We start from the raw sequence: 281,219 nt of genomic DNA, 5'->3' as shown, positions 1-281,219 counted from the left end.
CCCGGTTGCTCCACGAGCTTCTTCCGGCGAGCTCTAATCCTTCTGATTCGGCTTTGGTGCCTCCTGCTCGAGGGTTGCTTCTGATCTGGCCATACAGTCCTTGCATGACGTTTGACCGTTGAACTTGCTGAACGGGTTCAAGGTTCAAAACGAACGAGTTGAATCTTGAGGCTGAGAGCGATCCTAGGCTGCACAATCTCAAGAGCGGTTCCACACAGGTCTTCACAGGGCCGTGTAAAACATTTGTTTTTGAAAGTTTTTAAGAAAGCGACGAATCGCTCGTGCCGAAGATAGTGTGGAACCAATCTGGATCAAACCAGGGTCCTTCTCAGTACTCACGCCGACAAGCATGATTTCATTCATTAAGGGCTTAGCATGCCTCTCTTTCTCTCAAAATGATCAAAATTTTGCAAAACCAGAGGAATTCCTTCCTCTTCGTTTTTATCACCGCAGTGTTCAAAAGGTTTTTTGAAAAACTTAGGCTAATGCAATGAGTTTGGCGCGCAGGAGAGCAGGCGAGATGTACTGTCAGCCCATCCAAATTCTCTGGCACAACTAACTCACACTGAAAGCAAGCATGAAAATGAGATAGCCACCACTGTTTCATTCAGATCTGTTGGTATAGCTGGCCCTTTGGCAGAAACAGACTCAAAAAACAAAAGCGGGTAATTACAAGACAAAACGGTGTTCGAGGCAACAACCCCAGAATCACCTGGTATTCTATACAAAGGGGACTGACTCGCTACAACAAGACAGACCCTTAAGCAAAAGACTAACTCAAGACAGAGAGACAGACTCAAAACAAAAGACTGACTCGATACCCAAGCCAGAATTTACAAAACTCGGTTTCACCGATGCTCAAAAATACGTGCCAGACGCCACATCCAAAATATACCGAATGCCGCCCGCAGGTGGTTCATTTTCTGATTACATACTTGCAGTATTTGTGTCCTCAAAATCCAATAACTGGGTGGTAACGGACTTGGCTGAGGTGGGCGGGAGGATAACCTCGTTGTCAATCAAATCTTGCACCTCATGACGGAGGCGGAAACAATTGTCGGTTGCATGGCCTGTCTGCTGGTGGTACGCGCAGTACTGAGTAGCATCATGCGTAGCAAGGAGATTCTTCGGGAGAGGCCGAGGCTCCAAGGGTTTAAGGTGTCCCCTCTCGGCAAGGATCTGAAGCGCCTTGGACAAAGGCATGTAAAGAGCATGAAAGACCCTGCGCCCCCGAGGCAGGTATTTTGAAGTCTGAGCGTTCTTACTAGACGCACAAGCGAAAGGGTCGGCAGGCGCCACCTTGGCTTTCTGATCTTTCCCGGGTGCAGGGCTGGGAATAGGAGGAACTGTTCTGGCATGACGGGGCCTATCCCGATTTTTTGACTGACTTGAACTCCCCTCAGGTGGAGTGGGGAAAGCATCCTCCACAGTTTTTGCCACAACTGCGGATATCTGTTGCTTATTCATCCCCCCGGCTTTCAAAGCCTCGACTGCCCGCAGCAGTTGTTCGATGGGATCGGCGTCTACCTTCGCTTTGTCTTTTCCTCTGGCCTCAGCCAGATCGAGGGTTTGGATTGATGTTGATATGTCATTACCATAGCTGGAGGCCATCTCCGGTTGGCTAAGTTCAATCACAATTCGCCCTAACAGCGGGGGCTCCTGGGGTACAATATGGTGCGGCTGAAGGTGAAGCTGACATTTCGTAGGCGAGATCCGCCACAGACCTCTGGAGATCACCTATCATCCCCATAAGTTCAAATGTAGTAGGCTCGCGAGCCTGATATAGCTGGGGGGTCCAGACCGGGTGCGCAACAGGCGACCTGGGTGGATGTGACATGTCAATGTTGATCTCACTTTGCAGAGCGATCCCTTGATCTAATGCGGCCGTCATAACCACGATCTCTTCTGAATTCTGCGTCGTCATAAGTCCTGCCTCAGCAAAGGGGGAGCACTAGCTATTCTGTATCAACTCTCTGAACTCTCTGAACTGAAAGGGAAAACAAGCAGCATTTCTGCCCAAACGGATCAAATACAGGTGTAGCCGAACAACTGCACTCCACTACTGATCACTGTTCCCCAGAATCACTGTCCCCGAAACTGAACCCTGATACCCGCAGATAACTGATTCTCAGTAACACTGATACTGGTGCCCTCGGGTCTAATACTCAATCTTACAAACTGATATGCACGTTCCTGTAGAGATACACTCTAAAAGCACATAGCAAGTAAAGAGAGCCAAAACACCCCTATATTGGGGTAGGGTTTCCCTGTCCTATTTTGTCAGGAGCTAGGGTTTCACTATGCACGCAGCAGTTTCAAACAACCTATAAACGGGTAAGCAACCTGTCCTAGCTTGGAATGGTCACTATGGATCCGAATATGCACTAGGTCGAATGGTCGAAAAGGGTGTCCCGGTAAAACCGGGGTTTGTGTTCCCATGCTGTTAGAGCCCATAACCGGTCAGCCTTATGGTCGTGCCTTGACAAGACAAGCCTCCGGCAAACCGTTCAGGAATGGCAGATGGCAAACACGGTGTCCTAGGCGCACCAATGCACATGCAATGCAAAGAGACATATAAATGAAATCAAAACAGGATATCACGAGTTCGAGTCAAGCTCTCTAAATCCCCAGCGGAGTCGCCAGAAACTGTAGACATCCCCGAACGCCCCGGGAGGATGAGTCCCGTTCTGTTCATTTGGGCTCACTACAGTTCGAACTCTCGAATTGCCACGGTTCTTAATCTGAACCAAAGAGTCTAAATCAGGCAAAACGTTTTGAGAAAAAACAGATTTTTGAAAGAAGTGCCAAACATGGGCTGCTTTGCCAGATACAGAGTCGCCACCTAAATATTTTTTAATGGGGAAATTTAGGAAACCCTGACTCGGTGCCAAAGGCCACGTGTCCGTCATCACTAAAGTTGCCTTGGCTCGGGAGCTTGGGTACGATCGGGGAAGGTTAGCTATGAGCACCCCCTCTCGCCCGGTCTGAAGACCGGCCTCTACTAACCGTGATATCCAGTTTCGAAAACATTATGTGTTCTTATTCCATTTATTAGCCTAGAATTACTATGTTATGCGCAAGGCATACAAGTATAAACTAGATTGCCTAATTTGGAAATAAGCACTGCACATCCGTTTATTTTGGAAAATGTTTTGGAATTTGCTACCCGCAAGTAGGCTAAAATACGGATTTTCAATGAACTTTTCCAACTCAGGCAGTCCAACCTTCACCCACAGGCATTCAAATAATTTATCACATAAGCATTTAGCCGCATGGCAAGCATACTGTCATGGCAACACTCACACGCATACGGGATGCTAAAGCATAAATACTTACATCGTACTCCGTGCCAAAACAATAAACTAGTTAGCCAACATGCATGGTCCTAGTTCATGTCACATTGCCTAATGTAACACATACAGGATGCAATCAAAGTAGGCTCGGCTAACCTAAGCATGGCATGTGAAATGCGATCAATTGATACACGTATTCAATTTGGAATTGAAGTACAAATGCAGTTAGCGTGATGTACCGAGCCTGATGCGTGCAATACAAATGCATGAATGCACGCATGCATAACATAAGGTATGCTAATTTTAAATATGCCCTAGTCTACCATCATAAGCAGGTAAATAAAAGGGAAGAAAGACGTGGGGTTGGAAGACATACACACACTCACGCACACTTATTACATCATTGCCCCCACTCGGAGGGTCCGAATGAATATTACAGTCTGAATAATAATAAACAAATAAATTATTACAGAATTTTTTAACTGACAGAAAGAGTACAAAAAAAAGAGAGAGGTGGCCGCAGCCTTCGCCTCTGGATGCGCGAATGATGCATGCTCGAACCCGCCTTGCCCGGAAAGTCCGTACCATACCAAGGCTGCCTCTGTTTTCCTTTCTTTACTCCTCTGGAGGCTGCCAAAACCTCTGGATTGCTTTTCTGGATGCTGGGGAATGCCATCGGCTGAGTAGAATGCCCACCGGCAGTGGCATGTGATCACCGGCCATTGGTGAAGCCATCGGCCGAGGGAGGATTGCCGGTCGGCACTTGGCACTGCCGGTCGGCAGAAAGTTTCTACAGAATCTGCAATTGACAGCAACAGAGGGCAAGGCAGAGCATGGCAATACAATTCAAGCAATGTATGCACCAATCATGTCCCTTATCATGGTAATGACTCAAAGGAACATGCTCCTCGGTTCTCGGACCATCAATCGCGCATTTCCATGCGTGATGGCTCAAGGGACCAAGTGTGCACATTTGATGTCAAATGCAATGCAATGCAACAAACCAAAGCCCAATTCCTATCACTAGATCAAGGAACAAGACATGCATGCTAGATGCAATGCAACCTAGGCATGCAAGCTAAGGATGCAACATGGGAATGCGAGGCGCACATGCAAGCATGCAAACAAACATACAAGGTAAGCACGCAAGCAAACAAATAATGGACTTAAACATGATTTGGGCAGCTCTAATAAGGCCCAAAACAGTGGTCAAAAGTGACCAAAATAACGGACTAAATACACATACACACATGCACATGTTAAAGGGCCAACACTTAGGCACAAATGAGGCAACTCTCAAGCACATTTGAATGAGGCAATCATGGACATATGGCATGCAAGGTAAGCATTGGAACTCATGTTAAGATGGTGTCAAACCAAACAAACAAAATAGACCAAGCATGCAATGAATGGCCCAAGTACTTGAAGCAAGTCAAAGGGACTTGAACCATGGCTAAGCCAACCAAGCCTCACAAGGCTAAGAGGACTTAAAATAGATTCAAGGCAGACCTAGACCATGCAAAGGGGACTCTTAGATGGCATCTAGGTGGCTCAAATTCAAAGGCATGCACAAATGCCAAAACATGGAGCATGCTACACAAGCTTTCAAAGCATTAAAGAGACATCCAAGGTAAGCATATAGGCATGCAAAGGGGACTGAAATGACATGGTGGATAGTTCCAAATCACTAAATCAATGCAAAAATGTCATGCTATACATTCACACACTTAAGGTCAACAAGCCGGAATGCAAAGGGGCTATACTAAGCATGCCAAATCCGACCCAAACAACCTAGGACAGACCCTAAACATGGCAAAATATGCACAAAAGCTTCACAAGACCAAGCCTAAAACATGCTAGAATAAGGGTTTACAACCTAAGGCATGTTAAGGCTTAAACATGGCATTACAAGGTAGGTATGCTAAGCATGCATGGTGTACCAAAACCAAGTAAAAACAGAAGCATATTATGACATATTAAGCACAAAAAACAACTAAGGCATGGTCAACATGAAGCTTAGCTAGGTGCTCCCTCAAGAGGCCAAAAATGGTCCATTTCAAGGACAACAAGGAGAGGGGGTGGCCCTCTTCTTCTTGGGACTTCAAGGCACCATCCTTACCACTGAAATCCCTCAAGATTTCAGTGGTGAGGAGGTCCAAACACCAAAGTCCCGAAGCTCGCTCAAAACGGCTCAAAATGGGGCCTCTCAAGGCCTAAGAGGGGTCAAACACCTCAAAACCACAAAACACTCTAAATAAACTATTTAGAGGGCTTAAAAACAGAACTTTTTTATGTTATACACTAAGCACAAAAACAGTTCTAAGATAGGCAAAATAAGTATGCAAGAATGGGGAATAAAGGGACTAGTTTCTTACCCTTGAAGACCCCTTCAACAATGGTGGACCAGTAGCTTCTTTTAGGTTGAAACCAGCTTCAAAACCTTAAAAACAACCCTCAAGAGGTCTCAGCTCCAAGGGATGGTGCAATGGTGGGTGCTTGTGAGCAAAAGTGAGACAAAACACACACACTAAGGCTAAAATGAGAGAGAGGTATAGAGATAGAATATATATCAAACCCTAAACCTAAAACCAGAGCTCTCACACTGTTTTTCTCTCTCAAGTGTCTAACCTAGAGCCAAGAGAGGAGGGCTCCTCTTATAGAGGAGCCAATCTTGTAAAGCTTACAAGGTAAGCTAATAAGGAGTGCATCCCTCCATACACGTGTATGGAGGGGAACAAAATGACATACAACTGTCTTAAAATATCTGCAAAAGCAGATGAACAGTAGTCGGCTGCTCAAAAAAACAATTGACCCAAAAAGGATAGCCGGCCGGCCATCTATAGTGCCGTAGAAGCAAAACACAGCCGGTGGCCTTAAGCCATGGCCGTTGATGGGTGGGGATGGTCTACAAGCCCTACCCTACCTCTCAAAGGCAAAACACAAGTGTTTGGTGTCAAACCAAGCACAAAACAGTCAAGTTCGGAGATCCTGAGGCAAGGCGCGTAGCCGAGACCTTCGGGAACTCCAAACGAACACAAACATGGATGATCACCGGGTGTTCAAACGGTGACGTCCAAGTCTTGAGGACGGTCAAAAATGGGGTGTCTACACCTGACTCGTTGCCTAAGGCCACATGTCCGTCATCACCAAAGTTACCTCGGCTCGGGAACTTGGGTACGATTGGGGAAGGTCAGCTATGAGCACCCCTACTCGCCCGATCAAAGATCAGCCTCTACTAACCATGATATCTAGCTTTGAAAACGTTACGTGTTCTTAATCCGATTAATTAGCTAATCTTACTATGTGATACGCACAACACAAAAGTATAGACTAGATCGCCTAATTTGGAACAAAGCATCGCATATCCATTGTTTGGAAATGATTTGAGGTTTGCTACTCACAAGTAGGCTAAAATACGAATTTCGATGAATTATTCCAATTCAAACAATCCAACCTTCACCCACAGGCATTCAGGCAGTAAATCAATTAAGCGGTTAGCCTCATGGTAAGCATGCTTTCATGTTAACATTCACACTCATTCGAGATGCTAAAGCATAAACACTCACCTAGTACTCCAAGCTAAATCAAGGAACATGTTAGTAATCAAATGTATGATCTAAGTCTATGTTAAGATGGCTAATGCATCACAGGCAAAATGCAGCTAGAATAGGCTCGGCTAATCTATGGATGGCATGTGAAATGCAACTGATAACATGTATTCAAGTCAGATTTGAAATACTATGCAGTTAGTATGATGCGCCGAGCCCGGTGCATGCAATGCTGATAAATGAATGCACACATGCATAGCATAAGGATGCTAATTAAAATATGCCCTAATACTAACCATCAAAGCAGGTAAGTAAAAGGGAGAAAGAAGTGGGGGTTGGAAGATATACGTCACACACACGCACGCTTATTATACAATTCGTCCTCTCTCGGAGGGACCAAAAGAATAATACAAATTTAACTAACTAACAAGCTAATTAAATAGTTACAGACCACTTAACTAGTTAAGCAAATTAACTAAGCTAATAAAGCGGTAAAACAGCCTTGGGAAGAGGGTCCAATGCATGCGTGCTCGGCTTCACTCGGAAATCCACCACCATGCACAAGCTGCCTCTGTTTACCCTGCTCTACTCCTCTGAAAATTGTGCAAGTCTCAATGATGCTCCAGAATCACTTCTTGATCACTGTGGAAGGTCACCGACCAAGAGGAAACACCACCGGCCAGGGGAAACTGGTCATTGACCATTGGTATGGCTCTATGCCAAATTTGTTTAGTCGGCCGGCACTTAATATGGTCGGTCGGCCATCTATGCTTGCAGAATCCTGTTTGACAGTAGCAGAGGACAGACAAGGCATGGCAATGCATTTTCAAGCAAATGTTTGCACCACCACCCTCCCTATCATGTTATGAACTCAAGGGAGTTTGGCCCTCGACCCTCGGACCACCAATCGCGCATTTCAATGCATGATGGTCCGAGGTGTCAAGTTGTGCATTTTGATGTCAAATGAAATGCACACAAACACCTAAGGGGCCCAACCTCTATCATGGTGATTCAAGAGGCAAGGCATGCATGCTAAATGCACCCTAAGCATGCAAGCTAAGTGTAGACGCGCCCGCGTGAGGCCTTCGTGCTATAGTTCAGACTCGAATTGTCACGGTTCTTAATCTAAAACCAAAGAGTTCAAATCCGGCAAATCGTTTTGAGAAAACAGATTTTTAGAAAAGAAGTGCCAAACATGGACTGCTTTGCCAGATACAAAGTCGCCACCTAAATATTTTATTTAATGGGGGGAATATAGGAAACCCTGACTCGGTGCCAAAGGCCACGTGTCCGTCATCACCAAATTTGCCTCGGCTCGAGAATTTGGGTACGATTGGGGAAGGTCAGCTATGAGCACCCTCTCTCGCCCGGTTCAAAGACCGGCCTCTACTAATCATGATATCTGATTTTAAAAAAACATTATGCGTTCTTATTCCGGTTATTAGCCTAAATTTACTACGTGATGTGCACAGCAAACAAGTATAGACTAAGTCGCCTAAATTGGAACAAAACATTTCATGTTTGTTTATTAGAGAATGGTTTAATGGTGCTACCCGCGAGTAGGCTAAGACATGGATTTTGCCACCCTCGAGTGGGCTTAGAAAATATGGTTTTGCCACTCTCAAGTGGGCTTAAAATTCGCATCCAATGCATTGTTCCAATTTAAGTAACCCAACCTTCACCCACAGGCATTCAGATAGTTATAACACGTAAGCACATAGCCTCATGGTAAGCATGCTGTCATGTTAACATTCACACTCATGCAAGATGCTAAAGTATAAATACTTACAGCGTACTTCGAGCCAACACAGTGAACTAGTTAGTAATCATATGCGTGATCCTAATTCATGTTAAGTGGCTAATGCAACGCATGCAGAGTGTCACTAGAATAGGCTCGGCTAATCCTAGGATGGCATGTGGGATGCAACAAGTAGTACGCATTCAAGTTAGATTTGGAATATTATGCTGTTAGTATGATGCGCCGAGCCCGGTGCATGCAATACTGATGAATGATGCACGCATGCATAGCATAAGGTATACTAAATTAAACATGCCCTAATACTAACCATCAAAAGCAGGTAAGTAAAAGAGAGAAAGAAGTGGGGGTTTGAAGACATGTACACACGCACCCACACTTATTACAAATTTGCCCTCGCTCGGAGGGACCGAAAGAATAATACAATTAACTAACTTACAAGCTAATTAAATATTACAGACCAATTAAACTAGTTATTAAATTAATTAATCTAATAAAACTGTAAACAGCCTCGGGAAGAGGGCCCAATGCAATGCGTGTTCGGCTCCGCTCGGAAAGCCACTGCCATGCACAAGTTGCATCTGCTTTGACTGTTATCCTCCTCTAAAAACTGTACAAGTCCCAGGGTTGCTTCTCTGAGTGCTGTGGAACACAACCGGCTAATGGAATTGGTCACCGGCCAAAGGGAATGATCACCGGCCACTTGTTCAAGCTATCGGCTATTGATGGATGGCCGGTCGGTACTGGAGATGGCCGGCCGGCCAAAGCTTCCTGTAGAATCTGTTTTTGACAGCAGCAAAGGGCAAAACATAGCATGGCAATGCATTTCAAGCAATGTATACACCAACCACACTCCTTATCATATTCATGACTCAAAGGAGGATGGGTTTCGATTCTCGGACTATCAATCGCGCATTTCGATGCGTGATGGCCCAAGAAACCAAGTATGCATTTTGATATGGAATGCAATGCACATAATCAAACAAAGGGGCTCGACCTCTATCATACTCAACTCAAGAGGTGAAGCATGCATGCCAATGGAATGCAACCTAGACGTGGAGGCTAAGTGTGCAAAATGAGCATGCAAGGCATGTGACAACTATGCTAGTGGCAAACATGCAACAACATGTAAAGTGGACTAAGCATAGGAACAATGCAAAGCAACTTGACCAATGAAATACATGCCAAATGCATCATGATTTCAAGCAAGCAACAACATGTAATAGGCCAAGTATGCAACAATGCACGAGGCAAGCATGCTATAACACATGAAGGATGGACTTAAACTAATTTAGGCAGCCCTCAAACAAGCCTAAAACAGTGGCTATAAACTATGGAGATGGGGCCAAATGCACATACAAGCATGCATGCATACATGATCCACTTCCTAAGCATCAAAAGGCAACTTTTAAACACACTTAAAAGAGATGATCATGGACATATGGAAAACATACCAAACTTTGAAATTACATAAATAGAGGTGCCAAACCAACTATTTAAAGCAAGTAAAGCATGCTCATGACATCACACATTCAAGGCCTACAAGCTAGAATGCAAAGAAACTATACAAAATATGTTAAGCATGACCAAAGCGACTGAAAACAGAGCTAAAGCACACTGAAACATACACAAAAGCTTCACAAAGCTTGGCCAAAATCATGCTAGAACAAGGGTCAACACCTAAAGCATATTAAGGCCTAAACATGGCATTACAAGACATGTATGCAAGGCATGCAAGATGTGTCTAAACCGAGTAAAAACAGAGCTATATTATGACATAATAAGTACAAAAATCAGTTAGGACATGGCCAACATGAACCTAAATTAGATGCTCACACAAGAGGCTAAAATGGCCCTTTTCAAGGACAACAAGGAGAGGGGGTGGCCCTTTCCTTCTTAGGACCTCAAGGCACCATCCTCACCACTGAAATCTCTCAAGATTTCAATGGTGAGGAGGCCCAAACACAATGGTCCCGGAGCTCACCAAAAATGCACAAAAATGGAGCCTAACAAAGCTTAAGAGGGGTCAAACAACCTCAAAGCTCAAAACACTCTTAAACAACTATTTAGAGTAGACAAAAATGAGACTTTTATATGTTATACACCAAGTCTAAAAACAGTTGCAAGGTAGTCAAAAAAACTATGCAAAAATGGGATAAAAAAAGCAAGAATGTTACCCTTGAAGACCCTCTTCACAAATGGTGGACCAGTTGCTTTTTTGAGCTCAAAACCACCCAAGAACACCAAGAACAGACCTCTGGCCGCTCAGCAACCAAGAAAATGTGTAAGACTAGGTGTTTGTGTGCAAAAGTATGACAAAACACAAACTAATACACAAGAAAGAGAGAGAGATATAGAGATGGAGGATATGCAAACTCTAACCCTAGAACTCAAAGCTCTGGGAAAATGTTCTCTCCCTCCAAAGAGGGAGAGAAGGCTTCCTCTTATAGAAGATTCAACCTTGTAAAGCTTCCAAGGCAAGCTAACCAGGTTGAAATCCCTCCATATACGTGTATAGAGGGAAGCAAAGGTGGGTGTCAGCTATCACAGCTGGCACAAAAATATCTGCAAAAGCAGATGAATAGTGGTCGGCCGGCAAAAAATGCAATTTGACCAAAATAGATGGTCGGCCGGCCACAAAAAGTGCCGGCCGGCCAAACATTTGGCCGGTGGCAACAAACCAATGGCCGGTGGCCTCAAGCCATGGCTGGTGATGTGTGGGGATGGCCAACAAGCCATCCCCTGTCCCTCACAGGCAAAGCACAAGTGTTTGGTACAAAACCAGACACAAAACAGTCGAGTCTAGAGATCTTGAGGCAAGGCGCGCGTGGTCGAGATCTCCGGGAACTCAGGACGAACACAAACACGGATGATCACTGAGTGTTCAAGCGGTGACGCCTAAGTCTTGAGGACGGTCAAAAATGGGGTGTCTACAGTTGCCCCTCTTTGACAGAACTCGAAAGTCATAAGAATGACGGGAGTGAGTGTCAAAGTCCAGAGACGACCTATTTTTGACAAGGTCGAAGACTTAGACAAACATGCAAGACAATAAAGATATGCGCTCGAAGGCAGGGGCGAAATGCAATTGAAAATGCAAGAAGCCGAGCATAACTTATGATCATGCAAAGAAAGCTGTAACGAAGCATAACATGCAACAGTTTTAAACTAGCATACATCAATCCAACTACACTACAATGCAGAAAGGATGTAAGAGAATCATGCAATTCTAGATACGTCTCACTCGGAGGATAGAATACCTGTGCGGCTCGTCTGGTTGCACCAGATTTAAATGAACCGTACATACAATATCGTGCCTAAAAGAGAAAGAAAACTCAACATGTACAATATTGCTAGCAGCATGCATGACAATGGAAAATGAATGCAAAATGATATGCAGTATATACAGAACTATGTATAAACAATGCAAATGATAATGCAATGCAATTGAATCATAATCGAACCACGAGTGGTACAAAACCACACAAAAGTTAAAGAAATGATGGAGATGCAAAGTCCGTCTACCATAGAAAAGGTGCTGCAACCCTCAAACCAACATACCAGCGTGGAATAGGCGCGTACACATGCAGAACTATGAGTGATGTATACGGACACAATAGCGAATAATTGGGTGGATTGACATAGGTGGGGGAATGACCCGCTAATGAAAGAACATGATCCTAATGTTGGATGCAAAAACTACACTACAATGTAATATACACAATGGATATGGCATGCGGGCCAAACCGTATCTTGCCTAGGAAAGGCATGTACACAAACAAGCCATGTCTAACATAGAAAAGGTGTCACAACCCTCAAACCAACATACCAGCGTGGAATAGGCGCGTACACATGCAGAACTGTGCTTTGACGTGAAAAGTATGGGCACATACCAGACCAAGCTCAACAAGGAAAGGCGCAAGTCATAGGTGAAGGTGATGCAATGGATGCATGCAAGCTACAATGCAATATATACAATATGCAATGGATATTTACAATGCAATCTGCTGGGGGATGCAATAGATGCAAATGTAGCATTTACAGCGGATAAGGCGCGCGAACAAACCTTGTTTTGCCTAGGAAAGGCATGCACACATACAAACCAACGTTTAACACAAAAACAGTGCTGCAACTCTCAAACCAACATACCAGTGTAGAATAGACGCGTACACAAAAGTCTCAGATCTGTGTTTCAACGCGAAAAGTACGGGCACATACCAGACCAAGCTCAACCTGGAAAGGCGCAAGCCGTAGATAGAAGTGATACAATGAATGCATGCAAGCTACAATGCAATATCTATAATATGCAATGGAATGGATATAGTGGATTAAGGCCTACGGCCAAACCGTATCTTGCCTAGGAAGAGCATGGACACAAACAAACTACGTCTAACATAGAACGGTCATACAAAACTATGAGTGTATAGACGTGAAAAGTATGGGCACATACCAGACCAAGCTTAACAAGGAAAGGCGCAAACCCTAGATGGAAGTGATGTAATGAACGCATGCAAGCTATAATGCAATATCTACAATATGCAATGGAATGGATATAGTTACAGTGAAATGCATGACATATGCAATACTTAAAATGATGCATGACATATTGTATGTTTGTTTTTTTTTTTTTTTTTTTGTTTTTTTTTTTGAAATGCAAATGATGGATGTTTTTTTTTGTTTTAAATGTTAATGATGCATGTTTTTTTTTTTTTTTTTTTTTTTTGAAATGCATGTTGCATGGAATGCGCGACAACGCAAGTCGCTTGAAATGCATGACAATGCAACCAAGCGGATTTAAGGTCTCGCCAGACCAAGCGGATTTAACGTCTCGCCAGACCGAGCGGATTTAAGGTCTTGCCAGACTGTGCGGATTTAAGGTCTCGCCAAACCGTGGATGCATGATATATGCAAGTGAACTAATGCAAATGAAAGATGCATATCAATGTAAATGAAAGTACGTACAACCAACGCATGTTCACGACGAAGCATTGTGAAGCAACGCATGCGGGGTAACTTTCGATTCTTGAAAGAGACAAAAGGATACAAGAAGGATACACCTTGAACATATTCGAGTGTCGCACACAGGAGACACGGTCCGAGGTCAAAACAGGGGCCGGTTGAGCTTCGAAAATGCACTGTCTTGCACTGTCTTGAGCAATAAAGGTCCCAAACCACATATCTGACCCAAACAAAGGTGTAGGAGGCTCACCGGCCATCAGAGGAGGTCACCGGCTATTCACCGGCCATAGAAACATTACACCGGCCAAATATTTAGTCGATCGGCCAAAAGTTTGGCCGACCGGCCAAATCTTGCTGAGTCGGGACAGTTTGGTCATTTCGGCATGGGCTTTATAAAATAGGGCCTCTAGCCCTATTCTTTTCACTTTCTCTTGGCCGAAATTCCTTCCCCCCTCTCTCTAGAGTATTTCCGAGCCTCCATTCTCCGTTTTCCTTGATTCTCGCGCCCCTTTCGATGTTTGATTCGTGAAGTTCTTCGTGTTTCGAACATTTTCATCCGATCGAAACTTCGTTTCGGTGTAGTTTTTTCGATTTTCACTTCTTGGGGTTTGTTTCCTCCAAGTTTTCTTTGATTTCTGTGCTTTTTCCACATTCTGGCTTTTCTGGCCATCTTGCGCCCTCCCGGGGTTGACTTTCCGTTGACTTTTCGCATTCTAGCCCGGTTCCCACCTTTCCGGCCATCTTCACACCACTTTTGACATGGCGGATGATATTCCACGGGGTGGGACTCCCCCGGATCGCGAGATGGACCCAGAGGCTGAGCTCCTCCCTTTGAGCGTCCGCCCGTTGGACCCGGCGACCTACCGGCCGGCGATTCACGTGCTACCTCCTGACGGTCTTCGCCAGTTCAGGAGTTTCGACAGGGGCGTGCCACAGGAGCTTCTTTTGCACGAGCCGACGTCTCATATGTCCTTCGGCGCTTCCGAGGTACATTCTTCCCTCTTTTTTGTTTTCCGCAATATAGAACATGACTGCCATAAGTTGATTCTGTTCTTTAACTGCTTAGCCCGAATACACTGATACACTGTATGCTGTAGTTGACTGTGAACACACTTGCAACTGATATCTGTTTGAATCGAACACGTGCACACACTGCATTTGCCCTGAACCACTCAAACACACTGGCACATCACATGTTATAGTTCACTGCGAGTACACCGGCACCCGATGTTTGTTTGAACCTGAAAACGTGCACACACGCTATATTGCCACCAATTCTGAATACTCTTCAAAACTGTATATTTTATATTGCTTCGCAACTATTTGCTTTTGAACAGGGAGATTCCCATACTGTCCGCGGGTATGGGAATGTTACCGCCAGGGATTGGTACATGGAGTTATCGGACGCAGTCCGTCACATTGTCGATCAGGCGGGCTTCGGCGCCTTCTGCAGAGGACTTTCTCGGCTTACTGTGAGCAGACCTCTCCTTGCTGCTCTAGCGGAGAGGTGGTGGGACACCACCGATTCATTCCACCTCTCTGTCGCGGGAGACATGACGATGACTCCCTATGACTTCTCGATGCTCACCGGCATCGGGGTAGGGGTGATCCGATCCCCTTCGACACAGACATGGATGAGTGGTACGCTGCCCAGATACACTTGCTTGGCACTCAGCCGCCACTCGCTCGGGCAGGATATGTGCGATATTCGTGGTTCGAGAGCCATTTCTGGGATCAGGTGCTGACCACTCGGGTAGGGGAGGAGCAGTACGCACGCGACTTCCTCATGTTTCTGCTGGGGACGACCATTTTCGCCGATCGGGTGAACACCGTGCCCCTCTGCTTGTTGAGCGCTCTGGTGGATGTGACCAGGATCCTGCGCTATGACTGGGGTGGAGCAGCCTTGGCCACACTCTACGGGTACATGGGCTCAGCCTCCCGTTGTAGTGGGCAGTTGCTCGGAGGTTACTGGCGAGCTTGGGAGGTACATCTCTTTCTTTGTTTCGCATTTCTTCCTTTACATTTCCTATACTCTGTACACTGCACATATTGTGGTTTGCTTCACGCTGACCGTATACTGCACACACGGCACACATATACTCTGCTTTACACTGACTGTACACTGCACACACTGTACACTCTGCTTTTATTCTGCATTCTGCTTTATCTGATAAGCATACTGGTATTTGCTCTATAGTTGTGGGTCTACGCCTATTTTCCGAGACTCGCCCCAGTGCCAGACGTGGAGACCCCTCTCGTCGTTCCGTTCTCACGTCGTTTTGACGTGAGGTTCGTGCGGAGGCCCCGGGAGACGTTTATCTTCTTCCGTCGCTACTTCGACACCATCACCCCCGCAGAGGTATGTTTAGAACTTGTAGTTCATTTAAGCTTCGCTTTGCACTGTATTTTCCATAACAGTGGATAACAAATTGCATTTCTTTTTCAGATCACCTGGCAGCCTTGGGCTCCATCGCCAGCCGAGATGCGGGAGCGATTCGCCGGTGCGGAAGAGATTACCCGCTTCAGACTTCTATTGGAGGGCCCGGTCTGTCGGGCCTGGTACTTGGGTGAACGCTTCTTGCGTTAGACCCTGGGTTTGCTGGAGCAGATAGTCCTGGTTCACCCTCTTGACCATATGAGGGAGACTGAGAGGTTCACTCCTGAGCAGATGGCTGACTATACGATCGGCTGGGATGCGACCCGCTTCAGAGGCATAGGTGACTACTCAGAGTATGTGAGGACGTATATCATGCGGCCTTTGAGCAGTGGTCACCGAGTTGAGAGAGGGGGACCTGCAGCGTCGGTAGCAGAAGTAGGAGCAGGAGCGCCGAGGGTGGCTCGGGGCTGTGGCAGGAGTGGAGCTCGGAGGAGACAGGGGGCTGTAGACACCCCATTTTTGACCGTCCTCAAGACTTGGACGTCACCGTTTGAACACTCGGTGATCATCCATGTTTGTGTTCGTTTGGAGTTCCCGGAGGTCTCGGCTCGCGTGCTCTGCCTCAGGATCTCCGAACTTGACCGTTTAGTGTCTGGTTTTGCACCGAACACTCATGTTTTGCCTTGGAGGGGCAGGGAATGCCTTGTGAGACATCCCCACGCACCACCGGCAGTGGCTAGAGGCCACCGGCTGGTTTTTTGATGCCATCGGCACTTTTGTTTGCCGGTCGGCATATTTTATTGCCGGTCGGCATAGTTTGTTGCCGGTCGGCACTGTTTTTTGTCGAAATGACATTTTTGGGCAGCCGACCACTGTTCATCCACTTTATGGAGATATTTTGTGCCAGCTGTGATAGCTGGCACCAACTCTTCTCCCCTCCATACACGTGTATGGAGGGATCTCCCTCTAGCCAAGCTTGTTGTATAAGCTTTGCAAGAGGGAGTCCTATAAGAGAGGGGCTTTCCTCTTGGATCTAGGTTAGACTTTTGCAACCAAAAACCAGAGCTTTGAGATATAGATACACTCTATCTCTATATCTCCCTCTCTCCCCTCCTTTGTGTGTGTTTCCTTGGCCTAAAGGTGGTTTTTACCTTACTTTTGCACCATTACACACACTATTACACCTTACTCCGAGATTGAGGGACTTGGAGGGTTGATTCTTGAGTTTTTGGACTGGTTTTGATCAAAAGAAGAGGGCTAGACTATTTGTTCTTCAAGGGTTCTTCAAGGGTGAGCATCTTGCTTTTTATTCCCCAAACTTGCAATAGTTTTCTACCCATCTTGCTTGCTGTTTTAGCTCTTGTGTATAACATGAAAGAGGCTTATATTTTCATGCTTTAGAACTTTCATTAAGGTCATTTTGTGGTTTGAGTACAAACTCACCCTTCTAGGCCTTGTTTGGTCCATTTTGGTGCCTCTTTAGTAAGGCTTTGTTCACTTCAGTGTTTTGGTCCTTTGACCACTAAAAACCAGTTGATTTTCAGTGTTAAAAAAGGTGGTTTGAAGTCTTGCATAGGGGAGGGACACCCCTCTCCCTTCTTTGTTTTGTTTCCTTGCTTTTTGGCTTAAAAGGATAGCATGTGTGCTTGATCATTCTTGGCCTCATTTCAGAAGTTTTTTAGGTGTTTTAGGTCATGTGTAACCTCTGTTTTTGGCTGGATTTGTGCCTCCTTGTATGCTTGTAATACTTGCTTTGTATTGCTCCATTTTGCTTAGAAGTGTATCTCATGATTAGGCCATGATTCTTGTGTGTGTTGGCTTAGTTCCATGAGGCTTTTAGTATTGTTTTTCCATGCTTAAAGCCTGTTGGTTATCCATTTGGTCATGCTTGGCATGTTTGTCATAGGTGCTATGTATTTCGGCTTGAAAGCTTTGAGCATTTTGACCTCTAACATGCATGATTGTGATTACCCTCATGATTTAACATCATCTAGGACCACATTTTAATCCAAGAATCATGTTTGTATATGTGCATGCATGACCTCTTTTATGCCTTGAGGGTGTACCCTCTTATGCCTAGGAATGAGCCTTGGTGCATATGCCTCTTGGGAGTCACCTTAGCTGCCATTTTAGGAGGGTTTGGAGTCCTATCTTGGTCTGCAAAATTCTGTTTTTACTTGTTTTAATCATGCCATGAGAGGTCATGTTGGTGGGGGTAAGTTGTCTCCTTTTTGTGCCTTAATCTTGGGACCATAACTTTGCTTGTTAACATGAGATGTTGCCCATCATTTTGAGCATTTTTTGGTGCTGTTTTGGGGTGGACTAAGGTCTGTCCCTTTATGGTTCAAGGTCCCCATTGCATGCTTGCTTCATGTTTGTTGTATGGTTGTTCCATTAAGCCTCGTAGCATGTGAATCCCATTCCCAATTTGGTCCATATTTGCATCATATTTGCATCTTGTATGCTTGGCATTATACATTTGTCATGTTGGTTGCATAATGCTTGTTGTGCTTTGCATCTTGGTATCATGTTGCATGTTGAGCCATGTTTGCATAACATGCATTACATTCACTTGGTTTGGGGTGTCAAACCAAGTGTGGGAATCAAGGAACATTCATACTTCAAGTGATGTAATGTGCCTCGATTCCCGGTCATCGGGGCCTTTGACTCCAACTTGATAAGGCTTCGGATCCCATTTTGTTTGTTGCATGCATCCTTACATCAAATGGCAAATTTGATTCTTTGAGCCACCATGCACCATTGATGGCTCGAGGATCGAAGATCGAAGGTCATGCTTCTTTGAGTTCAAAACATGATAGGAAGCATAACCATGCTCATATGTACCTGAAAACCCCATGCCATGCACTGTCTGTTCCCTGTTTGCTGTCAAATTGTCTTCTGCAGGAAGTTTCTGCCGACCGGCAGAATTTTGTGCCGACCGGCAATCTCTGGAGTGCCGATGAATCCAATAAATGCCGGTGGAAATTTCGAAGTGCCGGTGGGAATTCTGTCTGGCCGGTGGTGCTCTGCAGCATGTGAGGAACCTGCTCCAGGACTTTGGTAATTTTCAGAGAGACAAGGCAGTACAAACAGAGGTGGCAGGAGTACGGTACGGGTTTTTCGGGCAAGTCAAGTTCCGAGCATGCATCATCTGCGCATCCCGAGGCAGAGGCTGCGGCCACCCTCTTCTTTCTTTTGCATCTTTTCTTTTAATTAATTAGAATTTTTGTAATAATTTTGTTTGTTTATTATTTGGGACTGTAATATTTTATTTGTTTATTATTTTTGGGACTGTAATATTCATTTGGACCCTCTGAGTGAGGGTAAATATGTAATAAGTGTGGGTGAGTGTGTGTATGTCTTCCAATCCCCATTTCTTTCTTCCCTTTTATTTACCTGCTTATGATGGTAGATTAGGGCATTTTTTAAAATTAGCATACCTTATGCTATGCATGCGTGCATCCATGCATTTGTATTGCATACATTAGGCTCGGCACATCACGCTAACTGCATTTGTACTTCAAAAGTCTAAACCGAATATGTGATAATTGTGCATTTTCACATGCCATGTTTAGGGCTAGCTGAGCCTCCTTAGATTGCATTTTGCATGTGATGCATTAGCCATTTTTAACATGAACTAGGACATGCATGTTTGCTAACTAGTTTACTGTTTTGGCACGGAGTACGATGTAAGTATTTCCGCTTTAGCATATCGCATGAGTGTGAATGTTGCCATGACAGCATGCTTAACATGTGGCTAGATGCTTATGTGTTATAAACTGCTTGGATGCCTGTGAGTGAAGGTTGGATTGTTTGAGTTGGAAGAACTCATTGAAATTCGTGTTTTAGCCTACTTGCGAGTAGCAAATCCAAAACATTTTCCAAAACAAACGGATATGCAATGCTTACTTCCAAATTAGGCAATCTAGTCTATACTTGTTTGCTGTGCGCATAACATAGTAATTCTAGGCTAATAATTGGTTTAAGAACACATAAAGTTTTCAAAAACGAATATCACGGTTAGTAGAGGCCGGTCTTCAGACCGGGCGAAAGGGGGTGCTCATAGCTGACCTTCCCCGATCGTACCCAAGCTCCCGAGCCGAGACAACTCCGGTGATGACGGACATGTGGCCTTCGGCACCGAGTCAGGGTTTCCTAAATTTCCCCATTTTAAAAATATTTAGGTGGCGACTCTGTATCTGGCAAAGCAGTCCATGTTTGGCACTACTTTTTCAAAAATCTGTTTCTCAAAACGATTTGCCAGATTTGGACTCTTAGGTTCAGATTAAGAACCGCGACACGAATCGCGAGTCCGAACTGTAGTAGCGGCGTCCCCCTCGCGAGCTTGTTACAGGGGCTAGTTGGTCAGCACTGCCCGTGACGATGACATGGCGAGGGGGAGGTGGGGTGACTTACCAGATCCCCATTGCTCCCCCTTCGGCGGACCACGAGCTAGTCGGGTTTTATGGCTTACCTCCGGTATGTACTACTGCATTTTGCATTCTACACAGTCATTTCATTTCATTTCGTTTGATGTTCTGCGTAATACTGATGCTTCTAACGCTTTTGCAGGCCTCTTCTGAGTACACTCGCCAGTCCCTAGAGCTGACCGCCTCCGTGATGGGAATGCTCCAGCAGAGCCTCGACCTTCTGGCGATTTACAGCATTCCGGTATGTTTCTCTGACTGCGGTCTCAAACCATACATAAACTGTTTCTCATATCTGATGCACAACACCACACTGGATACACTTCCCTCACGTCATCTGACATACTGTAGCCCACAAACTGTTCACAGCACTACTCGCGGCATTCACACACTGTACTCATACCTTGCATCCTGCACTGACATACTGCCTACAGTATTCACACACTGTACTCATACCTTGCATCCTGCACTGGCATATTGCCTACAGTATTCACACACTGTACTCATACATTGCATTCTGGACTGATAAACTGCTCACAGTATACTGATGCATTTGCCTTTCGTACTTTTCAGCCTCCCTTCCAGATCCCTTCTGTGGGAGGTGCTCCAGCTGGACCTTCTGTTCGTACCGGAGGAGATGGCAGAGTATACCCCCGCACCAAGGTGGGGTGCACCCATGTTGGGAGTAGCTCACGGGCACCCGTCCCTGATGATGATGATGAGTCCGAGGTTGAGGCAGAGGCGGAGGCAGAGTCGTCCAAGGAGGAGACCGGAGACGGCTCGGGCTCAAACTCAAATGACGATGCTGATGACGATGCTCCTGGACCTCCGTCCAGGAAGAGGACTAGGACGGATCCCTAGACCCGAGGCCTTTTGACATTGATCCAGATTTTTGCTGTTTTTCTTTTTCTTTTTCTTTTTTACTTTTTGCTGGTAGCTAGAGTACCTTGTACTGCCGTAGGCAGGTTTTCTTTTGTTTTCTCCAAAACTTTGTACTTGAAAAAGATGATGAGACGAAACAAAACTTTTTATCTGAAAAAGTGTTATATTTGTACATTTCATACATTGCATCGCATTGCATCATATTACACCTCAATGCAAATGAGATTGATCTTTTGTCTGAAAAATTGAACACTTATATTGTAATAATTAGATAACGAACCAGCCAACAGCGAAATAACCCATACAAACCACTACTCAGTCCGAACACTCGGCCCATATTCTATTGGGGATTAATCTGCATAGAGTCCATAACACAGCGCTTGGTTCATTTTGCACACAGCGGATCCTGAACAAACAGCCCAAATCTGACAAGACGGACCATGAAGGTTGAATCTGCTGAAGTTGAAGCACACTCAGATGCGATCTGAAACCCAAAAGCTTCAAAGAGGCCCAAGTTTTTCTATTCACACTTATTGGGGGTGGACCCTGCAGTTGTATGAAAGAACTAAATCATGTTTTCGCACAAATGTGGAGAATGACACAGCATTCTGAACACAGAACGAATAATTTTTGAAATTGAAGAAGGGTTTTTTAAACCGGGGTAGCGAGCCTACAACTGGACATAGCGAGAACGACTCACCAGCGGAGACAAAAAGGTAAACAACCTAAACACAACGAGACACACTCGGAAAAGACTCAAAACAAAGGTTGAAGTAAACAAAACAAAAGACACGACATACAGCCGCGTTAACGAAGACGGGGGACCTTAGATCATGAGGAGCCAGTTTCTCTGGGTATTGTTTCCCACCCTTTCTTATTTGTTGTTCTCACATCATTCGGCCCTCAGGCTCGGTTTTTCTCTCAAAACCCTTTGGCTCGCTTTTTCTCTCGACTTACACCTCTCTATTCTTTATTCTCTCATTTTTATCCCTCCCCGGGGTGTTTCATGGATGAATAGGAAGTTGTGGGTTCACGCCCGACATGGTTAGCTCACGGCTGTTTCTTCTAGTGGCGTTTGGTCGATGCCCCAGGTAAAGGGAATGGAGTACCTTGATCCCTTCAGATTCGTGCTTCGCACTTGGTTTGATACCTCGTTGCTCGGAGGTTGAGAGAGCTTTCAGCCCTTAAATGACAGCTTCAGTTATGCCCTTCTTGGCAAGTATGTTGGCGATGGGGGAAAGACAGGAAGCCTGACTCAGCTGTTCCCCTAGTTCATCATTTTGACCATTTTTTTTTTTGGTTCTCTACTGAAACAATTTTGACCAAAATGAGAGTCAGATTAACATACTTGTTTAATTTTTTGATTTAAAATCACGCAAGTTGGGCTGTGAGCACTGAAAATTTTCCCTTTTTAGGTCCAAGGAATGGTCCAGTTTTGGAAAAATGAAATAGTTTTCGAGAAAATAGTCAACCTCAGTAAAAATCTTCAAAAACTATTTTCGTAAACGGCCGCCACTCAACGAGCGCGGAACTTACTTTCGAGATGCGCAACCTCGGATCGGAGGCAATGGAAAATTGCCCCTTGTTTGAAGGACGCTGCACGGCAACGGAAAGTTGCCCCTTGTCTGGATAACGCCGCAGCATTTTGTAAACAGTCCTCATTAGTGACGATCACGACCAAACTCTCGGACACGGAGAAGACGAAGATGGTCAAAACCAATATATGGACACAGTCACTTTGAAAGTGCGTGGGGCTGGACTTCAGGACGAAGCTGCCTACATATTCCAAACATGGGAATCAAGGATAATTAAAAACCATTGCATGGACTTAGTCGTTATGAAAGCGTTGGGCGCTGGACTTCAGGATGAAGTTGCCTACGTATCCTAAACACGAAAATCAAGCCTTACGTAGTTCCGGTTAAGGTACACTCGGGTATTAACTTTCACTTTTTAGGCTCTAACTTTTGCCAAGGCGCCCGTTGCGGGTTTTCGACCTTGCGAGCTTTGTTCTTCTTTTCTTTTCAATTCTTTTGTATTTTCTTTTTCTTTTTCATCTTTTCTTTTTATTTTCTTCATTTTTTTTCGTCTTTTTTTTTTTTTGCATTCTCATTTTTTGTATTTTTCTCTTGCTCTAACTTTTGTTTGGGTCACCCTTCCGGGTTTTCGGCCCAGCGAGCCTCTCAAAGGGTAAAAGTGTAGCAAGTCCATGTCAAATGATTTTGAGATCCTGAAGTCATCTGAGTCCAGGAAAATGACTATTGTATTGATTTGCTGAAGGACCTATTTTCGGCTCTTCGAGCACATCGGACATTTTTGCCCCTCGTTGGAGGGGTGCTTCTGTTCTAGCTTCACAATCTTCTTCCGGCGAGATCTGATCTTCTTGATCTGACTTTGGTGCCTCTTGTTCGAGGGCTGCTTCCAATCTAGCCACACAGGCCTCTCTTGATGGTCGATCGTTGAACACTCCGGATTGTGGTTCAAGGTTTTAAAGCAAGGGCTCAAGTCTTGAGGCTGAGAGCGATCCTAAGCTGCACAATCTCAAGAGCAATTCCACACAGGTTTTCGCAGGACCACGCAAAACATTTTGTTTTTGAAAGTTTTTAAAGAAGCGACAGATCGCTCGCGCCGAAGATAGTGTGGAACCAGTCTGGATCAAGCCAGGGTCCTTCTCAGTATTCACGCTGACAAGCATGATTTCAATCATTAAGGGCTTAGCATGCCTCTCCTCTCAATTTGATCAAAGTTTTGCAAATCCCGAGGAATTCCTTCCCCTTTGTTTTCACCGCATTCAAAAAGGTTTTGAAAAACTTAGGTCAATGCAATGATTTTCAGGGCACAAGAGAGCAGGTGGAATGCATTGCTATTCCATTCAAATTCTTTGGTACAACTAGCTCAAAATAGCAGTAAGTACGAAAACATGATAGCCGCAGCTGTTTCATTCAGATTCCCTGGTTGCAACTGGCTCCACGTCAGAGATAGACATAAAAGAAAGCAAAAGGGTAATTACAAAACAAAATGGTGTTCAAGGCAACAACCTCGAAATCACCCGACATTCTATATAATGGGACTGACTTGACGCGACAAGACAGACCCTTAAGCAAAAAGACTGACTCAAAACAAAGAGACAGACTCAAAACAAGACCACCAAACTGACTCCAAACCTAAGTCAGAAACCACAAAAATTGGCATTCGCAGATGCTCAAAAGTGCGTGCCAGACGCCACATCCAAAATACATCGAGCGCCGCCCGCAGGTGGTCCAAACCCTGATCACATACTTGCAGTATCTTCAAAGTCCAATAGCTCAGTGGTAACAGACTTTTGTTGAGGTAGGTGGGAGGATGACCTCATTGTCGATCAAATCTTGCACTTCATGATGAAGGCGGAAACAACCATCGGTACTGTGACCGGACTGTTGGTGGTACGCGCAGTACAAGGTAGCATCATGCGAGAGAGGGAGATTCTTCGGGACGAGCCGAGGCTCGAGGGGTTTAAGATGCCTCTTTTTAGCCAATATTTGAAATGCCCTAGACAAAGGCATGTAGAGGGCATGAAAGACTCTGCGCCCTCGAGGCAGGTACTTTGAAGTCGGAGGGTTCTTGCTAGATGCACTAGCGAAAGGGTCGGCAGGCTTTCTGATCTTTTCCTGGTACAGGGTTAGGAACGACAGGAACTGTCTTGGCATGACGGGGCCCATCCCGATTTTTCGCCCGGCTTGAACTGCCTTTGATTGGAGTGGGGAAAGCATCATCCACAACTTTAGTCATGACTGCGAATACTTGTTGCTTATTCATCTCCCCGGCTTTCAAAGCCTCGGCTGCCCACAGCGGTTGTTCGATGGGATCAGTATCTGTTCCCACTTTGTTCTTACCTCTAGCCTCAGCTTGATCGGGGGTTTGGGTTACTACATCAAAGCGAAGCCCGGTTGTTGCTGTAGCTGGAGGCAACCTCTGGCTGGCTGAGCTCGATTACAATCTGCCCCAGTAGCGGGGGCTCATGTGGTATGAAATTCCTAGCATACGGTGCAGCTGGTGGCGAAGCCGACATTCCATAGGCCAGATCGGTCACGGATCTCTGGAGATCGCCGATCATTCCCATTAACTCAAATGTGGTAGGTTCACGAACTTGAAACATTTGGGGTTCCCAGATCAGGCGCGCAGCAGGCGACCTGGGCGGATGCGGTACATCAACATTGGTCTCATCCTGCAAGATGATCCCTTGGTCTAACGCGGCTACCATAACCACAATTTCCTCTGAACTCTGCGTCATCATAAGTCCGCTGAATTGGACGGTGACTGACGGATCAGATATCTGTCTTGCCTCAGCAATGGAGAACACTGGTTATTCTGTACTAAATCTCTGAACTGAAAGAGAAAACACGCAGTATTTCGGCCCAATCAGAACAGACACAAGTATAGCTGAATAACTGTACTCTACTACTGATCACTGTTCCCCAAAATCACTGTCCTAAAAAACTGAATCTGATACCCGCAGATATAACTGGTTCCCCAAAACACTGATACTGATGCCCTCAGGCCTGGTGCCCAAACTTGCAAACTGATACACGCATTCCTGTAGAGACACACTCCTAAAGCACATAGCAGATAAGTGAGAGCCAAAACACCCCTATGTTGGGGGTAGGGTTTTCCTGTCCTATTTTTTCAGGAACTAGGGTTTCACTATGCACACAGCGATTTCAAACAACCTATATCAGGTAAGCAACCTGTCCTAGCTTGGAATGGTCACTATGGATTCTGAATATGTACTAGGTCGAATGGTCAAAAGGGTGCCCAGTAAAAACCAGGGTTTGTGTTCCCATACTAGCAGAGCCCGCAATCGGTCAGCCTTATGGCATGCTTTGACAAAGCAAGCCTCCGGCAAACCGTCCAGGAATAGCAGATGGCAAACACGGTGTCCTAGGCGCATCAATGCACATGCAATGTAAAGAAACACATAGTGTAGTCAAAACAAGATATCATGAGTTCGAGTTAAGTTCTCTAAACTCCCCAGCAGAGTCGCCAGAAACTATAGACGCGCCCGCGTGAGGCCTTCATGCTACAGTTCGGACTCGAATTGTCATGGTTCTTAATCTAAAACCAAAGAGTCCAAATCCGGCAAATCATTTTGAGAAAATAGATTTTTAGAAAAGAAGTACCAAACATGGACTGCTTTGCCAGATACAGAGTCGCCACCTAAATATTTTATTTAATGGGGGGAATTTAGGAAACCCTGACTCGGTGCCAAAGGCCACGTGTCCGTCATCACCAAAGTTGCCTCGGCTCGGGAACTTGGGTACGATTGGGGAAGGTCAGCTATGAGCACCCCCTCTCGTCCGGTCCAAAGACCGGCCTCTACTAATCATGATATCTGATTTTAAAAAAACATTATGCGTTCTTATTCCGGTTATTAGCCTAGATTTACTACGTGATGCACACAACAAACAAGTATAGACTAAGTCGCCTAAATTGGAACAAAACATTTCATGTTTGTTTATTGGAGAATGGTTTGATGGTGCTACCCGCGAGTAGACTAAGACATGGATTTTGCCACTCTCGAGTGGGCTTAGAAAATATGGTTTTGCCACTCTCAAGTGGGCTTAAAATTCGCATCCAATGCATTGTTCCAATTTAAGTAACCCAACCTTCACCCACAGGCATTCAGATAGTTATAACACGTAAGCACATAGCCTCATGGTAAGCATGCTGTCATGTTAACATTCACACTCGTGTGAGATGCTAAAGCATAAATACTTACAGCGTACTCCGAGCCAACACAGTGAACTAGTTAGTAATCATATGCATGATCCTAATTCATGTTAAGTGGCTAATGCAACGCATGCAGAGTGTCACTAGAATAAGCTCGACTAATCCTAGGATGGCATGTGGGATGCAACAAGTAGTACGCATTCAAGTTAGATTTGGAATATTATACTATTAGTATGATGCGCCGAGCCCGGTGCATGCAATACTGATGAATGATGCACGCATGCATAGCATAAGGTATGCTAAATTAAACATGCCCTAATACTAACCATCAAAAGCAGGTAAGTAAAAGAGAGAAAGAAGTGGGGGTTGGAAGACATGTACACACGCACCCACACTTATTACAAATTTGCCCTCGCTCGGAGGGACCGAAAGAATAATACAATTAACTAACTTACAAGCTAATTAAATATTACAAACCAATTAAACTAGTTATCAAATTAATTAATCTAATAAAACTGTAAATAGCCTCGGGAAGAGGGCCCAATGCAATGCGTGTTCGGCTCCGCTCGGAAAGCCACTGCCATGCACAAGTTGCTTTTTTTTTGACTGTTATCCTTCTCTGAAAACTGTACAAGTCCCAGGGTTGCTTCTCTGAGTGCTGTGGAACACCATCGGCTAATGGAATTGGTCACCAGCCAAAGAGAATGATCACCTGCCACTTGTTCAAGCTATCGGCCATTGATGGATGGCCAGTCGGTACTGGAGATGGCCGGCCGGCCAAAGCTTCCTACAAAATCTGTTTTTGACAGCAGCAGAGGGCAAAACATAGCATGACAATGCATTTCAAGCAATGTATGCACCAACCATACTCCTTATCATATTCATGACTCAAAGGAGGATGGGTTTCGATTCTCGGACTATCAATCGCGCATTTCGATGCGTGATGGCCCAAGAAACCAAGTATGCATTTTGATATGGAATGCAATGCATATAATCAAACAAAGGGGCTCGACCTCTATCATACCCACCTCAAGAGGTGAAGCATGCATGCAAATGGAATGCAACCTAGACGTGGAGGCTAAGTGTGCAAAATGAGCATGCAAGGCATGTGACAACTATGCTAGTGGCAAACATGCAACAACATGTAAAGTGGACTAAGCATAGGAACAATGCAAAGCAACTTGACCAATGAAATACATGCCAAATGCATCATGATTTCAAGCAAGCAACAACATGTAATAGGCCAAGTATGCAACAATGCACGAGGCAAGCATGCTAGAACACATGAAAGATGGACTTAAACTAATTTAGGCAGCCCTCAAACAAGCCTAAAACAGTGGCTATAAACTATGGAGATGGGGCCAAATGCACATACAAGCATGCATGCATACATGATCCACTTCCTAAGCATCAAAAGGCAACTTTTAAACACACTTAAAAGAGATGATCATGGACATATGGCAAACATACCAAACTTTGAAATTACATAAATAGAGGTGCCAAACCAACTATTTAAAGCAAGTAAAGCATGCTCATGACATCACACATTCAAGGCCTACAAGCTAGAATGCAAAGAAACTATACAAAATCTGTTAAGCATGACCAAAGCAACTGAAAACAGAGCTAAAGCACACTGAAACATACACAAAAGCTTCACAAAGCTTGGCCAAAATCATGCTAGAACAAGGGTCAACACCTAAAGCATGTTAAGGCCTAAACATGGCATTACAAGACATGTAAGCAAGGCATGCAAGATGTGTCTAAACCGAGTAAAAACAGAGCTATATTATGACATAATAATTACAAAAATCAGTTAGGACATGGCCAACATGAACCTAAATTAGATGCTCACACAAGAGGCTAAAATGGCCATTTTCAAGGACAACAAGGAGAGGGGGTGGCCCTCTCCTTCTTAGGACCTCAAGGCACCATCCTCACCACTGAAATCCCTCAAGATTTCAGTGGTGAGGAGGCCCAAACACAATGGTCCCGGAGCTCACCGAAAATGCACAAAAATGGAGCCTAACAAGGCTTAAGAGGGTTCAAACAGCCTAAAATCTCAAAACACTCTTAAACAACTATTTAGAGTAGACAAAAATAAGACTTTTATATGTTATACACCAAGTCTAAAAATAGTTGCAAGCTAGTCAAAAAAACTATGAAAAAATGGGGTAAAAAAAGCAAGAATGTTACCCTTGAAGACCCTCTTCACAAATGGTGGACCAGCTGCTTCTTTGAGCTCAAAACCACCCAAGAACACCAAGAACAGACCTCTGGCCGCTCAGCAACCAAGAAAAGGTGTAAGACTAGGTATTTGTGTGCAAAAGTAAGACAAAACACACACTAATACGCAAGAGAGAGAGAGAGATATAGAGATGGAGGATATGCAAACCCTAACCCTAGAACTCAAAGCTCTGGAAAAATGTTCTCTCCCTCCAAAGAGGGAGAGAAGGCTTCCTCTTATAGAAGATTCAACCTTGTAAAGCTTCCAAGGCAAGCTAACCAGGTTGAAATCCCTCCATACACGTGTATGGAGGGAAGCAAAGGTGGGTGTCAGCTATCACAGCTGGCACAAAAATATCTGCAAAAGCAGATGAACAGTGGTCGGCCGGCAAAAAATGCAATTTGACCAAAATAGATGGTCGGCCGGGCACAAAAAGTGCCGGCCGGCCAAACATTTGGCCGGTGGCAACAAACCAATGGCCGGTGGCCTCAAGCCATGGCCGGTGATGTGTGGGGATGGCCAACAAGGCATCCCTTGTCCCTCACAGGCAAAGCACAAGTGTTTGGTACAAAACCAGACACAAAACAGTCGAGTCGAGAGATCCTGTGGCAAGGCGCGCGTGGCCGAGACCTCCGGGAACTCAGGACGAACACAAACACGGATGATCACTGAGTGTTCAAGCGGTGACGACTAAGTCTTGAGGACGGTCAAAAATGGGGTGTCTACACTAAGCATGCAATATGAACATGAGGGCAACAATGCACACATGCAAGCATGTAACAACATATCAACGGCAAAACATGCAACAACATGTTAGGCAACTAAAAGAGAGAATGCATGTCAAATACATTACAACCTAAGCATGCAACAACATGCCATATAGCTTAAGCAATGCAACAAAATGCAATATAGCTAAGCATGTATCAATAATGCAAGCAATGAGCATGCAAAACACTATGCAACCAAAACATGCAAGCATGAAGCAATGTACCAACATTTGAACAACATGCAAACGGTGGACTTAAACTAATATGGACAAGCCTCAGCCATGTCTAAATAAGTAGCCAAAATGCTATGGAAATGAAGGCAAATTTACATACAAACATGCATGCGAACATGGTCCAACACTTAAGCACAAAGAGGGGACTTTTAAGCACACTTAAATGGAGATGATCATGGACCGATGACAAACATGGCAAACTCTGAAAATCATGTTAAAGATGGTGTCAAACCAACTAAACAATGCAATCAAAGCATGCAACCAACGTCCAAAGCTCAAAGCTATTAGGGGGGGGGGGGCGTTAACCCATGGCCATGCCAACCAAGCCTTAAAGGGCTAAAGGGACTCAAAACAACCCCAAGGCAGACCAAAACAAGGTTAAAGACACACCTAGATGGCATCTAAATGGCCTAAGTCTAAAGGCATGCATAAAGGTCCAAACATGGAGCATAAAACTTAAACCTTTTGAAACATCAAAGGAGCCATAAATGCAAGTATACAAGCATGCTATATGGACTGAAATGACATGATAAGTGGTTCCAAACCACTGAAATAGTGCAAGTAAAGCATGCTAGAGGATCCAATACTCAAAGCCTACAAGCTAGGTTGCATTGTAGCTATACAGAACAAGTCATGGACGATTCAAATAACCAAAATCAGACCTCAAGCACATCAAAACATGCATAAAAGCTTCACAAAGCTAAGCCAAAATCATGCTAGAAACAAGGCTCAAAGCACAAAGCATGTTAAGGCAATTTCATGGCATTACAAGACAAGTATGCAAAGCATGCATGGTGTGTCTAAACCAACTTCAAACAGTGCTATATCATGACAAAATAAGCACAAATACCAACTAAGACATGGCCAACATAAACTTAAGAAAGGTGTTCACACATGAGGCTAAAATAACAAGTTTTGAAGACAACAAAGAGAGGGGATGGCCCTCTCCTTCTTAGGACCTTAAAACACCATCCTCACCACTGAAATCCCTTTGGATTTCAGTGGTGAGGAGGCCAATACAAGGTGGTTCCAAAGCTCACCAAAAATAGCACAAAAAGGAGGCCAAACAAGGCCTAAGGGGGGGTAAACAACCCCAAACACCAAAGCAATCTTAAACAACTATTTTAAGCAAGTAAAATCAGAACTTTTATCAGTTATAAACTAAGCTCAAAAACAGATGCAAGATAGGCAAAAGGCTTATGCAAAAATGGGGAATAAAGAGCAAGAATCTCACCCTTGTAGACCACCTTCAAGAACAAGGCTCCAGCAGCCTTTCCAAGCTTAAATCCACTCAAAAACTTCAATAACAACCCTTTGGCACCTCAGCAACCAAGGTAAGGTGTGATACTAGGTGTCCTAGTGCAAAACTAAGAACAAATACACCTTATACACACACAAGAGTGAAATAGAGGGAGATATAGAGATATAGAGATACAAATCCTAAACCCTAATCTCAGACCCTCTTTGGAACTTTTTTTGGAACACTTGAGAAGGGAGGAGAAGCCCTCCCTTTATAGAGATTCACTCCTACAAATCTTACAAAACAAGCTAAGTAAGAGGGAAATCCCTCCATACACGTGTATAGAGGGGGTGCATTGTGGATGCCAACTATCACAGCTGGCATAAAATATCTGCCAAAAGCAGATGAACAGTAATCGGCCAGCTAAAAATGACAAATTGACCAAAACAATGGTCGACCGACCATAAATAGTGCCGGCCGGCCGGCCATTACCAATGGCCGGTGGAAACAAAACATGGCCGGTGGCCTCAAGCCATGGCCGGTGTGGTGTGGGGATGGCCAACAAGCCATTCCCTGCCCTCAAAAGCAAAACAACAAGTGTTTGGTGCAAAACTAAACACAAAACAGGCAAGTCGAGAGGTCTTGAGACAAGGCGCGTGGCCGAGAGCTCCAAGAACTCAGGACGAACACAAACATGGATAATCATCGAGTGTTCAAACGATGACATCCAAGTCTTGAGGACGGTTAAAAATGGAGTGTCTACAGTTGCCCCTCTTTGACAGAACTCGAAAGTCATAACAATGACGAGAGTGAATGTCAAAGCCCAGAGACGACCCATTTTTGACAAGGCTGAAGACTTAGACAAAGCATACAAGCTACAGATAAAGGTGTGTACCCGAAGGCAAGGGCAAAATGCAAGAACAAATGCATGATGCCGAACATAACTTATGATCATGCAAAGAAAGCTGTAACGAAGCACGACAATGCAACAGTTTTAAGCAGGCCAAAAACCAAACTACATTACAATTCAGAAAGGATGTAAGAGAATTATGTGATTCTCGCTACGTTTGACGCGGAGAATACAATACATGTGCTGTTTGTCTGGTCGTGCCAGCTTCAAATGAACCGTACATACAATATCGTTCCCGTCCAGTTCGTCTGGTCGTGCCAGCCTCAAATGAACCATACATACAATATCGTGCTTGAAAAAGAAAGAGAACTTAACAAGTACAATATCATTAGCAACATGCATAACAATGCAATCTAAAAGCTACGTGACAACACAAGTGTAGGAGTGCATGACAATGCGACCTATGTGTGACAACGCATAACAATGCAGAATGGATACAAAATGATAATGCAATATTTACAAAACAATGTATAAACAACGCAAATGACATGCAATGCATTTTGGGATGATCAAACCATAAGCAGTACAAAACCACACAAATATCATAAAGATGATGGAGATGTAAAATTCGTCTACCATAGAAAAGGTGCCGACACCCTCAAACCACAACCCCATCAGTGGAATAGGTGCGTACACATGCAGAACTATGTGTGTGTAGACAGAACACAATATACAAGTAATTGGGTGGGATGATATAAGTGAGGCATGCTCTGCTCAAGAAAGATCATGATCCTAAATGCTGGATGTAACAGATTACACTACAATGCAATGAATGCAATGGATAAGGCGTGTAGCCAAACCGTATCTTGCCTTGGAAAGGGATGGACACAAACAGACCATGTTTAACACGAAAACGGTGCCGTCACCCTCAACACTGGGTGCGTACACATAATATCATAACCGTGTTTCAACATGAAAAGTATGGGCACATACCAGACCAAGCTCAACATGGAAAGGTGCAAGCTATAGATGGATAATGCAGCAAATGCATGCAAACTACAATGGAATATATTCTATATGCAATAGATGGAATGGATAAGGCATGCGGCCAAACCGTATCTTGCCTAGGAAAGGCATGGATACATATAAACCGCGTTTAACACGGAAACGGTGCCGTCACCCACAACACTAGGTGCGTACACATAATATCATAACCGTGCTTCAATGTGAAAAGTATGAGCACATACCAAACCAAGCTCAACATGGAAAGGCGCAAGCCATAGATGGATATGCAGCAAATGCATGCAAATTACAATGCAATATATACATTGATGCATGACAATGCAACCTATGTACAATGTAATATTTTCAATGATGCATGACAATGCAACCTATGTACAATGTAATATTTACAATGATGCATGACAATGCAATCTATGTATGATGATGCTAGATGTTGAGATGCATGACAATGCGTGTGAGGTGCGCATAACGATGCATGGTAAGAAAATGCATGACAATGCGTGTTTGTTTGTTGTATTTTTTTGTTTTTTTGTTTTTTTTTTTTTGAAATGCATGACAATGCAAATGAACTCAAAATGCGCGACAACGCTCGTTTCTCGAAACGCATGACAATGCAAAAGAATCCAAATGCGCGACAACACACGTCTTTTTGAAATGCACGACAATACATATGAACAGTGCATAACAATACAAGACCGGTGTGCGCTACAATGCATAATGAGGTGTCCATGACAATGCACGGTATGAAAAATGCATGATAATGCATGTGAGGTGCACATGACAATGTGACTTAAAGAAGATGCATAACAATGGAAATATGACATGCGTAACAACGCATAAAACATATGCATAATGATGTGAGTGAAACGACGTATAACCAACGCGCGTCCATGACAAAACGTTGTAAAATAACGCTTGTGGAGCAACTTCCGAATCTCGCAAGAGACAAAAGGATACAAAAAGGATACACCGCGTATGTATCAAGTACCACGTACAGAAGACACGGCACAGAGACCGGTTAAGTTTCAGAAATGCACTCTCTTGCACTGTGTTGAGCAAAGAAGGTCCCAAACCACATCAATGACCCAAACAAGGATGTAGGAGGTTCACCGGCCATCAGGAGAGTCCACCGGCCATCCACCGACCACAAAACAAAGTCATCGGCCAAATTTTTTGCCGACCGGCCAACCATGTGGCCAACAGGCCAAAAATGCCTGTATCGGGGCAGTTTTGACATTTCGGCACGCGTCTTTAAATATAGGGCTTCTAGCCCTATTTTCTCACTTCTCACAAGCTCGAAAACTCTTCCCCCATCCCTCTAGGTCATTTTCCAACCTTCTATCCTCGCTTTTGTCGCGTTTTAGAGCCATCTTCGACGTTTGATTCGCGAAATCCTTCGCGTTTCGAACATTTTGAACCGAATAAATCTCCGTTTCGGTACACTTTTCTTGATTTCCACCACTCGGGGTTTGTTTCCTTCGAGTTCACCTCGATCTTTGTGCCCCTTCTGGACTCCGAGCTTTCCACCCATTTTTCACCCTCTCGGGGTTGACTTTTTGGTTGACTCTTCACATTTTCACCCGGTTTTTACACTTCTGGCCATTTTCACACCATTCTCGACATGGCAGACGATCTTCCACAAGGCGGGACTCCTCCGGAACAGGAGATGGACCCCGAGGCCGAGCTCTTGCCTTTGAGCGTTCGACTGTTCGACCCGGCGACCTACAGGCCGACGATTCACGTGTTGCCTTCTGACGGACTTTGCCAGTTCAGGAGTTTTGCCAGGGGCGTACCACCAGAGCTTCTACTGCGCAAGCCAGAGTCACATCTGTCTTACAATGCTTCCGAAGTATGCTCTTTCTCATTTCATTTTCTGTAATGTAGAACACAACTGTAATAGTCTATCTTGTTCTTTAATTGCTTAGCCCGGATACACCGATATACCACATGTTGTAGTCTACTGCGAGCACACCTATACTCGGTATTTGTTTGAATCTGAACATGTGTACACACTGCATTTTCCACTGAACCACTCAGACACACTGATACATCACATGCTGTAGTTCACTGTGAGCACACCTGCACCCGACATCTGTTTGAATCTGAACATGCGCACACACGCTGTATTTTCATCAATTCTGAGTGCTTTCAACGCTGTATTTGTAACACTGTTTCGCAAATGTTTGTTTTGACCACAGAGGGATTCACATGCCTTCCGAGGGTATGGGAATATCATGGCCCAGGGGTGGTACATGGAGCTTCTTGAGGCGGTTCGCCGCATCATCGACCAGGCCGGCTTCAGTACTTTCTGTATGGGGCTCTCACGCCTGACTGTGAGTCGGCCTCTCCTTGCTGCTCTGGTGGAGAGGTGGTGGGACACCACCGACTCTTTCTATCTTTCGGCCACGGGAGACATGACGATGACTCCCTTCGACTTCTCCATGCTCACAGGCATTGGAGTAGGGGGTGATCCGATCCCCTTCGATACAGATATGGCCGAGTGAGAGGCCGCTCAGATGTACCTGCTCGGCGACCTACCACCTCTTGCTCATCCAGGATTTGTACGATACTCGTGGTTCGAGGACCACTTCAGGATCCAAGCACCTACCACTCGGGAGGAGGAGCAGCAGTACACACGCGACTTTCTGATGTTCCTGCTGGGGACCACCGTCTTCGCCGACCGGGCGAACACCGTGCCCCTTTGCCTGTTGAGTGCACTGGTTGAAGTGACTAGGATCCGCAGCTACGACTGGGGTGGCGCAGGCTTGGCCACACTCTACGGCTATATGAGTTCATCCTCCCGCCTCAGCGGACAGCTGCTCGGAGGCTACTGGCGGGCTTGGGAGGTACGTCTTCTTCTTCTGTTTTACATTTCTGCTTTACATTCTCTGTACTCTGTATACTGTACACACTGCGGTCTTCGTCACACTGGTTATATACTGCACCCACGGCACACATATAATTTGTTTTACATACTGCACACATTGCACAACACAATTCATATACTACACAATCTGCTGCCAACTGACTGTAGACTGCACACACTGCAAACATGCAATCTGTTTTACACTGCACACATTGCACAATACACCTCATATAATGCACAATTTGCTGCCAACTGACTGTACATTGCGCACACTGCAAACATGCAATCTGCTTTACTTGCTGACTGTATACTGCACACATCGTACACTCTGCACAATACACGGTTCTGCGATTTCTGCTTTATTATGTATTCTGCTTTTATCTGATAAGCATACTGGTATTTGCTCTGTTACACTCCTGTAGTTATGGGTCTACGCCTACTTCCCGAGGCTTGCCCTAGTACCAGAGGAGGAGGTGCCTCCCATGATCCCATTCTCCCACCGCTTCGATGTGAGGTGCGAGCGGAGGCCTCGGGAGTCTTTCATATTCTTCCATCGCTATTTCGATACCATCACCGCGGCAGAGGTATGTCAAACATTACAATTCATTTAAACTTCGCTTTGCATTGCATTTTCAATAGCAGTAGATAACAAGCTGTATTTTGTTTGCAGATCACCTGGCAGCCGTGGGCCTTATTGTCCATTGCAGTACGGGAGCGGTATGAGGGCACTTAGGAGACCTCCCGGTTCAGGATTTTGCTAGAGGGCCCAGTCTGTCGGGCCTGGTACCTGGGCGAGCGCTTCTTGCGGCAGACCTTAGGCGTGCCAGAGCAGATAGTCCCAGGTTTGCCTCTTACGACCATGAGGCGGACAGAGATATACACCCCGCATGAGATGGCCGTTTGTACGATCGGTTGGGACTCGGAGGGCTTTAGAGGCGAGGGCGACTATGCAGAGTACGTCCTGACCTATAACATGCGGCCTCTGGGTAGTGCTCACTGAGCTGAGAGGGAGAGGCCTGCGGCGCTAGCGGCTGGAGCAGGAGCAGGAGCACCGAGGATGGCTCGGGCCCGTGGTAGGAGTGGGCCACGGAGAGGGCAGAGAGCTGGGTGGCCAGCGCTGCCTACGATGATGACATGCAGAGGGCAGGGTGGGGAGACTTATCAGATCCCCATCGCTCTCCCTCCGGCTGATCATAAGTTAGTCGGGTTCTACAACTTGCCCCCGGTATGTACTACTGCATTTTGTACAGTCATTTCATTTCATTTCTCTTGATGTTCTGCAGAATACTGATACTTTTAACACTTTTGCAGGCTTCATCCGAGTATACTCGCCAGTCCCTGGAGTTGAACGCCTCCATGATGGGGATGCTACAGCGGAGCCTTGACCTGCTGGCCATTTACAGTATCCCGATACGTTCTTTCGACTATCATCTCAAACTTTGCACAATCTGATGCATCGCACCATCAACACAGTACTTGATATACGGCCCTCACGACATTCGATACACTGTAACCCACAGACTATTCGCAGCATTACTCACGGCATTCATACACTGCACTCAGTCACTGCATTCTGTATTCATATACTGCTCACAGTATTCATACACTGTACTCACACACTGCATTCTATACTAATACACTACTCACAGTATTCATACTCTGCTTTGCATAGCATACTGATGCATTTGCCATTTGTGCTTTTCAGCCTCCATTCCAGATTCCGGCTGCAAGAGGTGCTCCAACTGGACCTTCCGTTCCTGCTCGAGGAGGCGGGCGAGGAGGCACAGTATATCCCCGCACCAAAGCGGGGCGCACTCATGTTGGAAGCAGCTCTCGGGCACTGATCCCTGACGATGATGAGTCTGAGGCAGAGTCGGAGGTGAAGGCGGAGGCAGAGTCGTCCGAAGAGGAGACCGGAGATGACTCGGGCTCGGGCTTAGATGGTGGAGCTGGCGATGATGCTCCTGGACCTTCGTCCAGGAAGAAGACGAGGACAGACCCTCAGGCCTGAGACCAGTTGACATTGATCTAGACTTTTGTTGCCTTTCTTCTTTTTGTTTTACTTTTCTTTTTGCTGGTAGCTTGAGCACATTGTACTGCTGCAGGCAAGTTTTATTTTCTTCAAAGCTATGTACTTGAAAAGATGATGAAATGAAACAAGCTTTTTGTCTGAAAAAGTGTTGCATTTGTACATTTCATACATCGCATCGCATTGCATTATATCACATAACAATGTAAATGAGATTGATCTTTTGTTTGAAAATTGGAACACTTGCATCGTAATAACCAAGTAGTGAACCAACTAACGTTAAAACAACTCATATAACCCACTGCTCATTCTGAATACACAGCCTACAACACAGTGCTTGGTTTACTCAGCACACAGCCCGTACAACGCATTGCTTATTCTGAACACACAACCCATTCTGAACAAACAATTCAATCTTGAAAAGACGGGATGCAAAAACAGGGCACGTAAAAGTTGGAACAAACACGGATGCTCCACAATTACCCTCTTTTCTTTTGCTTCGCAGTTCGGAACCCACATAGTCTCGGATAGGTCCTGGTTCTACTGTTCCGACATGGCCTGGGTTGAACCCTGCGGCTATTGAAAGAACCAATCTTGCTTTGCATAAATGTGGAGAATGGCACAGCACTCTGAGCACAGACGATTTTTTGAAACTGAAAAATGAGTTGTCGACCGGGTATTGAGCCTACGACTGAACACAGTGCCCCTACGACTCAACAAAAGGTACACAACCTAAACACATCAAGACATGCTCGGAGCAGTCTCAAAACAAGAGTTGAGGTAAACAAAACAAAAGACACGACACACAGACGTGTTACAAAGACAAGAGACCTCTCAGTTTGCGAGGAGCCAGTTTCTCCGGGTATTGTTTCCCACCCTTTCTTATTTGTGATTCTCACATCACTCGGCCCTCAGGATCTATTTTTCTGAAAAAGCCCTTTTCTCACTTTTTCTCTCAACGCACATCTCTCTGTTCTTCAATCTCTTTTTTTTTATCCCTCCCCTAGGTGGTTGATGGATAAACAAAAGGTTGTGGGTTCATGCCCAACACTGTTAGCTCGCAGTTACTTCTTCCGGCGACGTCTAGTCGATGCTTCGGATGAGGGAGTGGAGTATCTTGATCCATTCCGACTCGTGCTTCGCACTCGACTTGATACCTCGTTGCTTGGAGCATGAGAGAGCTTTCAGCCCTTTGTTGTTAACTTCAGTTGTGCCCTTCTTGGCGAATAGGGTACCCTTTTCGGCAAGTATGGTGCCCTTTCTGGCAAATGTATTGACAACGGGGGAAAGACAGGAAGCCTGACTCAACTGTGCCCCTAGTTCATCATTTTGACCATTCTTTGTTTTGGTTTTCTACTAAAACAATTTTGACCAAAATGAGAGTTAGATTAACATACTTGTTCGATTTTTTATTTGAAAATCATGTAAGTCAGGCTATGAGCACTAAAAATTTTTCTTTTTTGGGTCCAAGAAAATGGTCCAATTTTGGAAAAGATGGAATAATTTTTGAGAAAAATAGCCAACTTCAGTAAAAATTCTCAAAAACCGTTTTGGCAAACAGCCAGTGCTCAACGAGCATGAAACTTACTCTCCAGATGCACAACCTCGGATCCGAAGGAAAATTGCCCCCTGCCTGAAGAGAGCTGCATGGCAACGGAAAGTTGCCCCTTGTTTGAATGGCGACTCATGGCAACAGAAAGTTGCCCCTTGTCTGGATAACGCCGCAGCATACTGTAAACAGTCCTCATTAGTGATGATCGCAACCGAACTCTCGGATAAAGAGAAGACGAAGATGGTCAAAACCAATATATGGACACAGTCACTTTGAAAGTGTTGGTGGCTGGACTTCAGGATGAAGTTGCCTATGTATCCCAAACATGGGAATCAAGCCTTACGTAGTTCCAGGTTGGGTTCACTCGTGTATTAACCCTCACCTTCTACGCTCTAACTTTTGCCAAGGTCGCCCTTCTGGGTTTTCAACCATGCGATCTTTGTTTTTCTTTCCTTCTTAATTCTTTTTATTTTCTTTTTTTTTTGCATTTTTCTTTCTTTCCTTTTTGTATTCTTTTCTTTTCTTTTCCTCTTTTTGTTTTTGCTCTTTTTCTTCTTTTTCTTGCTCTAACTTTTGCCTGGGTCGCCTTTCCGGGTTTTCGGCCCAGTGAGCCTCTCAAGGGTAAAAGTATAGCTTTGTCCATGCCAAATGGTTTTAGGATTTCGAAGCCATCTGAATCCAGGAGAATGGCTGCCGTTCACTGATGCTGTAGAAGTCCATCCAAATGTTGTGGATAGGAACTCGGTTGTTCTTTAGCAATGCTTCATTCTTTCCTCCCTTCTGGGATTTGGTATTCTTGCTGATCTTTGTCGTGGACTCGTCGAGTGCATTCTCTGACGTCTTTTGCCCTTAGTTCCAGGGGTGCTTCTGATCTGGCCATACAGGCCTTACATTGCGGTTGGCCGTTGAACATTCTGAATGCACGTTCAAGGTTTGAAAGTAAAAGGGGGGGTCGAGTCTCGAGGCTGAGAGCGATCCTAAGCTGCACAATCTCAAGAGCGATTCCACACAGGTCTTCGCAGGACTGCGCAAAACATTTTTTTTGAAATCTTTTAAGAAAGCGACAAATCGCTCGTGCGGAAGACGATGTAGAACCAATCTGGATCAAGCTAGGATCCTTCTCAGTACTCACACTAACAAGCATGATTTCGTTCATTAAGGGCTTAGCATGCCTTTCTTTCTCTCAAACGATCAAATTTTTGCAAAACCCGAGGAATTCCTTCCTCTTCGTTTTCACCACAGTGTTAAAAAAAAAGTTTTGAAAAACTTAGGTCATTACAATGACTTCAAGGTGAAGAAGAGCAGGTGAGATGTACTGCTGTTTCAATCTAAACTTACTGGCACAACAGGCTTGAGGTAGCAATAAGCACAAAAAAACATGACAGCCACAGCTGTTTCATTCAGATTTCCTGGTTGCAACTGGCTTCACAGCAGAGACAAACTCAAAAGAAAGCAAAAAGGATAATTACAGAACAAAAAATGATGTTCGAGGCAATAACCCCGGAATCACCTGACATTCTATATAATGGGACTGACTCGATACAACAAGACAGACCCTTAAGCAAAAAATACTGACTCAAGACAATGAGACAGACTCAAAGCAAAACCAAAGAACTGAATCAACACCCAAGCTAGAAATTACAAAAACCAGCATTTGCAAATGCTCAAAACAGTGCGTGCCATACGCTGCATCTGAAGCAAACTGAGTGCCGCCCGCAGGTGGTCCAACCCCTGATCACATACTCGCGCTATCCTCGAAATCCAACAACCCGGCGGTGACAGACTCTTCCGAGCTTGGCGGGAGGATGACTTCATTATCAATCAAATCTTGCACTTCATGGCGGAGACAAAAACAATTGTCGGTGCTGTGACCGGTCTGCTGATGATACGCGCAGTATTGAGTAGCATCATGGCCCGCTAGAAGATGACTGGGGAGAGGCCGAGGCTCAAGAGGTTTGAGATGACCCTTTTCCGCCAGGATTTGAAGTGCCTTAGACAAATGCATGTAGAGGGCGTGAAAGGCTCTGCGCCCTTGGGACAGATACTTTGAAGTCTGTGGACCTTTGCTGGATGTACTCGAAAAAGGATCGGCAGGTGCTGCCTTGGCTTTCTGATCTTTTCCCGATGCAGGGCTGGGATTGGAGGGAACTGTTCTGGCAAGACGGGGTCTATCCTGATTTTCCGCCTGGCTTGAACTGCCCTTGGTTGGAGTGGGGAAAGCATCATCCACAGTCTTAGTCATAACTGCGAATACTTGCTGTTTATTGAACCCCCCCGGCTTTCAAAGCCTCAATTGCCCACAGCAGTTGTTCAATGGGATCAGCATTTGCCTTCATCTTATTCTTGCCTCTAGCCTCAACTTGATCGAGGGTTTGGGTTGCTATATCAGAGCGAAACCCGGTTGTTGTTGACACGTCATTGCTATAGCTTGAAACAACCTTAGGTTGGCTGAGCTCGATCACAATTCGCCTCAGTAACGGGGGCTCCTGCGGCATGAAGTTGCCGGCGTATGACGTGGCTGGTGGTGGAGCTGACATCCCATAGGCCAGATCGGCCACAGATCTCTAGAGGTCACCGATCATACCCATTAACTCAAACGTGGTGGGTTCACGAGCTTGAAACATCTGGGGTTCCCAGATCGGGCGCATAGTAGGCGACCTGGACGGATGTGGTATTTCGACATTGGTCTCATCCCGCAAGATGGTTCCTCGGTCCAACGCGGCTGCCATAACCACAATCTCCTCTGCATTTTGTGTCATCATAAGTCTGCTGAACTTGAACGGTGACTGACGCAACCGGTCGATTAACGGATCAGATATCTGTCTTGCCTCAGCAAGAGAGAACACTGGCTATTCTGTACTAAATCTCTGAACTGAAAGAGAAAACAGGCAGCATTTTAGCCCTAATCAGAACAGACACAAGCGCAGCTGAATAACCGTACTCTACTATTGATCACTGTTCCCCAAAATCACTGCCCTAAAACTGAATCTGATACCCGTGGATATAACTGATTCTCAGAATACCGATACTGGTGCCCACAGGCCTGGTACTCAGATTTACAAACTGATATGCGCATTCCTTGTAGAGATACACTCTAAAAGCACATAACAAGTAAAAGGGAGCCAAAACACCCCTATATTGGGGTAGGGTTTCCCTGTCCTATTTTTTCAGGAGCTAGGGTTTCACTACGCACGCAGCGGTTTCAAACAACCTATAATCGGGTAGCAACTTGTCCTAGCTTGGAATGGTCACTATGGATTCCGAACATCCACTAGGTCGAATGGTCAAAAGGGTGCCCCGGTGACAACCGGGGTTTGTGTTCCCATCGTGGCAGAGCCCGTAACCGGTCAGCCTTACAGCACGCTTCTCGAAGCGAGCCTCTGGCAAACCGTTCAGGAATAGCAGACGGCAAACACTGTGACTTAGGTGCACCAATGCACATGCAATGCAAAAAAAACACGTAAGTGTAATCAAAACAAGATATCATGAGTTCGAGTCAAGCTCTCTAACTCCCCAGCAGAGTCGCCAGAAACTGTAGACGTCCCTGAACGTCCCGGGGGAAATCCCCCCCGTTCTGTTCATTTGGGCTCACTACAATTCAGGACTCAATGTCACGGTCTTGTATCTAATCTCGCAGAGTGCAATGCAAGACCGATGAATCATCAAAGAGTCCAAATCCGACAAATCGTTTTGAAAAAAATTTTTTAGAAAGAAGTGTCAAACATGGACTGCTTTGCGAGATACAGAGTCGCCACCTAAATATTTTATTTTGTGGGAAATTTAGGAAACCCTGACTCGTTGCCTAAGGCCACATGTCCGTCATCACCAAAGTTGCCTCGGCTCGGGAACTTGGGTACGATTGGGGAAGGTCAGCTATGAGCACCCCCGCTCGCCCGATCAAAGATCGGCCTCTACTAACCATGATATCTGGCTTTGAAAACGTTACGTGTTCTTAATCCGATTAATTAGCTAATCTTACTATGTGATGCGCACAACACAAAAGTATAGACTAGATCGCCTAATTTGGAACAAAGCATCGCATATCCATTGTTTGGAAATGATTTGAGGTTTGCTACTCGCAAGTAGGCTAAAATACGGATTTCGATGAATTATTCCAATTCAAATAATCCAACATTCACCCACAGGCATTCAGGAAGTAAATCAACTAAGCGGTTAGCCTCATGGTAAGCATGCTTTCATGTTAACATTCACACTCATGCGAGATGCTAAAGCATAAACACTCACCTAGTACTCCAAGCCAAATCAAGGAACATGTTAGTAATCAAATGTATGATCCAAGTCTATGTTAAGATGGCTAATGCATCGCAGGCAAAATGCAGCTAGAAAAGGCTCGGCTAATCTATGGATGGCATGTGAAATGCAACAGATAACATGTATTCAAGTTAGATTTGAAATACTATGCAGTTAGTATGATGCGCCGAGCCCGGTGCATGCAATACTGATGAATGAATGCACACATGCATAGCATAAGGATGCTAATTAAAATATGCCCTAATACTAACCATCAAAGCAGGTAAGTAAAAGGGAGAAAGACGTGGGGGTTGGAAGACATGCATCACACACACGCACGTTTATTATACAATTCGTCCTCTCTCGGAGGGACCAAAAGAATAATACAAATTTAACTAACTAACAAGCTAATTAAATAGTTACAGACCATTTAACTAGTTAAGCAAATTAACTAAGCTAATAAAGCGGTAAAACAGCCGTGGGAAGAGGGTCCAATGCATGCGTGCTCGGCTTCACTCGGAAATCCACCACCATGCACAAGCTGCCTCTATTTACCCTGCTCTACTCCTCTGAAAATTGTGCAAGTCTCAATGATGCTCCAGAATCATTTCCTGATCACTGTGGAAGGTCACCGACCAAGAGGAAACACCACCGGCTAGGGGAAACTGGTCATCGACCATTGGTATGGCTCTCGGCCAAATTTGTTTAGTCGGCCAGCACTCAATATGGTCAGTCGGCCATCTATGCTTGCAGAATCCTGTTTGACAGCAGCAGAGGACAGACAAGGCATGGCAATGCATTTTCAAGCAAATGTTTACACCACCACCCTCCCTATCATGTTATGAACTCAAGGGAGTTTGGCCCTCGACCCTCGGACCACCAATTGCGCATTTCAATGCATGATGGTCTGAGGTGTCAAGTTGTGCATTTTGATGTCAAATGAAATGTACACAAACACCTAAGGGGCCCAACCTCTATCATGGTGATTCAAGAGGCAAGGCGTGCATGCCAAATGCAAGCTAAGCATGCAAGTTAAGCATGCAATATGAACATGAGGGCAAACATGCACACATGCAAGCATGTAACAACATATCAATGGCAAAACATGCAACAACATGTTAGGCAACTAAAAGAGAGAATGCATGCCAAATGCATTACAACCTAAGCATGCAACAACATGCCATATAGCTCAAGCAATGCAACAAAATTCAATATAGCTAAGCATGTATCAATAATGCAAGCAATGAGCATGCAAAACACTATGCAACCAAAACATGTAAGCATGAAGCAATGTAACAACATTTGAACAACATGCAAACGGTGGACTTAAACTAATATGGACAAGCCTCAGCCATGTCTAAATAAGTAGCCAAAATGCTATGGAAATGAAGGAAAATTTACATACAAACATGCATGCGAACATGGTCCAACACTTAAGCACAAAGAGGGGACTTTTAAGCACACTTAAAAGGAGATGATCATGGACCGATGACAAACATGGCAAACTCTGAAAATCATGTTGAGGATGGTGCCAAACCAACTAAACAAAGTAATCAAAGCATGCAACCAAGGTCCAAAGCTCAAAGCTATCAAGGGGGGGGGGGGGGTTAACCCATGGCCATGCTAACCAAGCCTCAAAGGGCTAAAGGGACTCAAAACAACCCCAAGGCAGACCAAAATAAGGTTAAAGACACACCTAGATGGCATCTAAATGGCCTAAGTCTAAAGGCATGCATAAAGGTCCAAACATGGAGCATAAAACATAAACCTTTTGAAGCATCAAAGGAGCCATAAATGCAAGTATACAAGCATGCTATATGGACTGAAATGACATGATAAGTGGTTCCAAACCACTGAAATAGTGCAAGTAAAGCATGCTAGAGGATCCAATACTCAAAGCCTACAAGCTAGGTTGCATGGTAGCTATATAGAGCAAGTCATGGACGACCCAAATAACCAAAATTAGACCTCAAGCACATCAAAACATGCACAAAAGCTTCACAAAGCTAAGCCAAAATCATGCTGAAACAAGGCTCAAAGCACAAAGCATGTTAAGGCAATTTCATGGCATTACAAGACAAGTATGCAAAGCAAGCATGGTGTGTCTAAATCAACTTCAAGCTGTGCTATATCATGACAAAATAAGCACAAATACCAACTAAGACATGGCCAACATGAACTTAAGAAAGGTGTTCACACATGAGGCTAAAATGACAAGTTTTGAAGACAACAAGGAGAGGGGATGGCACTCTCCTTCTTAGGACCTCAAAACACCATCCTCACCACTAAGGGATTTCAGTGGTGAGGAGGCCAATGCAAGGTGGTCCTGGATCTCACCAAAAATAGCACAAAAAGGAGGCCAAACAGGGCCTAAGGGGAGGTAAACAACCCCAAACACCGAAGCAAACTTAAACAACTATTTTAAGCAAGTAAAATCAGAACTTTTATCAGTTATAAACTAAGCTCAAAAACAGATGCAAGATAGGCAAAAGGCTTATGCAAAAAAGGGGAATAAAGAGCAAGAATCTCACCTTTGTAGACCACCTTCAAGAATAAGGCTCCAGCAGCCTTTCCAAGCTTAAATCCACTCAAAAACTTCCAGAACAACACTTTGGCGCCTCAGCAACCAAGGTAAGGTGTGATACTAGGTGTACTAGTACAAAACTAAGAACAAATACACCTTATACACACACAAGAGTGAAATAGAGGGAGATATAGAGATACAAATCCTAAACCCTAATCTCAGACCCTCTCTGGAACTTTTTTTGGAACACTTGAGGAGGGAGGAGAAGCCCTCCCTTTATAGAGATTCACTCTTGCAAAGCTTACAAAACAAGCTAAGTAAGAGGGAAATCCCTCCATACACAGAGGGGGTGCATTGTGGATGCCAGCTATCACAGCTGGCATAAAATATCTGCCAAAAGCAGATGAACAGTGATCGGTCAGCCAAAAATGACAAATTGATCAGAATAATGGTCGGCCGATCATAAATAGTGCCGGCCGGCCATTACCAATGGCCGGTGGAAACAAAACATGGCTGGTGGCCTCAAGCCATGGCCGGTGAGGTGTGGGGATGGCCAACAAGCCATTCCCTGCCCTCAGAAGCAAAACAACAAGTGTTTGGTGCAAAACCAAACACAAAACAGGCAAGTCGAGAGGTCTTGAGGCAAGGCGCGTGGCCGAGACCTCTGAGAACTCAGGACGAACACAAACATGGATAATCATCGAGTGTTCAAACAATGACGTCCAAGTCTTGAGGACGGTCAAAAATGGGGTGTCTACAGAGAGGGCCAATGCATGCTCAGTTTCCACCCGAAGAACTTCCACTGTTTTCTTTTAAAAGCCTTTGTTACACAACCTTTGCACTGGTTTTCCTCTTCCAGACCAACCTTGCTCTGCTTCACAAATACTTTGCTCAATTTTCACTGGTGGCCAGTGGGCCAGAAGTGTTGGCCGGCCGGCCACCAATAGGGGGTTGTCGTCCAACACTGATGGCCTGCAGGCCAGGAACAGTGGCTGGCCAGTTGGCTACTGATGATGCACCATTTCTTGCTGCAACAAAGAGCAAACAGAGCAAAGAGAGGGTATTCTCACAGGCTGTTTGTACCGTGTATCCCTCGTTATGATCAAAACAAGCTCAAAGGAGAGATACACTTGGTTCAAAAACCATTAATCAAGCAATTTTATTGCATGATGGCTAAAGAACGAAGAAGTACAAGTTAATAAATGCGCAAACAAGACCCACAATCTTCACCTTATCATGCATGATCAAGAGTAATGGAGACCTTGGAAACTTGGCATATTTCATCACTTTGAGTATGAAATGCCCCAATTTTCCTTGTGTTCAATTAACGTCCTATTGAAAACACCGAAACACGATTATCTTTGCACAATTTTAGTTTTAACTTTTTGTTATTCATTTTAATTATCCTTCCATTCTTTAACCAATTAAGTCCGTTGGTGAGTTAAGTCCTCTAAAAGAGAAGGAAGTGTCAAACAAGGGATAATTTAAGGTAAGAGAGAGGTGTCATGCCATTGATAATGAACCCCCAAAAGATGATTAAACTATTAAGCATGGACCTCAATCTCGAGCTTAAACAATCCTAAGGTTGACACAACCCTCAAAGCAAATAAAAAAAATCAAGAAATGAGGGAGGTTGCAGAGATTAAGCTTGCTAAAATTAAGTGAGAAAAGCACTAAAACATGCAATCAACTCAAACAAGTGGTGTCTAAAGGCCTAAAACACCAAGCTTGTGAGGACACTTACACTAGAAACATGCAAAACAAGACTCAAATGACTTAAATAACCCAAAACAGAGACAAAATAGTCTAAAATACAGCCTAAAACAAGCTGGAATTAAGCTACAAAAAGATAGAAAAATATGCTAACACATAGAGCTATCTAGGCTAGCAAACAAAACATAAGGAAGGTGTAGACGCGCCCCGAGGGCCTCATGCTACAATTCGGACTCAAATGTCACGGTTCTAAATCTAATCTCGCAAAGTGAAATGTGAGACCGATAAATCACCAAAGAGTCCAAATCCGGCAAATCGTTTTGGAAAATTAATTTTTAAGAAAGAAGTGACAAACATGAACTGCTTTGCCAGATACAGAGTCGCCACCTAAATATTTTGTTTTGGGGGAATTTAGAAAATCATGACTCGTTGCCTAAGGCCACGTGTTCGTCATCACCAAAGTTGTCTCGGTTCGGGAACTTGGGTACGAGAGGGGAAGGTCATCTATGAGCACCGCCGCTCGCTCGATCAAAGATCATCCTGTACTAAGCATGATATTTTGTTTTGAAAACATATGTGTTCTTATTCCGGTTATTACCCTAGAATTACTATGTGATGTGCATAACACACAAGTATAGACCGGATTGCCTAAATTGGAACAAAACATTTCATGTTTGTTTATTTGAAAATGGTTTGATGGTGCTACTCGCAAGTAGGCTAAAACGTGGATTTGCCACCCTAAAGTGGGCTTAAGAAAACATGATTTTTGCCACTCTCAAGTGGGCTTAAAACACACATTTCAATGAATTGTTCCAATTCAAATAATCTAACATTCACCCACAGGCATTCAGGCAGTTATATCACATAAGCAAATAGCCTCATGGCAAGCATGCTATCATGGCAACACTCACACTCATGCAAGGATGCTAAAGCATAAACACTCACCGAGTATTCCGAGCCAAAACAAAAACTAGTTAGTAATCAATGCATGATCGTAGTTCATGTTAAGATGGCTAATGCAACACATACAAAATGCAACTAGACGTAGGCTCGGCTATTCTAAAATGTCATGTGAAATGCAACAATTGATGCATGTATTCAACTTGGTATTGAAATATAATGCGGTTTATATGACGCGCCGAGCCCGGTGCATGCAAGACAGATGAATGATGCAAACATGCATAGCATAAGGATGCTAATTGAAAATGACCCTAAACTAACCATCAAAAGTAGGTAAGTAAAAGGGAGAAAGACGTGGGGTTGGAAGACATTCACACACTCACGCACACTTATTACAAAATTCGTCATCTCAACGGAGGATCCGAAAGAATAATACAAATTGACTAATTAACTAACTAACTAGCTAATTAATTATTATACAACACTTAACTAATTAAACAAATTAATTAAGCTACTAAAGCGGTAAAGAGGCCTCGGAAAGAGGGACTAATGCATGCATGCTCGGCTCTGCTCGGAAATCTATCGCCATGCTCATGCTGCCTCTGTTTACACTGCTCTGCACCTTTGAAAACTGTGCAAGTCTCAAGGATGCTTCTGAATCACCTTCTAGGTGCTTTGAGAGGCCATCGGCCAAGGTATAGGAACACTGGCCATATGGAATTGGTCATCGACCATTTGTGAGGATCTCGGCCAAAAATGCTTAGTCGATCGGCACTGAAGATGGCCGGCCAGCCATATCTTCCTGCAGAATGCTGTTTTGCTGCAGCAAAGGACAAATAAAGCATGGCAATGCATTTTCAAAGCAATGTGTGCACAACCATCCTTCCTATCATGTCATGAACTCAAGGGAGTATGGTTCTTGACCCTCGGGCCATCAATCACGCATTTTAATGCATGATGGCCAAAGGAGCCAAGTGTGCAAATCAATATGGAATGAATGCACAAAACCCATGAAGGCCTCACACTCTATCATGTTGGATTAAGAGCGTCGGTGACTAAGGATTGAGGCACGTTTTGTCACTCCAAGTACGAACGTTCCTCGCTCCTCGTGTTTGGTTTGACACCCCAAACCAAACACAATGCAATGCATGTAACCAAGTACAATGCAATATGGAAATACAAGGCAATGTAACATGAGCATGGCAAATGCAATGCAATGCAATGCAACCTAGTCAAGCATGTGACAAAATGCAAACTAGCAAGCATGCAAAATGCAACCTAAACGTACAAACATGCAATGTAATAGGCATGCGACAACAATACCAACAACAAGGATGCGACAACATGCAATGCGATAAGCATGCAACGACACGCAAACCGCATGATCCATGGACTTACACTGAAAATGGATAGGCCTCAGCCACATCAAAACAGTGGCCAAAATGATGAAGTGATAGAATGAAACGCACAATGAGCATGTACATGCAATGGTCCAAGAGTTAAGGCATAAGGTCACAACACCCAAACATGAGCGAGGGGTGACAATCATGGTAGTATGGTGACACCATAAGCTCTGAAATTATGTTAAGAGTGATGCCAAATCAAACATATAACACAAGTGAGGCATGCTAATGGACTTCAAGTTCAAAGCTAGCCAAGGTACTTGAACCATGGCCATATCAACCAAGCCCCAAAGGACCAAGGTGACCCAAAACAATCCCAAGGCAGTCCAAAACAAGGCTAGAACATGCATGGGATGAGGACAAAACATGCTAGAAAGGTGAGCACAAAACAAGACGCATACAAGGCCAAAAGGGGCAATTGCACTACACCTATTACAACCAAACATGGCATGACTTAGGCCAATAAAATCAGAGTTATGGCATGTTAGAATGAGCCCAAAAACCCACTTAGATGGCATCCCAAAGGCCTAAGTATGATGGCATGCACAATGACCTATTCTTAAGGCATGAAACACAAACTATCCAAAGCATGGAATAGGTGATAAATGCAAGTGTGTGACCATGAAACATGGACTGAAATTACATTTCACATGATGCCAAATCATGAAAATACTTTAAGTAACACATGTCGGCCACGTGCCTAAGGCCACGTGTCCATCATCACCAAAATTATCTCGGCTTGGGAACTTGGGTACGATTGGGGAAGGTCATGCAATGAGCACCCCCGCTCGCCCGATTAAAGATCGGCCACTACTAAACATGATATCTTGTTTTTGAAAACATATGTGCTCTTATTCTGGTTTATTAGCCTAGAATTGCTACGTGATGCGCACAACATACAAGTATAGACTGGATCGTCTAAGTTGGAACAAAACATCTCATGTTTGTTTTTGAAAGCGGTTTGCTACTCGTAAGTAGGCTAAAATGCGAATTTTTGCCACCCTCAAGTGGGCTTAGAAAACGTGGTGATTTGCCACTCTCAAGTGGGCTTAAAACTTGTAATCGATGAATTGTTCCAATTTAAATAATCCAACCTTTACCCACAGGCATTCAGGCAGGTATATCACATAAGCAGTTAGCCTCATCGCAGTCACTCACACACATGCAAGGATACTAAAGCATAAACACTCACCGAGTACTCCAAGCCAAAACAGAAACTAGTTAGTAATCAATGCATGATCCTAGTTCATGTTAAGATGGCTAATGCAACACATGCAAAATGTAACTAAAATAGGCTCGGCTTTTCTAAGATGGCATATGAGATGCTACAGATAACATGTATTCAACTTGGAATTGAAATACAATGCAGTTAGTATGATGCGCCGAGCCCGGCACATGCAAGACAGATGAATGATGCACGCATGCAAAGTATAAGTATGCTAATTGAAAACATGACCTAGAACTAACCATCAAAAGCAAGTAAGTAAAAGGGAGAAAGACGTGGGGTTGGAAGACATGCATCACACACACGCACACTTATTACAACAGTTGGCCCTCTTGACGGAGGGTCCGAATAAACAATACAGAATCGACAAATTAACTAACTATTCTAGCTAATTAATTATTACACAACCAAAATTGAAACAAATACACATTCTATGCTAACAAAACACTGAAATGGCCTCATGACGAGGGATGCATGCACGCTCGAATCGCCTCGCTCAGAAATCCATCGCGATGCCCCAACTTGCCTCTATTTGCAACTAGTCTCAGAACACTGCAAAAAGCTCCATAAGGCTAAAAGTCCACCGAGAGAAACTAAGGGAGGGCTGCCGACCAGTTTTTGTCAATGGAGACCACCTGCCGACCACTTTTTGTGGTGAAAACCAGAAAAAGTGGTCGGCCTACCACTTAATCTGGTTGGCCGACCAGTTGCTGCTGCTGATTTTTGGTTTGCTGCACAAAGAGCAAGAGAGGGGCATGGAAAAATATTTGCAATACGTGTATGCACAACCACCCTCCCTATCATTACATAAGCTCAAGGGAGTGTAGTTCTCGACCCTCGGGCCATCAATCACGCATCTCGATGCATGATGGCCGAGAGGCCAAATTGCACAACTCAATATGGAATGAATGCACATATAAACACCTAAAGCCTAGAACTCCGTCATGGGTAGTCAAGAGTGTCGGCGACCGGGAATCGAGACACGTTTCATCACTTCGAGTATGAAACGCCCCTCATTTCCTGTGTTTGGGCTAACTCCAATCCCAAACACAATGCAACAAATAACATGGCATGGCATACACAATGCGGCTCAAGCATGCAAACATGCAATACAACCTAAGCATGCAAATATGCAGGGGACATGATAGCATACACAATGCCAATATGGAATGCAACATGAACAACCTAACAAGGCTAATGGCGTGCACGATGCACAATGCTAATACACACATACTCAATGCGAGACAACACAAGCATGCAACGATATGAACAACAACTAGCAGACACAATGCAAATGGACATGGCATACACAACGCAATGAACTACATGGTATACACAATGCTCGATGGACTTAAACCAAAATAGACTGACCTCAGTCATGCCCAAATCAGTGGCCATACATGGTGAAAATAAGGCAATGACACACACACAAGCATGGACAATGCAAGGGATCAAAGCCTAAGGTATGAGATACAACTCTACAAAAGCATTGAAAGGATAAAATATGGCATACAATGGCACAAGTTCCAGCTCTGAAATAACATGCAACATGGTCCCGAATCATGCAAACAACTCACCCGATGCGTGTTGGATGACACAATTACCGAAATTAGTGAAGTGCATTACACTAGAGGTATGCAAAGCGATGCCCAAATGACCAAACTAACCCCAAACAGTCCCTATGCAGACCCAAAACAGTGGCAAAATGGACTAAAATGATGGCTTGCAATGCACAAAAATGAAGCTCATGCAGTAGCCTAAATATGAGGCATACAAGCACAACATTCAAACGCATTTAAAGAATGGAAAACATGGGAATATGGCACAAGTATAAGCTCTGAAATAACATGTTCAATGATGCCATAACATGAAAATAACTCAAGTTAAGCATGCAAGAGGCTTCAAAACTCGAAGCTAGGCAAAGGTATTACACTACAAGCATGCATGGCAAGCATCATTCGACCATGGGACCTCAAAACAGAGCTAAGGCAGCCCAAATCATGAATAAAATCAGTTTAGAACATGGCCAAAATATGCTAGAATCAATGGCCAAAATAACATGTAATGTGAGCTAGTGAACATGGATTACACTACAAGCATATGAAGCATTCAAGAGGCCACTAAACCAGCAAAAGTCAGAGACATGACATGCCAAATAAAGCTCAAAAACCCATTGAAACATGATCAATGCATGCAAGAAAGACATGATCCTTTGATAGGTTATAAGAGGGGTTATTCTACACATGCAAGAGACACACCCAAGGTGACAAAATCAACTCTGGACAGAGCCTAGGCAGGCCCTAAAAGTCACTAAAAAGGGCCTAAAACAAGGCTTGGAGATGTGCAAATGAAGGCTCCTTTGTAAGGCCAACAATGCTAGTGAACAAGACAAGGAGAGAGAGGGTCACCCCTCTCTGATTTTGGCTCTCAAAAACACATGTTAACCACTGAAAATCTTCTGGATTTCAGTGGTTAAAAGGCCAAGCAAAGGTCAACACAAAGGCCTTAGGGCATGGCTCAAAACAAGGCAAAATGAAGCATGCAAGGAGGTAGATGACCCCCAACAACAAAATGACCTTAAACAAACATCAAAAGGACCTCAAAAAAAGACTTTTTTCAGTTGACAACAATACTCAAATATGCATGCAAATAAGGCTAAGAGATGGATCAAAACAATGCTTAAAAGAGGGAAAAGGAGTAGCCCTTGTAGCTCAACAAAACTAGCAACTTCTCCAGCCCAAAACCAACTCTTTGAGACCTCGCAAGACCCTCCAAGAACCTTAGAACAATGGTGGAGGTGTGTGGCTATGAAGTGTGGTGTAATAGATCAAGAACAAGACCCTTTCGAACCCAAAATATAGAGTTATAGAGGGAGATGTATTGTATGTCTTCAACCAACTTCTCAACCTGGTATAAGGAAGAGGAGGGCCTCTCTTATAGAGATACAAGGCCAAAGCTTCCTCAAGAAGCTAAAAATCAAGGCTCAAGATCCTCCATACACGTGTATGGAGGATACAGTCTGTGCCTTTCAACTGGCCTAGCTGGCACACACTCACAGAGACAAGACTGGGGGAGGCAGGTCGACCAGTTCAGGTGGTCGGCCGACTAGTTTAGGTGGTCGGCCGACCACTTCCCCTGGCCGGCCGACCAGTTCAAAAGGTTCAACTCAAACAAAGGTGTTCGGCAGCCCCCTTTGATGGTCTCCATATTGAATGCAAGCTAGTGGTATGGTGGGAGACCAGTAAATGTGGTTCAAAGACCAAGAAGACCAGCTTCCTGACAAGAAAACCGGCTAGCGGGAGAAAAGTGGTCTCTAAGGAGAAAAGGTGGTCTCCCACTCTTGTACCACCTCCCAAACAATGAAAACAAGGTCCATGCCAAAAAAGAACAAAGACGGATGTAAAATGAGGGTTCGGGGGTCAAAACGCGCAGCCGGGTGCCCCGAAAACAGGCTGTTAAGCATCGAAAGTGGCATGCGACCACAAAGGTGGTCTCTCGGACCACAGTGTCCCTCTAGACAGAAGAAACAAGGGGTGTTCCAAAAACCGTGCCAAACGGAGAAAGTTAAGCGGTCCCGAACCGAGGCGCACAGCCGACGGCTCTGAAAATCAAAAACTGGTCTCCAAACGGGAAAAGTGGCCTACGACCACGAAAATTAGCCTACGGCCACTGAGAGATGGTCTATGAGACCTCTCCCTCCCTTCAGGAAGAGAAAACAAGACCCAGTCTGCAAATCGAGGCAAAGCATAAAACGGTCCCGAGGTCCAGGGGTAAGGAACTCAGCCGAAACTCCGAAGCCTCAAAACGAGCACAACATGCACAATCACCGAGTGCTTAATCGATGACGTCTGAGTCTTAAGGTTGGTCAAAAATGGGGTGTCTACACTAATAAACTCAAGACACAAAGCTTACAAGCTAGAATGAACCAAGGCTATGAAAAATAATGCATGCATGACGAAGACAACACCGAACAGAATTTAATCATGGTAAAACATGAGAGAAAGTTCCTTGGAGTCGAGCCAAAACATGCAAGAATAGTGGTCCAAACACAAGATGCATGTTATTCAAACATGCAAGATTACTCTACAAGTATGTGAAGCATGCAAGATGTTGTCAAACCAACATAAAATAGAGTTAAGGCAGGTCCTAAAAGCCACTAAAAAATGCTAAAATAGAACCAAGACATGCTAAGTAAACATGCTACTCTTATAAGCCAACAACACAAGCATATGAGACATAAGGAGATAGGGGTGTCCCCCTCCTATACAAGACTCCAAAACCACTTCTCCACCACTGAAAATCCTTTGGATTTCAGTGGTGGGAAGGTCAAAATAAGATGATTCCAAAGCTCAAAAGTAAAGGCACAAAACAAGGCCTAAGAGGGGGTAGACAACCCCCAACCAAAAAGTGACCTTAAGTAACTAAAACAAGCATATAAAATCAGAACTTTTTGTAGTTTAGAGCTAAGCTTAAAACAATATGCAAGTAAGTCTAAAAGCTTAAGCCAAAATGGGGTATCAAAAGCAAGTTGACTCACCCTTGAAGAACAACTTCAAGAACACAACTCCAGCAATCTTCTTGGATCAAAAACAGCCCAAGAACTCTAATATCAACCTTCTAGTGCCTCAGCAACTGAGAATAGTGTAGTGCTAGGTGTTTGTGTGCAATAGTAAGAACAAAACACACTTTTGAGCTCAAACACACACACAAATCTAGAGAGAGGGAGATATAGAGACAGAGATACACCTAACTTGTATATCAGATTTCTAGAAAACCCCTGGAAAGGGAGAGGAGGCTCTCCTTCTATAGAAAACCAATTTTGCAAAGCTTCTTGGAGAAGCTATGCAAGGCTCAAATCCCTCCATACACGTGTATGGAGGGGGAGAATTGTGCGTGCCAGCTGTGCTAGTTGGCACAAAATATCTGTCAAAAGCAGATGGAAAGGGGTCGGCCAAAAAATATGGCCGATTGACCAAAAAATGTGGCCGACCGACCAAATACAGTGCCGATCGGCCAACACTCTTAGCTGATGGCAAGAAAAAGGGGCCAATGGCTTCGAGCCTTGGCCGATGGGTTGAGGAGATGGCTAACAAGCCACCCTCTTCCCTCAAAAGCAAAAACACAAGTCTTTGGTCCACAACCAAGCACAAGACAGACAAGTTGAGAGATCTTGAGGCAAGGCACGTGGTCGAGACCTCCGGAAACTCAAAATGAACACGAGCATGAATGATCATCGAGTGTTCAGACGATGACGTCCAAGTCTTGAGAACGGTAAAAAATGAGGTGTCTACAGAGGGGAGTCTAACTCCAAATTTAGACTTCAAAAGAAGATTTTCACCACTGAAAATACTCTGAAATTCAGTATTTAAATGCTCAAAACAAGATGGTTTGAAAGTTGGAAACAAAGGTGGAAAGGCCTTACAAACAAGGAAGAAAGAAGGGTAGACCACCTCTAACTTTAAATGGCTTAAAATCATCAATTTCAACCTATAAAAATAGAGTTTTTTTTACAGCCCAAATCAGTGGAAAAAGATAAGAAAAACAAGTATGCAAAGCAAGTTAAAAAGGCAAGTGTTATACCTCTTGAAGGGAAGACCAACTCTAGGCAACAATTCAAGCCAAAACCACCTTCTAAAGCTCTAAGAAGGCCTCAAGGAACCTCAGCTCAAAGATGAACCACTTTGGTTAACGAGGTGTAGGCAAAAGTGTGGTGTATCTAAGCTACTATACACAAACTTGTAAGAGAGAAAAATGTAAAGAGAGAGATAATTTTTGTTTCAAAAATTCTAACTCGAAAAAATGGGGAAGGAGACCCCCTATATATAAAAAAACATGCATTTGGCTGAGATATATCTCTCCATACACGTGTAGGAAGATACAGCCAGTTGTGCCAACAGCTGGCACAGCTGTCAACAAAATATCTGAAAAAAAGGACATTGATGGCTGGCAGGCCACACCATTGGCCGGCAAGGCACAAGGGTGGCCGACAGCCCACAAAAGGTGTCCAGCAGCCCACCAGAGGAGGCTTGCAGGTCCCAGGGTGCCTGCAGGTCCCAGGGTCTTGAGGTTTGAAGCACTAGGGTTTTGGTCCAAAACAAGGCATAGAATAGATAGGGTTTAAAGGCTCAAAGACTGGGCATTCCGCCGAACTTTGGGAACTAAAATGAGCACATGCAGTCATAATCATCGAATGCACAAGCGATGACGTCCAAGTCTTGAGAACGGTCAAAAATGGAGGGCTTGTTTGGTTTGTGTTTCAAGATCAATTTTTGAGAGAAAAAAGTACCAAAATGCGTTTGGCAAACAAATTTCTAAATTATTCTCTGAAGATCCATCTGAGAGAAAAAAAAAAAAAAAAGATGGTTCCCAACACAATATGCATCTTCTGTCATTCACTTCTCTCTCTCAAAAAAACCTTTTTGACCTCATCTCTCTGATACAAAGAAAATCCTTCAGAGGCAGTCCAATGGCTCTCTCTCGGCTGTGTCAAGGAAGACGATTCACACCTGTAGGCCAAGATCTGCACTCGCCCAACTGCCTTCGAAGAGACCCACTTGTCTTCCCTCCATTAGTACGCTGTTGAAGATTTGAGAAATCTTCCGCCATAGATGCACCGATACTGTCTATCACCTCCTTCACCTCTGTGTCGTACAGGCTTGAGGAAATAGGGGGCATCTGCTCGTACGGGTCCTCTTTGAACAGCCACAACTTGTCTGCCTCACAGATTTCCCCAAATCTTGCCCTAGCTTTGGTCTTACTCAAACTGAGTTAAATCTTTACAGAATCTGGACTTGTAACATCAATGTCCATCATTTTTTTCCTTGTGGGCTCTATAAAATGCAAACCAACCTGCTTCGAACCCCACCAAGACGAAGCATAACTTCATCCGTCGCTGCAAACACAGAGAGGCCGCGCTCAAAACTTCGTTGTGGACGGTGGGATTTGAAGGCCACCAAAAGCAGGCAAGCAAGAGGTATTTGTGTTGAATGAATACTGTTTTTTTATTTTTTGAACAATGTGTTGACTGATTTTGGTTTACAAAGTTCCCATGGCTTATCTTTTCGTCACTGCCTTTGGGTTTGTCAATTTGTGGTGAAATTTCCCAATCGGTAAATTTTTTAAAATTTGGAGCAGCACTGTCTGCCTTTAGGAAATATATGGAAATTTCAATTTACTGATAAAAAATGCAGCAAAAAGGAAATTTTTATATGAGTTCTTATATGCAAACGAAATTTGTACACAATTATATATATGCAGAAGTGTAGAATAGAACTACTGGAACAAATCAAAATACCTAATTTGAGACATGAAGTAATTTAAAGTTGTGTATTTTAGGTACTACCTCAAAACAATGCTTCAAACCTGGCCTTTTGAGTAATGCATGCTTGTTTATTGTATCATAGTCCATAGATTTGTTATCAAAATCTTTCTTGCTGATCATCTACGAGTGAAACTTAAGTTTACTCAGCACTGCTGAATGAACTAATTTTACCCATCACACTTGTCATCATTAGTGTTTAAGGACATCTTTCTAGTGATAAATAGATTACCAGATTGAAAATATTTTACCAAAGAGTTCATTTTTTATTTATTATTTTTTTTTGTGCGCGTGTGGAAATCCTCTCTCTCTCTCTCTCTCTCTCTCTCTCTCTCTCTGTCTGTCTCATTCATTTTGGGGTTAAACACCGATTAATACTGTGGTTACAAACTCCACAAAGTCCAGGTTAGCAATGTATTGATTTTATGTGACATTCCCAGTGTACCAAGACAAACTGTCCATGTGCATGCGTGATTGACCAACACACCAGATTCAATTAAGTCTGATTTACAGAGGTTTTAATATTTGTTCACTATGATGTTTCTAAATGCTCAGCTGCATCTTTTGAGTTAATAGAAAGTTTTCCTCTTCAGAAACTTTCTTGTTTGCAAAGTAAGAACCATATCCTTATGTTACCTTATTTTTTGGAAAAAGATTTGTGGAATAATTAGAAGTTCATTTTTTGGTTTTCATTTGTATATCTATCTGACATATCATTATCTATAGCATCCAAACACCATATACTATCCAAAATTTGCATACATCATGATTGTAATCTAACTTATATTTTGTCACACCCCAAATCCGGGCATGACCGGCCGTGGCCCACAGGGACTTAGCCCAAGGCACACGTAAGCCTAAACATGAATCCAAAACCACAAAGAGTAAATGTGATGATAGCCCAGAAATAAATAAATCAAAACTCAATCCAGTGACATGCCACAATTGAAAAACAAGCCATAACCAACTTCCTGAAAATATATATATACTAAATGGGACACAAACCGCCCACAAAATAAAATAATTCTAAATGAAACTCAACCACAATGTATGCACAAAACTCGACAAGCAACCTAAAACAAATTAAATAAATGCCCTAGAGGTCCATGAAATTGAGTCCCCGCTACACCATGAGTCCACTCTAAGTCCTTCTAACACCTGGAAATGGTAAACAACTAAGTCAGCTGATAGCTCAGTGAGTAGCAACATGGATAGTAAATACAGTTTTGAAAACAGGGTTTAATTCCAAAATAAGATATATATCACAGAAACTAGATTGGCATACAGTTTGGTAAAGAGAATCTGTTTCAAAAAGAAGGTTCCACAGTTCAACACTTAAAATACTCATGTCTCGCAACAACATAATAAATGACATTTTCCACTTAAAACAGATTATAACATGAACACTAATAATTTTCTGGGTACCAATAAAAACAAATAATGTGCCACACATTTCTCAGGCTATAAGCCCCGTTGGATCCAATACCGAACTAAGAGTCATCCTTAGGGTGGCACCTGGGCCTTTTCTCAAAGACGATCCGATTGAAGGTCACCTAGTTGTTTTTAAAGGTCTTTTCCTTACAATCGTTGAGCACTAGAGTCATCACGGCCCAACCCGGATCTGTTCCCTAGTGGCCAGAGTCACCACACACAGTGGAATAATTTCCATGGACTAAATACACACATGGTCCCAATAATCAATACACACCAGTTTCGCAAAACATGGTAGTTCATCATTACAAACATGAGACCAAAACAAATAGTTTACAGTATGCCAAGTTCACACATGTTTCAGAAATAATTTGATTCCATTGATAATATAATAATTTATCAAAACAGTTTAGTCTTAAAACAACAATTTAATTTTCCAACAGTTCAGGGTAGGGGAACATTTATAAAAATACGTAGCATGAAACTACTCACCTGGAAATGAAACAATATAATCCTCGAATAGAGTATGAAAGTCCAACTAGTGCCCTGAACCAATATGAAAACCACACGCCACTACTAATTTAAAAATACTAAAGAATACGAACTAAGTAACCCGAAACTAAAGCGCACTAACACGGCTCAACCCAACTGACCGTTACTCTTAAATATTACCTAAGTTCATGTTCTTCAAGGTCTAAAATCACCCAAGACATAGGTTCCGATCGAAACTTAACTAAAAATAACTTTAAGATAAAACAGTGTTTTAAACAAGTTTTCCCAATCTATTCGCTAACTTTGAAAATTACAAAACCCACTCCACGCTATTTGAAAATTTCCAATAACCTCCAGATATGATCTAATATATCCTAAGTTTCAAACCCAATTGGTTTCACTTGATTTGCTTATCAAAATAATTATCTACAATTTATTATATCCAAACAAGTTGTTTTCTGCAGCACTTTAAAGAAATTGACGGTTCTCTTAATATACATGAGCAATCAATGCAAGGCCAAAACCGTACGAAACTAGACTCGTAACCGGTTCTAATGACACTAATTTGATAATTTTTGGATTTATACCCAAAGAGAACAACACCCGAATTTACTGTTTCGGACTGGTTTCCTGGACAGATTTGAATACCTCAATTTATATGAATTTTGACTCCCAAAAATTATGAAAACATTCAGATATGCAATTCAATATGTAATTGATCTATTGTAAAAATTTCAGATTAAAATTCATCCGTTTGATATGGTTTCTTGATTTTTAAAGTTTGCGATTCTGTGCAGAATTTTTGAACTAAGAATTATACCCATTCTTTACACATAAATTTAGCTCCTCAGATTTCTTAACAGTGTATACATATATATACAAAATACATAAACCTACAACCTCTCCATGAATAAATAAAATAATTATAGAATAAGGATAGAACAAAGAAAGAAGAGAAGAAAACCTAGGAGGGCTAACCTTTGATGATCACACACAACACAACACACCCAAAAGTTCTTTGATTGCAACATCTTCTTCTTTTTTTCCTTCTCTCAAACCCTCTCCCGTGGCTGCTGTGTTGTTGCCCCATGTGGTGAACAAATAATAGAGTAAGGTTTGTGTTTATTTTATTTTATACTAGTGGTGGGCACACATAGGTCAAATAAATAGATAAATATACAAAATATATATGTAAGTTATATGCAACTCGAATGGTAAGAGTCTTATATATTAACCTTGTGGTCTAGAGTTCAAGTCACACCCTCCTCTCTCTCTCTATATATATATATTTTTTATAATAAATCTTGCCTCTAAATTAAATGCTTTCACCACAAATTTATTTTAAGTTTAAAATTAATTAAAAGATCCTCCAATAATACTTAATTTGCACCTTAGAATTCACCACCAAAATATTTGAGATTGTAATATTATTATTTAATTATTTACTTAATTTTTATATTCGGGTTTTCACATATTTTTTGTGACAAACCTATTTGCTTCCCTTTTCATTAGAGTCTGTAACGCATAATTGAACCACCTCCTATTCTGCTTCCTTTCTTTGACAAAACTTATGCACAGACCACATGAAATAGAATAGTTTGATAAACAGGTATTCGTAAGGCCACATGATCTGAATTAGAAGAGGGGAAAAAATTGAAGGCAAATTTGATAAACAGGTAGTGTGGACGCGCCCTCGGGCTTTATGCTACTACAGTTCGGACTCGATGTCACGGTTCTGAATCTAATCTCACAAAGTGCAGTGCAAGATCGATAAATCACCAAAGAGTCCAAATCCGGCAAATCGTTTTGGAAAACAGATTTTTATGAAAGAAGTGCCAAATATGGACTGTTTTGCCAGATATAGAGTCGCCACCTAAATATTTTATTTTGGGAGAATTTGGGAAACCCTGACTCATGCCTAAGGCCACGTGTCCGTCATCACCAAAGTTGTCTCGGCTCGGGAACTTGGGTACGATTGGGGAAGGTCAGCTATGAGCAACCCCGCTCGCCCGATCCGAAGATCGGCCTGTACTAAGCATGATATTTTGTTTTGAAAACATATGTGTTCTTATTCCGGTTAATTAGCTAGAATTTACTATGTGATGCGCACAACACACAAGTATAGGCTAGATCGCCTAATTTGGAACAAAACATCGCGTATTCGTTGTTTGAAAAACGGTTTGAAGTTAGCTACTCGTAAGTAGGCTAAATCACGGATTTCGATGAATTATTCTAATTCAAGCAGTCCAACCTTCACCCACAGGCATTCAGGCAGTTATGTCACATAAGCAATTAGCCCCATGGTAAGCATGCTTTCATGTTAACACTTACACACATGTAAGATGCTAAAGCATAAATACTCACAGTGTACTCTGAGCCAAAACAATGAACATATTAGTAATCAAATGTATGATCCAAGTTCATGTTAAAATGGCTAATGCATCGCAGGAAAAATGCAACTAGAATAGGCTCGGCTAATCTGAAGTGGCATATGAGATGCGACAATTCGATACATGTATTCAAGTTGCGAGTGGAGAAAAGTTAGATACGTCCACACGCGGCACGCGAGTAGAGAAAAGCTAGATACGTCCACATGCGGCACGCAAGTGGAGAAAAGTTAGATACGTGCGAGACAATGCACATGAAATATACGACAATGCGAGAGATTGTTGTGCATGATAATGCAAATGGAAGATGCATGACAATGCGAGTTGTTCGAAATGCATGATAATGCAAACAAGAGGTGCATGACAATGCACGTTATTGAAATGCATGACAATGCGAATTATTGAAACGCATAACAATGCGAATGAGACATGCATGATACTGCATAAACTGAAATGCATGATAATGCAAACTATTAGAATGCATGACAATGCAAATGAGACACGCATGACAATGCATGAACTAAAATGCATGACAATGCATGAACTGAAATGTAGATGAAAGATGCATGACAATGCGTGTAATTGGAATGCATGATAATGCATGATTTATTGAAATGCATGACAATGCATACTATTGGGATGCACGACAATGCAAATGAGACGCGCATGACAATGCATGGACGAGAATGCATGACAATGCATGAACTGAAATGTAGATGAAAGATGCATGACAATGCGTATAATTGGAATGCATGATAATGCATGATTTATTGAAATGCATGACAATGCATAATATTGGGATGCACGACAATGCATGGACGAGAATGCATGACAATGCATGAACTGAAATGTAGATGAAAGATGCATGATAATGCGTGTAATTGAAATGCATGATAATGCATGATTTATTGAAATGCATGACAATGCATACTGAACTCAAATGTGTGACAACGCACGTCTTTTTTTGAAATGCATGACAATGCAAATGACCTCAAATGCGTGACAACGCACGTTTTTTTTTGAAATGCATGACAATGCAAATGAACAGTGCATAACAATGCAAGTTGTGAGTGTTACAACGCGTGTAGACGTGCACAACGATGCAACCTATGTATGTTTATCATAAACAAGGCAAAACATTGTAATACAACGCATGTAAAGCAATTTCCGAATCTCTCAAGAGACAAAAGGATACGAAAAAAAAGGATACATCTCGTACGTATCAAGTGACACGCACAGAAGACACGGCTCGAGGTCAACACGGAGACTGGTTAAGCTTTGAAAATGCACTTTCTTGCACTGTCTTGAGTAATGAAGGTCCATAACCACGTAAATGACCCAAACAAGGGTGTAGGAGGTTCACCGGCCACCGAGGAAGACCACCGGCCATCCATCGGCCACGAAATAAGGTCACCGGCCAAATATTTGGCCGACCGGCTAACAATTTGGCTGACCGGCCAAAAATTGTTGTATCAGGGCAGTTTGTCCTTTGGCCACGGGTCTTTAAATATGGGGTTCCAAACCGCATACTTTCACTTCTCACAAGCTCGAAAACCTCTCCCCTCTCTCCCTAGGTGATTTTCCAACCCTCGGTCGGAGTTTTTACCGTGTTTTAGCGCCCTTTTCGTCGTTCGATTCGCGAAAACCTCCCCGTTTCGCACGTTTTGAACCGAACAAATCTTAGTTTCGGTGTCTCTTTCTCGATTTCTACCACTTGGGGTTTGTTTGCCCCGAGTTTACCTTGATCTTTGTGCCTTTTCCGGACTCTAACCTTTCCGCCCATCTTTCACCCTCTCGGGGTTGACTTTTCACATTCTTGCCTAGTTTTCACACTTTCGGCTATTTTCACACTATTCTTGAGATGGCAGATGACATTCCAGGTGGTGGGGCTCCCCCGGAGTTGGACATGGACCCTGAGGCCGAGCTCCTGCCTCTTCAAATCCGGCCGTTCGATTCAGCGGCCTACAGGCCGGTAATACACGTGCTTCCTCCTGACAGCCTCCGTTACTTCAGGAGCTATGAGCGACGCGTGCCACTGGAGCTTCTGCTGCGCGAGCCAGAGTCACATCTGTTCTATGGCGCTTCTGTGGTACACTCTTCCCTGTTTCATTTTCCGCAAAGTAGAATACATAACTGCAATAGTCGATTCTGTTCTTTAACTGTTTGGCCCGGATACACCGATACACCACATGCTGTAGTTCAATGTGAGCACACATACACCCGTTATTTGTTTGAATCCAAATACGTGTACACATGCTGTATTTTCCACTGAACCACTCAAACACACTGATACATCACATGCTGTAGTTCACTGCGAGCACACCCGCACCTGATGTCTGTTTGAATCTGAACACGTGTACACACGCTGCACTTTCATCAATTCTGAGTGCACTTAACACTGTATTTGTAACACTGCTTCGCAACTATTTGTTTTGACCACAAGGAGATCCCCATGCCTTCTGGGGGTTGTAGACACCCCATTTTTGACCGTCCTCAAGACTTGGACGTCACCGTTTGAACACTCGGTGATTATCCTTGTTTGTGTTCATTTGGAGTTCCCGGAGGTCTCGGCTCGCGCACCTTGCCTCAGGATCCCCGAACTCGACCGTTTAGTGTCTGGTTTTGCACCAAACACTTGCATCTTGCCTTTGAGAGGCAGGGTGGGCTTGTAGACCATCCCCACCCATCACCGGCAGTGGCTAGATGCCACCGGCTGGTTTTTGCTGCCACCGGCAATATAGTTTGCCGGCCGGCACTCTTTGTTGCCGGTCAGCACTATTTGTTGCCGACCGGCACTCTTTTTGGCCAAGATGGCATTTTTGGCCGGCCGATTGCTGTTCATCTGCTTTTGCAGATATTTTTAGACAGCTGTATTGCTTTTGCTCCCCTCCATACACGTGTATGGAGGGATCTCCCTCTTGCAAAGCTTGTCTTGTAAGCTTTACAAGAGGCATATAGAGAGGGTCTCTCTCAAAGGCAAAAAAGAGGCTTTAGACATTTTTGAGAGAGGAAAAATACAGAGGAGAGCTCTGGTTTTCTAGGGTTAGGGTTAGACATACACAACCTATCTCTCTTTCCCTCTCATTTTGTACACTAGGTGTTTTGTGTCTCACTATTGCACACAAACACCTAGTGTTTCACCTTCCTCTTGGAGCTGAGGTTCTAAAGAGTGTGTTTTGAAGTTTTGGTGTTGGATTCAAGCTCAAGGAGGCCATTGGAGCACCATTTGTAAAGGGGTCTTCAAGGGTGAGATTCTAGTCCTTTTTTTTCCCCATTCTTGCATCAATTTTATACCTATCTTAGAGCTGTTTTTGTGATTATTGTATAACATAAAAAAGTTCTATTTTTAGGCCCTCTTTATTGTTTATTAAGAGTGTTTTGTTGTTTGAGGGTTGTTGACCACCCTTAGGCCTTGAAAGGCCTCTTTTTGGACCATTTTGTGCTAGCTCCGGGATTTTGGTGTTGAGGTCTCTTCACCACTGAAACCTTGAGGGATTTCAGTGGTGAAGATGATGCTTTGAAGTCCCAAGAAGGAGAGGGCCACCCCCTCTCCTTGTTGTCCTTGAAAAGGGCATATTTTGGCCTCCTAAGGAAGCCTATGCTTGAGTGTGTGTTGAGCATGTTTGGTTTGTTTTTCATGCTTATATGTCCATAATATAACATGATTTCAAGTTGGTTTTGGAACTTCATGCATGCTTAGCATAGTTGCCATGTAATGCCTTATTTGTGCCTTAACATGTTCTAGGTTGTTAGCCTTTGTTGGAGCATGTTTTAGGCTTGCATTTGTGAAGATTATGTGCTTATTTTGCCATGTTTTAGATCTGTCCATAGGTATTTGGGTTGATTTTTGCATGCATTATATAGCTCCTTTATATTTGGGCTTGTTGGCCTTGAGTATGTGCATGTGTAGCATGTCATCTTTGCATTGTTTTGGTGATTTGGAATCATCCTACATGCTATTTCAGTCCCATTTCCATGCTTGTTTGATTGCCTTGCATGCCTCTTTAATGCTTTGAAAGCATGTGTTGCAATGCTCCATGTTTTGGCCATGGTGTATGCCTTTGTATTTGGGCCATTTAGATGCCATCTAAGTAGTCCTTTAGCTTTGTTTTAACATGCTAAACCTCTGATTTTGGTCCCTCTTTGCATGCCTTGTTTGGTCTTGTAAATGTAGTTCAATGCCTCATTGATTTGCTTTGAACACTTGGGCCATTTGGTGCATGCTTGGCCTGATTCGTTGCTTGGTTTGGCACCATGTATTAGCATGATTTCAAAGCTTATAATGCATGCTAATTGTTCATGTTTGTCCCTTTCAAGTGTGCTTGAATGTTGCTTGATTTGTGCTTAAGTGTTGGTCCTTATGTGCATGTGTGTGTGCATGCCATTTAGCCTTCATTTTATAGCACTATGGCCACTGTTTTAGGCCTTATTAGAGCTGCCTAATTCATGTATAAGCCCATCTTGCCATCCATTTGCATTGCCATATGTATGCTTGTATGCTTGCATAAGTGCCTTGCCATGCCATGTTGCATTCCTAGCTTGTATGCCTAGGTTGCATTGCATCTTGCATGCATTCCTTGTCCCTTGACTTGGGTGATAGGGATTGGGAGTTTTGTTTGATTGGTTTGCATTGCATTTGAAACCAAAGTTGCATACTCGGTTCTTTGGGCCATCATGCATGGAAATGCGTGATTGGTGGTCCGAGAACCGAGGCACATGTCCCTTTGAGTCATTACAATGATAAGAGACATGGTTGGTGCATACATGCTTTGAATTGTGCTGCCATGCCTTGTTTTGCCCTCTGTTGCTGTGAGTTGCAGGTCCAGCAGACTTTCTTTGCCGACCGGCAGTGTAATGTGCCGACCGGCACTATTTTCTCTGCCGACAGCTTCAATTTTGTGCCGATGGCCATACCACACTGCCGGTGGAAATCTCAATCAGCCGGTGGTGATCCTCTCTGTCCAAGGGATCAGTCCTGAGGCTTTGACAGTCTTCAGAGGAGGAAAGGAAGGAAAACAGAGGCAACTTGCGCATGGTGGCGCGCTTCTCGAGGCGTCTTCCTGCTTTAATTAATTTATTTAATTTGTTAATTAAATTAGTTAATTTGTAATATTAATTAGCTTGCGTAGTTAATTAATTTGTAATATTTATTCAGTCCCTCCGAGCGAGGGCAAACCTGTAATAAGTGTGCGTGAGTGTGTGTATGTCTTCCAACCTCACGTCTTTCTTCCCTTTTATTTACCTGCTTATGATGGTAGATTAGGGCACGTTTAATTTAGCATACCTTATGCTATGCATGCGTGCATCCATGCATTCGTATTACATGCATTAGGCTCGGTACATCACGCTAACTGCATCAGTACTTCAATTCCCAAACTGAACACGTGATAATTGTGCATTTTCACATGACATGTTTAGGATAGCCGAGCCTATTCTAGCAATATTTTGTATGCGATGCATTAGGCACTTAACATGGACTTGGATCATGCATGTTTGCTAACAAGTTCTTTGTTTTGGCACGGAGTACTATGTAAGTATTTCCGCTTTAGCACATCACATGAGTGTGAATGTTACCATGACAGCATGCTTAACATGTGGCTAGATGCTTATGTGTTATAATTGCTTGAATGCCTGTGGGTGAAGGCTGGGTTGTTTGAGTTGGAAAAACTCGTTGAAATCCGCATTTTAGCCTACTTGCGAGTAGCAAATTCCAAGGCATTTTCAAACCGAACGGATATGCAATGTTTATTTCCAAATTAGGCAATCTAGTCTATACTTGTTTGCCGCGCGCATAACATAGTGATTCTAGGCTAATAATTGGTTTAAGAACACGTAAAGTTTTCAAAAACGGATATCATGGTTAGTAGAGGCCGGTCTTCGGACCGGGCGAAAGGGGGTGCTCATAGCTGACCTTCCCCGATCGTACCCAAGCTCCCGAGCCGAGACAACTCCGGTGATGACGGACATGTGGCCTTCGGCACCGAGTCAGGGTTTCCTAAGTTCTCCCATAAAAAATATTTAGGTGGCGACTCTGTATCTGGCAAAGCAGTCCATGTTTGGCACTACTTTTTCAAAAATCTGTTTCTCAAAACGATTTGCCAGATTTGGACTCTTTGGTTCAGATTAAGAACCGTGACACAAATCGAGTCCGAACTGTAGCGTGAGGCCCACGCGGGCGCGTCTACAGTTTCTGGTGACTCTGTTGGGGACTTTTAGAGAGTTTGACTCGAACTCGTGATATCCTGTTTTGATCTCATTTATGTGTTTCTTTGCATTGCATGTGCATCGGTGCGCCTAGGAACACAGTGTTTGCCATCTGCCATTCCTGAACGGTTTGCCGGAGGCTTGTCTTGTCAAGGCATGACCATAAGGCTGACCGGCTATGGGCTCTAACAGTATGGGAACACAAACCCCGGTTTTTACCAGGGCACCCTTTTTGACCATTCGACCTAGTGCATATTCGGATCCATAGTGACCATTCCAAACTAGGACAGGTTGCTTACCCGTTTATAGGTTGTTTGAGACCGCTGTGTGCGTAGTGAAACCCTAGCTCCTGACAAAATAGGACAGGAAAACCTTACCCCAACATAGGGGTGTTTTGTTCTCTTTACTTGCTATGTGCTTTTAGAGTGTATCTCTACAGGAACGCATATACCAGTTTGCGAGTTTGAGTATCGGGCCCGAGGGCACCAGAATCAGTATTGTTGAGAATCAGTTATTAGGAATCAGTTATCCGCGGGTATCAGATTCAGTATTTTGGGAGCAGTGATTTCTGGGAACGGTGATCAGCAGTAGGGTACAGTTGTTTGGTTACACCCGTGTTCGATCAGTTTGGGCTGAAATGCTGTCTGTTTTTCTTTCAGTTCAGAGAGTTGCAGAGTTGATACAGAACAGCCAGTGTCCCCCCTTTTGCTAAGGCAGGATTCATGGCGGCACAAAGTTCAGAAGAAATTGTGGTTATGACGGCTGCATCGGAACAGGGAACCACTCCGCAGAATGAGGCCGGCATCAGTATGTCATATCCGCCCAGGTCGCCCGTTGTGCACCCGGTCTGGGCTCCCCAGTTATACCAGGCTCGTGAGCCCACCATCTTCGAATTGATGGGGATGATAGGCGATCTCCAAAGGTCTGTGGCGGACCTCGCCTATGGAATGTCGGCTTCACCGCCAGCGGCGCCGTATGCCGGGAACTTCGTACCACAGGAGCCCCCGCTACTGGGGCGGATTGTGATAGAGCTCAGCCAGCCGCAGGTGGCTTCCGGCTATAGCCACGACATGCCAGCACCAACCCAGACCCTCGATCAGGCTGAGGCCAAAGGAAAGGACAAGGCAAAGATAGACGCCGACCCCATTGAGCAACTGCTGTGGGCAGTCGAGGCTCTGAAGGCCAGAGGGATGAACAAGCAACAAACATCTGCAATAGTGACCAAAGCTGTAGATGATGCTTTCCCCGCTCCGATCAAAGGCAGTTCAAGCCAGGCAGAAAACCGAGATGGGCCCCGTCATGCCCAGACAATTCCTGTAGTTCCCAACCCTGCATCGGGGAAGGTTCCAAAAGCCAAGGCAGCGCCAGCTGATCCTTTCGCCAGCGCATCTGGCAAGAATCCTCAAACTGCAAAGTACCTGCCCCGAGGGCGCAGGGTCTTTCACGACCTCCACATGCCTTTGTCTAGGGCATTGCTGATATTGGCGAAGAATGGGCATCTTAAGCCTTTGGAGTCCCGGCCACTCCCGAAGAATCTCCCCGCCACTCATGATGCTACCTTGTACTGCGCGTACCATCAACAGTCCGGTCACAGTACCGATGGATGTTCCCGCCTTCGTCACGAAGTGCAGGATTTGATTGATAACAAGGTTATCCTACCACCTACCTCAGGCAAGCCCGTCACCACTCAGTTGCTGGATTTCGAGGGCTCAGATACTGCGAGTATGTAAAGCGAACCGCCTGCGGGCAACATTTGGTACATTTTTGATGAAGCGTCTGGCACGTATTTTTGAGCATCGGTGAAACCGAGTTTTGTAAATTCTGGCTTGGATATCGAGTCAGTCTTTTGTTTTGAGTCTGTCTCTTTGTCTTGAGTCAGTCTCTTTTGCTTAAGGGTCTGTCGGGTTGTATCGAGTCAGTCCCCGTTGTATATAATACCTGGTGATTCTGGGGTTGTTGCCTCGAACACCATTTTGTTTTGTAATTATTATCTGTTTTTGTTTTGAGTCTGTTTCTGCCGAGGGGCCAGTTGCACCAACAAAGCCGATCAAAACAGCTGTTGCTATCTCAACTTCATGCTTGCTTTCAGCATAAGGACCAGAGAATTTGAATAGGCTGACAGTACATCTCGCCTGCTCTCCTGTGTGCCCAAACTCATTGCATTAACCTAAGTTTTCAAAAAAAAAAACAAACCTTTTGAACACTGCGGTGATGAAAACGAAGAGGAAGGAATTCCTCGGGTTTTGTAAAATTTTGATCATTTTGAGAGAAAGAGAGGCGTGCTAAGCCTTTTTATGAATAAAGCCATGCTTGTCGGCGTGAGTACTGAGAAGGACCCTGGCCTGATCCAGATTGGTTCCACACTATCTTCGGCGCGAGCGATTCGTCGCTTTCTTAAAAACTTTCAAAAACAAATGTTTTACGCGGCCCTGCGAAGACCTGTGTGGAATCGCTCTTGAGATTGCGCAGCCTAGGATCGCTCTCAGCCTCAAGATTCAACCTATTTGTTTTCCGAGTTTGAACCCGTTTAGAACATTCAGAAAGTTCAACGGACAAACGCCATGAAAGGCCCGTGTGGCCAGTTTTGAAGTAGCCCTCGAGCAAGAGGCACCAAAAGCCGAATCAGAAGGAGTAGATCTCGCCGGAAGAAGCTCGTGGAGCAACCTTGATGGATTCTCCGCAAATCAGTGCAACAGCCGTTCTCCTAGACACAGAGAGGCTTCAATTTCAAAAAAAAAAAACCATTTGGCATGGACTTGCTACACTTTTACCCTTTGAGAGGCTCGCTGGGCCGAAAACCCGGAAGGGCGGCCCAGGCAAAAGTTAGAGCAAGAGAAAAATACAAAAAAGAAAGAAAAAAAAAAAGAAAAAAAAGAAAAAAAAAGCAAGAAAAGAAAAAAAAAGAAGAAAAAGAAATAGAAAATGAAAAGAAGCTCGCAAGGTCGAAAACCCGCATTGGGCGCCTTGGCAAAAGTGAGAGCCAAACAAAGTGAAGGTTAAAATACCCGAGTGGACCTTAACCGGAACTACGTAAGGCTTGATTCCCATGTTTGGGATACGTAGGCAACTTCATCATGAAGTCCAGCCCCCAACGCTTTCATAAGCGTCTCAGTCCATGCAATGGTTTCGATTTCATCCCAAAGTCCAGTGGCCAACACCCTTCAAGGTGATTGTGTCCATATATGTGTTGTGACCGTCTTCGTCATCGCAGTGTCCAAGAGCTCGACTACCGCCAATGAAGACTGTTTACAGATTGCTGCGGCACCATCTCAAACAAGGGGCAACTTTCCGTTGCCGCGAGCCGCCGTGAGCCGCCATTCAAACTAGGGGCAACTTTCCGTTGCCTCCCACCCCCCTTCAAACCAGGGGCAATTTTCCATTGCCTCCGATCCGAGGTTGCGCATCTCAAAGGGTAAGCTCCATGCTTGTCGAGCATCAGCTGTTTGAAAAATAGTTTTTGAAAATTTTTACTGAGGTTGACTATTTTCTCGAAAACTATTTCATTTTCCAAAATCGGACCATTGTCTTGGACCCAAAAAGGAAAATTTTCAGTGCTTGCGGCTTGACTCGCACGGTTTTCTAATCAAAAATTGAGCAAGTACGATAATTCGACTCTCATTTTGATCAAAACCGTTTTAGTAGAAAGCAAAAACGAAAAGATGGTTAAAATGATGAACTAGGGGCACAGTTGAGTCAGGCATTCTGTCTTTCCCCCGTCGTCAACGTACTTGCCAGAAGAGCACGCTGCCCACCAGAAGAAATAGCTGTAAGCTAACGGCATCGGGCGTGAACCCACACCGTTCTATTTATCCATCAATCACCCCGGGGAGGGATGAAAAATGAGAGAATGAAGAATAGAGAGGTGTAAGTTGAGAGAAAAGGGAGGAAAAGGGCTCCGAGAGAAAATCCGAGCTCGAGAGTCGAGTGATGTGAGAATCACAAATCAGAAAGGGTGGGAAACAATACCCAGATTGAACTGGCTCTTCATGGTTCGAGGTCTCCCATCTTCGTTTACGCGTCTGTGTGTCGTGTCTCTTTCGTTTGACGGTCTCGTCTTTTGTTTTGAGTCTCTCCCGAGCGTGTCTCGTTGTGTTTAGGTCGTGTTCCTCTTTGTTTGAGTCCTCCCCGCTGTGTTCAGTGGTAGGCTTGATGTCCCGGTTTGAAAAACCCTCATTCGATTTCAAAAATCATCTATGCTCAGAATGCTGTGCCATTCTTTACATTTGAATGTGTTTTGACTCCAACCGGTTCCGTCATTGAGGTCCGCCCTGTCAGATTGGGCCGTTTGTTCAGAAGTTTGCCGTGTGCAGAATGAATCGAATGCCGTGTTATGGGCTGTATGCAGATTAATCCCCAACAGAGTAAGGGCTGTGTGTCCAGAATCAGGCAGTGGGTTGCTTGGGTTATTTTGGCTGTTGGCTGTTTAAGTTATCTGATTATTACAGTGCAAGTGTTCAATTTTCAGACAACCAATCAATTCCATTTACATTGAGGTGTAACATGATGAGATGCGATGCAATGCATGAAATGTGTAAATGTAAACACTTTTTCGGATAAAAAGTCTGTTTCATTTACTTAGCTTTTCAAACGTACAAGTTTTGGAAACAAAAATCTGCCTGCGGCAGTACAAGGTAATCTATCTACCAACAAAAAGAAAAGTACAAAGAAAGAAAGAAAAGATAGCAAAAATCTGCATTTATGTCCAGCGACTCCAAGGGCTGTCAGTCCGTCCTGGTCCTCTTCCTGGACGAAGGTCCAGGAGCATCGTCAGCGTCGTCGTCAGAGCCCGAGCTAGAATCGTCTCCGGTCTCCTCCTCCGATGACCCTGCCTCCGCCTCTGACTCCTTGTCGTCGTCGTCGTCCGGGACTGGGGCTCGCGAGCTACTCCCGACGTGAGTACGCCCTCCCCTGGTACGGGGAAATATCCTACCCTCCTCATCTCTCCCCCGAGCAGGGACAGAAGGTCTAGCTGGAGCACCTCCTGCCATGGGAATCTGGAAAGGAGGCTGAAAAAGTACACAAAAAGGGAAATGCATCAGCATGCCGTGAGCAATTTATCAGTGCAGAATGCAGTGTGTGAATACAGTGTATGAATGCCGTGAGCAGTTTAACAGTGCAGAATGCAGAATATGAGTACAGGGTAAGAATGCCGTGAGCAGTTTGTCAGTGTAGGGTACGGTGCAGGATGCAGTGTATGCAGTGTTCAGATACTGTGAGATCAGTGTATCAGGTGTTGTGCCGTGCATCAGATTATGTAAAGCAGTGTATGAATGGTTTGAGGCCAGTGTCAGAAGGACATACCGGTATGCTGTAGACGGCTAGAAGGTCAAATGTCCGCTGGAGCATCCCCATCATCGAGGCATTCATCGCCAACGACTGACGGGTGTACTCAGAAGAAGCCTGCAAAAGTGTCAGATGCATCAGTATTCTGTGGAATATCAAGTAAACTGAAATGAAATAACTATACAAAAGTGCAGTAGAACATACCGGCGGTAAGTCGAGGACATCAATGAACTCATGACCAGCCGGTGGAGGGGCGAAGGGGATCTGATAGGTCGACCCACCCTGCCCCTGGAAAGTCAGTACAGCGGGCAGGGCAGGCCAGCCAGCTCCTCGTCCTCCCCGCACTCCGCCCCTGCCACGGACCCGGGCCCTCCTCGAGGATCCAGCCCCTGCTCCTGCTCCGGCCCCAGCCGCCGATGCCACAGGCCTGGCCCCCTCTGCTCGACGGCCGCTCAAGGGACGCATCAGGTACGTCCGCACGTACTCCTGATAGTCGCCGGTGCCTCGGAAGACGGCCTCCTCCCAGCCGATGGAGTAATCATCCAGCTGCTCAGGGGTCAGCCCCTCGGTCTCCCTCATCTCTGCAGGAGGGTGAGCCGGGACTATCTGCTCAGGTAACCCGCGGGTCTGGCGTAGAAAACGCTCCCCCAGGTACCAAGCCCGACAGACCGGGCCCTCTAGCAAGATCCGGAAACGCGAGGTCTCCTCAGCACCAGGGAACCGACCCCGCATCGCCGACGGCAGCGAAGCCCATGGCCGCCATGTGATCTGAAAGTAACAGACAGTTTGTTATCTACTGTTATTGAAACATGCAGTGGGAAAGCGAAGCTAAACGAACTGAAAGTAAAGCATACCTCTGTAGGGGTGATGGTGTCGAAATATCGGCGGAAGAAGCCGAACGTCTCCCGTGGTCGCCGGGTGCATCTCCCGTCAAAGCGACTCGAGAACGGGACAGCCGGAGGAGGCTCCGCGACTGGTACGGGTGCAAGCCTAGGGAAGTAGGCGTAAACCCACAACTGCAAAACAGATGTCAGTATGACCATCAGATAAAGCAGGATATACAGAATAAAGCAGAAATGGCAGAGCCGTGTGTTGAGCCGTGTATTGTGTGCAGTGCACAGTGTGAGCAGTGTACAGTAAGTGTAAAGCAGAATGTATGTGTGTGCCGTGTGTACAGTATACAGTGAGTGTAAAGCAAACCGCAGTGTGTGCAGTGTACAGAGTACAGAGAATATCGGACAGAAATGAAAAGCGGAGAAGGAATGTACCTCCCAAGCCCGCCAGTAACCTCCAAGTAGCTGGCCGCTGCCGCGCGAAGCCGAGCTCATGTATCCGTACAGGGTGGCCAGAGCAGCGCCGCCCCAGTCGTAGTGCAAGATATCCCGGACGTCCACCAGTGCGCTGAGAAGGTAGAGAGGCACGGTGTTCGCCCGGTCGGCGAAGATAGTAGTCCTGAACAGGAACATGAGGAAGCCGCGAGCATACCTCTCCTCGTCCTCTGGGGTCATCTGCACCTCCTCCAAAACGGGCTGAACCCTGAACTGTGTCTCGAACCAGGAGTACCGCACGAAGCCTGGACGAGCTAGCGGTGGGGCCTCCCCCAGTAGATGGACCTGAGCGGCGGTCCACTCATCCATGTCTGTGTCGAAAGGGATCGGATCCCCCCCTACCCCGATGCCTGTGAGCATCGAGAAGTCATAAGGGGTCATCGTCATGTCCCCTGCAGCAGAAAAATGGAAAGAATCGGTGGTGTCCCACCACCTCTCCGCCAAAGCGGCAAGAAGAGGTCTGCATGTGGACAACCTAGAGAGCCCTCGGCAGAAGGTGCCGAAGCCCGCTCGGTCCACGATGCGCTGGACCGCATCAGGGAGCTCATCATACCACTCCCGTGCACCAGTATTCCCATACCCGCGAATGGTATGGGAACCCTCCTGCAAACAGAAAAACAACAATTGCGAGACAACATTCAAAATGCAGTTTTGAAAAGACAGATATGGCATGTATGCAAGTTTGTCAGATTCAGGCAAATACCGGGTGCCGGTGTGCTTACAGTGAAATACGTGTGCTGTGTCAGCGTGTTTAGGTGTTTCAGAACAGATGTGGCATGTATGCAAGTTTGACAGATTCAGACAAATACTGGGTGCCAGTGTGTATGCAGTGAAATACAGTGGGTGCCGTGTGTTTGGGTGATTCAGGGCTAGTGCAGTGTGTGTGCATGTGTCAGTCTCAAGCAGATATCAGTTGTATGTATGTTTACAGTCAACTACGGTCTACGGCATATCAGATTTTAGCAATTAGAGAATACAGCTAACTATGGCAGTTTTGTATCCTACATTGCAGAAAGTAAAGCAGAAGATGAAGAGTTACCTCGGAAGTGCCGAATGAAAGGTGGGAGGTAGGCTCACGCAGCAGTAGCTCAGGCGCCGCATACCTCTCAAAGCTCCGGAACTAACGCAGGCCGTCTGGGGGCAGAACGTGGATCGCCGGCCGGTAGGTCGCCGGGTCGAACGGGCGCTCGCTCAGTGGTAGGAGCTCGACCCCGGGATCCATCTCATGGTCCGGGGGAGTCCCGCCACGTGGAATGTCATCCGCCATGAAGAGAGTGGTGTGAAAATGGCCGGAAAAGGGAAAACCGAGCCGGAATGCGAAGAGTCAACTGAAAAGTCAACTCCCGAGAGGGTCGGAAATGGCCGGGAAGGCCGGAATGTGAAGAGGCACGGAAATGAAGAGGAAAGTGAGGGGAACAAACCCCGAAAAGGCGAGAACGCCGAACGAGGCACCGAAACGAGAATGTGATCGGTGGAAAATGTCCGAAACGCGAAAAGGATCGCGAATCCGACGATGAAACGAGCGTAGAACGCGAAGAAACGGGCGAAAAATGAGAGAGAAGCACTCTAGAGAGAGAGAGCAAGGGTTTTCGGCGTGAGAAGAATGAGAAAATAGGGCATGAAGCCCTATTTTATAACACCCAAGGTGAAAAGACAAAACTGCCCCGCACCAACAACTGTTTGCCGGTCGGCAATGTTTTGTGCCGGCCGGCACTTTTTTGTGCCGATGGAATTGTTTTTGTGCCGATGGCCAGCCGGTGGCCTCATCTTTCGGCCGGTGGGGTTCCCACAGCCTTGTTTAGGCCATATGAGAAGTTCGTGGTCTTCATAGCTCAAGAAAGTGCAAGAAAGTGCATCTCCGACGTTCAACCGGCCTCCGTTCTGACCGCGGGCCGTGTCTCCAGTGCGTGGCACTCAAATTCGTGCAAGGTGTATCTTTTTTGTATCCCTTTAAATTCAAAAGTTGCCCCATGTGTGTTGCACAAGTTCATCACACTATTTCAATGCATTACATCGCGCTGTCGTGCGTCACACATTTGCATTGTTATGCACGTGTTACATGCGTTGCAACACGCACCCCTTTGCATTGTCGTGCACATTTCTCATGCATCATCATTGCATTTCCATTCCATGCATTGTCATGCATTCCGGAATACGTGCGTTGTTGCGCATTTAAGCCCGTTTACATTCCGTGTGGCGTGCGTGTCACACTGGTCATTGCACTGTTTTGTGCATTTTATTGTTCGCGCTGTTCTGCGCATCGCACTGTTTTGTGCATTTCAAACCTCGCGCTGTTCTGCGCATCGCACTGTTTTGTGCATTTCAAACCTCGCGCTGTTCTGCGCATCGCACTGTTTTGTGCATTTCAAACCTCGCGCTGTTCTGCGCATCGCACTGTTTTGTGCATTTCAAAATTGTTCGCGCTGTTCTGCGCATCGCACTGTTTTGTGCGTTTCAAACCTCGCGCTGTTCTGCGCATCGCACTGTTTTGTGCGTTTCAAACCTCGCGCTGTTCTGCGCATCGCACTGTTTTGTGCATTTCAAAATTGTTCGCGCTGTTCTGCGCATCGCACTGTTTTGTGCATTTCAAAATTGTTCGCGCTGTTCTGCGCATCGCACTGTTTTGTGCATTTCAAAATAGCTCGCGCTGTTCTGCGCGTCGCACTGTTTTGTGCATTTCAAAGCTCGCGCTGTTTTGCGCATCTCATTGCATTTTGCATGCATTCCATCGCACTGTCCTGTGCACTCGCGTTGCCTAACGCATTGCGCTATTTTGCGCATCATACCGTCGTGCAATACTCCGGTCTGGCGAGACCTTAAACACGCATGGTCTGGCGAGACCTTAAACACGTACGGTCTAGGAGACCTTAAATCCTTGGAAGGTGTAAGACCTTTAGTGTTCGCATTGTCGTACACTTCGAAAGCCGCGTGTTGTCGCGCATTTCATGCAACATGCATTTCATACATCATTTGCATCTCAAAAACAAAAAAACAAACAAAACATGCATTGTCATGCATACCATTTTGCATCCCGGTCTAGGAGACCTTAAATCCTCTGAAGGTGCAATTCCTTCGGTGTTTGTCGTGCCCGAACGACTTTTTGGTGGTCTGGTAAAGCCACCTGCCTATGCTTGCGATGAGTTCCTAGAAGACCAACTGGGACGGCGGAAACTAGAGTTCGAATGGCTTATGCCTAGAACGCAAAGGTTCGGGAGTTCCGAGACTAAAGTCTGGTTTAAATACCCAGGGGTTTACCCTCGGCTTGAAATCTGTATGGAAGCCCCATAGGTTGAGGCGGCATGTCTACGCCTCAATTCTGGATACTGAACCAACCTAGTATATCACCCTGTTGGTAAGATAGGGAAAGTTGCAATCATAGTCATTGCATCATAGTGCATTGTCATGCATTTCCATTGTAGCTCGCATGCATCCATTGCATTTTCCCCAGTAGGTCGCATCATACTGCATTGTCATGCATTTTGTAAATATCCATTCCATTGCATATTTGTAGATATTGCATTGTAGATTGCGTGCATTCATTGCATCACCTTCCATCCATGGCTTGCGCCTTTCCATGTTGAGCTTTGTCTGGTATGTGCCCTTACTTTTCATGTTAAAACACAGTTCTGCATGTGTATCGCGCCGATTCCACGCTGATATGTTGGTTGAGGGTTGCGGCACCTTTTCTGTGTTACACATGGCCCGTATGTGTACATGCCTTTCCTAGGCAAGATTTGGTTTGGCTTGCGTGCCATATCCATTGTATCCATATCCACTCCATTGCATATTTGTAGATATTGCATTGTAGTTTGCATGCATTCATTGCATCACCTTCCGCCTATGGCTTGCGCCTTTCCATGTTGAGCTTGGTCTGGTATGTGCCCTTACTTTTCATGTTAAAACACAGTTCTGCATGTGTATCGCGCCGATTCCACGCTGATATGTTGGTTGAGGGTTGCGGCACCTTTTCTGTGTTACACATGGCTTGTATGTGTGCATGCCTTTCCTAGGCAAGATTTGGTTTGGCCTGCGTGCCATATTCATGTATTACATTGTAGTGTAATTTTTGCATCCGGCATTAGGATCGTAGTCCTTTCTCCAGCGGGTTGTTTCCCCACTTATGTCAATTTCACCCAATACTTGTTCTTGCGTCTGTCTACAATGCTCACAGTTCAGTTGACCGTTCTGTGGTAGACAGACTTGTTATCTCCATCAATCTATTTGACATAGGTGTGGCTTCGAACCGCTTGTAATTGGATCACGATTCAATTGCTTTGCATGTAGCTTGCATTGTTTCAATTACATTGCATGTTTATTTGCATTGTTTATACATTGTTTTGTATATATATTGCATTTCATTTTGCATCCATTTTGCATTGTCATGCATGTTGCTAACCAAATTGTACCTGTTAAGTTTGTTTTCTTTGCAGGCACGATATTGTATGTACGGTTCATTTGAAGCTGGTGCAACCAGACGAGCCACACAGGTATTGTATCTCCCGAGTGAGACGTATTGAGAATTCCATAATTCTCTTACATCCTTTCTGCATTGTAGTGTAGTTTGGTGTATGCTAGCTTAAAATTGTCGCATGTTTGCTTCATTAGAGCTTTCTTTGCATGATCATAAGTTATGCTCGGCTCTGTGCATTGTCTTGCATTTTGCCCCTGCCTTCGGGCGCATATCTTATTTGTCTAGTATGCTTGTCTAAGTCTTCGGACTTGTCAAAAATGGGTCGTCTCTGGGCTTTGACATTCACTCCCGTCATTGTTATGACTTTCGAGTTCTGTCAAAGAGGGGCAACTGTAGACACCCCATTTTTGACCGTCCTCAAGACTTGGACGTCACCGTTTGAACACTCGGTGATTATCCTTATTTGTGTTCGTTTGGAGTTCCCGGAGGTCTCGGCTCGCGCGCCTTGCCTCAGGATCCCCGAACTCGACCGTTTAGTGTCTGGTTTTGCACCAAACACTTGCATCTTCCCTTTGAGAGGCAGGGTGGGGCTTGTAGACCATCCCCACCCATCACCGGCAGTGGCTAGATGCCACCGGCTGGTTTTTGCTGCCACCGGCAATATAGTTTGCCGGCCGGCACTCTTTGTTGCCGGTCAGCACTATTTGTTGCCGACCGGCACTCTTTTTGGCCAAGATGGCATTTTTGGCCGGCCGATTACTGTTCATCTGCTTTTGCAGATATTTTTAGACAGCTGTATTGCTTTTGCTCCCCTCCATACACGTGTATGGAGGGATCTCCCTCTTGCAAAGCTTGTCTTGTAAGCTTTACAAGAGGCATATAGAGAGGGTCTCTCTCAAAGGCAAAAAAGAGGCTTTAGACATTTTTGAGAGAGGAAAAATACAGAGGAGAGCTCTGGTTTTCTAGGGTTAGGGTTAGACATACACAACCTATCTCTCTTTCCCTCTCATTTTGTACACTAGGTGTTTTGTGTCTCACTATTGCACACAAACACCTAGTGTTTCACCTTCCTCTTGGAGCTGAGGTTCTAAAGAGTGTGTTTTGAAGTTTTGGTGTTGGATTCAAGCTCAAGGAGGCCATTGGAGCACCATTTGTAAAGGGGTCTTCAAGGGTGAGATTCTAGTCCTTTTTTTTCCCCATTCTTGCATCAATTTTATACCTATCTTAGAGCTGTTTTTGTGATTATTGTATAACATAAAAAAGTTCTATTTTTAGGCCCTCTTTATTGTTTATTAAGAGTGTTTTGTTGTTTGAGGGTTGTTGACCACCCTTAGGCCTTGAAAGGCCTCTTTTTGGACCATTTTGTGCTAGCTCCGGGATTTTGGTGTTGAGGTCTCTTCACCACTGAAACCTTGAGGGATTTCAGTGGTGAAGATGATGCTTTGAAGTCCCAAGAAGGAGAGGGCCACCCCCTCTCCTTGTTGTCCTTGAAAAGGGCATATTTTGGCCTCCTAAGGAAGCCTATGCTTGAGTGTGTGTTGAGCATGTTTGGTTTGTTTTTCATGCTTATATGTCCATAATATAACATGATTTCAAGTTGGTTTTGGAACTTCATGCATGCTTAGCATAGTTGCCATGTAATGCCTTATTTGTGCCTTAACATGTTCTAGGTTGTTAGCCTTTGTTGGAGCATGTTTTAGGCTTGCATTTGTGAAGATTATGTGCTTATTTTGCCATGTTTTAGATCTGTCCATAGGTATTTGGGTTGATTTTTGCATGCATTATATAGCTCCTTTATATTTGGGCTTGTTGGCCTTGAGTATGTGCATGTGTAGCATGCCATCTTTGCATTGTTTTGGTGATTTGGAATCATCCTACATGCTATTTCAGTCCCATTTCCATGCTTGTTTGATTGCCTTGCATGCCTCTTTAATGCTTTGAAAGCATGTGTTGCAATGCTCCATGTTTTGGCCATGGTGTATGCCTTTGTATTTGGGCCATTTAGATGCCATCTAAGTAGTCCTTTAGCTTTGTTTTAACATGCTAAACCTCTGATTTTGGTCCCTCTTTGCATGCCTTGTTTGGTCTTGTAAATGTAGTTCAATGCCTCATTGATTTGCTTTGAACACTTGGGCCATTTGGTGCATGCTTGGCCTGATTCGTTGCTTGGTTTGGCACCATGTATTAGCATGATTTCAAAGCTTATAATGCATGCTAATTGTTCATGTTTGTCCCTTTCAAGTGTGCTTGAATGTTGCTTGATTTGTGCTTAAGTGTTGGTCCTTATGTGCATGTGTGTGTGCATGCCATTTAGCCTTCATTTTATAGCACTATGGCCACTGTTTTAGGCCTTATTAGAGCTGCCTAATTCATGTATAAGCCCATCTTGCCATCCATTTGCATTGCCATATGTATGCTTGTATGCTTGCATAAGTGCCTTGCCATGCCATGTTGCATTCCTAGCTTGTATGCCTAGGTTGCATTGCATCTTGCATGCATTCCTTGTCCCTTGACTTGGGTGATAGGGATTGGGAGTTTTGTTTGATTGGTTTGCATTGCATTTGAAACCAAAGTTGCATACTCGGTTCTTTGGGCCATCATGCATGGAAATGCGTGATTGGTGGTCCGAGAACCGAGGCACATGTCCCTTTGAGTCATTACAATGATAAGAGACATGGTTGGTGCATACATGCTTTGAATTGTGCTGCCATGCCTTGTTTTGCCCTCTGTTGCTGTGAGTTGCAGGTCCAACAGACTTTCTTTGCCGACCGGCAGTGTAATGTGCCGACCGGCACCATTTTCTCTGCCGACAGCTTCAATTTTGTGCCGATGGCCATACCACACTGCCGGTGGAAATCTCAATCAGCCGGTGGTGATCCTCTCTGTCCAAGGGATCAGTCCTGAGGCTTTGACAGTCTCTAGAGGAGGAAAGGAAGGAAAACAGAGGCAGCTTGCGCATGGTGGCGCGCTTCTTGAGGCGTCTTCCTGCTTTAATTAATTTATTTAATTTGTTAATTAAATTAGTTAATTTGTAATATTAATTAGCTTGCGTAGTTAATTAATTTGTAATATTTATTCAGTCCCTCCGAGCGAGGGCAAACCTGTAATAAGTGTGCGTGAGTGTGTGTATGTCTTCCAACCTCACGTCTTTCTTCCCTTTTATTTACCTGCTTATGATGGTAGATTAGGGCACGTTTAATTTAGCATACCTTATGCTATGCATGCGTGCATCCATGCATTCGTATTACATGCATTAGGCTCGGTACATCACGCTAACTGCATCAGTACTTCAATTCCCAAACTGAACACGTGATAATTGTGCATTTTCACATGACATGTTTAGGATAGCCGAGCCTATTCTAGCAATATTTTGTATGCGATGCATTAGGCACTTAACATGGACTTGGATCATGTATGTTTGCTAACAAGTTCTTTGTTTTGGCACGGAGTACTATGTAAGTATTTCCGCTTTAGCACATCACATGAGTGTGAATGTTACCATGACAGCATGCTTAACATGTGGCTAGATGCTTATGTGTTATAATTGCTTGAATGCCTGTGGGTGAAGGCTGGGTTGTTTGAGTTGGAAAAACTCGTTGAAATCCGCATTTTAGCCTACTTGCGAGTAGCAAATTCCAAAGCATTTTCAAACCGAACGGATATGCAATGTTTATTTCCAAATTAGGCAATCTAGTCTATACTTGTTTGCCGCGCGCATAACATAGTGATTCTAGGCTAATAATTGGTTTAAGAACACGTAAAGTTTTCAAAAACGGATATCATGGTTAGTAGAGGCCGGTCTTCGGACCGGGCGAAAGGGGGTGCTCATAGCTGACCTTCCCCGATCGTACCCAAGCTCCCGAGCCGAGACAACTCCGGTGATGACGGACATGTGGCCTTCGGCACCGAGTCAGGGTTTCCTAAGTTCTCCCATAAAAAATATTTAGGTGGCGACTCTGTATCTGGCAAAGCAGTCCATGTTTGGCACTACTTTTTCAAAAATCTGTTTCTCAAAACGATTTGCCAGATTTGGATTCTTTGGTTCAGATTAAGAACCGTGACACAAATCGAGTCCGAACTGTAGCGTGAGGCCCACGCGGGCGCGTCTACAGGGGTATGGGAACACTGCTGCCAGAGGTTGGTACATGGAGCTGCCCAATGCAGTCCGTCGCATTGTTGACCGAGTCAGCTTTCTGCAAGGAACTCTCGTGCCTCACTGCGAGCAGGCCCCTTCTTGCTGCTTTGGTGGAGAGGTGGTAGGATACCACCGACTCCTTCCACCTTTCTTCCACCGGGGAGATGACGATGACTCCCTTCGACTTCTCCATGCTCACAGGCATCGGAGTGGGGGGTGATCCGATCCCCTTTGATACAGACATGGACGAGTGGGACGCCGCTCAGCTATACTTGCTCAGCACTCAACCACATCTCGCTCGAGCAGGGTTTGTGCGGTACTCATGGTTCGAGGATCACTTCCGGATCCAAGCGCCTACTACCCGGGAAGAGGAGGAGCAGTACGCTCGTCGCTTCATTATGTTCTTGCTGGGGACCACGCTCTTCACCGACTGGGCGAACACCGTCGCCCTCTATTTGCTGAGCGCGCTTGTGGATGTGACACAGATCCGTCGCTATGACTGGTGTGGCGCGAGCTTGGCCACTCTTTACGGATATATGAGCTCACAATTCCGTCTCAGTGGATACTTGTTTGGGGACTACTGGCGAGCCTAGGAGGTACATGTTCCCTTTTCTGTCTTTTTAGTTACTTTTACATAATCTGTACTCTATACACTACATGCACGCAATCTGATTTACACTAGTTGTACACTGCACACACTGCACAATACACTGCACATACTGCATTCTGCTTTATCTGTATACTACTCTGTCTGATAATCATACTCATATCTGCTCTATTACATTCTGTAGTTGTGGGTGTATGCCTACTTCCCTAGGCTTGCCCTGGTACCAGATGAGGAGATGCCCTTCAGCGTTCCATTTTCTCACCGCTTCGACGTGAGATGCGAGCGGAGGCCGCGGGAGCCCTTCATGTTCTTCCGCCGCTACTTTGACACCATCATCGCAGCCGAGGTATGTCAAACATTTCAGTTTATTAGCTTTTCTTTGCAATGTACCTTAAATAACAAATAACAAACTGTATTTACTGCTATTTGCAGATCACCTGGTGTAGACACCCCATTTTTGACTGACCTTAAGACTTAGACATCACCGATTGAGCGCTCGGTGACGTTGCATATCGTGCTCGTTCAGAAGTCTCAGAGTCGCGGCCGTAAGCCCCGCCTCCGGATTTCTGAACCCTCTTTTGTGCCTTATCTCGGTTTGCGAACCAGACTCATTTTTCTCTGTTTCTTTTCCCGAGGGGAGGGAGAGGTCCCGTAGACCATCTCTCAGTGGCCGTGGGCTACATTTTTTGACCGCACGTCATTTTGCCCATTTCGGAGTCTGGTTTTCGGTTTTTCGGGACCGTTGGCCGTGTGCCTCGGTTCGGGACCGCCTAACCATCTCCGTTTGCTCTGATTTTTGGCGTACATCTTATTTTCTCCCTTTCAAGGGACACTGGGGTCTAAGAAACCCACTTCGTGGCCGAACGCCACTTTCGGTGCTTAACAGCCTATTTTCGGGACCCCGAACTGCGTGTTTTGGCCCCCGAGCATTCGTTTTGCATCGGTTTTTGTTCATTTTTGGCAGGTACCTCTGTTTTATCACCGGGAAGGCCGTAAAAGGGTGGGAGGCCAGCAATTATCTTGGCAACCAGTTATGTTCCATTTTCGCCCTCCGACACCCGTTTTTCGCACTTTCGGGCCAATGTTGAACACCTTGGAGCCATTTTCTTCAAACCCAAACAACATATTCGTGATGTACACACATGGGAGGACCCTAAAAGTTCATGGCCGGCCACTAATGTTTCTTGACCCTTTTGAACCCCTCCTTCCGAACCAATGTTGAACACCCTTGGGCCACTTTCTTGAACTTTGAACCACATATTTGTGTTGTACACACATGGGAGGACCCTAAAAGTTTATGGCCGGCCATTAATTCCATTTGAACCTTTTGAACCCCTCCTCAAAATGGCTTGTTCTCTCTCCTGTTTTAGAGTTTCCAAATTCGAACCACAGGGTTGTGAAGAGGAGACCTGGGAGGCCACCAATATGTGGTGGCCGGCCACTAAAGCCACTTGGCCTTTTTGACCCTTGGCCGGCCGGCTAGGGGGGGTGGCCGGCCGGCCACATCCAAGTCCAATAATGGGCCGGCCATGTTCCTCTCTCTGCACACTTTACAGCTGTGTAGCTATTTCCCCCAGAAAATATCTCAATCCGGGGGATATTTCTTGGGGGAAAGCTTGTCTCCTTTTTCCCCCACCTTTACACCCTCTTTTTGTTCCTTATAACCAGCAGGTGGCATTGGTGAGAAGGGTTGGAACAAAATTTCTTTGAAGCTTTACATACAACTCTCCCTCTATCTCTCCCATTTTCTCAAAAATATCCAAGTTCTACACCTCATTTCTTCATCATTGTCAAGCTCTACCACCACCCCTCCATTCCAGCAGCAAGGGGAGGAATTCCAGCAGCTTAAAGTCATCAAAGTTGGTCCAAGAAGCAACAAAAGCATTGGTCTTCAAGGGTGAGTAGCATTTTCCCCTTTTTGGTCCATTTCTTGCACCTTTTGTAAGCCATACATGCTTATTGATTTGAGCTCCGACCAAAACTGAAAAGGTCATTTTTTTGAGCTCATTTTTTTGTTTCATTAAGGGCTCAACCCGGTTTGAGCCCTCCATATTGCACTTGCTTCAATATCCTCCTTGAATGCCATTTTCTTGCATGCTTTGGCAGCCTATCATGCTTCTGTTTTTGGTCTTTTTACAGGCCTAGAAATAGTCTTATTTTGACCTTCTTAACATGTTTCATTAAGGGTCTTTGGCTGTTTGGTGAATATTTTGTATACTTTGTGTTATAGCCACTTTTGAGCCTCATTTTGCATTGCATTTCTAGCATGTTTGTATACTGTTTTGGAGTTTTTACAGTTCTGTAAATATGCTTATTTTTGGTCCCTCTTCAATGTTGTAGAAGGAAATTTTTCAGTTTGGGCTTTGCATATACCACTTGCCTCTTTGGCCACCTTTTGGCCCTTTTTCTTGCATGGGAGTGCAGCCATACCTGTGTTTGTTTTTTGGGTTTTTACAGTTCTGGAAAACATCATATTTCGGGCCCCTCTTCAACTTTGTTGAAGGGCCCTAACCTGTTCGAGGACAGCAGCTGTGAGTTGCTTCTTAATCCCGTGTTTAGGGCCATTTCTTGTATGCTAGTTTTGCACTGTTTTTGCTTGCTATTTGGCCATGTTTTGAACTGGAAAAATGCTTATCTTGGGATTGCCTTGCTTCTGTATTTTCATTACATGTCCATATTGTGCATGTTTGGTATAGCTATAGGCCATTTCGGGTGCCAAAATTCATATTTCGGGACTATTCCATGCATCGGGTGTGTTTTCGCCTCATTTCGGGGCTGTTTTCCCCTACTTTTCAGTGCTGAAATCCCATTAGCATGTTTACATATCATTTTCCATGACATTGCATTGCGTCTGCCATTGCCTCGGTTTGCGTGCCCGTGTGCACGCATTTCGAGGCACTTCATTTTCATCTACCGGCCTCTTATGTGAGTGTGGCTGAGGCTCTCTCATGTTAGTATAAGTCCATGTTGCATTTTATATGCCATTTCCATGCCATTGCATTGTGTATGTCATTTTCTCGGTTTGCGTGCCCGTGTGCACGCATCTCAAGGCATCTCATTTTCACAGCATAGTGCATACTAGGTTGTATCTTAGATCGCATTCATGCATTTTCTCGGTTTGCGTGCCCGTGTGCACGCATTTTGAGGCATGTCATTTCATAGCATTGTGTATGTTAGGATTGTATCTTAGTTGCATTTCATGCATGTCATGCATATTGCATCGTATTCGGAATAGGAGTTAGCCCGGACACGGGAAACGAGGTGCATTTCATACTCCGAGTGACGGAATGTGTCTCAATTCCCCAGTCACCGACACTCCGGATCATCCATGATGGAGTTAGGTCTTGTTGTGTTTTCATGTGCATTCATTCTATATTGAGTTGTGCAATTCGACTCCTCGGCCATCATGCCTCGGTATGCGTGATTGGTGGCACGAGGATCGAGGCATGCATATATTTGTGAAAATACATTGCTATGCCCCTTTCCTGCTCTCTGTTGCAGCAAAATGAAGAATCAGCAACTTTTCGGGACTTGGCACGCGTTTCAAGAATAACTGCTAAACAGAGGCTAATTGGGGCATCCCGGTGGATTTCCGCGCAAGACAACCCGGACATGCATCATCCATCAGAAGCGAGGCAGTCCCTGGCTTGCATGCCAGTTTTATTTATTTTCTTAGTTGATTTGTTAATTAATTAGGAATTTGTACATATTCGGACTGTAATATTTGGACTGTAATATTCTTTTATTCGGGACTGTATATTTATTCGGACCCTCTGCGCGAGGGCACAACTGTAATAAGTGTGCGTGTGTGTGTTGTATGTCTTCCAACCCCACGTCTTTCTCCCTTTTATTTACCTGCTTATGATGGCTAGATTAGGGCATGTTTAAATTAGCATACAGTATGATAGCATGTTTGCATTCATTCATCTGTTTCGCATGCACCGGGCTCGGTGCACCATACTAACTGCATCGTACTTTCAATTCCAAATTGAATACATGTTAGTTGTAGCATTTCATATGCCATTTTAGAATAGTCGAGCCTGCTATAGTTGCATTTTTACATGTGTTGCATTAGGCATTTCTGTATACTTAGGATTCATGCATGATTTCTAATGAGTCTTTGTTTTGGCTTGGAGTACCCGGTGAGCTTTATGCTTTAGCATCCTTGCATGCGTGTGAGTGACTGCCATGAATAGCATACTTACCATGAGGCAATATGCTTATGTGATATAACTGCCTGAATGCCTGTGGGTGAAGGTTGGGTTAGTTGGATTGGAATAAATCATCAAACGTTTTAAGCCCACTAGATAGTGGCAAAACCATCTTTTCTAAGCCCACCTGCGGGTGGCAAAATCTGCATTTTAAGCCTACTTGCGAGTAGCAAACCATCTTTCAAATAAACAAGCATGAAATGTTTTGCTCCAATTCGGGTGACCCAGTCTATACTTATATGCTGTGTGCATCACATAGTAACCTAGGCTAATAAACCGGAATAAGGACACACATAGTTTTCAAAAAATTGATAACATGGTTAGTAGAGGCCGATCTTTGATCGGGCGAGCGGGGGTGCTCACGAAGTGACCTTCCCCAATCGTACCCAAGTTCCCGAGCCGAGGCAACTTTGGTGATGACGGACACGTGGCCTTTGGCACCGAGTCAGGGTTTCCTAAATTTCCCATAAAAAAAAAAACATTTAGGTGGCGACTCTGTATCTGGCAAAGCAGTCCATGTTTGGCACTTCTTTTCAAAAATCTGTTTCTCAAAACGATTTGCTGGATTTGGACTCTTTGGTTCAGACTTAGAACCGTGACAAATTTGAGAGTCCTGAGCTGTAGTGACCCCAAAATGAACAGAACGGGAGCTCGTTCCTCCCGGGGCGTTCGGGGACGTCTACACCTGGCAGCCGTGGGCCTCATTGCCCATCGCAGTTCGGGAGCGGTATGTCGGTGCTCAGGAGACTGCCTGATTCAGAGTCTTGTTAGAGGGCCCGATTGCCATGCCTGGTACTTTGGGGAGCGTTTCTTGCGGCAGACCTTGGGCGTGCCAGAGCAGCCGGTTCCAGCGCCTCCTACTACCCACGCGAGGTACACCGAGAGGTATACCTTAGTGGAGATGATGAGTTACACTATCGGCTGGAGCCATGAGCGCTTTGTAGACGAGGGCGACTATGCGGAGTTCGTCTAGACCTATATCATGCGGCCTCTGACCGGTGCCGGCCGAGTTGAGAGAGAGAGACCGGCGGCGCCAACTGCGAGAGCAGGAGCATCGCGGGCACCTCAGGCCCGAGGTAGGAGTGGGCCCCGGAGAGGGCAGGGAGCTGGGTGGCCCGAGCTGCCTACTATGATGACATGCCGAAGGCTGGGTGGGGAGACTTACCAGATCCTCATCGCTCCCCCTCCGCCTGATCACGAGCTAGTTGGATTCTACGGCTTGCCTCCGGTATGTACTACTGGATTTTGCATCTTGTACAGTCATTTCATTTCATTTCTCTTGATGTTCCGCAGAATACTGATGTTTCTAACACTCTTGCAAACTTCTACCGAGTACACTCGCCAGTCTTTGGAGTTGACTGCTTCCGTGATGGGGATGCTACAACGGAGCCTCGACCTGCTGGTTATTTACAGTATCCCGGTAAGCTCTTTCAACCACAATCTCAAACTGTGCATAATCTGTTTCACACATAATCTGATGCATCGCACTGTCAACATACGCGGCCCTCACGGCTTTGATACACTGTAACCCACGAATTGTTCACAGCATTGCTCACGGCATTCATATATTGCACTCAGTCACTGCATTCTGTACTGACACACTGCTCACAGCATTCATACCCTGTACTCATACACTGCATTCTGTTTTGATACACTGCTCATAGCACTCATACACTGTACTCATACACTGCATTCTGTTCTGATACACTGCTCACAGCACTCATACACTGTACTTATACACTGCATTCTGTATTTATACTCTACTTTGCGTAACATAACTGATGTATTTACCATTTGTCCTTTTCAGCCTCCATTCCAGATACCGGCTGCAGGTGGTGCTCCAGCAGGACCATCTGTGTCTACCCGAGGAGGAGGGAGAGCAAGGCGAGGGACCACAGTACCCCCCCCCCCGGCACCAAAGCGGGGCGCACTCATGTTGGGAGCAGCTCGTGGGCACTGATTCCAAATGATGATGAGTCCGAGACAGAGGCAGAGGCAGAGGCAGAGGTAGAGTCGTCTGAGGATGAGACTGGAGATGACTCAGGCTGGGGCTCAGACGGTGGGGCCGGCGACGATGCTCCTGGACCTTCGTCCAGGAAAAGGACAAGGACAGACTCTCATGCCTGAGACTAGTTGACGTTGATCTAGACTTTTGCTGCTTTTCTTTCTTTTTGCTTTATTTTCCTTTTAGCTAGTAGTTTGAGCACTTTGTACTGCCTCAGTCAGCTTTTATTTTCCTCAAAACTATGTACTTGAAAAGATAATGAAATGAAACAAGCTTTTTGTTTGAAAAAGAGTTATATTTGCACATTTTATTCATCGCATCGCATCATTTTACACAACAATGTAAATGAGATTGAACTTTTGTCTGAAAATTAAACAGTTGTATCGTAATAACCGGGTGGTGAACCGACTAACAACAAAGCAACTCATACAACATACTGCACATTCTGAACACATGGCTCATAACACATTGCTAAGTTCATTCGGCAAACAGCTCATACAACGTACTGCTCATTCTGAACATACAACCCATAACACAGCGCTTGGTTTATTTGGCACGCAGCTAATTCTGAACAAACAGTTCAATCCGAACAGACGGGATGCAAAGATGGGATTGGCAGAAGTTGAAACATACTCAGATGTTCCAAATGTGGAATAACAGACGTGGAGAATGGCACAGCACTCTGAGCATAAAACGATTCATTTTGAAAATCGAGAAATGAATTCTCAATCGGGTATTGAGCCTATGACTGAATACAGCGAAAAAGACTCCACAACGGAAACAAAAGGTAAACAACCTAAAGACAAACACAGATACTTGAAACGACTCAAGACAAGAATCGAGACAAACAAAAACAAAAGTCACGACGCTCAGACATGTTACAAAGGCGAGAGGCCCCTCAATTTCGTGAGGAGCCAGTTTCTTCGGATATTATTTCCCACCCTTTCTCATTTGTGATTCTCACATCACTCTGGCACTCGATCTCTATTTTTCTGAAAAAGCTCTTTTCTCACTTTTCCTCAACGCACATCTCTCTATTCTTCAATCTCTCATTTTTTTATCCCTTCCCTGGGTGGTTTGATGGATAAACAAGAAGTTGTGGGTTCATGCCCAGCATTACCAGCTCGCGGCTATTTCTTCCGGTGACGTCTAGTTGGTGTCACGGATAAGGGAGTGGAGTATCTTGATCCATTCCAATTCGCGCTTCGCGCTTGGCTTGACACCTCGCTGCTCGGAGGATACGAGAGCTTTCGACCCTTTTCTGTTAGCTTCCGTTGTGCCCTTCTCTGGCAGGTAGAGTGCCCTTTCCGGCAAGTATGTTGACAATAGGGGAAAAGACAGAACACCTGACTCAATTGTGCCCCTAGTTCATCATTTTGACCATTTTTTGTTTTGGTTTTCTACTAAAACAATTTTGACCAATATGAAAATTAGATTAACATACTCGTTCAACTTTCTGATTTAAAATCATGCAAGTTAGATTATGAGCACTGAAAATTTTTCTTTTTGGGTCCAAGAAAATGGTTCGGTTTTGAAAAAATGGAACAATTTTCAAGAGAATTAGTCAACCTTAGTAAAAATTCTCAAAAACTATTTTTGCAAACGGCCACTGCTCAACGAGCACGGAACCTACTCTCAAGATGCGCAACCTCGAATCGGAAGCAATGGAAAATTGCCCCTTGTCTGAAGGACACTGCACGGCGACGTCATGTTGCCCCTTGTTTGAATAGTACCGCAGCACACTGTATGGAAACGGAAAGTTGCCCCTCGTTTGGATAGCACCGCAGCGCTTTGTAATCATCCTTTAGAGTGACAATCACAACCGAACTCTCGGATATAGAGAAAACAAAGATGATCAAAACCATTGCATGGACACAATTGATTTGGAAGTATTTGTGGCTGGACTTCATAATGAAATTGCCTACTTATCCCAAACATGGGAATCAAGCCTTACGTAGTTCCGGTTAAGGGACACTCGGGTATTAACCTCTCCTTTTACGCTCTAACTTTTGCCAAGGCCGCCCTTCTGGGTTTTCAACCTTGCGAGCTTTGTTCTTCTTTTCTTTTCAGTTCTTTTCATTTCTTTTTGTTCTTTTTTCATTCTTTGCATTTTTTCTCTTATTTTTTTTTCTTGCTCTAACTTTTGCCTGGGTCGCCCTTCCGGGTTTTCGACCCAGCGAGCCTCTCAAGGGTAAAAGTGTAGCTTTGTCCATGTCAAATGGTTTTGAGATCTCAAAGCCATCTGAATCCAGGAGAGTGGCTGTTGTTTGCTGATGATGTCGGAGTCCATCCAATGGGGGCTGAATTTGCTCCTAGTGTTGTGGATAGGAACTCGGTTGTTCTCTGGCAGTACTTTCTTCTTTCCTCCCTTCTGGGATTTGGCATTCTTGCTGATCTTCGTCTTGGACTCTTCGAGTGCATTATCTGACGTCTTTTGCCCCTTGTTCGAAGGGTGCTTCTGATCTGGCCATACAAGCTTCACATTGTGGTTGACCGTTGAACATTCTGAATGCAAATTCAATTGTTTGGAAGCAAAAGGGGCGGGTCTCGAGGCTGAGAGCGATCCTAAACTGCACAATCTCGAGAGCAATTCCACACAAGTCTTTGCAGGACCGCGCAAAACATTTTTTTTGAAATCTTTTAAGAAAGTGACTAATCGCTCGCGCTGAAGACAATGTAGAACCAATCTGGATCAAGCCAGGATCCTTCTCAGTACTCACGTTAACAAACATGATCTCATTCATTAAGGGCTTAGCATGCCTTTCTTTCTCTCAATTGATCAAATTTTTACAAATCTCGAGGAATTCCTTCCTCTTCGTTTTCATCACAAAGTTCAAAAATGGTTGATATAAGGACTTAAAGGCACAGAAAAGCAGGTGAAAAGTACTGTCGTTTCATTCTAAACTTGCTGGCGCAACAGGCTCAAAGTAGCAATAGGCACAAAATCATGATAGTCGCAGTTGTTTCGTTCAAATTTCCTGATTGCAATTGGCTCCACAGCAGAGACAGACTCAGAAGAAAGCAAAAAGACAAACACAAAACAAGCAAATGATGTCCGAGGTAACATCCCCGGAATCACCTAACTTCTATATAACAGGACTGACTCGATACAACAAGACAGACCCAACTGACTCAGTACAAAAAGACTGACTATATACAAGACAACAAAACTGACTGAATACCCAAGTCAGAAAACACAAAACTAGCATTCGCAAATGTTCAAAAATACTGCGTGCCATACGCCACATCTGAAGTAAGTTGGACGCCACTCGTAGGTGGACCTACCCCTGATCACATACTTGTATTATCCTCGAAATCCACCAATCCAGTGCTGACAGACTTTGTTGAGCTCAGCGGGAGGATGACTTCATTGTCAATCAAATCTTGCACTTTGTGGCGATGGCGGAAGCAATTGTCGGTGCTGTGACCGGTTTGCTGGTGGTACGCACAGTACTGAGTAGCATCATGTGAGAGAGGGAGGTTACTTGGGAGAGGTCGAGGCTCGAGGGGTTTAAGGTGCCCCTTTTCATCCAGGATTTGAAGTGCCTTAGACAAAGGCATGTAGAGGGCATGGAAGACTCTGCGACGTCGGGGCAAATACTTTGAAGTCTACGGACTTTTGCTGGACGCACTAGCAAAGGGATCGGCAGGTGCTGCCTTGGCTCTTTGATCTTTTCCAAGCGTAGGTTAGAATTGGCAGCAACAGTTCCGGTCCGATGGCCCTTATCCCGATTTTCCCTCTGGCTTGAACTACTCTCGGTCTGAGTGGGGAAGATGTCATCCACAGTCTTAGCCAAAACTGCGAGTACTTGTTGCTTATTCAACCCCTCGGCTTTTAGAGCCTCAACAGCTTGCTGAGGTTGTTTATAGGGATCGGCGTCCATCTTCATCTTGTTCTTTTCACTAGCCTCAGCTTGGTGGGAGGTTTGGGTTGTTGCTTCAGTGCGAAGCCCCGTTGTCGTTGATACGTCATTGCCGGAATTTGAGACAGCTTCAGATTGGTTGAGCTCAATTACAATTCGCCCCAATAGCGGGGGCTCCTGCGGCATGAAGTTCCCGGCATACGATGTGGTTGGTGGCGAAGCCAACATTCCATAGGCGAGGTCAGCCAAAGACCTTTGGAGGTCGCCAATCATTCCCATCAACTCAAACGTTGTGGGCTCACGAGTTTGAAACAATTGGGGCGTCCAGATCGAGTGCGCGACAGGTGACCTAGGCGGATGTGGTATTTCAACATTGGTCTCATCCTGCAAGATGATTCCTTGGTCAAATGCGGCTGCCATAACCACAATTTCCTCTGAATTTTGTGTCATCATAAGTCCGCTGAACTGAATGGAGATGATGTAACCGGTGACTGACGGAGCAGGTGAACCGGTAAGCCTTGACTGGTCTTGCCTCAACAAAGGAGAACGCTGGCTGCTCCAAACTAAATCTCTGAACTGAAAGAGAAAGTAGGCATGATCTCAGCCCAATTTTACTAGAACAGACATAAGTATAGCTGAATAACTGTATTCGACCACTGATCACTGTTCCCCAAAATTGCTGCCCCAAATTTGAATCTGATACCCGCAGATATAACTGATTCTCAAAACACTGATGCCCGCAAGCCTGATGCCCAGACTTGCAGACTGATATGTGTATTCCCTGTAGAGGTCAACTCTAAAACACATAACAAACAAGTGAGAGCAAAAACACCCCTATGGAGGGGTAGGGTTTCCCTGTCCTATTTTGTCAGGAGCTAGGGTTTCACTACGCACGCAGCGGTTTCAAACAACCTATAATCGGGTAAGCAACCTGCCCTAGTTTGGAATAGTCACTACAGTTTTCGATATGCACTAGGTCGAATGGTCACAAAGGGTGCCTTAGTAAAAACCGGGGTTTGTGTTCCCATCGTGGTTGAGCCCGTAACCGGTCAGCCTTATGGCACGCTTCTCAAAGCAAGCCTCCGACAAACCATTCAGGAATAGCAGATGGCAAACACGGTGTCCTAGGCTCACCAATGCACATGCAATGCAAAGAAACACATGAGTGTAGTCAAAACAAGATATCATGAGTTCGAGTCAAGTTCTCTAATTCCCCAGTAGAGTCGCCAGAAACTGTGGACGCGCCCTCGGGCTTTATGCTACCACAGTTTGAACTCGATGTCACGGTTCTAAATCTAATCTCACAAAGTGCAATGCAAGATCGATAAATCACCAAAGACTCCAAATCCGGCAAACCATTTTGGAAAACAGATTTTTAAGAAAGAAGTGCCAAACATGGACTACTTTGCCAGATACAGAGTCGCCACCTAAATATTTTATTTTGGGGGAATTTAGGAAACCCTGACTCGTGCCCAAGGCCACGTATCCGTCATCACCAAAGTTGTCTCAGCTCGGGAACTTGGGTACGATTGGTGAAGGTCAGCTATGAGCATCCCCGCTTGCCCGATCTGAAGATCGGCCTGTACTAAGCATGATATTTTGTTTTGAAAACATATGTGTTCTTATTCTGGTTAATTAGCTAGAATTTACTATGTGATGCGCACAACACACAAGTATAGACTAGATCGCCTAATTTGGAACAAAACATCGCATATTCGTTGTTTGAAAAACGGTTTGAAGTTTGCTACTCGTAAGTAGGCTAAATCACAGATTTCGATGAATTATTCCAACTCAAGCAATGCAACCTTCACCTACAGGCATTCAGGCAGTTATGTCACATAAGCAATTAGCCTCATGGTAAGCATGCTTTCATGTTAACACTTACACACATGCAAGATGCTAAAGCATAAATACTCACAGTGTACTCCGAGCCAAAACAATGAACATGTTGGTAATCAAATGTATGATCCAAGTCCATGTTAAAATGGCTAATACATCGCAGGCAAAATGCAACTAGAATAGGCTCGGCTAATCTAAAGTGGCATATGAGATGCGACAATTCGATACATGTATTCAAGTTGGAATTTAAATACAATGCAGTTAGTATGATGCGCCGAGCCTGGTGCATGGAATATAGATGAATGATGCAAACATGCATAGCATAAGGATGCTAATTGAAACGTGCCCTAGAACTAGCCATCGTAAGTGGTTAAGTAAAAGGGAGCAAGAAGTGAAGGTTGGAAGACATGCATCACGCACGCACACTTATTACACAATTGCGCCCTCTCGGGGGAGGGACTGAAAGAATAATACAAATCAAATAATTAACTAACTAGCAAGCTAACTAATTATTACACAACACTTAACTAATTAAACAAATTAATTAAGCTAAGAAAGCAGTAAAGAGGCCTCGAGAAGAGAGATGAATGCGTGCATGCTCGGCTCCGCTCGGAAATCCATCGCCATACTCATGTTGCCTTTGTTTACACTGATCTGTACTTCTGAAAACTTCACAAGTCCCAAGGAAGCTTCAGAATCACTCCCTGAGCACTGTGGGATGTCACCGACCTAGAGGTGAGGCCACCGGCTATTAGGAACTGGTCATCGACCATTTATGGTAATCTCGGCTAACAATTAATGGCCAGTCGGCATTGAAGATGGTCGACCGACTATCTCTTCCTGTAGAATCCTGTTTTGCTGTAGCAGAGGACAGACAGAACATGGCAATGCATTTTCAAAGCAGTGTTTGCACCATCACCCTCCTTATCATGTTTGAGACTCAAAGGAGTATGGTTCTCGACCCTCGGGCCATCAATCACGCATTTCAATGCGTGATGGCCCAAGGTGCCAAGTGTGCATTTTAATGTCAAATGAAATGCACACAAAACAAATGAGGGACCCCCAACCTCTATCATGGTTTATGAAGGGGCAAGGAATGCATGCTTAAAACTATGCAACCTAGACATGTAAGCAAGCTAATGCAACATGAACATGCAAACAAACAATGTTGCACAAGGCAATTAACATAAAACAATATGTAAAGATAAGAATGCAAACAAGCATGTGACTTCATTCAATCATGTAACAACATGTGAGGCAAACATGTAACAACATGTTAAGCAACGTAAAACCAAAAGAATGCATGTCAAATGCACTATCGCTTAAGCATGCAAAAATATATTAACAAGCCAAGTATGCGACAACATGCAAGGCAAGCATGCAACAACATGCGGGAATGGTCTTACACCAAGATGGACAGCTCTCTAATAGGTCCAAAACAGTGGCCAAAATGCTAAGGGCATGAGGGCAAATGCACATACAAACATGCATTCTAAATGGTCCAATACTTAAGCATAAAAGGGCAACTTTTAAGAACACTTAAGAGGAAAGGAAAGGAAAGCATGCAAATGTGACAACATTACATGCCTTGAAATGAGGCTAGAAGTGATGCCAAATCACATAAACAAGTCAAGCATGGCATGCTCAAGACTGAAACCTAAGACTAGTCGAGGGACTTGAACCAAAGCTACACAAAACAAAGAGCATATGGCAAGTATGACCCAAAACAGTCCTAAATCATGCTAAAGTGAGCCTAAAACATGCAATGACTGAAGCCAAAACAAGCCAAAATGAAGGGGCAAAATCATGAGGCATGTAAGGCCATCAAAGAGGTGTTACACTACACCTAATACAACCAAACATGGCATGATTTAGGCAACCAAAATCAGAGGTATGACACGTCAAAATGAGCCCAAAAACCCACTTAGATGTCATCCCGAATACCCAAACATGTTGGCATACACAATGGCACATTCATGAGGCATAAAACACAAACTCTTTAAGACATTAAAGGAGTGATAAGTGTAAGTCTATAAGCATGAAATATGGACTGAAATAACATTCTAAGTGATGCCAAACCACTGAAATGATGCACATAGAGCATGCTAGCAACTTGGACACTCAAAGCTAACAAGCTAGATTGCATGGTGGCTATACAAAACGATGCAAGCATAACCAAAACAATGAAAAATAGAGCTTAAGCATGCTACACCAAGGCTAAAAGCTTCATGGAATTGAGCCAAAATCATGCTAAAAACACATGTTACAACATGATGCATGTTAAGGCCGAAACATGGGATTACAAGACAAGTGTATGAAGCATACATGGCATGTCTAAACCAACTCAAAACAAAGGTGTATCATGGGAAAACAAAGCCTAATACATATTGAAATGGAGCTAAAACAAACTAAACACACATGCTACCACATAAGCCATTTATGCAAGCATTAAAGACAACAAGGAGAGGGGATGACCCTCTCCTTTTTAGGACCTCAAAACCACCTCTCCACCACTGAAAATCCTCCGGATTTCGGTGGTAGAGAGGTCATGCAAAGACCAAAATAATGGCCAAAAGGTATGGCCTAAAACAAGGCCTAACAAGGCCTTGGAGGGGGGAAACAACCCCAAACCTCAAAGTGACCTTAAACAAAGTTCTAAAACACACAAAATCAGAACTTTTATCAGTTATAGTCGAAGCTTAAAACAATAAGCAAGAATGGCTAAAAGCCTAAACAAGAAAGGGGTAACTAAAGTAAGGATGCTCACCCTTGTAGACCTTCTTTAGAAACAAAGCTCCAGCACCTTTCTTTGGTCAAAACCAGTCCAAGAACCCTAACAACAACCTTCTAAGGCCTCAACAACCCAAGGATGGTGTAATGCTAGGTGCCCTAGTGCCAAACTAAGACAAAACTCACCTTAGGGCACAAAATATAATCAAACAAGGGAGTATAGATACAAAACTATATCTAAACTCTCTAACCTAATTTTTCTGAACCCTGGAGGAGGGAGGAGGGGCTCCCTCTTTATAGAGGCTCAAATTCTAAGGCTTTCAAGAGAAGCCAAGCAAAGAGCAAATCCCTCCATACACGTGTATGGAGGGGGTGTAATGTGGATGCCAGCTGTGACAGTTGGCATAAAATATCTGCCAAAAGCAGATGGAAATGGGTGGACCGAAAAATATGGCCGATTGACCAACAAAAATGGCCAGCCGACCAAAAACATTGCCGACCGACCAAAATATTTGGCTGGTAGCAAGAAAACAGGGCCGGTGGCCTCAAGCTAAGGCCGGTGAGGTGTGGGGATGGCCAACAAGCCATTCCCTGCCCTCAAAAGCAAAAACACAAGTGTTTGGTGCACAACCAAGCACAAAACAAACAAGTCGAGAGGTCTTGAGGCAAGGCGCGCGACTGAAACCTCCGAGAACTCAAGACGGACACGAACATGGATGATCACCGAGTGTTCAAGCGGTGACGTCCAAGTCTTGAGGACGGTCAAAAATGGGGTGTCTACAGGTAGTTTTAAGGTAAATTTGATAAACAAGTACTTGTAAGGGAATAAATATAAGGCAAATTAACGCAATTTTGATAAACAGACAAAAATTAACGTAATTGTAAGGCCACATGATCTCAATTTCCTATTTAACTATTTCTCTGCAATGTTGCAGGCCAACTACGTACTCCCCGGTCATTGTTCAATACACCAACAAATAAGAGGAAGAGATCACCTCAACCATCAGTCAATTCCTCCAAAGCTGAAAACGATTGTCCTTATCCGGTAAACTTTTGCACGCGGAATCTCATATTAAATATTCGTAATGGCCCGTATAGTGATGCTTACCAGTTGTGGATTTTGGTAGTTGGTAATTTATTTTTGTTCGTCGACATTGGACTGCCGCAGATGTATTCCCTATTATTATGCATATGCTTAACTTCACTTACTGCCAAGCACAATGCTATTTTTGGAACTTAAGTTGTTCACATAACTATAAACGTTCATTTGTTGCACTTGTATTAGGCTAGAATGGCTAACGATATGGACGACTTTAAGATGTGGAGGTCCGAAAATGTGAAGATATTTTTAGAAATATTGGTGGACGAAATTACGAAAGAGGGTCCTTGCATGTCAAAGAAAGATAGGAGTTTTTACCCAAAGCAATGGCAAACAATTGATGAGCAGATGACTAAAAAGGTTGGAAAAAATTTTGGGCTAAAAAAATTGAAGGGTAAGTTCGCGCATTTGAAGGCGAACTACAAAGAGTTTGTTGCTCTAAAAAACCACACGGGTTTGGGCTGGGATCCAATAACTCAAACAATGACAGCCCCAGATGATGTTTGGAAAAATTATGTTCAGGTAATTATTTTGGCGCATACATTTACCACAACCATGTGTATACAGAAATATTTTTTTAAATGATTAATTAATGTTTACAACTTGTAGATACACCCAAATGCAAAACAATTCCAAACCAAAGGCCTTGGACATTATGAGCTAATGTCAGAAATATTTTCCAAGTCATTTGTCACTGGCACTTTTGCCCGTTCTTCTCGTCAGGGTGCACCCACATCTAATAACGAGCGAGAAATGGATGAACGCTTTCATGCATATACGTCGAGGAAAGGCATAGTAGATGAATCTTGCACTTCCAGAAGTAAGCGCAAGTCTAGTGGCCAGGGTCAGTCCAGCAAGAACCCAAGAATGGATGATGCACTGCAATCATGGCAATGTTCATGTGATGTACGTGAACGGTTTTACGTTCGCGTAGAGGCAAACGCTGGGGTAGCTGATACGTACTCTGTTGCAGCATGTATGGCCATCCTAAAATCAATGGCCCTGGATCCGAGCTTGTTTTTGAAGGCCATGAACATGTTCACATCACTAGAATGGCGAACCATGTTTATGACCATGGAACCGGAAATGAGGTACCTTTGGATCCTCAGTTTGTGAGAAGCTTGGTCATCCCACAGTTCGGTTTGAGGTGGAGGTCAACATATTTTGTGACAAGGAAATGAAGATGCTCGCAGAATTGTTTGGGTTTTTTTTTTTTTAAACTTGAAGTTCTATTTTTTTTGTTTTCATTTTTTTTTCCTTTCGTTCAGACAATGTTGGGTGTTGAGCTAATTTGTTATTTCATGCTTTCTATGTGCTTTCGCTTTAGACTGACCACTATGTTGTCCTCATTTGTTTCCCCCCTTCTTCTTTGTTGCAATGTCCTCTTTAATTGCGGATGCCAATGTTTCTTATTTCGTACTACTCCGACCATGCTCTTTTACATGTGTTTGTTAAAATATTAGTGCTATACTCATATCATTAATGTTAATACCATGATTGTTTTAGACTTTCCGATTTAGATGTCGTCGTCACGACCCAATAGAGGGCAACCAAACAATATGTACGAACTGTATAGTGACGATGACAATGATGTGATGGACTTACACATGGTTTGTCAACTAACAAGTGACATTCCTACGAGACAACCGCAACGTAATTGTCCATACACCGGTAAGTAGTATATAAAATTCTTAGTAAGTGGAAATCCGAAATCAATCTGTAACCAATTGCGTATGGAAGTCACGACATTTATGGAATTGGTTAAACAGATTGTCCGTAGAAATGTTGTAGATTGGTCGAACATGAGATTGTCATTAGAAGAGTCGTTGGCAATGTTTTTATTTATCTGTGGTCAAAGTTCATGCACAAGAAATACTGGAGATCGATTTCAGCACTCAAATGAGACAATTCATCGACATTTCGTACTTATGATGCGGGCGTTGGGAAATCTTGTGCCATTTGTAATCCAACCACCGAACATGGTTGTAACCCATCCTAAAATTCGAAATGACAGCCGGTACTGGCCATGGTTTAAGGTAACATAAATGCCAGTTGATTTGAATTATTTTATATGGCTTGAAGATTAAATTGATAAATTAATTAAAAGTTATGATGAAATGAATATGTTCATGCTCTAATATAGCTATGACAATAAGTACAGCACATTACATGCATGACTACACCAAAGGATCAAAAGGTTGGCCAATTTTGGTTCCTTAAAAGCATTCAAAATTTATGTCATGTAGGACTGTGTAGAGGCCATAGATGGCACACATATTGCTGTTGTGGCACCAGAAGCTGACCAAATGCCATATTGAGGTAGAAAAGTGAATACTACTCAAAATGTCATGGCTGCATGTTCATTTGACATGAAGTTTACATTTGTATACACTAGTTGGGAAGGTAATGCACATGATTTGAGAATTTTTTTAGAAGCACTTACCACAACTACCGCTGATTTTCCACACCCGCGACCTAGTAAGTGTAGTTTTTTTTAATTTTGTGTTTTCTTTTTGTGATCACCAAATGTGCCATTATTTGTTCTTACTAAAAGTGTTTTACTGTAGACAAGTATTATCTCGTTGATGCCGGGTATACACACCTGCTTGGGTACGTAGCCCCATATCGTGGCCAAAAATACCATTTACAAGAGTTAAATAGGCGGCGTCGCTATCATGGTCCAAAGGAGTTGTTCAACCATAGACATTCTTCTTTGAGGAATGTTATAGAAAGAACCTTTGGAGTGTTGAAGCAACGGTTTCCATTATTGAAACACATGCCACGGTATGATATGGTACGGCAAGGGCCAATTGTTATGGCATGTTGTGTTCTCCACAATTGGATCCGAACGGTGCAAGAGCAGGATGAATTTTTCGATGCAAAAGAATCAAGTGAAGAAGATGACGATGAAGACGAAGATGAAGATGAAGGTGCAAGTGAAGTTCAGGGTGAAGTTAGAGTTGAAAATGTCCACGGAAATGAAGATGGAGTACCAGCAATGCAACAACACAACCATGTCAACATGTCATGTGAACAACTACTGCATATGGGACAATGGCGAGATGAGGTTGCAATATCCATGTGGGAAGCATATAACAATAGGTAGATTACAACTACATAGATGCTTTTTGGTAATTGGAAAAAATGGATCACAAAATCAAAGTAGGTTAATCAATGTGGTTGTACAGTAAACACTTTTTATGTATCTAAACTTCACATTATAAATTGTTTTATTTTATATATTTTCAAATGGGATTGCTAATTTGACGACATATGCAGATGAAGGTGACACCAAATTGTTCATGTGGCACTAGTCCAATGTTGGTGATTATGGCTCGCACCAAAGCAAACAATGGTCGTTGTTTTTTTCGTTGTCCTAATTGGGATAATCATAGGGGCTCCTTCTTCTGGGTAGATGACTATGATGGTGGGACACAACATCTTACACCGGTGCAAGTGCCTCATACTGGCGAGACGTGGTTGTTTTGGGTTTGTTGTGGATGCAACGCTTTTCTTTGTTTTACTATTATGATCCTTTTGTTGTTACTTTTGTTTTTCGTTGTACGTAAGTAGGATGTCAATAACTGTGGTTGAAACAATGCTTGTACTTGTTGTTTTATTATGGTATCTCAACCATCGGTACTAATTATGTTGTACTATTTTGTTTTTTATTATTTTCAAACAGATTGTGGTAGTTTTTTTTTATGTTTGTTAGTTGATGTACGGTTTTTTTAATGTTTGTTTTGCATGTATGGTTAATGTATCAGTACTATAGTTGAATGTTTTTTAATGTTCGTTTGTTTTCGTAATGGTTTTTTTAAACCATGGGGTACTTATTTTTCGAAACCATGGGGTAGTTGTTTTTGAAACCATGGGGTAGTATCTTTGGCTGGATTTGCAAATTCTTTTTTCCTTGAGTAGGTAGACTAATGCAGTAGTTAATGACAACATAAAAATGCAGTGCAACAATTTGCACTCATATGATTATAGCTAACTGATGTAGTAATGTTTACAAGGCCAATATCTACCTCCCATATTTTGTTGTCAGAGTATTGCTCTAGTGGGTCAAGGTTTCCTCTAACTGTACCCTCAAACATCGTTGGGTCTTGTGGTATGATGCTAAGCCTTGATCTCAAATCATGATGTCCTATCTTCGAAATATCGACAAAAAAAAGATGATAATGCTCCCCTCTCTTGGTTCAACAATCCGAAAAATGGCCTATATGAGGGTTGATTTCCCTCTCCCTGTCTGTCCCACAACACCAACTTTCTTCCTTCCTGGAAATGTGCAGGTAATGTGTTTCAATACTGATGGGAGATGATCAGCATAACGAACCTGGAAATGCAGGCATCATCAGCAAAAGTTCACAAGTGAATAGGCTTTTGAAAGACTCAAAACTGTAATATAGTGGAACTTATCCAGGATAAATGGCATTTTAAATGAGATTCCCAAATTCTAAATTTTCTTTTACACACTCTTTTTTTAATTGGGAGTGTTTGTATTTTTTTTTTCCTCAAAAAAAACCAACCAAACGGATTTCTGAGAATTTTTTTGGAAAAATCTGTTTGGTTTGATTACTCCCAGAAATGTGTTTGTAGAGCATATTTCAAAAAAAAAATTTCTCAAACAAACCAAACAAGCCCGGAGTGTCTACAGTTGCCCCTTTGACAGAACTCGGAAGTCATGAAATGACGTGAGTGAATGTTAAAGCCCGAAGACGACCCATTTTGACGAGGCCAAAAGACTTGGACAAATAATCAAGACAGAAATAAATGGTTGTGCTAGCAGACTGCCTATGTATCACTTTGCAAGGAATCAAACCAACATAGTTTTGGGGCAAAATACAAAATGATATGCACTATGCAACTTTGAAAGCTGGACTCATACGCTTTGTGAAGCCAACTATTTTGAAAACTCATGATCATGTGAGATGATGCCATAAGCAATAACAAATACAATAAGAAAGATAACAACATAACAACACACAAATGAGCAACTTCAAGCTTAAAATCAACACAGGTTCGATGCAAAAAGATAAAATCACATTCTAACCATGCCAAAAACAAGAGACGAGGAAAGAAAACACCGCTCAGGGTTGCGTTTCACGCACCTTGAGAAACTGAGAAAAACGCTCGAGGTCGTGTTTCACATGTCCCGAGAAACTAAAAACCGTTCAAGGTTGCGTTTCACGCATCTTGAGAAACAAGGAAGACTGCTTGAGTCCGTGCTTCACGAGTCTCGAAATACAACACGAAAATCGTTTGGGCTCGTGCTTCGCACGTCCTGAGATAAAACCCGCCCAGGAACACGCGTCATGCGCCCTGAGAAAAACAACCGCTCAGAGCTGTGTTTCACACGTCCGGAGATGAAACCCGTCCGGGGCCGCGTTTCACGCATCCTGAGATAAACAACCGCTCGGGACCGTGTTTCACACGTCCCAAGATGAAACCCACCCAGATTCGCGTTTTACCCGTCCTGAGATAAACAACCGCTCGGGGCTGTGTTTTGCACATCCCGAGGTAAAACCAGCCTAAGGTCACATTCCATGCATCCTGAGATAAACAACCGCTCGGGGCCGTGTTTCACACGTCCCGATGTAAAACCCGTCAGGGCCGCGTTTCACGCGTCCTGAGATAAACAACCGCTTGGGGCCGTGTTTCGCACATATTGATGTAAAACCTGCCCAGGATCGTGTTTCACACATCCTGAGATAAAACAACAGCTCGAGACCGTGTTTCACACGTCCCAAGATAAAACCTGCCTAGGGCCGCTTTTCACGCGTCTTGAGACAAACAACCGCTCGGGGTCGTGTTTCACACGTCCCGAGGTAAAACCCGCCCAGGGCCACGTTTCACGCATCTTGAGATAAACAATCGCTCGGGGCCGTGTTTCACACGTCCCAAGATGAAATTTGCTCAGGGCTGTGTTTCACGCGTCCTGAGATAAACAACCGCTCGAGGCCGTGTTTCACACGTCTCGAGATGAAACTTGCCCAGGGCCGCGTTTCATACATCCTGAGACAAACAACTGCTCGGGGCCGTGTTTCACACGTCCCGAGAAATAGGAGAGTGGTGTGCAATAGATGCACGAAAGTAAACAAGTGTTATAGATGCACAAAATGAACAAGTGCGATAGATGCAAAAAATGAAGGTGCAGGTTCTCCTACCAAGATACAAATGAATTTATCCGGAATTCCTCCGAATGAACTGTACATACAAAATCATTTGCCAGTTAGTGTGCGATAGATGCACAACGTAAATGAGTGCGATAAATGTACAAAGTGAATGAGTGCAATAGATGCATAAAGTATTCAATTCAAGATGGACAATCGACGTATGACATTAATCGAAAGCATGTTCTAAGCATGAAATAAAAGCACGTTTTGCATAAAAAAATGAGCAAGAGCAAGAGCATATTCTATGCGGAATTGATGGCGCGTTCTATGCAAGATTGATAGCATATTCTATGCATGCGTGACATGTGCATGTTCTATGCACAGCTCAAAAAGGATGTAAGGCGCACGTGCAACATACATACATGAGAAAAGAAAGATGACAAAGATGCTATTTCGATTAAACTAAGCAAAAGCAATACTTGATACAACCTTCGATTTACCTCTCGGAGACTTGCAACAACAAAAAGATACACTTCGTTTGTTAAAATTGGGATCCTACATTGGATCGTTAGAGGTGTTTATAGGATCGGATCGAGGATCGTAAGATTCTACTGAAAAGGAAAATTATGTAATAATTTAATTTAAATAAACATTTCTTAAAAGGTATACACAAAATAAGTCTATATTATACTAAAAAGAAGTGAAGATACTGTGAAACATATAATACTCCATGTAAAATGTAAATATAATAATACATAATAGAAAAATCGATGGTAAAAGTTTTGCATTTCATTAAAAAAGAAGGTGAAGAAGAAGAATTTTATAACACAATACTTACAATATGCATAAAAAGTGAAGAAACAATATTTAACAGTGTCAAATATGAAAATAAATTAAGAAGTTAAAAGAGCAGCTTAGCTGAATGATAAGGTTTGTCATTAATATCCCTTGTGGAGCGCGTTCAAGTCACGAAAGTTGTCTCTCCAAAAATTAGGGTAAAGTTGCAATCATTTTACCCTCCTTGGACCCCACTAAAGCTAAGTTTGTTTTCTCGACTACTTATTTTTTTTAAATTGGTATTATATTTTTTTGGGTGAATAAAATTGGTATTATATTAAATGTTTGTTTCCTAGTTTGTTTATTAAATTCAAACTATTTTTTTTAATATTAATTTGGAGTACATAAATTGATACTTAGATAACAAACATAAAATTTACAATAAAATGGATTATACAATACAGAACAAGGCTTACAAATTGGATTGGATAGGTTCATATTTGGATCGGGATTCCATGATCCTATAAGATCCCATTACCAGGATCGAAAGATCCTAACTATAAGGGATTTTTTACACGATCCGGATCAATCGTGTCCAAATAGATTGTAAGATCGTAGAATCGTAAGATCCAGATCAGGATTCTGATAACCAACGGCAAGTGGGACACAGTCATGCGCCGGAACGCGGTTGTAAGCTTCCAAATCAAGAACCTCTCATATACCATTCAGGAAATAGAGGCATAAAATAGCATCAGGACACCAGAGAGGGCCACCGGCCACTTGCCGGCCACTGGAGGGGGGTGCTGGCCACTTGCCGGCCAAGAATCACCATTGCCGGCCACCGAAGTGGTCTGCCGGCCACTCGTGGCAGTTTCGAGCATTTTGGTCTTTTCATCCACGGGTCTTTAAATACAAGGCTTGACACTTCATTTCCTCATTACCCCACATCTAAATTTGCTCCCTCTCTCTCTAGACACTCCTTTCTAGATCCGCGCTTTCTACGCGTTTTCCAACGCCCCATGCGAAGTTGATTCGCTAAACCCTCTTTATTTCCTCCGTTTTGAACCGCTTGAAATTTGATTTCGGTGCTTTTTCTTGGAGTTTCACCACTTGAGGCTTATTCCCCTCAAGTTTCTCTCGGATTTTGTGCATTTTCCTAGGCTTTGACTTTTCCTCTCATTCTCTCTCCTAGGGTTGACTTTTCCAAGTTTTCCCTCTTTTCTCCAATTTTTTTTCATTTTTCACTCACTTTTCACCCATTTTTAGATGGTGGATGGTATTCCACATGACGGGGCCCCTCCCGAGATTCCACCCCTGTTATCACCTCCGGCAGAGATGGAGGCGGATTTCGCTCCTGAGCCTGAGCCTGAGCCTGAGCCCGAGATGTTACCACTGATAGTACGCCCCTTCGATCCGGCGACGTACCATCCCCAGACACATGTACTGCCACCACTCGGAGGTATTAGGCATTTCAGGGAGTCCACGTGACGCACGCCGAAGGACCTCGTGCTGCGAAAGCCAGATTCACATTTGTCCCACGGCGTCACCTAGGTACACACAACATTCTCATGCTTTCTTCACTTTACATTGCATTTCTTGCTTTAACTGTATTCCTTGCTTCAACTGTATGCTTACACTGCATTGCTTGCTTCTTGTTGCATTTCTTACCTTAATCACATTTTTACACTGTATTTCTTACACTGCTGTCACGACCCAAACCTGCCCCTAAGGGTTTAGCACCGTAACCGGCTAGTAATCCGAGATTACCGAAGGCCTGCTTAACAACAATACAGTAATACAGAGTACAGGGGCTGGCGGAAGCCAATACAGTAAATAAACAATGTCCAATGAGCTGTGACAGTCTGTATGCAAAAAGACTTTTCATTCAAATATATACAGTCGGACAAAACAGTATGTACATATATACAATCATTCAGTTCAGGGACCTAATCCCTATTAAACAGTACAGTACAGTAAACAAAACAGTTACAGAGACAGAAGGGGGAACTAAAACACCCCTAAGCCATAACTTGACGGGCTCGGAATCTCGCAGTGAGGCACAGTGGTTGGCTTGACAAAACTGGAGCTTACCCCGACGCTTCTAACCACGGTCTAGTGCCTGTACACCTACATATATGTATGAACAGTGAGCTAAAGCCCAGTGAATAACACAATGCATAAAGGGGTTAAGAATGAATGTCCTTACAGTAATGAAAACAGTTCGTTAATTCAGTATATCAGTCATTCAGTCATATGTGGTACATCCATTAGCATAACAGTACAATAAACAGTAGGTCTTAAAAGACCAAACAGTAAATGATGGCCATCAATCAGTAACAGTAGTGGTTCCAACAAGGGAACTGACAGAGATCTCTATAACAGTAACAGTAAACGGTAGTTGCTAAGGATGCCACAATACAGTTCAGAATATAGGACATACATTCATTCAATTAACAGTAACAGTTCAGAAAGCAGTACAGTTCAATTGTTCAGAAGATAATCATTTTGAACATATCTTTACACAGTTGTTACTCATAGAGTTCTGGGCTACAGTAAGGCTAGAGCACGTCTCCAGTCTCCAACCCTACACAGTTACAGATTGAACACACACTAAGCTACACAGTTGGGAAAGATAATAACTTAATCCCTAATTTGCCTCGGTGTGGTTCTACATCTATATCCTCATTAAGATGCCTTAAACTAGGCCTAATAATGCCTAGGATGAGATGAGGATGCAAAGATGTACTTTAAAAGTACTTTTAGAATTTTCAGAAAATAGGGGTCACGCTCGAGCGTAGGTTACTCCGCTCGAGCGGACATGCAGACAAAGGTTTCCGCTCGAGCATATAATTACCCGCTCGAGCGTTCTGCAAAACAGTCAAAAGTGCTGGATAGGTGAAAATCACGCTCGATTGGGCGCTCGACACCCGCTCGAGCATGTGACACAATGTCCCATTCGAGCGTCAATTATACCGCTCGAGCAGACTTCAAAACAGAACAAAATGCTGGGAGCACGATTTCCACACTCGAGCGCCAGTCACCCCGCTCGAGCGTGAGTCCAAATTCTGGAAATTTCAGATTTGAACCTCAAGCTCAAAACCAAGTTTTAAACCATAAATTTCGATCCTCTTGGGCCAATTTTCCAAAAAAATATCCCAAAACTCATACTTTAACATGATTCAAAGCTCAATTTGTAAAATCAAAGCCCAAGGGTGTTTCAAACAACTCAATTCAAACCAATTTTCATGAATATGAAAAACATGCAAACATGCATGAATTTAAACCATTTCAAAGCTTCAATTTCATGCTCTAATGAGCCAATTCTTCCAAGGACAAGATGAAAACATGGACTTAACATAACTATGAGCATGCATGTGACAATTCTCCATGGAATTAACTCAAAATTCAACAATTCAAACATGCATGCATGGAATGAGCTCCAATTCAACATTAATGAACCAATTCTTGACTTAGCTCTTTACACTACCATGATCCATGCTAGAAGGGACTTAAATACACAATAAGAATGATGAAATTCATACCTAGGATCCTCAATGACAAGTCTAGAGGCTCAATTTGCCAATTACTCTTCAATTCTTCAAGTCCTCTAGCCAAACTCTCAAGACCAACTCAACTCTCTCTCACTCTCTATCTTGGTCGGTTGGCAAGGACAAGGGGCTGAGGAAATGTTTTGATCAAGTGTACAAAGGCTCTAATATGTTTAGCCTACATGACCCACGCCTACATGACCCACTAACAATGGCATTATGGTGAATAAGTCAAACTATGCAATTTATCAATAATTAATTTAATTTAATCGTACCAAATCATATTTTAACTAAATATGCCATAAAATCACATTAATTCTAAGGATCACAAATCATCAATCAATTTCTAGTTCGGCCGCCGATAAGGCCTTCAATTTGCAATTTAACCATAAAAATATGAACAGATAATCGGACAGTCAAACAGACAGATAGTGCATTTAAACGGATACAGTCAATCAATCAGTTTCAGATTTCAATCAGTCAGTTCAGTATTTCAATCAGTTCAATTACTTTTCATAATCAGTCTCAGTTTAGCAGTAATCAGTGGTTAATCGATAAGCAGTGACGAGGGTTGTTACAACTGCCTTTCATCTGCCTGTTCTTATATTACTATATATCACTGTTCCGATCACAGGAGGACTCTTGCTCCATCAGGGGCTACGGAGCCACGACAGTGAGGGACTGGTATCTGGAGCTCCCTGCCGACGTACACGACATCATCGATGAGACTGGCTTCGCCTTGTTCTGCATTGGGCTATCACGCTACATCGTAAGCCGACCACTTCTTGGTGCACTGGTGGAGCGGTGGTGGGATACCAATAACTCCTTTCATTTCTCCATGCTCACAGGTGTAGGAGTAGGGGGTGATCTAATCCCTTATGACATGGATATGGGCGAGTGACAGGCCGCCTGGCCACACTTGCTAGTAGCACGCCTACTTCTTCAGACCGACCATGGTTCGATATAGCTGGTTCGCTGAGCACTTCCGCGGGAGAGAGCCACAGACCTTAGAGGAGACTGAGCATTATGCCCGGGGCTTTTTGATGTTCCTCCTCGGTACCACCTTCTTTGCAAACAGGTGGAACACCATAGGACTGTATCTACTGAGCGCCTTGGTGTCCCTACCCCAAGTCCAGTTCTATGACTAGGGAGGAGCTGGCCTTGCCACACTCTACGGCTACATGAGCTCGACATCCCGCAAAAGGGAAGACAGGATTGGAGGCTATTGACAAGCCTAGGAGGTATGCTTTACATTTCTGCTTTACATTTTATATCTTCTATTTCTATGCTTTCTGCTTTGCAATTTCTGTACACTGTATATTGCATTATTTACGTCTATACACTATGCTTTCTGCATCGTACATTTTGCATTCTTTGTATCTATACACTGTATACTCATTGTTGCCTTTTCATTGCAACTCTGGGTATATGCGTATTTCTCGACCCTTGTTCCGGAGCCGGCGGAGGAGATTCCCCCCGCTGTGCCGTACTCTTGTCAGTATGACGGCAGATGCCTGTGTAGGAGTCGGGAAACCTCATTCTTCCGCCAGTACTTTGACACAGTGACTACAGAGGAGGTAACCCAAAACTCAATTATTTTTGCTTTACCAACAACTGACAAAGACTAACAATCTGTATATTCCCTGTTTGCAGATCACCTGGTAGCCTTGGGCTACGATGCCGATTGGAGTTCAGGACTAGTACGCCGGAGCCTGGGGCGTCTCTCGTTTTCGGCTTCTACTAGAGGGCCCAGTTTGCCGAGTCTGGTTTCTAGGTGAGCAGTTCGTGAGCCAGACTATGGGTTTGCCTGAGCCAGTAGTTAATATGTCGTCCCCAGCATCTATGAGGACTACAGAGAGCCTCTCCTTCCAAGAGATGATCCAATTCACTGTGGGCTTGGACGTTGACTACTTCCTCGGGGAGAAAGACTACTCGACATTCATCCAGACACATCTCATGCCTCCATTGACGGGTGCTCATGCAGGCAGAGTAGCAGGTGCCCTCATGACAGGTGGGACTCGAGTGACGAGGGCCAGGACAGGTGGGGTTCCTTCCCCTGGACAAGTTATCGGTTGGCTAGAGATCCCGACCATGCTGACATGCTGGAGGCCGACCGGGACGGCCTACCAGTTTTCGGGACGGCCTACCAAATTCCGATCGAGCCAGCGGTGGCCAGGCATAGATACGTCAAAGCTCGCGACATACCTCCGGTATGTATCATATTTTCTCCAACTTTCCATTTTTTTTCTGATATTTGTTCCTTCTGGATACTGATCATTCCCAATGCATTTACAAGCACCCCTGGAGTACACTGAGGGACTGCTCGAGCTACTGGCTTCGTTCGAGGGCATAATACTGAAAAGGGAGGCACTGCTCAGTCTCCGCGGCATCCAGGTATTCTTCCCTATTTTCTACCCGCATTTCAGCATTTTTCTCACTGTTGTGCACATCATTCTCATTGAAGCACTGATACTCATATCACGGTATGCATTGTCCCTTGTCACATCACACTGATATGCTACATTAACACACTGCACTGTACTTGTACTATATCTGGCTCATTGCATTCCACCACTTTCATCGTACTGCATCTGCAACCATACATTGTATTTGATATGCCAATACTGCATTTTTTCAAGTTCTGACCGCACCGAGAGCACCAGCGGCAACGACTGCACTTGTACTATCACCACCTCCTCCAGCAGTAGAGGAGAGGGAGAAACGGGCCCTAGCACGCAGTCGAGAGGAGCGTCGTGGTCGAGGCCAGAAGAGCCCCTCGGAGCCAGTGTTGAGTGACGACGATGCTGAGACCAGTGACTCTGGGGAGGCAATGAGGCCGTAGTCTGAGTCCTCCGAGAGTGGAGGTGATAGTGGCTCAAGATCTGAGAGCAGAGATGATGCTGAGTCGAGCTCTAAGGCAGAGAGCGACGATGATTCTGGTTCCGGCTCGGTGTCAGATTCAGACAGTGACGCTAACGGAGACAACGCTGAGTGCCCACCCAGGAAGAGGACGAAGAGGGCCTCTCAAGCCTGAGATGACTAGTGTTGATTTACTTATACTTTTGCTTAGTTTCTTTTTGTTTGTACAGCTCAACACATGTAGCTTCCGCCTAGTTTTACTTTTTTTTTTTTTTTTGAAACCTGTATTCTTTTAAAAAAACAAAACCATGATCGGAATGAAAATTTGCAAGTTTTTTTTTTTTTTTGAACTGTGTTGTTATTTTTGCATCATGAGCACCACACTTGCATGAAATGGACATGGAATTGACTTTGAAAAATTGAGAACTTGATTGGAAATAACATTCTTACTCGGGTAATGAGCCGACCAACAGCTAAAACAAAATACTACTCGATAAACAATGTGAAAAAAAAAAACTCGATTTAAAAAAAAAAAAAAAAGCAACAAAAACTCGATAAACAAAACAACCACGACTCGATACACAAAATAACAACAATTCAAATACAAATACAAATACAAACAAAGACAAACAAATGAACAAAAGACTCAAAACATGACCACCCAAAAAACAAAGAACGAGACAAAACACAATCTACCCACACTTTCCAACACACAGGTGGACAGTAGGCCAAAAAGGGAGGTTGTCGGCCAGAGGAGAAAGGTTGTCGGCCATGGAAGAAATTTGTCGGCCACCAACAGTGGCCTGTCGGCCATCAGCAGTGGCCTGCCGGCCACCAATGTACAAAATCTTCAGATCGTTGACAACTAGCTTCAACTCATTGCCTTATCTTCTACAAAAGCTTCACCTTTGTCATTTCTTCTCTAGAACTCATTCTAGCTGCTGTTTTTTGCCACAAATGGAGCCATTTCTTGCCCAAAACCTCGCCGATTGGATTGTGACTTTGGACGGCTTGGAAAAGGTGAATTTTTGGGGTTTTGGCATAAATGCATTTTTTCTGTTGAGTCGGACCCCACTTTGTTTTCCATTCCTTCATGCCACGGTCCGATGCTGGGATCCGATTACACATGTTTTTCGCTTCGGGGCACAAGAAATGTGCCCGACAATTGAAGAATTTCAGGTGTTAATGGAATCCCGGCGCGATGAGGAAACCATGCCTCAGTCCCATTTTGGCCACGCCCGAGCTTTGGGACGAATGTGTGGGATCACTTTGCACGAGGCTCAATCTCTGGCCCACAACGGAGAGTCATACATTCCCAGTTTCATTCATCGTTTTTTTGACGTTGGTGACCGCGATGACCGTTTTTGGCAGGGTTTTCCGCAACATGCGCTTTGCTTATGTATGCTAGCTCATTTCCTTCTTGTCCCTAGTTTTAGCGGGTCTAGTATTCGCTTGATCGAAGTGGCGCAAGGCTTGAAAAAAGGTAAGAGTTGCATTCGTTTGACATTGGCCGAGACCTTGATGGGCTTAGACGCCTTCCATCGGTGGGGGACTACCAAATTCGTAGGGAGTCCACTACTTCTTCAGGTAATGTTTCTCACCCTTTCTCATATATGTTTCTCACATCACTCGGCACTTATGCTCTATTTTTCTCTCAAAGCCCTTTTCTCACTTTTCTCTCAACATACATCTCTATTTTCTTTCATCCCTTCCCAGATGTGGCTTATGGATAAGCTAAAGGTAGTGGACTCTTGCCCTGAGTACTTAGCTCAAGGCTATTTCTTCCACCACCGACTAATGGATTTTCCCAACGAGGGATGGTGGTGCAAATGAATGTGCAACAGGTCTGCTGCTGACATAGCTTAGCGCTGCCCCTGGCTTAATCTAACCAAGATGAGCTATAACATGGCTCGACAATCCGGTATTCAGTTGATTGGCATGACGCATTGTGTGTTCTGCTTCCCGTTCAGGTTCAGATGTCAGTTTAGGCATGATCAAACTTGGCCAGAGGAGGGAGTAGAATATCATATTTCATTCCCCATTCGAGGTTTACATTTGGCTAGGTACCTCACTACTTGGAGGACGAGAGAGCTTCTGGCTCTTGCCCTTAGTTTCAGTTGCGCCCTTTCTGGCGAGTGCTTGGTTTGGCTTGAGAATGAGGCACAAACCGAGCCCACTTTGGCATCAGAAGCTTCCACAAGCACGAGTGGGGAACGAAAGAGCACCTGACTCGTCTATGCCCCTAGTTTATTGCTTTGACCTTTCTTTTCAAGTTTTTGAATGTAATAAAAGCAAATTTGATTTGTATTAGAAAGTTGGAGAACTTTGTATTGAAATCAATGAAATTAAAAGTTGTGAGCACTGATATTTTTTCTTTTGGTCCAAAAATGGTCTAAGTTGTAAAAGGTAAAATTTGAAAAAAAAAATCAACTTTTATTAAAACTTTCCAAAACCATTTTCGAAAAGGATCACCACTTGACATGCATGGAATCAATCCTCAAGATATACAATCTCGAATCAAAAGGTCACAAATTGCCCCTTGTTTGAACACCATTGCTCTGCACTATAAACAACTCTTTTTTCAGAGTAAGGATCACAACCGAACCCAGACCACAACCGAACCCTCAGGTAAAGAACAGACAAAGATGACCTGATTAGACACATGGACAAGACAGTTGATTTGAAGGTGTTTACGGCCGAACTTCAGGATAAAGTTGCCTACGTATCCCGAGGATGGGAGTCAGGCCTTACGTAGTTCGGTTTGGGTTCACTCAAGTATTAGTCTCTCCTTTTGCGCTCTAACTTCTGCCAAGGCCGCATTTTCAGCCTTGCGAGCTCAGTTTTTCTTTATTTCTAATTTTTGTGCTCTAATTTTTGCCTAGGTCGCCCTTTCAGGTTTTCGGCTTAGCGAGCCTCACAGGGATAGTATTTCTTCAACTTGTCCATGTTGATCGGTTGGGAAAATTCTAGGCTATCTAGGTCCATGAGAATAACAGCTCCACCCGACCAGATAGTTTTAATGATGTAAGGACCAGTCCATTTGGGTCTAAACTTGCCCCTAGGATCATGGATGGGAGCTCAGTTGTCGTTTAGCACCAAATCCCCCTCTTTGAGAATTCGGGACTTAACTTTCTTGTTAAAAGCCCTAGCAATCCTGCATTGATAACCCTGAACATGGTACAATGCTTTCAGCCGTCTTTCATCAAACAGCATTAGTTCTTTAAACCTACTTTGTTACCTGTCCGCCTCTGCTATTTGACACTCAGCAATAACTCGTAGTGACGGGACTTCTATTTCGATTGGCAAAATAACTTACATCCCATAGACAAGAGAATAAGGAGTTGCCCCTGTAGATGTCCGGATTGAAGTTCTATAGCCCTAAAGTGCGAATGGCAATTTATCCGGCCAGTCCCTGTAGGTCTTAACCATCTTCTGCAAAATATTCTTGATGTTCTTGTTAGCGGCTTCAACAGCTCCATTGGTTATGTAGATGACTTATGGAAAGCCACATTGTATTTCTCCAACAAGTCGATCACTTCTTTCTTGAAATGGGAGCCATTATCTGAAATGATCTCGTTTGGGACTCCATATCGGCAAATGATGTTGTTTCGGATGAACTTTGTCACATACGCTGCTTTCAAGATTGCATAGGACTGAGCTTCCACCCAATTTGTAAAGTAGTCAATTGCAACTAGAATGTATTCATGCTCATTTAACCTTTTTGGTGTGACTGTGCCGATGATGTCGATTCCTCAGATTGAGAAAGACCATGGTAAAGTCATGTTGTACAATTTTGACGGCAGAATATTCATGCGATTTGCATGAATTTGGCATCTGTGGCATCGTCAAACGAAACCAATACAATCTTCCTCCATGGTAGACCAGTAGTAACCCTGCCTGAGAATCTTCCAGGCTAACATTACTCTGTTCATGTGAACTCCGCACTCTCCTCCATGGATGGCCTCCATCAGGCGCTTTGATTTCTCTTCTTCGACACACAACTTATGCATTCTCAGATGACCCCTCTTGTACAGTTTTCCTCCGCAAATGATAAATTGGACGGCTATCCACCGTATTTCCCTTTTATCCTTGGCATTAGCCCCTGGTAGATAAATCTCTTTTTCCAAGAAGTTCCAGATATCGTTGTACCAAGGGTTTTTGTCTTGCACTTCATCTATTGCGGCGATAGTCTCGTAGGCTGGCGTGTATCTCTGCTCAATGATGATTGGACGCATTCGGACTCCAAGCGGGATGTCTATCATAGAAGATAAAGTTGATAAGGCATCAGCGAACCTGTTGTTCTCTCTCAGTCGATGCATGAAAGTCGAATTTTCAAACATAGGAATCAGAACATCCAAGGTCTGGTGATAAATCTTTATCTTTTCTTCTTTGACCTTCCAGTCTCCATTTGCTTGAGAAACGATTAGGTTTGACTCCCCGATGACGTCCAACTTTTTTGCCCCTAGTTCCAGGGCGACTTCCAAACCAGTGATACACACCTCATATTCTGTTTTGTTATTAGATACCTTGAACCAGAGCTTGAAGGCTAAAGGTATATGGGAATTGTCGGGTGCTATCAGCAGCACACCTATCCCATAACCGTATTGATTGGACGCTCCGTCAAAGTACATTGTCCAAGTCTCCTCCTCGACTTGCAAAATAGCTTCATCTAGGAATAGGTATTCTACCGCTTCATCCTTCTCTACTGGGTGATCTGTCAGGAACTCCGCTACTACTCTCCCCTTGACTGACTTGCGGGTAACATACTTACGATCAAATTCGAAGAGGAGAAGCATCCAACGGGCTAGCCTACCCGTAAGCACTGGTTTCTCGAGATATTTGATGGGATCTAATCTCGAAACCAGAATTACAGAGTGAGCTAACAAGTAGTGTCTCAACTTCCTGATAGCCCATACCAAGGCTAGGCAAGCTTTCTTCAAAGGAGTGTAGCGGGTCTCATAATCCAGCATTTTCTTGCTCAACTAGTAGATGGCTTTTTCCACCCTATCCTCAGATTCCTGAGCAAGCATGCATCCCATTGAGGTGTCTGTGATTGACAGATACAGAATCAAAGGCTTCCCTGGCTCTGGCTGCGACAACACGGGCAGATTCTGAAGATACTGCTTAATTTGCTCAAAAGCTAATTGACATCAATCATCCCATTGGAACTTCTTTCCTTTCTTAAGGAGACCAAATAGTGGTTCACAAGTCAAGGTTAATTTAGAAATAAACCGTCTTATGAATTGCACTTTACCCAGAGCCTCGCACCTCCTTTTCAGTCCTCGGTGGTGGCATTTATAGGATGGCCTTGATTTTGGAAGGATTTATCTCGATGCCCCTCTGTGTGATCAAGAAGCCCATCATTTTCCATGCAGCTACACCGAAAGTACACTTCTATGGATTCAACCTCAATCTGTATTCTCTGATCCGTTGAAAGAATTTCTCTAAGGCAGTGTAGTGGCCCTCTTTTTCTTTGGACTTGACAATCATGTTGTCCACGTACACCTCAACCTCTTTATGGATCATATCATGCAGAATTGTGGTTACAGCCCTCTGATAGGTAGCCCCGGCATTCTTCAGCCCAAACGGCATCACCCGATAGCAGTAGGTACCCCGCGACGTAGTAAATACAGTTTTCTCTCTGTCCTCCGGCGCCATTAGAATTTGGTTATACTTGAAAAATTCATGCATGAAGGAGAGCAACGCATGGTCCACGATGAAATCCACCAATTCATCAATATGTGGCAGGGGAAAATCATCCTTCGGACTAGCCTTATTTAGATCTCTAAAGTTAACACAGACTCTGATTATGCCATCCTTCTTTAGGACTAGAACAATGTTGGCCAACCACATTAGATACTCAGACACAAGCAAGAATCCTGTCTCAATCTGTTTGGCAACTTCTTCCTTAATTTTCAAAGCCCAATCCGGACGTAGTCTTCGCAACTTCTGCTTGACGGGTAGGGCCTTGGGGTCCAGAGGGATCCAATGCTGTACAATCTCAGAATCGATTTCAGGCATGTCTTCGTAGGACCACGCGAAAACATCTTTGAAATCTTTTAATAAAGCGACTAAGCGCTCGCACTCCTCTGAAGACAACGTGGACCTAATCTGGACTAGATGCGGATCATTCTCAGTACCCACATTAATAGCAATGATTTTCTCAGCAGGGGGTTTTGCAAACCTCTCCTCCTCTCGATTAATCAAATTTTTCAAAACCAGAGGAATTCCTTCATCTTCGTTTTCATTAAAATTTTGAAAATCATAGTCAATGCAATAAACAAGCGGCACAAAGAAATACTTAGAATCAGTAGTGGCATTCGCATTCATAAAGTCCAACTCATCCAGCTCTTCGGTTACAACTGACTCGAAAGCAAAAGAAAAAAAGGACCTGGACAGGACCTTTGCATCTAGGTTATCACCCCAGAAACACCGGACTCAGACTCAAAAGAACCGGAATCTGATTCTGACTCCACAAACTCTGTGGAATCAAATTCTGGCTCACTACCCGACTCAAAACTAGACAGGTAGCCCTCCTCCAGTTGCCAAATGAGAGATGGTGCTTCAGATGCATCCAAAATGCTGCTAGATGGGTTCACACCCGGCTGATCCTCGATCATGGAGATGGTCAGGTTATCCCCCAAGCTCTCTGAGTCGGTCGGAGGATCTGAAAGAAGACATGCTAGTGCTACCCCTACTCTGAGCTTGCTGTTGTCCGAGTCACTTTCTATTCTCTGTTCCGCTTCAGCACTTGGCTTAGCCTTTTCCTCGGCTTCACTGTCTTGCAACTGCAGGTCAAAGAAGATTTCGAAACCGGGAACACGCTGCTTTGCAGAATTCATCCAGGGCTCGAAAAAGTCATAAAATGGGAAGTCCTCTCCCTCCCGAACAAAGTGACCATTTAGCGTTCCTCGGATCGGTCTGTGCATGAACTCATAGTGCATCCCGGTCTTCTTGGCTCTAGCTTTGCCTACCATCTCTTCTCTTTTCTTGGCCCAATTCTCTTTGGTGGACGTATAGCCAAGACCAAAGGCATGCATATTATGTGGCACATCGGCCAATGCTATGATGCTTTTCCGGCCACTTCTTCCTAGTCCCATTTCTGGCATGTATTGGAGTTTATTCATGAAATAGACTGATTGGGCGCTGACATACATGCTCTCATCAGCTGCCAAGATGTTCTGAACCACCCGAGCCTCGGCCAGAGTAAACCCTGAAAGGAATATATCCTCCTCGCCATGAACGATCTCCAGTACTGGTGTAGTTACCTCTAGCGGAGGATGTATGGACGAATTCCCGAACACAATAGCCACTCCCTTTCCGCGAGGGTATTTCAACATTTGGTGGAGGGTAGAGGAAACTACTTTCACAAGGTGCAGCTAGGGCCTCCCTAGCAGTAAGTTGAAAGTGGCCGGCACATCTAGGACGTGAAACTCAATATCCTGCTGCGCTGGGCCGACCTGAACTCGGATTTGTACTGTGCCCATCACCTCCCTGCTGGTATTATCATATGCCCGAATCACTTGGGCTGTAGGCACGAAGTCTGTTGGTTTAAGGCCGATAGCATAAGCTGTACGAGACAGACAAACATTGATAGCTGAAGCAGTATCAACCAACACCACTGGCACCTATTTTTCCTGCACTCAACGGATATGCACAGAGGTTTGTTATGAGTTGAGCCTTCTGGTGGTAGTTCTTTCTCGGAAAAGGTTAGGGTTGGGCTGGCATCACCTAGGACAACTAAGCCCACAAGCTGTTCAGGGGTGGTGTCAATGGACAGTTTGGCTTTATCCATTGCTGATAATACAGCCTGTCGATGCACTCGAGAAGCCATGAGCAACCCCCCAGATTGAGATATCTGCTTGGATCTTCTTCAGTTACTTCAGCACTGCTTCTTCTTCTAACTACTTCTCTTTCTGCTTCTCAACCTCTATATCTTTCCCAGATGCCTCAGCTTGGTCTATGTGTGGTGGCTTGAAATACCGCTCACTTCTAGTCATGTGATCAATCTCCTCAGCGTACCATGTGTTGTCTGGCAGGGGCTCATCCAGTCCTCGTTGGTGTGAGCCAGAAGTAGATCATTGTCTTCCCACCATGCACCTCCAGCAGCCGACAAATAGTTATCCAGCTCTGTTTGGATCACTCTCACACCACAAGCATCCCCTGCAGGGTGTTGGGTCATTCTAGCTTTCTGTTTGTCTTGATCCCTCTCTTGTGAAAACTGCTTCAGCGTAGCTTCCTGTTTTGTGTCCATGGTACTTATAGTGCTTAGTTCTTGAGCTGAGTTGTTCACGCCGATGTTCTCCGGCAGTTTCCCCTTTTCATCGACCATTCCGGCCACCTTAGCAATTCTTGCTTTCCTTTCCTCGGGTTTTGTTTCAGTTACTTCCTCCCTGTCAGGTTTATCACTCAACCACCCAGAGTTGTCCGTCGACCTATTCAAATCGAACCAGTCAATCTACACATCCCCTTGATCTTGTTCGTCATAGAACTGCAGATTGTCTAAGTCCTCCTTAAGCTCCGCCAGATCATCCAAACCTTGGCTCGGGCCATCCGCTTTAACCACATTGACCTCCACTGCTGTTGGCAATACCACTTCTGGCTTGACTTGGCCAATCGGCACAATGTAACAGGTCAGATCATACTCTCTCTCAGTCAAATCCTTAGAGCACTTATGCAGTGGACTCGTGCTCTCCTCTAAGGTCATCTTCCCTTCTTCTACCACTCTCACCACCACAGGTTTAGGTTGAGGTACAGACGTGTCCATCATACATAGGTCTATGCTTTTAGGGATGATCACCGCCGGTTTGGATAGGTGGGAAGGGCCAGTGTATATATACGCTAGAGTCATAGGGGAGGGCCAGTGTATGGATTAGGTTTAGATTGTGAGGTGGAGGAACTTGATTATGGGCTGGGAGAGGGTTGGTAGTCACATTTGGCTTTTGGGGTGGTGCGATCACCTTGTTGTCGATAAGGTCTTGAATATCATGATGCAGCCTGAAGCATTGGTTGGTGTCGTGACCGTGTTGCTGGTGAAATGCACAGTAATTGGCTGGATTGTGTTTTGGTGTAAGAGGATCGGGTAGTGGACGAGGCTCTAATGGCTTAAGGTGTCCCTTTTTGATTAACACCTTCATGGCTTGGGATAAAGGTATGTAGAGTGGGGTAAAGGTCCTTTGGAATCGGGCCTGGTTATTTGAAGTTTGCGGGGTTGTACTAGCAAAAGGATTAGCGGTCTTGGTTGTGGTGGTGGCAACACTCACGTCAGACGGTCGCACAGTTGTGCTACCACTAGTAGTTGTATTGGAAGTACATACAAAAGGCCTCTTGGCCTGCTTTTTCTCATCAGTTATCGACCCCTATTTCATAGCATCTTCAATCTGAACTCACATCTCATCGATCTCGGTGAATGTGAACAAGGGTAGCACTATCATTTTCTGTAACAATTTCCCGTGCAGATTACGAACTACCATTCTTATCTGGTCTTTCTCTGAAGGTCGTGTAGTCATCATTGAAGCATTGGCCCTCCACCTTGTCACGAATTCTAAGAAGCCCTGAGATCATGAGTTGTGACCTCGATTTGTGTGTTGTAGGAGTACTGTGCAATAAAGGCCTCTGCCATTTCTTCCCAACTCTGCTTTACAGAATCGTCCAGCTTTGCATACCATATTGCAGCTATACCAGACAGGGCCCAGCCAAAGAGTGAGAGTTCTGCAATCTGGTTAGGTCCATTGGCCGCAGAATGTCTGAAAACAGCCGAAGGTGAACCATAGGGTCTTTAGAGCTATCGAAACTATCGATATGCGGCATTTTCCCAAGACTACTAAGGAACTTATGTTTTCCGTTATAGCTTTTTTCAAGTCATGAATGATTGTTTTTTTTATTCCAGTAACATCAGCAAACACACCTAACCAACTTAATCTTATTTCTCCAAAATTTTGTGCCACCTAGTGTCTTCATAGGTGTAAGCTTTTTGGGTCTAGGACGCTAATTCTCACTTATTTTTTACCGCAATGCACAAATTTCCTATGCTACTTGTCAGTGTTTTCTTACATAGTGTAGCTCGACTTTTTCGCGCTCCCTTTCGGAAGTTAGAAAATAAGCCCTACAATTCGGACTCCCGCGGTTCTAAATTTAATCTCGCAAGTGCAATGTGAAATTGATAAACACCAAAGAGTTTAAGTCTGACAAATCTTTTAAAAAATCAATTTTGAATCAAATTGCCAAAAATGGACTGCTTTGCCAAATACAGAGTCGTCACCTAAATATTTTTTTGTTTTGAGGAAATTTAGGAAATCCATGACTCGTGACAAAGGCCACGTGTCCGTCATCACCAAGATTGTCTCGGCCCGGGAACTTAGGTGCGAGGGAACAAGGTCATGAATACATTTGAGTACCGCCACTCGCCTGATCAAAGATCGGCCTCTAGTAATCATGATATGATTTTTATTTGCATTATATGCTCTTGTTCCGGTTTATTAGGCTAGCATTACTATGTGATGCGCACAGACTAACTTTGCAATAATTGGAACATCTCGATTCATGTTTGTTTTGAAAGTCGTTTCAAAATATGTACCACTTGAAAATGTGATTGCATATAAACACTACTCAAATCGTTCCAATTCAAGCAACTAGCCTTCATCCACAGGCATTTAAGCAGTTTAGCACTTAAGCAACTAGCCTTATGGCAAGCATGCTAACATAATATGCAATATGCTAAAGCGAGTAAAGGCTCACCTAGTACTCTAAGCCAAAATAAACAAAAGAGTTAGAAAAAATGCATGATTCCTAACTATGCAATATGACTAATGCAACATATGCGATATGCAATTAATAGGCTCGGCTACTAGTATGACATATGCATCAATGAAATAGCATGTGGCTTAAGCACGTATTCAAAGAAGTATTGAAACGACAATATAGTTAGAATGATAAACCAAGTCTCGGTGCATGCAATACAAATGGATGTAAACATGAAGTATGCTAAATAAAACATGATGTCCCTAAACTAACCATTATAAGCTAGTAAATAAAAGGGAGAAAGACGTAGGGTTGGAAGACATACACATTATTACAACATTGATGCCCTCGTGTAGGAGGGTCCAAATGAATAAACTAGCTAAGATAAACTACTTAATTAATTATTAAAAAACTTGAATAAATAAGCAAATTATCTAAGCTAATTAATTATTACAAAAAGTAAATATTTAATTATGCTAAGCTAACTAATTAAATAATTACAGCAATGAACTAATTTAATTAACTACTTTAAGCTAATTTAAATAAGTACAATACGAAGCTAATTAGCTAACTATATTAACTAATTAATTACAAAGCAACTAATTATATTAGTTAACTAATTAATTACAACATGAATTAATTAACTAAATAACTAATCTAATTAAATAATTACAACACTTTAATTAGATACAACACAACTATGACTAACTAATTAATAATTAAACTAATTAACTAGTCCCGGGAACGAGGGAGGCCCAATGCATGCTCGGTTTCCACCCGAAGAACTTCCACTATTTGCTTCTAAAAGCCTCTGTTACACAACCTTTGCATTGGTTTTCCTCTTCCAGACCAACTCTACTCTGCTTCACAAATACTTTGCTCAATTTTCACTGGTGGCTGGCAGGCCAGAAGTGGTGGCCAGCCGGCCACCAATGGGGGGTTGCTGTCCAACACTGATGGCCTGTAGGCCATGAAGAGTGGCCGGCTGGCCACTGATGATGCACCATTTCTTACTGCAACAGAGAGCAAACAGAGCAAAGAGAGAGTATTCTCACAGGTTATTTGTACCGTGTATCCCTTCTTATCATCAAAACAAGCTCGAAGGAGTAATACAATTGGTTCAAAAACCATCAATCAAGCAATATCATTGCATGATGGCTAAAGAATCAAAATGTACAAGTTAATAAATGCGCAAACAAGACCCGCAACCTTCACCTTATCATGCATGATCAAAGGTAATGGAGACCTAGAAAACTTAGCACATTTCATCACTTTGAGTATGAAATGCCCCAATTTTCCTTGTGTTCAATTAACGTCCGATTGAACACACCGAAACACGATTATCTTTGCACAATTTTAGTTTCAACTTTTTGTTACTCATTTTAATTACCCTTCCATTCTTTAACCAATTAAGTCCATTGGTGAGTTAAGTCCTCTAAAAGAGAAGGAAGTGTCAAACAATGAGTAATTTAAGGCAAGAGAGAGGTGTCATGCCGTTGATAATGAACCCCTAAAAAATGATTAAACCATTAAGCATGGACCTCAATCTCAAGCTTAAACAATCCTAAGGTTGACACAACCCTCAAAACAAATAAAAAAAACCAAGAAATGAGGGAGGTTGTAGGGATTAAGCTTGCTGAAATTAAATGAGAAAAGCACAAAAACATGCAATCAACTCAAACAAATGGTATCTAAAGGCCTAAAACACCAAGCTTGTAAGGACACTTACACTAGAAGCATGCAAAATAAGATTCAAATGACTTAAACAGCCTAAAACAAAGACAAAACAGCCTAAAATACAGCCTAAAACATGCTAAAATTAAACTACAAAAGGCTAGAAAAATATGCTAACACATAGAGCTATCTAGGCTAGCAAACAAAACACAAGGAGGGGAGGCTAATCCCTCCAAATTTAGACTTCAAAAGATTATTTTCACTACTGAAAATAGTCTGAAATTCAATATTTAAAAGCTCAAAAAAAGATGGTTTGAAAGTTGGAAACAAAGGTGGAAAAGCCTTACAAACAAGGAAGAAATAAGGGTAGACCACCCCTAACTTTAAATGGCCTAAAATCACCAATTTTAACCCATAAAAATAGAGTATTTTTTACAACCCCAAAACAGCCCAAATCAGTGGAAAAAGATAAGAAAAACAAGTATGCAAAGCAAGTTAAAAAGGCAAGTGTTATACCTCTTGAAGGGAAGACCAACTCTAGGCAACAATTCAAGCCAAAACCACCTTCTAAAGCTCCAGTAAGGCCTCAAGGAACCTCATCTCAAAGATGAACCACTTTGGTTAAGGAGGTGTAGGCAAAAGTGTGGTGTATCTAAGCTACTATGCACAAACTTGCAAGAGAGAGAGAAAAATGTAGAGAGAGAAAGATAATTTTTGCTTCAAAAATTCTAACCCGCAAAAATGGGGGAGGAGACCCCTTATATATAGAAAAACATGCACTTGGCTGAGATATATCCCTCCATACACGTGTAGGGAGATGCAGCCAATTGTGCCAACAACTAGCACAATTGTCAAAAAAATATCTGGAAAAAAGGACACTGATGGCCGACAGGCCACACCATTGGCCGGCAAGGCACAAGGCTGGCCGGCAATCCACAAAAGGTGGCTGGCAGCCCATCAAAGGAGGCTTATAGGTCCCAGGGTCATGAGGTTTAAAGCACTAAGGTTTTGGTCCAAAACAAGGCATAGAATAGATAAGGTTCAAAGGTTTAAAGGCAGGGCATTCTGCCAAGAACTTCGGGCACTAAAACGAGCACATGCAGTCATAATCATTGAGTGCACAAGCGATGACGTCCAAGTTTTGAGGACAGTCAAAAATGAGATGTCTACACATAGGCTTGTAATGATAATCACTACCATTAGCGTATTAGTTTAAGCATTTATTTCATGGTAGGATATTCAAATAGCAATGTCATGTTACTGACTAAATATTTCCTCAGTCTAGAGTCAACTTTGACAATCTTGAGAATCTGGTCACAAAACAAAGCAAAGCTTATAGAAAAAATAACATAGTTAGAGAATGTAGAAACTTTGCAGGCTCCTCTCCCAAGCAAGCAAAGAAGGCCAAGATAAGATCGGAGAGAGAGTGACATTATACATAACAAGAGCACAAATTTGTTTTCAAGTGTAATAAGAGGTGCAACTGCAATTAAAGATCACATATGTTGGGAAGATTAAATCACAAATCAAATAATATCCATGATACAATAATGAGATACGAGGCATAGAGGGCTGCAATTGAAGAAAGTAGATTAATGTTTTCTAATTATAGTTTATTTTATAATTTTGTTCAAAAGTGTGTGCAAGTGAACTCTATGGCCATTAATGGGGAGAGTGACAATTTTCAAAAAAAAAAAAAAAAAAAGGAAAGGAAAAGGAAAAAAAAAATATTAATGGGCCAAGACTTAATTTAAGGGATTGTGTTTTTTTTCTTGGCCTCCAAGTAGAAGCCTTAAGTCAACTAGGTCCTTAATTAAATGAGCTTAAGTGCTTAATCTACCTCCATTCTATTCCATTTCAACCAAGTGACCACAAATTCAATTCAAACCCAATCAAGGGCTTTTAGGTCTTTTCAACCGCCACCCAAATTCACTTCTCTATATAAATGCAAGACATTCTCCCTCATACACACACCTATATAGCCGGCCATAGTGAGGAAGAGGGAGAGAGAGAGAGAGAGAGAGAGAGAGAAAAATAACAACAACAACAACAACAAAAAAAAAAGAGAGATGAAAAAAAAAAAAAAAAGAAAGAAAGAAAGGAAGAAAGAAAGAATTGTGTCCAAGTAAGCCACTCTCCACCCCTACTTTCCATCTTTTCTACTACTTATTTTCCCTTCCCAATACATGCTATATATATAATATATGTGGTATTTAAAGCTCATGCACTTGTATGCCCATAAAAAAATTTCAAAAAAAACTCATTCTTTCCTTCAATTTCCAGCATACTCTTCTTCATCTTTCTTGATTTTATTTTCATGTCAAACATTCATGAACTCAAGATCTGTTTCAAAGGGGTGTTATTTGTTATGTGTAGAGTGTTTGAAAATTTTGGTAGAGCCTACGGGTGTGTTTTTATAATCCAAACAATTTTTCCAAGTTTTTGACACAGAACCAGAAGAAACAGCACTCTTTCTACAATTTTAGAAAAATTCAGAAAAATTCCCTTGAGTCCTTTTTTAAACCAAAAGTTTCCTTTGGATGTTAGTTTTTATCTAAAATTGTTTGAACCAAAGTGAGTGAGTGGTTCGAGAGAAAAAGTCATTTCTCGTAACAGTTGACAATTCTGGGCAGAACCTAATATTTTTGAAATATCTTAAAATCTAGAAGATCTATCCTATTTTTGTAAATGAGGTATGAAACTAGACTCATTTCTCTACAAACTCTCAAGAGGCCAGATTCTTAGGACCCTAGAAAGTAATTTTTTCCATATTTATTTATAAAATGGTTCGAATTTGAAAAATCTGAAAATTTGTATTAATGTGCTCTTTATTGGGTCTCAACTCTTTTATGTTATATCTCTTGAATGCTTAAGCTTTGATGTGTCATCTAGGATGATTTTGTGAACTTATTTTACCATGCTTAAGTTACTTCATGTCTAGCTTGGATTGTTATTATTATGATTATGCATTGTTCTAACCGAAAAGCATAATGAACCAAAGAAAGGGGAAATCTAATGGGGTGGTATCAAGTTACGTTCACTTGTAATGTTTTTATGAGATGGATGAACTTATGATTTTGAAAATGTAATATGGTGGGATGTGTTCCCTTATTAAGTTTTGTGCAAGTGGTTGTTTCGTAACCCTAGGATTGATCGGTTGTATTTAGGCTTTATGCGACGTCATCTTCTTTTCTTTTTTTTTTTTTGAGAGATAAGGTTGGGTTCAGTAAGGGACTTTTCGGGTGTTGACCCATGGTTTTTCCGTTCCTTTTGATGTCCTCAGTTCGCACTAATTGGTAGATAACCGACGTAGGTATCCGTGATAAGGTCTGCAAAGGAATAAAAGGGAGAGTACTGAATAATCTGAATCCAATCCTTGTGGTTGGGAAGAAAAATTCTCTTTGGAGGATTTTAGAAGTGTGCTAACTTCTAACCTAGTAATTCTCATCTTTATGGAATTCTATATGTTGCATCTTATTCATATTATGCTCATGTGTACTTATGTATTTGGAATGGAAAAGGGGATGGGATGTGGTGTGTGTATTTACTGGGCATTCCAAACTTATGGCATTTTATGCCAGGTGAAGATAAGTTTTTCAATTAAGAAGTTCTGACAGAGGGTTATGAAGACGTGTGGCTACAGTAGACGACAAACCTATGAAACTACTAACATGGATTTATATTAAAAGGAATATATTTTATATTAGTGATATTGAAACAATAAAAATGATTATAAGTGATTTAATATCTGAAGTACCAAGGTAAGAGAAAGAATAAAAAAGGAAGATTATGTGTGATTTTTGGTTTATAGTATTAAATTTTAAAACAATATTATTTTGTTTGTGTTACGTTAACAAAATATTTAAGAGTTATTTATTACTAATTGATTTATTTATTATTATTCTAGTTTTTTTTTTTTGAGCTCCCTAATAAGCATTTTCTATTAGTTTAAACTTATATATGTGTTAGTTTGAGGATATTAACTTTTTTTTGGACAAGACTACCCCTAGAGTTATTTTATTATTTCACCACATCTTATCGCCACTGTAACCTTTGATTGCCACTGGCTGCCGACAATAGCGCCGGCATCGATGACAACATTTCAGCATAGTGAAATTTCTCTGACTCAGTGAAAATTCAGAGTGCTAAGTTAGTGAAATTTCACTGTAAAATTTTTATTTAAAGAGTAAAATTAAAAAATTAAGTGTTGAAACAACTTCAATACTATCATGACTGCAACGATAGTATCTAAAAGAAAATTTGAGTGATTTGAGAACAATTTCAATTAGATTAATGAAATTTAGTATCTCTCAACACAGAAATTTTATTGTGTTTAAAGGATTTAGAATAAGTAAAAATAAGACAGAGAACATGGAATGTAATTTTAGTAACAGTAACAATGGAAGGAGAGGAGAAATGAAAATTGAGAGTGAACATTTTCGTTATTTTGAAACGATTATTATAACGAATGGAGAGATTAGAGCGGATGTGGTCTATAGAATTAAGGCTGAGTGGCTTAAGAAGAGGAGTGTGTCTAGAGTGCTGTGCGATGAACGAATATCCACTAGACTAAAAAGAAAGTTCTATAGAACTACTATTAGACTTACGATATTATTTGAGGCGGAATATTGGGTAACTGAGAAACAACATGTAGATAAGATAGTGTTGCTGAGATTAGGATGCTAAGGTAAATATGTGGCAAGACTGGAAAAGACAAAGTTAGGAATGAGTATATTCGTGAATGGGTAGGAGTAGTACCGATAGAAGATAAATTCAGAGAGAATAGATTGAGATGGTTTGGTTTTATAAAATGGAGACCAACAAAGGCAGTAGTGAAGATATGTGATACAGTGATGGTAGATGGAAGTGTTAGGGGAAAGGGTAGACCTAGATTGGCGTGGGCTAGTGTAGTAAATAGATATATAAAAATCTCCTGAATTTGACTAATCAAATGGCCGTTGATAGGGTCGAGTGGAGAATAATGATTCATGTAGCCGACCCTATTTGATAGGATTTAAGACTTGGTTTGATTTGGTTTGGTTTAAACATTGAAATGTCTCATTAAGTGATAAAATATAATATTAATGGCCAAAAATAAACTTGAATATCATCACAACCACAACACAAGATTCTACGAGAAAAATTCAATGGTTAAAAAAAATTCAATTTAATCAATGAAATTTACTATCTATAAATACATAGTAACTCTAATAAACTGGTAAAAACAATAAAATTAAGGGCCAAAAATAGATTTTAACACATTGCCACCACAACACAAATTTCTAAACAGATTTATTAGTTGTAGGATGGTCTTTGTTGATCAGCGAAATTTCTCTGTTCAAACACAATAAACTTTTTAATTAAGAGGAAAAATATATTAAAAAGAATGCCAAAAACAAAATTACCGACACAATACCTGTGGCGCTCCAAATTTCGGAGACATGAAGGTGATATAATAATAATAGATAATAGGGTTCAATGAAGGATAAATTACTAATAGATCCTAGTAGTTGGATTCAGTTCCGATTAAATCTTATTAATTAATCACTGAAAGTAGTCCTAATAAAATCGTTGTTAAAAATAATTTTTTATAACAAATTTTTGTATATGTCGCTAAAAATTGACAATTAGTAACGTTTTTCAATGACGAAATTTTCAAACTATCGCTGAAAGCTGAAAATTAGAAACTTTTTTTCTGTGTTGATTTTTTAAACTGTTACTAAAACTTATAATTAGTGATATTTTTTGTGATGAATTTTTTAAACTGTCATTGAAAGTTAACAATTAGTGACATTTTTTAATAGTGTTTTATGAAAAATGCTGCTAATTATCACAGAATCTATTGAACAACAAGTCCACTGATTGAGACCTACACGTAAGTCCCCCTTTAATTAATGGGGCAAACATCACATCATATAATATTACAAAAATTGAAGTAAATTAAAAAATACATTATATGTAAACCTTAGGGCATTTAAATATGTATTGAACAATGATGTATTTTGATTTAACTGTTGTATATCCACTTCACATAGATGATGAATATATGATATATGTGTTGGAAAATAGTAGTTTTCGGCAACTTTAATTCGAAATTAAAGTGGGACTCAACCGCCAGTTGAGGTGGGTCTGAGTGGGGTTGTATTCTCTTAACTAAGAAAATTATATTATAAAAATAATGTGCCGAAACCATTAGGTTGTGAATGAGAATTGTCTCATAAAGTGAGCATCAATAAAAGTTGGGTTTAGATTTCAACTTAGTCCTAGTTTGGACTGGGCCTAAGCTTGTGCTTGTGCTTGTGCTTGTGCTTGTGCATGTGCATGTGTTGGGTTTGGTCTTCGACTTGGACTTGGACTTAATCTTGAGCTTCGCCTGGGCTGTGCTGTGTCGGGCGTAGCTTGTGTATGTGTTTGTGATTGAACTTGGATCGGGTTGTGACCTAACACCTGTATCCGTTTTATGACCCATTTGTTTGAATTATTCAAACATCATTATATACATATTTATTTGTATATATTAAGCACATGAAATTTTTAGACTTTTGTAACTCTCATCTTTTGATCACTACTAGAAAATGGGGCTTTAGACATGGAACTTTTTGCAATGGTTTAAAAATCGTTGCAAAAAACAAACTTTTGCGACAGCAAATAAAACTGTCGTGAAAATATTTTTTTTTGCAACTGAAAATCTAAGACCATGGCAAAAAGAAATATTATATGCGACGTTACGTTACCTGTTGTAAAAATTTTTTTTCATGTTGTGTTTTTTTTTTTTTTTTTGCGACGCCCTTTATTAGTCCGTCGTAAAATGTTTTTGCTCATTCGTGACGGTCCTTAAAATCGTCGCAATTCCCTTCAAAAAAAAAAAAAGGGCTAAACTTTGATTAAGAATAAACTTTTAGTATTCTCTTCAAACAAAAAAAAAAACCTTCAGTCTTCTCGCTCTGCACTAATTTCACTCTATTCTCTCGTGCCCAATTGTCACTCTCCTTCTAGCAGCGGCAACATCACCAACGTGGCCAGCATCCCGGTAACCCTCCTCTCCTCTCCTCTTCTTTCCTTTCGTTCTCGCTTGCGCAGACCCTCACAATCTCTCTCTCACTGTCGCATTACTTTCACAGACTATCTCTAGCAGCAGTGGCGGCGACTTCCTCACTGGTTCTCCCTCCGGCATCCAGGTATAGCTCTCCTATGCTCTCTTTGCCTGTCTTTTCCTTTACTCTCCTCTGCTTTCCTCGCATACAGGTTGTTCAGTTGATTGAATAATTTTGATTAATTATAAAACAGTATGAAAATTGAAATAGATTTGATCTAAACTATTTTTCTAGTTAAATCCAATGAAGAGGGTTTGAATGTAACTAGATTTTAAGGTATATACATAAGCAGAGAGAGAGAGGGGGGTCGTGTGCTGTGGATTGATCAGGCAATACTCTCCTCTCAGGCAATACTCTCTCTGTGCTAAAATTATGCACCAAATTGGACCAGATTATATGTATATTATAACTATTAAAACATTAAATTATGCACCAGATTCTTGATGCCCATGTTTTGCAAATTGAAACATTGGACCTATTGAAATTATGCACTTTTAGAAAGAAAAAAACGAATACTAGTTGTCAGTTAACAATAGCCATCTAATATTTTACATAGGCCCAATTTTTTTCCAGATTAAATATCAAAATGAAATCTTATTTGGCTTATGTTTTTGAAAAATTAATTAGAATGAGATATTATTTGACTATGCTTTTGAAAATTAAGACATTCAGCAATAGGAATTTGTTACCATTATGTTTTCTTGATGGATCTTAGGAAAAAGATAAATTGGCCAAATAGTTGAGCCCTCTCTATCACAGTCTAAGACAAAATTTGCGTAGAAAACAAGTTATGATTGGACACAAGCATAAGCAATAAATTTCTATGAAAGGTGAAAAAACATATCAATACACACTACAATTATTAATTTATGTCTGATGCTTGAGGGACTACAACAAAACAAAATAGAAATTGGTTTGAATGAGAATTGAAGTGGGAATGCATTACAAGTTCATGATCTAATCTTCAATATAGTGTAACCAAGTTGCAAACATCAGATAATCACAGAGGCAAGTTTTGCAAGAACGGTGGTAACTAAACTAACACTAGTGTTGCAGGACATACCAAAAGGAACAGAGAGATTTGATAAACAATATGCATATAGTATACGACATAACTACAGAAAAGAAGGGAAGAGAACGGTAAGGAAATACTTTGGATTAGTGTCAAATTACATTAATATCAAGTTGGTCCCAAAATCTCAACTAAATATATATAAACATCATATAATAATTCTAAATTTCTAGTCTGGATTACCTGTTGAGGGAATAATTTCTAAAAAAATAATAATTAAATTACAAAAAATTAAGTAGGATGACCTGCAACCATTATACTCTCAATGATCAGCACTTTGGTGATAACACTTATATGTTAGCTTTTATATATCTTTTTAGATTATTAGCATAAGTTGTTGCATAACTATTTTTTCTTGTGCAAATATCTAGAATGTCTTCAAAAGTTAGCTACAAATTATAGCTAAAAAAAACTCAGTTTTGTCTTAAGATCATTGGAGTGTTATATATGCGTTGCTTTGCTTTTGATCATTGTATCCTAAGATCTGTTTTTTCTTGGAGTGTTATACATGCATTACTTTTGATCATTGTATCCTAAGAGACAAGCGTTCATTCAAACTTGTAAGCACTATAGCGAGGGGCAAATTTTGTCTTAAGATCATTGTATGAAACATAAACCTCAATCACCTCTTGTATCAGTTATTCATAATTTTAACATCCTAGCTGTAAGTTTAATTTAATTTTATTCTAAGTGTAACAACCCGACCCTCATTTGTGCTTGTGATATATGTTAGTCCTTTATTCTGTGCTGTTAAATGCCTAAAATGAAATTGTCCAAGGAAATAAGTTCAAGTAACTATGTTGTGATGCCTTATGAAGTGAATTGTATCTGTTAGGAAAGAAATGTATCTGTTACTACTAGAACGATGAAGTAGAAATTGAGGGCCTTAGCGGCTTAATAAGTCAAAATTGATCATATATTTGGAACCAGCATAATTTTTAGGTAATATTAAGCACTTCTGTGAAATTTCAATTTTCGGATGTGTAAACGATAAATTTTCGTCTCATTCTCTCTTTATGGATAGATATATATAGGAGTGTTCTGGGTCATTTGAGAAGCCAAGAAATGCATAACTCTAAACTTAAGAAGTGAAGGGATAGAGAAAGAAGGTCCTCAAGAAGATTGAGATTGGGCTTAAGGTATGTGCATGTTTGTCTAATTTCCATCCACAACCCTTCTTGTCATAATTTTTGTGAAGATGTTTCTATGATCTTGTTCCTAAGAGTTGGAATTGTGGTGTTGTGAGTATGAGAAGTAAATGAGCAAAATGACCTTACCTTGCATGTTTTGACTCAATTTGAAGTCCCTATGAGAGACCTCACTCTATGTCTTCAATTGACTTGTTTGAATTCAAGTATGTGATATAATTTTATGTTGTGAGTTGAGATGTGAGAACAAGTAGGAATCTTGTGAATTGGAGTAAATTTAAGTTGGGGATTTGTGATTTGACCAAATGAAAGATGTAATTTGATCCTTGTTCACATGTATTTACATGCTTTGAGCTTATATATTGGTAATTTAAAGCTAAATTTTTGAGGCCCTAAACATGTCTACAAGAGGAGGAAATTGTGCAGAATTTCGGACTTCTGGTGCAGAATCGCCGCACGTGCGGGGCCTAAGGCCGCACGTGCGGGAACCTCAGCCGCACGTGCGGGAGTCACTGCCGCACGTGCGAGAAAATGGCAAAATTTTGGAGTTCAACACTGCCAAAAAAGCACGTGTGGGGCCTCAATGCCGCACGTGCGGGAGGTGTGCCGCACGTGCGGGAGATCCTAGCCGCACGTGCGGCTCAAGCCAGAAAAAATGGGATGCTCCGTTTTACGTGTTGGGTCCTCTAATGTTGTCAAAACCTACAATTTTTATTGTTTGAATGTTCGTTAAATCAATCAAAGTAAGTGAACCGAATGTTGATTTAACAAGGATAAAGATACTAATGTAATTTCTCATATGTGTAGGAAACGCCTCAAGAGGAAGTGCACCGACACAACACAGTGAGTAATAGTACTTCAATGTCCCTCTACTCAGTATTTATTATTAATGGCGTTGTGACCTTGTAGAGAGTATTATCGTATTATATCTTGACGTTATATCTTGACGTTACGAATTTCCCTATTAAACTTGTGTTGGCATGAAATGTTTGGCATGAAATGATATATTTGCTATAAGTGATTCGATGCGAAATTGTGAAAACATTGAAAAAGGTTGTGAAGTTGTACACATCTTATATGAAAGCTTGTGACTAATGAAATGTATCAAGGCAATTATGAATTTGTGAATCAATGTGGCTCAGAGCCATTTGTGAGTCAATGTGGCTATGAGCCCTAATGTGAAACTACGTGACCAAGGGTCAATTGTGAATTGCGAACCAATGTGGCCAAGGGCCATTTGTGAACAATGAAATTGTGAGGCCAAGGGCCGATGTGTGAAATATGAATAACACTATTGTAAGCTTGTGAATTAAACAGAACCAAAGGTTTATGTGATGGATTGTAAATTGTGAACCCAAGGACCCTTTCCGAATGTGTGAAGTTCTTAGGCCAAGGGCCACATTATGACAATTATAAACCGATTATGTTGTCCCAACAAGCTGTACAGAGACAAACTGATTACATGATTTCAGCATTAATTATGTTTACACCAGTACTATTATTCACTGAGCTTGGCTCACCCTGTGTTATGCCTGTTTCTGTAGGTGATCAACCAGGAGGTCGATCTTAGCTCGGCATCGTCATACTTTTGTCAGCCTAGGCACAGCCAAGCTTAGGGCGAGACCCTACTTTTGTGGAGTTGTTAGATGACGGCTTACACTTTTGCTATTGGCTTAAGTTATTATGTACTTAATAATTTTGTTATATACCCCACCTCGGGGTTGGATTTGTATATGCCTGTAAACAACTAACTCTCAAACGTATTTTGGCTTTGATGTACTTGTCCTATGAAATGTTTATGATCCTGGCATGACTTAGTAGCTCAATGGATGTCATATTTTCCGGTCTATATCACTTATTATTACAGCTTCCGGTCAGGCCCCTCTGTGGAACCAGGTTAAGTGTCCTTTTCTGCTTAGGTCATACCCAAACTTTTAGGGGCAAGTTTGGGGCGTGACACTAAGGCGAGACACAGTCAGAGTCAGTGATTGACCATGGTCCTTGTGATGCTTTTTTGTACATGCATATCACTTCAGTTGGCTTTATTGAAGGAGCTACATGAATTTCACCTAGTGTACATCTTGTAGTTGTATATTTTTGTTTTTGTGTTTTTCTGGGTGTTCATCTGGTTACAAGAACACCAACAAATTTTTGTGAATTGAATAGAAAATGGTCAATCAAAGAAATGCATGGACATTGGAATTCTCTCACTATCCAAAATTCTACCCGTTCTTCTGGATCAGGATTTTTCTGTCATTCTTTTCTTTGCAGTGATTTTGTTGTAGTGATATAATGGTTCAAGTTTGAAGTTGAAGTAAAAACTCATCGTTTGATAACTACCCACACACACAAAGGAAGTTGAAGCTTCCTCTTTGCATCCTGAGTTTCAGGAATGCCACTTCTAAGAATAACATCAAACGGAAATGAAAAACATAAAATAATGAAGTTTTGTTATAATTTAACTAGTAATATGGTTACACCTAAGATCTTGAAATGTAGAACTTTTATCATAATGCTCTTTTTCTAGTAAACTTTTGAATCATTTTGTATGTGTTAAGCCTTTACTCTTTTATTTTTATTTTTTTTTTTGGGGCAATGCCAAAAAAAATTAGCCCGGCCAACCTACAATCCCAATTCTGACAACCTTGAATATAGGTTAGAATTGAAAGACAAAAATAATTTGCCACTAATCCAAAGTATTTCCTTATCGTTCTCTTCCCTTCTTTTCCGTAGTTATGTCGTATACTATTTGCATATTCTTTATCAAATCTCTCTGTACCTTTTAGTAAATAGTAGTTGACTGGTTTATTTATAAGGAGGTAATTTGAGGCTTAAATTAAAGCAACAATTTTAAATGAGGTTTTTTTTTTCACATTTATTATTATTATTATTATTATTATTATTATTATTATTATTATTATTATTATTATTATTATTATTATTATTATTATTATTATTATTATTGTTATTGTTATTATTATTTCTATTTAAGATTTATTTTTCTCACTTTTTTTTATTTTTTTTTATATATATCATGGAACCTAGAAGTGGCCTAGAATGAGAAATAGAGTAACCTAAGGGATCATGGCAAATACTCCTAAAACTCTGCGGGCAGTAACAACAAGGCCTAATAATGTAATTTGGATCCGCTTTTCTTATGGGGTCCATTCTCCAAAATGAGTTTGGGAGGTTATATGTATATAACTATTAAATCCATATAGGGTTCTATGAGTAGCACATTACAAGAATGAATTAGTTTTCTCAATCTTTTTTGTAAGTTTATTTGTCATTTTTTTTTTCAATTATGAATTTCTAATAAATATCCATGGAACTATGCATGTTACTAACAATCTAGTTTTCTAAATGAACTATGCATGTTGATTTAGGGAAATTTGATGAATTAGTTTTGTCACTCAATATTTTTTGTAAGTTTATTTATCATTTTTTTTTTCATTTATGAATTTTTAATAAATTTGCATGGAACTATGCATGTTACTAAGAATCTCGTGTGCCAGCCTTTCCTATGACTTTGTCACATTACCATCACATTCTCATTGCGGTTGCTACTTGGTCAAATGTTCTTCTCTTTGGTTTATCTTACAATTATTTGCTTCTTCACTTTCGTTTTTTCTTCTTCTGTCACACTTCATTGTTTTCTGTGCAAGGAACACTTCCCACAGTTTATATAATTCTTGAGGAAACTAACAATGAGTCTTTCAGTTCTTGCTACTTGATGTATATGTTCAAATAAAAACATTATTGCCACTCAGTGAGTGGTTTCTCTTTACGTACGTTGATTGGAACCATGTGCCAAAGGATATTCTTGAATCAATATGGGTAGACATTAAGGTAAAAGCATATTTAGTAAATTGTTTAATTATATTATTTATTGAACTAATGATTTAAATTGTATTGTAGGATAATTTACAAATTTGTCTAGAGGGGTACAAATCACGTTGCTTGAAAAAGTGCAATGACTTGTGGAAGGATCACAAAAGCAAGATCAGGAATGAGTATTTTAAGTCTTTTAAGTCTTATCCTAATATCAAAGATATGGTGCCTTCGCAAATTGTTCTAGAACAGTGGCATGATCTTGTTGATTATTGGAAGACTATGAAAGTAGAGGTATACAAAATAAGTTAATTACAAAACACGTAACTTTAGAAAAATTAATAACTTTGTATAATTGCAACTTACATTTATGGAAACTTTATAGGCAATTGCAGTCTACAATGCTGGAAGTCATTCCTTTCATTATATTAATCATACGAAAGGAAGTACTTCATTCAACTAGATTCAAAGGAAGGTATATATTGTTTAGGTAAATATCAATATCTAAATTACTTAGATAATAATTAATTTTTAAATTTTCAAATGACAGCTAAAGGGTTGGCCATTGATAAAATGAGTGTTTGGAAATATACACGCAATCAAACTGACGCTGATGTTAGGCCTAGCATGGTATGTTGCCTGACGATTATCACACTACTGAAGATATTCGAGATAGTGTTTTCCACAAGGTGGTTAGTGAAAACAGGCATGGATATTGTCATACTTGCGGCAAGGTGTGCTTTGGAGCATGGTGTATGGAGACGCATCTAAAGTCATCACAGTCAGGATCTCAGTCATCAACTGTTGCTGAGATCACCTAGTAGGTTCGTACGGAGTTGAGACAAGAGCTAAGGGATAAGATTAAAGAGGAATTGAGAGAGGAGATGCGAGCAGAGCTTTCGACACAGATACGACAAATGAAAGTTGAAATGTTGGCTATTGTGTCCCAAGAAGGGAGTACAAACCACAACAAACATGTTTGGTATAAATTATGTTTTATAAATATATAATTTTAGCACAATTCTATCATTGAATATAAATACGATTAACAAAGGATACCATAGGTACCGGATGCATTGAGTGGCCACCGTGAACCTACGGATTATAAGGCCGATGAGAACCCACGTACACCACCACCAAATGATGAGGTAAAACTTTCAAACATTTTGAAAACTTGTCGTTTGTGAAAACTTGTCATTTAGAAACTTTTTTTTTCTGAACCGGTTGACTCACTAAAATGGTCAAACGGCATCGGATGTCAACGAAACTTGATGCACATGATGAACTAGGCACAAATGGCTTCTAGGAGAAGATGGAGCCCGAAATCTAGAGCCTAATTTATGTTTATGAAAACTTGTTCTTTAAAAACTCCCTTTCTGAACTGGTTGACTCACTAAAATTGTTAAACGGCGTCGGATGTCAATGAAACTTGGCACACACGACGTACTAGGCACAAATGACTTATAGGTGAAGACGAGACTCGAAACCAATTACTGGTTTTGAATCTACAGCCTAATTTTCGTTTATGGAAACTTATTCTTTAGAAACTCTTCTTCCAAACTGGTTGACTCACAAAATGGTCAAACGGCTTCGAATGTCAACGAAACTTGACACACACGACTAACTAGTAGAAAAAGATGAAACTTGAAACCGATTGCCGGTTTTAAATCTAAAGCCAAATTTCCGTTTGTGAAAACTTGTCCCTTAGAAACTCTTTGTCAAACTGGTTGACAAAATAAAATGCTCAAACGGCTTCTATTGTCAAGGAAACTTGACACACTTAACTAAATAGGCACAAATGACTTGTAGTAAAAGACGGAACTCGAAACTGGTTCCGATTTTGAATCTAGAGCCAAATTCCCGTTTGTGAAAACAAGTCCTTTAGAGACTCTTTTCATCTTTTGTGTTTATTCGTTTATTATTAGATTATAGCACAATGTATTCAATCACCACCTGATTTTAATAGTATTATCATCATTGTAGGATGTAATTAAAGTTTTTTTGGATAGGTTACGTATACCAATAGTCCAATTGACAGAGGGACTTCTTATTATTGACGATTCATTGTGTGAAATTGATAGAGTTCCAATTGGTCCTCAATATTGCAAAGTCTTTCTCTTAAAAGCGAAAAAGCCGAATGCTCTTTTGGAAACAACATCCCGAGGTCTAAGAACAGCTGGAGAAGCTGTTGGAAGATACATTGTGTGGCGCTCGATTCATGTATATGTTACAATATTTTTTTTTGTATTTATTTATTTATTGAAATAAATATCAAATGTTTTACATTTTCTGTAAGCTTGAAATTAATTATATTGTAAATAATGAGTATTTTTTTGGTTTCTTTTTGCAGATGCAACCCCTTTTGAGTGCGTGATGATATCTTTGCATCTCGACATTGGAACTTACTGTCAATATTAAACCAAGCTATAATATATGTTTTTTTTATTTGTATTGTCAATACTTTTATTTTGTTCTAGATATAAAAATTTGAGTTCTTGAATATATCAAAAATTATTAGTATTGTTGGAGAATGTTTTATATAATTTTGTAAAAAATATTTGGTTGAAAATTGTTAAAGGGTACATATATATTATTCTTCGTATGATTTTGTGAATGTGGATGTGGAGATGTGTGGATGTGGATGTATTTTATTTTAGAAAATATTAATAATTTGTACAATGAATGAATTAAAAAAATATATATTGATTTTATGAAAATAATTTTATAGTTGATGGGGCTCACTTATCCCCTTTGTTTGTGCCTCCATGAGGCTTATATTGTTAGTCTGAGGATTAGGTAGATGGTGGTTAAGGCTTGGTATAAAACTTGATGGCAATAAAAGTATTGGGTCCACCTCATGCCATCTCTTACCCTGCCCCAACTGAACATCAGATATGGCTGGATTAAAGAACATAACAATTCTGGCATTATATCTCCGAGAACATCGAATCCCTCCTAATAATCCTACTTAACAAAAAACAAGTGCCTGCAATATGTATACATTATGTGATGAAAAAATTCTCTACTCCCAAACGTTAATATGTATACATTATGTGATGAAAAAATTCTCTACTCCCAAACGTTAATATGTATACATTATGTGATGAAAAAATTCTCTACTCCCAAACGTTTCGATTTTTCTGAAAAGCAAGTTATTTATCTGGGACCCCAAATTTTCATTTTGGGAAAAAAGTTATTCATAGTGTTGTAGTGTGTGCTAAGACTCTAACCTTCTTCGGCTTTCAGGTACTGGAGCGATTTGAACTTCTCAAGAAGCAGAAAGATACTGGACCCTTTAGGGAGCAAGGTAAGACTTGAAAATACGAAGCAAGTGTTTTGCTGGTTGGAATTTAAGGCTAGTTGAGTTCAGATGTTTAATTTTTAAGTATCAACAATATTATTGATTGCTTAGTTGTATATCTTGTGTGTACAAGGTTGTGCCACTTCTTTAATACAATTGATAAGTATTGATTGCTCAGTTGTGAACCAAGCAAGCATTACGAGTTCTCATTTCTTTGCTCAATTCTCTTATGTTCAGATTTAACCCTTTTTCTGCCTGAACTATTTCCATTGCTACGAGGATATACAAGGAAAAACTGGATTGATTATGTTCTTCTTCTCTGGTAGATTTTGATGACCGGATCTTAAAACAGCAGCAAGAAGAGGAGGAAAGGAAGCGTCAACGTAGAGAGAGGAAGAAAGAGAAAGTTTGTTCCAAATCTATTTTCCCTTTTTTTCTTCCTGTTGATAAGCATAGATACACAAGCTTACTTAACGAAGGAAAAAGGAAAATTGACGAGATGCACATGCTCCAATTTATGTTACTTGAGGAGAAATATAATATGATTTTTGGCTATTGATTTGTTATATGGATCAGAAAGAGAAGGCAGCAGAGGAGGAAACTGAGGTAGATGCTGATGTTGCAGCAATGGTGGGATTTGGGGTTTTGGTTCATCCAAAAAGTGATTTTAAGATGCTTATCCCTAGTCTAGACCTCCTGAATTCTACTAGAAAGGGAAACTTTTCAAGTTTTTGGCTTTCCTTTCTGAATGTAACAAATAGTAATGAAAGTGTTCACATGGCTGTTGTTATAAGGTTAACTGTTGGGGCTGAATATCATTTCCAATTTTGTACATTTCATCTTACTGGATATGTTGCCAAAAATATAGATGAGCGATGATGTGCTTCTTCTCGATTAAGGTGATATTGTTTTGGAAAACACTTTTACCATTCAACTGTTTTGCAATATGGTTAAGCATGCTTGTTATAACATTTGAATCTGAAGATTGAGATAAAAATTATTGCCAAAGCTGGTAATAGCATTTTGCATTCTGGAAATTTGTTTTTGTTTTTGGTTAGATGAAGCGGCGATTATGGTTGGGCGAGAGGGGGTAAACATTCCAGCTGAGTTCTACTGTCAGACATTAAAATATTTGTCTTAATTCCCAATAAGAAGGCAGCAGCCTTTGAAACAAATTCAATCTCATCTATTCCAATTGGGCTTGCTTTTTTGCATCAGCTGATGTTATTAAAGAATTAAGGTGTGCACATAAATTTGTCTGATAGAAACAGTGTTATCATATTCACATTTCAGTAAGTTTCTCATTTTGTTTGGTTTTAAGTTTTTTAAAACAATTTTTGAGTTTTTATATTTTTTGTATTTTTTTTAGTTATATCTAGCAAAACATGAGCAATTTGGATAGTTTAATCACCTTTTGTTAGTGGCGTTGGACAACGATTGTAGCCATGGATTAGTAAAGAAATGAGAGGGGCGATAGTGAGTTAGGAAAAGAGACTAGCATTGAATGGAGAAAATGAATGAAGCAGTGGTAGTGCGTTCGGAAAAGGAAGGGTGGTGATGAACAAAAATAAGGATGGGAGATAGTTGTCAGTTGTAATAAAGGAAAAACAAATAATTAAATATAATTCTTAAGAGATATTTGGGATGATCTAAATAAATATAATTTTCGATTTTTTATAAAAAAAAAAAAAAAGTATGTAAAAAAATAGAGAAATGATGTGATTTAAATTAGTACACTTATCTAAATAAATACACTTATATAGGTTATGCCATACTAAATTGAAACAGTTAAAAAATTAGAATTTAGTTTGTTAGCAAGGTCAAATCTATGATATATATATATATAAAAAAAAAAAAAAAAAGCGGGTCAAATTCGAATTTTTTTTTTGAATTTTATTTTATATTTATTCCAGACAATCCATCATAATAAAAAATTTCGCACCAATCCAGTTCACAATTCAAATTTCAGTTCCTTCTTCAACCATCTCTCTCTCTTCTATAGAAACACACAAACTGTCACAAAGACACAATATATAAGGAGATAAGAAGATGAACGGAAGTTGGTGGGAGGTGGAGCATAGGATCCTCCACCTCCACCATGGCTGCAAAACCCGAACCCAACTCACCCAAATCCATGCCCACTTCCTCCGCCACCACCTCCACCAATCCAATCAAATCCTCTGTCACTTCATCTCCATTTGCTTCTCACTCCACAGGATCTCCTACGCCAATCTCATCTTCCACCAAACCCATAACCCAAACATCTTCCTCTTCAATTCCATGATCAAAGGCCACTCCCTCTCCAAACCCTTTCAAAATTCCCTCCAATTTTTCACAATAATGAAGTCTCGAGGAATTTGGCCCAATGAATTCACTTTTGCCCCTTTGATCAAGTCTTGTTCCAATCTTCTTGATCTCAAAATGGGTCAGGGACTTCATAAGAAGGTTATTTCAGTTGGGTTTGAGAGCTTTAGCTCGATTAGGATTGGGATTGTTGAATTGTATGCGTATTGTGGGAGGATGCGATGAAGATGTTTGATGAAATGCCTCATACGGATGTGATTGTTTGGAACTTGATGATTTGTGGGTTTTGTGAAATTGGTGATTTTGAAATCGGGTTTCGACTATTTAGGAAGATGAGCGAGCGGAGTGTTGTGTCTTGGAATGTTATGATCTCAAGTTTAGCTCGAAGTGGTTGGGAAAATGAAGCTATGGAGATTTTTTGCCAAACATAGGACAATGGTTTTAAACCGGATGAAGCAACTGTGGTCTCTGTGCTACCAATTTGTGCTTGTTGGGAGGCAGTTGATATTGGATAGTGGATCCACTCTTATGCCAAGTCAAGTGGACTATATCGAGATTTCATCTATATAGGGAATTCACTAGTTGACTTCTATTGCAAATACGAGATTTTAGAAACAACTTTCACTATTTTCAAGGACATGCCCGAAAAAATGTGGTTTCTTGGAATGCCATAATCTCCGATTTGGCTTTCAACGGAAAGGGTGAGCTTGGAGTTGATTTATTTGAGGAGATGTTGTCGAAAGATGTGAAACCGAATGATGCCACTTTTGTGGGAGTTTTAGCATGTTGTGCACATGCAGGGTTGGTGCAACAAGGTTTGGATTTGTTTGCTTCGATGACTACAAAGCATCAAATTGAACCAAAACTTGAACATTATGGATCGATGGTTGATCTTCTTGGGCGTAGTGGATGTGTGAAGGGGGCTCACGATTTAATTCGCACCATGCCTATGCACCCTAATGCTACTATCTGGGGTGCATTGCTAAGTACTTGTTGTACTCATGATAACATGGAGCTTGCAGAAAGTGCAGTGAATGAGCATATTGATCTTGGACCTTGGAATTTCGGTAATTATGTATTGTTGTCAAATGTTTATGCAGAAATAGGGAAATGGGATGAAGTCAAGAAAGTGAGAGCGTTGACGATGGAAAATAGAATCAACAAAGCACCGGGACAGAGCATGGTCGGATAGTTTTACAATATTGGTTAGTGAATTAAGCAATTGTGCTCGGTGAGTGGCGAATTCAAAATCAAGACCCTTGAGGTGAGATTTAAGTTAACACTCTGAGTTTGCAAAATCAGGAGATGCGTTGTAGAGTTGCACATGAGATTAATGTCTTGGAGCATTAGTGTTGGTCATGACTGTTTAAATCCAGGGAAAAAAATGAGGAGAATGAATGAAACTGGTATACAAAAACAAATTGATTTGCGATTTTCTTGTCAATGAGGGCTATAATTCTGGTGTAATTCAATTTTTGCGACGAGTTGATAAGGATACATGAGAGAAAAATGTAAATTACATGTGAAGAAAATTATAACTACTCTAGCTCATTCAGGAAAAACCTTTTTGTGCTTTAAATATCAATTCCCTTTGATCAAAACAGTAGGGGCAGTACAGCTTGCTCTGTTAATCACCAGCTATCTACTTGTGTCTACGGTAAATTACTCCTAACCCTTGAACTATTATCATCCATAATAATTTTGTCCCCTTAAACTAAAAATTGTTATTTTTTCACATTAAATTATCAATTTGTATCAATGTGAACATTCTATTAATGATACGTTACATAAACTAGTGAAAATTTTGTGATATGCTTGAAATGACATTATTCTTTCTTTCCCTTAATTTCTCATTCTTGCTTTCTTCTGCCAACATTATGGCAGTCATGACTATTGTCTTAGATAGAAAAAAAAAAAAAAGAGGAAAACGTCGATTCGATATTGTGAGTCATTTAATCGGAACACATTTTGTTTGAAAAATAATTAATAGACTACTTTCAAAATTATGCTATCTATTAATTATTTTTCAAGCAAATGTGTTCCGATTAAGTAGCTCCCAATATCGGATCGACTTGATTTTTAGTGTGCATGATCTTCTCTAAAAATCATACAAAATAAACTGTTTGAATCATTGAAACGAATTTGAAATGAGTTTATAGTGAGCTAAAGAAACCATCAAGTTAAATTTTTTAACAGAAAAGAATCTAATTCCTAATTAATAAAATATATTATTTTTAAATAGATCTAGAAAGTGAGCTTGTATATTAATTTTCTTTTCTAGAAACTGGGTTTGTAAAAAAAATACTCTATTTTCTAATCAATCTTCTTATTGACACATCAATGTGTCTAGAAAGTGGACTTGTATATTATTTTTCTTTCAAATGAGTATATTGTGATTATCGGATCACAAGTATCTTTATAGGATCTATGCTAAACAACTTGCTCAAAATGGACTTGTTCACTAATTTTCATTATTTCCTACTAAGACTAAAAAAAAATCACAATTTTTACAAATCAAAATTCTATTAAAAATTTTAAAATTCTAAAAAATCTACAAATTACAAAAAATCAATAATATTAAAAAATAATTAAAATTAAGTCAATTATTCACAATTTATCATCTGAAGACCTTCAACTCTAGAGGAATAACATTCACTATATATCTTATGTATATGTAACTTTAATTTACTACATCTATCAATCCAATGGTTGAAAAGTTTAAAAATTAACTGAATTTGTTACTTAATTGTGCAAAAATAACAAGTTACGCTATAATAAAAAAATGACTTTGTCAAAGCCATTTTAACTTGGGCCAGTGGAGAGGATCTAAATTGGGTTTTGGGTTTCCAATAACATATAGGGTACATTACACTAGGATTTATTACACTTTGTATGCATAAACTATCATTAAATTATCCATTTAATTCCTAAACTATAGATTGAGTCTCCTAAATCCCTAAATTATATAAATCAAAATCTATTTAGTTCCTAAACTATCAATTGAATTTATTAAATTCTTAAAATATTGGGGAATTTTTTTTAAGGTCCATAATAATAATAATTTAGAGGATAAAGGACACAAAAAAAAAATAGTGATGCATCAGGTCCCTGAACAACTTGGCGCGTATTTTTAATTATTTTGTGGACCAAAATACCCTTCCCAAAATCAACACAGAAACGAAACTTTCCGACGTCTGAGTTCCATTCCAATCATCCGCCATCTTCACGAACAACAGTACAGCAGAACTAGGGTTTCAATTTCATCTTCACCATCGACATTAGAGCTTCGTTATCTTCTGCAAAAATCATTCCCATTCCTTCCTCACAAATTTCTCTGACCCCGTTTTCACTGTTCGTCGTTTGTCATTCATCGTCATCTCAGTTCATCTTCGTCACGTCGCATCTTCATCTCAGGCCATATCAGCTCGTCATTCAAGTTTCATCCTAACTCTGGTAAGTTTTTATACAATACAACCAGATTTTCTCTGGAAACACAGTTAATTTCACTTTATATTAACCTTCCATAAATTAGGGTTTCAATTTCGTAATAAAAAGCTATCTGAATTTGAAAAAAGTTATTTCTGTGTATTTTGAACTTATTCTTGAACATGATTGTGTAATTTTATCTGTAAATTTCTCTGGAATTTGAATTTCTCTGGTTTTTGCTTGATGTATGTTTCTTCTTCCAATTTTCTCTGGCATGTTTATTTTGAAAAAAGCAATTTTCTGTGTTTTCATCTTATTCTTCAACATGTTTCTGTGATTTTGTCTATAAATTTCCCTGCTCTGTAAATTTCTCTGTAATATGTATTTTTAATTGGAATGTCTATCTTTCTCTGGAATGTCTATTACTCTCTTGTCTCTGTCTAACTTTCTCTGGTATTTATAATTTTCTCTGACCACATCACATCACTTTCCTCCCTTGTGTGTCTCTATCATGTTTAATTTTCTCTGGCATTTTAATATTATAGACTGGAATGGATGTTCTTATTTGAATTTTCTCTGACATGTGTATTTTGAAAAAAAAATTATTTCTCTGTGTTTTGATCTTATTCTTGAACATGTTTCTATGATTTTGTCTATGAATTTCTCTGCTTTGTAAATTTCTCTGGAATATGTATTTTTCTATGGAATGTCTATTACTCTCTTGCCTCTGTCTAAGTTTCTCTGGTATTTATAATTTTCTCTGACCACATCACATCACTTTCCTCTCTTGTGTGTCTCTATCATGTTTAATTTTCTCTGACATTTTAATATTATAGACTGGAATGAATGTTCTTATTTGAATTTTCTCTGACATGTGTATTTTGAAAAAAAAATTTATTTCTCTGTGTTTTGATCTTATTCTTGAACATGTTTCTGTGATTTTGTCTATGAATTTCTCTGCTTTGTAAATTTCTCTAGAATATGTATTTTTCTATGGAATGTCTATTACTCTCTGTCTAAGTTTCTCTGGTATTTATAATTTTCTCTGACCACATCACATCACTTTCCTCCCTTGTGTGTCTCTATCATGGTTAATTTTTTCTAGTTGTGTATGTAAATTTCTCTAGCATTTCAATATTATGAATTGAAATTTTCTCTGGAATGGAAATTTCCTCAAGAATGTGTAGTTTTCTCAAGAATGTGTATTTTTCTCTGGTATGTTTATTTTGTTCAATTCTTACTTTCAATGTGGTGTAATTTTCAGTGGCATGTTTACATTACTTTATTTATTTTATCTCGCTAATTGTGGAATGGAAATTTTCTTTGGCTTGCCATGTTTACTTTTCTCTGTCATTCATTTTCTTTAGTATGTTTACTTCTATATGTAATTTTAACAATTATTGAAAATTTCTCTCCCATGTTTATGATTCTTTGTTGATTTTCTCTGACATCTAATTTTTAATGTCCAATCTTCTCTGGCATGTCCAATTTTCTCTGGCATGTCCAATTTTCTGTAACTTTCCCTTATCTGAAATTTTCTCTGACATCTCCAATTTTCTCTTATCTGTAATTTTCTCCATCATCTATAATTTTCTCTGATATATCCAATTTTCTCTGGCATGTTCAAATTTCTCTGGGATTTAATGTTGACATCTTTATGTTTTAATCATTGTCTAGAAATGGAAAAACATAAAAGCAGCAACACACCGGAAACACCAAGCAAGAAACAGAAACTCTCTCAGTCTTCTTATGAGCTAAGATCAAAAACCAGCAGCAAAACACTGGAAACACCAAGCAAGAAAGAACAACTCTCTCAGTCTTCTTATGATCTAAGATCAAAAACCAGCAACAAAACACCACAAACTCCTCGCCAAAACACACAAGTCCAAGGTGATGAAGCAACTAGCATCCAAATGAGTACCCCAACTTCAAAAGACTCAAACTCAAGGGGCAAAAAACCTGTTAAACTCCAAAGAAAGAGAGCTCACTACAGCATTCAATACCGATCCAACCTCTCATCTGTTGTCTCCTTTTTTCAAACACTTAAATTTAATTCAAACCAACTTGTAGAGCTTCAAACCCCATTCTGGTATTTGATCCAAGCTCTAACCACTGGAAGGATGGATCCAAAGAAATCTAGGAAATTTGATGATGATGTAGTTGCAATAATCCAATGTTACAATGAAAAAACAAAAGCATTCACAGTTGGTAAAAAGAAGTTGACCTTTACAACAAATGACATGACCTTGATTTTTGGTTTGCAATGGGGTAAAGAAGCCATGTCATTAAGGTACTCTAAAAAGCCAAAATCTGCATTCCTGAGGAGAAGATTCCAAAAGGACACAAGGCTTACTGGTCCAGTTCTTAAAAATGCCTTGGTCAAAGCAATGAAAGGCAAGCAACCAACTGACTTCAAAGATGTAGCAATCATTGTTACATTGTACTTGTGTCTCACCCTATTTTTTGCAACAAGTGGGAATTCAATAGGGTGGGTTTTTATAAAGTATGTGGAACCTCTTGAATCAATGAAACAGTATGATTGGCCAGAAGCAATCACATCAACATTGATTGATTTTATCATAGCATTGCACAAAACTCCAGAAAAAGTTACGGGGTGTGTCATTGCATTGCTGGTCAGTATAATATCCATTCAAATTTGCAGTTATCATACTTACAAATTTGTACGTTTAGAAAAATTTAATTACTTTAATTTTCATCACAGTATTGGCTATGTGAACATGAAAATATCATTGACTCGGAAGACAGTAACACAACTGACTTCACAAGATGTGCCAAGTGGAACCTGCAAACCTTGACGAAACAGCTGCAGAAGACACCAGTCCACTCTTTTGCACCTCGACAGGTTAGATTTCTTTCGCTACTGAAATCTCAGTGAAATTCCAAAATTTCTCTGACCACTGCTTTGTTTCACTCCTTGTGCATTGATTGATTAAGATCAATTTTCTCTGAACTATCAATTTATGTTTTCTTCTTTGGTTACCACTGGTTTATTTATGCCATTGTAAGCAATTTTCTCTGCAATCCAAATTTCTCTGACCACAATTGTAACACATTAACTTATATGCCCTAATTGATTTTCTCTAATATCTGAATTATGTATGTTGTTTCATAATTTTCTCTGGCCCATAAAATTTATCTCCTTGTGTGTAATTTTCTCTGGCCCATAACTTATATGCCTTGCATCTTTAATAAACACTGTTCATTTCTACCCTTCTAATGAATTTTCTCTGGAATCCAAATTTCTCTGACACAATTATAGTCAAACATTAACTTATATGCCTTGATTGATTTTCTCTGATATGTAGAATATGTTGCTTGTTTCATGATTTTCTCTGCCTCATAAAATTAACTCCTCGTCTCTAATTTTCTCTGGCCCATACAATTTTCTCTGAAGTTTGTTTCCCATTAGTATCATTTAGATGAATTTTATTTTCCTTATTTAAATTTTTTCTCTCAGTGAATTTTGTAACATTTCTCTGATAAAAGAGCCTCCTGTTACAGATAGATAACAAGCAGCTAGTCAAAAACCCATCAGAGGAGTTCTGTCTTGGTAAAAAGACAAAGAAAGAATCAAAAAAGGCAATTGTCAAATTCAAGGAGACATTACAAGACCCATCTGAAGAAAGAGGGAATGAAGAAGCAGAAGACAACATAGAAGAATACGAAGCCAGCAATGGACAAGAAGATCAAGCAAGCAGTGGAGAAGCAGAAGCTAGAGAAGAAAGTGAAGAAATAGAAGCAGAAGACAAAGAACAAAATGAACAGAAAGAAGAAGATGAAGAAGAAGATGAACAACAAGGAGGAAAGTGATGAAGAAGAACGTAATGAGCCGATGGACCAACAACGTGATAGCATTTGTGGCTCAACAATGCATCAGCCTCAAGAATATGAGGAATCAAAGGATGCCCAAATTGCTGATCTACGTCAAAGACTAAAGGCACTTTCTCAATCTAAAAAAGAAGAAGAGAGAAATTGGTTTGAATTACTTGCTGAAAAGGATATTGCAATAAGAACCTTGACATCACTTAACTCAGAACTTTAAGAAAAAGAAAGCAGAATCCAAATGAAACTAAGGATGTTGGAGGTTGAAAAAGAAGACGATACAAAAACAATTCAACAGTTGAGGTATTCAAATTCGGAGCTTGAAACTGAAAATGCTAAATTTCATGAACAAGTTTAAGAACTATCCGTCCAACTAGCAACACAACCATACCGAACACCAACACAACTTCAACCACAAGGTCAATGAAAATCTTAAGCCACAAAAAGTTGTCCTTGTGTCAACATAACTCAGAGAAATTTCTATTTATTATAATTTTCTATGTCATTGGTAATTTTCTCTGGAAGTTATATTTCTCTGAACACATTAGTTTATGCTGCTTATTTCTATTGATTTCTACTGCTCATTTCGTTTTCTCTGTCTATTTTCTTATTCGATTTTTGGGGCTTGTTTGATTTTCACTGTGTATAGTTGGAATGCAAGTGGAACAACAACCAACAACCCAACAAGAACAAATGGCACACAAAGAACAACCGAAACAAAAAACAAAAGACAAAAGTCTATGGTAACTGGAAAATATTGAATCAAATAAATTTACATATTGAGATATCATCTGTTACTTCAAAGAAATTTCACTTTTACTAATATTTTCACTGTCTACAGTCAAAAAAGATCCGACGTCAATGATAAAAAATTTAGAGGCAAAAGAAAGGAAGGAAAAGCAGCACGATCCAGAATTTCAATATCCCAAAGTTGCGAAAGTGACTAGAGCTTCAAAACAAGCTGCAAAGCAAACTGAGCAAACCACGAAGGACAAAGAAGTACTTGATGTTGATGCGTACGTCTTGCCTCAACCTACAAACATCAAAAAATCTTGGGTCTTTCCACAAACTCTACCGATTTCAAGATTGATAAAAGATCATGTAAAAGACATTTTGCAGCACATATCAAATGTGTCTGGACTTGAGTAAGTACAACAAACAAAATAGAAGATAACAAACAACAAATTACAAACTTATATTGCATTAACAACAATTAAATCCCTTCTTTGTCATCTTGTAGGGCTTTAATTTGGACAAGTGAGTTGAATCTCATTACCTTCGAAGACATTGGAAACTTAATAAAGCAAAAAGAAATTGCCAACAATGTAAGTCTTTCCCTTTCACCAAAATTTCTCTGCAATGTTCCATCAGCCTTTATAAACCAATATTACAATTATAAATCATATTTTTCAAGTCATTGATGGCTATGGAGAGATCCTTTTGGCTGACCAAATGAGAGAAAGACAACAACCAACCTCACTTTTTTTCACATCCATGAGCTTAGTATGTTACTACTATTTTATTTGATTTTCTCTGGAATTTGCTTACTACTTTCTCTTCTTAAGATACTTCTTGAAGCCAGTTGTGTCACTAGTCTAATTTTCTCTGACTAATTGTGTGCATTAAAAATTTCTCTGTGTATATTTCTTAAATTCCTGTCATTTTAACTTTCTCATAACAAAACCATTTTTTGATTTTCTCTGAACACAGAATTTCATCAAGATGACAGAAAATCAAGCTTTTCGAGTGTCCTTATTTGACAAGCATATTGAAACAACATGGAGGAACTACAGGTTCCTTCATTTCCCAATACATACTGGAGGTAATGAGAAGTCCACACATGGAAATCACTGAACCTTGCTTGTCCTGGACAAACAAGACAATTTATGAAGGTTCTACAACTCACTGAGGCCAAGGAGGGATGATGCAGAAGACAAATATGTCAAAGATGCAAAACAATTGGTAACGAGTGCAAATTTCTCTGATCCATCATAATCTTTATGTGATGATAATTTTCATAGAATCCCATTGATTTGTCTGTAAATTTCTCTGTTATTTAAAAATTATTTTTTTGCAGCAAGATTATGTGGAGAATTTTTTGAAAGCTTGCCTTGAAAGAGAGGCTCAATCACAATCCTCTTTCAAATTGATAAACTCACAAAACACAAGTTATGACTTTGAGTATGTCAACAATGCTCCACAACAAGAAAGTGATTCGTAAGTTTCATACATCTATAAATAAGATAATCTGATTTGCATGTTTCTTAAAACTAACCATACATATAATTTGTATGTAGTCTGGATTATGGCCTCTTTGTCTGCTATATAATGAAACAATATAGCAAGCATGAACCTATCAGCTCCAAATTGTCCACACAAGAGATAAGGTTGATGAGGGCAGAACTCATAGAGAGATTTGTGACCAAAGTTGGCTAGTCATGGACTGAACCAATTGAAATACCTTCAGAAGAAGAACCAAAAATGTAATAGTGAAACTAGTGAAAGGAAGACAATGTACATATCCACACATAGAAAATTGTCTCACATATATGTATATATATCCACACAATGTTAACCATTCAGTTTTTTGTTCATACATTGAAGGAATGATGATGCTTGACATATATGTATATATCATTTTTTGACAAATGTAAATTTCATTTTTTTTTTATTTTGACTAATGTAAATTTCATACCTATCAATGGTTAAATATATATATATATTTTTTATTGTGATTATCAACACAATCCACACAGAGAAAATTGTCTGCAAAATTTCTCTGGTATGATATTACCAAAAATTGATGGATTCGAATAGTGACAGAAAATGGAATTTTTGAGTTGTGAATTTCTCTGGGTTGAGTGATTTGGAGAGGGGGAATTTCTCTGGGTTGGTGAGGAAAATTTTTCTGGCTTTGAGAAATTTTTTTCAGTTGAAGTGATTTTAGAGAAATTCTTCCCTGGTCCAGAGAAATTCTCAACTCAGAGAACTTTCAAAAGAGCTTAATTTTGTTTATTGGTTGTACTCACTGCCATAATTTTGTGTATGCTCTGTCTGGTGTGCACATTTCTTGAAATGACTGATATAAAGTTACCAGAAATTCACAAAAAAATTTAACTCGTATCGTGCCAAAGAAGGTGCCTATATGGTCATGCAATCTATAATGCACTGTGTTAGTACAAAATAATTATCAAATTCAAAAAACACAATCACACAGTACTTTTCTCTGCCATTGTCAAATTTATGTGGATGAATTTGAAGCTTCAAAACACAATACACAGAGAATTTTCTCTGCCATAGGAAAATTTCTCTAGATGAATTTGACAGGTATTACAAACCCACTGCCTATAGTATATATCAACAAACACAATGCACACTTTAACTGATATTGGAAAATTTCTCTGGATGAATTTGATTGATATTATTATATACACTGTCTAAAAAATACATTCCACAAAACAAAATACACAAAGTAATCATCAAATGTATTATTCAATCAATAAAATGTATTATCCTCAACTATTTAACAAAGGTTCCTTGCATGTCCTCTTATTATGGTGACCAATACTCTCACAATGACTACACTTAATCACCCTTTTATAATAATGTGGTTTCTTGGAATGCCATGAAAAAATGTGGTTTCTTGGAATGCCATGAGCTCGGGTTTGGCTTTCAATGGAAAGGGTGAGCTTGGAGTTGATTTATTTGAGGAGATGTTGTTGAAAGATGTGAAACTAAATGATGCTACTTTTGTGGAAGTTTTGGCGTTTTGTGCACATGCAGGGTGGGTGCCACATGGTTTGGATTTGTTTGCTTTGATGACTACAAAGCATCAAATTGAACTAAAACTTGAACATTATGGATCGGTGGTTAATCTTTTTGGGCATAGTGGATGTGTGAAGGAGGCTCATGATTTAATTCGCACCATGCCTATGATCCCTAATGCTACTATCTGGGGTGCATTGCTAAGTGCTTGTCGTACTCATGATAACATGGAACTTGCAGAAAATGCAATGAAGGATCTTATTGATCTTGAACCTTGGAATTCCGATAATTATGTGTTGTTGTCAAATGTTTATGTAGAAAGAGGGAAATGGGATGGAGTAGAGAAAGTGAGAGCATTGATGATGGAAAGTAGAATCAACAAAGCACTGGGATAGAGCATGGTCAGATAGTTTTACAATATTGGTTAGTGAATTAAGCAATTGTGCTTGGTGAGTGGTGAATTCAAAATCAAGACCTTGAGGTGAGATATAAGTTAACACTCCGAGTTTGCAAAATCAGGGGATAAGTTGCAGAGTTGCACATGAGATTGATGTCTTGGAGCATCAGTGTTGGTCATGGCTGTTTAAATCCAGGGGAAAAAATGAGGAGAATGAATGAAACTGGTATACAAACACAAATTGATTTGCAATTTTCTTGTCAATGAGGGTTATAATTCTGGTGTAATTCAATTTTTTGCAAAGTTGATAATGATATGTGAGAGAAAAATGTGAGTTACATGTGAAAAGAAAATTATAACTGCTCTAACTCATCCTGGAAAAACCTTTTTGTGCTTTAAATATCAATTCCCTTTTATCAAAACAATAGGGGCAGTACCGCTTGCTCTGTTAAACACCAGCTATCTACTTGTGTATTGGGTAAATTACACCTTACCCTTGAACTATTATCATCCATAATGATTTTGTCCCCTTAAACTAAAAAATTGTTATTTTTTCACATTAAATTATTAATTTATATCAATGTGAACATTCTATTAATGATCCGTTACATACGCTAGTGAAAATTTAATGTGTCTCGCACATGGCATTTTAAATATTGTGATATGCTTGAAATGACATTATTCTTCTCTTTCCCTTCATTTCTCATCCTTGCTTTGATCTGCGTACATTTTGGCCGTTATGACTGATGTCTTGGGTAGAAAAAAGAAGGAAAACGTCGATTTGATATTGCGAGTCATTCAATCGGAACACATTTTGTTTGAAAAATAATTAATAGAGTACTTTCAAAATTATGCTATTTGTTAATTATTTTTCAAGCAAATGTGTTCCGATTAAGTAGCTCCCAATATCGAATCAACCTGATTTTTAGTGGGCATGATCTTCTCGAAAAATCATACAAAATAAATAGTTTGAATCTTTGAAATGGATCTAAAATGAGTTTATAGTGAGCCAAAGAAAACTATCTAGTTAAATTTTTTAACCGAAAAGAATCCAATTCCTAATAAATAAAAAATATATTATTTTTAAATGGATTTAGAAAGTGAGCTTGTATATCATTTTTTTTTTCTTCTACAAAGTGGGTTTGTACATAAAATATTCTATTTTCTAATCAATTATCTTATTGACACATCAATGTGTCTAGAAAATGGAATTGTATATTATTTTCCTTTCAGATAAGTATATAGTAATTATCGGATCACAAGTGTATTTATAGGATCTATGGTAAACAAGTTGCTCAAATGGACTTTTTCACTAATTTTCATTATTTCCTACTAAAACTCAAAAAAAAAAAATCACAATTTTTACAAATCTAAATTCTATTAAAAATTTTAAAATTCTAAAAAATCTACAAATTACAAAAAATCAATAATATTAAAAAATAATTAAAATTAAGTCAATTATTCACAATTGATCATTTGAAGACCTACAACTCCATGGGAATAACATTCACTATATCTCTTATGTATAATTAACTTTAATTTACTACATCTATCAATTCAACGGTTGAAAAGTTTAAAAATTAACTGAATTTGTTACTTAATTGTGCCAAAATAACAAGTTACCCTATAATAAAAAAATGACTTTGTCAAAGCCATTTTAACTTGGGCCAGTAGAGAAGTTCTAAATTGAGTTTTGGGTTTCCAATAACATATAGGGTACATTGCACTAGGATTTATTACACTTTCTATACATAAACTATCATCAAATTATCTATTTAATTTTTAAACTATCGATTGAATCTCTTAAGTCTTTAAAGTATATAAATCAAAGTCTATTTAGTTTCTAAACTATCAATTGAATTTATTAAATTCCTAAAATATTTAACTCAAATCTATTTAGTTCCTAAAATAATCATTAAATTAAAATATATGCCCGTAAGTATTATAAATTAATAAAAGCCCATACCTAATCAAAAATTTATTACAAAATTTTTATTTTGTCCCTATTAAGCATTTTTTTTCCATTGTGTGATTAAATTAATATTAAAGTCTAATTTATCAGCCTTGCCAATAAAATTATATAAGTATTAGATATACTGAAAAAGTAGAATTAGATAATTTAAATAATAACATTTTGCCACAAATAATAATAGAAAAAAATAATATATTATTTAAATTATAAAAAGAACTTTGTGAAAAACTTAAAAACAATCAATTAATAATTATAAATAACATCTGACATATAATATTAGATAAAGGCAAACACACATAGCCATTTTAGAAGATAAATAAGAAAATATGATAGATAATTACTTTTATCCTCATAAAGAAAATTCACCATAAGAGGTAACACCGACTTTTTAAAGATAGAATTAAATTTTAAGTTTTTTTTGAAATAAAATTTTAATTAGATTAGGGTCTTTTACCAATTTATAATATTTATGAGCTTACATTTTATTTTTGTGACCTTTTCAGGGATTAAATAGGTTTGATTTAAATATCTTAGACACTTAATAGATTCAATCGATAGTTTATGAATTAAATAGATTTTAATCTATATATACTTTAAGGATTTAATACACTGACAATTTGATAATAATTTAGAGGTATAAAGTGTAATAAACCCATCACACTAACCTTAAAATTTGATTTTTTTTTTAAAAAGTTTTGATGTAATTATATTAATTTTTTCTTTTAATATGGTTAAATGGATCAGAATTAAAGTAAAAACATAAAATAATTTAAGATATAAGTTGTGAGTAAAAGAAATGAGGAGATCATTTTTTTATTCATGTAATTAATAAATTATTATTCAATATGAGACTCATTCTTTCAATATAATTATACTAGCATATTACTCGTGCTATGCACGAGTATAAATAAATAATCAAAAATTAGTTTTTAAATTAAAATAATAATATAAAATTTATTTAAAATATGTTGTAAAAGTGATTTATGATCAATTAAATTTTATTAATTTTTATTAGAGATACACTAAGAGAAGATTTTTATTCTAAGGTCATTAATTGTATTTTCTAAGTTCTTAATAAAAACCTGCATGCCATTATTTAATTGGTAAAATTTAATTAATAAATTACAAAAATTTTATTTACGATAAAATATAAATACATTTCATTTTATAAGTTTCATAATTTTAATTTACCATATGATAGTAATAAATTATATTTTTTAATATACTAATTTTTTCTTATTTTGTAAAACCTAAAAATTTGTTTATTTAAAATTGTTGTCATAACTCTTATGTGATAACGGATTAGAATTGACTTATGGTGTTGGACTAAATATTAGAAGTAACCTGAAGGCTAGTTGACTAAATATTTATGCCAATGTGACATTCACTTAGTCATTAAAAATTGTCTTGATTATTTAAAATTATCTTTATCAGTTTGTAACCGGTATGAGTTAGTTTGAGAGTTTTAATATGAGATTAAATATTACAAATGAGCCTATAAGACTTCTTATTTTAATAACTCAATATGATAAAAAAACAATAATCTTAATGTTTATGGTGCTTTTTGTCAATCAATAAAAAATATTTATAAATATTAAGAGAATTACATTTAAACAAATTCTAACATAATTTTTTTACTTTAAAACTCTAAGACCTACACATTTTGTTTGATTTTGTCTACGTCACTAATCTTTGGAGATTTCATGATTTTTTTTATTATTATTATTATGTTTTTTTTATGGAATGCCTGTTTGCTATAATATAGATATATAGATTGGAATATCGATGCATATAAAATTATTAAATATCAAGAAAAAAAAAATCTATGAAAGATGTAGATTAATTCATATATTTTAATAGTATAAAAATTTAAATTTAAATTTAAATTTATATCTTAGTTAACTTTCCTTTTCAATTTCAAAATTAAAATTATTAAATAAATTAATTAACTTTCTTTTCGAAATGTGTAAATCAAGGCATAAAAGTTATTTAAATTTTTAAATAGATTAACTAACTTTCTTTTTAAATTTAAATTTTTAAATGAATTAATTAATTTTCCTTTTAAAATATGTAAATTAAGGCATAAAATCTATTTAAATTTTTAAATAGATTAATTAACTTTTCTTTCAAATTTAAATTTTTAAATGAATTAATTAACTTTCCTTTTGAAATATGTAAATCAAGGCATAAAAGCTAATTAAATTTTTAAATAGATTAATTAACTTTCCTTTTAAATGGATTAATTACTATTTTTCTAAATGATTCAATAAAAGTTAACCAATAGAATTTTTTTTAATTATTTAAAAAATAAGAATTCTAAAAAAATAGTATGAGAGTTTTGATTTGCACCGGTGCCTTTTCATTAAAAACTCTATTTTACTTATATAATACTAGTGTTTCACCCATGCTATGCACGAGTTGTATTTATAATTATTTGTATATATATTTTGATAATAATGAGGGGAATTTGACCAAATCTCTCAAAAAGCATGTGGATTGGCAAAGGTTAATAAATGCTGATGAGGGGATTTTGACAAAGTCTCTCAAAAGGCATATAGATTGGCAAAGGGTAATAAATGTTAATAAGAGGATTTTGACAAAATCTCTCAAAAGGCATGTGGATTGAAAAAAGTTAATAAATGTTGAGATTTTTTTTTTTTAAAATCTAAAATTAAAAAATTAATATTGAGATATTAAAGCTCACACAAAGTTTGTGGGTTATAAACTTCCTTTCCCTTATATAATATATAGATTAAAATTATAGAATTTATTATATTTTAAATATATCTCAAAAAATATATTTATAATCTACCTTAAACGCATTAATGATAATATAAAATTAAATTACATGACTATTTCATCTAGAACCATCCTTTTAAATTTCATAACTATATATTCAGAGAAAACGAAGTGGTTGCTGCTAACTCTAGCCGCATACACAGAATAAAGAGGAGTAGGAGGACAAAAGCAATTGGTGCGAAAACCACAAGCATTTTCAGGTAATTCCACTTTCTCTCTCCTCTTTCCCGAACCATCCCACCGTAACCCTACAATATTTGTCAACGATAAAAGCAATAATATGTTATTGTTCTTCCATTTCGCGATCTCAACAAAAAAAAGAGAGGGGTTTCGTGATCTGCACAAAATCATCAAAAAAAAGTAATCTTTTCCAGTTAATAGTTTTGCCTATCTCATAAGCATACATATATAGTGTTAGTGTCTGTATATGTATGAAGTACCTGTTCTTTTTCTAGGGCAGAGGGGTTGTTGTTGGTAGCCATTGAAACCTGAATGAACTGAAAGATCAATCAGAAAAAAATATTCAGAAACAAGAAGTCACTCACTAATCAGAAAAAATATTCCGAAATTATTTTACATTTTCAATTATATACTTCCAAATTATTTATAAATTTTTGAATTTTTTAAATTAAATCGGTTCTGTAGTGCCTAATGTTTTACAATTTTTCAGTACTTGATATCAGAGTAGTTTATGCAAGCAATGGATAGAGTGTAACAATGCAGTGTAGCAAGTAATGGAAAACAATAGAGGTAGTGAGAAACAATGTAGGAACTGAGTTTTAATTTTTGGTTTTTTTTTTTTAGAAGTTGTGCATTGAGAATTTGTTTTTTAAAGATGTGTATGGAGAAATCTAGATTTAATTTGTTGTGTGTATTGATGTCCATTATGGTCATTTTGTTTCATGATAAAATTGAAAATTGTCATAACCTCTCTTCTTTTTTTTTTCCCCATTAATTGTGTACACAGACAAAATAGTGTGGAAATAGAATTTCCATAATAAACAGAGACTAGATCACAAGGCCAAGAGACATGCCCCCTCAGTCTTCAGGTAATGTTTCTACTTCATTGTCATTGCTAGACATGTTAATTCTTCTTAGGGGTTTACATTCTTTTCTTCAGTTCATCTTTGTCTAGATTCAAGTTTACTAGTTGCATTATTTTTTTTGCCGTGCATTATTTTTATTAGCATATATATATATATATATATATGTTTTTTTTAATTATATTAATGAACAAGAACTTTTGGAGTGCAACTGTTTTATTTTCTAATAGGTTTCAATGCTTGGAAACAAGAGTAAATAGTTTCTTATATATATTTTTTCTTTTCATTTGTAATAAAATAGGTTGTTTACTTGAAAGTTTTGATGGCATGAGTGGAGTCGGAAAAAAGAAAATAAGGTATTCTTTGCTTGTCATTATCCTGTGTGTATTTTCCTTATTTAATTAGATTGTTTTTTATATTATTTTTATTTAATGTTTTGTTTTCGTTTAAATCTTTCAATTAATAGTTTCTCTACTCTTATAATAATGTTGCGTTTTACTTAGTAATTTGATGAAACTTTTTTATTCGAGAAAAATAAAAAAATCTGGTTAACATATTGTGTAGCTCATGTATTAATTTGGTTGGTATTTCTTATTTTACCTTTTGTGGTTTTGGTGGTTAACCAGCCATTGGTTCTTGCACATTTTGGTTTGAAAACCTTTACCAGAAATTATCAGTACAGTAATTACAATCCAGTGGGGCTTTTTTTTTAAAAAGCAATAGACGTGCAATGGTTTGTCACTCCATTATATCTACCGTAGTTGCAGAGACCTACCGCGGCCTTTCCATCTTGCTTGACAACCCAGCATGCCATTTTTTTGGTTGTGCCGAACTGTTATAGTTGTGGGTAGTCAGCCATTTGATTGAATCTGTGCCTTCTCATCCTGCTTGGTTTCATATTGAACCGGTGGAGTATTTATGAGCGGCATTGATGGGTTGTTACACACACTAAAAATAAATACTAAATTATACCAAATTCCTTCGAATAATGGTAAGTCCAGGTATCGATCTTTTTTTTTTTTTTTTTTTAATCGGCAAAGGTTAGTTGTTAGATTAACAGCTATGGGAGAAAATCTCTCCACCCTTGGCAAAACATCTAAGTGCTAGCACTCTCTTAATTCAACCCCCGAAGGGGAATTGAACCCATGACCTCCTTGGGACTCAACCCAAAGGAAGGTATGGTGGCCAATTAGGTTAGGCCTAGTTGGTTAAGTCTAGGTATCGATCTATAGGGACAAATGTGAAATTAAACTAATTTAATTGCTAAATCCCTAAATTAATTCTGATGGAAGAGCTGATTGTTTATAAACTAATGCTAATTAAAATAGTAACAAATTAAACTAACGATTAAAAATGAAATTGGGATTACTGATTTTGGAAAAACCTAGGGTAATGAATTTACCGCTGGTTACATAAACAAGGTTTAATTTGAAAATCAATTATGTTACGGTTCGAACCAAATAATACTTCGCAACTACAAGTTCGAAGCATTGATCAAGAGAATTATCATGTTTAATGTATGGGTATGAACCATCTCAAGTTGCACAAGTCGTTCGCTCTAAACTAGAGTACCAAACGACTCGTATCTCATAGTATGATTTGTCTCATACCTTGAATATGAAAGAATAGAAAATCATTGCATGAAAAGCATTTAACAATCACAGAAAGTAGAATACTTTAAGAAATAATAGAAAATATATATAAAAACTTCTTGAATACCATACAACTTGTTTAAACCATTACATAATCAAAACCAAAAAGAAAACCCTATTTACTTGGCTAGGGTTTTATCAGAACCCTAGAAATAGAAGCCTAGCCACTTATGGAGGAATGGGAAGAGGTGGAAGAAGATAAAACCCCCAGGAAAGATGTTCTTGAAGCTTGAAAATCCCCCTTTCCAAACCCTAGCCCCTCCTCTCTTTTGGAATTTTCGGACCCCTAGAGTAGCTGTAGCTCAACTTTTTCGCGCCCCTTTCGGAAGGTTTGAAAGAAAGCCCTACAGTTCGGACTCCCGCGGTTTTGAATCTAATCTTACAAGTGCAATGTGAAATTGATAAACACCAAAAAGTCTAAATCCGGCAAATCTTTTGGAAAATTGATTTTAGGATAAAAAATGTCAAAATTGGACTCTTGCCAGATACAGAGTCGCTACCTAAATATTTTATTTTGGAAAAATTTAAGGAACCCGTGACTTATGCTAAAGGTCACGTATCCGTCATCACCAAAGTTGCCTCGGCTCCGGAACTTAGGTACTAGAGGGAAATGCCATGAATTGAGCACCCCCACTTGCCCGATCAAAGATCGGTCTCTAATAATCATGATATAATTTTTATCAACATTATATGTTATTGTTCCGGTTATTAAGCTAGCATTACTATGTGATGCGCACAAGCAAGTATAGACTAGTTTGTCCAAATTGGAACAATTCAATTTCATGTTTGTTTTGCGAAAAGGGTTTGAATTTGCCCCCCCCCCAAGTGGGCTTAAAGTTTGCGAATTTGCCACTTAACAAAGTGGGCTTAAAGCAGTGAATTTGTCACTAGACATAGTGGGCTTAAAACATACATTTGTTGAATCATTCCAATTCAAACAAGCAGCCTTCATCCACAGGCATTTAAGCAGTTTATCAAATAAGCATTTAGCCTCATGGAAGCATGCTAGTCATGGCAATCACTCACACTCATGCAAGTATGCTAAAGCATTAAAAACTCATCTAGTCCTCCAAGTTAAAATAAAACAAAAGAGTTAGAAAAATATGTATGATTCCTAACTATGCGAAATGTCTAATGCAACACATGCAACATGCAATTAATAGGCTCGGCTACTAATATGGCATATGGATTAATTTTTGATAACATGCGATTAAACATGTATTCAACGAAATATTGAAATGAAAATGCAGTTAGAATAATGCGCCGAGTCTCGATTCATGCAGTACGAATGAATGGATGCAAGCATAAGGTATGCTAAATGAACATGTCCCTAATCTAACTATCAAAAGCGGATAAATAAAAGAGAGAAAGATATGGAGTTGGAAGACATACACATTATTACAACATGCTTTCACGAAGGAGAGTCTGAATGAATAAACTAGCTAACCAAGCTAAGCTAAGCTAAGCTAATTAAGCTAATTATTACAACATTTGAAATGAGTAATTAACTAACTATTTAAACTAATTAATTAAAAGAAATTAACTAGGCTAATCTAATTAAATATTACAACACCAAATAATTAGCTGCAACTAATTAGACTAATTGAATATTATAACACAATTAATTAGCTACAACTAATAATACTAATGAAATTATAAATTGCATTTGATAAGGACACCATGGAAGATGGATGAAGGTTGCATACGCATCACTTGAAAGCTACTCCGTCTGCCCAGACCATCTCTGTTTCACCTTCAGCCATTGCCTTTGTTTTTGCAAAACTGCACTGTTGGCCATACACCAAGGGTTGACCGTGCATCACTGATGGCCGGCCGGGTCTATAGATGACTAGCCGTGCATCCATTTGGTGCAAAGCTCTGTTTTTGTGCTCTGAGGTGAAAACAGTGCAGATAGAGCATTTTTAAGCTCTGTTTGTCCTTCCTCCCTTCTTTGTCATGGAAAAGTTTCAAGAGAAGGTTGGGATTGATTTCAAAACCATCAATAATATGATTGCTTGATGATCTCGAATATCATTTTGGACAAAAATCAATGAATGTAATGCAAATGACCACCCCTCCCTTTGTTATGGAATGAACTCAAAAAAGGAAATTGAGACGCTTCAAGGACATCGAAAACACCATGAATTGATGCTTGATGACTCTTTGACACAAGAAACTTGGCATAACGTCTGGCCAAGTTCAAGCTATTAAGCCATTTTTTTTAAGTGTGTTAATCCAAGTTTTAAGCCAATTGTTTTAGTCATTGCCATTCATTAGTCCATTTGTCCAAATGTGATTTTAAAGTCCTCTAAACAAGAAATAATGTCAAACAAGAGGTTATTCTAAGACGTGAGAAGGAGACTACACCGTTGACAATGAATCTCCGGAGAGATTAAGCCATTAAGTGTAGGTCTCCTTTATATGTTTTGAACAACTTCAATTGGTTGAAACCATTCTCAAGAAGGAAAGATATGGCATGGTTGATTGATTAGTAAACTTAGACTCCAAACATGGAAAATGAACCAAGAAAGCATAATACGTAACAAGTATGTCAACTTATGAGACCACAAGTGTATTAAACGAGGCATGAACCAATTGAAAAGGCCTAGACAACCTCAAAACAGCCCTTAATACATGAAAATCAAAGGTAAAACATGCATGAAAAGAGTTTGAAAAGCTAGACTATAAAGAAGAGAATTAAGGCTAGTAAACAAAGATAAGGAGGGGTGGCTAATCCCTCCACTTTTGAAGCTTCAAAACATGGTTTTTAGCCTTTCTAAACCTCTGAAAATCAGTGTAAATACCAAAGAAAAAGAGTGAAAAGGAGAAGGTTTTAGTTATAAGTAAAGGTATAGAAAAAGCAAGCTCTCTCTACCCTTTTGGTAACTCTTCAAACCCAACTCCACACACTTCAAACAAGCTCAAAACAATCCAAAACAGCAAGAAATATGAAGTAAATGGTAGAAATGAAGGCAAGAGAAGAGAAAACAAGCTTATACCTTTCAAGAAGTAAACTTGTCGTTGATGTTTCAAACTTGGTTTTAATTCACTCTCAAGCTTGAATTATACTTCTCCAAGATCAACCAAGGCTTTAGGGTGGTAAGACAAGGTTATATATGGTGTATGTAGGTGATATAAGCAAGCTAGGTTAGCTCAAAGATGACTTGCAATGGAAGGAGGAGAAAAGAGCTCTCAAGGTGTATATATCACTTCTAGAATTTTTTTCAACCCTCAAAACAATCCCAGAGCTTCGGTTTTATAGAATTCGAGCTCAAAATGTGATAAATATCTTCAAAAATGGACAGCTGGTGGCCTTCCGCCCAGAACAGTGTTTATCACCATCGAAGGCCGGCCGGCCATTCATAGTCACGGCCGGGTCTTGATGGCCTCTCTTGTTTTTTTAGTTCAAACTCAGCTCAAGGTAGGAAAAGGCCCAAAAATGAAATTCATGGGTTCAAACAAGGTAAATATTGAAGATGTGAGGTTATTTCGGAAGCCTGATTGATTCCGAATCGTTGCGAATTTATAATTCAACTTTCATCATTGAGTGCTTTGAACCAAGTGTCTGAGTCTTGCGAGGGGTCAAAAATGGGGTGTCTAAAGTTGCCCCTCTTTGACAGAGATCGGAGTCCTAAAATGACGTGAGTGAATGTCAAAGCCTAAAGACGACCCATTTTGACAAGGCTGCAACACTTGAACAAGAAAGCAAGGCAAAAATAAATTGGTTGTGCCCACAGGCTGCCTACGTATCCTTTTGCAAGGAATCAAACTAGCGTAGTTTTGGGACAAGATGCAAATGACATGCATGATGCAAGAATATAACTTATGATCATGCAATGAGGCTGCGCAATGAAACATTTGAATGCGAATGCAATGCAAAGAAAATACCATAGTTAAACAAACTAAAACAAGGCACAGCAATTCCAAGCATGAAAAGAAGTAAGTAAATAAACACGACACGTGTGAGAATCACGCGTAAGTAAATAAACACCACATTTCATGCAGAAAGGAAGTAAAAAAATTAAAGCTCAACTACGCGACGCACAGGAAAGGCGAAGAGTGACATAACCGTCGGGCGCACCCGAGGCCTCTATTGAGATCCTAATGTGTTGCACGCGGAAGGAGAAAAGGGTTGGTGTGAACACCGGGACACACCCAAATGTTTTTAACCGATACAAACAATCCTAACGGGTCTCACGCTAGAGGAAGAGTGGTGTGAACACTGGACGTATCCGAATGTTTTTAACCAGAGGGATGGTGTGAACACCGGGACGCATCCGAATGTTTTTAATCGAAGGGGTGGTGTGAACACCGGGACGCACCTGAATATTTTTAACTGAAGTGGTGGTGTGAACACTGGGATGCACCCGAATGTTTTTAACCGAAGGGGTGGTGTGACACCGGGACGCACCCGAATATTTTTAACCGAAGCAATCCTAACGCGTTTCACGCGAGAGGAGGAGGGGTAGAAGGAAGTGATTCGAAGGGAACGAATGATTTTACCTAGAACTCTTTTAAATGAACCGTACATACAATAACGTGCATGCAAGAAATGATGAAATGAATTACGAACTGAACATGACAAATCATTAATGACCAGAACAGTTTAAACAAGATAAATTATGAAATTAAACTAATGAAATAAAATCAACATAAATCAAATTATGTGCTTACGCAACGAAACAAAACAAAACCAAATGGATATTTCCTTTGATCTCTATGCTATTTTGCCTTCATTGCTTGTTTTCTCCCCTCTCTCTTTTCTTTATTTTTTAACACATTTTTTGTTAACATACAACTCCTTACTCCATTAAAATCAAAACCCACGATCAAAAACTCAAAAATTAAAATCGAAATTTAAAACTCAAAATTAAAACCCGAGACTATAACTCAGAAATTAAAATAATGATGAAACAAAATAAAATAAAATAAAATAAATCAACAACACAAAACAACATAAAACAGAAAATAAAAAAAGAAAACAGATTGAAATCACCGAAGGCCGGCCGGGCTTTGATAGCGCCGGCCGGCCTTCGACTACGACGAAGGGCAGTACGGTAAAAGCCACACCCGTGGCTCTTTAAAACACAAAAGGGCTCCCATTTAGATCACAACCTAGGTCGAAAATCCTCCATTTTCCTCTCTAAACTTCCATTCTCTCTAGATTGCGTCTTTTTCTTGAGTTTACCCAACAATCTTCACAAAAATTTCCTGAAATAACTTGTTTTCCTCTTCGTTTAGAACCGATTAAAAATTGTTTTAGTTGAAGTTTGGGTTTTCTTTTTGTTTTTTCCTCACTGTCTCACATCTTTGCCCAAACTTTTCTTATTCCCCTTTGATTTTCCATCCCCTCTTCACTTTTTCTTCACTTAGGGTTTGAAATTTAGGATTTCACCTCTTTTCACTCATCCCCTTCACTTTTTCTTCACTTTTTCCATGGCTAGTGACGAGGTTCCCATTCCAGAGCCTGCCATAGGTGTTGGTGCTGCCCTTGGTGCAGACATAGAGGCGGAGGAAGCCGTTGCATTGCTCCCCCTTGCCGAGAGGCCTTTTGATGCAGTCATATACCAGCCGCGTACGCATGTGCCACCTCCTAGCGGCATCTTGAGATTCGAGGGCTTCATTCCCGAGTTGGATGAGGATACTCTACTGCGAGAGCCCATGGAGCTTATCTCTGCTGACGCTTCCACGGTACACAACTCTTCCCCCATTTGACTTTGCATTTTACTTTGCGCACATGTTGAAATGTTGAACTTGATGAACAAATCACTTATCCCTACTGCACATATACTGATAAAACTTCCAATTAATAGGTGATCGCCAGGAGGATAGGCGGCTACGGCTCTATCTCTGGCCCCCGACATTGGTATGAGCGACTTCCCGCAGAGGTCCGCACTTCGGTAGATGCTGCTGGCTTTGGGCCCTTTTGCTCCGGGTTTATCCAGACGAGGGTCGAGTCTTGGCTTTATGGGGCCTTGGTAGAGAGATGGTGGGACACCACCAGCTCATTTCACTTCTCTTTTACCGGAGATATGACACTGACCCCATATGACTTCTTGATATTGATCGGTTTGCGGGTTGGGGTTGGCGGCCCAGTCCCTTTCGATCCAGATATGACTCAGTGGAGAGATGCATAGCTCCAACTTCTTGGGGCGATCCCAGACACTACCAGCCACAGGATGGTGCGCTACAGCTGGTTCTTGGAGCACTTCTCCGGCACACAGCCAGCCACTGCAGACGAGGTTGCCCAGTACACCCGTGGTTCCTCATATATCTCCTCAGCACTACCCTGTTTGCAAACAGGGAAAATACCATGAGATTATACATTCTAGGAGCATTGGTGCATCTTCCTCGGGTAGCGGATTACGACTGGGGTGGCGTAGGTCTGGCCACCTTATACTGTTACACGTGCTCCGTTTCCCACCGTAAGATGGATTCACTCGGCGGCTACTGGAGGGTTTGGGAGGTACATCTAACACTCACTTTTCTGATATGCTTTACATTCTGTTTACTGTTGTATTTCTTGCTCATTTGATCCGTTCTCTCATGTCATCTATTTGCCTTTGATTTGCAGCTTTGGGTCTACACATATTTCACTCCGTTGGCCCCAGTTCCAGTGAGGCCGGTTGAGTTGTCTGTACCCCGCTCTCAGTATTACAACTCACGGTTCGAGCGACGTCACCTTGTAGATCGCACCTTCCCATATTTCCGCCGTTTCTTTGACACTATCACAGCTGATCAGGTATTGCACTGTTTCCCACACTATATGATCACTATATCGTTGTACTATTGTATTGTACCATATTGCCATTCTCATACTGCACTAATTCTGACACCGCACTGCCATTCTGACATTGCACTGATATCTGACACTGCATTGATTTTCTCATGTTGACTGGCACCCTTGGGCAGGCATTCCCTAAGTGTCGAGGGTGACCTACACCGCTGCCTGGCATGCTTCCACGATGAGGATCTGTTCGAGGGCCTTTTTGGCTGGGCATACTACCTGGGAGATTGATTCATCCGCTAGACTCGGGGCGTTGCTGACCCTGATATTTCGCATCCTCCTTCTGCCGGCATGAGGGTGGTAGATGATTTATAGGATGGTCCTGAGCTGGACCACTTGATGATAGGTGAAGACGGCGATCGTCACCATGAGCCCGGCGACTTCACTACTTTCTTACACACTCGGGTGATGGCACCTCTTACTCCAGGCGTGGCTCGAGCTGTACCAGAGGTTGTTGTTGCTCTTGCTGCCGGGGCTAGCGATATGCTTATTGGAGGTGCCTCTGCCGTTGCTCCTATTCCTGGATTGCTTTTGTTTCCCACCGAGATTATGTACATGCGTCCAGATGGAGTGATTAATCAGATTCCACTTGAGCCCGTCGAGGAGAGGGACGGCAAACTTGTGTTTGCCCTTGGTGTTGAGCAAGTACATTTTCTTTTTATGCCAGTCCATGTTGCACTTTAACTTATTCTCAGCCATTATTGTTCACTATTCGATTACTTCTATCTGCTTTTCTCAGTTTCTGTTCTTTTGCAGATTCCCCGGGCATATGGTGACGAGCTCCTTCGGACAATTGACCGACTACTCATCATGTTACGGAGGAGACAAACTGTTTTAGTCACCCACGGGATTGAGGTACATTCTGTGTGTAGCCTACTGTCATTGCCATACTGTACACCTCTGATCACTCTATCTGATATTTGATATCTGATATTATAACTATTAAAACATTAAATTATGCACCAGATTCTGGATGCCCATGTTTTGCAAATTCAAACATTGGACCTATTGAAATTATGCACTTTCAGAAAGAAAAAAACGAATACTAGTTGTCAGTTAACAATAGCCATCTAATATTTCACATAGGCCCAAATTTTTTCCAAATTAAATATCAAAATGAAATCTTACTTGGCTTATGTTTTTGAAAAATTAATTAGAATGAGATATTATTTGACTCTGCTTTTGAAAATTAAGACATTCAGCAATAAGAATTTGTTACCATTATGTTTTCTTGATGGATCTTAGGAAAAGGATAAATTGGCCAAACAGTTGAGCCATCTCCGTCACATAGTCTAAGACAAAATTTGCATAGAAAGCAAGTTATGATTGAACAGAAACATAAGCAATGAAATTCTATGAAAGGTGAAAAAACAAATCAATACACACTACAATTATGAATTTCTGTCTGACGCTTGAGGGACTACAACAAAACAAAATAGAAATTGGTTTGAATGAGAATTATAGTGGGAATGCATTACAAGTTCATGATCTAATCTTCAACATAGAGTAACCAAGTTACAAACATCAGATAATCACAGAGGCAAGTTTTGCAAGGATGGAGGTAACTAAACTACCACTTGTGTTCCAGGACATACCAAAAAGAACAGAGAGATTTGATAAAGAATATGCATATAGTACACGACATAACTACGGAAAGAAGGGAAGAGAACGGTAAGGAAATACTTTGGATTAGTGGCAAATTACATTAATGTCAAGTTGGTCTCAGAATCTCAACTAAATATATATGAACATCATATAATAATTCTGAATTTCTAGTCTGGACTGCCTGTTGAGGGAATAATTTCTAAAAAAAAATAATTAAATTAAAAAAATTAAGTAGGATGACCTGCAACCATTATACTCTCAATGATCAGCGCGGTGGTGGTAACACTTATATGTTAGCTTTTATGTATCTTTTTAGATTATTAGCATAAGTTGTTGCATAACTATTTTTTCTTGTGCAAATATCTAGAATGTCTTCAAAGGTTAGCTACAAATTATAGCTTAAAAAAAACTCAGTTTTGTCTTAAGATCATTGGAGTGGTATATATGTGTTGCTTTGCTTTTGATCATTGTATCCTAAGATCAGTTTTTTCTTGGAGTGTTATATGTGCGTTGCTTTTGATCATTGTATCCTAAGAGACAAGCGTTCATTCAACTTGTAAGCACTATAGCGAGGGCCAAATTTGTCTTAAGATCATTGTATCAAACATAAACCTCGATCACCTCTTGTATCAGTTATTCATAATTTTAACATCCTATCTGTCAGTTTAATTTTATTTTATTCTAAGGTGAGACACAGTCATAGTCAGTGATTGACCATGGTCCTTGTGATGCTTCTGTACATGCATATCACTTCAGTTGGCTTTATTGAAGGAGCTACATGAATTTCACCCAGTGTACATCTTGCAGTTGTATATTTTTGTTTTTGTGGCCAATGAAAATGGTCAATGAAAGAAATGCATGGACATTGGAATTCTCTCACTATCCGAAATTCTACCCTTTCTTCTGGATTAGGATTTTTCTGTCATTCTTTTCTTTGCAGTGATCTTGTTGTAGTGATATAATGGTTCAAGTTTGAAGCTGAAGTAAAAACTCATCGTTTGATAACTACCTATACACACAAAAGAAGTTGAAGTTTCCTCTTTGCATACTGAGTTTCAGGAATGACACTTCTAAGAATAAAATCAAATGGAAATGAAAAACATAAAATAATGAAGTTTTGTTATAATTTAACTAGTAATATGGTTACACCTAGGATCTTGAAATGTAGAACTTTTATCATAATGCTCTTTTTCTAGTAAACTTTTGAATCATTTTGTATGCATTAAGCCTTTAATCTTTTTTTTTTCCTTCTTTTTCTTTTTTGTGTTGTTTTTGTTTGGGGGGCAATGCCAAAGAAAATTTGCCAGGCCAATCTACAATCCCAATTCCGACAACCTTGAATACAGGTTAGAATTGAAACACAAAAATAATTTGCCACTAATCCAAAGTAGTTCCTTATCGTTCTCTTCCCTTGTTTTCCGTAGTTATGTCGTATACTATACGCATATTCTTTATCAAATTTCTCTATTCCTTTTAGTAAATAGTAGTTGACTGGTTTATTTACATGGCTGGCTTGAGGTAATTTGAGGCTTAAATCAAAGCAACAATTTTAAATGAGGTTTTTTTTTACATTTATTATTATTATTATTATTATTATTATTATTATTATTATTTATTTTATTTTTTTTATATATATGTCATGGAACCTAGAAGTGGCCTAGAGTGAGAAATAGAGTAACGGATCATGGCAAATACTCCGAAAACTCTGCAGGCAGTAACAACAAGACCTAATAATGTAATTTGGATCTGCTTTTCTTATGGGGTCTATTCTCCAAAATGAGTTTGGGAGGCTATATGCATATAACTATTAAATCCATATAGGGTTCTATGAGTAGCACATTACAAGAATGAATTAGTTTTCTCACTCAATCTTTTTTGTACGTTTATTTGTCATTTTTTTTTTTTCATTTATGAATTTCTAATAAATTTCCTTGGAACTATGCATGTTACTAAGAATCTAGTTTTCTAAATGAACTATGCATGTTGATTTAGGGAAATTTGATGAATTAGTTTTCTCACTCAATATTTTTTTGTAAGTTTATTTATCATTTTTTTTTTTTCATTTATGAAGTTTTAATAAATTTCCATGGAACTATGCCAGCCTTTCCTATAACTTTGTTACATTACCATCACATTCTCATTGCGGTTGCTACTTGGTCAAATGTTCTTCTCTTTGGTTTATCTTACAATTATTTGTTTCTTCACTTCGTTTTTTCTTCTGTCACACTTCATTGTTTTCTGTGCAAGGAATACTTCTCACAATTTATATAATTCTTGAGGAAACTAACAATGAGTCCTTCAGTTGTTGCTACTTGATGTATATGTTCAAATGAAAACATTATTGCCATTCAGTGAGTGGTTTCTCTTTATGTATGTTGATTGGAACCAAGTGCCTGAGGATATTCTTGAATCAATATGGGTGGACATTAAGGTAAAAGCCTATTTTGTAAATTGTTTAATTATATTATTAATTAAACTAATGATTTAAATTGTATTGTGGGATAATTTACAAATTTGTATAGAGGGGTACAAATCACGTTGCTTGAAAAAGTGCAATGACTTGTGGAAGGATCACAAAAGCAAGATCAAGAATAAGTATTTTTAGTGAAGTCTCATCCTAATATCAAAGATATGGTGCGTTCACAAATTGTTCCAGAACAGTGGTATGATCTTGTTGATTATTGGAAGACTATGAAAGTAGTGGTATACAAAATAAGTTAATTACGAAACACGTAACTTTAGAAAAATTAATAACTTTGTATAATTGCGACTTACATTTATGGAAACTTTATAGGCAATTGCAGTCCATAATGCTAGAAGTCATTCCTTTCATTATATTAATCATACGAAAGGACGTACTTCATTCAACCAGATTCGAAGGAAGGTATATATTGTTTAGGTAAATATCAATATCTAAATTACTTTGATAATAATTAATTTTTAAATTTTCAGATGACTGCTGGAGGGTTGGCCATTGATAAAATGAGTGTTTGGAAATATACACAATCAAACTGACCTTGATGTTAGGCCGACCATGGTATGTTGCCTGAAGATTACCACACTACTGAAGATACTCGAGATGGTGTTTTCCACAAGGTGGTCAGTGAAAACGGGCATGGATATTGTCCAACTTACAACAAGGATGTGCTTTGGAGCACGGTGTATGGAGATGCATCTAAAGTCATCACAGTCAGGATCTCAGTCATCGACTGTTGTTGAGATCACCAAGCAGGTTCGTATGGAGTTGAGACAAGAGCTGAGGGATGAGATTAGAGAGGAATTGAGAGAGGAGATGCGAGTAGAGCTTTTGACACAGATACGAGTGCAAATCACAACAAACAGGTTTGGTATAAATTATTTTTTATAAATACCTAATTTCAGCACAATTCTATCATTGAATATAAATACGATTAACGAAGAATACCATGAATATCATAGGTACCGGAAGCATTGAGTGGCCATTGTGAACCTACGGATTATGAGGCCGATGAGAACCCACGTACACCACCACCAGATGATGAGGTAAAATTTTCAAACACTTTGAAAACTTGTCGTTTAGAAACTGTTTTTCCGAACTGGTTGACTCACTAAAATGGTCAAACGGCGTTGGATATCAACAAAACTTGACACACACGACAAACTAAGCACAAATGACTTGTAGGAGAAGATGGAACTCAAAATCGATTCTCAATTTTGAATCTAGAGCCTAATTTCTATTTATGAAAACTTGTTCTTTAGAAACTCTCTTTCTGAACTGGTTGACTCACTAAAATGGTTAAACGGCGTCGGATGTCAATGAAACTTGACACACACGACGTACTAGGCACAAATGACTTGTAGGAGAAGATGGGACTCGAAACCTATTGCCGGTTTTGAATTTAGAGCCTAATTTTTGTTTATGGAAACTTATTCTTTAGAAACTCTTTTTCCGAAACGGTTGACTCACAAAAATTGTCAAACGGTGTTAGATGTCAACGAAACTTGACACACACGACTAATTAGGCATAAATGACTTGTAGGAAAAGATGAAACTTGAAACCGATTGCCGGTTTTAAATCTAGAGCCAAATTTCTGTTTGTGAAAACTTTAGAAACTCTTTTTCAAACCAGTTGACACAATAAAATGCTCAAGCTACTTGGGATGTCAAGGAAATTTGACACACTTGACTAACTAGGCACAAATGACTTGTAGTAAAAGACGGAACTCGAAACTGGTTTTGGTTTTGAATCTCGAGACAAATTCCTGTTTGTGAAAAGAAATCCTTTAGAAACTCTTTTCATCTTTTGTGTTTATTCGATTGTTGTTAGATTATAGCACAATGTATTCAATCACTACCTAATTTTAATAGTATTATCATCATTGTATGATGTAATTAATTTTTTTTTGGATAGTTTACGTATACGAATAGTCCAATTGGCGGAGGGACATCTTATTATTGACGATTCGTTGTGTGAAATTGATGGAGTTCCAATTGGCCCTGAATATTGCAAAGTCTTTGTCTTAAAAGCGAAAAAGCTGAATGCTCTTTTGGAAACATCTTGAGGTCTAAGAACAGTTGGAGAAACTATTGAAAGATACATTGTGTGGCGCTCGATTCTTGTATATGTTATAATCTTTTTTTTGTATTTATTTATTTACTGAAATAAATATCAAATGTTTTACATTTGCTGTATGCTTGAAATATATTGTAAATGATGAGTTTTTTTTGGGTTTTTTTTGCAGATGCAACCCCTTTTGAGTACGTGGTGATATCTTTGCATATCGATATTGGAACTTATTGTTGATATTAAAACAAGCTATAATATATATTTTTTTATTTGTATTGTCGATACTTTTGTTTTGTTTTAGATGCAAAAATTTAAGTTCTTGAATATATCAAAAATTTTAAGTATTGTTGGAGAATGTTTTATATAATTTTGTAAAGAATATTTGGTTGACAATTGTTAAAGGATACATATATATTATTCTTCCTATGATTTATTCTTCATATGATTTTGTGAATGTGAATGTGAATGTGGATGTAGATGTGGATGTGTGTGGATGTGTGTATTTTATTTTAGAAAATATTAATAATTTGTATAAGGAATGAATTAATAAAATATTTATTGATTTTATGAAAATAAGTTTATAGTTGATGGGGCTCACTTATCTCCTTTGTTTGTGCCTCCATGGGGCTTATATTGTTAGTCTGAGGATTAGGTATATGGTGGTTAAGGCTTGGTATAAAACTTGATGGCAATAAAAGTATTGGGTCCATCGAATGCCATCTCTTACCCTGCCCCAACTGAACATCGGATATAACTGGATTAAAGAATATAATAGTTTTGGCATTATATCTCCGGGAACATCCAATCCCTCCTAATAATCCCACTTAACAAACGAGTGCCTGCAATATGTATACATTATGTGATGAAAAAATTCGCTACTCCCAAATATTTCGATTTTTCTGAAAAGCAAATTATTCATCTGGGACCCCAAATTTTCATTTTGGGCAAGAAGTTATTCATAGTGTTATAGTGTGTGCTAGACTCTAACCTTCTTCGGCTTTCAGGTACATGAGCGATTTGAACTTCTCAAGAAGCAGAAAGATACTGGACCCTTCATCGAGCAAACTGTTAGAATTTCCCATCTTTACCTTCACCTACTCCACTACACACTCCACTTCACCTACCTCCACTTCACCACACACTCCACTTCACCTAACCCACTATCACCTCCACTACACCTACTACCACATTTTCTTCTATATATAGATTGTATAGGAATTGTAATTTATCAATCTTGTAATCTATCAATCAAATATCAATCAATAATACATAAATTTTTTACATGGTATCAGAGCAAGGTTAAGAAGCTAGTAATTCTGCTTCACCGGCGGGTGGCAGCCTCACCTTGGCCGCCCGCCGGACCTCTACACATACCCAGACTGTAACTTCATCTTCCTCTCTCTTACCTTTCGGCTCTCTCAGACCATGACTGTCTGAAGGTGGGTTCCAGGAATTCAAGTTGCTAGAGCGACTCGGGGAAGGGAAGAAGCTACAACTTTCAAAATTTTCAAATGCCAATCTTCATTATGTTTGATCTCTCTGTTCTTCTTCTTCTTGTTCTTCTACTATCATCATCGTCATCACTGCCAGCAGTTGCAAATGAAGAAGGGGATGCTCTGTATGCATTGAGGAGAGCAGTGAAAGACCCAAACAATGTGTTGCATAGTGTGGATCCTTGTACTTGGTTTCACGTCACTTGTGACTCTGCTAATCGGGTCACCCGCCTGGACCTTGGAAATGCAAAGCTGTCAGGTAATCTTGTTCCCGAGTTAGGGAAGCTTCAACATCTTCAGTACCTGGAACTCTACATGAACAACTTGGTTGGGCCAATACCAAAAGAAGTTGGAGGTTTAAAGAGCCTATTGAGCTTGGATCTTTACCACAATAACCTCACTGGGCCTATCCCTTCTTCACTCTCCACCCTCTCCAATCTCAGATTTCTGAGACTAAACAGTAACAGGTCTTTACCTTCACCCTCTCCAATCTCAGATTTCTGAGACTAAACAGTAACAGGCTCACAGGAAGAATACCAAGAGAACTTTCCAAGCTTGGAAACCTCAAGATCTGGAATGTGTCAAACAACGATTTGTGTGGTACCATTCCAACCTCAGGCAACAAGAATCTCAAGAACAACAACAAGAAGATCATCAACTCGACAACGACGATGACTCCGAGTCTCCCGATTCCTCCACCCCAGCTTTTGTAAACCCTTTCGATCTCCTCAACGACGACGATCATGATCGCGATCAGCTGCAGGGTAGTGAGCCAGAAATTGCTGATGACAGAGAACCCTCAGTGAAAGCTACTGTTAACACAGTTCCATCTTCCAACCACTAGTCAATCCCACTAACCAATGCCCTTTACTCTCTCCTCATGGTCTCCACTTTCTTTTCTTTTTTTTTTTATAGTTATTTTACTCCCTCTTTTTTGATCAGAAAACGAACCATACACCCTTCATCTCCTTTTTTTTTTCATTAGTGTCGGCCCCGTCCAAATACATTTGAATCTCACATTCCTTTTTAATTTTTTATTCCTTTCACAAATCCACCACTAGCACTCTTTCACACCATTAGCACCCTTTTTTCTTTTATTTATTTATTTTACTTTTTTTATTCTCTTTATCCTATACCCTTCCGTCCATACTCTCCATCAGCCCACTTTAATCATATCCATCATATTTTATTAAATCACCATCCACACAATTTGTTTTTTGTTTAACAATATATATATCTCAAAAAACAAAAAAAACAAAAAAAAAAACAAAACAAAAAAAAAACAAAACAAAACAAAACAAAACAATTTATACATTTGCACAACACCCATATTTTATTCATCTCAGGGATCAACCCCGATCACCATTTTCCACACACAAAAAAAAAAAAAAAAAACACAAAAAACAACAACCTCATCCACAGGCGGAATTTTTTCTCCTCTACTCTACTGCAGGTCTCTTTTTTTTGCCACCGTCTTGGGTAGCCATTGCCGGTGTTGTCTCCATATTTCCCACTCCACTGGGCATGATAACTACTCCCTGCTCCTCCACTGCAGCATATGGCGGCCCTCCAAATCGGCACATCACGGTGGCCTTCCGCTTCAGTTCCTTATTCTCTGCCTTTAGCACACTGATCTCTGCTCGCGCATCCTTATACATGCGTTGGAGCAGAGCCAGCTGGGAATTTAAATGCTGCACCTCATTTGTCCTACTCTGCAGCCGGTTCGACAAATTTGTGACCGCCGTCATGGTTTCCACGCATGACTTCAGAGTATACTGATTAGCCTCAATATCAGTTTGCACCGCCATTTTTTGCTCCACCGACCGCATCGGAAAGTTCAATGGAGCACAACCAGAGGTGTTTGGTTGAGGTTCACTGGCCACCGCACCAGTTCTTTCTCTTGTGGGCTCGTTCAGTTCTGGAAAAAGAGTGAGCAGGTTCTGGGTAGCTGGACGGGAAGAAGAGGCCATGTTTTTGGATTGCTAAGTGTTTCAGCGAAATAGCAATTTCAGACTGGTAATGTTCGGAAGGGTTGGTGACAGAATGGCAACAAAGTGTTCCACAGTTTCTCTCTCCGCAGAGGCAGAGTTTTTTTTCAGCGAAGGGTTGGTTTCAGAGGTTTCAGAATGGTATGCCTCAGCCTCAGCCTTCGTCTTGGTTAAATAGCCGAGGCAGCCACGCGTATCGCGCGCCTCTTGCCGCCCGACAAACTGGCACGCCTTTTCATGGCACATCTTTTGACAAAGTGGACACGCCTTTTGATGGCACGCCTTTTGATGAATTGGGCACGCCTTTTGATGGCACGCCTTTTGACAAAATTGGGCACACTTTTTGAGGGTGCAACTTTTTATGGGTCCGACAAGACTCTGTAAACTGTCCCGCATTGATTCCGGTTAGCTCCTTTAAGGGTCCGACAAGACTCTGTAAACTGTCCCGACATTGATTCCGGTTAGCTCCTTTATGGGTCCGACAAGACTCTGTAAACTGTCCCGACATAGATTCCGGTTAGTTTCTACAAGGGTCCAGCAAGACTCCGTAAACTGTCACAACATTGTATTCTACAACGGTCCGACATGACCCCATAAACTGTCTTCTACAACGGTCCGCCATGACCCCATAAACTGTCTTCTACAACGGTCCGACATGACCCCATAAACTGTCTTCTACATCGGTCTGACACCACCATACAGTGTCCTCTACAACGTTATGACACCCCATACAGTGTCTTCACCAACGGTCTGACACGACCATACAGTGTCTCCTATCCTTTTTTATTTTTATGTATTTTCTTGTTTTGTTACTCTCTCCAAACTCAAGTTGGTTAGTTTCTCTCCTCCTTGAGTTTGCGGGGGGCTGTTAGAATTTCCCATCTTTACCTTCACCTACTCCACTACACACTCCACTTCACCTACCTCCACTTCACCACACACTCCACTTCACCTAACCCACTATCACCTCCACTACACCTACTACCACATTTTCTTCTATATATAGATTGTATAGGAATTGTAATTTATCAATCTTGTAATCTATCAATCAAATATCAATCAATAATACATAAATTTTTTACACAAACTAAGACTTGAAAATAAGAAGCAAGTATTTTGCTACTTGGAATTTAAGGCTAGTTTAGTTCAGATGTTTAATTTTTTAAGTATCAACAGTATTATTGATTGCTTAGTTGTATATCTTGTGTGTACAAGGTTGTGCCGCTTCTTTAATACAATTGATAAGTATTGATTGCTCAGTTGTGAACCAAAAAAGCATTATGAGTTCTCATTCCTTTGCTCAATTCTCTTATGTTCAGATTTAACTTTTTTTCTGCCTGAACTATTTCCATTGCTACGAGGATATACAAGAAAAAACTGGATTGATTCTGTTCTTTTTCTCTGGTAGATTTTGATGACCAGATCTTAAAACAGCAACAAGAAGAGGAGGAAAGGAAGAGTCAATGTAGACAGAGAAAGAAAGAGAAGGTTAGTTCCAAATCTATTTTCCTTTTTTTTTTCTTCCTGTTGATAAGCATAGATACACAAACTTACTTAATGAGAGGAAAAAGGAAAATTGACGAGATGCATATGCTCCAATTTATGTTACTTGATGAGAAATATAATATGATTTTTGGTTGTTGATTTGTTATATGGATCAGAAAGAGAAGGCAGCAGAGGAGGAAGCTGAGGTAGATGCTAATGTTGCAGCAATGGTGGGATTTGGGGGTTTTGGTTCATCCAAAAAGTGATCTTAAGATGCTTATCCCTAGTCTAGACCTCCTGAATTCTACCAGAAAGGGCAACTTTTCAAGTTTTTGGCTTTCCTTTCAGAATGTAACAAATAGTAACGAAAGTGTTCACATCGCTGTTGTTATAAGGTTAACTGTTGGGGCTGAATATCATTTCCAATTTTGTACATTTCATCTTACTGGATATGTTGCAAAAAATATAGATGTGCGATGATGCGCTTCTTCTCGATTGAGATGATATTGCTTTGGAAAACACTTCTACCATTCAACAATTTTGCAATATGGTTAAGCATGCTTGTTATAACATTTGAATCTAAAGATTGAGATAAAAATTGTTGCCAAAGCTGGTAATAGAATTTTGCATTTCGGAAATTTGTTTTTGTTTTTGGTTAGATGAAGCGGCGATTATGGTTGGGGGAGAGGGGGTAAATAGAGACTTGAGCAAATTGAGATTGGAGGCCTCAATGAACCCCAAGGTAAACATTCCAGCTGAGTTCTACTATCAGATATTAAAATATTTGTCTTAATTCCCAACAGGAAGACAGCAGCCCTTAAAACAAATTCAATCTCATCTATTCCAATTGGGCTTGCTTTTTTGCATCAGCTGATGTCATTAAAGAATTGAGGTGTGCACATAAATTTGTCTTATAGAAAAAGTGCAATCATATTCGCATGTCAATAAGTTTCTCATTTTGTTTGGTTTTAAGTTTTTTAAAACAATTTTTGAGTTTTTATATTTTTTGTATTTTTTTTAGTTATATCTAGCAAAACATGAGCAATTTGGACAGTTTAATCACCTTTTGTTAGTGGCGTTGGACAACGATAGTAGCTATGGATTAGTAAAGAAATGAGAGGGGTGACAGTAACTTAGGAAAAGAGACTAGCGTTGAATGGTGAAAATGAAAGAAGCAGTGGTAGTGGGTTGGGAAAAGGAAGGGTGGTGATGAACAAAAATAAGGATGGGAGGTAGTTGTCAATTGTAATAAAGGAAAAACAAATAATTAGCTCGATTAGGATTGGGATTGTTGAATTGTATGCGTCTTGTGGGACGATGGAGGATGCGATGAAGATGTTTGATGAAATGCCTCATACGGATGTGATTGTTTGGAACTTGATGATTCGTGGGTTTTGTGAAATTGGTGATTTTGAAATGGGGTTTCGACTATTTAGGCAGATGAACGAGTGGAGTGTTGTGTCTTGGAATGTTATGATCTCAAGTTTAGCTCGAAGTGGTTGGGAAAATGAAGCTATGGAGATTTTTTGCCAAATGCGGGACAATGGTTTTAAACCGGGTGAAGCAACTGTGGTCTCTGTGCTGCCAATTGGTGCTCATGTGGAGGCAGTTGATATTGGACAGTGGATCCACTTTTATGCCAAGTCTAGTGGACTATATCAAGATTTCATCTCTATAAGGAATTCACTAGTTGACTTCTATTGCAAATGCGGGATTTAGAAACAGCTTTCACTGTTTTCAAGGACATCCCCCAAAAAAATGTGGTTTCTTGGAATGCCATGATCTCCGGTTTGGCTTTCAATGGAAAGGGTGAGCTTGGAGTTGATTTATTTGAGGAGATGTTGTCGAAAGATGTGAAACCGAATGATGCCACTTTTGTGGGAGTTTTAGCATGTTGTGCACATGCAGGGTTGGTGCAACAAGGTTTGGATTGGTTTGCTTCGATGACTACAAAGCATCAAATTGAACCAAAACTTGAACATTATGGATTGATGGTTGATCTTCTTGGGCATAGTAGATGTGTGAAGGGGGGCTCATGATTTAATTCGCACCATGCCTATGAACCCTAATGCTACTATCTGGGGTGCATTGCTAAGTGCTTGTCATACTCATGATAGCATGGAGCTTGCAGAAAGTGCAGTGAAGGAGCTTATTGATCTTGAACCTTGGAATTTCAGTAATTATGTGTTGTTGTCAAATGATTATGCAGAAAGAGGGAAATGGGATGAAGTCGAGAAAGTGAGAGCGTTGATGATGGAAAATAGAATCAACAAAGCACCGGGACAGAGCATGGTCGAATAGTTTTACAATATTGGTTAGTGAATTAAGCAATTCTGCTCGGTGAGTGGTGAATTCAAAATCAAGACCCTTAAGGTGAGATATAAGTTAACACTCTAAGTTTGCAAAATCAAGGGATGAGTTGCAGATTTGCACATGAGATTGATGTCTTGGAGCATCAGTGTTGGTCATGACTGTTTAAATCCATGGAAAAATATGAGGAGAATGAATGAAATTGGTATACAAAAACAAATTGATTTGCAATTTTCTTGTCAATGAGGGTTATAATTCTGGTGTAATTCAATTTTTGCAACAAGTTGATACGGATACGTGAGAGAAAAATGTGAGTTACATGTGAAAAGAAAATTATAACTGCTCTAGCTCATCCAGGAAAAGCCTTTTTGTGCTTTAAATATCAATTCCCTTTGATCAAAACAGTAGGGGTAGTACAGCTTTCTCTGTTAATCACCAGCTATCTACTTGTGTCTAGGGTAAATTACACCTTTCCCTTGAACTATTATCATCCATAATGATTTTGTCCCCTTAAGCTAAAAATTGTTATTTTTTCACATTAAATTATTAATTTGTATCAATGTGAACATTCTATTAATGATCTGTTACATAAACTAGTGAAAATTTAATGTGTCTTGCACATGGCATTTTAAATATTGTGATATGCTTGAAATGACATTATTCTTCTCTTTCCCTTTATTTCTCATTCTTGTTTTCTTTTGCCTACATTATGGCAGTTATGACTATTGTCTTGGGTTGAAAAAAAGGAGGAAAATGTCAATTCGATATTGTGAGTCATTCAATCGGAACACATTTTGTTTGAAAAATAATTAATAGACTACTTTCAAAATTATGCTATCAATTAATTATTTTTCAAGCAAATGTGTTCTGATTAAGTAGTTCCCAATATCGGATCAACTTTATTTTTAGTATGCGTGATCTTCTTTAAAAATCATACAAAATAAATAGTTTGAATCATTGAAATGGATCCGAAATGAGTTTATAGTGAGCCAAAGAAAACCATCCAGTTAAATTTTTTAACTGAAAAGAATCTAATTCCTAATAAATAAAATATATTATTTTTAAATAGATCTAGAAAATGAGCTTGTATATAATTTTTCTTTTCTAGAAAGTGGGTTTGTAAATAAAATATTCTATCTTCTAATCAATCTTCTTATTGACACATCAATGTCTCCAGAAAGTGGATTTGTATATTATTTTTCTTTCAGATGAGTATATTGTAATTATCGTATCACAAGTATATTTATAGGATCTATGCTAAACAAGTTGCTCAAAATGGACTTGTTCACTAATTTTAATTATTTCCTACTAAGACTTAAAAAAAAAAAAAAAAAAAAATTCACAAATTTTACAAATCAAAATTCTATTAAAAATTTTAAAATTCTAAAAAATCTACAAATTACAAAAAATCAATAATATTAAAAAATAATTAAAATTAAGTCAATTATTCACAATTTATCATTTGAAGACCTACAACTCCATAGGAATAACATTCACTATATCTCTTATATATAATTAACTTTAATTTACTACATCTATCAATTCAATGGTTGAAAAGTTTAAAAATTAACTGAATTTGTTACTTAATTGTGCCGAAATGACAAGTTACGCAATATTAAAAAAATGACCATGTCAAAGCCATTTTAACTTGGGCCAGTAGAGAGTTTCTAAATTGGGTTTTGGGTTTCAATAACATATGGGGTACATTACACTAGGATTTATTACACTTTGTATGCATAAACTATCATTAAATTTTCTATTTAATTCTTAAACTATAGATTGCGTCTCCTAAATTCCTAAATTATATAAATAAAAATCTATTTAGTTCCTAAACTATCAATTGAATTTATTAAATTCCTAAAATATTTAACTCAAATCTATTTAGTTCCTAAAATAATCATTAAATTAAAATATATGCTTGTAAATATTATAAATTAGTAAAAGACCCTACCGAATTAAAAATTTATTACAAATTTTTTTTTTATTTTGTCTCCATTAAGTATTTATTTCGTTGTGTGATTAAATTAATATAAAAGTCTGATTTTTCAGCTTTGTTAATAAAATTATATAAGTATTAGATATACTGAAAAAGTAGAATTAGATAATTTAAATAATAGCATTTTCCACAAATAATAATAGAAAAATAATATATTAATTAAATTATAAAAAGAACTTAGTGGAAAACTTAAAAACAATCAATTAATAATTATAAACGAAATCTGAAATATAATATTAGATAAAGGCAAACACATTAGAAGATAAATAAGAAAATACTATAGATAATTACTCTTATCCTCATAAAGAAAATTCACGCTAAGAGGTAACACCCACTTTTTAAAGACAGAATAAAAATTTAAGGTTTTTTTGAAATAAAATTTTAATTAGATTAGGGACTTTTACCAATTTATAATATTTATGAGCTTATATTTTATTTTTGTAACCTTTTCAGGGATTAAATAGGTTTGATTTAAATATCTTAGACACTTGATAGATTCAATCGATAATTTAAGAATTAAATAGATTTTAATTGATATATACTTTTGGGATTTAATAGACTGATAATTTGACGATAATTTAGGAGTATAAAGTGTAATAAACCCATTACACTAACCTTAAAATTTGAAAAAAAAAAAAAAGTTTCAAAGTTTTGACGTAATTATATACTGTGTGTTTGGTTTGAGTTTTCTGGATTAAGTTTTTTGAAAACTGAGTTTTTTGGTTTTCATATTCTTTTGTTTTTAGTGAATATTTTTTAAATTTTAAATATTTTTTTTTTTACTTTTTTAGATGCACCTTAGTTAGATGTATCTAAAAAGTAAAAATTTGTGAAAAAATATTTTAAAAAATTAATAAATACATAAAAACACAAAAAATGTACTGAATTCTTGTATTTTCTTTGTATTTTTGGTATTTAGTGAATTTTTAAAAGATTTTTTTTACATTTTTTTTTTACTTTTTAGGTGTATTTATGTTAGGTGTGTCTAAAAAAATTGCTTAAAATATAAAAAAAATTCAGTAAAAACAAAAAAAACAAGAAAAATAAGAATGTAGAATTTTCTGAAAAATGTTTTCTAAAATACCAAAACAAGCAAGCTGATTAATTTTTCTTTTAATATGGCTAAATGGATCAGAATTAATGTAAAAACATAAAATAATTTAAGATATAAGTTGTGAGTAAAAGAAATGAGAAGATTATTTTTTTATTCATGTAATTAATAAATTATTAATCACTATGAGACTCAGTATTTCAATATAATTCTATTAAAATTATAGAGTTTATTATATATATATATATATATATATTCAAATATAAGGGACAGGTATAATTTGTGCTGAGAGTATCTCCAATGTTAATTGTCATAATAGCATTGCTAAAATTATAATTTGACATGTTGTAGTAGTAAAATATTAAATTATAATAATGGTATTCTAATATTGCAATGCCATTTTAACATATTCCTAACCAACTTTTCCACATATTTTTTAAGTGGTGGTTGGATATAATATTTTAAGTAGTTTTTTTGTTATCTTTGTTTTTGCCTTTAATCATCTTTTTAAAACTTTTTTTTTAGAAAGAATTAAATATTTATATTCTATAAAAAAATATAAATATAATTCACTCCACCATTCACATGCCACTAAAATTTAAAAAAAAAAAATTTAATTTTTGAGTAATTTTGATTTTGTTTTTGTCTTTTATGACCTTTTTAATTTTTTTAAAAAATTATATTTTAAACAATTAGACAAATATAAAAAAAAATTAAACTTAAATTTTTTGATTTTTTAAAAAAATTATAATTCACCCACCATTCACATACTATAATAATTTTTTTTTTTATAAAAAAATACTATATATTTCAATAAAAAATGCATTAGGTAAATTATAAATATAACCTTTGAGATTTAATTAAGATACGAATTGCCGTTTGTGATTATGAAAATTACATTTAATTCCCTGAGATTTTAAATTTTATAATAAATCATCAATTTTATTAATAAATCATCAAATCAATTAACAATTTTTAATGATATTAGAAATATATTTTAATTAATAGTTTAAGTAATTTTATTATTGTATAAGAGAATAATTATAAATTTTATTTTTTAAATTAATTTTATATAATTCATATTTTAAGTAAATTTTAAAAAATATATTTATAATTTATCCAAAATACATTAATGATAACATAAAAATTAAATTACACAACTATTTCATCCGGAACCTTCCTTCTAAATTTCGTAACTATTTCAGAATTTTTTTTGGGGACCAAAACTATTTGAGATTGAAGCCTTCTCTCTCTCTCTCTCTCTCTCTCTATCTCTCTCTCCTCGGAGCAAACGAAGTGGTCTGCGAAAACCTAGCCGCATACAGAGAATAAAGAGTAGGAGAACCAAAGCAACTGCTGCGAAAACCCCAAGCATTTTCAGGTAATTTCACTTTCTCTCTCCTCTTTCCCGAACCACCCCACCGTAACCCTACAATATTTGTCAACGATAAAAGCAACAATATGTTATTGTTCTTCCATTTCGCGATCTCAAGAAAAAAAGAAGAAGAGGGGTTTCGTGATCTGCACAAAATCATCAAAAAAAGTAATCTTTTCCATCAAAAAAAGAAAATATACATATATAGTGTTAGTGTCTGTATATGTATGAAGTACCTGTTCTTTTTCTAGGTCAGAGGGGTTGTTGTTGGCAGCCATTGAAACCTGAATGAACTGAAAGATCAATCAGAAAAAATATTCAGAAACAAGAAGTCACTCACCAATCAGAAAACATATTCCGAAATTATTGTACATTTTCAATTAATACTTCTGAATTATTTATAAATTTTTGATACTTAATTTTTGAATTTTTTAAATTAAATCGGTTCTGTAGTGCCGAATGTTTTACAATTTTTTAGTACTTGATATCGGAGTAGTTTATGCAAGCAATGGATAGAGTGTAATAATGGAGTGTAGCAAGTTATGGAAAACAATAGAGGTAGTGAGAAACAATGTAGGAATTAAGTTTTAATTTTTGTTTTTTGTTTTTTTTTTTTGTGAAAGTTGTGCATTGGGAATTATTGTTTTTTTAAAGATGTGTATAGAGAAAATCTAGATTTAATTTGTAGTGTGTATTGATGTCCATTATGGTCATTTTGCTTCATGATAAAATTGTCATAATTTTTTTTTTTTTTTTTGCATTAATTGTGTACACGGAGACAAAACAGTGTGGAAATAGAATTTCCCATAATAAACAGAGACTAGATCACAAGGCCGAGAGACATGCCCCCTCAGTCTTCAGGTAATGTTTCTACTTTGTTGTCATTGCTAGACATGTTAATACTTCTTAGGGGTTTATATTCTTTTCTTCAGTTCATCTTCATCTAGATTCAAGTTCACTATTTGCATTTTTTTTTTGCCGTGCATTATTTTTATTAGCATATATATATATATATATTTATTATATTAATGAACAATAACTTTTGGAGTGCAACTGCTTTATTTTCTAATAGGTTTCAATGCTTGGAAACAAGAGTAAATAGTTTCTTACATATATTTTTTCTTTTCATTTGTAATAAAATAGGTTGTTTACTTGAAAGTTTTGATGGCATGAGCGGAGTCGGAAAAAAAATAAAATAAGGTATTCTTTGCTTCTTATTATCCTGTGTGTATTTTCCTTATTTAATTAGATTGTTTTTTTATATTATTTTTATTTAATGTTTTGTTTTCGTTTAAATGTTTCAATCAATAGTTTCTCTACTCTTATAATAATGTTGCATTTTACTTAGTAATTTGATGAAACATTTTTATTTGAGAAAAATAAAAAATCTGGTTAACATATTGTGTAGCTCATGTATTAATTTGGTTGGTATTTCTTATTTTACCTTTTGTGATTTTGGTGGTTAACCAACCGTTGGTTCTTGCACATTTTCGTTTGAAAACCTTTACCAGAAATTATCAGTAGAGTAATTACAATTCAGTGGGGCTTTTTTTTAAAAAGCAATAGATGTGCAATGGTTTGTCACTCCATTATATCTACTGTGGCCTTTCCATTCTGCATGAGAATCCAACATGCCATTTTTTTGGTTGTGCCGAACTATTATAGTTGTAGGTAGTCAGCCATTTGATTGAATCTGTGCCTTCTTATCCTGCTTGATTTCATATTGAACCTGTGGAGTATTTATGAGCGGCATTGATGGGTCGTTGAAAAGAGAAAAGAAAAAAAGAAAGTAAAAATAGTGATGAAAAAGAAGATAAATAATAATAATAAAAAAATTATAAAATAAATGGCGCTAGAAGAAGGGCAATGAGGATTCGCATGATTTGTGCATGCATGCGCCGTTTGATGAGGTCTGATGTAATGGTTCCACGTTTTTGGTTATGCTAGTTGTCTTAGTTTGTGTAGGAATGGCTTCCTTATCCCACCGGGTACCCAAACGGCCTCGCAATGCCAACCTTGGATTTAGGGATGTGCCAACCGACGCTTGGGCCAACAAACCAGTTGCCTATGATACATCCTTTGATGTGGAATACTTGAAGACCGGGGCCTCTTGGGCGTCTGCACTGTCACTGAACCTGTGTATCCTCGTATTGTGCGAGTCTTTTATCAAAATATGTAACACCAGTGACGAGGCCCTGGAAGCTCTTTTGTCCCTTGTTGACGGGGTGGAGTTAACTGTCACACCAGCTTCCATTGCCGATGTCCTCCACTGTTCCATGGACACTATCAATGCAAAACAGTTCCCGGTATTCACTTGGGAACTCATCATCCTGGCACTAGTAATTGAATTTTATGAGGGGCGAGAGGATGATGACAACCGTACTAGCATCCGGCGAGCTAACTTGCCACGCCGCCTTCTCTTCCTCGATGTGGTTCTAAAAAAGAATATCATATCTCTTGGCCACAAGGAAGAGCGGCGAGGGGACTGCCTCCGTGCCTTGCATCGATTTGACTTCGGATTTTGGATTGACACCCCTATTTTGATCTACAACCAGATGAATCGAATCTTTAATGAAGTGTGCGCAACACCTGGGGCAGTTCTACATGGGCCCTCCCTTTCGTCAACCTCATCACTGCGCTTATCAAAACCCAAGGGACATAACCACTTGAATCCAATGAGGTTCAGCTTCCATCGCCCACACTTTATGGAAAAATCCACTGGCGTCAAACCACTGCTTGCCTGTTGCCTCCACCACTCTTCCCCGATGCCCGGGCCAATCCTAATGATGCCCCGGTAGAGTCCGCCGCACTAGTGCCAGCGCCAGCGCCATTCCGTATGACGAGGGCGTAATATCGGGCTTTTTTGGATAATCAAGCCGCTATTCAGCAATCGGTGGTTGATCTCTGGGCTGACTATCAGGCCGATCGAGATTACTCACAGGCGGCATTTGATGGGTATAAGCAGTCAGTTGCATCTCTGCAAATTGACTTCTACGCATACCGAGACTGGAGCGAGCAGCGGTTTGATTAGCTTGGCGCTAGGGTTCATGATGAGGCGTTCAAGATTCGGACACTGATGCATGCCCTATTTGAGCAGCATTTCCCACCACCGCCATATCCACATTAGTGTTATCTGTATATTTTCTTTTATTTATTTATTTATTTATTTATGTTTTGTTTTGTTTTAATTTTCTTTTCCTTTTATACTGTACAGTTCAAAAAAGTGTGTTTGGTGTGTCCTTGCCTTGCTGGATGTGCGCCTACATTGTGTGATAAGATCTTATCTCTCTCATTTTACTATCTATTGTACAATTGCTTACATTGAGGACAATGTTGTTTTCCAGTTAGGAGTGAGGGTATTTATAAATAACCATTCATGTTTGTACTTGCTACACTTGATTGCACCATTTCACTCAATATTCACTTTGTGCCAGTATGGTAATGATATAAGCATATGTTAATTGGAGAACATAGTGGACTTGTATGAAAGTGGTTTATTGGGTAAATACTCACATGTGATGTTTGCACTAGGATAGTTGTTTGTGTTTGTGGTATTAGTACACTTGTCACGAGTATGCTTTAATTCACATGAACACACCATCATAACGGTGACCTCTTTATTATAATCCCTGGCGTACATCATTGATAATGGCTAGGGTTGCAAACAAGAATAAATGAGTTGATTGCTAAATCCCAAATTCCTTCGAATAATGGTAAGTCCAGGTATCGATCTATATGGACAAATGTGAAATTAAACTAATTTAATTGTCAAGTCCCTAAATTAATTCTGATCAAAGAGCTGATTGTTTATAAACTCATGCTAATTAAAATACTAACAAATTAAACTAGCGATTAAAAATGAAATTGGGATTATTGATTTTGGAAAAACTTAGGGTAATGAATTCACCGCTGGTTACATAAATAAGGTTTCAATTTGAAAATCAATTATGTTACAGTTTGAACCAAATAATACTTCGCAACTACAAGTTTGAAGCATTGATCAAGAGAATTATCATGTTCAATGTATGGGTACGAACCATCTCAAGTTGCACGAGTCGTTTGCTCTAGACTAGAGTAGCAAAATGACTCGTCCTTCGTAGTATGGCTTGTCTCATACCTTGAATATGAAATAATAGAAAATCATTGCATGGAAAGTATTTAACAATCACAGAAAGTAGAATACTTGAAGAAATAATGAAAAATTTATATAAAAACTTTTTGAATACCATACAATTTGTTCAAACCATTACATAATCAAAACCAAAAAGAAAACCCTATTTATTTGGCTAGGGTTTCATCAAAACCCTAGAAATAGAAGCCTAGCCACTCATGGAGGAATGGGAAGAGGTGGAAGAAGATGAAACCCCCATGAAAGATGTTCTTGAAGCTTGAAAATTCTCCTTTGCAAACCCTAGCCCCTTCTCTCTTTTGGAATTTTCGGACCCCTAGAGGTAGCCTTTTTTTTTTTTTCTCTTCTTTTTATTTCTAGTAGAACAAACTTGAAATTTCGTGCACGCAACCCTAGGTGGGCCACTTGAGCACCCATTCTTTCTGCTGATGGGCCGCACGTGTGGTGGAGCTTGGCCGCAAATGCGGTGAGGTGGCAGGCTGGGAATTTTCCCTACTCACACGGAGAATCTGTTTTTGCGCCTCATTTTGCTTGAATTTGCGTGTTGCTTGCCAAATCTGTACAAGTGTACAAAACACATCATCTCCACCAAATAAACAAAATTCAAAGACTATAAATGTAACTTAAGCGGCCTCAATCTAGTACTTTTTGGCCTACATCACATCCCCCAACTTACATTTTGCTAGTCTTCGAGCAAATCAATAGAAATAAGAAAAATAATATACTCTAAGCCACTTTTGTAGGGATTACGATTGCTTTTAGCATATGCAATAAGCCTTTAAACCACAAGATTATCCCATGTGGATGAGTATAGTCTCGTGAGGGTTTCCAGAAATGATACCCACAAACATCAAGATATTCACATTTACTCAACAAGAAATAATCACACTACTCCAACTATCAATTAACTTATGTGCCAACTGCAATGTGATATTAAGACATGATGAGTCATTGAAGGCACAGTGGACAAGCATGAAGGAATCTATTGAGCAAGAACCACAATTCAGTATTACAAAAGTTAAGTTCTATATACTTGTGAATGCTAGTAAATACATCATCAGTTCCCTTAGTGTGAAGTTCAGTCCCCATGACCAGTTAATTGTCCACAATAATAGCCCAATGTAACTCATCATAACAACACATACGGAAAACATTAAACTTTTGCAATTAGGATTCTCAATTTTTATTTTATTTTTAGACTGTGCAATGTCCTAATTCATTAAGCTTTCTAATCAACCCATGTAACAAGTATTGGGCCAATGACTCTCAAACTAGACGGTTTTAGGGCACTAGGTGCGAAGACACCCCTATGGGCTTAATAACTCAAGCTGAAAAGGCTATGGATCTGAACAAGTTATTATTTTGCCTTAACTGTGCAATATCTAGGTCTCTTAAGCTTTCTAATTAACTCATGTAGCAAGTATTGGGCTAATAACTCCCAAACCAGACGGTTTTAGGTCACTAGGTATAGAGACACCTCTACGGGCGAGTTAAAAAGGCTACGAACCCAAACAAGTCACGTGTTTTTTTTTTTTTTTTTAAGAATCCAGGCTACTAATTTATTCTTTTCTGCAACACTGACTCCCTTTTTGATCATTACTTTCCCAATTACACTCTCTCTACCTCTCATAATCTTCTTCTTCTCTCTCTCTCAACCCCACAAACTCACAAACTCATCAAACCCCACCATCACCAACTTCTTCTTCCTTCTTCCTTCAACTTTCAGTCACCCTTTTCCTCACCACCACCTTTCCACCGGAGCCTCACCATCTTCTCCGACTGGCGACCTTCTGGCGGCCATTTTTTCTGGCGGATCTACATCTTCTCTTCTTCCTTTCTCTTCTCCCTACTTTTTCAAGATACTCACCCATTTTTTGTGTAAATTTCTTAGTTTTCACTTGTAATATTTGTACATTGATAGTTTAATGGTGATTCTTGAGCTTTGTTCATCATCCTCACATAAAATAAAATAATAAATGCTACTGAACCAGAAACCGACCACCGCACGTGCTGCCAACTCCGAAGCACGTGTGGCCCACCCAAACATTTAATTTTTTTTTTCTGGGCATCCAAGAAACTGAACACCGCACGTGCCGCCCCCCCTCCCCCCCCCCCCAAAAAAAAAAAAACAAATAATAATAATAATAATAATACTGATAATATAGCTTTATAATAATAGTAATATAGCTTGTGGTTGTCTATTTTTGTTTAATGTAGTTGTTAGTTAGTGATTTCGTTTTATTTTTATTTAGTGATTTAATTGTTAGTTTAATTGGTTAGTGGTTTAGTTTTTATTTTTGTTTTTATTTTCTGTATTTATTTTATTTTATTTTATTTTCTTCTCTTTTCCTTTGCTAACTTATTTATTTAGTTGTATTTCATATTTTCATTTGTTCAAAATATTTTTTTTTCATGCTAACTTACTCTAATTTAATTTAGGGTAGTATTAAAAAAAAAAAAAACCCAGTGATGTGATAACAATGAGGTTTTGAGTGATTCGTGCATGTATGTGATATTTGATGAATGCTGATATAATAGTTTCACATTTTTGGTTGTGTTGGTTGTATTATTTTCTATAGATATGTCTACATCATCCCGTCGAGCACCCAAACGGCCTCCCAATGCCAACATAGCAGCTTGGGATGTGCCAAACGACATCTGGGCCAATAAACAAATTGCCTCAGACACACCCTTTGATGTAGACTTCTTCCGGCGCCACCAACCCACTGCATGGATTGTCCGACAACTTGAAGATTGGGGCCTACTGGGCATTTGCATTGTCATTGAATCGGTGTATCCTCGCATTGTGTGAGTCTTTTATCAGAATAGGTATATCAGTGACAAGGCCCTCGGAGCTCTTCTGTCCGTTGTTGATGGGGTGGAGTTAGTGGTCACACCAGCTTTCATTGCTGAGGTTTTCTACTGTTCCGTGGACACTATCAATGTAGAGCAGTTCCTGATGTTCACTCAGGAACTCACAGTCCAAGCACTGGTGACTGAATTCTATGAGGGGTGGCAAGATGATGACAATCGCACTAGCATTCGTCAGGCTAACTTACTACGCCACCTCCTTTTCCTAGATGTGGTTTTAAAAAAGAATGTTATCCCTCTAGGCCACAAGGAAGAGCGGCGAGGGGACTTCCTTTGTGCCTTGTGCCGATTTGACTTCGAGTTTTGGGTTGACATTCCTATTTTGATCTTCAACCAGATGATCCGTATCCTTAATGAAGTTAAGTTGCGTAACACCCGAGGCGGTTCTACATGGACCCTTCCTTTCGCCAACCTCATCACAACACTCATCAAAGGCCAAGGGACTTGCCCACTCGAACCCAATGAGGTTCAACTTCCGCCACCAACGCTTTATGGTAAAACCCAATGGCGCCAAACCACTGCTCGCCTGCCGCCTCCACTAGTCATCCTCGATGCACTGACCAATCCCAGTGATGTTCTGGCAGAGCCCGCCACCACGCCAGCGCCATTTCGCATGACGCGCACACAATATCAGGCTATTTGGGATACTTAGTCTGCCATTCAGCAATCCGTAGTTGATCTTTGGACGGACTATCAGGCATATAGGGATTACTCGTAGACGGCTTTCGACCAAGTTAATGCCTGCCAGCTCGAGTATTAGCATTCAGTTGTATCTATGCAAACTGACATCTATGCATACCAGGAGTCGAGCCAATAGCGTTTTGATCAGCTTGGCGCTAGGGTTCATGATGAGGCATTCAAAACTCGGACGTTGCCGATTGGACAAACTTTTGAGAGCATTACTCTTGATACCGTGGTATGGTACATTGTACACCGGTGCTCGTCTGTCTGATCAAATTGGCACTAGGGCATTAGGATTAACTTTCCTCTCTTTAGTGGGGATAAATGGAATTGTACCTTGCTTTGGTACCAAGATATTACTGCAATTCGGTCTCGCCAAAACTATTCCTTATGAAGGGCAAGTAGGGGAGGTGGACCGATTTCGTTTTGACTTTTGTCTCCAATGCAAGGATAAGAGACTTTTAGAGGCTCTCTGCAGTTGGAATAGTCGAGATTATGCCATTTGGGTTTTTGAGACAGTTTTTGATTGCCTAGGTGTGCATAAGTATAAAAACCATGTTGGTGTAACTTCAAAATCTAGTTCTAAATGCACTTTTCAAAACTTCACTTTGTATTAATGTACAATAACCTTGCAAATATACATATGCATACACATGCACACATCTTAATACCTTCTAAACAATGGTTTTCTCTTCTATTCTCGTTCTATATTTGCAACTTACCATTGACACAAATCTGAATGCCTCTTAACAACAATTGTTAGTAGCACTAGGGAAGAAAATAACTGAAAGGAGAAAACATCACATAAGATTGATACTAAAAAGAAGAAAAGAAAAAGATATGGACTCCACTTGCAAAAGGTAAGAATTTTTATGTAAAAAATAATAAAATGAAATTGAGTGCATGTACTTACCACTAGAGAGAGAGAAGGGGGGGGGGGAATTAGAAACATTAAAAGTAGAAAACATTTAGAACTGAATTAGAATACTATTTTGCTGTAGTTTCCAGCATTTGTATATATATATATATATATATTCTTTCTTAATTATGAATTTTTATAGCAAATATTTTGCACATGTCTATTCTTGTTAATATAGCAAACTATAAAAAGCCCCATCTACTTTCTTTTTCGTTGTAGAGTGACATTTTCAGCTTGGACGTCATCTTATTGCAATTAGTGACAAAGAAACCGCATTCTCACAGAAATGGAAAACACTTGGAAGACATAATCAATGACGAGCCTAAGTTGAAAAAGTTGATCGGGCTGATCGATGAAAGTTTGCTAAACTTGAGATGTTAAAAGAAGAAAGGCAAGAAAACTATTAAACTGGCACTAGATTGTCTCCATGGCAATATAGATGCATCAGAAGTTGTTTAGAGATTGGATAATTTTTTTAGAAAGAAAAAGTTTACAAACAACCTCAAATGCTTTACAGTTCTATAAATTTCCTTACATGTAATTACTAGTCTTTGTGTAATGGCAACTGGGCTAGACCGTGTTAGTAAGGCGTTTATAACTCGAGGTTCATATTAGGGAAAGGAGAGTGAGGGGAGGCATATGTATGTTTGTTGGAATATAAATGTTGCTGGAGCATACATTTTACACTTTATTATTCTTGTAATTATACTTGATGTAAGATGTTAAATTTAGTATGTTACTTAAAATGCAAAAATCAAATCTTTTACTCAACACAACTACATATGTTAGTTTGAGGACGACAAGTGTTTGCTAGGGATTACAACTTAGAGAGGTTTTGCTTTGTCTAGAATTCAAGTTCTAAGAAGACCAAAATAAGAAAGATTAGCACCAAGTTCGCAAATATGATGTTTGCATGAATAAAGGACACATTCAATTTACAGGGCAATAAATCTAACTATGCCCAATCAGTCTCTCCATACCTGAAGTGTTCCAGTCTAAAATTACAACCCTTGTTTTCAAAATTCGACTAGCCTAACAATTGTTGTCCATTGAATGTTGATATTATTTCCCAAGACTACTCAGGAACTCGTGTTTTCCGTTATAGCTTTTTTGAAGTCATGAATGATTTTTTTTTCTTCCAGTGACATTAGCAAACACATCTAATCAAACTTAATCTATTTCTCCAAAATTTTGTGCCACCTAGTGTCTTCGTAGGCATGAGCTTCTTGGGTCTGGGACGTTAATTCTCACTTATTTTTTACCACAATGCAAATTTCCTATGCTACTTGTCAGTGTTTTCTTATATAGGCTTGTAATGATAATCACTAACATTAGCGTAATAGTGTAAGCATTTCTTTATGGATTAGGGAGTATTCCCGCTTGTCATGCGGGTGACCCAGGTTCGTTCCCCGGCAATGGCGCCAAATTTTGATGGATCGTTGAACACACTAAAAATAAACACTAAATTACACCAAATTCTTTTAGAATAATGGCAAGTCCAGGTATCGATCCACAGCGACAATTGTGAAATTAAACTAATTTAATTGTTAAATTCCTAAATTAATTTTGATTAAAAAGATAAGATTGATTTTATAACTAAACAACAATTAAATGAACTTGAAGAATTATATTGACAATTAAAATTAGGGTTTGAGATATTAATTTTTGGTAAAAATCTTAGGGTAGAGAATTCACCACTAATCACATGAATGAGACTTAACATTGGCCAACAATCGTGATTCGGTTTGAACTACCCAATATTTCACAACTACAAGTTTAAAATATTGACCAAGAGGGTTGTCGCATTTAACGTACAGGCACGAATCATTCTGAGTAGTACGAGTCGTTTGCTCTAAACTATGGTAGCAATACGACCCGTCTCTCATTGCATGACTCGTCTTGTACTTTGAATACAAACACTAAGAAAACTAATGTATGAAAAACATTAAACAATCACAGAGAGTAAAATGCTTGAAGAGATGAAGGAAATAAATATTAAAAACTTCTAAATCATCCATACATCCATTCAAACCAAATCACAATTAAAGCTAATGAAAAATTGTATTACATGGCTAGGGTTTCATCAAAACCCTAGAAAAGACGACTAGCCACTCATGGAGGAGTGAGAAGAGGAAGAAGATGAGGAAGAAACCCCCATGGAAGTGTCCTTCGAGCTTTGGTAGAATATCACCTCTTTAGAACCCTAGCTTCCCTTTTCTCTGAATTAATTTTCCGAACCCTAATTTTGGCTATTTTTCTATCTTTTATTCTCAGCAAAATAGACTAAAAATTTCGTGCACGCGTCCCTAGGTGGGCCGCTCGAGCGCCCATGTGTGCTACTGCGCAAGCCGTGGTGGGCCGCACGTGCGGTGAATCTTGGCCGCACGTGCGGTGGTCTGGTTGGTTCGGATTCTTCACTTCTCGCACGGAGAATCTGCTTTCGCGCCCTTTTTGATTGAAGTTTCATATTTTTTGCAAAATCTGTACAAGTGCACGAAACACATTCTCTCCACCAAATACATAAAATTGAAAGACTAAAATTGTAACTTAAGTGGCCTCAATGTGGTACCTTTCGGCCAACATCACATGGCGCAACTTTTTGTGTGTGTGTGTGTGGGTAGTGTATGCACGGGCGCTGTTCTTGTCGCCCTGAATTGTGGAGTTTGGACCTTGAACTAGAAATGATTCTTAGGAGACTTAGGGCTTCTGCCCGTGTTCTTAGGCTTGAATATTCATATTCATACATTGAGCCATTAGATATGGCAAATCCAGATGCCCCGAATGTGCCTAACCGGACCCTCAACGATTATTTCACACCCACTGCATATACATCACCATCATGCATCCAATTACCCAACACCACTGCTGCTCATTATGAGATTAAGTCCAACACCATACAAATGCTCTCATCATTCCATGGACTAACTCATGATGATCCTTACAAACATTTGAATGAATTTCTGGAAATTTGCTCAACAGTGAGGATCTAGAATTTCACAAATGAGGCCTTAATGTTGCGATTGTTTCCATTCTCATTAAAGGAAAAAGCCAAACACTGGCTGAATTCCTTACCTGCTAATTCAATCACAACTTGGGACCAATTACAACAACGGTTCTTGGAGAAGTACTTTCCCATAGGTAAAACCAACCAACTGAGGCGAGCCATCACAAACTTTGCTCAAGTAGATGGCGAGCAATTCCATGAGACGTGGGAAAGACTTCGAGACGTTCTCCAACAGTGTCCCCACCACCAAGTGCCTGATTGGCAAGTTGTTCAAACATTTTATTATGGCTTAACTGAGCCGCACCACCAAATGGTGGACTCATCCTGTGGTGGAACATTCATGTCCAAAAATGATGCCGAGGCATGGCAATTGTTTGAGAACCTAAGTGATAATTCCCTTCACCATGCCTCCGCAGCCCGGCAAGTCCAGCAACCAGTAGTTGGAGCCTCGGAAATTGGGGGCATTTATGAGGTTGGGCAAAACCTAGAGTTAGCCCAACAAGTAGAGATACTGTCCCACAAAATGGACCTATTATTAGCTGCGGGACATGCCCCTACCCAGCAAGATCAACCTCAATTCCGTGAGGCATATGTTATTTGTGCGAGCCCTGCTCATGACTTGAGTGAGTGACCTTCGGCATCACAATTTCCGAAGTTAGTCCAAGAGCATGTGAATGCGGCTCAAGGATTCTCCAACCCGGGTAATGACTCATATTCCAATACATATAATCCGGGATGGAGAAATCACTCCAATTTTTCATGGAGACCTTCTTCACAAGGCACTTCTTACAATCTGCCACCACCAAGGCAGAATTTTAATAATTTTGCCAACCAATCATCCTACCGACCACAACAACCTTATCGACCCCCACAACTATACCGGCAACCACAACCCCCACCTGTTCCTCAAGGCAACTCGGCCTTTGAGACTCAAGTGTTAAAAGTTATCACAGAACTTAAGGGGTTAGCACCAGTAGTTCACTCCTACACTCACTCCATTGCCAAGTTAGAGAACCAATTGGGTCAAATGGCTAACAACATGAATAGGAGAGAGGAGGGAAAATTACAAAGTCAAACTGTGGCCAACCCTAAGGGACAATACAGGGCAGAGAGTTCGGGTGGGAATGGAAAGCACCATGAGCAGGTGCAAGCGGTGATTACTTTAAGAAGTGGGAGGGAGTTTGAGCCTCAGTTAGTTGTGCCTGATGCAACTAGAGCTAAGAGGGTGACCACAGTGGTACACCCAATGAGAGCTAGGGTGAGGGGGAAACGCTTTAGAGGGATGACTTAGTCCCTAGCACTTCACTTGAGCCCAAGGCACCATATGTGCCTAAGGCACCGTTTCCCCAATGCCTCGATACATCGTCCCCTTTTAATAAGATGGCGACATCTATGGAAGCAATGATGGAGGTCTTTAAACAGGTAAAAATCAACCTCCCCCTATTGGAGGCGATTAAGCAAGTACCCTCATATACCAAATTTCTGAAGGACCTTTGTACGCAAAAGTGTAAATCTAGGACACACGTGTCCCAAAAGGTCCTACTCACGGAGCAAGTAAGCTCCATCTTGTTGAATGACACACCTCCTAAGCTTAAGCACCCGGGTGCCCCAACCATTGCATGCATTATAGGGGACCATTTCATTGATAGGGCCTTGTTAGATTTAGGGGCTAGTGTCAATTTATTGCCGTACTCTGTGTTCGAGGAATTTGGGCTTGGCGAGTTGAAGCCCACTACTGTTACTCTTCAGTTGGCTGACCGGTCCCTCAAAGTGCCACGTGGCATGATTGAGGATGTGCAAGTTAAGGTTGATAGGTTCTACTTCCCTGTTGACTTTTTGGTGTTTGATATCGAACCGGTAGCCAGTTCTAGGAAACAAATCCCAGTGATCTTAGGTCGACCTTTCTTGGCTACGGCCAATGCATGCATTAATTGTCGTATCGGGGTGATAGAAGTTTCATTTGGTGACATGCAAGTGAAACTTAATGTTTTCCAAGCATCCCAACAACCCCATGAGAGAGAGGAGTGCTTATTTGTGGATGTTGTGGATGAGGTTGTGGATGAAGTTTTGCCCTCCATTCTTGTAGAGGACCCTTTAGAGGCTTGTCTAGCTCATTTTGGGTTTGAAAATTTTGATATTGGTGGGTCAGTTGAGGAGGTGAATGTCTTGCTTAATGCTTCTTCTACACCAGATTTTCCTCCATGGAAAGCCCGGTTTGAGTCACTTCCTCCTCTGTCGAGAGAGCCTGCCATACCATCTTTGGTCACACCATCTACACTTGAGTTGAAGCCACTCCCGGTCACACTCAAGTATGCATTTTTAGGGCCCCAGGAGACTTTACCAGTCATCATTGCATTTGACTTGACTGCAGAGCAGGAGAGTCAGTTAATGAGTGTTCTCGTGGCACATCGGAGTGTTATAGGGTGGTCAGTGGCTGATTTGAAAGGGATAGATCCCTCCGTGTGCATGCATTATATACACCTAGAGGAGGACACCAAACCTTCTCGCGAAAAGCAACGGAGACTGAATCCTAATATGAAAGAGGTGGTGAAAAAGGAGGTATTGAAATTGTTGGATGCGGTTATTATATACCCCATCTCAGATAGCAAGTGGGTGAGTCCCACACAAGTGGTGCCCAAGAAATCAAGCATCACCGTTGTTGAGAATGAGAGAGGAGAGTTAGTCCCCACACGAACCACTACTGGGTGGCGAGTGTACATTGATTATAGGAGACTGAATTCCTCGACTAGGAAAGATCATTTTCCCTTACCTTTCATTGACCAGATCCTAGAGCGGTTAGCGGGGTAGGATTTCTACTGTTTTCTTGATGGCTATTCGGGGCCAATTTCCCTAATTGTGTCATTTTGAATATTTTAGTCCCACTCTAGGGTGTATTTTCTACTTTGTTCCCAATATAGGGTGAAACGGGTTTACCGAAACCGTTTTCCTTAAAACGGCATTGGCAAAGCCGTTTTTGATGAATAAAAAAATAATAAAATTTTCTTTCATAAAAAGGGTTTTCGTAAAGCCGTTTTTACTTAACATCTAATTAATTTTAAGTTTATATAAATCGGTTTTTGTAAAACCGTTTTTATTTTTATTAATTTTTTTTTCAATTTATAAATATTGTTTGCCTAAAATAATAATTTTATCATAAATATAAAACGGTTTTCGGAAAGCCGTTTCATTATAAACAAAGCCCATCCCCTTCTCCCTTTGAACTTACGAAAGCCGTTTTTGATATCCAACCCATCTTCTTCTCCCTCACTCAGCCGAACTCCGAAGGGAAGACCGACGACGAAGAGGAAGCAACGAACGACCAACAGTACACCATCGGCAAAACGAGGAACACCTTCATCAAACACCCACATTCAGGTTTGTATCGCATAAATGAGGGCTTTCATTTAAGATTTGGGATTTTAAATTTCGAAATGAGGGATTCAGATTTTGGATTTTAAATTTCGAAATGAGGGTTTGTATCGCAAACACCCACATTTAGGATTTTAAATTTCGATTTTTTGTATCTCAGTTCACTCCTTTTTTGTTTATCATATAATTGTTATGATGAGGTTTTTTTTGATCGGGTTTTTTGTTATTTGTAAGATATAATTGTTATGATCAGGGTTGTTTTTTTTCTTCCATTAATTGTTGTTGTTTGTTACTTTTGGGTAGTACTTTGTTCGGTTTCACTGTGTGGGTGTGCATATGTGATCTCTAAATTATTGCATTGTTATTGCAGTTCATATGGGAGCCTTACGAGACGGAGGATGACATCATGACCAGCTTCCCATCGTATTGTACAGTTGGTCGAGACATATGGATGCCACGAGTGCCACTTATATGCTTCGATATCATTGACTAGCATCTCCCCGACCGGGTGCTTAGACAATTTGGATGTGTTCAGAGTGTGCCTGATCGCTTTGACGCCCAATTGGCTATGCATTTTAGAGATAGGCGTGGCAAAATGGCCATTGATTGGGCAAAGGAATACCAGACATTTATTGGTGAGTGGAACAACTGACGCAACACCATTGTCCATGCTGAGAGGAGCAATGAAGTGCTTACATCTTCGGACCCATACATGTTATGGTTTCGCCGTCATACACGTCTAGTACTCAGTAATCCGAGTGACATTGCTGCCTTCGGATACCAAGGCGTCGGGGGTAGTTTAGAGGGATTGGTAAGTTCTTTATATTCTCCAAAACATTTGCTTAAGTTTGTGTATGTTTGTTATTTGGCATTGATGGTTATGTAACACAGCTACCATTACATTATAGGTTCGTAGAGTTGCGAGGGCATATCACATGGCAGACGCTGCCCATATTACACGCGATGGTAGAGAGGGATTGGATGCCATTGCCGAGATACGGGAATTATTGTACGATGGTTTGCAACAGGCACACCGACGTGACCGACTACATTTCGGCCACTTTGGTGAGGATCCTTATATGGGGGTAGATATTACAGTGACATCAATGCCGCACCCGAATATGCCATCCACTGAGCCATCGACATCAATGCCTCCACCGCATCCTACCGCACGTCATGCACATCAATCGGACTATTTCGATACGGAACACTTTGGTGAGGGGCCTTCCATGGGTCTGTCCCCTCATGGTCCATCTACAGCAATGCATACACCACAGACTTCCCCACCTGAATGTACCAATTACACATCCCAGTTTGCCCCTGAGGTAGATCCTCTAATGTCTGAACATACTTCCACACACCATGGCCATATATTGGACCCCTCCTGGTCACCACCCCCATATAGGACAGCGGTTGGTACCCCGGTGACTCCCTTTGCACCATTGTCTACTACATGTCTGTCTACTATGATTCCCTTTGCGTCGACATTGACCGCACCCGACCCTTTCACAGTACCATCATCTCCTACCCCACCATCATCTCCTACACCACATATAACCTTCACCTACCATGTTGATCCACTCATTACCCATGACTTCCACATTGACGGGGAGGGGGAGGGCCAGGTCCATGCACCTACCAGAGGGACAGGTAGGGGTAGAGGTTGTGGCGGTCGTCGTGGTGTAAGTAGAGGCCGAGGGCGAGGGCGTGGGCGACGCCAAGCAATAGACCATGACAATTATGCAGTGGATGATGGCGTTTAACAGCTTAGTGCCGTATGTGAAGCTTTGCCGGAGGTGGTATCAAATGATTGTACTGCACCCATTGGTGATGTGCAGCCAGCTTCTACAGAAGCAGGCGAGGGAGTCGTACGTGCAGCAGCGCAAGATATACAGAGAGTATATAGTAAGAGACCGAGGAGACAAACCCATGGAAGGGGTTGTGGAACAGGGGGAAAATTAGGACATTAGGAACAACCAACATTGGTAAGTACATTCAAACATTATCTTCAGGTGCTGTTTTCACTTGGATTAGTCTACATTGTTTAAGTTGTGGCTTATTATATAGTTCTGCCTTTTGGCTCATCTTATCTTGTAATTGTTTTGTTGCCAATAATGGGGTTGAGGATGTGAATTGTGCACAGAATATGGGAATTGAGTCAGACATTGTTTGAACAGTTTGTTATTTCTTTGTATTTAACTGCTATTTGTTGCTCAGTTTGAGTGTTATATGAGGGTTGAGTGATGATAGTCAGTATCATGTGAGCTTAGTTGGTGTTAGCTCTTATTGAATTGTCCTATTGATTTGTTGATTGCTTGGTTGTTTTTAGGATCATTTGACTGAATGATGGCATAGAGCAAGCTATCCGATTTGGTGGATATTGTCCCAATTGTTGTCTGCTAAGATTCTAGATGCTGTTGCTGCTGCTATTTCTGTTACTGTTTTGAAGGAAGGGGTAGTTGCTTGATGTGTTGCTGGTTGCTTGCTGTTTCTTGATTCTGGTTGCTGCCAGCTGTGTGTTGCTGCTGCTGCCTTGATGCTGTTGTGGATGCGTCGTGATGGTACGAAAATACTGGTACTAAAATATTGGATTGTCCTATTGATCGTGCCAGCTTATTGAATTGTCCTATTGATTCAAGATACCGGTACTAAAATATTTTAGTCAATGAATATTACTTATTGGCGACAAAATTTAAATTTAGTTGCCAAATAGTACTTTTGGCGACTAATATTTTCGTCGCTGTTCAGTAATTTCACTGTTGCTGGTCTTTTACTATTAATACCATTTTCTCAATTCCAACAGATCGACTTGCAACTCTTTTGGCTAAAGAGAGAAGCCATTCACTGACTTACATTGGATGCATAAAGAAAGGACCTATGATAACTGACTCTAAACTGAAGTGGTAGATAGGAAAACTTTTACCGCTCCCTCTCCTTTAAATATATATTTTTGTGTTTTTTTGTCTATGCAATAATGTATATATTTGATGAAGTGTGTATAACTATTCGCAACCTAATTTTTGAGTTTTTTTTCTATTGCAAATATTTCCAGGTATGAGAAATCAGGACATCTGATTGGTAGTGAATACGTCTTGTATGCTTATGGTCCTATCTATGTTCTTTCTGCAGAGGTGGTAGCATCACTAGCAATTGCTAGAAATAACAGGTCTGTCCATAACAATATGTAGTTTATTTTGCATGATCTCTTTATTGTGGTTTATATATACATATATATATTATGTTTGTTTGGTATTGTTCTAGTTAGTCATGTTATCACATTGACATTCATTTGGTGAAGTAGGTTGGTTTCTTGGATTTTAGGATGTCTAATTGAATGCTAGATGACATTCTATGGAAGAGTTGACATTCTAAGCTTTGAGCAAGGTTTTGTGCTCTTTCTACATGGATTCAAGGTTGAGGCTTACAATTCATTATGGTCATGAGCATGTCTCAAATTCTCTATGAGGGCAAAAGATCTTACCTCTTTAAGTCAAAGGCACAAAATCTGTAAGCATATATATTCTGGAAAAAGAGATAACCCGTCCTAATGTGGCCATTTTGACTTTTTCTACCACATATTTGGTGAGGGACTGAGGGTTTAAAACAGAATGATGTGGAAAATTACAATCTTGTTTACTAGAGTCCATTTAAGTACTTTGTAAACCCACTAGTAGGACATTTGTAGCCCTTGTCTTTTTATTTTTTATTTTTTGCTACAGGAAAGGTTGGCCTTCCCAATTATGTGCACTTTTTGATCCTTTCAACTTTTATGGTTTCATATTATTTTTTTAAACTTGGACAACTTTTTTATTTGCAGCAAATAAAATGTAGTATAGTATATAGTTCCTTAATGCGTACTGTGTTGTTACCTTTAATGATTATAATTTAATCAGTTTAAATTCATAAATGATGAAACCTTTTTATTAAATCTAATAGGGAGCTTTTGAACTGGGCAAAGCTTTTTGGTCTCATTCATTCACTAAAATTTAGCTTGGTCCGTGTTATACATTCTCCCGTGTATAACTTCAGTAGATTTCCATGTTTCCATTACTTCGTCCTTGACAGTTTTTCTATGGAATTCTCCCTGTTTATTTCTTGTTTTGCTTTGATTATTTTTTCATTGAATACATGTATCCCTTGCCTTTGAGTTTGACAATGTTTAGCAATGAGGACGTCACGCGAAATCAAACTGCTTTGCCATATGGATCATGAGAATGTAATCACAACTTTACATGAATTATAGTGCTTGCTTAGTTGTTTGGGGTCACAGATGATTGAATAGGAATAGAGCTTAACACTTAGTATGATTTTAGCTTAATCGAAAAGGGCGTTAAGGGGGCGAAACTGCAAAACAGCCTCCGAACCACCGTTCGGATATCGCGGCCACCTTCCCCATGACAAATAGGACCTGTGACAACAAACGGAATGTAATTAGCACGTGTAGGTTGGGAGTTAGAGCCGAAAACGCCTTAAACTTAACCGAAAAAGGTCGTTAAGAGGGCGAAACTGCGAAACAGCCCCCGAACCACCGTTCGGATGTCACGGCCACCTTCCCTGTAACAAATAGGACCTGTGACAATAGACGGAATGTAATTAGCACGTGTATGTTGGGAGTTAGAGCCAAAAATGCCTTAAACTTAGCCGAAAAATAGCGTTAAGGGGGTGAAACTGCGAAACAGCCTCCGAACCACCATTTGGATGTCACAGCCACTTTCCCCGTCACAAATAGGACCTGTGACAACAGACAGAATGTAATTAGCACGTGTAGGTTGGGAGTTAGAGCCAAAAACGCCTTAAACTTAACCGAAAATGGGCGTTAAGGGTGCGAAAAAGCAAGAAGGCCGTTAAGGGTGCGAAAAAGCTAATTGATAAACTCACTTTGTTGCTGTATAATTGATATTGTGTTATATCATAAATCGTTATTTGCCTATTTTAGTTGAAATCTTTGAAATAACAATATGTTAAGCTAAAAGGAATCATTGACTAATTTTTCTTTATTAGTCTTGCTATATCAATTGGTATATTCATTGTGTTATTCATCTAAATTCAACTGAGTTAGTTATCTAATTTTTTCCTTCTTCATAAGCTAAATTACTTGTTAAATAAATTGAACCATATTATGTTTAAACAAAAATCAAGCTCTGCATTTTTGATTACTTACCTCACTGGTTTTTGTTGCAGATTGATAATGTTGGCATGGATACAGTGATGTTTTTGGGACAGATTGATGATGTTTGCATGGGCGCAATTTACATTATATTTTTTGCTTATGGAAAACATGTACAATTGATATGTTTTGTTATTAAGATTTTTTTTTTTTTTTAGTTTGAATTGTAATTGTTGGTTCGGATAGTATATGTATTTGTTAGATTATACTATGTTTATGGATTCTTATTTTCTTGGATATGTAGGGTTAATAGTTAAGTTGTGTATATGGTTGAAAATTGAATATTACAGGTTGTGGAGAAATATTTTTATTAAATTGTTGAGAATTGAATGAATGAATGAATTGATGGATGAATAATTTTGTATATGCACAGGTTACATGTGACAGAGAGTATTATTTCTTGTAGTGTTATTTGGTGTTTGAACAGGCGTGTTGTTTTTTCTTAATGGGTTGAGCTTCCAAAAAAAACTCCGAGTTAATGTAGACTTGTATTGGGTTGTTGTTATATAGATTTTTTTTTCATCTTACTCAAATGGATGAATATAATATTTTTACTCACCAAACATACAAATAAATTTGTATACATTTTTTTTTTTTTTTTTGTCGGGGAGTGCTCTTTCCCTTGCAATTCTTTATTAGTTCATCACTTTCTTTATTGAATTGCAATGAGTTAATGAATGTTCTGGATTAATGAATGGACTCTCTCAGATTTCTTTAATGCTTTGGAATTTTCTTGTTTGGTTTTTGAATTTTTAATAATTAGATTAAACATTAATTGTAGATTTCCACCATAAATTTATTTTAGGTTTAAAAATTAATTAAAAGACCTTCCAAATATTTAATTTGCACTTCAGGATTGACCATCAAAAATTTGAGATTGTAATAAGATTATTATTTAATTATTTACTTAATTTTTATATTTGGGTTGTCACAGAACAGGTAGCTTAGTCAAAATTTTCGATCAATAAAAGCTCCTAAAATAGTGACATCTACGTAAAGAATTTCAATCTCCATCAGGAAAGAAAGAGTCACCTTCCAATTCCTGGTAGTCCAGTGAAAATGATGACTCTAGTAAGGAATGAGGGGTTGACAGAAAACTAAACTTGGGGGCTGGACAAACATTACCCAAAAACAAGTAGTTGGTCCAGTTGGGGGACTAATAAAGTTCAGACATACGGACTACCGCTTTCAACAACACAAAAAACAGAACATTTAGCTTAATCAAAAGCTTCCTTTAACTGGGGCTCCTGAAAATAGTGACCTCTATGTAAAGAATTTCAATCTCCATCAGGAAAGAAGAAAGAGTTACCTTTCAATTCCTGGAAGTCTAGTGAAAATGATGACTCTAGTAAGGAACGGGGGGTTGACAGAAAACTAAACTTGGGGGCTGGACAAACATTATCCAAAAACAAGTGGTTGGTCCAATTGGGGGACTAATAAAGTTCAGATAGACGAACTACCGCTTTCAACAACACAGAAAACAGAACAGGTAGCTTAATCAAAAGCTTCCCTTAACTGGGGCTCCTCAAATAGTGACATCTACGTAAAGAATTTCAATCTCCATCAGGAAAGAAGCAAGAGTCACCTTCCAATTCTTGGAAGTCTAGTGAAAATGATGACTCTAGTAAGAAATGAGAGGTTGACAGAAAACTAAACTTGGGGGCTGGACAAACATTACCCAAAAACAAGTGGTTGGTCCAGTTGGGGGACTAATAAAGTTCAGACAGACGAACTACCACCTTCAACAACACAGAAAACAGAACAGGTAGCTCAGTCAAAAGCTTCCCTTAACTGGAGCTCCTCAAATAGTGACCTCTACGTAAAGAATTTCAATCTTCATCAGGAAAGAAGAAAGAGTCACCTTTCAATTGTGAGAAAAAATAAAATTTCATATATATTTTGTAAAAAATTGTTAGCCTATCTAACAAGCTAGTTCTATTATTTTATAGGACTCTATCTATCTAAACAAACACAAATTTTTTTCCCCTTTATCTTTCACTTTCCTGTATGATTGCATTCACTTTCTTTTTTCATGTATTTTCTATTATATCCAAACAAAATGTTGCAGCAATGCATACTTTTTTTTTTTTTATTTTCTTAAATCTTCTAAGTAAATGGCAGAGAATTTCTTTTGTTAAATCTTCTAACCAGAAGCAAGCAACATAGAATTGACAGTGATTGAGCGAAATAATGTCTTAAACAATGTTGTATGTTGTGTCGTATCTTCGTTACTGGAGTGTAAGACAATGTTGTTGTTCATCTAGCTTACGGATGTATTTCAACTATTTGTTATATGAACCTGAAGTTTATGAAATCACTACATTTACAAGTACACAAATCCATTCATTGAACTATTTGTAGAATTACAAGAACTATTCAAAAACAATTGAAATATCTCCCTTCATTGATAAGTCGTGGATAAGCATTACAAATCCATTACAAGATAAATGGTTTAGTTATTCATCCAAACAATTTCATTCATTATCATTATCATCTGACATCTCAATATCAGATTCATACATAACATCCATGCTCCAGGCGAAGTACTGGTGTGCATCATCCATTAACCCATCTTCGGCACACTCATTTGCGGTCTTCATTAGTGAGGACCTTTGCAAACGTTGGGTCATGCAATTAACTTCGTCGCGGATACGATGCAATGCCCTTTGCAACAATTGTGGAGTGTCAGTTGGCATACGCATGGCTAACCGGCGAGGAAATTTAATATTAACTTCACGGCATAGCTCAACGAGAACGTTTGCTCGAGTTATGCGAAATTCTCACTCAGCTCTCATGGTATTGACGGTGGCATGTGAGTAACGCAAATTTGGATTTAATGGGTATTGAAATTCATCTCCATTTGCAACCCAATAGCGACCCATTGCTGAATATAGATCAACCACCGTATATCTCATGATGATATTGCTCGAAATAGCTATAAAACTTTTGTTGTGGTATGATGCGATATTTATACCACATATACACATGGTAGCTGTATGTATGAAATTATTGTAAACAACTATGCATCAGAGTTGTCACGTCAACTTTTATGACCTGAACAACTATACATCAACTTTATAGGAGTTGTCACTTCGACTTTTATTTACTACTCAGTGCATATCTGAAGGTTTTAAGCAAAGTTCAAATCCGCTTAGAAATTTAATTTATTTTTTCCGCTTACAAACATAATTCAATTTATTTTGTCTTCACAATATATTGAATTTCACTTTTTACCTTACATATTTCATTTAATTTAATTGGAGAAATTTGACCAATTTAATTTGAAGTTAATTATGTGTTGATTTAAGTCGGTGTTGTTCTTGTCTGCATACTAGGCTACGTTTTATCTGTAACACTATCAAGTTCTGTACATCGAAGAACCCATTCATTCTAACTCTACTACAAATTAATCTTCAATACATTCTAACTGTATAATATTTTATCTTCAACATTTATGAATCTATTTGGGGCTGCATAGGGTGGCTTTTTAAATACAAAAGGTCTAATTGTTTTGTTATTTTGTTCTGACACCCCCTCATCCCATTATGAATTGCAGAATTCACATGGGCACAGTAGGTATGGTATGATAATAAATTATAGCTCGGCGTAGTGATACATCCAACATTTCTCAGTGATGCAGTGCAGTGACTTGAACATATGTAATAATTTGTATGCTTTGTTTTTTACTCAGATACTATGTGACTTTGTGCAGCGATGCAGTGATGCATGTGATGCATGTGACTTTGTGCAGTGATGCATGTCACTTTATGCAGTGATGCAGTGATGCATATGACTTTCTGACTTTGTAAATTATATACTTTGTGACTTTTTTCCTCACATTACGTGATGTATGTGACTTTGTAGATATTTTCAATTGTCCTTATTTGGAACAAAATTCAAAATTTAGGGTCAAATGTGTTACAATTGAAAAATCAGGGACCAAAGTGACACAAACCCCAAACTATAGGGATCGTTGGTGTAATTCACCCATTATATAAAGGATTGAAGGAGTGAAGTGTAATTTACCGAATATCAAAACAAGCAGAAAATGCAAAGAGGAGAAAAGGGGATGACTGTGAAGTTCATTAAGTGAAAATAAGATAAAATATAGGCTGCAGTGCCAATCTTATTATTTTGGTGAAAAAATCAACGATAGTTTTGTAGGTCGAAGTGAGTTGGACGGTTGTGTATTTACTTGCAAATTTTGATTCATGGTTGTTTATGAACGATATTACTTTAAAACCTGCTAATTAAAGCCGCTGTTTCATTTTATGATTTAATTTATAATTTTTTGAAAACACCAATTTGTACTGAAATCGTCAATTCGAAGTGACTACTTACTGTATTAAAAAAGTAAGCATGAAAAAATAGTTTAATGTGGCGTTGTGACAAGTCCCTGCATTACTGATTAATTTGACAACTCATTGCTCGAATATGAAGGGATTGCATTGTGAAAAGGACGGCCTACAATTATGATTTTATCTGACAACCACGTCCGTGACTACATCACAGGTACACAAAGTCACAGGTACTCAGGATTGCATGAAATGAATAACATAAAATAATATCACGGGTATCACTTCTTCCATAGTGCCCCAGCATGCTTTATCGTCACTAGATCATCTCTAGTTAACCCCCACTATGATGTCTATAAATAGCGATACCCCCAGTATGATGTTTGTTCAAGTCATAACAATAGTAATATATCTACAATTACTATTATTATTTGTTTGTTTATTTTATGAACAATGTCTTCAAGAGGTGCAGCAAGTTCACGCCGACAAAGAAATCCGAAAGTGTGGCTGCTACCTCCATTTACTTATGACTACAAGAGCGAAAAGTACTCGAGTCCGAAGGATTATTATGCTGGTATCCAAGTAGAATGGGCGTTTAGGGTAACAGAGCAAGAAGGATTGTTTAATGATCTACGTAACTTTGGGGCACCGGTACCTCATCGTCGTTCATTGACCATGGCTAGACGAATTGTGAGTGACTATGAAAAAGCAATTAGCAGAATTAAGAAGCAGAACAACAGAATGTTAATGCGGAGATGTCGACATTTCATGCTTCAACTAGCCACCAAAATGGCAGAAGCAAGCAACAGAGATTTGACAGTGATTGAGCGAAATAATGTCTTAAACAGTGAAAAATATCTCTCTGACTACTACATGTCAAATGAGGAATGAGAAATCAAACACCTTTATCTTTCATATATGTTTGTATGTTGTGTCGTATCTTCGTTACTGGAGTGTAAGACAATGTTGTTGTTCATCTAACGTACGGATGTATTTCAAGTATTTGTTTTATGAACCTGAAGTTTATGAAATAACTACATTTATAACTACACATTTATTAGTTCATGACTTTCTTTATTGAATTGCAATGAGTTAATGAATGTTCTGGATTAATGAATGGATTAATGTATGTTGAATTATGTGAATACTTAAAACACATAAAATAGAACAGGTAGCTCGGTGAAAAGCTTCCCTTAACTTGGGCTCGTGAAATAGGGATCCTCTACGTAAAGAATTTCAATCTCCATCAGGAAAGAAGAAAGAGTCGCCTTCCAATTCCTGGAAGTCCAGTCAAAATGATGACTCTGGTAAGGAACGGGGGGTTGACAGAAAACTAAACTTGGGGGGCTAAACAAACAAGCTCAAAGCCAAGTGGTTGGTCCAGTTGGGGGACTAATAAAGTTCAGACAAACGAACTACCGCCTTCAACAACACATAAAACAGAACAGGTAGCTCGGTGAAAAGCTTCCCTTAATTGGGGTTCATGAAATAAGGATCCTCTACGTAAAGAATTTCAATCTCCATCAGGAAAGAAGAAAGAGTCGCCTTCCAATTCCTGGAAGTCCAGTCAAAATGATGACTCTGGTAAGGAATGGGGTGTTGACAGAAAACTAAACTTGGGGGGCTGGACAAACAAGATCAAAGCCAAGTGGTTGGTTCAGTTGGGGGACTAAGTTTAAAACGCAATTGGTTTTACTTGATTTGCTTGTCAAAATCACTATTTACAATTAATTATACCCAAACAGATTGTTTTCTGCACCTTTTTAAAGAAATTGACGATTCTCTTAGTATAGAATAGCAATCAACGCAAGGCCAAAAATGTAAGAAACTAGACTTGTAACCAGTTCCAATGACGCTGATTTGATATTTTTCAGATTTATACCCAAAGAGAACAACACTTCCGAAATTACTGTGTAACACTAGTTTTCTGGACAGATTTGAATGCACCAGTTTTCTAGACAGATTTGAATGCATCATGATATTCACAAACATTGGTGGCTAAGTACTCCTACCTAACCCACGTTTCACTCACAAGATCCACCATTATTTTAAAGTCTATTTCAAAAGTTGAGATTGTAAATGTTTCCCAAAATATTAGAAATTGAATATTCAAAAGTTGATTTTAAAATAATTCCAAATGACAACAAAAATTCAAATAGTCATACTTTTCAATGAAATACAAATAGTTGGTTGTAACAACGAATGATGCATAGCTAAGTGAAACACAACATTGCCTATATAAGCTTCGTTTTTTATTACAGTGACAATTCAGAAAGTCACATGGCAACAGTGAATTCACTGATTTACCTTACAGTGAGCATGTCCTTATTTTGTCCGTATATGCAGATGGATTGTCAAGTCATGTGACTTGGTGCACAGGCTTTGGTTTTCTTGATTTTTTGCTCGATTTTTTTATTACAGTGACAACTCATCTCTTATTGATAGATGTGGGATTCTCAATTCAGAAAGTCACATGGCAACAGTGAATTCACTGATTTACCTTACAGTGAGCATGCCCTTATTTTGTCCGTATATGCAGATGGATTGTCAAGTCATGTGACTTGGTGCACAGGCTTTGGTTTTCTCGATTTTTTGCTTGATTTTTTTATTACAGTGACAACTCATCTCTTATTGATATATGTGGGATTCTCAATTCAGAAAGTCACATGGCAACAATGAATTCACTGATTTACCTTACAGTGAGCATGCCCTTATTTTGTCGGCATATGCAGGTGGATTGTGAAGTCACATGACTTGGTACACAGTATTTGCTTTTCTCTATTTTTTCATTCTAGTGACAACTCATACCTTGTTTGTATATGTGGGATTGTCATGCAGAGGCATCTTTCTAAAGCCGTTCATAACCAACTATATAAACGACTAAAGGTGAAGACACAACCTTAGAACTCATTTCGCCCTATGAAATTATCATTCATTTGTTTTAAAAAATTAGCATGGCTACACAATTCATGGGAGGGAGTGGGAATCACAGAGGTGGTAGGAACTTGCAAAGGGGTGACAGTTCACGACGAGGAGGGGGAAGGGGACATGGCGATGCTGAAGACGATTCATGGGAGGGAGTGGGAATACCTATTTTAGATTATGCTTGTGGTTATCGTGATAGGTTTGGGAAGCGACATTTTTTGATGCCCAAGTATTATCCAGTTCAAGGAGGTTCATGTATGGATCCATCAGATAATCAAACAGGATATGGTTTAGCAGACGCTAGACTTCTGAAGTGGCCCGCACTATTTATAGAGCGAGTGCAAATGGAAAGATTATGTCGGGAAAATCGACTAAAGGTGCCAAAAGCACGTTCTGTTGAGATCCAAAGGGAAGATCCTGATAATGTTGATTGACTATGTGAAAGACTCCAACGTGAGATTTCTCAAATGCGCCATAGGTTAGCCCGCGATATGCAGCTATACATAGTTAAGAAGGATGCCCAGAAGAACAGAACAGAACCAAATGTTGCGGCTATCAGGGGTATCATGGAGGATCCTGAACTTGTCTCTGACGCTGAGCTTTCGGATTATTCAAACTCTAAGCCACCTACCGATTTAAGCGCGAATTAGGTGTTAATGTCTACACTTCGGCAATATTAGGTCATGCATTAATATGTAATGTCTGTGTTAGACTAAGTGTTCCCGTAATGAGTTTGTCAGATTTTCTGCCTAATACTTGTCTGTCTAACTGTTATGTTTATGTATTGTGTGTTCAGTTTAGGGTATCTAGGATGTATGCATTGTGTGTTCAGTTCATGGTGTCCAGAATGTATTTTTGTGGGAGATTTATGTCTGTACTACGTAACTGAAAACTGTTACATTTGCAACTTCAGTTATGTTGTTTCATGCCTATATGAGTATTTAGTAAATTAGTGACTTCGTATATTATGTATTAAGTTTTATTACTAAAATGTTGACAAAATTTATTTTAGGAGAAATACACATTCTCTTAACTTGTTCATCTTCTCAATCGTGAGAACCTAGTAATGTAACCATTATTCATTGAATATAACAAATAACGTTCTCATTCTTACAAAAAACTACACTACCAATTGAATAAAACAAATAACCTTTACATTCATTCATTCATTACACAACATCAGTCTTATGAAATAAGCGAAACCAATTGAATCACAATAACATCAACTCCAACCCAATATTTACATTACATAAGTTCCTGTTCGTAATCAGAATTCAAATTACATACAAGTTACAGTACATAGCAAAAAATAGAAAAAGTACCATTCGCATGTAAAAAATACATCACCAAAATTTGAGATCTTTCTCTTATTCCTTCTTGCTGTAGCTCTCGCGGTGACCTTTGTCTTCTTGGCCTACTCCGCGGTGCTCTTCGCGTCTCATCCTTCGTCGTTGTTCGTCGAACTACACAATGTGTGGGTGTGCTTCGGACTGTAGAGCGTGTATATCACCTTCTACCCCAAAACAAAGACAAAAGGAATTTTTTTTTTTATAATGAAAACGGATAGAAAACGGTTTTACTAAACTGGTTTTCTGAATTACATCATCACTTTCTAACCCAAAACAAAGACAAAATAAAAAATATATATATTTAAATGAAAACGGCTTTAGTAAAGCCAAAATAAATTTCTGAATAACACCTTCTAATCCAAAACAAAGACAAAAGAAAAAAATTAAAATTTAACATGAAGATGCCTTTAGTAAAGCAAAAAAAAATTTATGAATTACATTATCACCTTCTAACCCAAAACAAAAAACAAAAAAAAAATTTACATGAAAAGGGCTTTAGTAAAGACAAATTTTTTTTTTTGAATTACACCTTCTAACCCAAAACAAAGACAAAAGAAATTTTTTTTTTTAATGAATTACATTATCACCAAAACAATGACAACAGAAAAAAAAATTAATAAAAAAAATAAAAAAATTTAAATGAACAGTGAAAGCGTGGTTTCAATCCACGCTTGTTGTAGTGAACAGTGAAAGCGTGATTCACAATCACGTTTTCTTCAGAAAACAAACTTAAGAAAATGAATATGCACAGTGAAAGCGTGGTTCTTCAGAAAACAATTAAATGACATGCACAGTGAAAGCGTGGTTTGGAACCACGTTTTCTTCAGAAAATTTTTTTATGTTAAAAGCGTGGTTTGCAACCACGCTTTCTTAATTAAAAGCGTGGTTTCTAATAGCGCTTTAACTGTTCATCAAATTTTCGGTCCCAAACAGTGAAAGCGTGATTTGTAATAGCGCTTTACCCTAGTTTGGGAATTCCGTCCAAATTAGGCCTAGTTTGGGAATTAAGATGATAAATTGGCTTAATATGGGAAAAGCCCCGTAATTTTCTAAAGAAACCCATCTTCAAATGCATTGGAATTGCTGCTCTCTTACTCATCTTTTGATTCCCAACTCCAAAACATGAGAAAAAATAATTTTAATTTTTTTTTTGTGAAAATGGCTTTTGTAAATACGTTTTGTAAAACGACTTTTGTAAAACCGTTTTGTAAAATGACTTTCATAAAACTGTTTTCTATTAAAAATATTTTTTGTCCAAAAATATTTATGTTGAAAATATAAATTAAAAAAAATTAATGTAAAAACGGTTTTACCAAAATCGTTTTTAATTAATTCAGAATTAATTAAAAATTAATTAAAACTGGCTTTTCTAAAGCCGTTTTTTGTGTTCAAAGTTTATTATTATTTTAATCGCAAAACACGGTTTTTGAAAAGTCGTTTTCTAGGAAACGGCATTACTAAAGCCGTTTTACCCTACTATGGGAATAAAGTTAAAAGCACACCCTAAAGTGGGACTAAAGTTCTAAAAATAGCATAGTCAGGGAAATCAGCCGGCTATTCAGGGTATAATCAACTCCCGATGTACTCCGCTGACCAGGAAAAAACCACATTCACATGCCCTTTTGGCACTTTTGCTTACAAGCGCATGCCCTTTGGGCTATGTAATGCACCGGCGACTTTTCAACGGTGTATGATGGCCATTTTCTCCGATATGGTGGAGAAATTCTTAGAGGTTTTTATGGATGACTTTTCGGGGTTTGGACCGTCTTTTGAGAAATGCCTAGGAACTTGACTAGAGTGTTAGAACAATGTACTGAGGCAAACCTAATCTTGAGTTGGGAAAAGAGCCATTTTATGGTTCGTGAGGGTATAGTGTTGGGACACATTGTGTCCCCTCGAGGTATAGAGGTAGACAAGGCTAAGGTTGACCTCATTGCAGGCCTTCCTCCACCCAATTCCGTACATCAAATTAGGTCTTTCTTAGGCCATGCAGGTTTTTACCGTAGGTTCATCAAAAACTTTAGTAAGATATCACGTCCTTTGTGTAGTTTACTGGTTAAGGACGCGCCTTTAGTCTTTGATGAGGCATGCTTAAAGGCATTTGAAACACTGAGAATGGCCTTGACCACCGCCGCAATCATGAAATCACCAGATTGGTCGCTTCCCTTTGAAATCATGTGTGATGCCTCCGATTATGCTGTTGGGGCTGTGTTGGGCCAAAGGGTCAATAAGACACCATTTGCTATATACTATGCTAGTCACACTCTCTCGGATGCACAATTGAACTATACTACCACCGAGAAAGAGTTGCTAGCTGTGGTCTTTGCCTTAGATAAATTCTGCTCCTATCTCCTAGGTTCTAAGGTCATAGTCTTCACTGATCATGCCGCTTTGCGATATTTACCATCAAAGAAAGAGACCAAACCTAGGTTAATTAGATGGATTTTGTTGTTTCAGGAATTTGACCTAGAGATCCGAGATAAGAAAGGATCTGAGAATGTGGTGGCGGATCACCTCTCCCGAATCCTCGTCGAGTATACTAGTGACCCTCTTATTTTGCATGATTCGTTTTCGGATGAACAACTTTTTAAGCTGTCACGAGTGAGCCCCCCGTGGTTTGCACGTATTGTGAATTATTTGGCCATTGGGCAAATTCCACAAAATTGGTCTAAGCAAGACAAAGACCGATTCTTTTCGCAAGTCAGGTATTATTTTTGGGAGGATCCGGAGTTGTTTAAATATTGCACCGACCAAGTGATTCGATAGTGTGTGCCGGAGAGTGACGTGCATAGCATTCTTACATTTTGTCATTCTTCTGCATGTGGCGGTCATTTTAGTGGGCATAAAATGGTCACCAAGATTCTCTATAGCGATCCCGATTTTTCCTTTCGTGTTTAACTGTAATCCGGACTCGGTTCCGTAACAGTGTTGTTGTCTTATCCTCTTTCTATCCCTTACTCTTTGTGTTCGAGTTTTGGGTCGTGTTGGGCAAGTTGGGAATAAGTTGGTTGTGTTTTAAAACGTAAAATCTTTGCCCAGTTTTTGGTCTCTTCGCTCAAACATCGCTTTTGACGCTCGAGCGGGCCTTTGTTGTTGCTTATCCGCTCGAGCGGGGGTTTTGGCGCTCGAGCGGAGAAATCACCCATCCAGTATTTTGTCTACAGTGTTGGACGCTCGAGCGGGGGATTGGCCGCTCGAGCGGGAGTTTGTGTCTGACGCTCGAGCGGGGAGTTTGACGCTCGAGCGGGGACCATGTCTGTAAAAGTTCTGGGAGTGTGCATCCGCCGCTCGAGCGGGAGTTTGGACGCTCGAGTGGGAGTCTGTGAGTGACGCTCGAGCGGGGGTTTCCACACTCGAGCGGAGCGACTTTTATATAAAACCGAGATCCGACTTTTTTGTTCACTTTTCAACATCCTTTCTCTCTCTTACTTTTCCAAAAAGCTATTTTGAGAGTTCCTCTCACTAAAACCCTAACTTCTCTCTTAGGATTGATCTAGTAGGAGTTGTTTTCTCACCTTGAACCTTTACAAAAGTTGTGTTGATCGTCGAGGGCTATGTTTTAATTTGAAAATTTCAGGATTTGGAGCATTTTCGTTTTCTTCATCCCCTTCGTTGGGCTCCATCATTCGAGGTAGGGATATCCTACTCCTCTTTATGAGCTTTGTCATTAAATTTTAGTATTTTGATATGTTGGGGGTTGTTGAGAAATTTTGAGAAAGTTTGGGCCTTTGTGTAATTTTACAAAAGTTAGGGTTTTAAATATATAAAACCTATATGCATGTTTGGCATGGAGAAATGGAATTAATGTTGAAACATTGATGAAAATGAAACCTTAGGGTTGTAATGTTAATTATGGAAAATGCCCTAATTACATTGATTAATTAATTTGTATAATTAATTGTGAGAAATGAGGAATTGAAATGAGAAAGTCGAGATTGGGAATGTATAGGATTAAAGGGTGTAGTTGAATCATTTATCGCTCACCAAGTTGAAATGTGACTATTATATCCGTTGGATGCATTTATTTTATGTTTAGAAATAATTGCTTTGGGCTACCGGTGGAGGGTAGTTTTGATTGTTGTAGACAATGCATGATGATTAGGCAAACTAAAACTAATCAATTGGACGTGTCATAGAGTATGGCGGTTGAAAGAATACATTAACTTTATGTATTGATTGGTTATGTATACTACCGATGTGTATATATATATGTGTTGTTTTGTGCAGGCAGTTTATTGGAAGAAAGGGGCTAGACCTCTAAACCAAACGATTTATTGGAAGAAAGGGGCTGGACCTCTAAACCAAACGATTTATTGGAAGAAAGGGGCTGGACCTCTAAACCGGAAATTGATACAGCTCATATGCTTATCTTTTGAAGTGTTGATATAGCTCATATGCTTATCTTTTGAAGTGTTGATATAGCTCATATGCTTAGCTTTTGAAGTGTTGATATAGCTCATATGCCTATCCTTTGAAGTATTGATATAGCTAGTATGCTTATCTATTGTGAAATGGAAAAATGTTAAAGATGAGTTATTGTCTCATATAAGTTGTTTGGCTAGGTTCTGAACTATGGTATGGATTGAGAATTGGATAAGAAACGGAAAGTGAAATGTAACTTGGACATGGTTGTCATGAGACTGTAACACGGTATAAGTGAGAATATAAGTGTGGACCATCTGTTGAATGCTATTATTTTAGTCATTGTTTATAATTGGTTTAGTGTATTTCTACTGGGCTGTAGCTCACCTTATATGGGAACATCATTTCAGGTACAGGTAGCATGCCACTTCCAAGGACATAGCTTGGGAGGCTAGGGGCGGATAGACCTTTTTGTTGTCAATTTTCTTTTGATGGATTACATGTAATTCAGGCCAAGGGCTTAATATGTATTTGAGTTAGCACTCTATTTTCTTGTAACCAAGTGTTGACTTGGAAAGCTGTAAGCCCGTAGGGCATTTGCTTTGTTAACATGTAATACTGTTGTAAAATCTACTCTGATGAATAGAAGAATGTTGGTCTTTTGAACATCAATGCATCTCAATATTGGTGGGTTTATTGTATTATTTTGAGGGCGTTACATTCTCCAAAGCGGGTTTTATTGGCCCACAATTTTTAAAGATGCCCATCAATTTTGTAGAACTTGTTTGCCCTGTCAGCAAATGGGTTTGATATCTCGGCGTGACATGATGCCAATGTCCCCTATTCTTGTGGTAGAGATATTTGATGTTTGGGGGATTGATTTTATGGGACCTTTTCTGTCGTTGTTCGGGTTTGAGTATATTCTCTTGGTAGTAGATTATGTGTCTAAGTGGGTGGAGGCGATAGCTACCTGAACAAACGATCATAGAGTGGTAATCAAATTTTTGTATGAAAATATTTTTAGTCGTTTTGGGTTTCTTAGAGCCATAATAAGTGATCAGGGTACGCATTTTTGTAACCAGTTCTTTGAGTCGATAGTTAAGAAAAATTCTATCACTCATAAAGTTGGCACTCCATACCACCTTCAAACTAGTGGCCAAGTGGAAGTCTCAAATAGGGAGGTAAAGCATATAATAGAGAAAACGGTGAGGCCAGATAGGAAAGATTGGTCACAACGGTTGATTGATGCATTATGGGCCTACCGCACGGCTTATAAGACACCCATTGGGATGTCACCATATAGAGCGGTGTTTGGCAAAGCTTGCCATCTCCCGGTTGAACTTGAGCACCGAGCATTGTGGGCCATAAAGAAGTTTAACTTCGATATGGCCGCGGCTGGGCTCAACCGGAAATTGCAACTCAATGAGTTGGAGGAAATCCGAAATGATGCATATGAGAGTTCGAGATTTTTTAAAGCTCGGACTAAGGAATTTCATGACAAGCTCGGAGTAAAGAATTTTTAATAGAAAATCTTTTGAATCGGGCCAAAAAGTGTGGCTCTTTAACTCAAAATTGAGACTCTTTCTGGGTAAGCTTAGATCAAGATGGGATGGTCCCTTTGTGGTTGTTGAGACATTTATTCATGGCGCCGTTGAGGTGCAAGATCCAAAGACTGGCCACACTTTCAAAGTGAATGGCCGAAGACTGAAGCCATATATAAAAGGGATTGGGAATGGGGAAATGATTGAGTCCATTGCTTTGATGGACCCTTTTTACTATGATTGATAGATTGATTTTTTGTTCTCTTTTCTTTCCCTTCTATTCTATTCTGCTTTTCTTTGTTCTTGTTGTGTTTTATTTGCGTCTAGGAGACTTTAAATCCTTTAAAGGTGTAATTCCTTTGGTGTTAGCCGTGCCCGAACGGCATTTGACGGTCTGGTATAGCCACCTAAACGTGTTTGTAGTGAGTTCCTAGGAGACCAACTGAGACGGTGAAAACTAGAGTTCGAATGGCAAAGCCTAGAACACAAAGGTTTGGGATTTCCGAGACTAGAGTCTGGTTTAAATACCTAGGGGTGTGGAGATTGCTTTAAAACTACCCCGGCTTGAACTCTGTATGGCAGCCCCATTGGTTGAGGTAGCTTTATGCACCTCGATTCTAGATACCGAATCAACCTAGTCTGTCACCCTGTTGGAGAATAGGGAAAGTTACAAACACAGTTAGGGAGAAAAGTAGTACCCGTGTTTTTCGCGTAAGATTACACCCTTGTTAGGCATTCCGATATTTTCTAAAGTGTTATATTTATTTCAGATGTCAAATAAAGGTAGAAATGGTTTAGCATGATTTGGTTGTACTTGGTTTTTAACTTATTCTCTTAATCTTTTAAAATTTATATATTTAAAAAAAAAAAATTGTGTGTTGTAATTGGTTAATTTCAAAAAGAAAAAAAAAAGATAAAACAAATAATATATATATATATATAACAAAAAATATTTGTTGTACTTGGTCAACTTAAAAAAAATAATAAAAATAAAAATAAAAAATGTTGTACTTGGTTTAAAAAAAAAAAAAAAACACTAACTGGGCAAGAAGACGATCGCCACACGTGCGGCCCTCTCCAGCGCATGTGCAGTCCAAAAAAAAAAAAAACTTCAGAAATCATGGTGTTAATAATACTAATATAGTTTTTTTTTAATTTGCTATATTTGTTTAGTTTAAATTGTTTCGTTAGTGATTCTTATTAGTTTAATTAGTTCGTGGATGGTTTTGGTTTTATTTTTATTTTATTTTATTTGTTTAGCTAGTGATTTTGTTTTTATTTTTCTTCTATGCTGTAATTGTTCATTTAATTATTAAGTAGTTTAGTTTTTATTTTATCTTATTTTATTTTCTGAATTTTTATTTTATTTTACTTTCTTCTCTTCTACTAACTTAGATTGTTTAATTTAATTTAATTTTCGTATTTATTTCAACTTTGTAGTTCCACTGTGTGTTTGTAAATAAATAAATAACAATCAATTCGGTGGTGTGAGGATGATGCGGTTTTGAGTGATTTATGCATACATGCTATATTTGATAAGTGTTAATATAATGGTTCCACATTTTTGGTTGTGTTGGGTGAACTATTTTGTGCAGATATGGCTTTATCATCCCGCCGAGCACCCAAACGGCCTCGCAATGCCAACATTGCATTCAGGGATATGCCAACCGATGCTTGGGCCACCAAACCAGTTGTATGTGATACATTCTTTGATGTGGACTTCTTTCGTCGCCATCAAACCACTGCTTGGAATATTCAACAACTTGAAGACCGGGGCCTCCTGGGCATCTGCACCGTCACTAAACCGGCATACCCGCGCATTGTGCGACTCTTCTATCAACATATGTACATCAGTGACGAGGCCCCAGGAGCTCTTTGCTCCCTTGTTGACGAAGTGGAGTTAGTGGTTACTCCAGCTTCAATTGCCGAGGTCCTCCACTGTTCCATGGACCCTATCAATGCAGAACAGTTCCCGGTATTCACTAGGGAACTCACCATCTCGGCACTGGTGACTGAGTTTTATGAGGGACGTCAGGAGGATGACAACCGTACGAGCATCCGGCGGGCTAATTTACCACGCCGCCTTCTCTTCCTCGATGTGGTACTGAAAAAGAATGTCATTCCTATTGGCCACAAGGAAGAGCGGCGAGGGGACTTCCTCCATGCCTTATATCGATTTGACTTCAGGTTTTGGATTGACATCCCTACCTTGATCTACAATCAAATGCATTGAATCCTTGATAAAGTCAAAATACGTAATACCCGGGGCAGTTCTACATGGGCCCTCCATTTTGTCAACCTCATCACTGTACTCATCAAAGACCAAGACACATACCCATTTCAGGCCAACAAGGTTCAGCTTCCGCTACCCACATTTTATGGTAAAACCCATTGGTGCCAAACCACTGCTCGCCTGCCGCCTCCACTAGTCCTCCCCGACACCCCGGCCAATCCTAATGATGCTCCAGTCGAGCCCGGCGCCACACCAGCGCCATCGCCACCGCAATTCCGTATGACGAGGGCGTAATATCAGGCTCTTTTGGATAATCAAGCCGCCATTTAGCAATCTATGGTTGATCTCCGGACCGACTACCAGGCTTATCGGGATTACTCACAGGCGGCATTTGATGGGTATCAGCAGTCAGTTGCCTCTCTACAAACTGACTTCTATGCATACCGGGATTCAAGTGGGCAGCGATTTGATCAGTTTGATCGGCAGTTTGATCAGGATGGCACTAGGGTTCATGATGAGGCGTTCGAGACTCGGACACTGATGCATGCCCTATTTGAGCAGCATTTCCCACCACCGCCAGATCCACATCAGTGATTTCTGTATATTTCCTTTATTTTCTTTCCTTATTCATTTTGTTTTGTTTTATTTTATTTTATTTCTTTTTCTTTTATACTGTACCAAAAAAAAAAACAACAAAAAATAAAAAAATAAAAATCCAAAGTGTGTGTTTGGGTGTCCTTGCCTCGCTGGATGTGCGCCCACGCTGTTTGGTAAGACCCTTTCTCTCATTTTCCTATCTACTGTATCATTACTTACATTGAGGACAATGTTATATTCCAGTTGGGGGGTATGGGTGTTTGTAATAACCATTCATGTTTGTACTTGCTGCACTTGATTGCACCACTTCACTTAATGTTTGCTTTGAGCCAGTATGGTAATGATATGAGCATATGTTAATTGGGGAACATAGTGGGCTTGTATGAAAAGGGTTTATTGGGTAACTACTCACATGTAATGTTTGCACTAGGATAGTTGTTTGTGTTTGTGGTATTAGTACACTTGTCATGAGTATGCCTTAATTCACATGAACACACTATCATAGCGGTAACCTCTTTATTATAATCTCTGGTGTACATCATTGATAATGGCTAAGGTTGCATAAAAGAATAAATGAGTAGCCAAGATTCTCTTAAAAAAAAAAAACACTTGACTTGTTTGGGTTCGTAGCCTCTTTAACTCGAGTTATTAAGCCCGTAGGGGTGTCTCTACACCTAGTGCCCTAAAACCGTCTGGTTTGGGAGTCATTGGCCCAATACTTGCTACATGGGTTAATTAGAAAGCTTAAGGGACTTGGACATTGAACAGTTAAGGAAAAATAAGAATGACTTGTTCGGATTCATAGCCTTTTCAGCTCGAGTTATTAAGCCCGTAGGGGTGTCTCTACAACTAGTGCCCTAAAACCGTCTGGTTTGGGAGTCATTGGCCCAATGCTTGTTACATGGGTTGACTAGAAAGCTTAATGGATTAGGACATTGCATAGTCTTTAAAAAAAAAAAAATTGAGAATCTTGGTTGCAATAGTTTAGTTTTTCTGTATATGTTGAGTGTTATTATGAGTTACACTGGGCTATTATAGTGGACATTTAACTAATATGGAGATTGCACTTTACACCGAGGGTACTAATGATGTGTCTACTAGCATTCACAAGTACAGGGGACTTTACTTTTGTATAAACTGAATTGTGGTTTTGGCTCAATAGATTCCTTCATATTTGTCCATTGTTTCTTCAATGACTCATCATGTCTTAATATCATACTGTAGTGGCACATAAGTTGGTTGTTGTGTGGAGTAGTGTGGTTAATTGTTGTTGAGCGGATATGATTATGTTCATGTTTGTGGGTATCATTTTTGAAAACCCTCACGAGACTATACTCGTCCACTTGGGATAACCTTGTGGTTTAAAGGCTTGTTGCATATGCTAAATGCAATCGTGATCCCTACGAAAGTGCCTGAGAGTGTTTTACTTTTCTTATTTCTTTTGTTTTGCTTGAGGACTAGCAAAATGTAAGTTGGGGGGTGTGATGTTGGCCGAAAGGTACCACATTGAGGCCACTTAAGTTACAGTTTTAGCCTTTCAATTTTATTTATTTGATGGAGAGGATGTGTTTCGTGCACTTGTACAGATTTGGCAGGAAATATGAAACTTCAATAAAAAAGGGCGTGAAAGCAGATTCTCCGTGCAAGAAGTGAAGAATCCGAACCAACCAGACCACCGCACGTGCGGCCTACCACCGCTCGTGCGGCACACATGGGCGCTCGAGCGGCCCACCTAGGGACGCGTGCACGGAATTTTTGGTCTGTTTTGCTGAGAATAAAAGACAGAAAAATAGCCAAAATTAGGGTTCGAAAAATTAATTCAGAGAAAAGGGAGGCTAGGGTTCTAAAGAGGTGATATTCTACCAAAGCTTGAAGGACACTTCCATGGGGGTTTCTTCCTCATCTTCTTCCTCTTCCCACTCCTCCATGAGTGGCTAGTCGTCTTTTCTAGGGTTTTGATGAAACCCTAGCCATGTAATAGGATTTTTCATTAGCTTTAATTGTGATTTGGTTCAAATGGATGTACGGATGATTTAGAAGTTTTTAATATTTATTTCCCTCATCTCTTCAAGCATTTTACTCTCTGTGATTGTTTAATGTTTTTCATACATTAGTTTTCTTAGTGTTTGTATTCAAAGTACGAGACGAGTCATGCTATGAGAGACGGGTCGTATTGCTACCATAGTTTAGAGCAAACGACTCGTACTACTCAGAATGATTCGTGCCTGTACGTTGAATGCGACAATCCTCTTGATCAATATTTCAAACTTGTAGTTGTGAAATATTGGGTAGTTCAAACCAAATCGCGATTGTTGGCCAATGTTAAGTCTCATTCATGTGGTTAGTGGTGAATTCTCTGCCTTAGGATTTTTCCTGAAAATTAATATCTCAAACCCTAATTTTAATTGCCAATATAATTCTTCAAGTTCATTTAATTGCTGTTTAGTTATAAAATCAATCTTATCTTTTTAATCAAAATTAATTTAGGAATTTAACAATTAAATTAGTTTAATTTTACAATTGTCGCTGTGGATCGATACCTGGACTTGCCATTATTCTAAAAGAATTTGGTGTAGTTTAGTGTTTATTTTTGGTGTGTTCAACGATCCATTAGTAGGATATTCAAATAGCAATGTCATGTTATAGGTCAAATATTTCCTCAGTCTAGAGTCAACTTTGGCAATCTTGAGAATCTGGTCACAAAACATATCAAAGGTCATAGAAAAAATAACATAGTTTGAGAATGCAGAACTTAGCAGGCTCCTCTTCCAAGCAAACAAAGAAGGCCATGATAAGATTGGAGAGATAGTGACATTATACATAATAAGAGCACAAATTTGTTTTCAAGTGTAATAAGAGGTGCAACTGCAATTAAAGACATATGTTGGGAAGATTTAGTCACAAATCAAATAATATCCATGATACAATAATGAGGTATAAGGCATATAGGATTGCAATTGGAGAAACCAGATTAATTTTGTTCCATAGTGTGTGCAAGTGAACTTTATGGCCATTGATGGGGTAAATGACAATTTTCCCAAAAAAAAAAAAAAAAAAAAGAAAGGAAAAGAAAAAGAATATATTAATGGGTCAAGACTTAATTTAAGGGATTGTGTTTTTTTTCTTGGCCTCCAAGTAGAAGCCTTAAGTCAACTAGGTCCTTAATTAAATGAGCTTAAGTGCTTAATCTACCTCCATTCTATTCCATTTCAACCAAGTGACCACAAATTCAATCAAACCCAATCAAGGGCTGTTAGGTCTTTTCAACCACCACCCAAATTCACTTCTCTATATAAACGCAAGACATTCTCCCTCATATGCCCACCTATAGAGCCGACCACAAAGAGAGAGAGAGAAAAAGGAACAAAGAATTGCATCCAAGTAAGGCACTCTCCACCCCTACTTTCCATCTTTTCTACTACTTATTTTCCCTTCCCAATACATGCTCTATGTATAATATATATGGTATTTAAAGCTTGTGCACTTGTATGTTCATAAATTTTTTTCAAAAGACTCATTCTTTCCTTCAATTTCCAGCATACTCTTCTTCATCTTTCTGTTGGAAAATTTAGAAGTGGCGAATTGAAATAAACTCCATTTGAATGAAACGGTGCAACCTTTTCATGGTGTCTCTTTGGCCCCGTTTGTTTTGGGTTATAGGGAGGGGATTGGGATTTATAGTGAGGTGGGACCCACTAATATCATGTTTGTTTTGAGAGATGGAAAGGGGATTCGTAATCCCCTCCGGATTACAAATCCTCTTGGGGAGGGGATTAGGATAGGCTCGTGGGACTTGGTATTAGAAAATAGTCCGCCAGACTCTCTCTCTCTCTCTTTTTCTTTTTTTGTTTTTACATGTTGAGCATTTTGTTTTGAACATTAATGTTTATTTAAAAATTTTTTTTTTTGGTCAAGTAAAAATCATAGTTTTATTTATTTATTATTTTTTACATGTTGGGCATTTTTTTTGAACATTAATATTTAATGTTTTTGTATTTTTTTTATTTGTTTTATTATTTTATATAAAATAAATTTAACAATCCCTACGTCAACAACTATCATGAAAACAAACACAATTTTACTTAATTCCCTTACTATCAATCCCCTCACTATGAATCCCTTCTATTCTACCTCTGGAAACAAATGGGTGCCTTTATCTTAAAAGGGTGTGATTCTAGGGAAATCTTCTTCTTCATGCCTTTTCTATTCAAACCGAATAGGTGCCAACAAAGCCCATATAAAGGCAGTCCCCATTCCAATTTTCTTCATTCCAAATTCCTTAAGTTCAAGCATTCTTCTTGTATTCTTCATCTGTGTGAGTCTAAATTTTGTGAGTGCAAAACATGATTTTGGTTAGAGTGTGCTTTCTTTGTTTGTAGTGATTGTTGTATTCTGGAGACAAGACGTCCATTATTTTTAAGCACCATTGGAGGAAAAAATTCTGTCTTAAAGACACAGTGTTTAAACACTAGCTTCAATCACAAACTTGTTCATAAACCATCTATAGAATTACTGTATGGTTTAATTATGTTGTTTCCTTTATTTATTTTATTTGCTTTAATTAATTATTGCTGAAATTATCTCCAACAATTTTAAGACAATTTCTATACTATTTTCTGTATTACAGTATTTGATTTTTCAGTTAAAATTAATTTTTAACAAATTTATTTTCTTATATACAACATATTAGAAGTCTGGGTTTATACTGTTTGGTTTATTTATTTCATATTTGTTTATTAATATTTACTTGAATCTGTATTTGAGTATAACTCTTTTTTGATTAAATTTTGGTTTTAAGTTTAGAATAGTTATTTTTGGGTTTACAATTTTTTTTGGTTTTGTTTTCTGTACTGTACTGTTATATATATATTTTTAAAATATTTGTTTCACCGTATCAATATTGTTGTGGGACTCTGTTTTCTTTCAGCATAATTGTTGTACTTGTGGCCTTTCAATACTATTAAGACAAATTTTTTTTAACTATAACCGTGTTTTAGTGAAACTTTGTTCTTCTGTATTTTGGTTCTAGTGTTAATTTTTGAGAACATGTTTTTTGGGAACACGGTTGTTGCTGATAAGGTTTTTTAACCTAATTAAAAATTTTACTGAATTTATTTGGTTACTGTTTGGTGGACTTTTTTAAATTTGGAAAAAAAAAATTTGTTTACCCGAATTCTCTTTGCAATAGAACTCTGTTTTGTTGTCCCAATAATTTGTAGTATACTAGATTATTTGGACACTTATTTCTACATTATTTTATTATTCTAGCATTGTGAAGTTTACTATATATATATAAATTTATTTTTATAGTTATATATATAGTGGAATCTTCTGTTTAACATAAAAAAAGGATTTTTTTTGTTTGTTAATCAAAAATGGCTATAGAAAGTAATGTTACACTGGAAAACACTGCCCCTATACCCGTTGTGTCTACACCGGTTGCTTCAATTCTAACCGTTGTTGGATATGGTCATGTTCATGTCAATCATCAGGAAAAATCTAAAAAATTCAGTGGGATAGATTTTAAACGTTGACAACAGAAAATGTTATTTTATCTAATCATGTTGAATTTGGCAAGGTTTTTGGGAAAAGATGCTCCATCTCTTACTGAGAATGAAAGTGATGCACAAGTTATTGCAGCAGTGGATGCATGGAAACATGCAGATTTTCTCTTCAGGAACTATATTCTCGATGGATTGGATAACACATTATACAACGTGTATAGTCCAATCAAGACCACAAAAGCATTATAGAATTCACTTGATCGCAAATATAAAACAGGAGATGCCGGAACAAAGAAATTTGTTGTCAGTCGCTTCCTTGATTTTAAGATAGTGGATTCCAAAACAGTGATCAACCAAGTCCAAGAACTTTAAGTTATCCTGCATGAAATTCATGCAGAAGGAATGTCTCTAAGCGAATCTTTTCAAGTGGCGGTTATTATTGAAAAATTATCACCGACTTGAAGGGATTTTAAAAACTATTCAAAACATGAACATAAAGAGATGTCACTAGAGGATTTGATTGTTCGACTGCAGATGGTGATATTGCAAATAAGTGGCCATACAATTTTCAATGACTAGTGTTCACTTCAATAACTAAAACTAGTTCATTTTATTAACATATATTTAATTTATTTTTGTTTTTGTAGGTCATTGACAGTTTTGTAGGAATGCTTCAGATTGAGCAACAAGCAAAGAAGTCAAAAAAGAATGTCATTATTTTTCTCATGCCTTTGTTGTGTAGGCCAACAATTTGTATTTAGTTTGAATTGATAAACTTGTACTCTGGTTTAGTGTAACATTGTACTGTATTTTAAAGTTAATTTTTACCATTTGGTTTGCCAAAGATTGACAACTCATATAGTGTGTCACCAACACAACTTGACACATGACACTCTTATATGTTTAAATGCAGTCACTTGTGAAATGGGGTTATGGAGATTTGAGAAATCATTTAATTGGCGAAGTGCTTAAGCAAGATTTGAGTGGATACAGATTCCTTCACTTTTGCATGAACTCCAATGGGAACAAGAAGGGAGAAAAACCCTATCACTGGATGCTGAATATGATGAGTGGAGGCATTACAATTCTTTAAGGCCAAGAGACGACAAAGAAGATCCTTACCTTAAGGATGCAAAACAGATTGTAAGTGCTTTGCATCATATTAATAGTAAATTTTTACTGTGTTTTATTCTTGTTTTTAATCGTGACCAGACAATTATGCAATGATGTTAGATAACATATGTGGAGAACAAGTTGAGTAACAAAAGGAAGAGAGGTACAAGAAAGTTTGCAAACTTGGTTTCGGTGAAAGATAGTTGACAACAACGCCCAACATCATAAGTATTTCACGTTACTACCACACACTTGAATTGGTAGTTATCAAATTTGAGTAAATCTAACAAGATCTTGATTTTTATTAACAGTGTTGATTGTGGAATTATTATATGTTGTATCATGCGTCAAATCATAAGAGATGAGCCTATTGCAAAGTCTATAGAAGAGGATGAAATTAACAATTTTTGAGCATCAACAGTGCATCAATTTTTAAATGATTATCCAAAAGCCTGGAGTGAGAAACAATTCAACCTCAAAAGAAAAATACCCAAGAGATAAGACATCGAGGATGTGGACAACTTTTGGGAACTATTTTTTTGTATCTATGAATGATGTATGTAATTTTGCTTTTTTTAAATGAAAGAATTTTGAAAAGTAATTGTAAGTGAAAGAATGTTAAAAGAGTAATAGGTAATACATGCTATGTCTATTGTTCTAGTTAATTTTACTGTTGTTTGGTGATTAATACATTATTATAGCAGGACATTGTTTTGACTAGGAATGAACGTTGTTATAGATAGAATACAATGATACAAGTTATACTTGTGTGCCTTGATAATATAAGTAGTTGTGTTGCTAGATTATTTTTGCACAAAGATTGCATGATGAGCATTAGGGGAGTTTGTATATTGTGGTTAATTTTGGTGTAGGTTGGAAATTTTTTTCAATGGGACACACATACTGTTTGATGGTAAAATTTTACTCTGAAATAAATTAAAATTTTACTCTAAAACTACAGGCTTAGCATAGCCATAGACAACCATTCAACAACATAATAAAATTTTATTTTCATTTCAGAGTAAATTTCTCTAAAAGATGGTCAAATTTTACTCTGAAAGGTAGTAAAGTTTTACTTTTATATGAATAAAGGTAATGTTTTACTCTGAAAAAAGTAAAATTTTTACTCTGCAATAAAGTAAAAGTTTACGTTGAAATACAGCAAAATTTTACTTTGAAAGCACAAGCTGAGTAAAACCATAGACAACCATTCAACAATATAATAAAATTTTACTTTCATTTCAAAGTACATTTCTCTAAAAGATAGTAAAATTTTACTCTGAAAGGCAGTAAAGTTTTATTTTCATGTTTACTTCCTTTTAGACTAGAATTTTACTTCAATCCTTCACACCTATGAACAAACTCCATTATAAGTTTCTTTACATGAAACTTATTCAACTACATTAAAAAAATATATTAAAATGTCAAGTTCAACCACAAAGCAAATTAGAAACTTGGATAGACAACCATTTAAGAACATAGTAAAAATGTCTTTTATTGCAATGTCTTCTTACAAGTCTAGTCTAAAAGACTAGAGTATTATTGCTATGGACTATTTATTGCAAAAGAATTGCATTATTTTCATACTTTCATTACAAAGCAATAATATCTTTCATGGCAATGTCTCTTTACAAGTCTTCCTATTATGACCATACTTCTCGCATCTACCACACTGTACTCGTCTTATCTTCTCACCTCTAGATGAAATCCTATTCTTCGTTGGCCTACCGAGTGGCTTCTTACAAATTGGAGGAAAGACAATAAGATCATCCATAGCTACAAGAGGTTTCTCAACAGTGGGTATTGGATAAACGGACTCAGCATAACAAGCTTTGAACTTGGTAGTGTAATAAAATGGTTCCACATGTGCACACAAATCACCTCTGCTCTTTTGGCTAGAGGTCGCCGCGTGACCACAAAGAAAGCCATTCAATTGCCGTTACAATAATTGATGGCCGGGATTGAACCACAAAAACATGATCACTTGAACGACTAACTAACCAAGTTCTTACACTTTTAAGAGCCTTTACTAATGTTGAATCCATCTTCGGACAAAGAAAAGTATTCCATTTCTTAGCTTCTTCTCTTCTTCTTGACATCAAATCTATGATCTTCAACCTAATTGAATCAATCATCTTCGTAGCAGGTAAATGCTGAGCTTGACGGATCTATGAATTGAAAGACTTTGCCACATTCGAGTGCATTTCACCGTATCTTTGTCCTTTAAAATATGCATTAGTCTATTTGTTACAGGAGAAATTGGATAGAAACCTCAGACGATCCCTTTTCCCTCATCATGTAATTATTTCAAACACTGATTAAAACATCCCACTATCGGAGCATAAGCACACGAAGAAAACAAAAAAACTATTTTACTCCTGAAAGTGTTGCTGAAACTTGGATCAGAGAACCTATCCCTCATATTGGCTTTCAAGTGTTGGAGACAAAAATAGTGGTAAGCAGTAGATAAAATCTTGGGTAAAGCCTCCAAAAGTCCAGCGTTCCGATTAGATATGAAGGTAATTGGTCTTTCATCCAACAATATATTCCACAAATGCATAAGAAACCGTTCCCAACTATCTGTAGTCTCTGTATCGACAATTGCCATTGTAAGAGGGAAAAAAACTAGAAAAATAATATTTTAAAATTAGTAAGTATATTAAACAAAAAGGACAAATACAGTAAATTTTTACTTTGAATAAAAGTAACATGTTACTATGAATATAAGTAACTTGTTACTTTTCAATAAACTATGACAGTAATATCTACCTTGAACCCCATTCTTCGTTGTAGCTGTTAACAAGGTGCCCTTATATTTCCCCGTCAGAAAAGTACCATCGACAAACAACAGAAGACAACAATGCCTAAACCCTTGAATGGAAGCATTAAATGCAATAAAAAACCCCTTGAATCTTCCACTTTGATGGGTATAGTCAAGCTGCAAATAGCTACCAGGATTTGTGCTCATCATAATATCCATATACTATCGAATCTCATCATAAGACATAGAGAAATCCCCAAAAGTAGTAGTCTTAGCTTTCTCAACTCCCAACTAAGCATGATTGTACGTAATGGTGAGCTCGTATTGATCTGTAAATTGACGCACAACATCAATTGGACCAGGTTGGGGATTTGCACGAACTTCATTAATAATCAAACTTGCAACCAAATTTGAACTCATCTGAGTTTTTAGAAGTACGAACTGCAATTCTACAACTATGCTCATCATATAAAGTCCCAATGTAGAAAAAATTATTAGCACTCTCTAGAGATGCATGTACTCACCATAACCAACCTTCGGACTCCTACATTGAACACACAGTAGTACCCGACAATTCTCATTCTTCACATACACAAACTCAAATCCTATCTCAATGGCATATTTACATAATGCAGTCCGAAAATCCTTTGCACCTCCAATAAATCTCTAACCTACATGAGCAATTCCATTCACTCATTCAGAAGACAACAAAGTCCTTTCTTCATATTGACAAAACATAGGGAGTAAATCCATTTCATCATCAGTAATGTTGGATCCGCTAGCCTCACCCAATTCTCTAACTCCATGTTTTTCATTTGAAATGCCCATTTCAGTAATAGTCATATCAACCCGGTCAACACTAAGGGATAAACAAGCGACAACATATTCTGAAAGTCAGAATCATCATCAATCATGCATTGCGGATGTCCAGGTGAACAATATGATAACAATATGCAACCACTACTGTCAAACTTCTTCAATTTACAACTTAGGAAATCAGTTAAGTCCTTCAACGTACAGTTTGACACAACCTTGAACCAAATGGTACAATCACCATACTTGCATAACAACATAAAAGGTGGAACAATTTTTCAAATCTGCAATCAATTGATAGTAAAAATTTACTGTCAATCAAAGTAAAATACTATCACAAGAAGTCCAAAAACAAATAATAGTACACAATACCAGAGTAAAATTTTACTGTCATTGTATCAAAAAATAAAAAACAAAACAGATAACACCAGAGTAAAATTTTACTCTCATTTTATCAAACAAAAACAGAGCACATACTAGAGTAAATTTTACTTTCATTCTATCAAACAAAAATAGAGCACATAGTATCAGAGTAAAATTTTACTCTCATTCTGTCAATCAAAATTAGATCATACACAATAAAAATAAATCAAAAAATAAAATAATAAAATAATCAACAAATTAACATACCTGATTGAACTCGAACAATAATCAAACACGTGATTAAAGCAAAACCTCTAAAACTCTATCAACACTCACAAATCTCGATGAAGCTCTCAAAATCTGATACAAATTTGTGCAGATTTGAAATGTAATCTCTCGTTTAATTGAGAGTATTGATTGTCGCCGGCGAGATCGTCTATTTTTGACCAAGGGCGAGATCGTCGGCGGCGAGATCTTCAGATTTTGAGATTGTCTTCATGGATTTCGTAGATCATCTTCACTGATTTTGCAGATCGTCTTCACTGATTCAAATATACAAGATCCGTGTATACATAAAGTCAGATTTTCAAATATGTGATATATATATATATATATATAAGCAATATTGTCAAAAAAAAAAAAAGACAAATTATAGAATGTTTTTATTGAGCCATGTGTCTCCTACTCAGGGGCTTTTTGAAGAAAAATTCATTGAGTTGTCCTTTACCCTAAAAAAAAGCCCAAAAAAAAGGGGGTTTCACAAAAAAACCCTAGAATTAAGGCTGAGTGGCTTAAGTGAAGGAGTGCGTTTGGGTTACTGTGCAATAAACGAATACCCACTAGACTAAAACAAAGTGCTATAGAATGATTATTAGACCAGCAATATTGTCTGAGACGAAATATTGGGTAACTAAGAAACAACATGTAGATAAGATGAGTGTTGCTGAGATGAGGATGCTAAGGTGGATGTGTGGCAAGACTGGAAAAGATAGAGTTAGGGATGAGTATATTTGTGAATGGATAGGAGTAGCACCGATGGAAGATAAGTTGATGGAGAATATATTGAGATGGTTTGGTTATATACAACAGAGGCAGTAGTGAGATATGCGATATAGTGACGGTAGATAGAAAAAAGGTAGACCTAGATTGACGTGAACTAGTGTAGTAAATAAATATATATGAAAATCTCCTTAAATTGACTAACCAAATCGCCGTTGATAGAGTCGAGTGAAAAAGAAAGATTCATGTAACCGATCCCATTTGATAGGATTTAATATTTTGTTTGATTTGGTTTGGTTTAAACATTGAAATGTCTCATCAAGTGATAAAATATAATATTAATGGCCAAAAATAAACTTCAATATCATCACAACCACAACACAAGATTCTATGAGAAAAATTCAATGGTTAAAAAAAAAAATTCAATTCAATTAATTAAATTTACTATCTATAAATACATAGAAACTTTTAAAAATGGTAAAAACAATAAAATTAAGGGCCAAAAATAGATTTTAACACATTACCACCACAACACAAATTTCTAAATAGATTTATTAGTTGTAGGATGGTCATTGTTGATCAGCGAAATTTCGTTGTTCAAACGCAATAAACTTTTTAATTAAGAGGAAAAATTTATTAAAAAGAATGCCAAAAATGAAATTACTGACACAATACCTGTGGCGCTCCAAATTTCGGGGACATGAAGGTGATATAATAATAATAATAATAATAATAATAATAATAATAATAATAATAATAATAGATAATGAGGTTCAATTAAGGATAAATTACTAATAGATCTTAATAGTTAGACTTAATTCCTATTAAATCCCATCAATTCATCACTGAAAGTAGTCCTAGTAAAATCGTCGCTAAAAATGATTTTTTGTGACAAATTTTTGCATATATCGCTAAAAATTGACAATTAGTGACACTTTTCAATGATGAATTTTTCAAGCTGTTGCTAAAAGCTGAAAATTAGTAACTTTTTTTTTTGTGTCGATTTTTTTAAACTATTGCTAAAACTTATAATTAGTGATATTTTTTGTGATGAATTTTTTAAACTGTCGCTGAAAATTAACAATTAGTGGCATTTTTTAATAGTGTTTGATGAAAAATGCCGCTAATTATCATAAGACCTATTGAACAAAAAGTCCATCTATTGAGACCTATACGTAAGTCCCCCTTTAATTAACGGGGCAAACATCACATCATATAATATAACAAAAGTTGAAGTAAAATAATAAATACTTATATGTAAACCTTAGGGCATTTAAATATGTATTGAACAATGATGTATTTTGACTTACCTATTGTATATCCACAGCACATAGATGATGAATATATGATGTATGTGTTGGAAAATAATGATTTTCATAATTTTAATTCGAAATTAAAATGAGACCCAACCGTCGGTTGAGGTGGATCTGAGTGGGTTGCATTCTCTTAACTAAGAAGATTATAATATAAAAATAATGAGCCGAAACCATTAGGTTGTGGATGAGAATTGTCTCATAAAGTGGGCATCAATAAAATTAGGCTTAGATTTGGATTTAGTCTTAGTTTGGACTGGGCCTAGGCTTGTGCTTGTGCTTGTGCATGTGCCGGGTATGGTCTTGGAGTTGGACTTAGACTTAATCTTGAACTTTGGCTGTGCTGTGTTGGGTTTAGCTTGTATATGTATTTGAGATTGGGCTTGGATCGGGTTGTGACCAAACACTCATATCTGTTTTATAACCCATTTGTTTGAATTATTCAAACATCATTATATACCTGTCAATTTGTAGATATTAAGCACATGGAATTTTTAGACTTTTGTAACTCTTATCTTTTGATGATGGAGTTGATGACCATATTAGTGGCCATAGGTTTTCAACTTGTGTAACTCTAGCCTTAATGGCTAGAGTTGATGGCCTTGGTTAATGGCATTTGATAGCCCTATTGATGTTAGGTTTCATGGCTAAGGTTCTTCCCGACAAGTATAAATAGAGGTCTTTCCCCTCCAACTTGATAGAACAATTTTGAAGAGATTTTTGAGATGTAAAATAAAGGTGGTGTTTTGATATAATAAAGTTGGAGATGGTTCTTGTACCAAAGAAAATTTTCCTATCTTCTTTTTGCTAGTCCCTTATTTGATTCTTGTTAGACAGAGTGTTGCCATTGCCAAGTTCGCCGAAGCTATTCAAAATGTGCTTCTGCATTAGATGGTTTTGACCATCGTATCCTTGGAAACAGACGCTGGCGTATCTCCAGCACCCATCAGGAGACCGTGAATCTGTTTTAAGGAAAGTGTGGTATCACACAAGTTTTGGTTTGAATCCCTTATGTTTCGTTCTTCAAAATTTTAAATTTAAACTTTTTATTGTATATTATTTTATATGTCCATGTGAATTCGTCTTGAAATATGTTCCACGGTGTAATCTAATTCATTCCTATATTTTTAGTTTTGTAATTTATTATGTATTTCATTATTTAATTAGAAAAAAAAATTTGTTTTGTCATTTCTATTTAATTTAATTATATATATATTTTTTGGTATTATTATGGAAAAATACCAACAATCTTAAAACATATTCATTATAAATAGTTTTTGATAAAATAATTTAGTTTTATTTTAATTTATTCTAGTAACTCTTAGAATTAAAATTAATTTAATTGCCTAGACTTGTTGTATTGTTTTGAGTTGTTTATAGCTAATACTTTATTCATGCAATTTATTTTATGTTATTTAGTTATTATTGCATGAGTTATTTGATTGTTAGTGTTTAAGTTGGTACGAGTTTATAAAAATAAAATAAGAATTTTATTATGTAAGACTCTTACTATTTCATTTGATTTGTTTGTTATTTGTTTTCTTTTGTAGCTAACTTTCTTTACAGGTTTACCTGAGCGAGAAATGAGCATATCTAATATGAACAAATAAAATAAATTGGAATTAGTAAATTGGACTACTAATTTTTGGTTTGAATAGGATTACCTTTGCAAGGAACAAGGAATAATATTGGGCCTTCGGAATTTTAGTGAATTTAATTATTCACATTGTAGTTCAATGTAATTTCAAATTTATTCCGTATGTTGTTTTGAAAGTTTGGTAACAATTTTCATTTAATTTGATTAATTAAATTCTAGAAAAAAACTAATAGTTGGAGTTTGAGGATTTCAAGAGATTCGTCTAGTTGAGAGGTTTCCGATGGTATAAAATATCTCCAAATAGGTTTGTTTTAGGAGAAACTTTAGTAAAATAGTTTTGTTTTTTTTCTATATAATGATCTTATTTATGTGATTGCTTATGATTATGTTGCATTATCGCATGGTGGTAGAGCTTGGCATTGTATATATATTAACTTTTAATCATTCTATTTATTTTTGGTTGTAAAAATTATGAGTTCTTTCATGTCTTGATGTGTAATTAAGGAAATTACTCCAAAATATTTTTATATTCATGGAATGATAAGTGGAAGTTTAATTTTAGGGAGCTGTTAAGATGTGCACCTCAATAACATGTGCACATCATATACACATTTATTTTAAGCCATTAGATTTTTACAAATTAATCTCAGCCACTAAATAATTTGATTAGGAATCCTGACTACCTCTTCAACCGGTTACCTTTTTTTCAAATTTCTTCAGTTGTTTTCCCAAAGCCCCTCCGTTTTTGAGACACCACTCAGACACTCTTCTTCGCCATTGAAGACCATCCCTTGAAGACCATCCCTGCAAACATGACCTACCCTCGACTTTGCCTGAAGGTATGTCACTCTCTCTCTCTCTCTCTCTCTCTCTCTCTCTCTCTCTCTGTGCAACTTTTTTCTCTCCCCCTTTCTCCATTTCCATTCTATGAAACCCTAGACCGCAATCCCTTTCTTTGAAACTGCCCCTTTCACGTTTGTGAACTCACTTGGTTGGTTTATAAAAATAGGAAAATATTAGGTTTAGGTTTTTTATGTTTGTTCGCTTTGGTAGTTGTTTGATTCCCTTCTGCGAAATCCCCTTTTGTTAACCCTTATTTCCTGTATCGATTCTGGTTTCGCATTCTTCAAAATGTCCCTTTCACATTTGTGAACTCACTTGGAGTGGTTGGATTCTAAATTTAGAAAAAGATGATATGAATAGCTTTTGTTTGTAATGTTTGTTTGATTTGGTAGCTGCTTGAAGGGACTGAATATAATTTTCTTTTGGTGTGCTTTTGTGTTTGCAGGTATTCATGAAGTAAGTGTGCTGCATTTGGATTGGATGTAAAGCCATTCGTTGTTTGGTTGTTGTAACAACTCATGTGAATATTTAAGTTCATTTAATTTATTTTCTGGATTCGTGTACTGTGATATCATTTTTTTATGGTAGTTGTATATATTTCCATTTATTATGCTTGTGGTTTACATTGTTAGATAATTCTGTGTCTTATTTGTAAGTATTTTTTGCTCCCTACGAGACCAATCGCGATGGCTGAGAGCCTGCCACTTCTCTACTACTAGTAGTATTTTTTCCAAGTATTTTATTATCTTTGTTTTGGGTATTGTTGTGTTGTTCTTCTCCTTTCTCCAACCTGAATTTTAGTGGTGAAAGATCCTCTGTTCTCAAATGTTTGTTATTTGTCCTTAAAAACACTCATAATTAGTGGATTACATGAGAATCTCAGGTGTATAAGAATTTGAAACATATCCACTGATTGTATTCTTATGGAAGTGACAGAATACTCATCATCACTAGGCTAATATTAATGTTGGGCCCCGAATATCAATTTTGAATTACTTTGGAATTCAGAGTAACCTTTCTTAAACATTTGAAATACAAATCCTAGTTAACATCATGAATGTTTACAAAAGCAATCTTCTGCCTAAGCACTATTTCCATGGTGCATTTTTGCATCTCTTTTCATGTTTGATATGTTTTTACCCGTGCTATCTTTATACTGAACTTCTTAGTCATTTATTTACCTTGAATTGTTTATTGCAACTTGAACTTCAGGAATATTGGTACCGAAAGTGAAGATGAATCTGACTAATGTCATGTGAGAATTGCTCACAGGAGACTAATCTTATGTGAATAAGCATTGTGCTTCTATAATAGGTATGCGCTAATATATCTATCTAGTTTTGTAATATAACACTACTTTTCTCTCTAAATATTCATGTACACGTATGTAGATTGTCAGAGAGATCATTGCTGTGTGTATGCTACTGTTGATGTTATTATCATTGCTGTGTGTATGCTGCTGTGTGTATGCTACTGAGATAAAAATTCATAAAAACTCCAAACTCCGTATCTGGTGGAGTATTTATTTTTCCTAAATGACCTTGGTTGGACTCTTGTATTTGTTGCATAACTGGTCTCTTTTTTATTTATTTATTTTTTAGTATTATTGTCTTGCATATTGCCTGATTTATTAATTCTTTTTTGAAACCAAGACAAATTGGCTGATTGAAACCAAGACAAATAATTGCGCCCATTAAGCTTTACCATGGTAATTTGTAAGGTAGGATTATGTGTTACAGTTTGGAGAGAAGTAGCCAATGATTGTTGACTGTTGAGAAACCACACTTTATTCCGAGTGTAAGTTGCCCCCCCCTCTTAATGAAAACCAATAAAATTGTTCCTAAAATGCTTCAATGGACGGATTTGAAAATACTCAAATTTTTTTGCTACAAGTAAGAAAGAAATTGGAAAAACCAGAGTAAGGCCTGTCCAATGGAAACACAAAATATATAGGGTAAGTGAGCTCTCCTAGTCGATCACGGAAAGTTTTATCAGATTTGAAGAGAGAATAAAATAAGAATGAAAAAGAGAAAAGATATAAGGTTATATGAAAATAGAACATTAGGGTTCTCTCCCTTAATTTCTTATATTATACTAATCTATAAAAAATTACAAAACTAACCAACAGCTTATGCAATTGCCACACCATGATAAAGTTGAATTAATTAGCATCCCCTAAGTTTAGGCAAGAAAACTTGTGTTTGTTTTCTTTAATACATTGATTTTTCAGACCATGGGAATTTGGAAAGCATTTATGCATTGTATTGAGCCCAAGAGAACAAAGTTCAGATCAGTCAAAAAAAACCCCACTCGGCAAAAACAGAACAAAGCCCACACTGGAGTTTTTCATCTTTTTCGTAGTTTGGGGAGAGACCACTGTAATTGCTTTCTCCACTATTTGAATGTATTATTAATAATCATGTATTTCACTGCTATCTAGTTTGTGATGGAAATATCTATTTGCCTTGTTATCTATGTTCCATTGTTGTTTTGCAGCTTATTGGAAGCCATTGATCTCGTCCTCTAAGGTGCTCAGAGTCTTGTGGTACCAATAAAGTCCAATTCAAGAAGAAAACTACAAAAATCTAGTGGAATTGATGTATCTGTTGGATCTGTTGGAGTACTCCTCTTGAAAATGATTGGAAACAGCACTGTTATGAGGATTTGTCATTTTCCATATTGATGGATCTGTTGGATCTTGTGGAATTGATGCATCTTGTGGTATCTGTTGAAAACCATTAATTTCATGTGTTATTTGAAGTATCTTATGGCTTTGAATTTTTGATTTCTTCTTAGTATGAATTTGAATTCTGTTTTTTTTTAGATTTCATTATAATGTATTTGGCTTAGTCTAGTGGAAGATTTGTTTTTTTTTTTTTGGAAATTGCATTTGGCCTCCATTGGTATTTAAAATATTGGTAGTATTCAGATTACTTCTGTTCCAAAGCCTGGATCTTTGCCTCTTGTTTCAGATGGAGTGATTATTCAGCGTCCAGTCCCATGCAATTATTACCAAAATGTAAGAACTTCCAGTGAAAAAAAAATAAAAAAATTTAAGAGAAGCGGACGTCAACATTTTGTGGCATTTTCAAAAACACCGTATTATAGTTTTAGCGACGGTTTTCAAACGTTGTAAAGCTATTGCGGCGGCCGTATCAACGACGAAAATGTTAAACGTCGCTGTAACTTTTTATGGCGTTTTTCAGGTTTTTCGCAGCATTTTAAAAACGCCGCTAAAAAGCGAATTTCCTGTAGTGTTTAATCCTTTTTTTTTTTGTTTTTTCTTTTCTAATAAACAATGAAGAAAGTTGTTACTATGTTTGTTTTTTGTCTTATCCAGAATTCCAAATCTGTTTAATTGTAAAACAAAGAAAAATAAGATCCTCATCTTTCTCTCCAGTGAGTTACAAAATTAAGAAAATATTAGGTTTAGGTTTTTTATGTTTGTTTTCTTTGGTAGTTGTTTTGATTCCCTTCTCCGAAATCCCCTTTTGTTAACCCCTATTTCCTGTATCGATTCTTGTTTCCCATTCTTCAAAATGTCCCTTTCACGTTTGTGAACTCACTCGGAGTGGTTGGATTTTAAATTTAGGAAAAGATGATATGAATAGCTTTTGTTTGTAATGTTTTTTTGATTTAGTAGTTGTTTTGACTCCATATATATAGATATATCTTGAAATTTTGGTTGAGTTTGTGAAATCTGATGTGTGGGTAATTGAATTTTGTACTCATGTAACTGATACGAGACTGCAATTACTTATTTATTGAAATTTGTTTATGTTTTTAATTCTTTGTTTCTTCTTATGTTATACTTCTGCTAATGGTGCTTTTGGGTTATCATTGAATGTAATATTCCCCTTCTGGATTAGTAGTTGCATATTTTACCTATACATTTGAGGATTTTTATTGATTGATATGCAATTCTTCTCATGATTGGATGTTGTTGGTGCAATATCTATGCACATATTATTTTAATAGTAATTTTATATTTGTTTGGAATTCCATCATATTGAGTAGGTTCTTATTAACATTCAACTCAATGTAATACATAATGAATGGTGAAACCAATGATTTTCTGTATAAGTTTAGGGGAAAAAAATTCATTCTTTATTATACCAACAGATGCCCAGCATAACCAATGTATAATATTAAAAAATCCAATAGCTTTATGTTGTCCAAGAGGAAGAGTAAGAGTAAGAGTAAGAGATAAAGGATTTATACAATAGTGATACACGTCAAATCACATTACTGGAGAAAAGAAAATTGAACTAAACAGCTATTAAAATACAACTTTTTTCACAGATATGCTTATACAATCTAAACTACAAATTGAACTAAACAGCTATTGAAAGAAGGAAATACAATTTTTGACATAAACAGCTATTAAAATACAACTTTTTCACAGATATGCTTATACAATCTAAACTATAACTTGCACAATTAAATAAGACAATAAAGAAAAAAAGAGAGAAAGAAAGAAAGAAATGTGCTTTGCTTTTATGACGCTGAAAACAACATATTTCCTTAATGTTATGTTTGGATCATGGATTTAGTTAAGGATTTGTAAAAGGAAAGGGAATAAGTGCGTAAAATGCAATCATATTTAATTCACATTTCACCTACATTTATCTTTTTTCTTTTAAATTTTTACTCAAATTCATGATCCAAACACAACATAATGGTTCTATGAAGATAAGAAAACCCAATAACAATAATCCAAATCCAATCGTCAAATAGATGAATAGGCTGGATACTGAGTTATCAAAAAAATAATCCAATAGTCCATCCAATCAAATAATCTTTTTTTGAGCCGAATACGCCCAAAACTTAGTCGAAAAAGGACGTTTCTGTCACGCCCTCAAAATAAACCCATTATATATATATCATTGGCATGCAATATTAAAAGAAACCAATTCATTATCTCATTCATCAGAGTATTACAAAAAGAAAACATTACATGTACTATCAAATTAAATGCCCTATGGGCTTACATCTTTCCAAGCCAACACTTGGACACAAAAATATGAGTTCTAACTCAAATACAAATAAAGCCCTAGGCTTGAATGTTTATCAAATAAAAACAAATAACTAAAGGTAGTCTTCAAAATCCAAATCCTTCCAAGCTAAGTCCTTGGAGGTAGCTTATCACCTGGACCTGAAAATGATGTTCCCATAAAGGGTGAGCCACAGCCCAGTACAAATATACTAAACCAAATATAAGCAATGAATAAAGCAATAGCATTCAATAGATGGTTAACCAAGATAATCAATTACATCATTATCCAGTCTCATGACACTATTGTCAATGACACTTTCCACTTTCCAACATTATCAATATGGCTCAGAACCTGGCCAAACTTACAACAGTGAATTATATATATCATATTCACATTCTTCCAATGTCAACAAATAAATGAGACTCAAGCTCAAATCAAAACACTTCATACTTCCAGATTGATACACATTTTAGTGCTGTATCAATAAAAACACTTCTATATAAATAAGCACACATAAAAGTGATGCTAATGGAGTCCATCCCCTATCTCCTCCCAAACAAAATCCGGTTTAGAGGTCCATCCCCTATCTTCCCCTAAACCGTGGAGTACATCCCCTATCTCCTCCCACACAAAACAATGTATGTAAACACATAACATATACAACACACAATCAATACACATAATGTCTGTATTAATTCAACAGTCAAAATTGATGACTTAATCAATGATTAGTTTCAGTTATCCCTAATCCACATGCAGTGTCTACAACAATCACAGCTATCCTCCACCGTTAGCCCAAAACAGTTATTTCTAAACTGAAAATAAATATATCAACAATTCAATGGGTGAGTGATTTAAATTATCCAACTACACCACTTAATCAATGAATTCCTCAATTCCATGAATTTAACCATATTTCCCCAATTTCCTTTAAACCAATTATACAAATTAATTTATTAATACAACTAGGGTTTTTCCCAAAATTACCAAAGTATCCCCAACATATCAAAATACCAAAACTTAGAACAAAACTTATAGAATGGAGTAGGAAATCCCTACCTTGAAGCGAAGAATTCGAATGGAGAAGATGACGAAAACCAAAGTGCTCCAAACCCAAGATTGTTCAGATTAAACGGAAGCCCTCGACCCACTCTATCTTTTTAACAAAGGACTTAGGGTAGAAATACACTCTAAGTAGATCAAACCTAAGAGAGAAGGTCTGTAGGGAGAGGGAGGAGACAGTTCTAGGGTTTTAAAATCAAAAAGGAGATAAAAAATGATCCAGAAAGTCGGATCTCGGATTTTTATACCAGTCGCCCCGCTCGAGCGTGGAAACCCCCGCTCGAGCGCCACTCACAGACTCCCGCTTGAGCGGCCAAACTCCCGCTCGAGCGGCGAATGCACACTCCCAGAAGTTTTTGCAGACAGGTCCCCGCTCGAGCGCCCAACTCCCCGCTCGAGCGTCACTCACGACTTCCAGCTCGAGCGTCCAATCCCCCGCTCGAGCGGCCAACACTACACAGGACATACTGGATGGGTGTATTCCCCGCTCGAGCGTCCAAACCCCCGCTCAAGCGGACAAGCCAAAATCTGGGCAACTAGACTTGGTTCCTAAGCTCAACCAACCTGCTCCAAACCTGCTCAACACAACCCAAGGCTCAAATAAGAAAATAATGAATGACAACAACAATTATACAATGACGGAATCTACGGAACCTAAGTCCGGATACAATAATCAAATGGGAAACGACCGGTGTCGCTATAGTTTCGGGGGCAAAAATTCAAAACAGCCCCCGAACCACCATGTGGCTCACACAGATAGTTTCCCCATGACAAATAGGACTTGCAACAACTGATGGAATGTAATCCGAACCCGTAAGTTGGGAGTTACAGTCGAATACCCCCTAAACTTAGTCGAAAAAGGGCGTTTCGGGGCGAAAATTCAAAATAGCCCCTGAACCACCGTGTAACTCTCATGGACAGCTTCCCTATGACAAATAAGACATGTGACAACTGACGGAATATAATTCGGACCAATAGGTAGAGAGTTAGAGCCGAATACGCCTTAAACTTACTTGAAAAAGAGCTTTCCGAGGGCAAAAATTCATAACAGCCCCTGAACGACCGTGTGACTCTCACGGACAGCTTTCCCATGACAAAGAGGACTTGTGACAACTGACAGAATGTAATCTAGACCCGTAGGTTGGGAGTTAGAGTCGAATACGCCCTAAACTTAGTCGAAAATGGCGTTTTGGGGGCAAAAATTCAAAACAGCCCCCGAACCACAGTGTGACTCTCACGGGCAGCTTCCCCATGACAAATATGACTTGTGACAACTGACGAAATGTTATTCGGACCCATAGGTTGGGAGTTAGAGCCGAATACGCCCAAAACTTACTTGAAAAAGGGCGTTTCGGGGGCAAAAATTCAAAACAACCTCCCAACAACCATGTGACTCTCATGGATAGCTTCCCCATGAAAAATAGGACTTGTGAGAACTGACAGAATGTAATTTGGACCTGTAGGTTGGGAGTTAGAGCCGAATATACCCAAAACTTAGTCGAAAAAGGGCGTTTCGGGGGCAAAAATTCAAAACAACCACCGAACCATCGTGTGACTCTCACGGGCAGCTTCCCCATGAAAAATAGGACTTGTGACAACTGACGGAATGTTATTCGGACCCGTAGGTTGGGAGTTAGAGCCGAATACGCCTTAAACTTACTCGACAAAGAGCTTTCCGAGGGCGAAAATTCAAAACAGCCCCCAAACCACCGTGTGGCTCTCACGGGCAGCTTCCCCATGACAAATAGGACTTGTGACAACTAACGGAATGTTATTCAGACCCGTAGGTTGGGAGTTAGAGCTGAATACGCCCAAAACTTAGTCGGAAAATGGCGTTTCGAGGGCAAAAATTCAAAATAGCCCCCGAACCACCGTGTAACTCTCACGGGCAGCTTCCCCATGACAAATATGACTTGTGACAACTGACGGAATGTTATTCGGACCCGTAGGTTGGGAGTTAGAGCTGAATACGCCCAAAACTTAGTCGAAAAAGGGTGTTTCGGGGGCGAAAATTCAAAACAGCCCTTGAACGACCATGTGGCTGACACGGATAACTTCCCCATGTCAAATAGGACTTGTCAAAACTGACGGAACGTAATTCGGACCCGTAGGTAGAGAGTTAGAGCCGAATACACCCAAAACTTAGTCGAAAAAGGGTGTTTCGGGGGCGAAAATTCAAAACAACCCCCGAACCACCGTGTGACTCTCACGGGCAGCTTCCCCATGACAAATAGGACTTGTGACAACTGAAGGAATGTTATTCGGACCCGTAGGTTTAGTGTTAGAGCTGAATACGCCCAAAACTTACTAAAAAAAAGACGTTTTGGGGGCAAAAATTCAATACAACCGAATACGCCTTGTTATATTATATTAATTTATTGAACGTACACAATTGTGTTATATTATATTTAAGCTTTCATACAAGTATCAACTCTGAATGGTGTTTCTGAGGCCTTGTGCTTCATGAGATATCAGGTATTCTTTCTTTGATGAACCGTTTATAGGTGTCTCAACATACATTTCTACGTATTTCTTTTTGTGATTGAACTTTAATTTTGTTATTTTTTTTCTCACATGTTCTAATATCCTGAATGAAATGGCACTGTCAGACATTAATAAGTAGGGATAGTTTTATATCCAATCGAATGATTCAAGTGCCTTTTGCAAACAATTGATGAGGAAGTTGGTAAAAAGAATACTTTCTATTCACATTTGGCTTTTATATTTTAGTAGCCAAAAATGTGGGAGTTTAGGCGACTAAATTTTTAGTAGCCAAAACAAAAACTATTTACCGACTAAAATTTTAGTAGCCAAAACACTAGTATTTGCTTTAAGCGACTAATATATTTAGTAGCTAAAAACATTTTCCGCGACTAAAAATTTGGTCATTAACAATAATTGAGGCTTTTGGCGACAAAAAAATTGGTCGCCGAAAATGTATTATTTAATTTTTTTTCCAACCTTTTGGTGACTAAATATTTAGTCGGCAAATGAATACATTTGGCGACTAAAATAAGTTTAGTCGCCAATTAGCTTTCCCGACTACTCTTCGGCTACTAATTCTGCGACCAAAAAATTTAGTCGCTAAAGGCTTTCGGTGACTAAAAATTGACTTTTGGCGACTAAAAATTTAGTCGCCAAAAGTGAAAATTCTTGTAGTGGTATTGTAGTGACCCTCATCCCCGCCTTAGCCCTGTGCATGAGCATTTGCATGACCTTGTCTTGGGTAAGCTTGCATTAGTGAATTTGACTTGTTTTACCTAGAGTAAGATTCTTGTCTTGCTTTGTACTTATGTGAAATTGCTTGTAAGTCCTGTTCCTTTCCTGGTGAGTCTAGCCGATGTCACCTTAAGCCTAGGTTGCACCTTTGAACCTCTCGCACCTGGGATCGTCTTAGAACCACTTTGGTTGACCTCGGGTTTCCTTCTCGAGATCGTAGCTGAGATGCCATCTAGGCCGATATGTTACTGCCCAGGCGTTCTAGATCTCTGATCCTTATACCTGGTGACCTTGTTCGGGGCCGGTATAACCTAGGCCGGGGTGTGGCACATCTAGGCCAAGGTGTGGTACATTTGGGCCATGAGTTATCCTCTCTAGCCGAGGTCATTGGGACCCCTTTTGCCGAAGCCGACGCTATAACCCGAGGTCATTGCAACCTACTTGTCGAAACCAAGGTATTATCCCGATGTCATTGCCTTGCCAGAGAGCCCATACTGCCTTACTTGTAGAACACCCTTTGTCATGTTCTTGTCTTGTCTGCTAGCCACCTTTTTAAGGAAACCCAATCAGCCGTTGCCACGTGTCCCAGCAAAGGGTTAAGTCTGGAACCAACCGTGAGAACCTACCATTTTGTATCATATCTTGTCCTTGAGAGAGAGAAGCTCTAGGGAGAAGAAGAAGTTGTAGAGTGAGAGAGTGGATTTTCAAGCTTGATCCTTAGAGACCGAGCCGTTAGATTCGTGATTTGAGGTTAGAATCTTGATTTGCTCATGTTCTTCCTTATGTTCTTCTAACTGCATTGTTTGATCTAGCATGATTCATGAGCCATGCATTGGTTTAAAGTTTGGTTTTAGAAAGAGAAATGGTGTTCTTGAGTTCTTGAAGAAAAGTTTTTTTTTTATCCGAAAGTTTACATCAAGTTCTGTGTTTTTGTGTTTGTTTTCATGGAATCTTTAAGTATGGGTACCCAGGTCCATGTTTTCGAACTCATTTCATGAAAATCCCAGATTTTGAAATAGCAAGTTATGATTTTTGCATTCATCTTCTTCATGTTCATGTTCTTCAAGAGGGAAACCCAGATTCTCCCAGACTTCATTTCCCTGTGTGAGGTCGTCGGGAACACACCTCGGTCAGGAGGCGTGAGACCTCGGCCTAGGCCTGGTTGGTACCCAGCCTGTTTTCCCGAGATGTGAAACAGTGTCTTGTTTTGGTTTGACTTAGTTTTTAAAGAATGCTGAGATCATTGCATTTCATATCCACCTTTGAGTATCTCTTCTCGTCTTCTTGAAGTGCATTCAATGGGAGTTATTATGTGTTTGTAGGCCTTGGATCCTTGCTTGAAACCCCCACACCCGAAGAGCTATGTGAGTGGTATTTTTAATAAAGTTATGTTATAAAGTTTAATGAAAGCTTTGCTTCGCTTGTTTTGGAAAAGTATTTGATCATGAATGATTATTCCTAGTTTTGTACAAAATGCCATATTTGCTTGATGACATTCTTGGAGAAAGTCCTTAGTGTCGGGGACTATAATGCAACGGTACCCTTGTCTTGAAAGTCCTTAGTGCCGGGGACTATAATGCAACGGTACCCTTGTCTTGAAAGTCCTTAGTGCCGGGGACTATAATGCAACTGCACCCTTGTCTTGAAAGTCCTTAGTGCCGGGGACTATAATGCAACTGCACCCTTTTTTTGCCACTGACGGTTTTCCGCGTGGGTTGTCTGGAATGTCATCCTCTGTACTATGTTGATGCTAGTAAGCATCCCTCGAAGATTTGAAAGACTTGTTAGATGGACTTGATTCATCCCTTGATTTTGTATAAGATATGCTATGTATTGTTTTGAAAAGAGATCTTGAATATCATTCATGCAAACCTTTATTTCTAATATCATTCATTGAGTATCCAAGCTCACCCTCTCTATATATATGTAGGTGACGAGCTAGAAGGCGATGACGCTTAGATGTGTTTGCCGATGTGTTTTTGGATTCATGTTTTGCAACATCTTGAAGATTATGCTTCTCGGCTTTGTATTTCATTTCTTTTATATATGTCGGCTTGAGAATCCTTTTGATCAAGATGTAAAATGTACTCTATTTAATTGTATTCAAGTTGTAAGACCATGTTCAAATGTATGACATTTCATTTGATCTACGCACAGCTCTTGTAGACTATTTAGATTTAAATTTATTGCTTCCGCACTTGTAAGCCCCATATGTATACTCTGTTTGTGTGTGAATTTTGTAAGTTGGCCTTCGGTAATCTCGGATTACTGGCCATCACGGCACCATTCTACTAGGGGTGGAATGGGGTCGTGACAGATTGGTATCAGAGCACAAGTTTCTTATAGTACGCTATTCACACACTTCGAGTCCTAAAGAGCATAGGATTTCTCTTAGAATTGACGTTAGGATTGCTTCATAATGTTTGCTACTTGACAATGTGTGCATCATCTCGGCATGACTATTTGTTACTTGCATACATGCCATTTGTTCAGTTTGTTTTAAAATCACATTTTGCATACTCTTAGCATCATGAGAAGGGGTAGACCACCGGTTGGCCGAGATCATGACGGGGACAGACTGGATAGATTGGAAAGATTGGTTGAGGGTCTGGTTCGTGAACTGAGATAACCTAGGCCACAAGATACTGGTACTGCCTCTACTCAGGCCGAGCAGACAAACGACCGATATGCAGTTCCACTCCCACCACCTCCAGTGCCGCAAGTGCCTCCATAGCAAGCTTTGTATGGGGATGACACAATGACTTTGATCAGAGAGTTCAAGAAAATGAAACCGCCGAGATTCCAAGGGGGTATAGAACCGATGAAAGCCGAGGCATGGGTTTTGGAAATGGAGAAGTTGTTTGAAATTTTTCCCAGTACCGACACCCAGAAGGTATCACTGGCAGCGTTCACATTGGACGACAACGCTCGCAAATGGTGGATGATGGTCCGAGAAGGTAATCTGGGTTTGACGTGGGCCAGATTTTTGGAGTTGTTCTACAACAAACATTTCCCCCTTAGTGTCCAAGATCGAAAGACCACAGAGTTCCAGAATTTGACACAAGGCAACAAGACAGTAGCGGAATACGACCGTGCTTTTACCGAATTGGCGAGGTATGCACCCCACATGGTCAGTGATGAATATAGGAAGGCTAGGAAATTTGAAAGCGGACTCCGTGGACCGATACAAGATCGAGTTAACATGTTCAACATGCTGACATACTCCGAAGTATTAGACAAGGCCATTCTGGCGGAAGCTAACTTAAACCGATACCAGAGTTCGGGGGAGAGCCAGAGGAAGAGGCAGAATTATGATAATCGCCGAGTTCCGTTCAACACCAAGAAGAAGGCAAATATGGGCAGTTCCAGCAACTCAAATCAAGAAGGTAATGTCAAGCCGACGTGTGCGAGTTGTGGGAAGCCACATTTTGGGGTCTGTCGTTGGGCAACAGGGGCTTGCTACGAGTGTGGCGAGATAGGTCATCACGTGAAAGACTGCTCGAAGACAAAGGCTGACGATGGGAAGAGGAATGGAAGCACATCGGGCTCTGCACAGAAAAGCAACGTCGGAAGGACACAGACGAGGCAGGGCAGAGTTTTTGCATTAGTGCCAGGAGACACCCAGGGTGCCGAGACAGTAGTGTCAGGTATCCTTCTAATTTGTTCTCAAGATGCATACATATTGATTGATTCGGGTTCTACGCATTCATTTGTATCTGCTAAGTTTGCCGAGAAGTTAAATAGAGAACTAGAACCCCTTGATTATGTGTTATTTGTGTCTACTCCATCTGGGAGAAATATGACTGTTGCATCCATTTATAGGGCGTGTGTTGTTGTAATTAGAGATGTAGAAGTATTAGTTGATTTGATGCCGTTGAGCATAACTCACTTTGATGTCATTTTGGGAATGGATTGGTTAGTAGCAAATCATGCATCTATTAATTGTGTTTCTAAGAGTGTCACGTTGAAACCCCCAAACAAAGCCGAGGTCATATTTCAGGGCAAGGGAGTAATACCCCCACCATACTTGATCTCATCCATGAAAGCCTATAAACTGATCCAAAAAGGGTGTCAAGGTTATTTGTGTAGTATACTAAGTGAATTGAATGGAAGTGTTGAGGTAGTCGACATACCAGTTGTTAAGGACTTCCCCGACGTCTTTCCAAAAGACTTGCCCGGCCACTTAGTCGATAGAGGAATAGAATTTACTTTTGACGTTTTGTCGGGGACCCAACCCATCTCCAAAACACCCTATAGAATGGCTCCAGCTGAACTTAAAGAATTGAAACTTCAATTACAAGAATTGTTGGATAAGGGATTTATTAGGCCAAGCACTTCACCATGGGGAGCACCAATTCTATTTGTCAAGAAAAAGGATGGCACACTTCGTCTTTGCATCGACTAACGGGAATTGAACAAGGTAACCATCAAGAACAAGTATCCATTGCCGAGGATCAATGATTTGCTTGATCAGCTACAAGGGGCACGAGTCTTTTCTAAGATTGACCTCAGGTCGGGCTACCATCAGCTAAAGGTTAAAGCCGAGGATGTTGAGAAGACTGCTTTTCGAACAAGGTATGGCCACTACGAATTTTTGGTAATGCCCTTCGGAGTGACCAATGCTCCTGTAGCATTCATGGACTTGATGAACAGAGTCTTTAAGCCGTACCTAGATGAGTTCGTGGTTGTTTTCATCGACGACATACTGATTTATTCCAAGAGTGGTGATGAGCATGAGAACCACTTGAGACTAGCCTTACAAATTTTGAGAGACAGAAAGTTGTACGCCAAGTATAGTAAGTGTGAGTTTTGGCTTTCCAGCATCTCATTTTTCGGTCACGTGATTAATGAAGAGGGAATCTCTGTTGATCCGAGTAAAATTGAAGCTATTGTGAATTGGCCGACGCCGACCAATGTGTCCGAAGTTCGTAGTTTTCTGGGTTTGGCTGGCTATTACAGGAAATTTGTGAAGGACTTCTCAAGGATTGCAGTGTCATTGACGCAACTGACTCAGAAGGGTGTGACGTATGAATGGACCAAGGATAGGGAGTCAGCTTTTCAGGAGTTAAAGGCGATGTTGGTTACAGCACCGATACTTGTACTACCGTCAGACAAAGAAGAATTCCAGGTTTATAGTGGTGCTTCACGTAAGGGATTGGGTTGTGTATTAATGCAAGGGGGTAAAGTTATAGCATATGCATCTCGTCAGTTGAAGCCCCATGAAAAGAATTATCCTACCCATGATTTGGAACTAGCAGCCGTGGTTTTTGCTTTAAAGATTTGGCGTCATTACTTGTATGGAGTTTCTTGCCAAGTTTTCACAGACCACAAGAGTCTGAAGTACTTGTTCACTCAGAAGGAATTGAATATGAGGCAGAGAAGATGGCTTGAACTATTGAAGGACTATGACATGCAGATTCAGTATCATCCGGGTAAAGCAAACTCCATAGCCGACGCATTGAGCAGGAAGTTGGTTGGAAGTTTGGCATACCTAGCAATGATTTCAGTGGAGCCAGCCATTATCGAGGAGGTGAAGACTAGGCACATGGAGGATAAGTTCCTCAAGAAGGTAGTTGATGAATTCGTCGCCAAGCCGAGGCCAGGATACACCATTGAAAATCAAATACTTAAGTTTGAGGGAAGATTGTGCGTGGCCGACGTCCCAGAGTTGAAAAGGAAGATTTTGCAGGAAGCCCATAACTCCAAATTCGCCGTTCATCCAGGAAGCACTAAGATGTATCAAGATGTGAAGCGGACTTTTTGGTGGCCAAATATGAAAAGAGAAATAGCCGAGTTTGTATTCCAGTGTCTGTGTTGTCAGCAAGTGAAAGCAGAACACCAGAGGCCAGCAGGACTCCTTCAACCTTTGCCAATCCCTGAGTGGAAATGGGAACGCATCTCCATGGATTTCGTGGTTGGTTTGCCGAGGACGCAAAAAGGTATGGATTCAATTTGGGTTATAGTTGACAGATTAACTAAGTCAGCATACTTTTTGCCTGTTAAGGCTACGTTCAATGCCGACCGACTTGCTGAATTGTATATGAATGAGATTGTTAGACTCCATGGTGTGCCGATGTCCATTGTGTCAGACCGAGATCCGAAGTTCGTTTCTAGATTTTGGCAGAGTCTGCAGAGAGCCTTGGGAACCGAGTTGAGGTTTAGCACAGCTTTCCACCCCCAGACGGATGGGCAAACAGAAAGAATGATTCAGACACTTGAAGATATGCTCAGATTGTGTGTATTGGATTTCAAGGGAGGTTGGGAGTTACATTTACCATTAGTAGAATTCGCGTATAACAACAGTTACCAAGCCAGCATTGGCATGGCGCCGTATGAAGCTTTATATGGAAGGGATTGCAGATCACCGATATGTTGGACCGAGGTAGGGGACAAAGCTTTGATTAGTCCCGAGTTAATTCAAATAACAACTGAGAAGATTAAGCTCATTCAGCAGAGGATTAAAACCGCACAGAGTCGACAGAAGAGTTATACCAACCAGAGGAGAAGGGAGTTAGAATTTGAAGTTGGGGATCATGTATTTTTGAAGGTCTCGCCGATGAAAGGAGTTTCAAGATTTGAGAAGAAGGGTAAATTAGCACCCCGATATGTTGGGCCGTTTGAGATTCTAGAAAGGGTTAACCCCGTTGCCTACAGACTTGCTCTGCCACCAGAATTAAGCCAAGTCCACAATGTGTTTCATGTTTCGATGTTGAGGAAGTATGTCCGTGACCCACTACATGTAATTGATTATTCCGGGATTGTGATTAATGAAGATTTAGGCTACGAGGAGAGGCCGATGAAAATTATTAACAGACAAATGAGACAGTTGAGAAACAAGTCGATACCGATGGTAAAGGTTGAATGGAATGAGCATTATCGCAAGGAGGCTACATGGGAAAAGGAAGAAAAAGTGAAAATCCGTTATCCGGAGCTATTCGTAGAGCAAGGTGACTTAAGTTTGGGGACCAAACTTCTTTAAGGAGGGTAGACTGTAGTGACCCTCATCCCCGCCTTAGCCCTGTGCATGAGCATCTGCATGACCTTGTCTTGGGTAAGCTTGCATTAGTGAATTTGACTTGTTTTACCTAGAGTAAGATTCTTGTCTTGCTTTGTACTTACGTGAAATTGCTTGTTAGTCTTGTTCCTTTCCTGGTGAGTCTAGCCGAGGTCACCTTAAGCCTAGGTTGCACCTTTGAACCTCTCGTACCTGGGATCGTCTTAGAACCACTTTGGTTGACCTCGGGTTTCCTTCCCGAGATCGTAGTCGAGATGCCATCTAGGCCGATATGTTACTGCCCAGGCGTTCTAGATCTCTGATCCTTATACCTAGTGACCTTGTTCAGGGCCGGTATAACCTAGACCGGGGTGTGGCACATCTAGGCCAAAGTGTGGCACATTTGGGCCATGAGTTATCCTCTCTAGCCGAGGTCATTGGGACCCCTTTTGCCGAAGCCGACGCTATAACCCGAGGTCATTGCAACCTACTTGTCGGAACCAAGGTATTATCCCGATGTCATTGCCTTGCCAGAGAGCCCATACCGCCTTACTTGTAGAACACCCTTTGTCATGTTCTTGTCTTGTCTGCCAGCCACCTTTTTGAGGAAACCCAATTAGCCATTGCCACGTGTCCTAGCAGAGGGTTAAGTCTAGAACCAACCGTGAGAACCTATCATTTTGTATCATATCTTGTCCTTGAGAGAGAGAAGCTCTAGGGAGAAGAAGAAGTTGTAGAGTGAGAGAGTGGATTTTCAAGCTTGATCCTTAGAGACCGAGCCGTTAGATTCGTGATTTGAGGTTAGAATCTTGATCTGCTCATGTTGTTCCTTATGTTCTTCTAACTGCATTGTTTGATCTAGCATGATTCATGGGCCATGCATTGGTTTAAAGTTTGGTTTTAGAAAGAGAAATGGTGTTCTTGAGTTCTTGAAGAAAAGTCTTGTTTTGATTCGAAAGTTTACATCAAGTTCTGTGTTTTTGTGTTTGTTTTCATGGAATCTTTAAGTATGGGTACCCAGGTCCATGTTTTCGAACTCATTTCATGAAAATCCCAGATTTTGAAATAGCAAGTTATGATTTTTGCATTCATCTTCTTCATGTTCATGTTCTTCAAGAGGGAAACCCAGATTCTCCCAGACTTCATTTCCCTGTGTGAGGTCGTCGGGAACACACCTCGGTCAGGAGGCGTGAGACCTCGGCCTAGGCCTGGTTGGTACCCAGCCTGTTTTCCCGAGATGTGAAACAGTGTCTTGTTTTGGTTTGACTTAGTTTTTAAAGAATGCTGAGATCATTGCATTTCATATCCATCTTTGAGTATCTCTTCTCGTCTTCTTGAAGTGCATTCAATGGGAGTTATTATGTGTTTGTAGGCCTTGGATCCTTGCTTGAAACCCCCACACCCGAAGAGCTATGTGAGTGGTATTTTTAATAAAGTTATGTTATAAAGTTTAATGAAAGCTTTGCTTCGCTTGTTTTGGAAAAGTATTTGATCATGAATGATTATTCCTAGTTTTGTACAAAATGCCATATTTGCTTGATGACATTCTTGGAGAAAGTCCTTAGTGTCGGGGACTATAATGCAACGGTACCCTTGTCTTGAAAGTCCTTAGTGCCGGGGACTATAATGCAACGGTACCCTTGTCTTGAAAGTCCTTAGTGCCGGGGACTATAATGCAACTGCACCCTTGTCTTGAACGTCCTTAGTGCTGAGGACTATAATGCAACTGCACCCTTGTCTTGAACGTCCTTAGTGCCGGGGACTATAATGCAACTGCACCCTTGTCTTGAAAGTCCATAGTGCCGGGAACTATAATGCAACTGCACCCTTGTTTTGCCACTGACGGTTTTCCGCGTGGGTTGTCTGGAATGTCATCTTCTGTACTATGTTGATGCTAGTAAGCATCCCTCGAAGATTTGAAAGACTTGTTAGATGGACTTGATTCATCCCTTGATTTTGTATAAGATATGCTATGTATTGTTTTGAAAAGTGATCTTGAATATCATTCATGCAAACCTTTATTTCTAATATCATTCACTGAGTATCCAAGCTCACCCTCTCTATATATATGTAGGTGACGAGCTAGAAAGCGATGACGCCTAGATATGTTTGCCGATGTGTTTTTGGATTCATGTTTTGCAACATCTTGAAGATTATGCTTCTCGGCTTTGTATTTCATTTCTTTTATATATGTCGGCTTGAGAAGCCTTTTGATCAAGATGTAAAATGTACTCTATTTAATTGTATTCAAGTTGTAAGACCATGTTCAAATGTATGACATTTCATTTGATCTACGCACAGCTCTTGTGGACTATTTAGATTTAAATTTATTGCTTCCGCACTTGTAAGCCCCATATGTATACTCTGTTTGTGTGTGAATTTTGTAAGTTGGCCTTCGGTAATCTCAGATTAATAGCCATCACGGCACCATTCTACTAGGGGCGGAATGGGGTCATGACATGTATGATTCATTAGTAAAAGTTATGACATTTTTTAAATCTTATTATGATTGTGGAGAAAAAAGTTGGGGTTATGATTCATTAGTAAAAGTTTTGATTTGTACTACCAAAAGTTATGATTTGTCGTGGTGAATCATAATAAAAAATGTTACGATTCAAATATTATGATAATTAATTACAAATAACTATATTTGTTATGAGTTGTCATTATATTGTTATGATTTATAGTGTCTTCGCTATGACACTTTGGTGAATATTATGACATTGTTAGGATTCATTGTAGTATTGTTATGATATTTGAAAAAAAGTTATGATTCTTTCTGTAACCTGTTACATGACCGGCTTAGTAGGTCACTTTTTATGATGTGGCACGATATGGACCACATAATAAGTGCATATCATATGCCCTTTTATAAGGTGCACATTGTAGACTTTCCCTTAATTTTATTGTTATATATATATATATATATATTTGCTCGTAGTGCATGGTTGGAATGCCAATATTATGACCATAATATTTCTATATGTATAATTGATTTATAGCCATGCAACTCATGACATTCGTGTAACTATAATGCATCTATAGTAGTTTGAATTATACATTGCGAGTTGTAGCTGAAATTGCTTGTGTAATATTCACTTTATCGGTTCATTAACTCGTCTTGTATCTAAGTGTGTATTTAAATAGTGAGCATGGAGATTTAGCAGCAATGAGGATAGAGTTTTGTAATGTGTTTTATACAAAGATAAGCAGTACAAGTGGAGTAGCGTGTTCTTGGCTAAACAAATGATTCCGGATGCAACCATGAACTCCGTTTTTACAGATTTAGATAATTTGTAATTGTAACAGTTGCATTTTAATTTGTAGTGGTTTTAATTTCTAATTTGTAATAGTTTCACCATAGTGAAAGAAAATGGGGAAGGAAAGAAATTATAAACCTTCAGGTTTAGAGAAAATCATTGGGATTAATTTTATTATTCCCAAAGAGTTTTGATTTTCTATAAAAGAAACCAAAATTTAGCCTTGGCTAAAGAGTATATTTTATTTATGTTCAGAAATGGCAACTAAGATGGAGTTGGTTTTAAACCTTTGGGGTTTAAGGAAATCTTTGGATTTAATCCATTTATTCCCAAAGTGATAGAAAACCAAGTTTGGAAAACGTCTTCAGTTATAATCTGATTATTTTCAAAGTGTTTTGGTTTTGGGAGGAAAAAACCAAATTTTCGCATTAGCTAAAATATTTTTGATTTTATTCAGAAATAATGGGCTCGATCCCGGGAATACTAGATAACTTTTACTAGTGGTGTAATTTTGGTAGTAATTTTTATTTGTTTGGGAATTGGTTTTTTAACCTGGTTTATCGCCTGGAAACTTAATTATGAATTTGTTTCCCATTAACAATAAGTCAACAAGCTCTTGAAAGTTTTGTCTAAGGTTAATTAGGTTTTAAGTGGGTCTATTGTGACCCCTCCAGTTTTCCTGAAAACTTTCTTGACCTAGTTTGATTTTGAAGTTAGTGGTGAGATAAGTTTTGAATTAAATTGCAGTCTTTGGGATTTCCTAGTGTTAATTTGTTTTATAGGGAAACAGAACAGTTGAAATTCTATTTTAGTTTTCAGAAATGGTTTCAAAGGTGACAATAGGAAATGTTGTTTCACCTGATGGCCTTAAGCCTTGCGAGGTTCTTAAAGGAAGATTAAGGAAGATCAAGTGTGATTAGAGAAAATCATAAGATTGCATGATAATATCTCTGAATTAATTAGAGGCAATTAGTATGTTATCCTTGTGCCAATTATAGCACGTGTGATTACTGTGTGCCTTTGCTTGAAAGCAAAGATGAGACAACCCGTTAGGGTGGTTGAATGCATTTTTTTTTTAATTTTAATTTTTATAATTCTGAATGTATTATTAAATTGGTGGTTCTTAGTAAGTACAAGATCACTGATTACAGAGATAGAAAATTGGTGGCTCCTAGGAGGCGTTAGACCACTGGCTACATAGTTATGAGATTGTGATTCCTAGTAGTAAAAAGATTACTAATTACATATTAAGACATGATCTATTGATCATATGTCAAGACATGATGATTCCTAATAATGAAAGTGACTATTGAACATATGTCAAGACATTGTGGTTCCTAGTAATGGAAAGTCTACTGACCACATGCTAAGAAATTAGTGATTCTTAGTGATAAGACTACTGGCCATGTTATGAAGTTCTGAATAGTAGGCTATTGAACACTGGATTTGTGTTTTCCAATAGTAAGGCTATTGGCTTCAAAGTGATAGGTTGGACCAAATATGTTTTGGTACATTGAATTCAGAAAAGACCTAATTCGGTTGATGATGGTTTGGGAATGTGTTTTCTGTGATATGATTTTGAGAGTCTCATAATCATTGTGACACTAGGTATTGTATAAAAACCTTGTATAAAGTTTCGGAAAGGCTAAAAGCCTTCATACAAGTTTTACAAATATGGGGGTGTCATGCAAAATGTGGCAATACCTAAACCCAAAGGGTTTTGATAGGCCTAAAAATCCATTGGCTTTGTATTCAACGGTTATGCACAATATAGTAGTACATATCAGTTTCCTTGTGGACAAATTTGATATTCAGATTTACACAAGAATACCATCATGGAATTGACAAAGCAGTTTTTTCATAAGAAAAGAGATGAGCCTAGAAGATGTTAATAGGCTAGGATTTTAAAGTTCTTCTGTCTAATCTTCTTAAACCTATATGGTGGCTAGTGAGGCTAAATTTTTTTTAAAAGCTATGATTTATGTAGAAAGAAGTTATTAATTTAACTTTATCTTACATAGGTAGTAAGCCTTGGGATGCAAGCGAATGAAAGCCGATGAGATAGGCTTGTTATTAAAGGATACAGGCACAGAGAGACTAAATTACTTTGATACATGGTGAGTAGGGGTGCTCGCAGGTTAGTTGCGGCCGGGGAACCTCCAATCCGCCAATCCGGCAGATTCGAAAAAATTAATCCGCATCTGTCTGCTGGATTTGCAGATGCGGATTGACGGATTGGTGGATGGATACGAATCAGTTTGGTTTTTTAAACTTTTACAAATTTTGAACATAATACAACTTGTCAACATTTTTTTTTTGGATAACAATTCAACTCAACATAACCAAAAGATTATCAAGTAAATTGTCAAATACCAATAATAAATACATACAAGAAAACCATGCATTATCAAAACTATTTCATTACTTTTTTTTTTAAATTCAAAACTTATTTAATTTGATTTTTTTTTTTAAAATGACAAAATTAAGCCTTATATTTTCCACACAAAAATTCCAAATATCAACACTTGCCATTTGATAAAAGAATTTCCAAATTGAAAACACAATAAAATATCTAAACTTTTTTTTTTTCAATTAAAGACACAAATAAAATATCTAAACAAATTGAAAACACAAAGTCTTACAAATTACTAGGGGTGCTCACGGTTTGGTGGTTCGGTTGCAGCCAAAGAAACCTCAAATCCACCATCCATCCAAAACTAGACGGATTGGAAAAAATCAATTCGCAACTATCCGCTCGTCATCACACATCCATCCAAAATGTGACGGAGCGGATCGGTTCGGTCCGGTCGAAGGGTTTGGCAGTTCCAGGATGAGAAAAGACTATAAACTTGATAATCATTTTATGATTTGAAATAAGTGTTGAAACAATGACATGAGAAATTTCACTACACTATGTTGTCAAGTGGGTTTTTATAATCAATTGGTATTAACAAATGTGTTTATGTCAAAGACACTGACAATAATGTATGTTATTTTATGTCTGTATGTAGGTGACATGCTCATTGTTGGTAGTTATGAGAAAACTTTCAATACTACCAAGAAGTTGTTAAACTCTAAGTTTGACATGAAATATATACACTTTGCAGATGTAATTTTGGGTGTTAAGGTTACCAGAACATCTGGTGGTATTGTACTTTCTCAGTCTCATTATGTTGACAAGAGTCTTGAGGAATATAAGTCAGATACAAGTGTGTTAAAGATTTCGGTAGATTTCAGTTGTCATTTGACCAAGAATAATGGGATATTCTCGGGTCATTAGAAGTTTGATATATTTGATGAGTTATACAAGGCCAAATAAAGCCTACTTAGTTAGTAGGCTAAGCAGGTACATGAGTTATCCTAATGCCTATCTTTAGGAGGTGTTTGTGTGGGTACTAAGGTACTTACGATGAATACAGGATTATGGGTTGTATTACATCAGATATCCAGTTGTACCAGAAAGGTACAGTGACGTCACCTGAATATCTGATATAAAGACTACAAATACATTAGTGGATTTGTTTTCACTATTAAAGGAGCAACTGTGTTGTTGAAAATCTTTCAAACAAATGTGTATTATGAGATCAATGATGGAATCATAATTCAGAACTTTAGATAAAGCTACTGAAGTAGCTGGATGGCTTTGCCGTTTTCTTGAGAATATTCCATGTTGATCAAAAACTTGTGCTTGCAATTTTTGTATACTTTGAGACAACCAATCAAGTATTGGTAGGGCACAGATGGAAAGTATAGACATTTTTGTCGAAGACATAATTCCATACAATAACTACTCTTGTGTGTTGTCTCTATAGACTATGTAAAGTCTAAAGACAATATTGCTGATCCGTTAACCTAAGGGTTAAATCAAGAGTGAGTAAGAAGTCATCAAGAGGAATGAAGTTAAGTCCTTTAGCGAATGTTATCGGAACAGAAAATCCAACCTAATTGGCTGGACATCCCAAGATCTAGATTCAAAGGGACAACCTAATTGCGTGCAACAATTGAGTCACTGTGGAGGTAAATCCTTCTATCCATTCCTTTATACAGTGATACCCTATGCGGTGGAAGGTTAAGTTGATGCTTTTAATGACCTAAGTGTTGTGAATAATCAATCGTGGTATAGCGAGATACCTTATGTAGGTCACCTATGTGAATGCGAAGTGGGGTCTGCTTCTTTAAAAATTGACAAGGCTGAATTTTTTAAAAACACTCATTGAACCAGGCAAGTGTTCCAAGGCCAAACCGGACACAACAGTAAGAACTGAACAATGGTTGGAGTAACTCCTGTGTGAGGTCTATTGTCTCAGTTTACACAAATGGCAGAATAGTTCAAGACTTCATGTTCACTGGTCAACTAGTAAATCTGATAGACTTTCATTACGAAAGGTTTAAGACCAACAACTACCTTTTCTGATGTAGGGTTAGTCTGTGTGCTCTCTCCCCGAGTCTTTGTTGTTAAGCGTTGTCCATTTTTTTTTATTTGGCCAATTTTATTCATGTGGGGGATTGTTGGAAAGTAATGATTTTCAACAACTTTAATTCGAAATTAAAGTGGGACCCAACTGCCGGTTGCAGAAGCTTGCATGGGGTTGTATTATCTTCACTGAGAAGATTACAATATAAAAATAATGAGCCGAAACCATTAGGTTGTGTGAATGAGAACTGTCTCATAAAGTGGGCATCAATAAAATTGAGCTTAGATGTGGACTTAGTTTTAGTTTGGATTGGGCCTAGGCTTGTGCTTGTGCATGTGCTGGGTTTGGTCTTAGACTTAGACTTTTAGACTTAATCTTGAGCTTCAGCTGGGCTAGGCTATGTTGGGCTTGGATCGGGTTGTGACCCAACACTCGTATTCGTTTTATAACCCATTTGTTTGAATTATTCAAACATCATTATATACTTGTCTATTTGTAGATATTAGGCACATGGAATTTTTAGACTTTTGTAACTCTCATCTTTCGATGACGGAGTTGATGACCATATTAGTGGCCATAGGTTTTCAACCTTTGTAACTCTAGCCCTAATGGCTAAAGTTGATGGCCTTGGTTAATGGCATTTGATAGCCCTATTGATCTTAGCCTTCATGGCTAAAGTTCTCCCCTACAAATATAAAAGAGGTCTTTCCCCTCAAACTTGATAGAATAATTTTGAAGAGATTTTTGACATGAAAAATGAAGATGGTGTTTTGATATAATAAAGTTGGAGATGGTTCTTGTACCAAAGAAAATTTTCTTATCTTCTTTTTGCTAGCCGCTTCTTTGATTCTTGTTGGAGAGAGTGTTGCCATTGTCAACTTCGCCGAAACTATTCAGAGGGTGCTTATGCATTAGCTGGTTTCGACCATCGTATCTTAGGAGACAGATGCCGGCGTACCTCCAGCACCCATCGGGAGGCAGTGAATCTGTTTTAAGGAAACTGTGATATCACACAGGCTTTGGTTTGCATTCCTTATCTTTCATTCTTCAAAATTTTAAATTTAAACTTTTTATTGTATATTATTTTATATGTCCATGTGAATCTGTCTTGCAATATGTTTCATGATGTAATCTAGTCCATTCCTATATTTTTAGTTTTGTAGTTTATTCTGTATTTCATTCTTTAATTAGAAAAATAAATTTATTTTGTCATTTCTATTTAATTTTATTTTATATATTTTTTTAGTATTATTATGAAAAAATATTGACAGTATGTAATGAAACCCAATTCATGTATTGTATGATATTATCCTTATGAATATACGGAGGGGAATTATGATTTATTCTTGTCTTTCCTTTGGTTATTGTTATTTATTCTTAGGATTTGGATCTTGGAAATTAGGGACGTTACATTATAGATCGTTGTTTGCTAAATTAATAAATATTACAAAACTAGAGTTTGTCAAGAGTTTGCAAATAGTTGCGGTGTTATTTGCAAGTCACAAGTCAATTTTTCATTTATTTGCGTAACAAATTTGTAATAGGTTTATATTGATACAAATTGTTAGTTTAAAGTTGTAAATGTAGCATTTTTTTAATTAAGGCGGGTAATATGATAATGGGGTGTGAATTAAGATTAGATTTTTTAGTGATTTTTTTTTCATAATTAGTAAAATATTTGAAAAACTATACACTTTTAGGTCCTACTCGATTAGACGAACCAAGAAAGAAGAAAAAAAAAGTTCACTAAAGATAAAAATAAAATAATAAAAAATAATTGTTTTTTTTGTTGCTCGTATGTGGGGTCATCAGTGATTTTTTTATTTTTTATTTTTTTGAATTATCTTTTAGATCCTTCACTCTACACTAGACTGATTGGCGGAACCCAAAAAAATTTGATACAAATTTGAAAAAAATTACCAAAGGTTAAAAAATTAAAAAAAAAATTAACCTTTTAAACTGGATTCCAAATCAATCCCAAATTATATATATATATATATATATATTTACCCCTTCCCTTTCTACTGAAGACTAAGTAAATAATGCATGAATCACGGCTTGATTGATTATCCAAACAAGAAGAATGGATCTTCTTGGTTTGTTGAGATTCTGTTGAAGACCATAATGTTGTATATATATAGCCCCCTTTTGGATACTCTGAATACATACATGGTTGAAGAATACAATACAGAACAATGCAAGTTATGCAAATGCATTGTAAAGAAAGAGATGGAGCCACATTTTTCATCATTTGGTGGTAAATTTGCGATATCTACCTACTATGAATCATATCATATCATATCATATTGTATTCATATCTCAACGGGAGTCCGCTTGTGGCAAAGAAAGAGTGCATCAGATGAAAAACAATGTTAAAAGAAGAGTATAAAAGGTAGTGCAAGAAATACAGTCAAATGAAAGGCGGGAAAGCATGAAAATAAAGTTTGTACCTCGGTAGCACCGTGGGAAAGGTGGGAGTTCAGCTCTCTCAGCAAGATGTCCTCCGGCACGCCATCAGCAAAATCATCGAAACTTCTGATGCCTCCAGGTGGCGTTGTGTGTGTGCGAGGGTGGTAAGCGACCAGATCCCCGCCGGCTCCTCGATCTCAGCTAGGGGTGAAAGTGCAGGTATAACCTCAGGAGGGGCGTTATCATGAAGAATGTTGCTTGCCATCTGAAAAGTGGGTGAAAAGTAGGTGAAAATGAAGAAAAGAGGGAGAACTTGGAAAAAGTCAACCCCATGAGAGAGAAAATGAGAGAAAAAGTCAAAACCCAGAAAGTCCACAAAACCCAAGAGAAACTCGAGGGGAACAAGCCCAAAGTGGTGAAAATTCAAAAAAATAAATGAAAACAAATTCTGATCGGTTCAAAGTGTAGAGGATCAAAGAGTTTTTGCAAATACAGTTTGCGTGAGTCGTTGGAAAACACGTGTAAAGCCCAAACCTAGAGAGAGAAGGCACCTAGAGAGAGAGGGAGGATGATTTTGAGCTAGGGTGTGTGAGAAAATGAGGCTTGGGTGTGTATTTCATGAGACCCGTGCCGAAATGGCCGATTTGCCCCCGAAATGGCATTAGTGGCCGGCAGGACTCATTTGTGGCCGACGGCCTTCTCTTATGGCCTGGTGCTGGTTTTGGTCTTCTTTTGCCCTAACAGTGTATGGGAGGTTCCCTTTTGGGTCCAGTTTGATTTCCAAGGAGCTTAAAACTGTGTTCCGGTTACGTTGTTCCGAAACCAACTGTGCTCCAGTACGTAAATGTGCTCTAATTTGGAAGAGGTGTATCCTTTTTGCGTAGTCAGTGCACACACCTAACCCCTCGTCTTATCTAGTGTTGGACGAACCATATCCAGGGCTTGGGTGTGGGGTCGAATCCTAGCAGCTACACTCTCTGACTTAAATGATGTGTGCATTGTGTAGACGCACCCGACCTCTTGTCCTATCCAGGGCTTGGGTGTGGGGTCGAATCCTGGCAGCTGAATTCTCTGACTTAAATGGTGTGTGCGTTGTGTAGTCAATGCACACACTCGACCCCTCGTCCTACTCCGATTAAACCGACATTAGGTAGTTGATTCTGAAGTCGACAAAGGACAAGATTGGGGAAAAAAACTTTTCTATGAGAGAGAGAGAGTGAGAGACAATGAGTGCATGTGTAAAGAAACAGGCCATGTTGAGGGACTCTTGGGGATTTAGAATTTTTGGAAAATAAAAACTGGCAATTCTTTTTTTTAATATTTTATCTTCCATCATGGGTGTTTCTCTAGAAAATAAAAGAACTCACAAGCACCAATTACACTACACAGGGAAGCTAAAAGGTTTTTTTAATAATATTTGAACGGTTCGGATTAGTCGGTTTCAATACATTCAAGCCCGTGAGCCGAACTGATGATTGAGAATTTGTCAACCTTAGGCTCACTACCAATCGTGTGTGCATTCGAAACAGTTCGTACGTCTCTTGGATCGGTCAGCTCGGTCGAGTGGATCGGTTTGATCAGATATGTGTGCAGCCTTGGAAGGAGGTTCAGGCCTTGAGCTACAACATTAAAGAGGAAAGGTGAAAGTGGATCACCTTGTCTTAAACCTTTTTGCGGGAAAAATTCAGTAGATGGAGATTGATTCACCAAAACATATATTCTAGCTGAGGAAATGCCTGCCTTCATCCAAGTCAACCATGTGGATCCAAACCTAAAGCTTGCTAACATCTGTATAAGAAAATTCCAGTTGATAGTATCATAGGCTTTTTCAAAATCTAGTTTGAAGATTAGGCCCTTCCTATTTGATTTCTTCCACCAATCCACCACCTCATTGGCTATTAGTACTCCATTCACAATGTTTCTTTCACCCAAAAAGGCAGATTGGGCTTTATCAATAACACTTGGTAACACTTGTTTGATTCTGTTTACTATCACTTTGGATAGCACCTTGTATGACAAATTGGTTAGACTGATTGGCCTTTAGTCAAGCATGGAAGCTGGTTTTTCTTTTTTGGGAATTAGAGTCACAAAGGAATAATTCACCTCATTCCCCAATTTGCTATTCCCATGGAATTACTTCATGAAATTTATGATGTCTTCTTTAATGAACTTCCAACCCTTTTGGAAGCATGTCAGGTTGAACCCATATAGTCTTGGACCTTTGTTAGCATCACACTCTTTGATGGCTTCCCAGACTTCTACCTTTGAGAAATCTTTTCCAAGGATGTCCTAAACTTGGTTTTGATCAATATTCTTGAAAGAGCCACCAATACTAGGTTTAATCCTCAATTTTTCAGTGAATAGGCGTTGGAAATGATTGCACACTGCTTGTTTGATCTCCAGAGGTGCTCATAGGTAATGTCATTGATGGTAATGTCAATGAACCTAAACCAACCAGGTTCTTGTTCTGTCTCTTAGTTGCCATTATATGAAAGAACCTAGTATTCTTGTCCCATTTTTAATGCCCAGTTCATTCTTGACTTTTGTAGCCAAAGCCACTCTCCTCTTTTTATGAGTTTCCAAACCCTTTCTTTGACTTCCTTTCTTCTCCTAGCTTCTTCCTCATGCAAATCTCTCATTTCACCAGTTAGATCCAAGGAATGTAATTCATTTTCAGTAGCTTTGATGCTAGATTCTTTTTTTACAAATGCAAGATGTAGCACCCAAGCATTTATGAATTTAAAGGGCTTAGGACCCCAGGCTGCTTCTAGTCGTTAGGCTAGCTTTTGTATTCTTTGCATTGTCTTGATGCTTTTTAATAAAGTTGGTTTATTTATCAAAAAATAAAAATAAAATTGGGTAGTGATCGGAGATTAATTTAGGTGGCCCCCATAATTTATACCTAAACCATTCAAGCCACTCAGGACTCAGTAGGAATCTATCAATTTAGCTCCAATTCTGAGAATTACAGGTGTATTGTCTTCCAAGCTTAAGGGTATCCGCCACTTCCAAATTGTTAATAAAATTACTAAAATCCTTCATTTCCTATCTCTCCTTACACCCCCTTTTCTTTCATCTATTGATTTAACTTCATTCAAATCTCCTCCTAAACACCATGGTTTAGGGAATTCATTCTTTAAATTAATCAAAATATCACATAACTTCCTTCTATCAACAACTTCATTAGGTGCATATACATTACCAATAACACAGGATTATGAAGTTCCTAGCACAGCAACATTCAATCAGAGCAAATATCTTTGGCTTCCGAATGCACAGCAGCCCACCAGCACATCCTTCAGCATTAACAACCATGGAAATCTAAAGATTCATTAGGCCATAAAGACCTAACAAAGCTCTCAGAAATGCTTGATCTTTTTTATTCTTGGAGTAGGACCATCGTTTTTGCCACTACCGCCGCCCCTGTTACTGCCACCGCTGCCACACCTACAACAAATTAAAGTTTTAGATATAAGAATTTAGGACAAAATCACATTTTAGGTATAAAATATTTTAATTACCAAAACTATAATTGTCAGTGACAAAATTAGACATTTAGTAATTAATTACTATCCCTTTGGATAAAAAATTTAGTCTCAAAATGTAAATCTTTTGGCATGAAACTGTGTTCTCCCCTGTTAGCGACATTTTTAAACTTTTGTCGCTAAAGTTAATTTTCTTTAATTTTTTGGGACATACTTTTTGTATCGACTTACATGATGACTGAAATTGGTCTGATAGTGTTTTTGCAACAATTTTTAAATTTTAGAGAGAAAAAGTTAGTCTCTAAAACTTATATATGTTGAAGTTCTCTATCGTTGTTGCTATTGCTACTACCATCATCACCACCATTAATTAGTGCATTAGTTTCAATGACGTAAACAAACATATGAACACAAATTTTATTTTGAAAAATTATTTTGTATTATTTTTCACCAAAATAAATAGAGCATTAAGTGACTTAAATGTCAATGGAAAAGGCCTATTCCAATTTCCATATTGTTCATTCAGAGTAGTTCTCTTCATTATCTTTAATTTGCTAGATGAGATGAGATGAGATCACCATTTTACTGTGTCCCTTTCAAAGCACTTTGTGTGTCACATTTTGAGAGTCATATTTATAATTTTTATGTGAAAAAAAGAAGGGAAGTGTGTGTCAAAAGTATTCTTGATGAAATTTGAATAAGATTGATTAATATTGAATGAAAACATTCTGATGAGCCTAATTGCAGCAAATGCCATTGAGATGCCACCAGAAAGTCGACAAGTGGAAATGGAGGTAACCAGGCAGTGCCCAAAGAGATGTTCACCCCTTCACCAGGTATTTGGCAAAAATAAATAAATAAATAAAAACTACTATAAACAAAAATATTACATCCTAGTGAATAAAACCCACAAGTCAACTTTGCTTCCATTGAAGAACAAAAATTTGTATTAAAGTTAGGAGATTCTTAAATTTATAAAGAAGAAAGGTGTTGACTTTTGAGGCATGGACCATTTCCATTCCACTCTCTTCATAGCCATATAGAACCTTTCTTATGCAAGTAACTTGTTACCAACCAAAAACAACTAAGCAACATTGAATCAACCAAGAAGAGAAGCAATGGCAGAAGCGATTCTCTATGGCACTGAAGCAAGATTCTTATGAGACTTGGGATCCATAGCCTTTCAAGAGATTGCATCAGCTTGGAATGTGAAGAAGGATCTCAAAAAGCTTGAAGCCACGCTGTGAATCAAGTCTGTGCTTCTGGATGCAGAGGAGCAGCAAGAGAAGAACAATAAAGTTAAAGACTGGCTTGGAAAACTTAAACATGTATTTTGTGATGTTGAAGATGTGATTGATGATTTTGCAACTGAAGCCGTGAGGACGAAACTGAGGAAGAAAGAGAAGAGCATTGTCAAAGAGATAAGTGACTTCTTATCTCCTTCTAAAAACAAGGTTGCTTCTAGTTTTAAAATAGTCACAAAATTAAAGCAGTTAGAAATATGTTAGATGAGATTGCATCAGACAGGACCAAGTTCCATTTAAAGCAGTTAGCTCAAGGGGATTTATCCGTCATCGCCATAGTTGGAACTGGGGCCTGGATAAAACCACACTTGCTCAATTGGTGTACAAGAACGAGATGGTTGATTCCCTTTTTGAGTTAAAAAGTGGGTATGTGTTTCCAATGTGTTCAATCTGAAAGTGCTTGTGGAGGCAATACTAAAGTCTGCCAATGTTGAATGTGCAAACATGGAGATAAATGAATTGCAAAAGCGACTTCGAAGATGTTTGGATGGGAATGGATACATACTTGTCTTAGATGATGTATGGAATGAAAATCGTGAGAAATGGATTGAGTTAGAAGACTTTTTAACTAGTGGTGAAAAAGGGAGCAAGATTGTAGTTACAACAAGAAGTGAAACAGTTGCCAGGGTAATGGGTACCACATCTCCATACTCCTTGAAAGGTTTGTTAGAAGATGATTCTTGGTCATTGTTAAAACAATTGGCCTTTAGAAGAAGGCAATTGGAGGAAAACCCGAGCCTAGTAGCAATAGGAAAGAAAATCTTGACAAACTCTGGAGGAGTGCCTTTAGCCATAAGGACAATTGGAAGCCTCTTGTACCTAAAAGACACAGAAATTGAGTGGTTGATTGTGAAAGACAAGCTATGGGAAATAGCTCAACATGAAACCCATATTTTACCAACATTGAAGGTTAGTTATGACCACTTGCCTTCCCATTTAAAGCCATGTTTTGCCTATTGCTCCTTTTTCCCTAAAAGCTGCCAAATTGAGAAGGGGACACTGATTAAATTGTGGATGGCTCAAGGGTTTATTCACTCATTGGGCAAAGACCATGACTTAAAGGACATTGCTGATAAATATTTCAATGATTTGTTGTTCAGATCCTTTTTTTAAAATGTATATGAAGATGAAGATGGGTATATAAGTTACAAAATGCATCGTCTCATCCATGATCTTGCATAATTAGTGGCAAGGACAAAGTATTTTCTTGTGAATACTAATGTAGAAAATATGTCTGAAAGAACATATCATGTGGCATTTGATTCCACTTCATGTTCGTCATCATCGTAGGAAGTTCCAGGAAAGAGAGCAACTCAAGATGCATTAATTTCAAGTTTTACGTGCTTGCGTACGTTGGACTTGCATTGTTCAGGAATTGAGAATGTTTCCAGTTCTGTAGGCAAACTTAAGCATCTAAGATATCTGGATCTCTCTAGGAATTTCCATTTGGCTACACTTCCCAAATCTATCTGCAAGCTGCAGGACTTGCAGACACTTAAACTCTCCAATTGTTACGAGTTAAGAAAACTGCATGTTGATTTTAGAAAGTAGGTGAGCCTTAGACATCTTGAAATTGTGGGATGTAATGACCTAAGTTACATGCCATTTGGATTGTGGGAATTGACATGTCTCCAGAGCTTACCAATTTTCATTGTGGGAAAGGATAGCTCCATCTCTAAAGCTGTTGGTGGAATTGGTGAGCTAAATAGCTTAAACCACCTAAGAGGGGATTTCTAAATTAAACAGCTTGAAAATGCGAGAAATGGGACATCAAGATTGAAGGAACTGAAGGGAGCAAACTTGAAGGAAAAAAAGTTCATTCGGAAACTGACTTTAGAATGGACAGGAGAAGATGATGGTGTTGATTATGCTGATGCGGATGGCAAAGTGTTAGAAGACCTCTAGCTGCACCCAAATCTAAAAGAGTTAAATGTAGAAGGATATGGAAAGATCATGTTTTAGAGTTGGATGATGGTGAAAATGGTTTTATGGCTCCCAAACTTTGTTCGAATCACCATACAAAATTGTAGAAAATGCCAACTTCTTCCATGGTTTGGTGATCTCTCTTTTCTGGAGATTCTCAAACTCAAATCTCTTAGTGCTGTTGTGTATATTGTCACGCCCCAAGCTCCGTGACAACGCCGCACACTCATTTAAGTGAGCACGCAAGGCTAAGAGTCCAATCACATAACTCACAATGTAAAATACTCAATTTAAATCCTTAATTATCATAATGCTAAAATCCATAAAAATAAATAATTCTTATCATATGAAACTGTCCACCAAGTCCACTAATATAATCCACTAACAAAATAATAATCCAAGTACTTAAATCGTAGTCATACTCTCGACACTCCCACAAGTAAAAACCCCGCGCAACTCTACTCCTCAGAATCTGAAAAAATAAAAATAAAATAAGGGTAAGCTAGACAGCTCAGTCAATAACCAACCATCACTGCTAGCTAGATAAAGTATACAAAAAAAAAAAAAAATAGTGGATAACCAATAATTATATTTTCGCTACCATTCAATAAATGAACAATTATTTTATAAGATGGTTTCGTAGCTGAAAATAAACAGTGTAGCAATACATTTTAATTGAAAAGACAATGAGGTAATTCGATGAAATTTCGTTGTTCAAAATTGATGGTTCGATATTCAAATGGTTCAATGATGCAATTCACAAAACCCAAGTCTTGGGACTACGGTCACTTAACCCGTGACAAGGCCCAGAACCACACATAGGCCGGTGGTAAAACCCCCAAAGAAACTAGTTTCTGTGTCAATAAATAACCCCCATTGGCTACTGTCCAAATCATAGTCAAACTAGAGTGATGTTCAGAATTCAAACAATACACAACTTTTAAATAAAATATTCAATATTTTTGGAATAAACATTTGGTACAATTTTCCGAATAGTTTCACAAAATATTCAAATAGCTTCCATAATAATATCCGATGTTGTTTTATACTTGACCCATATTTTAATTTTAGGAGAATAGGAAGGCTATAAATAAATATTTATAATTTCAAACAATTCAATAGGAATAAAAATGAACCAACAGTGATAGAGGGTTACTTACCTCAAACAACTAAAATAATATTTCCCAAGTTAATCACATATTACCAAGATTCACCTCAATCTCACAAACCTAATAAAATATTACACCGCATAAACAATTATTATTTGCACCCATCCTTCTCTTCTTGTAACAACAATAGAATAAATTAACCCAATAGCCTATTAGGAACTCCCACAATTTAGCATCAAAACAAAGCCATCACGACTTCGGAAATTCTCAACCCATATTATTCTATTGTTGTTTATATGCATGTAAAAATTTGTAATTGCTTGTAGTCAATCTTGTATCCCACAAACACACCACCATTAAACTTAACCTATCACATATCAATCTCAAAATATGAACCACCCAAACGGAATGCAAAATACACTCTAAAATTGAGTGAAACCGAGACCCCCAACATAGACTACATCAATATATTTATTTAATTATATATGCCCATAAAATCATCTATTGATATATTAACACTAAAATCATAGATAGGAATACAATAAAATAGATCTTACCTAAGTGATGAATAAAGCAAAACCACCACTCTTATTGATAATGCAGGTTGTTTTGTATAATGTGAGATGCCTCTTGAAAAGAGATAGGATTGACCGGTAATGGGTCGGAATGTTTAATGTTATGTTGTAATATTGTTGGGAATGGAGAAAACCTGTTTTTGAAAAACTTGTGTTTAATTTCGGGGACGAAATTCTTTAAGGGGGGGAGGTTATAGCTATCCTGGTTTCCTTTTTTTTAATTGTTGTATCCGGACTTAGGTTCCGTGGAGTTGGTTGCTGTGTATATCTTGTTTACATCCTTTACTCTTTGTATTTGAGTCTTGGGTTGTGTTTGGCCGGTTTGAAACAGGTTGGTTGAGCTTAGGAACCAAAAGTAGTTGCCCAGATTTTGGCCTGTCCGCTCGAGCGGGGCTTTTGACGCTCGAGCGGGGACCTTTTGTTGCTTGTCCACTCAAGCGGGGGTTTTGGCGCTCGAGCGGGAAATCACACATCCAGTATCTCCTCTGCAGTGGTCGACGCTCGAGCGGGAGTTTGGATGCTCGAGTGGAAGTTTGTGTGTGACGCTCGAGCGGGGAGTTGGACACTCGAACGGGGACCTGGTTCTGCAAAAGTACTGGGAGTTCGCGCTCGAGCGGGAGTCTGGGCGCTTGAGCGGGAGTCTGTGAGTGACGCTCGAGCGGGGCGATTGGTTTAAGTCTCCGAGATCCGGGTTTTTGAATCACTTTTTCACATCCTTTTCTCTCTCTTACTTTTCCAAAACTCCATTGTTGAGCCTCTCTCTCTCTCTAGAACTTTGCCTTCTCTATAGGTATTGATCTAGTAAGAATTGTTTCCTCACCTTTGGCCTTTACAAAAAAGTTGTTGATCGTCGAGGGCTATCTTTTGATCCAAGAAATTTGGGATTTGGAGCACTTTCATTTTCGTCATCTTCTTCCCTTGGGCTCCGAATTTGAGGTAGGGATTCCTACTCACTCTTATGGTCTTTGGTGTAGATTTTTGGTTGTTTTGATAAAGTGTTGAAGTTGGGTAATTTTGGGACTTAGGGTTTCAAAATGTTAAAAGAGGGTTTTGTTATTTTGATTCTAAAATGTGTAATTTGGGTTTCAAAATAATGATATTGTTGTTGGTTGTTGATATATAGACCATTGGGTCAATATTGGGAAATGAAGTAGAAACCCTAATTTGTTGTATAAATTAGTTGTCATAATTAATTTGGGAAAGTTGTGATTATATGGAATTGAGTTAGAAATAATGAAATTGGCTCATTATATTGTGAAATGGTGGAGTTTGATTTATTAATCGCTCACTTTTGAAAACATTTATATTTTATCTGTTGGAGCTTTTATTATCTGTTTAGAAATAATTGCTTGGGCTACCGGTGGAGGGTAGTTTTGATTGTTGTAGACAATGCATGATGATTAGGCAAACTAAAACTAATCAATTGGATGTGTCATAGAGTATGACGATTGATAGAATACATTAACGTTATGTATTGATTGATTGTGTATATGACCTATGTGTATCTACGTTGTGTGTGTGGGGGAGGAGATAGGGGATGGACCTTTAAACCGGATGTTGTTTGGGAGGAGATAGGGGATGGACTCCACTGATACAGCTCATATGCTTGTCAGTTAATGTGTTGATATAGCTCATATGCTTATCTATGGAAGTGTTGATATAGCTCATATGCTTATCTATGGAAGTGTTGATATAGCTTATATGCTTATCTGTTGAAATGTGGATACAGCTTGTATGCTTATCTATTGAGATGTTGATATAGCTGTTATGCTTATCTATTATAAAATGAGAAACGTTTAATATGAGTCATTGTCTCATGTAAGTTGCTGGCCAGGTTCTGAGCCGTTATTGTGAATTGTGAACGTGATAAGAAAGGGAAAATGAAATGAAACATGAACATAGTGGCCATGTAATGGTAATGGATTAATAATTGATTTATGGGAATTTAACATTTATCAATTGCTAATGTCTTAGTTACTGCTCATACTGTATTTAGCATATCTCTACTGGGCGTTGGCTCACCCTATATGGGACATTATTTTCAGGTACAGGTAGCATGCCACCTCCAAGGACATAGCTTGGATGATGATGAGAGTTGAAGACTCTTTTTGTTTATTTTGTTTGTATTACATGTATATCAAGCCGAGGGCTTATTTTGTATAGAGTTAGCACTCTTCTTTTGTGTAACCAAGTGTTGACTTGGAAAGTTGTAAGCCCGTAGGGCATTTGCTTTTGTTGTTAGCATGTAATATTGTTGTTAGAACTACTCTGATGAATTAAATGGTTGATTTCTCTTATATCAATGCATGTCTAAAGTGATGGGTTTTATGTATTATTTTGAGGGCGTTACAACTTGGTATCAGAGCGTACCGGGTTTGAATACTTTGGGTACGTAGGAAGTGATTAGTATCACAATGGGTTTGTCTCGCTTGATGGAGACTTAGATGTAGTGTCATATGTTATATGTTTAAATTGATAACATGCTTATGTGACTATGTGAGTATGGAATGTAGTTTCTAAGATGTTGATTGGATCCATGGGTTTCTGGGAGTCTGGTTGGAAAAGCACTTGATCAATGCTGTTTCTAACCGGAACTCTAGTAACGCCTCGGGACTGTCATTATCCGGAAATGAAATTCGTAATTGCTTATGTGTTTATGTGCTTACGTGGAGTGAATTACAGTTGTCCATGCATTAGGACGTGAGTGTTATAACTTCGGCACATTTGTGAATGTGCTAATAGTCATGGTTACCTTTATTAGGATGTCAGGACGAGGACGTGGTAGGCGTGGCAGGCGTGGTAAGCAGGAGATGCCTTTACCGGATGATATTCCGGCACAACATGAGGGAGTTGGTCAGGCCAATGTGGCCGAGCCAACGGGTCAGCAGGCTATGAGTGCCTTGGCCTGAGAAATAGCAGGAGCTTTGGGTATTCTCAGAGCAGGGAATTAGGATCAGGCCCACGTTACTGAGGCAGGGCCTTCCTTCTTGAAGAGGGAGTTCTTCCGGTCTAACCCGAACGAGTTTGTTGGGGATCCAAAGGAGCCACTTAAGGCTGACGAGTGGTTGGAACAGATGGAGAAGACGTTTGTGATGCTTGGCATCGAGGACGAGGCTTTAAAGGTGACCTTGGCATCCTTCCAACTGAAGGGAGATGTGGGTCAGTGGTGGAAGTACGAGAAGGGCAGTGTTGGTGGTGTTTAGGGGGCTTTTGTGACCGCTTTCCAGGAGAAGTTCTTACCTTCGGCTGCTAGGGAGAAGCTGAGGGAACAGTTTTTCCAACTTAAACAGTAGGGTTTGTCTGTGGCCGAGTTTGAGACTACTTTTACTAGCTTGTCCAGGTTTGCACCTGAACTTGTGGCGTCCGAGGAACGCCGTTGCTTTGAGTTTGAGCGAAAGTTGAGGCGTGGACTCAAGTTGAGGGTTAGAGGGCCTTATATTCGGGAGTATAGACGTTTGGTGGATGCTGCAGCTCATATGGAGATTATGATACAAGAGGAGGATGAGGAGAAGCATAGAGGTTCCAAGAGGAGCCAAGATGGCCAGGGTGATGGCAGAAGACAGAGGGGTTTCAATCCCCATCAGTCTCAGGGTGGTTTGGCTAGATCGACCTTTCCAGTGCCGAGTGCAGGCTCCGGAAGAGGTAGTCAGGGAGGCTTGACTTGTTTTGCATGTGGCCAGCTGGGTCACAAGTCTTCGGTTTGCCCGCAGAAGAGAGGGGGTTAGCGAGCTGCTTCTTCTTCAGCTAGACCTCAGGGCCAGAGTCAGAGCAGGGGCCAGCCTTTGTCTTGCTATCAGTGTGGTCAGCCTGGGCACTTGAAGAGGTTTTGCCCCCAGTTGAGTGCCACTTAGGGAGCGTCTGGTTCTAGGCAGATGTAGAGTTATTAGCCAGCTCAGTCTGTGCAGGCCTCGAGGGCCAATCCGGGAGCTTCGTCATCCCAGCCTATGCAGCAGTCTTTTGCTCCTAGAGGTGAGCAGGTGGATCAAGGGCCTACAGGGCGCGTGTATGCTGTTACCACGCAGGACCTAATACCGGCTTCATCAGTAGTGAGAGGTACCTTTCTGTTTTGTAACTCGGTTGCTAGTGTATTGATTGATACGGGAGTGTCACATTCTTTTGTATCTGCTGCATTTGCATCTGTGTTGGAGTTGGAGTTGGCACTATTAGCATCTCCTATTTGTGTAGTATCACCTGTTGGGGGTGAATTGATTTTGAAACACGGATGTAGAGGTTGTGATATAGAGATCGCCGACCGTAGGCTTCCTTTTCCCATTGTTGTTATGCCCATGAAGGGTTTTGATGTTATTTTGGGTATGGACTGGTTATCGTCATACCGGGCTGTTATCGATTGCTACCGCCAGAGGGTTACAGTTTGTACCTTGAGCGGGGAGTGTTTCCATTTCTTGGGGGATCGGGTTGGTAGTGTGTTGCCACCGATGTATGATCCGCGAGGGCGGAGTGATCTTAGTGGTCTACTTGCTAGCTTCATGAGTGGTGAGTGTGATGAGACCCAGGTTGTATTGCCGAGAGTGGTTTGTAAGTATTCAGATGTTTTTCCCGAGGATCTCGTTAGTTTGCCACCTCACCGAGAGATAGAGTTCTCTATTGATTTCGTGCCCGGCACGGCGCCGATTTC

At 39.5% G+C, this 281,219-nt stretch overlaps 5 protein-coding genes, 1 long non-coding RNA gene and 4 pseudogenes across 75 annotated transcripts; all 10 read left to right on the top strand.

Moving 5' to 3' along the window:
• Positions 1-20,506: 20,506 nt before the first annotated feature.
• LOC145819718 (uncharacterized) lies at positions 20,507-21,320 on the top strand. The gene is made up of 2 exons (XM_082913611.1): positions 20,507-20,601; positions 20,931-21,320. Exons 1-2 carry the CDS (start codon positions 20,551-20,553, stop codon positions 21,216-21,218), a joined length of 339 nt encoding a protein of 112 aa, XP_082769737.1. The 5' UTR covers positions 20,507-20,550; the 3' UTR covers positions 21,219-21,320.
• A 70,978-nt stretch (positions 21,321-92,298) lies between these two features.
• Positions 92,299-104,191, top strand: LOC145819182 (uncharacterized). The gene is made up of 6 exons (XM_082913137.1): positions 92,299-92,341; positions 100,922-101,031; positions 101,272-101,607; positions 101,695-102,176; positions 103,481-103,563; positions 103,653-104,191. The coding sequence occupies exons 1-6, from the start codon at positions 92,299-92,301 to the stop codon at positions 104,189-104,191; spliced, it is 1,593 nt and encodes a 530-aa protein (XP_082769263.1).
• Positions 104,192-145,294: 41,103 nt separating this feature from the next.
• On the top strand, positions 145,295-146,741 carry LOC114298133 (pentatricopeptide repeat-containing protein At1g09190-like; annotated as a pseudogene).
• Positions 146,742-156,471: 9,730 nt separating this feature from the next.
• Positions 156,472-156,978, top strand: LOC114298132 (pentatricopeptide repeat-containing protein At1g09190 pseudogene; annotated as a pseudogene).
• A 4,837-nt stretch (positions 156,979-161,815) lies between these two features.
• On the top strand, positions 161,816-177,825 carry LOC114267594 (uncharacterized). 37 transcript variants are annotated; one of them, XM_082915896.1, is made up of 17 exons: positions 161,816-161,951; positions 162,719-162,800; positions 163,096-163,150; positions 169,891-170,137; positions 170,260-170,912; positions 171,021-171,188; positions 171,359-171,878; positions 171,990-172,088; positions 172,822-172,904; positions 174,134-174,184; positions 175,086-175,269; positions 175,361-175,501; positions 175,633-175,722; positions 175,791-176,180; positions 176,277-176,360; positions 177,230-177,437; positions 177,561-177,825. In XM_082915896.1, the coding sequence occupies exons 2-5, from the start codon at positions 162,782-162,784 to the stop codon at positions 170,581-170,583; spliced, it is 645 nt and encodes a 214-aa protein (XP_082772022.1). In that variant the 5' UTR covers positions 161,816-161,951; positions 162,719-162,781; the 3' UTR covers positions 170,584-170,912; positions 171,021-171,188; positions 171,359-171,878; positions 171,990-172,088; positions 172,822-172,904; positions 174,134-174,184; positions 175,086-175,269; positions 175,361-175,501; positions 175,633-175,722; positions 175,791-176,180; positions 176,277-176,360; positions 177,230-177,437; positions 177,561-177,825. The 37 variants fall into 32 exon arrangements, with proteins under 37 accessions (XP_082772022.1, XP_082772028.1, XP_082772023.1 ...); XM_082915888.1 differs by lacking the exon at positions 177,230-177,437; XM_082915897.1 differs by lacking the exon at positions 172,822-172,904.
• Positions 177,826-178,451: 626 nt separating this feature from the next.
• On the top strand, positions 178,452-180,149 carry LOC145820407 (uncharacterized). Its single transcript, XM_082915914.1, has 2 exons — positions 178,452-179,345; positions 179,399-180,149. Exons 1-2 carry the CDS (start codon positions 178,897-178,899, stop codon positions 179,589-179,591), a joined length of 642 nt encoding a protein of 213 aa, XP_082772040.1. The 5' UTR covers positions 178,452-178,896; the 3' UTR covers positions 179,592-180,149.
• A 1,800-nt stretch (positions 180,150-181,949) lies between these two features.
• Positions 181,950-182,784, top strand: LOC145820408 (uncharacterized). Of its 3 annotated transcripts, none has more exons than XR_014361895.1 (3): positions 181,950-181,973; positions 182,275-182,354; positions 182,528-182,784. It is a non-coding gene; the product is annotated as an uncharacterized LOC145820408 (long non-coding RNA). The 3 variants fall into 3 exon arrangements; XR_014361894.1 differs by having other exon boundaries at positions 181,950-181,977; XR_014361893.1 differs by having other exon boundaries at positions 181,950-182,001.
• A 240-nt stretch (positions 182,785-183,024) lies between these two features.
• Positions 183,025-184,652, top strand: LOC114267633 (pentatricopeptide repeat-containing protein At1g09190 pseudogene; annotated as a pseudogene).
• Positions 184,653-188,900: 4,248 nt separating this feature from the next.
• LOC114298129 (putative beta-1,3-galactosyltransferase 12) lies at positions 188,901-209,557 on the top strand. 32 transcript variants are annotated; one of them, XR_014361886.1, is made up of 11 exons: positions 188,901-189,089; positions 189,862-189,944; positions 190,227-190,283; positions 192,298-192,350; positions 203,960-204,062; positions 204,427-204,867; positions 204,965-206,041; positions 206,386-206,701; positions 206,860-206,959; positions 207,109-207,222; positions 209,238-209,557. XR_014361886.1 is itself a non-coding variant. In XM_082915870.1 (10 exons), exons 7-10 carry the CDS (start codon positions 206,593-206,595, stop codon positions 209,263-209,265), a joined length of 267 nt encoding a protein of 88 aa, XP_082771996.1. In that variant the 5' UTR covers positions 188,901-189,089; positions 189,862-189,944; positions 190,227-190,283; positions 203,960-204,062; positions 204,427-204,867; positions 204,965-206,041; positions 206,386-206,592; the 3' UTR covers positions 209,266-209,557. The 32 variants fall into 28 exon arrangements, 13 of the variants coding, with proteins under 13 accessions (XP_082771996.1, XP_082771992.1, XP_082771997.1 ...); XR_014361875.1 differs by lacking the exon at positions 192,298-192,350 and having other exon boundaries at positions 206,386-206,617; XR_014361877.1 differs by lacking the exon at positions 203,960-204,062 and having other exon boundaries at positions 206,386-206,617.
• Positions 209,558-272,790: 63,233 nt separating this feature from the next.
• Positions 272,791-281,219, top strand: part of LOC145819181 (putative disease resistance protein RGA1) — a 14,521-nt pseudogene continuing 6,092 nt past the window's right edge.

This window comes from Camellia sinensis, chromosome 2 (genome assembly GCF_055761805.1).
Source record: "Camellia sinensis isolate YWXY chromosome 2, ASM5576180v1, whole genome shotgun sequence".
NCBI lineage: Eukaryota > Viridiplantae > Streptophyta > Magnoliopsida > Ericales > Theaceae > Camellia > Camellia sinensis.
Note: the sequence above shows the minus strand (reverse complement) of the source record. Positions and strands in the feature narration are given on the sequence as shown.

What these genes read in the sequence shown, in the direction of transcription:
- LOC145819718 (XM_082913611.1), top strand. Translation starts at nt 20,551, where the DNA reads ATGGGAATGCTCCAGCAGAGCCTCGACCTTCTGGCGATTTACAGCATT. An exon ending in TGGCGATTTACAGCATTCCG is followed by an intron (nt 20,602 to 20,930) that starts GTATGTTTCTCT and finishes CGTACTTTTCAG; the next exon opens with CCTCCCTTCCAGATCCCTTC.
- LOC145819182 (XM_082913137.1), top strand. Translation starts at nt 92,299, where the DNA reads ATGACTGAATACAGCGAAAAAGACTCCACAACGGAAACAAAAG. An exon ending in TTTGGAAAAATTATGTTCAG is followed by an intron (nt 101,608 to 101,694) that starts GTAATTATTTTG and finishes TACAACTTGTAG; the next exon opens with ATACACCCAAATGCAAAACA. An exon ending in TTTTCCACACCCGCGACCTA is followed by an intron (nt 103,564 to 103,652) that starts GTAAGTGTAGTT and finishes GTTTTACTGTAG; the next exon opens with ACAAGTATTATCTCGTTGAT.
- LOC114267594 (XM_082915884.1), top strand. Translation starts at nt 171,573, where the DNA reads ATGATAGGTGAAGACGGCGATCGTCACCATGAGCCCGGCGACTTCACT. An exon ending in TTGCCCTTGGTGTTGAGCAA is followed by an intron (nt 171,879 to 171,989) that starts GTACATTTTCTT and finishes GTTCTTTTGCAG; the next exon opens with ATTCCCCGGGCATATGGTGA. An exon ending in GGAAAGAAGGGAAGAGAACG is followed by an intron (nt 172,905 to 174,133) that starts GTAAGGAAATAC and finishes GCAATGCCAAAG; the next exon opens with AAAATTTGCCAGGCCAATCT.
- LOC145820407 (XM_082915914.1), top strand. Translation starts at nt 178,897, where the DNA reads ATGCCAATCTTCATTATGTTTGATCTCTCTGTTCTTCTTCTTCTTGTT. An exon ending in CTGAGACTAAACAGTAACAG is followed by an intron (nt 179,346 to 179,398) that starts GTCTTTACCTTC and finishes AAACAGTAACAG; the next exon opens with GCTCACAGGAAGAATACCAA.
- LOC114298129 (XM_082915875.1), top strand. Translation starts at nt 206,593, where the DNA reads ATGCTGTTGTGGATGCGTCGTGATG. An exon ending in GTTGTGGATGCGTCGTGATG is followed by an intron (nt 206,618 to 206,859) that starts GTACGAAAATAC and finishes CAATTCCAACAG; the next exon opens with ATCGACTTGCAACTCTTTTG. An exon ending in GCAATTGCTAGAAATAACAG is followed by an intron (nt 207,223 to 209,237) that starts GTCTGTCCATAA and finishes TTTTTGTTGCAG; the next exon opens with ATTGATAATGTTGGCATGGA.